The sequence below is a fragment of the Tyto alba genome, unplaced genomic scaffold (genome assembly GCF_018691265.1).
Source record: "Tyto alba isolate M040663 unplaced genomic scaffold, T.alba_DEE_v4.0 Super-Scaffold_22, whole genome shotgun sequence".
NCBI classification, from domain to species: Eukaryota; Metazoa; Chordata; class Aves; order Strigiformes; family Tytonidae; genus Tyto; species Tyto alba.
Window position 1 is genome coordinate 12,148,098 of NW_024881296.1, and position 203,404 is coordinate 12,351,501.

At 43.0% G+C, this 203,404-nt stretch overlaps 6 protein-coding genes across 8 annotated transcripts; 4 read left to right on the forward strand and 2 right to left on the reverse strand.

Moving 5' to 3' along the window:
• Nucleotides 1-50,507: 50,507 nt before the first annotated feature.
• On the forward strand, nt 50,508-55,104 carry LOC122153739. Its single transcript, XM_042796117.1, has 3 exons — nt 50,508-50,880; nt 52,053-52,070; nt 52,832-55,104. The coding sequence occupies exons 1-3, from the start codon at nt 50,589-50,591 to the stop codon at nt 52,945-52,947; spliced, it is 426 nt and encodes a 141-aa protein (XP_042652051.1). The 5' UTR covers nt 50,508-50,588; the 3' UTR covers nt 52,948-55,104.
• On the reverse strand, nt 54,616-94,847 carry ADSS2 (adenylosuccinate synthase 2). Its single transcript, XM_042796026.1, has 13 exons — nt 94,550-94,847; nt 77,729-77,831; nt 75,136-75,204; nt 74,336-74,386; nt 71,995-72,061; nt 68,762-68,869; nt 68,379-68,460; nt 66,430-66,556; nt 63,343-63,497; nt 62,778-62,902; nt 61,600-61,697; nt 56,594-56,743; nt 54,616-55,396 (listed from the first exon to the last, which is right to left on the reverse strand). Exons 1-13 carry the CDS (start codon nt 94,715-94,717, stop codon nt 55,344-55,346), a joined length of 1,356 nt encoding a protein of 451 aa, XP_042651960.1. The 5' UTR covers nt 94,718-94,847; the 3' UTR covers nt 54,616-55,343.
• Nucleotides 94,848-116,995: 22,148 nt separating this feature from the next.
• On the forward strand, nt 116,996-132,582 carry CATSPERE (catsper channel auxiliary subunit epsilon). The gene is given in 7 exon segments (XM_042796118.1): nt 116,996-116,999; nt 118,069-118,224; nt 121,780-121,867; nt 126,463-126,516; nt 128,019-128,052; nt 129,432-129,518; nt 132,433-132,582. Coding segments are annotated over 7 exon segments (573 nt in total).
• A 5,368-nt stretch (nt 132,583-137,950) lies between these two features.
• DESI2 (desumoylating isopeptidase 2) lies at nt 137,951-153,887 on the forward strand. 3 transcript variants are annotated; one of them, XR_006165599.1, is made up of 6 exons: nt 137,951-138,415; nt 145,465-145,537; nt 147,395-147,488; nt 148,213-148,354; nt 150,173-151,572; nt 152,586-153,887. XR_006165599.1 is itself a non-coding variant. In XM_042795898.1 (5 exons), the coding sequence occupies exons 1-5, from the start codon at nt 138,377-138,379 to the stop codon at nt 150,404-150,406; spliced, it is 582 nt and encodes a 193-aa protein (XP_042651832.1). In that variant the 5' UTR covers nt 137,951-138,376; the 3' UTR covers nt 150,407-153,887. The 3 variants fall into 3 exon arrangements, 2 of the variants coding, with proteins under 2 accessions (XP_042651832.1, XP_042651833.1); XM_042795898.1 differs by having other exon boundaries at nt 150,173-153,887; XM_042795899.1 differs by lacking the exon at nt 137,951-138,415 and adding an exon at nt 138,763-139,253 and having other exon boundaries at nt 150,173-153,887.
• Nucleotides 153,888-173,367: 19,480 nt separating this feature from the next.
• LOC104367459 (cytochrome c oxidase assembly protein COX20, mitochondrial) lies at nt 173,368-177,428 on the forward strand. The gene is made up of 4 exons (XM_042796161.1): nt 173,368-173,631; nt 175,755-175,869; nt 176,009-176,072; nt 176,657-177,428. The coding sequence occupies exons 1-4, from the start codon at nt 173,599-173,601 to the stop codon at nt 176,796-176,798; spliced, it is 354 nt and encodes a 117-aa protein (XP_042652095.1). The 5' UTR covers nt 173,368-173,598; the 3' UTR covers nt 176,799-177,428.
• Nucleotides 177,429-188,173: 10,745 nt separating this feature from the next.
• On the reverse strand, nt 188,174-203,170 carry HNRNPU (heterogeneous nuclear ribonucleoprotein U). Its single transcript, XM_032989368.2, has 14 exons — nt 202,222-203,170; nt 201,021-201,132; nt 200,825-200,898; nt 198,288-198,427; nt 196,698-196,797; nt 195,483-195,595; nt 194,820-195,083; nt 194,439-194,558; nt 193,810-193,938; nt 193,273-193,441; nt 192,500-192,739; nt 191,887-192,083; nt 190,646-190,717; nt 188,174-190,242 (listed from the first exon to the last, which is right to left on the reverse strand). The coding sequence occupies exons 1-14, from the start codon at nt 202,973-202,975 to the stop codon at nt 190,189-190,191; spliced, it is 2,538 nt and encodes an 845-aa protein (XP_032845259.2). The 5' UTR covers nt 202,976-203,170; the 3' UTR covers nt 188,174-190,188.
• Nucleotides 203,171-203,404: the final 234 nt, after the last annotated feature.

Genomic DNA, 203,404 nt, shown 5'->3' on the forward strand with positions numbered 1-203,404 from the left:
CAAAATGACAAATTATTGAAACCTCTAGATTTACTTCAGTTGTTTTACTTGCACTCTTGGCTAATGGCTCCTCTGCTTCAGGAACCAGGGCCTGAGCAGAGGATTTGTGCCCTCCCTCTGTTCCTCAGGCAGGACGGACGGGGGACATAGCAGAGGCTTGATGCATGCTGGGCTGCCTTGCTCTATCTGGAAAGTAGAGTAAAATGGGCAAGCATAGGAGGCACATCGGGCTTCTGCCATTTTGTGGGGCCAACACGTTCACAGCTGGCTTGCTGTGCGGCAGATACCCCTGTTCTGCATACATCGGGCTGCACTACACGGCTCTCCCGACTTTCCAAGTTTTGCTTGTTCCAGGCACATAAAGGAGCAGCTGCTGCTCATGTGTGCATGCGTTGTTGCCCAGTGAGGAGTTGAGGATGTATCTTGGCAAAAGGCGAGAGCCTTAAGTTTGCAGGTAAAATGCCACAGAAGGGAAATGAAAAGATAGGCCCGACTGAAAACGTAAGAAGTTGTTTGTTTAAATGCTTTATGGATGATTGTTCATAGCAGGGCAAAGCATGGCTTGCAAATCAAACTAAAGAATGAATAAAGTATCTGACATGGGCTTTCTCCTAATTTTCCTTAAAAAAATTACTGCGGACAAGAAGTCAAGGGACTGCTTTCAGCCCAAAGACCAGTCTGCTCCAGAAGTGTCGCTTCCTGGAGTATAGTTTTAAACCTGAGCACCTTCTCAAACCATTGGTGAGAATGCCAAAATTGTCAGAAGAGCCCTCAGCCCCATGGGATCATAATTCCCTTCTTTACCCAGAGAGCAGGACCATGGAAGAAGGAGGTGTGCAGGCATCTCGCATTGCTCTTCTAACATGCCTCAGTCCCGATCTGCAAGATTTCAGAGCAGGATTCATCCCCTGTGCTCATTCAGTCCTTGGCCTCAGCTGTTGGTGCCAAAAATGAGAGCGATGAGAGCCAAGTGGGATGACAGCTTTTGTGCTGTGCTCCTTGGCCCACTAGAAACGGAACAGTGAGACAGCAGTAAAGATGCTTTTGTCAACCATTGTGCCTAGATCCACAGCAAACCACCAGCAGCAATAACTGAATCCTGTACTTTTATGCTTATATAGCGACGACCTGAGATAGAAGAGGTGGCTCTGGACATGCAGAGTGGACCAGTACGCATCTCTGTGGAGCATCTCTGACATGCTCTAAACTCAGGGCAGGAGATCCCCGCCTAACCCTCTTCTGTGACTCAGGAGCTGTGCACAACAAAGCAAGCAATAGTAATACTATTTGTTTAAATATTATTTGCCATGGTTGTAACACCTCTGTTGGTGAATGATTGCTGGACCAGCTCTAACTGCATTGAGCATATTCATTAAGTTTTTGGTATATTTTTGCATTTGGCTGTCAGTGGTTCAGACTCATGATTTTCATCTTGTGCCTTATTTATGAGCTGTTTGAGCTGACAGTTTCCTATTTGCCATTCACCCCTCATAGTATTGTGTTGATCACCTAAACCACACAGTACCCCTTCTGTTTCCTTCTGGGTAGGTGCAACTTGTCAAAGAGAACAGTAAACAAGAAAATACCACCATGAACACATAAACATTCATGTTTTTTATGTGAATAAGGACATTACAAGGAGCAATCAACCACTCCAACAATAGTCAACCCTCACCTCCCTAAGGAAATATCCAGAAGACAGAGCATGAAATGAGAATTCAAATGGAATTTAAACAAATATTCACCAGTCCTGTTTTTCAGCACTTAACTTGCTCTGTTATTTGGACCCTCAGTCCTTGGTCATGTTGGAGTCTTTCTTGGAGATAATATTAGCTTGTATTTTTAATGTTAGTGTGTGATTTTGTGATGAATTCTCTTCCTACTCATGTAGGAGAGGGGAGAGGTTCACATTAAGGACCTAACTGGTTATTTGGTTATTATTTTGATCTGCAATGTGTGCTCTTACCAGCCTAAAAGAGAAATGAACTCTAGACAAGGTTCTGACCTACGTGCAAAAATTAGACCTTACATTTGAAACTTATTAAGCACTTTAATTTAAAAGGCAAGTAATTTTATCAAATGCATGTAGCTTCTTCCCATACTTGGAACTGCACGGGTGCTCAGGTCTTTCACCAATCCGGGAGCATCACTCATTTTAAAGGTGAATCACTTCCCCTCCCCAAATAACATGCAAAAGAGAGTCTGTAACAATTTTGTTGTGATTTAGCTTTTTTCCCCACACTGCTAACAAGAAAAGGCATGGAGAAAGGTGCCAGCCATTAGACCAACATATTTGACATCCAGCCTTGATTCATTTAAGAAAGACTGCAAGAACATAAGATTGTAAGAAAGATTGTTACAAAGGATTGCAAAAAGATGAATCTTGGAAGAGATTGCACAAGAAAGATTGCTATAAATCATGTGCAGAGACTGTCTATAGACTACAGGGAAATATGGAAAGGAAAGAAACCTTTTTCCTAAACACGATAAAGACAGGTTTTAAAAAGGAAGCAAGGGACACCAGAACACTGCTGCTTTGAAAGTTGCATTATGTTTAGTTGGATTTCGTGTAACAGTATGTGTCACTGACGTGACTCCTTCAGCATATACATAAGGATAAAATTTCGTGCAGTGGTATTTTACATTGCGTATAGCAAAGAGAAAAATAGAAACACCCGTTTGAAAAAATGCTGGTTTGTTGTTTTTTTTTTTTTACTTTAATTTTCTTTTGTCATTATTGGTACTGCGACTTCTGCCTGTGGATCATGTTTTAATTGGGAGAGGTTTTGCTGTGCATTGTCCTCAGTGCCTGGCTGGCTGCTGGGAGGCTGCTCTGCTCACTTAGGAGCACCCAGCAGGAAAATAGGGTCATGTTGGGAACCAGCACAGGCAGCTGTGACCAGCATTGCCCAGTGTCCAGCATTACCAAGAAGGTCCGGTCGTAGGCGGGGGAAGTGCCCTGGTCCCCAAGCACCGTCCCCTATATTACCGTATGTACACTGATAGGGTGCCAGCAAGCTCCTCACGCTCCCCCTCCCTCCAGCCCCATCCCACCCACTCCTCTGGGACACCAGGTCCTCGCACCTCCCCTGGCTCAGTGGGAATGTTGCTTCCCAAAAAATCAAGCTGCCCCAAAGACACCCATCCAAGATGACTGAAAGCAGTCCATCTGGGCATGCGGAGGTGCAGGCACGGACGTCCGGGGTCCAGAAAGGTTCCTTCCAAAATGCTAGGAGTCACATCGTGTTTTGAAGGCTTAATTTGGTAATTGGGCATCCCCCCCCTCCAGCCATCTGTGCCGAGCAGTATCTGCACTTGCTGGCTGGGCAGAGGCACTTGGCTCCCCCCCGACAACAGCCTGACACCTCCGATTAGGGAGCGCAGCCTCCCCGCGCCCCGCTCTCCCCCCATCCTCTCCGGGAGAGGCAGCTCCTGCCAGGGGAGTGTTGGGGTGCCCAAATCCGGGCAGAAGGGTGGCCGAACCGGGTCTCACCAGCAACACCTCTAGCGCGGCAGGAGCTGATAGCAGGTGCTGATGCAGGAGACGGGTACAGCGCTTCCCTGCTGCACCCTCCCAGTCTTCGGGGGTCTGCGGGTCGGAGAGGCAGGAAGGCTGTGTTCACAGCCACAGCTCCCTCGGTGTCCACTGAGTCACTGATTTCAAAGCTTTTCTTCCAGGCCTAGGCACTGTTCTTGTAAGTGTCTCCAAAACTGTATTGAACCCCAGCGTCCAGAAACATCAGCAAGAAGAATTTTTCTGTCGTGCAGATGTTTTTGGACATATGCTCGATGTTAGACCGTCACGTCTTCAAAATGATCCCCGCTGAAGGAAGGGAAAGTGAGTGTGGGAATGCCTAGGTGGTCTGAAAAAACCTTCGGTGCCGTTTTGATACCAGTGGCGGCATTGCATTTCATTCTGGGAGGAATATTCATGGCTAAGCTCTAAGCCTCTGATTTATAATGGAAATACTGATAGATCCAGATCCATTTGCAGATGCTATTATAATGTTTCATCCTGGGGAGGGGAGGGGGAAGGGAAACAGCCTCCTTCCCTTTTCATTTTAAATATCGGTACACTCTGATATTGGTTTCATGAAGCATTTGGATGGGTCCTTATTCACAAATGAATAAAAATGAGTAAAGTCCTCAGAATCAAAGGTAAGCCAAAACTGGCACCCATAAGCACAAGGCAACCCAGAGAGCCCATCTGCAGCCAAACCATGCAGCAGACCCAGACACAGCTTAAAGGCTGGCAACAAGACCGCCTGCAGAATCTGCCAAGGAGCCAGATGCTGTTGCTTCCCAAGCTTGGCATGAGGGTTCCTGATTGCCATCCAACAAAGAGGAAAAAGAGGAATGATATAATGTGGTGGGATAAAACACATCCCACCTCAACCTCCTTTATTGCTCATTGAAAAAAAATCATGGAAGATACTATTGGAAATGTATCATTGTTTTCAGAAATACATACATTAGCCACAACAATAGCCTTGCCAAATGGGAAAAGTAGGAGCTATTTAAATGTATGTGCCATTTAAAAAAAAAAAAAATTAAATCTTCATATGCTGTGTTTTGGGTATGGATGTCTTTGTGTCTTTTGTTAACTGTTACAGTGATAACCACTAAAATGAATACAAGTGTGGCAAAAAGCTTCCAGTTTTTTACAGTAATATTTCAAAATTCCCTGTCTCGGCACAGCTGTCTAGATCAGATAGATCAGAGTGATGGCTACCGAATGTAAAGAAGACAGGTTTGTAAAACGAGGTGCAGAAAAATAAAACAGGTAACTGTAAATAAAGATATGTGCTGAGAAAGACATTGCGAAACAAAAAAAATGTATCAAGGCATTAAACAGATAAGGGCTCTGTTTTTTCCATGGTTGCACAACTCTGTGTTGATGTAACTTGATTTCACTGGCATCACACCTGGGAGAAACTGGAGTAACACTGTGAAGGATTTGGCCCAGGCAATATAAAAAGAAGTCGTGGGGCTGTGCACCTGAGGATATATAGAGCCATGAGGGCACCATCACATATGGCAGTGAAAGGGCGAAGCAAAATAAATAGGAAAACATACCTAAAATAAGATGTTGCAGGCAGGTAAAGAAATAGGAAGCAGTAAAAAAGTTATGTAAAAGAAGAAATAAGAAAATACTGGTAGAGTTACCTGAACAATAACAGCTGTTATCATTACTCTTATCATCATCATCATCATCTCCTCATATTTTGGAAAACACCAGGTGCTTCTATAAATGATATCTCAGGGTAGCTCAAACATATTTGCAAATTCAAGTCAATTTTGCCAGAGACTTTCAGCTGAAAGATATACATCAGAACATGGTAGACAAACCAGTCCCATAATTTCCATTGCTAGCTGTTTTAGCATAGTCAAAAGATTCAAGCACCTGTTAAAAAAGGGAAGGCTTCCTGTAAAATCAAAGACAAGGGATCCCCTTTTACTCAACAGCACAGTGTTTAGAGCAGTGGCTGAGGACAAGGAGACTCAGCTTCGACCAAGCCTGTAGTCCTGTGCCCAGGGTGTTGTCTGAACAGGGCTGTGGGCGGCCTCACACCTCTTCTGGGCACGGGAGAATATTGAATATTAAACATGAGCCCTCCACGTTAACAAAACTGCTCTGGCAGCTGCAATACTGGCTCACAAGAGCACTCCTCTCCCATTCTGTCATCCCAGCTTTTTATCCCTTGGCTTTCATGAATATTTTTTATTGTAATTATTTTATTGTAATTGTTTTGGCTTAGGAAGATGTTTCATTTTCTCTACCTAAATCAAATCACTTTTAGATTTTCTTTTTTAATTCTTGTCTGGTTTTGGTCAGTTTAACTCATTTTAATTCTTCATCAAATGCAATTATTCATATTTCCAATACACACATTCAATAACCCAATTAGTTGCACAGTCCTTCTTACAATATTTTCAAGAGGTTAAGTTGAAAATATTTGGTGAAATATGAGGTATGGAAATAAGTTTATTGTAAAGAAATAATATAAAGTCGTGAGAAGTATGTTATAAAGTATTACATACTAAAAGATATAAGGTTGGCGCTGCTGCATCTCTCTCATTTTCAAATACATACTTACATTTACAGAGCACTATATGTGATAAATTTATTGTATGTGTAAAATCCCCATACAAGAATTTCAGTGACAACCACATTTATGCACTTGGAACTGAAGAAATGTGGTACCATGAGGAGGTGTGCCTCAAATGGTTTCTCCCACCTTTGCAAGCCACGGGCAGATGTTTCCCTTTCTGGACCTGGACATTTAAGACTAGTAATAAGGAAGGCTTCAGTGTGAAAGGCTGCTGTGTGTTTTTATAGCTGACCGCTCCAGAGTATGTAGCTAAAAAGTACTTATGATGACACATTTGCTTCCTGCTTAATATAACTCTCTCCTTTGGGGACAACATGCCTACTGCAGCAATATCATATCATGATACCATATTCTAGAACAAATTACAGTATTACAGAAAACACAGGCTCCCATGAGCACCGAAGACTATAAGCAGGATTGCCCAAGATTTTCTATTCTAAAATCTTGCTTTGTTATATCCTAACTTGGCTGAACATTCACCACTTGAGGTAAAATTTTCCATGATGCTTGGCTGTCTCAGGCTGATAATTACGGTTCTTGTTTTGCTAAGTTTTAGGAAAAAAGCTCCTTCCTTAAATAGGGCCCTTTTCTCATGTGAAATGAGTTCTTGCATTAACTGACTGGCTTAGGTCTCCTGTTCTTTGGTGGAAGGAGTAGGAAAAAAACATCAGCCCTCTGAGATTTGGTAACTGTATGGGGTGTATCAGCAAAATGCCTCCAAGTCTGACCATGTTACAGCTTTGAAGAAACCGGGTTGGTTGTGTCAGGCAGAGGTGTGCTGGAGGCAAGCACCGAAATCCCCTGGGCGGACCTGAGCAGACGTCATTTTGGGGTGGTGTGCCTACACCCCGCTTCCTCACCCTTGCTGCCCTCGGGGCGCTGCTGTTGCCTGCAACATCCCCACCCCCTTCCCACTTTGGGGAATTTTCCTTCCTGGGGGTGTTGAGGCTGGACGGTCAAACAGCGGCTTGCAGGCCGTGACCGCTCGCGCTCCGCCAGCGGCCCGGATGGCTGCACGGGGCCTATGCCGCGCGCCCTGCCGCTGGGCCGAGGAGCCGCCCCGGGGGGTCAGGGACACCCTCTGCGTCTCCCGCGGCCGGGAAGAAGTTGCAAGGAGTTGGGGGGGGTAGCACAGATCCCAGACCCGATCCCCAACCTTCCCTGAGACAGTCTGCTGCTTGGGCAGAGCCAGGGCGCCGGGTGCGGGTGCAGGTCCCTCCGACCAGGACTTGTTGGCTGTTGGGGTGCCTCGGCCGGTGGAGCACCTGGGGAGCTGGCGCCCGCCGGCAGCAGCTGTGGCGGAGGGGGGTGCTGGCGGGCCAGCAGGCTGGGCAGCGAGCGGCAGGGGGGCACCCCGAGGGGCCCGGCAGCGCTAGCGGAGGGGGAAGCAGGCTCTGGGTTATTAACGGCTTCCCTGGAAGCCGAGCCAGGGCCGGGGCCAGGGCAGGCAGGCAGCCAGCCCAGCATCCCGGGAGGCTTCCTCGGCTCTCTTCGCCCACCTCTTTTGCTCCATCCAGTGGTGACGAGCCACCTCCGAGCCTCCAGGCTTTGAGGAGGAGGCCGAGGGGCACAGGGTGCCTCAGCCTCCCTGCTTGGGTTTCCTGCAGCCCTCAAAGAAGATGGTCTCGCCTTGCCCCAGCTCCTCCCCAGGTACCGGAATGCCAAGAGCGCACACAGCCCCGCTGTGCAGCCGTCACTCCCAGAGAGGACGGCTGGCTCAAGGCTCCAGCCTCTCTCCGGCGGCAAGACACCATCACTGCCTTAGAGCAGCAAGCAGCAGCCGGGGACCCTCGCCTTGGGAACCAGCAGTGCTTTACAGCCGGCCAGCTGCCTGCTCCAGTCCCCCCTGGGGTGGGGGGTGGCGAGGAAAGGGGCTGCTGATTTCCCCATAGCTTCCACGAAGAGGCAAAGCAACAGGGGCTGAGGCCAGGAGGGGTCCCTTCGCTTCAGTCTGAGCCTGGGGGAACGTTGGCTGCTGGAGTGAGAGTGAGCCCTCAGCCCCAGGTTTCCAGCCATACCCAAGCCAAAGGCAGCCTCAGGGGTTCCCCAAGTGCAGCCAGAGCAGCTCCCCAGGCGTTCATCACCAACGGCAGCATTTGGTCCCCTGTGACTTGTTCGGGACTCCTTTTTTTCTTCTTTTTTTTATTTTTTGCCTTTGACATTTATGTCTATTTTGTCAACGCTAAAACCAAAAAAACCTGCATTCTCACAATAATTTACATGTTGTCTAAAAGAAATGTGCATTGTCTCGGCAGCAGAGATGCAGCAGTGAAGAGTGAGAAGCTTCAACACCCCCCTCCCCATTCTGTCCTCTCTTACCTGGGGTGTTTCGATGCCACAGGATAAAAATAAATAAAAGCAAGTACTTCCCCTTCCTAGGAGCGGAGCTGATACGGCAGTAGCTCACTGGATGAGAGCAGCTCAGACCTGAAACGCTTTCTTCTCTGTTGGGATCACAGCTTGAGCGTAGGCTTGTTGTGTCGGAATGGGCCTACTGTACCCAAACATCTGAGCTTTCTCCAGCTCCTAGAGGAACATTTTATACTCATTATACATGCAGCAGAATTTCAAAATATGTCCCTGGGACCAGAATGCAGGAGGAGGACATTAAAGGTTAGGAGGTAGTAGGGGAAAAGAAAAAGGAATGAGTAATCTGGAGTTGCCTGATAACCCTTCGAGCCTTAGCCAAAATTAACTGTATTGAGCTGTCGTGAAAGGGGGAGATGTGCTACTTGACGTATTGTTAACAAAGAGAGGATTTTATTGCTTTAGGTACCTTTTAGAAGTGAAAAGCAAAGGATCAGCTCCACATCCCAGGTTTCAAAATGTTATGATCTAAGCGCAGAATTCATCACTGCCACCACTAAGAGATCATACATCCTGGAGTGTCATGAGCCATCCGTGATTTGTGTCATTGCAGAGGATGATAAATCACTGCTAAAGACATAACAAGCAGCATCATCACTGCAACACAATAGATCATGATGCATCAAGATCTTTGCTAAAATATTATTTACAGTTAGCAGGAGCTTGGAATGGCAAAGCAGAAGCTGATATTAATCTTCCCTGCATTGTGCCTTTGTGCACGCTAAGGGCCCTGCCCTGGGAAAAATGGGATCTGTAATGTTCACTGATGCAATAACCACTGGTTGTATACACCGAGGCTGAGAGGCTTTAAGTATATATATACATATATATAGTTATGGAGAAAAGGAGCGATGGTGAGAGCAAGTGAAGTCCAGTTCTTCAGAGCATTGAGAACTTGGTGATTACGCTGTTTAGAGCCCATCTGTAAATGCAGACACGTAAAGGTCTCTGTTCCTTACAGCAATGTTGGGGAGAGGATTTAGTCATAAAGCTTGAGGGGAAAAGGGACTTACTGGTTTTCAGAAAAGCTCTGAAGGTCTGGAAAAGTCTTAGGAGTTCTTCCAGCTCTCCCCCTATACAGCACGTGCAAAGACTTAAACAAATTAAGCTTTGCTCTCAAAACTACCTTGGGAATCACGTTAAGGGAGGTGCTAAATTAAAAACAACACTGCTGACATAATTAGTGTTTGGGGGTTTAGCCTTCAAAATGAAATTGTCCAAAAAATTCATATCCCCAAAACCCAAAAAACCCCAAACCCAGATAATTCAAACTTCTGAAAACTGCTACCAGCTATTTTTATAGGATGCTCTCTGGAAACAGACTCTCGCTCTGTCAATGCAGACAAGTGTTTCTGAGGCACTGGGGACTGTGAGTTATTTCTCTCTCTTATGCAGGACATCGCTGATTTAGGTCACACCAACAGGACTAACAGTTCCATTTAAAGAAACGCTGAGATGGGTAGAGAGGTTTTTTTAAAAAAAGACTTCCTGCTGGAAGGAAATCTGCATTTCCAAGCTGCTGATGACCTTTTTGACAACAAAAAACCCGTAATGCTTTACAAGAGTCTGCCCAGCTCCAGCCTTACCCTGTCAGCGCAGGAATTTATCCACCTCCTGCCATCCTAAAGACAAAAGACCCAAGTAAAATGCTTTTCAGTTTTATATCAGTTACTCATCCTGTGTTTGCTTCATGATGTGAAGCTGAACCCTCCTACAGACTTTAATTGAGTTAAATCATTGCCAGAACATTTTAGGCTCCCTCTTGCACACCCTTCAATGTGTGCATCTCTGATGAGGCGTGTGAGCGAGGACGCGCTCCCAGGATATTTGGGCAGCCAGCCACCTACCTACCTGTGGGCTCCAAATATTTCCATCAACCGTATTTCACTTGAACATTTCTTTCTTGTTTAGGCTATCATCAAAGTTGGGGGGGGAATAGGGAGGAGCCACGAGCAATTTACTGGAATATCTACAGGCATTCCCCAGATTTCCCATCCTCCTCCTTAATTGGATATTATTCCTCATTAATGACTCTGTCAGAGCCTGTAGAGTACTAATTGTCCGTGGTTCCTCTCTCTTTCCCTCTTCTCTTCCCTCCCAGAGATTAGTCTTTTGTTCAAGTTCATGAGGTTTAATTTCTGTTCCTCTCACGGAGATGGGCAGCACATCCAACCTTTGTTTCACCCGAGCCCTCAGAGCCCGGCATCACCTCCCTGGAATGGTTCTTTAGGATAAGGGGAAGACACAAAGCCTCCTGCCTGCTTCATTATCAGTCACCAAAGCCCAGCCACGCCGACGCTCTTGCCGTGGTCCAGCACAGCAGTGAGCCTGTTGCCACCTTGCGCACCCCCAAAGCTCCCGTTTCACCTCTTGGGCAGGTAGAAACCCGAAGGAGAGTCAGAAGTCATCTAAGTCTTTCAAAAAAAGCAGAGGACGGTGGACATTTGCTCCTTGTCGCCCCCATTTATCTTTGAGGGGCTTGTGTTCTTTCAAAACAAAACAGCTAATCCCAGAAGAGCAAACAAACAAACAAACAAAACTTAATTTAAGCGCCTATTAATCAAGGACTGACATGAAGAACAAATGGCTTTCAATGGCTGAATTATTTTGCGTTGCTGACTGCCTTGGTAAGCTTTTGGCAGGTTTTTGGCATTTTTCTGACAGGGTACCTTGCTAGGATATTTTAGGTCAGTATATTTAAAGCACGAAACCCGGTAAGGTTTCCACTGGTGCTAGCAAATCCCCTGACATGATTTTGGGTGTGATAGCCTGTTTTGACTTATGGCCTACTTGGTCGGGGCCAGCGCACGTTCCTGCCATTGTCTCCCTCGTTGCTCTGGAGATGCTCGTCCCCGAGGCTCGCCCTCGTTAGCATGCGACGCGGCCGGGAGCCATCGGGCTGTGACCCCCAGCGCCGGGGGGAGCCCCGCCAGGTCCGGCCATTCCCGCAGCCCTGCCCCGGCATTGCAGGCGCTCAGGGAGACGGGTGGCCTCTCTCTTCGACCTTGTCTGGGATTTCTGCCATGCCTGCGGAGCGCAGCCCTCCTGTCCCAGTTGCTTTTGTGACGGGGGACGCTGGAGCCGAAGCCTGGGCTGTGTGGGGAGGCAAGGGGGCTTTTGCTGATGTCTTCAGGGGAGTTAAAGTGCCACTACCTGCCTTCTGCTGTCCTGGGGGCCTGCTAGCAGGAATCACAGCTATGCTGCCCAAGCGTACTTTTTCTCTGTCCTGTAACTCTCTTGCTACTACAGCCACAGGCTGACTTGTTACTGCCTGCAGTCAGCACGGAGCAATACAGACCTTGGCACCATTCAGAGAACATGAGTGCGTCTTTTAACCACTGCTACCCAGGGAAACCTCACTTTCCCACAAGCACCAGAAGATTTGAAGGCAATTCTTCAGGAAGACCCTCCGTAACGGGAAATTAGTACTTGAAAAAAAGATCAAAACTTTTTTAAAAATCCACACAGAATTGTAGTTTTTCTGTTAGCCAAACCACACAGGTTAAGGTGAAGGTAAGATATTTGTCAGAGGAGCTACAGGCTCTCCAGCCATCGAGTCAGCCTGATGTGGTTCAGTGTCCAGGTCATCCCAGGACACTGACAAGGCAATGGCAAATGATCTGGCTCCCGTCCGGAAGCCTCACATTTCAGGCTGGTCTGTCTGTCGGGGAGGTCCTGCCGGTGCCTCGCGGCTATCCATCCGTTCCACCTCAGCCAAGGTCAGCCCTGCCTGGGCTACAGGCACAACCTGCCACTCGGTCCCTGGTTTCCAGCCTCAGCACGGCTCCTGCCCCGGCTGCCAGGTCTGTACTAGGTGCCTGGTGTCAAACAGGTCTCAGCGGTCTTCTTCCTCTCCTCCAGTCCCTGGCCGTGGTGTAACACCACATCCAGAGCACTCACAGCCTCTTGGGCTTCCTCCCTCACTTCCTGGGATCTGCTTGCCCCCCCAAACTCTCATTCTTAGGATGGCAACATCTGGGCTGATCATGCTACTTTTGCCTGATTCAGATGTGGAGACAGCTTATTTTTCTGAAGGCAACAGACAGGAAGGCAGACCTTCCTCTCACACATGCCAGCGCCGCCTCTGTAGTGTTTTAGGAGAGAAACGCTTCCAGGGGTCCAGGACACCTGGAGCAGGAGAGCTAGTGTTCCCTGATCTCATCCTGAGAAATATAGGACAGCAGAGACTACGTGGTGGTTAGAAACTCTGCTATAAGGTCTGACCCATTTTTGTCCTCTAAAAGCAATATAACATCTGCTCTCAGTATTTCTGTGTGCCATTTCAGAAATATCTCTGGAAAAGCACTGCTAATTCATGCCCTGTCCACCTTAAAATTGTATTATTGCAGCCTCTAGTTTATATGCCTGGGGATGGATCTTTATATAAACTAAAACTTCCACAGAAGATTATCTTGGGGATAAATTCAGTGGCAAAATGAACCTGTACCTGGCAGTTAAACCTCAGATCGGCCCAGCTGTCCTGCAGAGCCTGCTGTGAGTAAGTGGGAATAAATGTTAGTTGCTCTGTGCTGAGGCATGCCTATAGAGCAGCAGGTTTTTGGAGGCTCTTTGGACTTTGCTTCTGGAGGCGGCGGGGAGAAAGGGCTTGGAAAGACATCTCCCCATAGCTACCCAGCCGGTGCAGGCAGCCAGCGAGCCAGACCCACGGGCTTGGGGTAAGGGGATGAGGGGCGGTAGAGATCCCGGAGGCTGCAGTTCCCAATTTCCTCATGCCTCGGTGTCACGACCTGGAAATGATGAACAGAAATCCCTGTGGTTAACATCAAGGGAGTCCCTTCAGTGGCACGCAGTCGTGAGGCAGAGGCTTGGCTCTGCTTATCAGGGTGCCTTTCACGCCCTGGAAGAAGAAAGCAAAATCTCTGTAGACCCTCCATGCCAACCTGAGGTCTGGGAGACCTGACACCTCCTGGAGGTCCCAGCTACTGCTAAAACTCTTCTCCCATTCCCGAGCGAGAAGTTTTTCTTCTGCTGATATTAACTGCCAGTAAATATTCCTCTAATCTGCGAGCCATCAAAAATGCTGGCTCCACTTATTTTAGAGTCCATCTTTGACCTTTACTGCTGTGAAATATATCTATTGATATTCCACCAGAGGCTATAAAACATCTGGCCTGACTGAGCGCCAAATAGCTGGAATTTTCTACCCATTTCAGCCTGTGGCATTGACCCCAAATGACAATTTATCTGTGCCATTTCTGAGTCCCCTGGAACCCATGGGGCCTGAGATGCCAGGAGCAGTGTTGATCCACTGAGCAAACCCAGCCTGCGCCTGGCTGAATGGAGAAGACCCGATTTTGAAGGAAGAACTCTGCCGTTAAATAGAATTGTACAACAGCCTTCAAGGCAGGGCGATTAGATTGAAGGATGTCTGCCCTTGCACACACCCTCCCCGCACCGCGTCGCTGCTGGATGGCAAAGCAATGGGAAAAGACAGAAGAGATGTGGATGCCCAGGCAAGGTGACACCAGTTCCCCCTTCAGAGACTGGGTTACCCCACCACCGTGGCTGTGCCCCTGCACCTCCAAACCCCTCAGGGATCCTGAGCAACACAGAAAAGAGCCAGGTGCAGGGGTTAGTAACTCGGACAAACAGACGGCCAAAAGCGATGACTTTCAGCAGGCCTGGGGCGAGGAGAAGACACCTGCGTGTCAGCCAACAGGCTCATCTGCTGTGGTGCTGCACTTATTGCAGCTGCAAAACACCCACCACGACCTCGGCTTGGGGTGTCCCCAACATCTGCAGTCTGCCCGGGCTGAGAGATGGTACCTTGCTGCACACCCTGGGGTTTCTGACACTGTCCCTTCCTCTGTCTCTTCTCCACAGACCGTGGGGCTGCCGTCTGGTGAGGCTGGAGAGGACTGGACATCATTTGGAAGTAATTTTCTTGGAGAGCAAACAACACTTGACCTTGCATTTCTTTTGGTGGGTCGCCAGGAAGGTCAGCTGCCCAGCGGCATTTTTGGTGGTGGCAACCATAGCGGCGAGGCATCGCAATATCTTCAACTGCACATCTAATTCCCTGTGTTTTCTACTACAGATGAATAGACAAAAGACCTCCCAGGCGGGGAGGGGGGCCCTGCTCCACCAGAATTTGGATTTTTCACTGTCAGCCAAGCAGAGGATCCAAACTCCAACAATGAGCTCCCTGCTCCAGACGAAAAACATTTATAACCTCTCCAAGCCGAGCTCTGGCAGGGCGATACAGGCTGTGAGCTCCACAAGCTAATGACCTTGAAAGTATCCATTTATCTCGGCCTTTCCCCCCAGCTTGAGATGCCACAGAAAATGTGAGGATTGCTTTCTTCTTTTTTTTTTTTTCTTTCCTTTTTGAACAGGGGGATGAATATTCAGGGAATGCAGGCAACATGGAAACTGCTCGGTTTCACCTCTCTGGCTGGAGCTGAGCGCCAACAGCCCAGTGGAAACCAAGAGTGCGGGGTAGTGAATCCTCCTGTCCCTGGTGTGCCAGGAGGGCAGTCTGCAGGGAAGGGACATCAGTGCTCTGCCTCCATTACCTGACGGCTCCACACTGGCTGCTCTTTCATTAATCTTCATCAATGAACAGTATTTATAACCAACAAAACCCAATCCTTCGAACCCGCTGTTCTTACCCACTAAAGGCAGCTCATAGTTTGGTGTAATGTGACAACCTGAACTGCATTCAAAACCGGGCAACAGGTTAGAAACGTCCCTGGAACAACTGGAGCTGGTGCACGGGAAATGGTATTCCTTTGGGGAAAGCACTGACTCCCTGGAGGTCTTTACTTTTCAAAGTCAGTGTCTGCTTTTTATGCATTGCCACTGTATGGAAACCACTCATTGGCACAGCAGGGTGCTCCCTTTCTTATGGGATATACAACTTGGGTGTAAAATAATCCCGCTTCATTTCCTCTGGCATTCAGTACAGACAGCTTAAAGTGAAAAGAGAAGTCACACAAAGCAGCCCAGACGATGGACATGGGTAGAAGCTGCTATTAAGAAACATCCTTCTACTTACAGAAAAAAAAAAACAACCTTATTTGCCAATGTTTTCTGACTGCTGCACGTGTTAGTCCTCTTACAGATGTGGTGGCACCCAACCACTTTATTTCCTTATATCCTCCAGTGTACAGTCCACTCTGGCTGCTGCTCTGCAGATGCTCCAGCACCCGCAGGCAGGGACCTGCTGCTCACCTTTGTTTTCAGCCAGTACAGTGGGCTGTCTGCTGGGACTAGCATTTGGGCTCCAGAGAGAATTTGCTGGCTGCTGCCTTTGAAGCTGCAGCAGCAAGCATCAGCTCGTGTTTCCATTTTAGGCATACATGCAATGTACATCTTTGCTTACTGGACACTCTGGGATGCAATCCAGCCTCAGGAATTCTTGGCTTCCCTCTGGGTTTTGATGACTTTGATGGTGGTGGTGCACTGAAGGGGTCCACGGTAGTCATCTCCTGACTCACTGCCAGCAGGATGGAGACTCATACGGAGACCTGAAGAACAGAATTTTTATTCCAGAAGACACACCCTGCAAGGTGGGTGCTGCGCTGCCCACACACACAGAGCTGCCCCCACCCAGTGCTGCTGCCACTGGAGACGTGGCTGCAGGGCTAGGCATAGCGAGGACACTAGACAGGTGCAGGCTGCCCCATGCATGGCTCCACCGCCCAGATCCATGCTTTTTGGCAGGGCGGGGAGGTTGAGCCAACTCCTTGTACTTCCCCCATCCTACCCCCTCACGTGCCTGGCTCCCCGGGTGCTAACCAAACACCTCAGATCACTGGACAAGGCCTCAGTTCAGCCAGGTACTTCAGCATCAGCTTTAAGCAAGAGATTCAAAGTTTGTCAGTATTTAGGGAAGTACTTCAGGGGACTGCTTGCACAGCCAGTTCGTATTTAGCTTGAACATGGCTACAGAGCCCGACTGCTATAAAAGTACCTTTATGATATGCAGGTTTAATTATTTCTTTAAAAACAAAAATCCCTTCACAGAAAAAGAAATGCCAAAGCCTTTTCAAAGCTCGTTAATGCAGTGAATAAGAAGCCAGAGTTGATTTACATAACAGAGATATACATACGTATGTATACGTGCATGAAAAGCATTTGCAGAGCATTCTAAAAATAGGAGACATTTCAGAGGTTTTTGGGCAAGTAAATCTTTACATGCTTTTCTGTTTTATTGCTTCCCTCCAAATTAGGAGTTTAAATGAAAATCCAGTCCTCCTGTTTTGTACAATCTGCAAGCCAGTGAACCACAGACTTTCCTACAAACACCTCTCTCTCACTCCTCCATTGCAGGAGCAACCAAGAACACCCAGTGCTACAGGGATGAAGGTCAGTAAAGGAGAGATGGTTTTGTCTCTAGTCTTGCAGTTCTCCTAAAATGAAATTCATCCCTTAATTTGGAGGGCAATTTTCCTCTGAGGACAGTAGGAAAACAGTAGTAGTTCCCTGCGAAACACTCACGATTTTAACGTGTCGGTGTTTGGAGGTTTGAGGTATCTAAGCAGAAAAGGGAGGAGGTTGAGCTCTTGTGAACTGTGTGCTCCAAATACCTGAAACTATGCTTAATCTAAAGCTTAGGCGTAGCTTTACCAACTTGGGTGGAGTGGCTTTCATACTTCACGCTAAGCGTATGCTTAACTGCTCCTCTGGGTCGGGGCCCCAATTAGCACACCAAGATCTAATTATATTCACAGTTACAGCTGCATAAGACTGTATTAAGCAAATCGCTTTGCACCAGTAAAAAAATTAGATTATGATTTGGCTCAGGATAGAAAGGGAGAGCACGACACAGAAAAAGGTACTTGTTGCAGGGTGCCGCTGCCTCTGTTACATTATGTTTGTTCCCTGACAACTCTCTGTCCTCTTAAAACATCTCTGCTCCAACCTCCTCACTCAGACCAGTCTTTCTAATTCCTTCTGCAAAACAGCCTCTCAGCAGAAAGTGTTTGCATGCCAGTAAGGTCCTGCCATGCCTAAGGATCCCCCAATTTCTAAATCAAAGCCCATTAGCTAAAATCTACACAAAGCCATAGGTAAAATGCATTGTCCGTGAGTTAAACTTGTGCCTGTGCTCATGAGTAAACCACACGTTGGTGAGATTGTCATCTCTATTTCTTCATCTTTCCCTTCTCCATCAAGCCATTTAGACCCTGATCCTTGTGCTTCAGGCACCAGCTAACAATAGTCACAAGGAAAGCCCATGGACTTCAGCTTAGCTTAGGTGTGTTCTCATGGTTCCTGCTCAGGGAAGCACCCCTTTTAGATGGAATACACTAAATTATACAGAATTACACTAAATTATCCACTTACAGTTAAATATGTGCTTTGGTGTTTTCCTGAACAAAGTGAACTTAAACACGAACTCAAGATTAAATCTGAGCACCTTCCCCACCCAAGGTGCAACCAGCATGGAAGATCAGCCCTTAAACTGTGTGCGTCCTGGTACGAGCAGCTGCCTTCTGCACGTTGGCTTCAAAACGGTTCACACGCTGCTGGAGCTGCGAACATCAGCTAATGCTAATGCGTCTGGCGTGCCTGCCATTTGCACCTGTAAAAATCAGGGGTAAGTCCAGCAGAGACGAATAGGGGGAAGCGAGAGGCCGGCCAGTTCAGTGCTCCCAGCTTTCCCGCTTGCTGGGAGACACGGCGGGACGGGAAGATCCCCTCGGCAAACTGCGAGGCCACGAGGTTTGGCCAAGAGCCCCAGAAGGCTTTGGGTTGGCTTTGGCCAAGCATCCAGAAGCTGATACGTGTGATGCAATGTCGAACAGATCCCGGCGGCTCCCACCGCGGCTGAGAGGGGATGGATGCACAAGTCAAAGCCAGCGTGTGGTTTACCTCTCTGGTTTTTAAAAATACAATTTCGTCTGCATACAAGGAAAGTAGGAAAAGGCAGCACAGACGGAGGCACACTGAGATTAACAAAGCACAGCTCTTGTTTGAAGCACTAGCAGGAGCCCAGCACCACTCAGGACAAGGCACTGGGGTCAGTCCTGTCTGCCTGTCCCCCCTCAGGGAGGACAAGGAGCTTTAAATTTTATTAAATGTGGTTATTTTTTCTGCTAGTGGCTTGCATTTTTTCCCTTTTTTTTTTTTTTTTTTTTGCAATTGGCAGTAGTGGTTGTGCTATGCAATGTAAGCCAGAGGGTTTGTAGAATTACTGGTAGGACAGCGTCAATGTGGCAAGCCAAAAGTTTGAAGAAAAATTCATGCATGCAGGCTCCTAAATATGGATCTACATGGTTATTTTCAGCCAGAGTCTTGCACATCCATAGTTCTGGGTTAGAAAACATAAGCCCCAGGTGAAATGCATTTGGAGGCTCTCTTCCATCTGATGTGAAGGAAGACCCCTGTCACAAAATCATCTGTATGACCTACTTGCTTCTCCCTGCTAAGGAATTGTCCAGGACTCATGTAACAACTTCAAACTCAGGCACATTCCTCGAGCTGTGTGAGGAAGCTTGCACATTGCCTGACCACATTATATCTGCCTCTAGGCAGTGTTATCACTCCTTCCCTTCCATATGCTTAAGCAGAATTTTTACAAAAATAAATGAAATACATATGTACATTATGCAAAGAGTGTTCTTGAGCCGTGCTATATTTGGTTTTGCATGATACGTATCCAGCGTGTAGACCATTGGCACTCGGTTTTTAACTGTTAGAGATAAGCAGAGTCACAGTAAGCTACAAAAGAGTGTAAAATATGCAGGGCCTGATTCTCCGGCTCGCGGAGGCCCCTTTACATCACGCTGGCACCGCGCTGGCGTCTAAAAGCAAGCACACATGTGACTGGAATCCACTTTCAGGCCCTTTTATCCTGCCAAAAGAGCTTAAAGTTGCCTGAATTCAAATGAGACTCGGATGCTCGTAGTACCAGCCGGTAGCCATCATTAAAAGCTTTGTTAATACTGCTGCCCCTCTGCCCCCCAGCACCGGGGTGGACGGCAGCGGTCGCCCCTGGGCACGGGGAGCCGACGGACAGAGGCTTGGGAAGCACCGTCCCAGTCCCCGTCCTCAGGCAGACGGGGCTTGGACGGAGCCGGGCACGGGTGGGCTGGTGCCAGTGGGTGCCACCGCGGGCAGGGGGACACAGGGACAGGCGAACGGGGGGCGAGTGGGCAGCCGGGTAGGGAGGAGCACGTGGGGCCGAGCGCCTCGCTTCTCCCAGCTGGTTCCCTGCCCAAACTGGGATCTGCACCGCCCGTGTCTCCCTTTTCACGCCTGGTTTTCCTCCCTACAAAGAGCCGACGCAGAACAAGCTGTATGTACAAGCACAGGTACACCCGCCCTCGGTTTTAATCATTCAGCGCCAGCCAAAGAGGGAGGGACAGGAGCACCCTGCCGCCTTCCCGCTTCCCCTCCGGCGGCTGCCTCCACCTCGGCCCAGGTTGCATCCAGCCACCCTCCGTGCAGGCTCTGGCTCCGCGTGCCTCGCCCCAGGGCCCAGACGCAGCCGCTTCTGCAGCCAGGAGGGAAACCAGAGCTGCTGGCTCGTGACTGGCGCACAGATCACCAGTTCATGACTCTCTCCCGTGAAAAAAAAAAGTTCGCTTGCATTTAAAGCGCTGGGGGAAAGGATTTTTTTTTTTTTTTTTTTTCCCAATCCCCAAAGTCACATGGCCAGACTATTTTAAACATTCCTGGCTATTCCCCCATGCACCAGCTCCTTTGGCTGGCACTGGGGTATTCTCGAAGCTCGGGTAGGAGAGTAAACTCTGCATGTATAATTTATCCATTGTAAAGGATGCAAAATCTACTGGGAACAGGAGGGGATAAGAAAGAGCGAAGACACTTGTGGATGCCAAGAATTCCAAGTGCCAGACCTTGCTAGCGCTCTTCCAAAATGGAGGGTCCTACACGGCTCCCGTTTAGCTAGAGCTGAGCCTAGCCTTGCCTGCTGTGTTGAGATTTGGCAGGCTGCAGCTCGCCATTGTTGCGAGCTCTCATCCAGGCGGCTGTGCCAAGCCTCCCCTCCGGCTGCAGCCCTTCCAGCGCTGCGCGCTAATCCCCCAGTATCTGCCTCTCCCAGATCCGGCGGGGCCACCCTTCGGAGCCGGGGAGGGAGAGGGGAGAGAGTCCTCTCCGCAGAGACCCCTCTCCCAACAAGCTTCGTGGAGCCCTGTTTGTTCACCGTAACAAATCGCCGCTATCTACATAGCAGAAACATGACAAATAAGCGGGGAGAAACATGGAATTTTCTTCCTAATCCTCCCTATTGGACTAACCTAAGGGGCCTTTCCAAAACGGGCAGCGATGCTCAACGCCCTGAGCGCTGTCCCGCAGGCAGCGGGGGACCTGGGGAGGGGTCCCGCTGGCTCGGGCAGGGCTTTGCTCTCCCCACGCACCAGAGGAGGGTCCCGCTGGCTCTGGCAGGGCTCCACGCACCCCACACATCACAGCAGGGCGGCTCAGCACCGGCTCTCTCACTGGGGAAAACACGGGGGTCACACGGTGAGGCCGAAATTCTCATGGGATTTTTAAAGTTTGCAGTTTTTCCCCCCGATTAGCCTGTCTGCCTGGTGAAAGCTCGTAGGAGACGTAGGTCACTCACTCTGCCCAGCCACCCCTCGAAGCAGCGCTGCAGACGCAGCCAGGGAGGGGTGATGGTCCCAGCATCACCGGCAAGACCAGGTCAGCAGCGCGGCACTGCTGGGCAGCCCCCCCAGTGCTTTAGCCCCTCTCCCCTGGAGCATCCACCCACAGGGCCAGCACAGGAGCCGACTGCCCCTTCTTCTTGGCGGGGGCACTCAGGGCCCTCAAAGCCCCCACGCAGGGCAGGAGCTAGGGAGGTACCCTCCAGGTACCCACAGAGGGGCCGCCCGGCAGTCCCCAGCCGATGGCTGAGGTTGGCCCTCCAAGGGGCCCACCCTTTGTAGGCATGGGGGGTCCAACGCCACAGTTGTGCAATTGCTGTAATTAGGTATGTGGGTTTTCTTTTTTAACCCCATTCAACACTGGGGTTGAACCGGATTTTGCAAGATGCGAATTTTGCAAAAGCAAGAATTAAGTTCTGGATGCTGTCTCTGCACCCTGGCTGCCATCTCAAAGAAATCCCTGGGGAGGGGATGCAACAACCAAACTGGCTCCCAGCTGCGTCCCAACTCCATCCAGAAGCAAAACTGGGTCCAAGGCACTCAGCCATCCCTCCCAGCCCTCTGCTCATTCCTGCAATGGGGCCCTGAGCCTGGCGCTCTTTGCAAGCCACAACAGGGTCTTGCCTGTGGCACGGGACAGCACAGGCTTGCCAGTGCCCCAACGCAGAGAGGCAAAGGGCCAGCCACGGGTGCCACGCTGTTGCAGTGGTTCCAACCCTGTGGGGGGGCAAACTACGTCTGGCTGCATCAGAGCAGCTTCAGGACCCCACGGAGGTGCCCTCTCTGCACCATTGAAGCCCTTGAGCTCAAGCGGGATGGAATCTGCCCATGTGAGTGATTTTCAGAGAAAAACCCTCCTTTTGCAAGGCACGTTGTGCCAACCTGCATCTGTGGATGCTTGAAATGGTAAGACTGAACTGCAGCTCGTGCGATCGCAGGGGCTGGTGGTCTGCTGGTGGTTCGAGCCACTGCTGGCTTCCCTCCCGGAGGGGCAAGGGGGCAGCTCGCCCCCCCCCCATCCTAGCAGGGCTCCAAACTGCCTTTCCCATCCCATGTAATCACTGCCTCCCTTCAGCAAACTATCAGGGCCTCCCTCCAGCCTTGCTGCTCTTACCATGCCACTCGGAAAGCCTTTCCTCGAGTTTCTGCTGAGTCGCTTCAAAGGTTTTACCTCCACGTCCCCAGGTCACACTTACTGTGGGAGTCAGTATTTGTGGAGTGCACACCTCTGTCCTGCTACCGGGGAGGCCAGGCAAGGCAAGGTGAGGCAGAGCGAGGCAAGCAAATGATGCTTTCTTGTCTTATGCCACTTTGATAATCAGAAGCAAAGCTATGAAATAAGCAGAGCCGCACCTCTGATGCTAAACTCTTCAGTAACTTATTTTAGTCCAGCTTCCAGCAGGACAGAAAAAGGGGCCTAGCGATTGACAAAGAAAGCCTTATCCATAAAGATAAACAAACAGAAGCAATCTGAATGTACCAAACAGCCCTCTTGAAGGAAGGCGGTCTGTATCCCTCAGGGAGGGCAAAGCGCTATCGCTACACAGCCCAGCTGAACCCTTAATTGCAGGCTGTCAGGTACCCTACATCTCTGGACTTTCTGAGGTGCAGGGGGGTGGTGTGATGGGACTAGATAACATGCGAACATCACAGGCTGCGCAGAGCGACCAAAAGGTGATGTAAAAGTGCTCGGCTCAGCACCAGAATATTTCTGTGTATTCAGGCTGAGAGGCAGTAGTGTGCGGGATGTTAACAGAGCGAGCTAATCCTGCAGGAGATACGGTGGGTTCATGGCTAAGGCAAGCTAATTTCGTCTAACGGTTAGGAGCCAACCAACCAAATGTAAGTTTCTTTGTAATTTCCATTAATAGCTTATGAGAAATCGAAAAGCTCCAACAGTGTCTTTAAAAAGAGAAGGAGTAACCAATAAAATTACAAGTGAGACCAGTCTAGAGAAATACACCTTTGCTTGCTGACTCGATGGAAGCCAGCTGAGCACCTTCCTGTGCAGAAAAAGGACAAGAAACATCATCTTGAGAGATTCTCCCAGATGTTGGCTAAAGTTGGGTCAGTAACGCGAACTGCTGAAATCCCTGTCATAATTGCTTATTATACAAGCTGCACTCCAGAAAAAAACCTGCACTGAGAGTCCCATTAATATAATGACTAACGGTAAAAACAGTTAATGCACACAGAGAGGGGAACTGCCCTCGAAGGGCAGCCTTTAAACAATGTGCTGCCCCGGTTTGGTGAGGGCAGCCTCACCTCATGCGGGGCCAGCTGGCCTAAGGGAAATTTGTCCCATTGCAGCAGGGTGTGGTGGGTTTTGTCCAGGAAAGATGGGGGGGAGAGGGACAGACAGCCCTCCAAAACGGGGAGCCCCCTCCAGCAGGTCCGTGCCAGCCTGGCTTGACAAAATACGCCGAGAGGGATGGGGGCAGGACTCGTCCTGGGCGGAGGGGTGAGTTTTTGAGGTAGCCCATCACAGGAGATAGGCCTGGAGACCTTGCGATCGCAGCAGCAGCTGCCAGGGAGGTCCTTGGCCAGAGCCATCACCACCAGCCAGGCTCTGCGCCGCGCCGGAGCCCTGCGAGCCAGAGCCGACGCGGGGCTGGAAAGCTGGGCATCCTCATCATTATCATCTTCTTGGGATGCAAATATAGTGTATGCTCATGCCCAAATGCACAAGAGGAATATTTATTTACTGATTGCAAAGCCTTTTTGTGTAATGTTTGACTGGCAGTTTATAATTTCCATTTAGTGACACACTGTTATTCAGATTGCCTGTGCTACTAATATGCTTTAAAAAAAAACATTAATTGCCTTTAACTATAACTTTGTATAATACTAAGCCATTATTTTTTATTTTACCAGCTCAATGCTGTTCCCTGCTTCTAGGCAATATTCATTGCAACCCACTTCTCCTTATTCCACTGGTGCATGTGCATTCATGTAACACAAACACTGACACATCACGATCAGTGTGGAGATGCCAAAGGCTGGAAGGAAACCACAAAGCTCACCTCTCCTGTTGGCCATTCCTGAAGGCCTCCGGTGTGCGTGTCCAGTGTCCTGGGAAGACTCCACAGCGTCTCACCACTTACTAGTGGGTTTCCCACTCCATTTATATGTGTGTGCAAACAGACACACAAACTTTAGAAATATATACGCATAACTTCAGTTACTTTTATTCCCTTCTGATCAGGTTGGGCACAACCTCTCAAGCCTTTAAGTTTTAGGGATTGGAGCATTTAAGAAAACATCTTTCAGCAATAACAGCTAACATTTTTCCTGTTCTCTCTCCCATTTCATTCAGCCCATAATGTCTAGCAACCTAAGCACCAAATGGGACTAACTAGTACTGGGTTTTAACTTTTATTTTTGCACCAAAAAAAAAATGAGGTCATGATCATTTTGTACCTAAGCAACCGCCAACTTTTATTTCCATGATTAATGTCTCCATCTCTCAAGATGGCATCTGATCCAGGACCCCTCCGGGGAAGGAGAGGAGTTTGGAGATGGCCTTTTCCGATGCCGAAGACCGCCAGCCCCCACCACGGGCACGGCAGGAGAGGACCTCCCGCGATGGCTTCCCCCACGCTCGCGCTCAGCCGTGGCCATGCTGGGTCGGTTTGGCAGCGCCTGGGGGGGGGCTGCTGCAAGTCACCTGGTTTGCAAGGCAGCGGCCGCCGTATCCAGCCCCGGGACCCTCTGTGCCCTCCCCGGCAGGGCAATCCAGCCCCAAGGATTTTGGCGGGAAGGGTCTGATGCCCTCCTCCCACTCCCCCGCCTCCGGCACGGCTGCCTCCCTCACCGTGCTCCAAGCGAGGGGGAGACTCCTCTCCTCTTTCATCCCTTGGCCACCAATATCTGGGGGCGGCTGGGCAGCTGGCAGGCACTGCACCGACACCTGTGTGCTTGCCCGGGTAATATGGCCCAGACCCTTGATGCTGGCTACCCGCCACTTTGTGTGGCCCAGGCACTCGAGGGATCTGCTGTGCATTTTGCTTTCCCTGCCTTGCCCTGCTTTATACCCAGGACAGTTGATGCCAGCAGCAAAACTCTCCCTGACTTTGCAGGGAGCGGGGCTGGGCTCTGGGGTGGGGTGGGGCGGGGGGGCGGCAGGGGTAGAAGCAAACTATAGCTCCTCTGAGTTAATTTTAGAGTATCTCACTAGCTGGAAACTGAGACCTAGATGATTTTCCTCCTCTTCAAAGTCTCCATCCGTGACAACAGCTTAGCAGGAAATGAAACAGCATTTGAGCAGGAGCGTGCTCTTGGAGAGTTGGTGGGAAAACTTTTTGTGACATGGCTGAAGGCATACGAGAACCGCTTCATCTGCTCTTCTCCACTTGCTGACCATCGCCCCAGCAGCTCCTCAGCAGCTCTGAGCGTGCCGCCCCAGGCCATCCAGCCTCTCTTCTGTGTGCCCTGCCACGCCAGATGAAAAAAAAAAAAAAAAAAAAGGCGAGGACTTGAAAGACCCGATCGAAAAAGAAACTTTTAAAAAATAAATCTGAAGAAATGCCAGCCGGGGAAGGGGTTGACCTTGGTGAGCATGAGCCATTGCATACCCAGAGTGAGGCTTGACCTCTGGCGAGGGCGGCCAACTCCCCTGCACTTGGGGGTCCCCAACCCCACCGCCCAGCACGCACAGGGCTGCTCTCTCAGCACGTGGCTCCCAGGGTGGCCACCACCCGAACGTGCACCTCTCGCTTGGGCACACATCCAGGCGGCCACCAAGGGCCCTGCAGAGAAAGGAGGACGCTCCCAGAAAAGTGCAAGATGTGAATACCTACGTGGGAGCCCGAGCAAGCAGACGCAGAGCATACTGGCAGTGTCGCCGTGGCCTTGCTTAACCCCGCTCGAAGCAAGGCTGGATGGTAATTAAAGGAACGCCGGGTGCCAGCAAAGCTGGCGATGTTGCTCCTGCCGCATCTGCATTAGTTCAGCGGCGGAAGGTTTCATAAAGAAAATGGCCTCGGCTGCTTCACTGCATTTGCCGCAGCAGAGGGGTTCACCCATCGCTGCCGGGGCACAGCAAGGAGTCTGCAAGCACCAGGTCCCTGGGAAGGACAGCTGGGAGCAGACAGAGTGGCATTGATGAAGCTGTTTCTCCCCGAAGCGAACCCTCAAGCCCCTGACGCTTTTCCACAAATGTATTCATCACCCAAAAACCCGGCACCCTGCTGCTGCTTTTCCTTTGCAATCAAACGGCAGGAAAATTCCTCCTCCTACCACCCCTGCCCTGAATGGAAAACTCCCTTCCCCCTGCTCTCCGCTGTGCTTCCCCAATGACCTCTAGTTTTTCCCTTTTCTTTAAATACTTGCCCCGGCTGTCTCACGTGGGCCAAAGGTGAGCCCACTGGCACCCACATCATTACACTCCCAGCTCAGTGCATCCTCCTCCTCATCGTCATGCAGAGCATAATTTTCACCTGTTATTGAAAATTCAATATTGGGAGCTTTTAATTCCAAAGATTTTGATTTTTCAATAAAAAAGTGAAAATGAATCTCGGCAGGATTGCAGCAGAAATGTTGCAGATGAGCTGGTCACGCAAGGGAGAGAGGGAAGGAAAACGGGGAGGAAGAGAAGGACAGAGCGAAGGAGAGGAATACACAGAGACAGCCCTCCCAGCAAAGGGCTTGAATGATTCAGGTGAAAAACACGACCAGTGGCAGAGATGTAGAGTTTTGGGCTGCCCTGCACAATCAAACAGAAAATAGTGCTGCTTGCTTGTTGCCCCGTCAGTTGGCTGGACCATATCCCGCTGCCACAGCGTCCCTGATCGCCCTGTTTACTTCAGTGCTCACGTGCCGACAGCTCCGTTTAGGCCACCCGTGTATCAGGACCGCTCAGATTTTGTAGTCGTTCCGTAACATGTCTGTAAGTCCTTGTCAATGTGATCCTTATTTAAACAAATGTGACTTTTCCCTCAGGGTTAATTAGATCGGTTAAAACAATGAAAAAGTGGTGTTAAAAAAAAAAAAAAAAAAAAAAAAGTCCAATTGCCAAAGTTAAATATGGGCCTGTTTTCCCAATTATTTCTAATAAAATAGACTATATTATATATTAATGGATTTTGGTCTTCGGTGTAGCTCACTGGATGAACAGCACGGTGCTAGTCCTTCGTCAGCCATGAGGACGTGCAATTTTGCCTCCTAGATCTAGCGCTTTACTGGAGACACCCGTCTCCTACCATATTAAAATCTGAAGCCTCTCGGCTCTGCGCGGACAAGCAGCCATCAGCTTGCACACAGCCAGGTTAAAAGGCGGCTGCCCATCTCTTGCCCCTCCCGCTTGTGGATCCCTGTTTCTGCTAGCTCTGCACAGCCCTGTCCCTCCACCCAGACACCCACCCATCCCTCCTCCACCCATCCCTCCGCCCAGTCACCTGGGCAGCGGCTCCCGCGGGTGCCTCCCCCGGGCTCACATCCAAGCTCGCTCTCTGCTGCTTGCAGATTCTTTCTGCATAACATCTCTGAGATATGGCCTTCCTTACCCATCTGTACAGCTAAAACTCTTGTCAAGACTCTCAGCATTTCACATCTCAATTACTGTAAAATCCTTCTCCTTGCTTGGCAAATGCAGCCTCATCCAGCGCTTCCTACTCCATCTCCCTGCCCAGCCACTACCGTACCCGCCAACCACAGCTTAAAATCATTTATGCTCCAAAGGATCACACACAAACACCTCCTGTGAGCTATTTTTCTCGCCGGCGATCACAAAACAAGGGGGAAGGTACAGGTCCCCACCTGGATGTGATTTTACAGGTGCTGCCCTCACATTGGGAACGGCGAGCAGGAGCTGACTCACACATCTCGCCACCACACTGAGATAAAATAATGCACCTGGGGCCAAACTCGGCCGTGAAGTATCACTGCTTTTTTTTTTTTTCCCCCTGGCAATGCTGCGAGGGCACCGGCTCTAGCTCAGAAACCCCACGTCCCCTCACTCGCCCAAGCACACAGCATCCCCCCCAACACTGACTGGTCTCCAACCCGGCACGAGCTTACACCTTTTGCCAGCAGAAGTGGCAGCGCCCCATCACCGTGCTGGTGTGTTTAATACTTACAAACCCTTTCCTGTTGCTCTGTACATGTCCATCTTTTCTGCCCTCATCCTCTCTTCCCAATGCTGCTTTTCTTCTTCCTTCCCCTCCTGCTGCTTCTCTCTTCCCCTTCATCTCTCCTCTGCCCTGCGAGGAAGCCTGGGGCTGGATCCCTCATTTCACTCCTATTTATTCTCAGGTCTGCGTGGCTTTTACTTGGAGTTTTCTATTATGAAGAAGAGAGCAAGCTGAGAGTTTAAACAAATTTGGCTTTAGGTGCTTTAATGAAAAATTAACGGGTTTAATACTGGCTTCGCCATCAAAAGAAGAACATTAATGTTTAATATTTAAACAACATGTCTTCACAATAATTCTACCACATTTCACATAGAGAACACACAGTAAATGCCTGGAGTAAGGCAACAAAAAAACCCCAAACTGTAACACTATGTACTATTTTAACCCTTCATCGACTGTCCTTCCCAGTTGACACAATGCTCTTTTACAAAGACAATTGAGACATTTTTTAATGACATTTCCCCCTGTCCTCTGCCACCGCAGAAGGTAAGAAAATTAGATTTCAGATCATAGTCCTGGCTCCTTAAGCCTTTTTTGAGCAGGGATATGAAAATGTTATGCAAACAAGTTGCCCTTTAAATGTATCTTTAGGAAAAGAAAAAAAATGCAACATCTCGCTGAAGAATGATTGAGTTGACATTTCAACTAGAGCGCATGCTGTCCAGGTACAGGTCTCAAAGAAAAGCATCGAATGATAAAGAGTGGCTCCAACATCCATAAATCTGTGACGTCTCCCAAATTACTGTACTAAAGGGATTTCTTGCCTTGGAATTGAACTCTGCCTTTCAGTGTGGGCAGAGCATCCCCCCGTACCAGTCAGGACTCCCCGTGCTCAGGATCATCCTCCCTGGAAAGCACAAATCCGTCATGAGTGCCAACATTTTGGGGCAGATGTTGACAGTGACACTTGGCCTCAGAAGGAGCTGTGGGTTTGTTCTTTCTCTGTTTTCACTTCAGCCGACGGTCAAAATTTCTGTATGCTCATTATTTATGAATAACCTTTTGAGTATGCAGTGCTCTCCCTGATACAACACTACCAACTTGGAGAAAAACCACCTCACCAAGGAGGAAACATCGATTACCTTGTATTGCCCGGATCAGCGTCAAGATCCTTTTGCACATAAAATGATTTCTTAAACTGAGAGCATTTAATTGGAGAAAGGATTCTCACTTCAGTAAATCTCTATCTATAAAAAACATGATCTATAAAAAAGCATGATCTATAAAAAAGCAAGAAAAAAAAAAATCCCATGCACTGTAATACGGAGGAAAGGAACTACAATGTTTCCAGATGCATATTACAGGAAAATAATTAAATGGCAAGCCTGGAAGGAGACATCACAGTTGAAGTAGATAAATGAGAGAGCTCTGTTGATGTGAACCCAGAAATAAAGCAGAGGAAGAAAGCACTTAAATATAAAAAGTCATCAAAGTTCTGTGTCTGTCTTGATCGTGCTTCCAGAAAGTTTCTGGGTCATCTATCCATGCAGTTTTCCTGCTTTCAAATCTAAAATCAGTAACACAACAACTATTAGACAGGAAGAGATGGGCAGCTGAAACAGGATGCAGACACGGCTTCTCAGGCCAAAACAAGAAACACCTCCTGAAAAATGCTGATTAAAATGTCTCAGTGCACCTTCCCTGGCACACACAAGCAGGTAAATATACCATCAGAAAAAGCACTGGGATGAGACTTCCTCAGCCTCAGAGCTGGGACCCCGGCATGCACTAACTCCCTCGCTGTCCCGTATGCCACGAGGCCGCGCGTTAGGGTGTTCTGATTCCCCGGGTAGAAGACGTTATTACGATCAACAGTGTTCTTCAAAGAGCTGCCATGTTCAGACAGTCGTGGAGTATGTACGCCGAAGGTCAATGTTGGTTTTAATCATTGCTCTTCCTGGAGCAGCTCGGAGAACTGTTTGTATGAAGCCTAATTAATAGCTTCCAGGTCTCACTCCCAAAGTCCTGATGTCCCCACACAGCCGGAGCCTTCCTACTGGTGGCTACCGCGCACTCTCAGTCCCACGAGGCTGCAAGCAGTCTAATATACAGCCAGTATCCTCCAGCCCTGTCCTTTGCAGCATTAACCTTTGCCCAACTGCCTTTTTAGTTTTGCAGACTTCTCTGATACCCTTAAGTTTTCCACAGACTGGGATTACTTCTTCCTGCTCTTCTTCCTGCAAGTTATTGTGCCCTCAGCTCCCAGTGGAGCCAGTTTCCCTCCCCCCAGCCAGTCTGATGGGCCCTGGCTGGGGGCCATTTCGGCAGGGTGCGAGGAAGCACCCGCTCGGATCGCAATCAAGCGGAGAACACGCCGTCCTGGTGTTATGCAGTTGTGCATGGCGCAGCGCAGAGGGTCCTGCAATTCAAACTGCAGCTGCAATTTGAATCACAGGTAAAATGAACGTATTTTTCCAGGGGAACCAGTGACACACAAGCCGTGTCTGCACTATGGCTAGTTCCACTTTCCCTGGCTATCACATTTCCTCCCTTGGCAATCGCAGCCCCATCTGAGAGGTCTTCGGCAAGAGGAAAGCCTTGTATCGGGGACCTCAGAAGGGCAATGTGGGGACACGCCGTGATGCTCAAGAAACCCACTTCCATGCTGGATGGCAGTTTTGTGACAGGTTCAGATTCTCACCGGTCTGTGTCACATTCAGCAGCAGTGTTACAAGTGCAAGATAAAGCCTTTTAACTCAGCTTTCTCACTTGTTTCCAGAAATTTTCACTGGTGGCAAGTACTAGGAGAGGGAGATGCTGCTTCGCTGCAGGGGCAGGTGATACCTGCTAGTTTAGGACGGTTTCCATTAGCATACGGGGCCAGGAAAATGTCAAACTAGAAAGAAGGAGGAATGGCCTCAGATGCACTCGCTGAACTACTCCGGTAGGAAAAGCATTTACTTCATTCAGTTGCTTGTCACAGCTTTTTTGTGTTGGTGCCATACACAAACACGCACTTAAGAGCCGATTTTTGCACACTCTTGCAGGCCCTTCGCCTTGGGTACAGGAACCTGGACTTGGTGTCAGCGTGTGATGTGAGTAAACAGCGTTTAATCCAAGAACTTTTTACTGTGTTGTAAGTTTGCAAAGAGGTTCACATGAAAGCCTACATTGTTTCAAAGTGCTAGACATTTTCCTGCTCTAAAGTTTCTAACAGGGAACTTCTGCTGGGTTTTGGATTCAGGTCTTGTCGGTTCCCTGGCTGCCAAAATGACTTTTGTGAGGCAGATAAAACTTGGAATAGATCTGGTTCAACCTTTGCAGCCAGCTCCTACGCCTATGAAGTTTCTGAAACAAAACCCAGAGTCTCTAGGCGAAGGAAGAGGAAAAAAAAAAAAAAAAAACCAAAAAAAAACACACCACCTCCTGCACTCTCGATTGTCGTTCAGTTCTCAGTTAGGTTTTATAGTTTGGACTCAGCACAGCCCTAAGATCAGCCAGTGAAATCCCCTTTTAAACCGGTCATAGCTGTAGTTCGTTTTTCCCTTCGAAGGTGCAGGCACTCCGAAGCGCCGGTACGGCGTGTGCGCTGCGGGTCAGTAACAAAGAAACGAAGCGGGGCGGCCGGGGACCGGGAGCTGGGCCCTCGCCGCCCACCGACCCCAGGTTTGGGCAGACCCCTCTGCTCCCATTCGGGCACAGGCCACCCGCGTGTGCCGCGGCGGAGCCGGCTGACGCCTCACCTTGTGTGACACGGCAGAAGGAAAAGAATTAGGGAGGGAACCAAAAAAAAAAAAAAAAAAAAAGAAAAGAAAAAAAGAAAAAGGCGCGTTAATGCCGCGGGGTGTTCACCCGCTTTGAAACCCCCCCCCCCCCCTCCACCCCGGTGCCCACCGCCCGCGCTCCGGCGTCCCCCGCGGTGGCTCCGAGCGGGCAGCTGGGCGCTGCGGCAGCGGGCCGCCCCCCCCCCCCCCCCCGCCGGGGCCGAGGCGCTGCCCCGGGCCGCGGAGGCGCAGCCGGCGGCGGGAGCGGTTCCCTTGAGCCGCCCGGCCCCCGGCCCCGGCCCCCGCCCGCTCCGGCGCCCGGCGCGGCCCCGCCGCGGCCCAAACCGTGAGCGGCGAGAGACCTCTAGCGTCCGCCGGGGCCCGCCCGCCCCGCCGCGCCGCCGCGGCTCCACCCGCCGCCCGCCCGCCCCGGGGCCCCGCTCCGCCCCGGCCCGCGCCGCGCCGCGGGGGGCGTGCGGCCTCCGGCGGCTGCCGCGGCCGGGAGAGCCGGGTGGGGGACGGGGAATCACCGGGGCGCCTGAGGGAGCGGGGGGGGGGGGGGGGGGGGTTGGGGTGTGCGGGACCCGGGCGGTGGGAGGGAGCCCCCCCCCCCCCCCCGCGCCGCTTCCCCCCTGCGGTGGGTGTTTGGCTTTGGGGCCTTCGCCCTCGACGGCAAGCGGCCGGATGGGATCGTGTGCTGTCGCGAGGCCGCGGGGATGGGCCCTCCGCTGTCCCTGCCCGCCCCGCGCCGCCGCCGGCACCCGGCTCGCCGCCGGGGCCTGGCACAGGCAACCGGCAGCCCCGTGGGGCCCTCCCCGCCTTGCCAAAACAACCCTTTGGCACCCCGGGGAGTTGGCAGGTCGGGGCAATTGGCGGCGGGGCTGAGCCTCCCGCGCCCAACATCCTCCCCGGGGCGGGAGGCCGTGCGGGTGCTCGGCACCGCGCCTTTCTCCGCAGGGAGGGCGGGAGGGTTTGCGCTCCGGCAGCCACCGCCGCTTTGCAGAACTTTGAACACTCCGACGATGTCCAAAAATAAAAAAGGTACTAACACTTGCTTCGGGCGGCTGCTAGGAGGAGCTCTGGAGGCCTCTCGTTTTTTTTTCCTCTGTGGTTCGAGAGCATCTCACGGGCTTCCCTGTCCCCATCGCCGTCCCGGTCTCTGTCCCCAGCCCTGCCCCTGCTCCCTGCGGCATCCTCCTCCTCGGCCTCAAGCCATGCCTGCAGGGCTGCATGCGAAGCACCGGGAGAGCAAAAGCTGAGGGCTTTCCTTCGAGGAAAACCCAAAAGTGGCCTTAAGGAGTAGAAAAGCTGCGTTCCTGTAACTCCGCACACGGACTGCGGAGGTGATGCTGCCCCGGCCGCCCCGCTCCCTTTCTCTGGCACATGCCTCACCCCACCGTGCAGGTGCAAGCATCTCGCCTTTCCCAAAGCTCAGCCCAAGGCGAGGCCCCCAACAAGTGCGTGCGTTTTGAGGTTCGGGGGGCGGGGGCTGAGGAAAGCGGCAGCCCGGCGAGCCCCCCAGCTTGCCTCGGCAAAACAGCCGGCAGAGCTGCAGAGCCGGCAGCAAACACGGTGCCCGAGCGGGGCCCCGGCCAGACCCTCGGCTTCCCGAGCCTCAGGGCTCTGCTGAGCCTCAGCATCCTCCGAGCAGGCACCGTCCCGCTGCCCCCCTGCTCTCCCCACAGCCCAGGCCTGGCCTCTGCCCCCTCCACCCAAAAGGATTCCCTCCTGAGCTCAGCCCGTGGGCAATCACTGTTTGCCCTCCAAGGAAACCATCCCCAGGCAGGTGTTGAGCGCGCAGTGAAAGCACCACACCTCTTTCTAGGTGTCTGTGGGCTCACCTCTCTCGTCCTTCTTCATTCTCCACCCATCTGCTGAAACACCCAGCACTTCAATAAAGCTATTTCTGTTTCCTGCTCTTTGTCTCCTCTTGTCTGAGCTCCAAGACTCAGATGCTGGTGCACAAATACACGGATAACGTTGTATTCTTTGTTTTGTGTGAAGGAGAGCTGGGAAAGTTCACCTACAATACTAGAAGGGATCAGTTTGTTTTCCCACCATAGAAGGTAACGTTTGCCTTGCCCTGAGTTTTTTTCTTAGAAGCCTGGATGGATGACAGAGGTGCTTGTTAGGTTGAGACAGTGGAGGAAAAGAACAGGTGAAAATTAATTTGCCACAAAGTTACTTAATCATAGTTTTGTACTTTTGGTTCTGCCTCAAGCTTTTGTTTATATCTCTGTTTCTCATATATTTGGGAGATGCTTGAGAGGTGTGACAGCCCTGTTGATGCATCAATTAAGGACCACACTGACAAGTGCCAGGCTCTCCAAGGTGCCCAACGAGCTCTCCAAGATGAGAATCAATGTTTCTGGAAAGCAAACCTCAGAGGGAAAAGAAATGGCATGATCAGGACATCTTTTTAATTTTACTTGGAAAAAAAAAAAGCTTTGTCCTAGCAGCTGTATATCATGAGCAATGAAGCAAGGGTGTCCTTTTATTTTTTCCACAGAAAGCTGCTTCCAAAACAGGCAAAAAGCTGAAAGACCTAAGTACAGAGGAGGAGAAGCAGAGCCGTGCGTGCCAACGCCATGGCACCCCCGTCAGCCTCCCCACGGTGACACAGAAAGATGCAGACACGCCAGGCTCTGCAGCCCGGGTTACGCAGAGCCCTCGTGCCCTCTCTGCTGTGGCAGCCGTGCTGGACCTGCAGTGCTCACAGCCTGAAAAACGTCATCTTAAACACAAGGCAGCATGACGCCTTCCAGAGCTGAAAGCTGCTGGAGGTTCTCTGGGGATGGGGACATGCCGGTGGTCCTGGGGCAATGATGTCCACCAGCTCCTGTGAGGGGGCCCCATAGGACCCACAGGGGATGGGCAGGGGGACTGTGTGCAGGGACAGGCCTGTGGCGGGCCAAAAACTGGGAGGCCCCATCAGCTGAGTCGAGGGGGAGGCGCGAACAAGGAGGCAGAAGTGCTGGAAGGGTGCAGACACCAGGAGAGGAGAAGGTGGCAGAGGGTATTGCAAGGGGGATGCAACCAAGGTGTGATCCCCACCCCGAAGCCATCGCCTGCAAAGCCCACGCGGGAGACTGGGCGAATAGGGAGAAGAAAATAAGTCGCTGAAGGGCTGGTCTGTGCAAAGTTACCACCTCTGGCTCCATCCCTGAGCCCCATCCCGAGGAGCGTGCCTAGGGGAAGCACTGCCAGGCAGGTGCCTGCCGCCTGGCTCCCGGCGTCGGAGGGGCAGGCTGGAGAGCCGGATGGATGGCTCGGCTCCAGCACAGCCTGGTCCCGGCTGGCTATCACACCACCTTACAGACCCCAGGACTGTGGTCCGGAGGAGCAGGGAAGCACTGTCACTTGAGGCGAGCAGAGCCAGACTGCAGGGGAGATGGCAGCGGGTGAGGCTCAGTCTGCGTCGTGAGGGGATGCTGGGCTCCTCGTTAGCTCCACATTTTCCTTTCCTCTCCCTGCTGGTGTGAGAAAACGCACGCTGCATTTGTTCGGCTGCCAGGAGTATGGCAGCTCAAGCACCATCTTGTTAGCTTTGCTGTGTGTCTTTTCCCACAGCATTGCTTTAAATAATGAAGGGAGTCATGATCCACCAGCTGGATTAGACGTTATGAATTTATCTGGCTGAAATCCAATGGTGATATATTTGGTCTCATTATTTTATGCACAAATGCCACAAAACAGCACAAGATTTTTTTTTTTCTTCTAAATACTCTTTTTCTTTTAGCACTGACATTTCTCTTATTTGCATTAAGATTTGCACTGAACAGTCTGTGCCAGACCAAATTTGTCAGATACTTCTGCTTTTTATGGCTGGTTTGTTCCAGGAAATCAGGATTGGAAATTGTAACCCCTGACCTCAGGGATGAGCCAGGGAGCACTCCCAGGGTGGGGAGCATCTCCTCACGTTCGGGGACCTGCTGCATGAAGAAATGGGGGAACCGGTGAATGCATCGTGGTGGCATGGCCAGGACATTGGTTCAGGAAAATGGAAGCCGAGGTCATCGTGTGATAAGGCTTTCAGCAAGCATCGGAGCTGGAGTTTCCCCAGCTGTATGGGGAAGAAAGTAATATTCAGCCTGCTTTATAAAGTACTTGGAGGCTTACAAGTCTTTTATTAAATGGAGATCCAGATGGAAGTGGTGGGAAGTGCTGTTAGGTGAACTGCACCCATGCTCTTGCTGTTCGCCGCGGAGGTACCCAGCAAGGTGCATGCAGGGCGATGGATGCGGTGGGGCAGGGAAGCAGCCGCGCTTGCTGTGGGGTGCAGGACTTTCTGGGCCCTGTGGTGGAAATCAGCCTCCCTATCATCGGGGAGACAGAGACAGGGTAGGATTTGCAAGGGAGGGCAGCTAACCGCCTGCAAAAGCCAGAGATACCAAGGGGATCAGAGGTCAGGGATGGGTAAGAAATGCTTTGAGCACAGAAAGATTAGAGGACAGAAGCCTTCACTGTGGATACTTTGAGCATGCAGCACTACAGATCCAGCAGAGAAGCATGAAATTGCCTCAGACCAGGCTCTCGTGTCATGCTATTCCAGCAAAGTAAAATAAAAAATTCGCAAAGATGTGCGAGCCACCTGGGACAGTAATGCCCATCAGCCTCAAAATTATGATTTCTTAGTGATAAAAGTGCAAGAAATGAGGGTGTTGTATGGGATGCTTTACCTAGCCATCCTGGCAAGATCATGCTGTGCTACGATTCAATTCAGCCTCCAGGCAACGCACTCCCGCTCTGCTTCTGGAACCTGTCAGTGTCTGCTCTGAGTATTTCATCTAACAGCCGAGAGAGAAAGGGAGATTAGAGAAGCAGAAACCTACAAACTTCGGGAAAAAAAGTTGCTTGCACACACCCCCCACACCCACACTCCCCACCCCCACTTTTGTTTTGTGTTTCAAATAGTCTTAGGCCAGTATGTGCCATTGTGCTGAGTCTGCTATTTGAAGTAGTTGCTGAAAAGTCAAGACCAAGTTTCGGAGCATCTGGAAAAAAACGTGAACACAATGAATCTGAAAAGCAAAATCAGGCTCCCTCCATTTTGTTTTTCATTAAGCAGAGAAAGGGAAAAGAGTGCTCCATGTATTCAGCCATTCAAGTGAGAGGTACTCGGATACTGTCTGGGTGAGCCCAAGCATCACTCTGCAAATATTGACAGTCTCTTCATTTAAGCAAGAGCTCTCAGAGCCTAATTTTAAGTGCTCATGTTGTGTATTCCTCAATAAAAGTCATACAATTAAGGGAAGAACAAGCCCAAGTGTGGCTGGTGTCTCTTCCAGATATTTCCAGCCTATACCATGAAGCACCCTCTCATGGCACGGCTGCACCGTTGCTGTTGTCAGAGCCGAGTCGCCTCCCCAACAGTTCAGTTCCTACATGGATGTTTTAATCTTTCATATGAATCTGATGATTTCGGGTAAAACTTAAAAGTGCATTCGATATTTTTAATTTTTTTTTTTTTTTGGCTAATATTTCAGTCTTTAGCAAACTCAAGGACATTTTACAAGCTCATAAAAATGCCTGCAGGACTGAAGAGCTCTTCTCGAGGCAGTAAGCACTGTTCCCAGGCGTTTCATAAACTGAAACAACACGTTTGGATCTTCTGAATCCACAGCAAAAACGCCCCCTTCTCTGGGACAATATGCAGTAATTATTTGATTGCCTAGAGTTTAATAACATTATGGGAGGACTCAGGGCAGGAGGGAAATAATGCCTCTTTCTTGCAATTTAGTCAGGATGTAGGATTTAGGAAGCTGGAGCAGTGTATTTCCACCTGCACACACACACACACATGCACACCCCTTGGCCTCGAATGTGCTCAGGACGTGGGTGTTAGTCCTACAAAAAACCCCACTGGATCTTTAATGGCCACGAGTGGCCGGGATTTTGCCTACACATCCTTCGCAGACAGCTCAATGAAAGAAAGGCTAGTGAGGTTTCCCTGCTGAGACCGTCCCTAACCCCATGGCTCCTGATGCAAATCACGGGCCATCTGTGCATTGAGATGGCCCTCTCTCTTTTCCTGGGCTACAGAAATGAGAAAAAATAACTGGGTCCTCCAAGCTGAAAGGACATAGGACCAGTGCTTACCCCTTAGTGCAGTTACACAAGGTGACAGGCAAAGGTTTCGGGAGCATTTTAAAACACTCAGATGATCAATAGGGAGGCTGAGTAGTGATGGTGGGGTTCACAGCTAAACGGGTAAGGTGTCGCATCACGTTTGACCTATTTCACAGCATAAGCATCGCTTCTGCCCCAGTTGTTTTTTAAAAGATATCACTGGATACTGCTGCCGCTGGAGAACAAGAGGTAAGCATCGCAGTCTTCCACCAAGGTGCTAAATGGGCTCCATCAAGTGTTAAATTAGCAATCCCCAGTGTAATTCTTTTGTAATATTTCTTTAACAGTGAAAACAAGAATGAATGGTCCAACAACTGAGCAGGGCAGACTGTCAGCGGGATCCTGGCTTTCGCACACCCACGGGTACACCCAGCCAGCATCAAGCACGTTTAGGTCCCTCTCAGGCAGCCTCACCCCTACGGGAGAACGGGGCAGCGTCTCCCATTCCCACCCTCCCGCGGTCGCTATGAGCTGACTGTTGCCAAATTCAGACCTTGTCAACCTGCCAGGCTGGAACAGGCAGGCAAAGCAGGCAGGCGCAACACCAGAGGAGGGAGTGCCGTCGTCCCAGTCCAGCTTGTAAAATGTGTCCATGCTACTAAACAAAGCCATGCTGGTCGGCAGGTATTTGCGTGTTAGAGGTCCTGCCCCAAAGAGATGTGATGGCTCACGAAGCCTCCCGTCCCACCACCTGTGGGAGGTCAGCCCCAAATGCCATCACATACCACGGGCAAGAAGTTGCTAGACTTGGGAGACTCCTGGAGGTATCCTGCAAAAGCATTGTCCTGGAAGTATAAGGCCACTAGGTCAGTGAAGGGGTAGACAAAGAGGAGGCGGTCTGGGTGGATCAGAGAAGAAGGCAAAAGCAGCCATAAAGGACACTTTTCCAGGCTGACCCAGTACCTGAACGTCTGTCACTCCAGTACACAACTGCCCCCCCCCCCCGCCCCATTTTGCATGTTTCAGTGTATAGGAGCACACGGCTGCTAGATGGTTCTTGTTCCTGATGAGGGCACAGATCTACCTTGGGTGGAATCCAGGTGTATGCAAGAGTAGGACCATCCCTGGAAAAATGCAAAGTGTTTTTCACCACTGGGATTCCATGCATCAAATAATTTCCTCCTTGGGAAGTTGGTCTTACGCTGTGCTTCCAGGATCCCTTGCTGCAGAGAGAAGATAAGGCCTGAAGCAGGGTATTTAGAAACAGAGGCAGCAAGCTGTATCTCTCTTTCAAGGTGCAGAGCCAGCCCCATGTGTATTACATTGAAACATGAATGATGTGGCTTGGATCCCGGACTGGTGTTTAGTGGTTTCTGCTCCCTGCATTACTGGCCAGGAAGAAAGACATTTTGGATATATGCTGTTTCAGCTCTATGTTGGATTCATAGCCAGTGGGGCTGGAAGTGCCTCAAGGGGACTTACAGTCTATCTCAGCCCCTCACACATGAAGAGTGGTGAAGGTGGCAGGAGGGAGCTCCTCCTGCTTTCAGGTTTGTGCAGTTCTCGGTCCTGTTCTCCCATGCTGAACGGGCACTGCAGCTCAGTACATCTCAGTCCTTCTCTGATGTCCCCCGAACTCCTTGAGTATGGGGCTTGCGTTGAGTCCTGTGCTTAGGACACACATATTCCCTCGTGGCTTTCCAACTACACGAATGTGTTTCAGTCCCTGGATGGAGAAACTTGTGGTAATTTCAGATTCAATTTGACATGAATTACCAATAGCTACTACTGGGTAGATGAATGTATGAAGCTTGGATGTACCTACAGCTGCATGTCCTGCTTCTGGATCACCCCTTGTCTACAGTGCTCCCCTTAGCAATTTCTCCATTTGGCACTGCAGAAGGCACAGCTCTGCAGCTGTGGTGCTCATAAACCCCCCTTTCCTTCGTGGCACCTGCCTAATGCTGCACCTGAGCTTCTGCAGGTCTGGGTTTGTGTTTTCTTCTCAGGTGTCTGTTTGTACAAAGGAACTGACCTGCAGGGACTGAACGTCTTTGAGAACATCACCTTCATCGAGCTGATCAGAAAGTTTGGGAGTCATCTGGAGGGAGCAGGCAGAGTGATTGTCTAGGCCTTATTTCCACATGAAACAAGGCTAAAGAACACCCCACAGATTGAGACGGAGGGAGTCTTTCAGCCTTAGGAGGGTCCTTTTGTGTGTCATCCCCAGCACGACCAGTTGGTGCTCTTGCCCTTCTCTCTTCCTCACAGAAGCACGCCAGACGCCAAGACTCTATGAGTACCGTCTCTCAGGACTAAAATAATCCCAGTATTTAGACTTCCTACCCAGCCATCGTGTGTCCCCAAGGGGGACCATCATCTTGTTTTACAGTTACAGACCGGTTTGATCTGGTTTTCAAGTTGCTTCCAGTTTCCAGGTCCTTCCCCTTTACTGCCACAACCAGAAAGCCAGACAGGTTTCTCTGGGGCGGGAGCTGACTTCTTGCACCCCCCGTTTGTTCCTGCTTCTGCCTTGCTGATCCCCCTCCAGCACGGAGCTATTATCCAAGCATTTTCCTTCTCTGTGATAAGGGAAGCATATGTCTGGATCTGCAATCGCAAGTTGTATCTTTGTGAATCGCCAAGAAATGAATACTCCTTGATCCAGCCCATGTGTTGCTTCTCCCCCCTGGTGCCAGAGCGTATGATTTGAAGAAGGCACCCAGCTTACCTCTGCAGAGGAGAGCTCAGCTCAAAGTTACACTCGTGCACGAGAGCTCGGAGTCATGCAGTGCTGCTCCCCCTTTCTCTCCTCAGCGTGAACTAGATCCAGGCTGCCAGCCTCCTTCACATTTTCGCTGCTGCCGAGTGGCCCTTCCCGCAGCACTGGGGGCTCGTCCCTGGCGTCGGGAGAGGGTGAGGGTAGCAGCCCCTCCAGGTGCGGCCGGGCAGCTGTTGGTGCCAGCCGATGCGGAGCTGCGGGACCGTTCTGCCTGGGTGAGCCTGTGAGAGCAGTTTTCCCAGAGCCGCTGTTTACGTTGAACTACTTACTCTGTTATCTTCCAGGGGGGAAATTATTTTCTTTTTTCCCTAGCTGAAGAACATTAATGCCATTAAAATAATAAGAGATTTAGAGCATCCCTTTGTTTATACAGTGGCATGCCACAGTGACAGGCACAATATAAATAGCTAAACACTGAGATAACCAAACACTTAAGCTGATGAAAAACCCCCAGCGTTTTTCCCATTCCAAATTCTTTAGAGTAATCTGATTTGACCTCCAGCACAATGCATACTTTAATGATGCCTGAATAATGACTAGGCAAGGAATTAACTCCCACAGTGGGTTAACGCACTCACTTTCACCCAGAAGACCTAGGCTCATATCCCAAATAAATCAAATGGATTTGGTGATCTCATTCCAGTTCCTCATGGTCCTTTGTTCACACCCTGCGAATTTGACGGAGCCAGCGGCCCCTGCCTGCCTCCTGCAGAGAGGGGCCAGCACGTGGGTAACAGAGATGGTGTGGGTCAGAGGGGAGGTGCATTAGCAAAAACCAGCAAGTCCCTCTAACCCAGGGATCTCAGCTGCTGAAACAACAGGAGTGGGGTAGGGTAGGGTAGGGAGGGCTTTCATAGACCATCGGTGTTGTCATACCAACTCCTGGGTGTTGGACATGAGTTGCTGTCAAACACCTTGATGTAAAAAAAAAAAAAAAAACCAAAAAAAAAACCCCAACATTTTTAAGTGTGTAACAGATGCTTGACTATAAACTGCCTAAGTGTGACTAAGCGCGGATTTGTCTGCCCAGTTTTACGAGTGGGAGAGCAAACATAATTCACTTAGCCTATGGCGGGGTCGAGGGAGGTCTTGGGTAGGTGACTGTGCTGACAGCATTTTATGTGTCCTGTAAAGATGGTAGTGTCAGTAGGGTGGGACGAAACCCTGCACCTACCAAATGGGGAACTGGGAGAAAAAACATTCTTCTGGTGCCTGATATTTTCTGCATATCTTTTGTGCTCATTGCTAAGGACACTTGGACAGCAACGAGAACCTTTGTGGGGCATTTCCAAATCCTGTTACCGAAAACTACATGCCTGGCACCCATACTGAAGCCTGCAAATGACGTTGGTGAAAGCTGAAGTGCTCGGTGGCTATGAAAATTACATCACTCCTGCCTAGACATTCCACTTTGGTTAAACAAATTGAAAGGCTGCTTTGCTTTCTTCTGTTTTTTCAGTTTAATTTCTCCCACTAAGACCATACCCAAAGGACAGCCAGTAACAAAACAAAGTGCCGTGGAAATAACTGAGTCAGAATATTCTACTATTTTACCTTTCAAAATGTGGGGAGGAAAACATCAAGGTCGATGAAATAAGGCGCGTGTATCCATGCAAATATAACTGATATTAAAAACACCATGCGAGCAGTGGCCCATCCATCCCAAAAAAGACAGAAAGAGAAGGTACTGCAGAAGTTTTCCATGAAGCCTCATGCAGCATGTAAATCGCCAAGGACTAAGTGCTTTTTAAGAGACTGATATGAACAAGTTTTAACAAGTTTCAACTGTGGGGTTTTTTTCCTCAATGTACCATTGACTGCAATCCAGAGGCCTGCAGCATGATGTGAAGATAGCTTGTGACATCTGGGTAGTGGTGGTTGGTGAAATTCTGGTCACACCAGGGAGCCCCTGGTCCATGGGAGATCGTGGTGTCATTTAAATAGCGATGGGATGTCATCTCATCTTTTCAAATTCTTGAGGTGCATATTAATAAGCCAGTCTTTTTTGATGACACACGGTACTGAAATACTCGGAAAATAGTTTAGTTTTCAGTTAGGAAGCTGGAGGAGCATTGCTGGTACCGAGCAGGATATCCTCACTGTGCTGGCCCGATAGAGAGCTTTGTTTCAGATGTGAAACATACGGGACAAATCAATGCATCTGAATAATAGAGCCCACATGATGTCTACCAACTTCAGCAGGCGCAGTCCTTAGCCTTTGTAGCATCAACCCCACTCGTTAGCAGTGCGGGGAGGGGCGGGGGGAAGGCGGGAGTGCTCACGGCTCCTTCCAAGCTGCAGCTCAGCAATAAGTGCTTTCTGGGCTTAGCTCAGTATTTGTGAGCTGTACTCAAGGCACAGCTGCTGCTTGCTGGGGTCAAGCGAATTCTCTGAGCCCATTACCGGTGGGTGAGCTGAGGCACAGAGGGATGACGTGGCTCAGCACCATCTCCAGGAGCAGCTGCTGTTGGGCAGCAGAGCTGGAAGGAGGTCTCAGCGGACCAGCACCCTCTTCCCACCTACTAAGTACCCATGGCTCTTGCCTTAGAAGAACAGGGAACCTCGGGCTGTCTTGCCACATATGGAAAACCTTGTCCATCCCGTCACATCTCTCTGCCCTAAACCAGCATGACCAGCCACCAAGTTACAGCCACGAGCGGGAGGAGGGAACCGCAGAGGCAGGCTGGAAAGGTGGCGAAACCCAGGTGGTTTGTACCCGGGTGGATCCATCAACACCATGACCCTCCGGGTCCCTCAGCAGGGAGAACTTGGCCACCCTGGAAGCCCACAGCAGCTCCCAGGAAATGGCTCACGTGAGCCGGGGAAGGCTGCAGCAGCAAGGGGTGCGAATGCTTTGAAAATGTCGTGCAGCAGCTGGACGGGGTCCGCCTGCTCCCTGGCAGCGCAGCTGATGGGGGGACAGAAGCTGGCTGGCAGAGCGTGTGGTACCACCACCCCTTTGCACGGTTCGCTCCGGCCAGCCCAGAGTCGTGAAGCCGTGAAAGCGCACGGCACGAGACCAAAAGAAATTAATCTCGCCCAGTACACCTCGACAGATGCAACGGGGGCTTGCACTCCTGCAGAGGCCGGGAGTCAGGAGTAAGAAAGTCTTTAAAAACGTTTCTCTGTCAGGAGGTCTTTCTGGCATTGGGCCACGTGCAGCCCTGCGGCTCGGCAAGCCTAGGTGGAGCAAAGCGCTTGAAAACCCCTGGGCGATAGGTTTGCAGCAGGGTTTTCAAAAGCTCTCTGCCCTCCCCAAGGGATTTCCAGGGGTCACCCCAGCTGGGCAAGCTGGCATCCAGTGAGCGTGAGCCTTCTCCTCGTGCCCCCTGGGACAGGGCCTCGCACCCCCAGGAGCCACGCACGCCGTGCTGTTTGTGCTCGTGCTGTTTACACACGCGAATCTAAAGCATCTCCCCCAGTTTCTCCACAAATTGCTGCATTCAGATGAAGTGGCAGCTGCTGTAATTAAGACACAGTTAATTACATATCCCCTTAATTGCAATGATAGGATTTTGTCAATTTGGTAAATAAGAATTGTTAGGTTTCTTCCGGCAAGTGCAGCCTCAGCGCGGCTCAGATGCGGCTCCCTTTGTCTCCCGGCGAACAGCGAGCTGCCCGGCGTGGGGCCGGGACGGTGGCTCTCAGGTGGCAAAGGTGCTCGCTTTTGGCCTGCCGGCAAACGTCAGCTCTCCAGCTGCCTCCCTCCGAAAAGCCTTTGCAAGAGGGCAGCGTCTGAAGGGGAATGTTTAGTGTGAGCTAACGAGGTGTTGGGAAACTTTTAGGGGGTAAGTTGACAGGAAGGAGGCAAATCTTCGCAATCCTTTCCTTTTCTTTATTTAAGGAAGAAAAAGATAATGGGATTGAGTTGGTTTTCTTACAATAAGGAATGAAATCTCCCACCCGCCTGTTACTGGGCACAGACCACAGCTGTAAGCAGGACCAGTGTCGCAGCCAAGGGACTTTTTAAACTCCAGCTCTGTCCTCAAGAATGACTGCGATAATAACTTTGCAGGTTTCTTTATTTACTGAGTCTGATTTTCCTCCTTAGTGACTGTGCTGGATTTGTAAATTGCTCTTTCTCTTCTTCTAAACCCTCAGCCCAGCGACAGCCCGGGGTCAGCTCGGGTGCGTGCCCTCCGCCACTATCACCGTCCGCCTCTCGCCTCCCGTGCAGCCCCGGCGCCTGCGGGCTGCTCTGACCAGGACAAGCCTCCACCTGCGCCAAGCTTACCAGGTTGACACAATTTTGTCTGAGAGGAGAAAACAGGAGGGCGGAAGGGTCGCAGAGGGCCAGGTCTGGATGAGGGCTGAACTGGGATCCCGCAGGGATGGCCAGAGCCTGGAGCGAGCAGGGTGGTTGGCAATGAAGAAAACCCACCTTTCCATCCTGCTGTGGAAGCAGCTGGATACCGAGGTAAGTGAAAGAGAACACGCGTCAGACATGTATGTCCTTTTCGGAACTGCTTTACAGTGACTCAGAATGCAGAGCTGTCATCCATATTAATTAATGAATTGCGGTTGGCTGAACAAGTATGTGCAGGGTGTTCTCACACAAAAATGTGGCACAAAAAAAAAATCATCCGATTAAAGAAGATTATCTAAGATCACCTTAGACTTAATCATTAATTATGATTAAGCTACAATTAGCTAGAAATCAATGAAAACATTGTTTGCGTTTGCCTCCCAATTCTTTATCCAACAGCCAAACTCAGCTTTTCTCTTCCTGGGGAGCAGCAAACACCACCTCCAGGCTTTGGCAAGGCCCTGACGCTGGCTCAGTGGGAGGTTATGCATTGTGGTGGAGTATCATCCCCCCCGCCCCCCCCCCCCCCCCCCCCCCCCCCCCCCCCGGTAGCAGCTCCACTGCTCCCTGGACTCTTTGCTAGACCAGGTCAACCTGCTTGAACCCACAGGCACCTCTTTGCCTATTTCTCACTGGTTCATTTTCTGCCTATTTAGCAAGGCGACTTGGTCTGGGACAAGGCTCATCAGCCAGAAGGTGAAGATCAGGATGGTTTTTTGACAGCATTAGCAGGCTGCTGGTATCAGCTCCAACAGTGACATGTTCAGACTTGCAGGATGTTTTCATAAGCAAAGGAATGTGGTCTAGATAAAAGTGCTTTGGAGTAGGTCCTGAATTGGTCAGGGGAAAAAAAAATCACACCCTGGAAAGTGGTTCACATCAAAACATCAAAACGTATTCAGTGAACGGTCCTGCTTCCATTCAATTCCGATTTTTCATTGGCGAAGCCAGCAATGGGACAGAATGTGCTTAGTAAACGTGCAGGTGATGCAAAGCTGAGAGGAACTAAAAGTACATTAGAAAACAGGGTAAGAGTTAAAAATTATTTTAATAAGTTGGAGAAATGGTCTGAGAAAAATCAGCTGCAATGCAGTGAGGCTGTGGGCAAGCTTCTACGTGTAAGCAAAAAACCATATCAATAGAGCAAAGGCAAAATGGGCCAAAAGACAAATCAGCAAAGTTATGCCATTGGAAAGATGGGAAATATCATACTAGAATAAAACTAGATTTCCTGATACAAGCTACATGATGTCATCCATCCCTTCCACTCAGCACTCCAGACATCAGTGAACAAATTGTGACCATTTTTAGCTCCCAACTCCCCAGTGACAGAGAAAAAAATCCAAACAGCCCTGGAGATCTCTAAAAATGACCGCCAAGCAGAACTTCAGAGAATTGAACAGCCTGAGGAAAAAACAACTGGGACGTAGCAAAAACCTTTCTGCAGAGAAAAAAGGGAATAATTTGTCCTCCCTGTCCATTGCAAACAGCCCCCTGAACAGCAAGCTTAAATTGCAGCAGAAGGGATCTAAGTGGATAGTAGGAGGAAATTTCTAAGGGTGAAATGCTGGAGCAGACCACCAGGGAGTCTGTGAAGTCTCAGGGTAGGAGGTTTGGGAAGCGTCTGGATCGCCAAAGGCAGGGACCCTCCTCCCATCCCAGGCCCCACTGACTCGCAGCCCCTCACAGTCCCTCCTGGCTCCAGGGGTCTGTGTCTCAGAAACAAACCGAGCTCTTCCTTCTTCCCTGCCCCACCCCATCCTTCCCGAAGTCTCCCTGTTTCAGTGCAGAGATGTAGGTCGTAGCTCATATGACAGAAGGGTGCATAAAAAAAATCCAGACTCAAATTACGCCTACGTTTCTAATTCCAGAAAGGTTAAAGAAAGCTTTACCTTCTGTCTACAGCAAGTAAGATGTCCAATAAAACATCAGAAAAAAGTTTACCCTTGAAGACCTAACCCTGGACTCCCTCCTGTGTCAGATCTTCCGTTTTGTTTTCTCCCCCTTTGACTTTGTTTAAATTTCACCACTGTCTGGAGATGCTCCTCTGCCCAGATCTAGGAGTAACTTGAGGAGAATGCAACCTGAGGACTAGCAGACACTACAGTCTAATTCACCAAAGTGCAGCAGCACCCAGGATAGTGGCTCGGATGTGCAGGGGCACGTTTCCAAGTGATCTGCTGATAGATTAGCTTTTCCCCTCCCCTGTCTAGCTCTTAATCTCCTGAGATCCCCATCTTCAGTAAGACACCGTGCCATTTTATCACGTATAAAGTCAACTACAAGAGTGGTAGCAAATTGGCTCAAACGGCCCTCAAAAATGCACTCGAAAGGCTGACACCAGTGGGACTGCTCCCCTTGTCCTGAGGCCGAGGGGCACTCCCCTTCCAATGCCAGTAAGGAAAGGAGGCACCGTCACAAAGCCAGGCTTAGTGAGGTAGAGGGACTTGCTCACACCAGCTTAGAAAGGGAAAGGGAGCTTAGGCAGATGACCGCCACGACTGCCTGCAAGCTTTGCCTTTCCTGATCTTCATTCCATGATTTATCTAAGTCTGGAACCCCACTGCGTGAACTGGGAAAGGCAAGCTCACCTCCGACTTCACCCAATCTGTAAGCAGAAATACCACATAGTTAAATAAACTTTATTCCTAGGGGCTTCCTCAGTTTTCAAAAGCAGAACGGATTTCATCCTGGAAGGAGAATCCTTTTTCAGTGTGTTAAATTGGACAAATCTCAAAAATAAGATTTTTTTTTGAGGATTATTATTTAGCATGAGCAGGTAAATTACAGATGGTCCTGCAGTTTTAACTATATGGCTGTAGCACTTGGATGTACTGCTTCCCCTTGTTTGTCAGACTCCCTGCAGGCCCCTACGTGAACCATTTAACCTCCACCTTAGGCTCTCTTCTTCCTACTGGGCTTTCCATCCCTTGTCTGTTAAAACCAAAGCCACTTTAGTTCACAGCGTGGCGAGTTTTTTTAATACGTCAGGTCTCAAAAGTTTCTGAGAGTCGTCACTAAAGTTTTATGTGCAAAGTTACAAGAGAAAGCTGCGACTTCGGCACTCAAATGGCAAATTTTAAAAATATTCCTGGATGCATCCAGGATGGAGGATAAATTCTGACATGAGGGCCTTTGGAGCGTATGCCAGGAGACAGGTAAGCAACCCGAGGTTTGGAAGGAAGCTTGTCAATTCTGTGGTAGACACAGTCGCTCTGGCACAATCTCAGGTAGCTCGGCTGGCAACCTGAACACACGGTTCCCGATGGAGGAAGGAAGCTGCAATGTCCCCCATTTCCCAAAGACGAGGGATGAGGAACGCTTCCCACTGACACCGCACTAAGGGTAAAACTGGAGGAGGAGAATCACCCCCGGGGAGGAGTTGGGGAGAGGAGAGGAATCTCTGTTGGTGCTGCTGACTATGATGAGGACAACAGTTGTGCAGAACTGGCTGACAGGGATATGGAAATGTTGGTAAATATAACAGTGATTCTCAACAGCTCATATTGTGTGTGAGTGTTGGAGTTGTCACTTTTGTATGTTGTATAGCTACATTTTCCAAGATTGACTGAAATTATCTAAAGCATGAAAATACATTCTTTTGTAGACTGAATTGGATGAGGAGTTTTTACATCATGCTCTGCAACTAAGTGGAAGTTGCAACCGTCTTAGTTTTAGAAAAAAATTGAACTGTGGATGTATTCAAGGAGTTTCTGAGACGGCTGGGTCATGATACTATTCAAAACAATGGTCTGACTAAGATGTCCGGTGAGAACCGATTTTAACACCAAACTCCTGGAGCTGCAATATTAATTCACACTCCAGTGAAGTAGTTGCCATGGAGTGGCCAAAACATAATTCACTGACTCTGATGGGCAACAAAATACAGAAAACATGTACTTTGTTTTCCAAATACTGGTGAGTCAGTGTTTTATACACAGCAGCCAAATTTCATTCCTTGGGAGGTAGAATAAATTATTACTTAATTGTGACAAACGACCAGACCATCAGACTCACTGATATAATGAATCAGTCTGCAAAGAAATTCTGCTTTGAGTCACAGAACAGCACATTGTTGTCCTGGATTATAAAATGCTGTTTAAGTAAGTTAACTGGTTCCTGCATTTGTTTCTACTCTGAGACTTGCCACTGATCCTGGGCAACTCATTCCAGAAACTCCCACAGCTCTGCAAACATTTTGTAGCACTCTGTAACATTTTGTAAAACCTCTACTTTTACATGCGTACACTGGTTCTTTTCTTCCTGGGGGATTCCTAATAGGTAGGCATGCTATTCCATACTCGATTTTGCTACCAAAATGGAGATTAATACATTCAAGCCTTATAAGCAAGTTATTTTAGGTCCATCAGCAGCTCCTTAACCAAAAAAAAAATAACATTTTACATCACTGTTTGTAGGAATTTGGCATGTCATACTATGCAAAGAAACTAAGGGAGTTTATAGGTCCTGCACTAATCTTGCCCCCAAGGTAAGCCTCTTGAACCACATAGGCCAGGCTATCAGTTAGTTGTATAAAAAAATCTGCTCAAGAATCTTAGCATTTCAGGAGGGTACTTTGAGGGGGAAAAAAAAAAAAAAAAATTCTGCCCAACTTTTATTTCTTAAATAAATAAATAAGGTGCATTCATCTGCACAAACACGTTCTTCCACAATATGCAGGATTTTACCTTGTTATCAATGTCATTCCCTTATTCACTTGTCGGCTCTGTACTGAGACAAAAATATTTCTTCTTTTCCATAACCACCACATCAGAAAATTGCTTTTCCACAGCTTGGGCGGGATTCCTGCTCTCTGGTCTCCTGTTTGTACCTTAACTACCTTCTATTTGATTGCTTCATCAGCTCAGTTGTTCATCCTGGAGAGGATGTCTGTGGTTTCTATCCCAGGTGACTAGGATGGGTCTGCACGGCACATGCATCCAAAGGCTCCAGGGTAAGCTTGTGCATCCAAGTAAACCTGTAATACCTGTGGAATAAGCCTTTCCCTTTTATGCCTATCGTGGGCAACATTGCAACAACTTCTAATGTTTTTTTAATGACTTTGGCCTAAGAGAGGACCAACAAGAGAATCCAGGCAGAGTAAACCAAAACTACATCCAAAAGATTTTGGCGACACCAGGAGGGCTGCATATGAGAATCTAGAATGGGAATTGTAAAAAACAAAATGCTGGGGTTTTTCCCACCTATGAAAATTTGTTGCATTTCACATCAACTCAAAATACGTTTAGATTTTTAAAATTTCTTAACATTTTGTAGGCTATTTCTGTTGAGAAGTCAAGGCTTTAAAAATTCTAGTAATATTAAACTAATGCACTTAGTTGCTTGACTGCAAGAGGCACAACCCTTATCATGCTAATTACATGTCAGATGGAGCCAATTGAACAATAATGAATTATTAAGGTCTTACTGTACATTCTCAGGCTGTTAATATCTATTAGATTACAGCGGCATTATACTGAGTGCTCATTTCAGCAGGAGATTAGAAAGTACATTTATAATGCTGGCTACCCTTTGGGTGGATCATGGTATTTACATACCATATGTCAGCACGAGATTACAGAATGATTTATGCTTTTTGCCTAGACCTTTCAGTAAACTGCAACCAGCTTCAGTAAACTACGAAGCTGAAACTCCATTCCAACCTGACTTTGACAATTCAGCTCTCAGGAAGTACACACATTTTCAAAAAATCATGAAAAAGGCCACCAGCAACCAGTACAATCAAACATCATATAAAGCAGCGTTTGACGTGCCATGCCTCAACGCAGGTAATCCATGCTGGCTTTTCTGTTGAGAGGGGCACAGAAGATGAGCGAGGGAGGTTCGCTGCTGTGAACACACTAGTCCTAAACTGCATGGAGGAAAAAAGTGAATGGCCATCTCACTTTTTCCAAAAAAGAGCTGCTACCTGTCCTCCAAAGCCATAAACTCTCTCCACTACCAACACTCAGGTATCCCAGTTCCCTCTAGTATGCAGGAGGCAACCAATGAACGAGGACAAGGCAAACTATCTAGCAGATTGTTATCTAAAAATAGTTACTCCAACACACTGTAGGTAATGCCAGTAGTGTGTATCGAAAGACCTAAAGAGTAAGTACCTGGAATGCATGCACAAATCGATTCATCACTGAAAATAAACTAGCATGGTGTAAGAAAATATATTGCTTTGATACACTTATTAGTTCTAAAGTGGCAGTGAAGAAGACTAGGGTTTAATGCAACATTGTCTGTTTAAAGTTGAATGGAAGATATCTGAATGTGTATTTCTTGCGAGGCATTTTCAATATGACCCATCAAATGAGTCCTAACACTCAGACCATCAAAGAATGGTGTAAAATTTTAAGTCTCTGCAAATAACGCATCATCTTTGTGTACGTATGCATGCACAGCAGTCTGCCTTCAGTATGCAAAGCTGTCGTGCACCAAGAGAAGTGTGCTTGATTACTGTACCACTAGGTTTATTAAGTTTCACTGTTCCCGAGACTAGGAACAGTATGGGCAGGAGAAAACTCACCAGACTGAGTTGTCCCTTATCTTCATTCCCAGCTACTTTGCCCAGCTACTTTTTCTAAACCTTTGATTACGTTTCATTAAGAGAGCTGGCTATGACAGCAAAAGGAAACTATGATCTTCTATCGGCAAGTAGATTTCCAGGATGATGATAGACAAAAGCAGCTGCCGTGCATTACATCAGCATTATCTGTCTGCCACTTTATCTGAAGGTTTTGTCCATTAGCTGCATGTCAAAACTCAATTACACGTGGAATACAAATGGAAAGGCTAAGAGCAGAAGCATCCCTCACTTTCCCTCCTATTTAGTTAGCAAAGGAGGCTCACTAAGCAGTAGGGACACAGGGCTATCAAAAGCTGCAGTACAGCACAAGCCTAGAAGGATCAGCCTCCTAAATATTTCAGTGGCACCAGGAATGGCATGAGATCAAAGTACCTTGTCTGTCATCAGCGTTGTCAGGTCTAGCAGGTATCCGTGCCTCCTGAAAACATCCCGTTAGTGAGAGGGGACACTTGGAGGAGGATCAATTTCAGCTACTCTCCTATGCTGCCATCCTCTCCCCTTACATGCTAGCAACAGAAGAGCCTGCAGTGAGGAAGGGAGTATGCAGGAAGGGCCTGAGAAACACATGCTTGTCATTGAAATACAAAGGTGTTTCCTTTTATTACAGCTTACTACTAGCCTGTGGCAGACAATCAAAAACCTTTTGCCAGCGAGCATGGCAATTCCTGAGGCCAAAGGAATCTTAACTAATGAAGGGGGGGGTGTGTGTATGTGGAAAGCAGAACAGCGAGTCTTGGCTAAAGAAAACCTGCAAGTGCCTTGAAAGCCATTTAACTTTGCCACTGCTAAACACACTGCTGCTGGTAGAGTATCAGGCTGCTGTTTTATTTTTTCCTCCTTGCTTCCGTAGTTTGAACATAGCATGGTTTCAAGAGCAGAGCACACAGCGCTCGAAACAATCTCCGTAAGTTTTAATATTTGTTTCCACAACATTCAGGTTGGTGATAACACATCCCACCCTAATTATCCATATGTATAAACGAAATAAGGGGTAGAAAAGGTAGCACTGGGGGAAGTGGGAATTGGGTAGGATATACCCATTCTTTGATACCAGGAAAGTGTTTGTGCACCAGTCCAAGAATTCACTCCAGGAAAGCTTAGGGAAAACTGGCATTCAGGGACAACATAATAAGCTTTACAGATGCCAAGTTTAACCACCTGATAAGGAGAAAAATTCTTCATTCCGGGTCATGAGAGTAAATATACACCAACAGATCCTGGACCACATATTATCTGGGCAAGTACTGGCAGGATGTTTTCAACTTTCCAGGCCTACACTTGAATGGAAGAATCAAAGAAAAATGTCAGCTGAACTTAAAAGAAAGCAAAAGAACATAAATCACTCTTGCATCCAAGACAATTCTGTTTTGTTTCTTTAGCTACACAAATTCTTTGTATCATTTTAGGCTATAGCGATATTGCCTAGAAATCCTGCTGCATCTGGGAATATAAATTCCTCAAATGAAAAACAAGGGTAGTTTGTACAGTGGAGTAACAACAGTGGAAGAATTGAAACAGGCCTTGAGGATCTCTGCTTGGCAGAAATAAAACATAGCTACATAGTAAGCTCTCCTTTATTCACTCACTGTAGAAGAAAAGCATGCCCTCATTTATTTATTTACTCACTCCTTGAAGCTAGGCCTCCCAGTCCTTGGCTGGCAGTCTCACTGGCAGCACAGATGCCCTTGGTGCCTCCCCTACAGCTACAGGAAGACAAGAATACTTAGTCTTTATTCCCTATTGTTCACATTGCAAGGGCAATTCCCTCCATCACCTAGAAAACAGTAATACTGTTTTTTTCCTTCATTGGAATTTATGTTTCACACAGTTATATCTCTCCTGCTCTCCACCAGGGAATTAGGAAGAGATTTTTAATTCAAAATGTCCCTTAGCTAGGGAGCAATGATATGATTCTCTCCTGGACTGTGAGGCTGACAGCAAAACTAGATCCTCATCCCCTCCAGAAAAAAAGGAGTATGAAGTTGTTTGGTTTTTAAATATGAGAAGAATGATCTTTACATGCAATGCTGATACAAAGGTGTCTCAATGTATTTGCCAGTTTTCCAGCATTCTCTGGCATCCTCCTCTTTCCACATATTACACAAATACACACCCTGCTAACTGCTGTCACATGCAAACAATTCAGTAGAAAATGCTCCTTAAATATCAATAGTTTTATCCTTCGACCCTCCTGCTTCTCCCCTTTATGATAAGCCATTTTATGTCAATTGAGAACAAACCTTGTGTTGAACACCTCAACAGCAGCATCAATCCAACAAACATATTCCATTACAGGAAATACCTGGTTACCTAAGACATAATCCGGAAGGCCTCGTATCTTTTATTTTGCACAAAAAGCTTCTTATATTCACCTGCACAGGTGAAATCTACTGAACTAAACCTAAAACTACCTCCCCACCCTGATACAAACTTGTTTTTAGGAAACTAGGTTTTATTTTAAGTGAAAAGAAAGCACATGAATATCATAGTATAGTGTGTAAAAACACTCATTCTTAAAAAATCTGGAACAGGAATATGTAATTATTGGGTTGTTGCCAAAAGAAATCAGATTCTTTGGAATATATAATGGTTATAAATTAAAATAATTCTAGAACATTTCCCAATAAGCCAAAATATGTCAGATGTCTTGAGGTGAATACTGGTTATTTTCCCTACTTCTAAAGCAAACACACTGAATATATGTTATTTCTAAAGCATCCTCAATTTATAATTACAAAAGCGTCTCTGCTTTGCCAGTTCTGCAGAGAAAGATAGTCTATTGGGTATGTAGAAAGGAATTTAAAAGGGCATCAAAATTTTAGACTTCTCACCAAATATAAATGTAACCTCATTTAATTATGGAAACAGTTTGAGATATGTGCCTTGGAAGTAGAGAACTGCAGGGTTTTTAAAATACCAGAAAAAAAAAAATGAGTAACATTATAAAACATTTAACTCAAAATCAGAATGGTTCTTTAATAATCGCAAATGAACTTTTTACAATATCAATTTTCTAACTTTCTGGGCACACTTCCTGGTAAACACGTGAGTGTCCTCTGTGAGTTACAAAGAGTAAGTTTTCTGTGTTATACAGCTAAAAAAATCTGGACATTCTTAACAACTTGGCATCACATCTTTTTTTAAAAAACAGATCACACAATAATTTAGACAGCATTTATAGCATTATAAAATCAGAATCCCCCCTCTTTAATTACTCACAAGAACAGCCATTAAGAATACAACAGCTTTAGGAATACAAACAATGAAGATGTAAAACTATCTGTGCAAAACTGCATTATTTTTACTGTCTAAAATTTCAGGGAAGTAACACCGCCAAAAGCAGAGAGAGGATAACAAACAGTCATGAAAGTAATGCTACCTTAGATTTTCAAACAGGAATTACATTATGAAGTAAATATTAGATAAAGAAAAAAAAAAATCTGATGGCACCTTGAACAACAATGACAAGTGTCCTGGAAACTGCAGCTGAACAAGAACTGATACAGGTTCATGTTAAAGTCTCTTTCAGGAGTAGCGATTGATTTGGGGGTATCAACTCTAGCATTTCTTTCCATGCAAAAATCTATCTTTCCAACATCTTTGCTTTGCGGGCTACTAATGCATTTAAGAATGAGCAGTCTTTTGAGGAGTGTGCTTTCTTCCATGCATCTGAAATCTTTAAAACAGCTGGATCATTGATTCCCTGGATTTCCCTACTCCAATCCATTTAACTGCAGGAGAGAAAAGCAAACTTTTATTGTAAGTAATACAAAGCAAGATTGACCGGACTGTATCTTAAGATACAAACTTGTCTTCCTAAGTGCTTAAGATCTTAAGTACCATAGATCTGAAGAAAAACACAACATATACTATTAGTATGTTAAGAAATTATAACTATGTCTACTGTTCTCAAACTAAGAATGCATTGGTAACTTAGAAAAGCAGGAATGGTCTTGAAGCTGACATAATAAACAGATCAGTTTTCCAGATCGTAGGGCAAAAGATACATAGAAACTGTCAGAAAAGTAAGGATTTGCATCATCTCCTAATTCCCATCTTTGGATGGAACCACAGGATCATCTGACAGGCTGAGAGAGTTGGGGTTGTTCAGCCCAGAGAAGGAGAAGGCTCTGGGGAGACCTTATAGCAGCCTGCCAGTGCTTAAAGGGGGCCTACAGGGAAGGAGGGGAGGGACTCTCTGTCAGGGGGTGTAGTGATAGGGAGAGGGGTAATGGTTTTAAACTGAAAGAGGGTAGATTTAGATCAGATATGAGGAAGAAATTCTTTACTGTGAGGGTGGTGAGACCCTGGCCCAGGGTGCCCAGAGCAGCTGTGGCTGCCCCCTCCCTGGAAGGGTTCAAGGCCAGGCTGGACGGGGCTGGGAGCCCCCTGGGCTGGGGGAAGGGGGCCCTGCCCGGGGCAGGGGGGCTGGAACTAGATTGTCTTTAAGGTCCCTTCCAACCCAAACCATTCTATGATCTTTATTAGGGAGCATAAGAGAAATGTGTTAGTTTAGGACTTACTGTCACATATATTTAATTATATTATATATTTAATTATATTACTGTCCATATATTTAATTGCATTAATATCCCACTGACTTTATAATGGTAGCAGAACTAAACTCCTAAGATAACCAATCTTAAAAATACTTAAGCAAGCTATAAAAATCTCAGTTGAACAAGGTCTATAGTATAAGTCAAAGAAAGAATGAATGCATATTAAATTTTTGGAAAATTTTAAATTCAACAGCTAAATAGATAAAAAGAAGTAAAACAATAATTACCAGTATGACCAGTTACATCAGAACAAGCACAGCTACAAACTAGTTTTCAATATTCTGAATGTTTATCAAGGCAAAGCACAAGATAGGTTTCATGGAGCAGGAAAAAAAACAAGCCAACAACAACAAAATCTGGTTTACTTACCAGGAACACCTAACTCCATTTCTATAAAGCGAACATAATTTTGTGCATTTACAGGCAGCTCATCAAATGTCCTTGCATTTGCTATGTCCGTATCCCATCCTGGGAGTGTCTCATACTGAACCTCTACTTTATTTAAGACTTCCTGGTTGGCTGAGAAGCAAACAGGAACAAAAACATTAAGTCTACAAAGATTATGTATTCTTTACCACTAAAAACATACCTGTAAAGCTTTTTATTCTTTTCTTATACAAAGAGGTTTATTCATAAGATAATACCAGCAGTGAAGGTACTGATGTGTTCTTTTTTGTTAACATAAGCAGAGGGGAAAAAAAAAAAATATCCAGTAACTATCAGGACTTAGACTTTAGGAAATCCAGTACACACAGTCACATACATACATTTTGCTTAAACCACAATGTCTTCAGTTCAAGAAAACAACTCTTCAGGAAAAGTAATTCCCCCAAATGTCTTTTTATCCTGAACAAATACCAAGATACCAACTCCCCCTTCATGAGGGAATCTGGTGATGTGAAAGCACAATTAGACACCAGCGTGTAAATACCAGGCAGTTAAAACGTATTTTTAAATGGCACAGTGAACTTTTTACTAAACATAGTCATAGGATGTAGTTTATACATAACAGACTTCTGATGTCCACAGACCCTATACCCCAAAACTCTACAATGACTTTGTCAACCAGTGTGGAGTTCCACATGATGTATGAACAGTAACTGTTCCAGTTACTTCTCAGGATAGAGGCAATAAGTATATTCCGTTTTGTTCTTCATTTAGTAACTTGCTGTAATGTTGTCCATTAACTCTGAATCCTGTGATGATTTCAAGTACTGGAAAAGATGCTAAGCACATTGTTCTGGAATTGAATCACTCCAGTAACTATCTGAACATTAGTCTTGGAATGACACTGGGCAGTGAAACAAAAAACCTTAGGCCTGAAAATGGTTAAAAAAGCGATTAAAACCCTGATTAAAAAAAATAAATAAAGAAATAAATAAAAGAGATGTGTCAGGCATTCTTGTCTTCCTGAAAAAGACAGAGTTTTCCCAAGGCACTGTAATTAATGTTATGTAGGCTCCATGTCTCAGATCAAGTCACTCCTGCAATGACACCTAGAGAACCTGGGAAAGGGTTTTACATGCAAGAGGCACAGCAGAGGTGCAAATACAAAACCATAGCTAATCCCCTCCAGCATGTGTGTAGCCAACAAACCCAGGAGCAGCATACTGAATAATTTGTCCTGGTGCAGGTAAGAGCTAAATAGCAGCCATGTTGTAAGGACAGCCTTTATGAACTAGGCATTTTGAGTAAGGGTGAAAGAGGACTATATTCTACTGTCTTCAAAGCCTACAACAGTGAAGAAATGCAGAATTTTTGGACTGAGGTGTTCGCAGGTTAAGGCAAATGATCCTGAACCAATACTTGTAATCGGGACAAAGAGGCAGGCACGTTAAGGATGCTGGGTCGCAGAGGCCACGGATAAGCACTTTCTTTAATATCAGCAGCAACAACTGAAGTGTTGGCTGCTGTCCAGGTGATCTGTAAAACAGAACAGCTATATCCTAAGTGCAAAACCACACACTAACCTCCAGGCATTGCACATGGTCTAGAACAACACACTAGCTGCTGCCTTTCTGAAGAGGAAAAGAAAGTGACTGAATACCTTATCTTGGAGGTCCACAAACATTTTTACTTTGAAGCCTCTCTTATGAGGCTAGCTGGGAGAAATCTGAAAGCACTTAGAATTCAACAGTTTAATCCTGTCTACAATCTGTATTTGTTCGGTTCCTTACTTCCCCAAAAGAGGAAGAAAAAAAGAAGGGATAAATTTCTTGATGTTTCAAATGATTCTCTCATTTTGTTCCAGGAGGTGTGATAAAAGATGATGTGTGGTAAAGATAAGGCATAAACTGAGCTTAGTGTAGCAACAGATGTAGTCACCATCTAGATTTCTCTCAGCTCTTCCTTTAGGGAATTTGTCTTTTAGGCTTTCTGGAATATTCCTTATTAACAGCTGAATTAGATAACAGAGAGAGCAGGTATAATGATATCTGGTAGTACAATCTAGAGAGGGAATGATGTGATGTTACTTCCAACTCAAAAAGAATAGCCACAACTGGGGATCTTGGCACCATTGTAAGAGAAAGATCCAACAGCAGTTTCCAGAAACTGAACATAAAAACAGTCATACAGGTCAGACCAAAGGTGCATCTAGCATAGTGTCCTAGCTCTTTAATCTAGAGTTGATGCCCAGGGAAAGAGCACAAGGAAAAAGAAAAAAAAACATGAAATAAAGTTTCTCCAAAATAACCTCCCAATTTCCTAAGAATCTGTGTTTTCAAAGTCTCCTGAGCTAGAAGTTGTGTCTGTGCTGAGATCAACTGATGCCTGAACTTGGAAAGGAGGCACTAGGGGGACTAGACTATGGCTTTCACATTCCTTTTAAACTGATCAGCTCAGAGCTGGCAAGGAGTTCTACCTTTCTTTCATAAACTCCTATGACTGAAAAGAAATGGAGATACTGGCCAGCTCTATAGCAAAAGACTACAGCCTCAGTGATACCAACTAAAGTCAGCTGTAAATTTACAAGACATTTTCGGTTCTTTCTTAACAGGAGATTATGAAATGCCCACAGAAATCTAAGCTAAAAAAACAGAGGAACTCGTATGACTCTCTGATCCAGCTGGAAAAAAGGAACAATATATGAAATATGGCATGTTTTTCCTGAGATGGTGGGCACTGTGTGTGCTTCTAATTTAGAGACAGTCATTTTCACAAGAAGGGTAAATCACTAACATCTCCAAGAGAGTGGGAGGGTAGAGAGGGGAAAGAGAAAGAAATACCCTGCCAGCAAGAGATTCCCAGACTAGATCTCTTCTAAATTAAATTAAAAATGTCAAAGTGGCAAGTTTTGCAAAAATAAATTATACAAGTGCACAGAATGCAGAGATGTAGACATCAGAAATAATCTAATGGTCTGCAAAACACAAAGTGGGAAGAAAGTTAACTTTCTGGGTTTTTATGCCAGAGGCAGGGGTAATAAGTAACCTGCAGCATATGTGCTGAAAATGCTGCCAAATGTTGAGGAGTATAGCAAAGAGAGAGGTATGGAACACAGAGGCACTGTGAGAGACAGCATCTTCCAGCTTACCAGAAGTTCAGCTCAAACTTCTTCCTGGCACTTAAGGAAGACAGCGTGTCAACAGCAAAGACAACAGCTTCTACTAAATTTCTACCAGAATTCTTAATCGTTCATACAGTAAAGAAAAATACCGTTAGGCAGGTGAGCCACGTTGTGCTGCTACAAGCAAAGGTCAGCTACCTGTTACCTGGGCATATACAGGGAGCAAAGTCTGCCCTCAGGAGTTGTAACAAGACTCTGGTCCCATCTGAGAGACACAATGAATGGCGGGGGGGGGGAAAAAAAACCTAATCACTGAAGTCTTAGTACAGGAAAATATGGCCACCTGTTTATGTCATCTTTAATGGGGGACTGCCAGAGAAGGTCCTCCTGGTTTGAGCACAAGACAGTCCAAACAGCCCCCAGGTTAAATCACAGGGCTACAGATGAGCCCTGATTTACGGAGTGGCTCTCAGCTCAAATGTTCAATCTCCATTATGTTCAAAGGCCATCTAAAGTACACACGGATTTCCTTAATATTTTGATAAGGATATCAATCAGGGAACATCTGAGTCTCAAAAAAGGAAAAGCATTCTCTGGTTCAGTGCAAGATGAGTATTAAATTTCCTGAATAAAAGTGCATGCCATGTCATTCAGTATGCATTCAGATTATAACTGACACTTTTGTTTGAAGATTCTGGAAGGCAAATCAATTAGAGAAATCCCCCAAGCACACAGTGAAATAGAAGATTTTTTTTGTTAATTCCTTACGAATTTCCCTAACAGATATGTGCTATTTTCAAGGACTACTGGCAGATCATCATCTATTTCTTTATACATAATTACATCTACATAAATCCTGCTGTGAGTTGTATCTGATTACTACAGTTGATCTCCTCGCACACAAAAAGTTCTCTGCTGATGATATCAGATGAAAAATTGTAACCCGTGAACAGCCTCAAACCCTGAGGTAGCAATGAGAATGCAAAAGAGGCATCTATGTGCACATTAGAAAAATCAAAAAGCCCAATCTTTAGTACTGGTTAGTGCTCTCCCTTTTTCTGGAGTATCTCTACTACAGCTAACCGAAAACTATGTGCTATCCATGAAAACAATGTTTTGTGACATTTTAATATTTTAACATGCAGATACATTTTCCAGGTAAAAACGATCACTAAAATGACCACTGTCCTCCTCAGGAGCTACAGTTTCTATCACGCTAAGCTGATGTATGTTGGTCCTGCATTAGAAAATAGTCTTGCTTTCACCTAAACTAATTGTTCATTTCCTCCCCCACCCCTTTTCCCTCTTTTCCATTGCATAGGTGTGACGGGTTTTTGGCTGCTCTGTGAACCATTAAAGGGAACTGAACTGTTAGAAAAATAACACAGGGAGAGAAAAACCTGGCTTTTCAAACAGGATCAGTTCTCTCGTGTAGTCCACCACATGCTTAAATGAATACTTGGCCTGCTAGAAGAGGGGATGAAGGCAGCAGTGGGAATAAGATACTGGGTTTAGAGTATACTATACGCAGTATAGTATACTATCTTAGTAGCTTTCAATTTAGCTTGAAGGTGGTACAGGCTTTATTAAAGGAAAGGGATAAAGCAGTAACAACATTTACATTTAAGAAGCTTTATACAGCACTTTGCATCTTTCTAGTAGACAAATGACAGTATTTGATACAGGTGTCTGTAGGGTGTGGGTACAGGTGTGCTACAGGGTGTTTCTGGTGCATCTGGGAAGAAATTAATGGCTTGATGCTGAGACATAACACACTTCTGTCAGACTTTACAAGTAAAAATCAAATGTATTTAAGTATCAAATTACATTTCACCAAAACCTAAAATTGTTAAACAAGCAGTCTTACCAGGAAAATGAGGTATGATTTCACCATCTAGTTTGTATGCAACACCAACTTTGATTTCTGGAAACACATCTAGGATATCCAATTTGGTAAGCGCCAAACTATAAACAAACATTACTCTGGTTAAACAAGTTCAACAACTCTCAACTTTTGTTACATTGTAAAAATACCAAAAGAAAAATTGATTCCTGCACATTGCAATAGTCTTTCCTTAGAAAAACAGCTCATATGGCACTAATCTATTTATCTTGTGTGACTTTTAAAAAAAAAAAAAACTAACAAACAAAAGAAACCATATAAACAGCCTTTTTCTTGACTCCTTCGATCTAGTGCTGTAACAAAATGGTAAAATTCAAAGAACAGGTATTCTCCAATTAAAGAGACTGGTCTATAGCTTTAATGTTAGAATTTTAATTGGTCAGGATGCTGCCAAGACACTTTATGACCATTCATTTGAGATGGCTTCATAGCATGATGCCTGTCACTGTCTGTTCCTGTCCTCTGCCAAATGTTCCTGTCCTACAGTGAAGGCAACAAAATAAAACAACACTGGCTCTGTAAATACCTGGCTGCATCTTATTTTAAATAAAAACACAAAGGACAAGACAACGAGGAAAATTTAAGTAAAGCATGTATTTACACAGCTTGATCTACTAGAAATTTTATACCAGTCTTTTTTCAGATACCTGTTTTTCATTTTAATTAAAATATCAAAGTCACATCCAAATTTTCTACATTTACACGTACTGCTGCTGATATTGATGGGTTCCCATCTGTCTTATTTTGAAAGCAAACTAACAAAACACAACTCCACAAACCACATCAGGTTTTAAGGCCCTTGTAATGCATTTGATTTGATTTGGTGGGACGGCAGGACTTGGGGCAACTTGAAGCACCAAGTACTAAGATATGTAAGAGCTTCCTGGATCGTTTTACATGAGAAATAACGATGCGCTACAAGTAAGGGAAAGAAAAATTTACAAGTATGGAAATGTCAAATATAAAAAACATCTAATGCTAGGAAAAATGAAGGACAGTTATTTTATCAAAATATCAAAACAATCAACAAATCAATACTAACTGTCTGAATGTTACTAACTAGTATATGTACAATTTATAGTAACTTGCAGCATTTCATGATTTTATGTCAAATTGCCAGCAAAGCTGTCAAAACAACTCACGCAGTAAATCCATTAATCATGTAGGCATAGCGGAGTAACACAAGGTCCAGCCAGCCACATCTTCTCTTTCTGCCAGTGGTAACACCGAACTCTTTACCTCTCATTTGCAGCAATTCTCCAATTTCCTAGCAAAAAGCAACACCATTACATGAGCCTTTTTTTTTTTTTTTTTTTTTTTTTTTTTGGTAATACATGATGCAAGTGTATGCTTAAAAACATTTTACAATATTGTACATTACCTTAAAATTTCTTCCCCCAGTTTTTCAAAGTTGCCCACTGGGACGAAAAGAGAAATACAAAATGCTGTTTCTAATTCAAGAGAATGCTACTTGAGCAAATCTCTCAAAATTTGTTCCTGCTCTAGTCTTCTATTCCATATGAAGATCTGAGAAACTGACAATCAGATTTGGCAGTCCTGTAAGCTTAGTTTCAAGTCCGAAGAATGAGACATCCAAACACACGGTCATCTACTTCCATTTAACCAGTAACACTGATTTAATAGAAGACAGACACACCCAGTCATTTCACTCAGTTACAGGTCACATCTAGGGCTGATAATACTCACATTATTTTGTTCCGTAGGAAAGGCACCGATTCCAACTCTTGTTGTATATGCTTTCACAACTCCGTACACTTCCCCAACATTCTGCGGTGGCATGCCCAGACCTGTACACACACCTCCAACTGTGCAGTTTGATGAAGTCACAAAAGGGTATGTGCCTATTAAAAAAAAAAAAAAAAAAAAAGCTTTAATTATTAAAACAGTGGTTTTAAACATTTTTTGTGGTGTTTGGTTGGTTGTTTTTTTAAATAAAACCTAACCTGGTGAGGACTAGTACTTGTATTGCAATTACCTAGGTTTTACAATGCTAAAAAAACCCCAAAAACAACACACACAATAAGAGCATTTTGTGCTCAAGAATATATTTAACAAGTTCTTATTAATGAGCTCTTAGCTTTGTATATAAATTGTCTGATCCTTCCTTACTGAAAATGGTAGAAATCTTGCCATTTACATCAACTGGTATAGAGGCAAAAGTTAACTACATAACCATTCTGAATGATCATACAAGTCAAAAATTGAAATAAGACACCAGAAAAAACATTCCTTGGTATCTTATAGAAAATGCACTCACTAACAGAACAACGGGAAAATCTGAAGGGAGACTCTTAAGAAAATGGTATTAAAAGGTTAGAAAAGACAAGTTTATAATTTTTCATTTTGGGAAAAATATTAAAATACAAGCTCTACAAACTGGTCAGCACATTATCAAGATAAGAAATTGCAAAGAAATGTAGGATTTTGGAATGAACAATTTGCTTACATAATCAAATCAAAAAACGTATTTACACAATTAAATAAAATTAAAGAAAGAAAATAAAGACTCCTGGAATATAGTGTAGTTCATTAGTGGTGAGAGTTTGTCTCTAGTTAAAAAATATTCAGCCCACATTTAAAAAGCAGCCTGGACAGCAAAGAGAATGGAGTTAAACACCTCAAACTCCTTAGGTTTACACATTTTTAAAAAAAGTTATGGAAGATGAAATAGAGCATGCCAGTCCTTAGTCATTTTGAATTGTGAACAAATGTTTCAGCCACACAGTAACTACGTATAAGCAAAAAACTTCTAACTCACGCTTCAGATTTTTTTCTTTTAGTATAAGAATCAGAGATGGGTAAGAGAAGAACGGCCAAAATAAAAGGAACTGAAAGCAATACAGACAACTTTAAAAAGTCAAAATCCTTCAGAGGTTGTTCAGTGAGGTTTTATAGACTAGCTTCGGGTATCTCTAGATTCGTTTACTTAAACCTATCAAGAGAAAGACACAGGCTTACAGGTGACATGTAAAAGCAGTTTGCAAGCACTAATTAGTCTCTATCTTTCTTAGAACACAGTAGTGGAGCTTTTCTTTACCGACAGGTAAATACTGCTGGTGGACATCACAGATTCAATGAGAAATTCTTACTCACTTTCAGCTTCCAGTCTGGTACGTTGACTTTGTTTTATCCTCACTCAGTGTTTAAAAACACAGAAAACTACACACCCCCACATCTATGCCCCTACCCTCAGACACACACATATGCAAGCTTCGTTACACACTCCAGAAAAACAGGATGGACTGCAAGGCTAGGGATTTACCATCTTCGCTGCCAACAGACAGACATTCATAAAACTCACTTCAATATTACGACTTCTGTGCACCAGGGCACAGAAAAGAGCCTCATTCAGAATGCTCAAATCAAATATTTTGACTAGGACTTTTCACACGCACAGGATTGTGACACACCCAAGTGCCCAATCCACTGATGGTATCTACTTAAGGAGAGCAGATATTCCCTCTGTGTGTGGGTCTCACAGCACAGGCAGGAGAAAAAAATAAAAAAATAATTAAAAAAAAAAAAAAATCTAAGTGACCACAGTCAACTCTGAGTTTCAGACTGTTTGCATTTCCTATACTTATATGAAATCTAAAATCCTCACTACTTACAAAAAACACCCCCCCTAGAGTTTTCTGCAAATATCTCAGTTTTGCATCAAACATTTCCCTGTGAAAGTGTATTTGAACACTTCTTTCCTCTTTTTTGACTTGTTAAAAAAGGAACATTCAGATTTTCATGGGAAAACTTGGTGCTTACACTTATAGTGACTAAACTTAGACATAGCTTCCTCTTAAAAGAGGATGCTTTCAAACTCCATATGTTTGAAAATGCCCAGTGGCAGAACTCCTATCAGCTGAAAGCAGAGTGCATGACAATGTTATATTTGCTTTGACAGTAGTTCTTACAGGCTTCAATTTCAGGCTTAAGCACCTTTCCAACATAAAAATAATGCAGTTATAAGACTAGTGAGACTGAAGAAAAATGTGACAAAAATGCAGGAGCCAATCATATAGGCTGCTTATGCCTATACAGACGTAGAATAATTTATCCGTCCTTACAATATAATAACAAACATAACCGCATTAAAAAAAAAAAAAAAAACACAAAAAAAACCCCACCAAACAACAACAAAAAACCAAAACAACAGCAACAAAAAACCCTGTTTATATCAAGAAGCCTTTAATTTTATTAGCAAAATTACAGTATTTTAAGAAAAACTGCACCATTTATAATTGCAAATTGATTGGGATAATCTTTTTACTCTTGCTTCATTAACAATCCAGATTCCCAATATCTTACATCATCAAACAGTGGAAAACTAAATGTTTTAAAACTAAATGTTATAAAAAGGGTTTAAGAAAAATGCAAGCTGATTTTTCAAAAGTCAGCAAGTATTTTGCATATATACTTTGCCTGTCAAAGCTCTCCATCTTTCTTCTCTAGTGTTTTCCATAGATGTATACAACTGAGTTCTTTCACATGAAATTTATAGACACTGAAGTAACAGCTCCACTCTATTTAAGAGAAGTCACCCAATCTTTACTGTTATTCAATTAATCTTGGGAGAGTATAAAGCTTTTTGAAAGAATTTAATTAAAAACTTTTTTTTTCTCCCCTCTAATTATTTGCTAGTCAGAGAGAGCACTGTTATTCCAAAATACAAAACACTTCTGCCATACGAATGGCAAAGCATGGAAGAGTTTATATTTAGCATTCCTCTTTCACAACTTTAGTATATAGCAACATGTGTCTCAAAAAGGTTATACCTACCAAAATCTATGTCCAGCAGTGCTGCATTTGCACCTTCTACTAAGATCTTCTTTGGTGGTCCATGTAAAGCCTCATACATGAAATAAACACCATCCCTTACCATTGGTTTTATTTTTTCCATGCAGCCCTGAATAATACAAAAGAATATTGTATAGTGAAATTTCATTCTGATCTAGACAGCCAGAGTACAAGTGCTATTGCTCCTTCATAACACTCTTCTTTTGAAAAGAAAAAGCAAACAAAGAAATGCTACATATGCCATCATATGTGACCAAGGGAAAGAAGAATATTAGACTCAGATTTACACAATAGACATCTATGCTCTTCCCAGGAGGAAAGAAAGAATAAAAGGGGGGGGGGGAAAATCCAAACTTTTGAAATGCTTTATAAATATTCAAGCTTAAGTATAATCACAATACTTCAATGTATTTGGTATTTCATTTCCAAGTGTTGATAATTTCTCCCCCAAAACTAGCATGTGAGAAGTTCAGTTTCTGGCCATCTCAAGACAACAAATGCACACAATTGTAAAGCAGCATTAATTTGAAATATACATATAAGTACATTTGTAAGTAAAAGCAAAAACTTATTTATTGGAATTAAGGGTCAAGCGCCTGAATGTCACTGAGTAGCTGGATGTAAGAAGCCAGCAGTGTTCAGATTAACACTTGGTACGCAGCCTTTTTCCCCACGAGAACATATGGAAGTTCTTATTCTAATGATTCACTTCACTTGAAATGTAACACTTTGCCTATCAGAATTTAATCAAGCATATTAACATAAAACAAACACTAAATGTAAGTATTTTTTCCTCAAGCTACAAATACATCTTATGTTTACACCCTAACAGTGAGTTTCAGATATTCCATAATCCTAATGTGTGTTAATTAAACTATGAAGCATTATAAAACACTCAGCTCTAACTGACTTTTAAGTCTACATATTAATAAAAATACTACCACTCAACACGTGTAACAGGTACTATTTAAAGACAGACAGAAGTGCTAAGAACTCCCATATACTCCATTCTAGAGCTAGTAAATCGAGTTTAGTGGCAACTAGAGATACTAGAAGGATGATTTCTTTGGCCCGGTTTTCTTAAAGAATTAAACATGCAAGCCCTCCCCTGACCTCACATACCACAATAGTTTTAAACAATTTGTCAAATTTGGTTGAAGTTTTCTAAGGCGTAAAAAAAAATAAAAATCTCATACAGTTAAGTTTCTTTAAAATGCAGGAACAAAAAGGCTGGGTAAGGGTAAGACACCCGATGTTGTTTTTTTTTTTGCAGTGCACCCGAGTTCTTGAAAAAACTAAACCAAACCAACCAACCAAAAAAAAAAAAAAAAAAAAATCACACTATTAGGCATTAAGAGAATTAATACTAGTCCACAACTGTCCCAATTGCAGGAAAAACATCAAATCAGAATTCATAATTAACTACAACACTAGTTTGCTGGCAATCAGGCTTCATTAGTTCTGCTGCTATCAACCTGTATTTTTTCTATGTTGTTAGACAGTGGGTTTTTTTCCTTAAGACTTATTATTTAGAATAATATTAATTTACTTCAATTCTTAAGTTTTTGACACAAAGAGTTAGTATTCTGCTTTAAAATGAACCATACCTTCCCCAACTATAATCCTGTTTTTTTTTCTCCTAGCCAGTATGTTTGAGCAAGTGGAAGTCAAAAATAATTCCCCCTATGAGCCTTTTTCTTAAAGTTTCCAATATTTCTATTGAAACCAAGTTTTGAAATGCTGCATAAAGCAAAGTAAAAAGTGTCTTTAAAGATGCTAGCAGACTCTTTAAAATTGACACATACCAATTTCCCCTTATATGTATTATGTTTTAACTCCTCAGACAAGCACAAGCATCAGTCACCAAGAGATTTACATATCAGTAACTGCACACAGTGATTATATCATTTAACAGACAGAAGCAGGCTTACCTTGAGCTTTTTCAATTCCCCTTCAATATCTATTTCTAAGGTAGGGTATATCGCTTTGTACTGATTGGCTAACACTTTGAACCTGGAAGGCAAAAATGCATCACTGAGGTTTTTTGTTTGTTTGTTTTCCTCCTCATGCCCCCACCAACTTTAGGTTTTACTGGTTACACACCTGAAATTATTTGGTGATTAAACTATTTTAAACAATAAAATATTTTAATAATGATACACAGGTAATTTTATAAAATAGTAAATAAAATTATTTTTATGTTTTAAAATTTTTAATTTAAAAAATAACAGCAATCAGATGTAATTGCTTACACAGGGTACTATAAAAAACTGAAAATTATGCTTACAAGTATGCATTAAAAAACAGAAATTACCTCTCAGAAAATTCATCAAAATCAGTAACAAGATCACACATTCTGAGTCCACTTCGAGCTGCTTTTGAAGAATATACTGGACCAATTCCTTTTTTGGTAGTTCCCAAACTTTCAAAAGATAACAACAGGAGTTATTCTTGATAGAAAATGAAGATGTTTTTTCTTTAAAGCTAATATATCCTTAGCATAAAATGAAATGCTGTTAACTGCGAGCATCTAAAACCTTGGTTTTTTAAACATTTAAAACATGAGACACTTTTAGTACGCACCTTAAGTTTCAGAATCACTGTTTACAGATATACACGTGTTAATCTTCTACATACTTCTGTTCTTGAATCAGTAACTTTTCATACTTTAGTGAATGCTTAACATATTTATTTGTACACAATTCCCAACTTTTACACTTAAAGAACCGAATGCCAAGAAAACAGCCTTCAGTACTCTAAACTGTACTACTTCAGTACCATGAAACTCCATAAAGCAACAGCACAAACAGTATGGATTTCAAGTTTGTATGTAAGAAATACTTAATTTCTTTCTGAATGCCTCAGCTGGAGCCAAGAAAACAAAAAACACTGCCGAACATCTAAGAGTGACAATGATACTCAAAACGCTTCATTAGGAAGGGTTCAGGAATAGTTTTTCCACTGTAGCTGATTCTGAAAACCTTGATTCTTCTTCTTACCCTTACCTACCCGCTCTGACTAAAAAGCCTTTTTCAGCTTAAGTCAGTGACACCCTAAAATAAAACTTGCTTGCACTGACTTTACTGTCAGAGAAGTTTTGTTCACACAGCTGGTTCAGACAGTGTCTTCTGCCACTCTTGCTAAATTGCTATCAAAATGGAGCCAAACTGTACTCATCACAGGTAGGTTACCAAACTTATTCCCCATCACTCTCAAAAGATTAAGTAACTTTTTAAGCAGAAGTAAACAGGTGTGCAGCATTTTCAGAAGTGTGCTGTACATTGCTAAGCTTAGTTTTGCACTTATTTTTAAGTGGTTTGGGTTTTTTTTTTTCACCCTGAGCAGATACACAAAGCTGTATCTTCAACTATAAATTCTGCATAAGCAAAGTGGCCCAGATTTCTTCAAACTGCCTTGAAAGTACCATAACTCAGTTCAAGAGGGACTCCATTTCACATAGAAGGTACAGGTTGTATCTAAACTTTATGTTAAAGAGTATCAACGGATGTGTAAGTGAAATGAAATACAATACATAATCAGTACACAATTCATTTCAGTTAGGTCATTAGTAGTCTAGAGTAGCTTCAAAACAATAATCTTCGAGAAAACAAAAGTTTTCCAATTAGACTCAATATTGAATAGCCTCAGGGAATTATACGTTCGCCTCCAGTCCAAACAGAAAGATATTCTAATCAACTTTGCATCACACAGTATCACTTAACCAGACCAGGACGCTGCCTCAAATAACTGACTCTAGCCTCCACCTCAATTCATACCCTCCATAGAGAATTTTCTTAAAGAGCAGTTGGTTTCCATTTATTCTGTTTCATTATGACATGCCAATTCATAAAATAGTTAAGCTGTCAGAAGACTATATTTAGAGAAGTTAAAACAACTGTATAAGCATAATATACTACATTAGATTACCTTTTCTATAACCTTTCTGCAAAGGAAGCTACATGAGCCTTACTTGTGACTTTTTTTGAGCTACCTTTGAAGACATAAAAGCATTCAGTCAAAATAAAAAAAAATAAAATCACTATTTATAATGATCAACTTTGAAGCATTAGGCACAAAAGAATTTTAATACCAAATATGCTATGCAGTCAAATCTACAGTTAGACATGCTAACAGGCTATTTCAATTCCCCATCCCACCCCCAAACAGGAGACAGGTCTTTTGATAATCAGTTTATGACTGCTTGTTCTTAGCCAGCCTCTAGTAGTACGTACTTCCCCCACTACAGTCACTTAGCCTTCAGATTTAGAAGGAAATAGATAGCTTAGTACTTTCAATCCAGCAGTTTTAACAAGCTTGAAAACTGTAATATTGTTGCAGAATTTCAAGAATCCCACAGAAAGAAGAAATACAACATTTTTAAGCATGACAAGTTTTTTTGCTTTGAGTATAGCTTTTTTCTGGGTTTCTTTAGAACAAATTAATTGGAGAAAAGTGATTATTTCTTCACTGGGATTTCCCTTGCAATCTTTAACACTAACTAATAAAGAAGTTCCTTCTCACAAGTACCCGAGTGACTGACAGTGTTTTTAATTGCAAATATTGTCATATAGCAATTTTAGCTTGTGCTCCATAAACATTCAAGAATAGCTGATATACACATACTGTCTCATTAACAAAAAAAGTATATTCTTCCATATATATATGTCTGTTCTTGCTTTTTACTTTTTAATTCCTAAAATAACAGGTAACAAGACAGCTGGTACAGCACAGTCAAGTGTGGAAATGACCCAGTATAAGAATAATAGACAAGTTATCACTTAATAGCAACCTGTGTGGAGCAAGATATGCCCAAATCAGACACTCTCTTAGAGGTTACTGTCATAGATGATACCTTTTACAGGTTTCAGTAAGGAAGACTGAATTATTTTTCACCCACAGACAAACTTCCAAGAAGAGAGATTAAGTTTACTGGTATCTCAGAAGTCTACAGCACTGCATTACTTTCCAGCTGTAGACATGTCACAGTTAATTTTGCTAGCTTTTTCCCCATCCCTGAGAACTAGTGAGCTACTTGGTAATCACAAGTTAGAAACACAGTGGCTAGTTTCTACAAGTTGCAAAAGATTCAGAGTCAGTAGCAGCATGTAGTAGACAATGAAAACATTTACATGCACTTCTGACAATGAAGCATTGTGAGATACCAAATGAGTCAGTTATTTGGAGATGACGAAAGGGTCCTTCAATCTTCATAAACACAAATGTATTTGTACAGAAATAAATATCTCCAGGAAACAACTAAAATATTAGGAAGCATGAACTCTTTTTATAAAGCAAATTAGGAACTAGGAACTTTTCCATAACGCAAAATATCAAGATACAACCCTCTCATTAAGAATACAGTATTTTGCTAGCCACTGGAGGACAAAATTATAAGAAACAATCCCTGCATACTCCACATTGAAGAGTTACAAGGATAATTAATGTTTTTTTTTTAAACTTGATGACAAACAATCACAGAAAAATCAATGTATTAAGTCATATATTTGTACTAAGTCATCCTATGTTTGACAAAATAAAACTACTTACTTCTTTCCTGCTTGTTCTTGCCTCTGTTGTTCTTGGATGCCATCAGCAGCTTGGTGAAAATCAAATACTAAGAAAATAAAAATAACTTAAGTAGAAAATTTGTGTGAAACAAATTACCATATCAGTAATGATTTTCTTCAAATCAACTTGAGCCCTGTTTATCAATGTGAAAAACCAAAATATACACCGAAGAAAGGCAAATAACATGGCAAGAGGTTTTTTTCTCATTACAAGTTACGATTTTTCACAGGGAAGAGTTCTGACATTTTCCAGAGACTTTTTTTAAAGTGTTTATTTTGTAGAATACTTGCAGACTGTGGATACACCTCCCACAGAATAACTAAGCCTTTTCAGCTTTTTGGTGGCCCAAAAGAATGTATGGACAACGAATAATAAAAAAATGCAATTGAAAAAAATCCTGGAAAATGGGTTATAGTAAAAAAAAAAAAATCATACTGCTGAAATTTAAGGTGGGAACTTTAAGTAAACATTCTCATTCATTAAGATTTCTTAAACCATTTTATTTTTATGTTTTAGACAACATCAATTAAAATACATTTGGAAATAAAGCTCCCACCAAGGTCTATTATGGAAAATAATTCACAAGCACCAATTATTTTTTTTAAAGCATTACATATTATTAATGACAAAGATTATGCAAAGTATTCCTTGCACCAATTCTTTTGTCTACCATAAAAGCAAAAAAAAAAAATAATCTGACAAGACTCATGTCAAATACAAACAGTGGTGCAGCAGTTCAGATGTTAACAGAAACCAGGTTATTTTTCTTAAGTACTATCTCTGGAAAGTTAAACAACTAATCTATACATTACACAGGAAAGACTGAAAACTTGCAAGGAACAGATTCACTTAAGAACTACTCTAGTCTCTCTAGAACAAGAGTGGTTTTCCTTGTTTGCCTTACCAATTTATTTTTGTGTGTATTTCCACACATCCCCATAACTTAAAGGATTAGATTATCCCCAGTGGTTTGCACTTATTTTTTGGTTGATCTTTTGTTACAGGTTAATCATTCACAGATCACCAATTTATTTTCAAGAAGGCATATTCATTTTCACTTTTGAGAAGGCTTATTCATCATGGAAACAGATCTCCAGACTGCCATCAAAACTTTCTAAACAGAAACATTCTGAAAATTCATTTATGTTAAGAGGTTGAATGATTATGAGTGACAGTCAATAACTGGTCCTTTTTACTCAGTACTTGTTTAGCTATGAAAACTTCACAGTATTGCCACTGCAATATAATCATCGCAGAACAGTTTTTCTAATAATCTAGTTGTTTCCAAGTAATTTACCTACAGTGATTTTACTCTCAAAGAATTTAAGCAATTTAGGAACAGTTACTGAACTATTTCAAACTCAGTAGTTACTCCAAAGTAAAATAATATTTATTCTGAAATAACATGTTCATTCATTAGGCTATTCCAGATTGGTTAAAAAAAAAAAAAATCCAAAAAAAAACCAAAAAGCAAAACCAAATACAAAACCTTTTTTCCGGTGTTATAAGCTTTTATCTGATAAAGACCTAAAAAGTTTGCATTTTCAGAAGATGACGACTGGAGTAGCAATAAGCCTATTTCCTAATACCTGCAGTTATGTAACTATTAGTTCACAATATCTACAGATCTAATTTAAAGGATGCATTTATGTAATAAAGATGTCCTAGGAGTGATACAGGAAGAGCCTCCGAAGCTCTGCTTTGGACTCTAAATACTATTTTACTCCAGACTCTGAACTGCAGAGCTGTCTGGAACGTTGGCTGGAATCAACACTTGACTGATGAGCTCCCTGTGAGGAGGGCAGCCATTTTCTCCATCCCTAGAGTCCTTCCCATAAAGTCTCCTTTCTGAGGTACCTGCCAATTTACTTGGTAGGGAGCCCATTAGTTTGGAAGCTACACCCAGTCACGTGGTTTCCCAGCAGAAAAGCTGATTATAAACAACACTCCTTTTACATCAAAGGGGGAAATGAACCCTTCAAACAACTTCTGAACTACTTTTTGACTGCTTTGCACCTCTGTCTTTGGCTTCGAAAGCAAACCTGCTTTCCTGACTAGGTTATGTTTATGGAAAAGGATTAAAGAGTAACTGGAATATAAACCTGAGAAGGTCCTGAGTGGTGAATGATTTTTTTTTTCTCTAAGATCTTCAATAAACCAAAGCAGCATATGGAGACTTAATTCAAAGAAACATACATACCTACATAAAGAGATGGCTAAAAATTGTCACAGTTTTAGTGCTATGGCAAGATCAGAGAAAACAAAGATTAACAAAGAAAAAAAAAAATCAATGAAAAACAAACCACAAACAGGAACTTACCAATATGAGCCCTGTCAGAAATTATTAGTCTTTTTTCCCAGCCTTCTAGCCCTTAAAAGATAAAATAAAATAGCTCAAATTATGTTTTGTATAGAATTTTTGTCTTCTGGTGTATAAAGGACAAATACTTTTCATGTTTAGTCTTCAGTCAATCTATTTAAGATTGCTCAATCACATTCCAGAGGAAAAAAAAAAAAAGTAGGTTTCAATAATTAAAACTTGGCATCAGTCTACAGAGCTGAGAAAGGCTTATTCTGAGGAAGAATTCTAGCTATTCTACTAGGTCCTCAATTTCAGCAATCAATTAGTAGCTTTTTGGTTTTGAATGATCTAGACCATTGATTTACCTCACAGAGTAGACTGCTGCCAAGCATGGCCACAGACATAACAAAAAGTATACAGAAATGTTGATTTCTGAATCAAGAAGTGATTACCACAGCATTTATTTACATGTATCAGCAAACTATACACTAATATTGTAAGAAGTAAACCAACTATGAACAGGTAACACACTTTAACAAGTTGCTTCACTTCTTAAATTCACTGATTTAAGCAAAGAAAATGTATGCAAATAATTCCTATTTAGAACATGTTCTCTTCTGAAAGTGTACAGACTCCTTTTGTCTGTCTTCCTATGAGGGCCCTGGAACTTCCGGCAAGAATACTGTCAGAAACTAGCAACTAAATAGAATTCTGGAAAATCACATTGTACGTAACCTTTACAGAGGCATCCTCTATCTAAGTCTTTTAAGGACAGCCCCATGAACTATTTAAAGAGTTATATCTTAACATTTTCTCACCTTTTCCTTTCTTTAAGTTTTTTTCAGCTTCTTCAAAGAGTCCTGGCAAATGAATTACCACACCATTTCCTGAAGAAAACCATCACAAAAGTTTAATTATTTTGAGCATGTCAAAAATATTCAAAACAGTGCACACAAAACATTAAGTGTCTTCAATGAATATTTTATTTAACTTTTTAAACTTTCAAAACACTGCAAATTTTATTCTTAGGAATTCTTCTATGAAAGACTGATTTACACCTAAAGTATGCATTTCTAACTGTATGCATAGAATCTTTTTAATAAACTCAACAAACTTTCAATTTAGATCAGGACAGACACTAACAGCATCATGGGACAGTCCGGAATGCAACTTCCTCTTCTTCATACCCAAAATTAACTTCCCTCTTTGTACTTCATTTTAATAACCCTGTTGTTTTTAAAAAGCTTAGCACATTTCTATCATCATTATAAACACTTGCATCCCCTCAGGCACTCTCCTGCTGTAAATAGGCACAGAATATTCCATATATAGAGTTGGCACTGTTAACAGACTAGCAAAAATAACAAAGGAAAAAGCTCTATCAAAAGCAAGCTCCCTTTCCTACAGCTGTCACATTGCTCAGAAAAAAGCTCATAAAATTAACCAGCATCACTGAGTGCCTAAGAAGGAACATTTCCATATAGCAAAACTGAACCATCTTAAGGTCATACCAAACTCAGTAGATCAGTAGATCCGGGGCTATTAGTAAGATAGCATCTAGCTAAAGAACCAACAGACCTGCCATTTGAAACTATTTGCATGTCACCTAATTTCACATAGGTAAAAGCATTCTAGACACTAAAATACAAAACATTTAAAGACTCCTTCACTATAACCTTCATGGTACAGTCCTAAATCAATAGTAACAATCTATTATAATACTCCAGTCATTTTGCCCTTGCCCTTTTGTGTATTTTTTTTTGAACTTATTATTAAGACCTTCCAGTGAAATCCTAAACCAGATTTTTTTTTTTTCCAAAAGAAATTTTAAGCACAAGGCAGACCAAAAAGGAGCTAGAACAAACTTCAGGACAAGACCACAAGACAGCAGATACAGACAAGAGGATTTGTAAAAAGCTCTCTCATGCCTACTGTATTTTGAAAGGATGGGGTCTTTCCTACTTAACCCTGAGTTAACCAAACAAAACATGGCAAATGGGCTTCCTTTTTTACAGTTTTCAAGCAATAACCCTTTAAATAAACAATACAGTAACACATCAAAAGAGAATGCACGTAGTATCACCTGCCACAGTCCTCAAAACTAGAAGCAGTTAACATCCCAACCTCCCCTTCAGCAGATTTCCATGCCCATTGGCTAAATTTCTGTGGAAGTATTAGGCAGGGCAAGTTGATCCCACTACCAAGTCACAATATAACAGCTGAAAAGAGGCAATTAACCACCAATTCCCATCAAGCAAAGAGTTAATGCTCACTGCAAATATACAGTCACCACAAGTTGGACACAAGAATTCATTAAGCGCTGTTTAGGAATCAAGTAACTAGCGACAGAGACTCTTTAGTTGACAGAGACTCTTTAGTTGACAGAGACTCTTTAGTTGCTACTCTGTTTAGCAAATTGTCAATGACCACTTACTCTTCTAGCACATGTACAAGCTGAGAGGCAAGCCCTGCAGGCTCAAAGCAATGAGATATGCAAGAATGATAGGAAGACCACTTCGATAGAGTCCTGATTTGGAGAAGTACACTTTGTAAGGGATAGGAGTTATGGGTATTAAAAAAACAGGATAGAAGTGTCAACAGGTCATAGCCTTTAGCGACCCAGAGACTCACCTGATTTGTGAAACTGTACACAAGCACATGCATAGTTATAATGCCGTGTAGACATGTTTTATATTTACCTTCACTTTCAGAAGGAAATTTCAAGGGCTACACAGCATTATTAAGTAGGTCAGTCATACAAGCAATCCCAAGAAAAGAAACACGTAGGATTGGAAACAGGATTCCAAAAGAGGGAGGCAGGTAAGTAGGCTTGCAGAGACAACGGACAGGACAATCTAAATCCCCTTTCAGGAAGCAAACAGATCATAGATCTTGACATCACATAGTACTGCTACTGCACTAAACCTTCTAATGTACTCTTCTGAAAGGACTTCTTGGTAAGAACTATGTAATAGAGAATTCTTTTTGAGTTAGCATTCCTTTCACAATTCAATGGAAAAGGGAGGAAAAGGCTATGTTTCAAAAGATACTGGTAGTTACTTCACAGAGATGAAGATTAAAACAGAGGAAGAAATCTGAGAATAAGAGAAATAATTGCTAGAGAAAATAAGAGGGAATGGGAGAACAAAGATATGCTGGGCAACTAGCTGTTTGCATTGATAGGACAGATAAGAACAGAGATGAACCATCCAAGACAATAAAAGAAACCTCCGTAATCCAAACTTAACTATTGAGTTAAGACAATATTAAGATAGCAGAACAGTTCAGGCCTATGAGAATTTGAGGAAGAAAAATCCTGATCCTGTATGTCTTCAGATATATTTTGTTATTTTAATACGTCTGAAGTCCATAACTACAGTATTGTCTATTTTTTAAAGATGTACCACTTACCAATGAATGCAGTGACTTTTGGATTGATGATCCCACTTGGCAGAAGATGAAAGTCATACTCTACTGAATCCACAACAACTGTATGCCCTGCATTATTGCCTCCCTGGAGATGGGGAGAAATGAAAAAAAAGCCAAGTTAATAGTTTTTGATACTAAAGACAAATGAACACACAGTATAAAGAGGGAACACATTGGTTCCAGCTCCAAAACTTCAGTTTTCATTTCTGTTACTGACAGAAGATCTTCCAGAGATTTCCTTCTCCCAGGAAATGAGCTGAACTTGTTTTGTCAAACTCAACAATTTCAACATTAGTATTATCTGTCATATAGATTTTAGACAGTATTTTAGTTCATCAAAGGTACAAAATCTTGGAATAAGATTAAAACGGTTCTAAAATTTATTGGACAGAAGCATAACTATTCTAGAACATGCAAGCAATTCTAAAAACCAGCATGACTTTTACTAAGTTCCTATTAAAGCTATGGAGAGCAAGTATTAAAAGTGGAACTGCAACCTTAACAAAGAAAAAAAAAAATCACTAGTTGAACTGAGTATATAAAACCATATAGTTATTGGGAAAGATAAGTCTAGCTGTTTGGTCATGTGCAGGCTTGTTCTGAATTTTGGGTTCAGTCTTTCGAGTGTTTTTCTATGAACAGTAACCAGCAAAATTAACTTACTCATTCTATACCTCCTCAGCAATAAGAGAGATCTGTAATAGTACAAGTCATTTATATCTGAAGCATGCTGTTAAGGAGTGAATCTAGAGGCGACTAAGATGACTGTGGTTTTGTAAGGTACCGGAAACCACTTAGGTCCAAACCAACACAACATTTCTAGCTTTTTTTCATTAACACAAAGAGAATACCAAGAGATTTGTTGAACTGTGAAATATGTCTAAAATACAAAAAGAGGCCTGTGATCAAGTCTTAAAGAAGGTCAAAATAGGTTTATGAAACTAAAAAGATTACAAAATATTTACCAAATATCCCCAGTTCTCATTTGCTGTACTTCTGAAAATAAGTTTACACTCTCTCATGACTGAGTCATTTGTGCAAGACAAGGTTACATACAAAATGGTTCTGTTTGTTATAACCACAGGAACATCCTCTACAGGCACCTTGCACCAGAAACAGAGAAACTGTTTCATAGAAGGAAAGCCTTAAAGGAAAGGCTTATCTAAGCCTTCTTTCAGCACGAGACAAACTGAAGAAAGGCATTACATGAAAAGAAGAAAAAATAAAACTATATGAAATATTAATATATTGAATTCTAAATATGAAATATTTCAGAATAATGTATCACAGATCTTTTCTAAGCAATAGTATCAACAGCCACTCACTACTACTACAACATTTACAAAGCACAAATGTAACACATAAAGCCATATATCTGACATTACAAATAAAGAATATTCTTAGATATCAAACATTTGTGCCAGTATATGCCACAGGTAAAAGCCTGATCTCAATGAAGTTAGCAATGAAAATTCTTGTAATTTCAGCATTATTCATTTGAGGACTTACAGCCATTCCACCTCCTTTGGAAACAGAGGGAAGACTTACAAACCTTCACCCAACAAAGGAAATGTCTGAATTTAATAAAAGTTTAAATGATTTAGTAATATAATGTAGAGATTTTCCATGTAGTGAACAGTACCTTAAAGAAGTTGTAAAGATTTCTGGATGTAAACAGGTTTCACTGCAATGATCTGACTTAATCAGAGAATGCCAAGTTATCAATTCACAAGATGTGAAAAAAGTATGAAATACATAAAGCAAGCCTTTCAAGTTTATTCTTTTAAGAAAAAAATAAATGTTCAGGAATAACCTTCCTCCTCCTCTGTCTCCCATCCTTTCTACTCAACAGTTGCTGTTAAGAAAGATTATTTAGTGATCTAGCAACTCTACAGTTTTATACTTAATTAAAAGGGTGTTATCTAGCTACATTAGCAGGTAGATCATTTACAAGTATTTTTGAAATGCAATGCTTATACTCCTGAGCTACTGCAAGTTACTGCAAAAGTTGATAATATTCTGAGAACTATAAAGTTATATACATATATAAAATACACAGGCTTTTTTAGTAAGAAAATACATTGGTTTTCTACTCAGTTGTTTGAGAACCTAAGCAAAACCTTTCCTGGGGAAGAAAGAACAGTTATGTACTAAAGTAGCATTCACAGTCAAGTACAGCTGCTGAAATTGGTAGTTATCTTTTTCCTCAGCAAATTCCTTCAAATTATTCCCTGCTATTAGATCCACTAGTAACATCAGTCTAGACAAATTTAACATGAGCAATGAAATGCTTTAAATGAAAATTCAATAAATATGCCTAAGTACAACACCAAAGTAATGAGGCAGTAGTAATTTACAAAACGGGAAGATGAGTTCAAACTCTCCCATTGCAGCATAAATTAACTGGACTCTAACTCCTAAGCAACGCCAAGATTGATGAATGACTATTCATGTGAAATCCCCTAACTGGATGATTTAATCTTATGTATTGCTTCTCATTTTATAAAAAAAAAAAAAAAAAAAAAAAAAAAAAGTTTTCTAGCATCATGAGTGTCGAATAAAGAGAAAGAAAAATTTGCCATTGTAGAGATTGGATCATGATTGACAATAAATTCTTAAAGTCTGCCAAGCTACTGGTGCCATTCAGATGTGGTAACTTAAAGGCCAGCGGGCACATCTGCGTGAATAAAACGTACAACACACAGACTCAGACTCTTCATCATGAAAACATAGCTGCTGGGTTTTGGTGGTGTCAAGATTACTCCCTTGCACTGCTGAGTGATGCCAAGGTGTGTTGGTTCCATTCTCATTGAAAAATACCCCATGGGTGATAAGAATAAAAATGGCATTTTACCTTTTAAACCCTGAACTACACACACAGCATAGCTCATACTTCATCTAGAAGCAAGCTAGTCATATATACTTCTGCAAGTTTATTGTGAGCAGTTACACCGCAAGGGATTTTGCTAGAGTCTAAGTAGAAAATTACATTATCTGTGATGATTTGCCATCTGAACACACTCTTAGGCCACACTAATACGTCAAGGTTTACAAATGCTTGTTTTCAGATTAGACTCAAATCGGAATTTCAGAATTTAGTTGTTTATAATATTACAATGCCTATGACATGAAAAGATTCAATTCCAAGAGTGCTATTGATAGGAGACTCCTGGTAGAACATTAAGTCAGTCCTTCATCCCGCTTCGGATGTCATTCTGTCAAACTATGTCATTTTGAAAAATATTTTTAATTTCAAACTGTATTCCAGGAGAGCATTAAAACAACAGCATTTCATGAACTCAGTTTTCAAAATTCTGCTGTTGATTTACAGGTTAAGTTCTACCCTAACTGCAGAAGTGGAAGTGTATAGTTACACAGTTAGGAATTGTAGTATATTAAAAGAAAGGTTCATACCGCACACTTACAGTGAAGTAGCAGTAAAGTGTACACATGTTGTACGCTCAGAGATTGCACAATGTGGGTCTGGTAAACAATTCTAATTACAGAAACCTGAACTCAGAGTTCTAGTGGGGGGGGGGGGGGTGAAGGGGTGGGTTGCTCTTACGTTATGGGGTTTGGTTTGGGTTTTTTTCCCCTCCACAAGAAATTGATGATAATTCCAACATCTTCACAATGTAGGCCACTATTGCCTCTGGGCATAATTCAAGGTACAAATTGATGAAGTCACTCCTGTCTTCAGTGCTTTCCATCTGGATTTCTCACTCCTCCTCCCTCATCACACTAAACCAAATAGGACCAATTAGGTCATTCAAGCTAACACTCCTTTGATTCACCTGTTTAAACATTATTAATGGAGAACTAGTTGTGGAATTTATTTTCACTATTAGTTAAACAAAGTTCATGATCTAATGACCTTCAATACATGGCATAAAGCTTTCATCAGAGGGAAATTAAGATATACGAACTCATTTCTTTAGGCTGGCAATACTCCCTAGTTAATGAAATATAGTAATCAGTCTACCGTATCTTGGTAACCTTCTACGTACCCAACAGGAGTTCTCTCCCAGCCATGTGAAAACTGACACACCTATCTTGGACCAACACAAAGAGGCCAAATGTGCAGCAAGACCAAAAGATGCTCTTGCTCAGTCTGAAACACACTACGTGCATGTAGCAGTGGCTGCTTTTCCCCTTCTCCCTGCACAACAGCAAGATTTCCTTCAGATGAGCCAACATACTCACTTATTAGGTCAATGCAACTCTGGATCCAGCTACAAATAGATGGATTGCATAAAAGGATTGAGGGGCGGAAAATATGACTTCTTATATGTGAAGGGTACAGGAAGGCACCAGCAGCACTCTGAACAAAGAACTTCTTCACTGGGATGCTTTCTTCACATTCTACAGAATGGTAGCAGAGCAAGCCCCTCCAGAAGTCAGAATGCAGGCTGAGGAGGAGGTCAGGCAGCCAAGCAGGAGCTGGCTTTGCCAGAGTAAGAGAAATAATATTGTGTGGATTTGGGAAAAAAAAAAAAAAAAAAAATAAGAAGAAAGGTAATCAGTAAGATGAAATAGCATGACAGTCAGGAATATCCAGACTCAAGACTTTACTTGCTTGATATTACAATGCAGTATTTTATTCCAAATTTATGCAAAAGAGGGTTCCTGAAAGACAGCAGACACAAATACCTAATGCAAAAGATAAGCAGGAAAGTCCTTTTAAGAAAAAAAAGAGAAATCCTTTCAGCAATTTTTAGGTAAGTTAGGCTTGTAGAAGACCAAAAAAAAACAGCTCAGGACCAGAAGCAAGCTTTCAAGGTCCACGTACCTGCTAAACACAAACCCACCAAACCTTCTTCACAAAGTTTTGTGTTCTCTCCCTCTGCTTCCATGGTTTCCATGCTCTGATACAGCTGTTGTAAGAGTCATCTAACCCCACTCATCTAACATATTATTAAGAAGAAGGAAGAACAAAACAAAACAACCACACACACAAAAAAAGTCCTTGTTTCTTTAAGTGCTTCCTAAAAATATTTTGTCACTGCTGTATCTGACAGGATGTTACAGTATCAGATGCAGTATTGTAAACCCTCAGATCATCTGCCACAATAGCAGAATCAAAATTTTGAACCTAAATAAGACTGTCTCTCTTAAAAGTCATTTAAGAACCTTTACCCTTTCTCCTCCCCAAACCTCATGTCACTGTCAGTTTAAACACCTATAAAGAAAATTAAAATTAAAAATTCATTAATCACTGAAAATTAATTCTGATTTTTATCTTACCAACAACTGTGTATATTTATTTTCTTAAACATACAGTTACCATAGAGGAGATAAACTGGCTTCTTGCATACTTAAGTATACCCCGTGCCCATCCTTCAAGTTTGGATACATACAGCAGAACACTTACATGCCATGGGCTTCTCATTTTGATAAGACACAATCTAGAATATCCCAACATTTTTTATTTTAAGTCTTTTCATTCTGGAAGTCATGCCAAAAGGTATCTGCTAGCCACCTGAAAATTCTCTTAGTACAGCATCATCCCTGAAACATACCAAAGACACAGAGTCAGAAAACAAATTCAACAGAAAAACAGGTGTTTATTGCCCAAAAGACTGCATCACCTAGCATTCAAATACTGTGAACCAGAAGTATACTGTTGGAAATTATTAGGAAAAAAAAAAAAAAAAAAAAAAAATCAGTTCCTGTTGATATTACTACAGAGACTAAGTACTCCATAAATTTAATATGTGTACTGCTTAACTTTTGCTTAATTAGCATTGAAATATCTCTCTAGATTAGGTTATTACTAGGCTATTTAGGTAAGAATCTAAACAATCTTCTCCCTTAAACTCTAACAGAGCTCAGAGGAGAAAGTGCTAGTTAAAAAAAAAAAAAAGCAAGCCAAATCATTTCTCTGCAGTTTTTCCTTACATTAGAAAACAGCCTCTGGACTATGGCTTGTTTCATCACAGCGAACTGAGTATGTAGGAAAAATAGGCACATGCCTTGTTAAAGAACAGACCATAAAATATTCTCCATCTAGCAACAAAGCAGCTACCCAAAACACAGAGCAATAAGAACCAGTAACATCACACTATACTCCTATCAAGAGTCTAACACAAGCTCACTACTCCTGAAGTCCCAAGCATACTTTCCTCAGATACACCACCATTGATTTGTGCATCTCTATCAAGGCACAGCACTGCAGTTTTAGCATACTCTGAGGTTTCCAAAATTGGATTTTCAGAAGTCAATCTTCTTAGCACTCTATTTTGAGGTAGATTTTTTAAAGTTTAAAGCATTCAGTTTGTTTGTCCTTTCTCCTTTCCTTGCACTATTTTTTCTCCTCCTATCTTTCAACACTGTATTTGGAACAGACCTCTCTCCTCTCCCTAAGGATTCTTTGGTGACCAAGGAATCAGTCCTTTCAGCAGCCCACAGCTTTACCAAAGCACAACTTTAAATTGTGGCTCCAACTGAGTTTCCGCAACTTTTTAACTGCCAGGAGCATGAACTTTGTAATACAGAGTAATACAAATACAATGTTGTCGTTTCTTAACTTTTGACGTTGCCTTCCAGTCAATAGCTAGGCCTTCTGTGGTTGCTCCAGACTTTGAAACAACACACCAAAGTTAGGGTGGCTGGTTTCATGGTTGGACCCAGTCTCCAATGTTCAGGTTACCAGTTGCTCCCTATGGCACTGCCAGCAAAACTGAAGGAGTAACTGCCACCAGGTGACACTGAACATTTGTGCTGATAACAGGGCAAAACACGAGCTTGCTCAAAGTGAAGGGAGAACCAAACACTTTTTTTTTTTTTTTTCCCCCAGCAATATCAGTTCAAACAATTAATGGAATTATGAAGTTGCGCATCTTAGAAATAGCTGCTTTAATGCAAAAACCTTGATGCAAAAAGAAACAAAGCAAAAAACCACCTCAGCCATGACAGTCTCCTAGTACTCTTTATTTAAAGAGTTGCTGGTTTGTTTTTCAGGGGTTTGTTTGGTTATTTTTTTGTTGTGTTGTAGTGGGGGCTTTTTAAACTTCTGCACATATCCAGCTCAAAATGGTGCCAGTTGGACTGGAATGAAAAAAATTCTTTCCATTTATTTGGCGACACAGCATTAAAGTCATCATGAACAAACAAGTGTGAACCTATGCCTTTCAGTATATGGATTTAGTTTAGGGACTTTTTAGTTTCATGCTCTGATGAAAGAACAATTTTAAATCTTAAGACACAGTAGCCTTTTTTTCTCCTTTCATGATCCTGACACTATTAAGTTAAACTTTTAGAGCATTTTAAGTCATTAAGTGGAATGGTGAAAGTAAGATCAGGCACAAGATCATTACCTAATCTATAATATTTTAAATAAAACCTGTTGTTGCAAGATAACTAAATGCATAAGCTTCTTAAAAAGGCATTATTCCAATTTTACAGGTGTCGTATGCTTAAATCACTTCCTTGAAAAAGCATATGATCCCTGACCACTAGCTGGTAATCTTGAAATATCAAAGCTACTCCACATGTAAAACAGCTAAGTATAAAGGAGACTGACAGAAAGATGCATAGTAATAGACAATTTATCACACAAGTACTATTAGAGTGTCAGCAATCCTGGTAACAAACCCCCATATTTACCCACTTCTAGAAGCCTCATTCCAAAAAACAGTCCCTATGGAACACCACTTCTGAAATATCACTTTTACAGTGGTCAAATGCTCAGAGAGATTACTTTTTTAAAGCAAACAAACTACCAGGTTTTTTCTTCAGCTTGCTAAAGAATACTAGGTAGCCTAAAAATCCTTCTCAGTGTAAGCACCCCACCCAAGAATCTGCATCCGTATATTCAATTTAGATAGGTTGGTCAGTACCACACACAAAACAAGATAGTATTCTAAAGCCCACCCATCCCGGAAAATGGGAACAGAATCAGTTACACGTGCACAGAGGGGGCATAAGATAGCAAAGGTAGCTGCAAGTATTGCACATCTGGGGGCTGTTTGATAAACATTTAGGAAACACCCTTTTTGCAATAGTTTTGAGTGCCTGAAAATACTAATTTGGAAGTAAATCAGTCATTATCTCCTAGGTGACATTTTACTGAAAACAAGCCTGAAATTTCAATAAATCAAACAAGTAACTCCTGCCAGCCAAAAACCACTATCAAAGCACTGGAAGGCAATACTTACCACAAACAATACACTCATGCACACGACAAACACACCAGCTACCAAAATACTGTACCATGGTCCAGACAGTATCACTGGAAAACATACTGAAGACTAATCAATAGTATCAAAGAGGACTATTATTTTAAAAGTATTGACTGAAGAGTATTTCTAATAGGACATCTATGGTAATTTTAAGGTAAATCATTTCATCACTTCCCCTATCTATGCAAAATAGCTTATTTTTCTCTTGCATTCTATAGCTTCTAAATATCTTAACTGACAGCTAAAGTATTTTGGGTGAAGAACTGAACAGAACTAGCAACAGTATTACTGCAAGCACCTGACTACAGTTTTAAGATTTTTTTTCCTTATATCTCTGAAGACTGATACGATTTTTAGAAGTGTAACTCTTAGAAAGGTGAATTCCAGAGCCAAACTGGTAAACACAAAAGAATGTATGAACAACGTCGAAGCAAGACGAGTCTTCTCACTTTGATCCTTCCCATAGCACAAGAGCTCTTTAGCTTGTTACATTCTGCACATGCATAACAGTTTCCAAATAGTGTATAAAGCACAGAGAAGGAGCATTCATAACAACATTTAACAGCAATTTTTCTTCTGGAATTGCATTGTTGTACTAGTCAAAAGCTCCCCAGGAACATTCACGTATTGAGCTGATTCACTGGACAAACAAGAGCCAATCTTTTGGGGGAGTTATGGCAGAGTCTTGATAATTTAATGATGTCAATTTGACAAAAAAGTAATGACTTCTGCCTGTCTAGAAAGTCTAATTGATGACTACTTCACCAACCTTTTTGCATCATGACCTTTATTGTCGTGATTAGAGAGATGCTCTTTTTAGACAAAAAGATTATTTTCTTGCTGAATTAAAATAGCAAAAGAAAGTTTATCAGGTAAGACTTCAGGTTTACAGTGTTTAACCAATCACTACCAAAATTCAGATACCAGAATACTGAAGTTGAAATAACCACCACCTGGGGTTTTGGTTTGGGTTTTTCTAAATATGAAGGTACAACCAGAATTTTTTCTAAGAAGTCATTTATTCAAGAATAACTTACTTGGCCTTCCATAAATATACTTCAGTAACATTGTTTACCAAGGACATAAAAACCTTAAATTAAGAAAGAAAAATTATACATATATATATATCAAACTGGGAGTTATAAGCTCCATATGCAAGCTACATATACAAGCTTCATATGCAATGCCTGCTAACTTAAGAGCTCATCTGAAGCGAAGGGAAGCCAACGATTGAGGAATCATGGATCTCATTTTCCACGACTGAAAATGATACAAAGTCATATTCAAATGATTATAAAGAAATTCTGAACCATAACTTTATCCTCTAGTGACTTCTCTCAGAAGAGTTCCATGCTCACAGGTTTGCAGCCAATCTCACTGATTTACCCAAAAAGCATGCAAAGGACTTGATCACCTGCCCTTCCAGTTTAAGGGTGAAGTATTTGCAATTCTTCCATTTTCCTGGCACAGGGGACTCTTCCAGGAAGAATGTACACACTTAATATATCCATCATTCACTGAAAGACCCTCACTCTTAATCTTAAAATTAAATCTACCTTCAACGTTTAGGGTTTTCCTTTTTAGAAAAAACTGCAGCCTAATAGGAAACATTAATGTGCCAACTTGGATAATTAGCAAAACCAAAAAGGGAAGCAGAGTTGTTTGTTCACAAACTGAAAGCAAAAATACTACTCCTCACTTAAAAAAAAAAAAAAGCAACAAGACATTCTCTGCTTTTTAAAACCTCTGCGTAGAACATAAAGAGCAAGAGTAAATGTGTGCCATGTTTGCTAGCCAAGGAAGCATACACTTAAGTATGAGACATGTGTACATACATAAATAGAATGTGCAAGTAAGACATCACTGCAAAAAATCTAATGCACTTGAAACTAAGATGGAGGAACAACAGCATATCTTTCTCCATTTTAGATCTACATAAATTGAAAATATGCATTTTCTTTTCAGAGGATAGCTTCATTAGTCAAGGGCAGACTAGATGTTAGCATAATAACCAGAACAGTTAAATCTGCTTTGAACACATCAAGACAGGAGAGCAGCTCAAACCCCGATGCCTCACCTACAGCAGTGCTCTTAAAACAGCTAAGCCTGGTCTACGTTACTGCAACTTTAGGTGCATAGGGGAAAAAAATATTTATTAGAAAAGCAGACTGAAATTACTATTAAAAGCATATTGTGGATGGCTCTCTATACTGATAATAAATACAAAAGTATTTAAATCAGCTCTGAAATACTGACATATGCATTTAAGAGAACTATCTACCCAAAACGTCTATGATGACAATCACTGCCTTTTCTTATGACGTGATCATGCCAAGTTGTCTATCTCAAAAATACGATGCCTCAGGGTAGAGCAAAGAAGTCTTTCAAGTTATCTCCTCTAGAATAGGAATTAGTTGTCTAGTTTAAAGCGATGTTATCTCATGCTACGTTGAGGAAGAAGCCATACACTCCTTTCAACTCTCCCCATCAGATGTGTGTGTGCATAATTTTTTCTACAGTTTACTTTTATTGCTACCACATTCCAGCATTCACTTTTAGCTCAGGGCAACCACTGTTGTTTCTGAGCTAGCTATACAAGCGACTGCCAAGTTGGGCAAGAAGCAAGTCAATGTTGCTTTGGCATCATATGGTTGTAAACATTTTCATTTAACTCTTAGATGAAAAGTCAAAAATACATCAAGAAATCTGGATGCTACCATTACTTACAAGATATGTAAGCAAGGCTCCTTCTTGCCAAAATCAGATGCTGGGAATGCTGAACACACCTTTAAAAAGTTGACCAGTCTAGTGAAGAAACATATCTGAACCCCTGTGATTCACCCTAACTAGACGCAGCTTTGCAATTACTAGGCTATTTGCTTCTCATGTCAACACATATTGCCAAACATCTATTTTGAACTTCACATTGCAAACTATCCCCCTTTAAAAAAATATATAATTAAACCCCTCTATGTTTTGGTAGCTAATTCATTCTCTCACATCTCAGATTTTATGCCTAATTTCTTGATTTCTCCACCCTCCGCCCCAATGAACTAGCAGCTAACAAGCTCTACTCTATGATCTACTCTGATTTCAGTATGAACAACATCCAGCAGCTGGCAATCCTCTTCCTTGATAATTCATTCATATTTGTAAGATCTAAACCCAGTTCAGGGAGCCGTCATATTACACACTTAATAAACGTCTCAAAAACTTTGGCTAGACTTCAGAAATTTTTGAATGTGTAGTACAAGAATTGTTCAAGAATTGAACAAGATCAAGAGCATGGTTTCAGGCAGAACATGACAGAATAAAACATTGTTTTACACATTCACCTGTTTTTTCCTAACAATAAAAGAAAATATGAACTTAAGTCTATTAATCTCAAAAAAAACCTCCATACATTTCTCTATACTAATAAAACTTGCTCTAAGGAACTACTATGGAAAGACGATATTCAGAAAGACTCTTTAGAGGTGGTTTTGTCATAGCTTCACCCCATCTGCAAAACCTTACACTGTTGCAATGCGTACGTATCTTAGGTAGGGAACTGGATTCATTATCCAAGTCCAGAATAAAGACCAATCTATCCCTAAGAGATTAAAGACATCAAGTGAGGCAGGCAGATAAGTAACAAGAAAAATGTTGAAAGACAGATTGGTCCAGCACTCCTTGGTTCAGTACACAAAACCCCACTGATGTTTGCTACATTTCACAAGAATATTTAAGGAAGGATATGAAAAACAAGTGACTTTGGGAATAGTTACAGAGAAGATCTTCCAAACTGATGAGGTAGTACAGTAGAAATAAAAAAATGTATTTGAAACCTTAATAAGCTTCTACAGAGAACCAGCCAACCACACAGTAAGCTTTTGTAGTAAGACTGAAAAAACAATAAGAAGTCTGTAGATCAAGGTGTAATTTTCTCTTCAGTGCTATTATAATCTTCTTTGTTAATGGTACAAACTTTTATGAACTGGAAAATCAGATTTCAACCGTTCTTCTGTTTGAAATAACTTAGATATTGCAAGATTGTTTACAATAACAAAAGATCACCTGTAAGTGATGCTCTAAAGCAGGTCTATACAGCATATGATCACTGATGGGGCAGGCCAGAGAACTCATTTTACTGACCTCTCTTTCCTCACCATTATTGGCACATTATTGGCATGCTGTCAACCACTACAAGGTCCAAAAGTGCACCCAACAACAACAACAAAAAAAAAAAAAAAAAAAAGAGAGCCCTAGCTAGACATCACTTATCGAATGCCTGCACAGCTAAAAAATAGCTATAGCAACTGATTCTGCTGTTCCTAATTCTGCATGGTCTGCAAAGGCTCTTAACTAAAACACCTTTTCAAACAAGAATATTTAGAAGAAGATAAAAAGTGGGCTTGGTGAATGGAAGATAAGAAAATTCCAGTTTTTAAAAAAAAAAAAAAAAGTGGCTATATACAGACTGGTGATATGGAGGCATTAAGCAGCACTGGTCTGAGGACTTCAGCCAGCAGTTATGAGCTGATCAATGGTAACTGCTTAACCTCAAGAATCTGCACACTGAAAACTTCTCTACTAACTGTGGCACTGTAATTGTCAGATATCAGGTGATCAGTGCTGGCGTCACTGTACACACTGTTGTTTGAGGGGGAGGAAGAGGAAAAAGGGAGTACTAAGAATCCACACATTGCAATTATCATGCACTAGCTGTTCAGGAGTGGGAATGATGTGACCCCACTGCAGGCAGAGCAGTAATGGTACGTCACAGGCAGACCACTCTGAAATCAGTTGAGAAGATTCGGTAAGAATCTGCAATTCTGTTTGGAAGTAGTAATAGGATGTAAATAGAATTGAAGAAGCAGGAAAACAGGATACTTTAGCATAGGGAACATGGCTTAAAAATAATTTTAAGACTTAGAAATCTTACTCTCCTCTGTGGATTATATACTCGGAATAAATCAGCTACCTCCAATAGTAAGAACAGGAAGTGACAAAAAGTTGCTGATGAAGTGAGTAAATGAAAACAGAATCATGCAGTGTAGACATTACTTTTTTTTTCTGTACTGCATACACTGGTAGATTGGGTGGAGGGGGTGGTGCTAATATAAGAGATACATAGCATACTTTGGTAATGTCTCTGTTTTGATAAAATTATAATTTAAAATAATTTGCTGGCATTAATTTGCCATTCCCATATCCACTAACAAATGAAACTCTGGTAATTGAATTGACTAATTTGGTTGCATTCTGCACTGGTAGGAAGTCTCTTAATCAGAAAAAGAAATGTTTTCCTTTAGCTCTCCATTACCTGTGGGACTGCCAAAATACAATGTATACTTTTAAAAATTGCCAGGTTTGACAGCAGCAAGGCTAGCTGCTTACTAAGAGGAAACTATGTCAATCAAAAAACACAAGAGCACAGTTTTTCTGGCAACTACTCCTGAATCTCAAACCAATTCTTGCTGGTTTACTGTCTGGACTATGATTTATGTGATAGCAGGTAAACAGACTTTGCTCTGTAAGCCACTGAAGACCAGATGTAGGTTTAAGTGCAAAAGTCTCAACAATGCATTTGTTTTATCAGTACTATCATTTTACCAGATACCTCCTAGAGGTAAATGCAGACCAATTCAAATTTAACAGTGGAAGAACAAGTACATACTTTGCCTGCCATGTAGATATGTTTGTATTAACTGTATCTGAACCCTCTGCACTAGCAGTTCCCTCACAGAGCTATCGTAGTTGCCAGTGCAGTTGCATTAGCAACTACATACATGCAGCCCCTGGATGTATTTTAGTTTAGTCTCTTCAAATAGTTGTTTTTGAAACCATAATACTAGTTCTGATAAATGTGAATCTGTCTCCTGAAAGGAAGATCCCATTCTCTTGGTCTCAGCACAAGGTTCCTTTCAACAACCTCTAAAGCTAAGATAAAATACTCTGGAGGGTGATATTTAGAAGTAGAGCCATAACAGAACTTATTTCCTGACACACTCATTCAGCAAATTGTACCTAAGCACCTCATTCTGGATGCCACAGTCAGCTAGCTAAACAAGTGACTGAAGTCATTAGCACACCTGCTTACCTAAGTGACAACAAGGTATGGCCATATATCTCAGAGTACAACTTCTTGCAATGCCTTTACAGACATCATAAAAGTAGATGGAAGTAATTTCTTGCTTCTGGGAAAGGACCATTTTTATGCTCTGCACCTGCACAGAACCAGGGACAGTGATATGAAAGCCACACTAGAGTGTTTCACTGCAAATATAATGCAAGTTTCCAAGGCATATTAGACCCGCTACAACTTCCCAAGACCTCAAAGAAAACAGTTAGGCTAATAAATTTTTCACAAGAACATGCTAGAAATACTTCATCTCATCCACAGGCATTCTAGCAATTCTGTGTTGTAATGAACAGGAAGAACCATCCTAGAATGATTAAGAGTGTAACGGTGAATTAAGAATCAGAAACTCCAATTACAGAAAGCTGATATTAGCAAGTGGCAGACTAAGCATGTTACAATCCTCCTTTCTGGACTTGTTACACCAAGAAAAGCACAAAGCTCATACTCTTAATTTACAAGCAGTAACAAAAACATCAAGAATGTGCTTGCATACACAGCAAGAGGATTTAATAGCTCAGTACCACTGAAAGAGAATATGCCTATAATTCCCTCTCATTCTGAGAAATTGTTCTTTGTGCTTACCCTGTCCTGGGCTCCTCTTCTCATCAAGGTCCTCTGAGCCAATTAAATTCAGTTTTATTTACTAAAACAGTGGAAAGTAAATCCAACGAAAAATAGTTTCCTGCCATTTTGGTGAGTTAAATCAACCTACAGAAGTGTTCAAGTGCCAGAGTCAGTGGATGGGAGGAGACCCAGACAGTACTGCCATCAACAGGAAAAGGAAGAAAGAAGGAAGAACTTCCTTCAGCAGGAGCATCAAGCTGTTAGAAATGGCAGAACAGGCCATGAAACTCAAGCCTGAGATAGCACGTCATTTTCCCCTTTTCTTGATCCTTTCTTTACCCAGCTGATTTGAAAGAAGTAACAAACACATTAAAACACGTGCCCACAAAAATTCACTGTTAGCCTCTCTCCCCTCACCGAAACTTCTTAGCATTAAACATGCACGCTCACCTAGATGCCCTTCAAGTTTCAAGAACAAAGCTGTAAAGGACAAAATGAGTCATCGTATTCTGTAACCCACAAAGCCAGGCAACCATGCCACAGCACCACATCAGATTTTATTATTTAAAATAAATTTTTAAAAAAAACAAAAAAAAAAAAACACAAAAAAAAACCCACAAAAACAAACAAAAAAACCCAAACAAACAAAAAAGCAGAACAAGATACATGGGGGGGGAAAAGAATTCATTTGTGAAAAGTTATTTAAGAATGTTTCTTTACTTCAAAATTAAAGTCTTTGAAGTTCAAGTTTTTGTTTTGTCAGCTTTGCAACTGGCTTGGCTTTAAAAAAAAACGTCAGTTTTATGTGCAGTTCTCATTAGATAATACAACACTTCAGTGTTTGTACTTTTCGGGAAAAGGTACGTTTTTCCAAAATATATTTATTTAAGAGCAAACTTAATTTGTGCGTTTAACAAAAGCATACATATAATGACACTTACATGATGTCTGAACATGCTGTAGGCATTTTAAGCCGCTGGATGTCTTAACTTAAAGAAAAAACCCATAGATAGCTTTAGTTCATTATGTTGGGCTCTACAGAATTACTACACTAGAAACGTTAAGAAAAACATCTCCTCAGATCTGTGTTGTTTTAATGTAGGCAGGTAAGGGCGTAACGCTTGCAGGTTAGACTCACTTTTTTGCTCTTTTACTGGAATACAGCTTCCATACAGCAAAGAAGGAAGAGAGAAAAATGGAGAAAAAAATGGGATTTCATTCACACAACAGGGATCTTGAAGCAAGGGCAGGCGAGTCTTTTAAAAGCTAATTTTCTCTGACGATGACTAAGTTCTTGCGGGCGACATGCAGTAGTACCCTCACGTGCATCCTGTAACGAACTGCGGGTTTCGTGCCGCGGGCCACCGCTAGCCCCCGCGCGGGGAAGGCGAGCACACGGGCGGGCGGTGCGGCCTCGGCCACGGCCACGGCCACGGCCACGGCCACGCCGCCGCCGCCGGGGAGGGCTCCTCGCCCCGCTCCCGGCAGCGATGCTGCGGGAACCGCCGAGCGCGGCCCCTTCCCGGCGCCCCCCAGACAAAGAGTGCGGCGGCGGCGGGCCTGAGGCGGGGGAAGCGACCCCGGGCGCATTCCTTCTGCTGGAGGCCAGCTCTCGGCGCCGAGGAGGGCGCCTGCCTTCCTCCTCCTCCTCCTCCTCCTCCCGCCGGCGCCGGGACGGGGACAAAGGAGGAGCGGGAGGGCTGCTGAGCCCGGCCGCGGGGCTCCCGCCAAGGGCTCCTGCCCCGCCGGCGGGGGCTTCGCTGCCCGGCGGCGGCCGCCGCCGCCCGGCTCTGCGCTGAGGCGGGAGCCCCGCCGCCCGGCCCTGCGCTGAGGCGGGCGCTCGGGGGGCGAAGAGGGGCGCGGAGCCGGCCGGCGGGGCCGCCCGCCTCAAGGTGACACCCGCGGCCTCCCCCCGCGCCCCGGCCGCCTCCTCACCTGGCACCTGCAGACGATGTCGGCGTCCTGCGCCAGCAGGTCCACCACCTTGCCTTTGCCCTCGTCGCCCCACTGAGCCCCCAGCACGACGGTCACCTTGTTGCCGGGAATGCGGGCGGCGCACTCCCCGTTGGGGATGGCGGGCGCCGGGGCGCCATGCTCCGCCATGGCTCGCGCTGCCCGCTCCGGCTCCGCTCCAGGCACATGCGGCAGCGCGCGGCGGCTCCGCTCCCCCCGCCTCCTCCTCGCGGGCGGGTGTTGATGGTGCCGCTGCCGCGTCCAGGTGCCGCCGCCTACCGGCCCCGCCAGCGCACCCTCCCCCCGCCGCTCCCCGCCAGGCAGACCCCTGCCCCCAGGCGCAGCACCCGCCCCGCTTCCCCCCCTCACGGAAAACCGGAGCCGCCGTTGCCGCTCCCGGCGGCTTTTTTCCGTCCTCGCCCTCACCGCCGCTCCCCCGCGCTTAGCAGCCCGGACTACATTACCCAGCGCGCCGCGCGGCCTCCCCCGCGCGGGGCGCGGCGCGGCGCCGGACGCGGTGCATGCTGGGGCGCGTAGTCTTCGGGGGCCGCACCTGTGGCAGGACGGTTCCCGTCCGGTTGCCCCGTGAGCCCCCCGCGGCGGCGCGGGGCCGCGGCCGTTGGGGAGCGAGCGAGCGGGCGGGAGGCGGCTGCGGGCCCTGCTGTGGCTGGGTGGCGGCTGCGCCCTGCGGAGGTGGAAGGAGGGAGCAAGAGGCGCCAAGGGAAGCCGTGGAGGGTTGCCTTTGTGCCTCGGGTCTGGCCTCGGCTCAGTATATATTCAAGCTGCGGCCTTGGCGCTGGTGGCCACAGGCCCCGTGTCTCTTCCCCACAGCTGGCTCTCTGGGGCGCAGCACCCACGGCCTGGCGTGCTGCAGGTGTCCCTGCTCCCCTCCTGAACCAGAACGGCTGCTTCTGGCCCCTGCCAGCTTGGGGGTCCCGGTGCTGGTGTGGCTTCCCGTTTCCCCTCACATCTGCTGTGGGCAAGGTATCCCCGTGGCTCTTGTCGCAGATGTCAAACCTGCAAGCGTGTTTGCAGTGTATTGCAGCTTTGCCTATGTGGTTTTGCTGACTTAAGAATCTAAATTAGTGTTTCTAGAACCAGGGGTTATATGCAAGAGGCCATTTTCACCAGGGACACCAGAACATGGCCCCAAGCTTATTCATGAGGAAAAAAAAATAATGGAAAAAACCAATAGCAGAGAAATGCCTGCATGGTGCATACTTGAGGGTTTAGAAGTGGAACTGATGTCTCAGTGGCTGTTTTCATTCTTGCCTGCTTCACAGAATCAACACCCCAGGGGGAAGAACTTTTTTTTTGTAAAGTAGCTATTAAAAAGATGTAAATCTGAATGATGCAATTATTGCTAAGACAGCTATTCAGAAACCTGAGTCACTGAGCAGTCACAATCTGCAGATGTCTAGCGGGTTGTAGAGTTCAATTTTAGTTGCTTCTTTGCTCTTTCATGTTTACTCTAACCAAGAATTTGAGGATCTATAAAAGCCACTCGAAAAAGTTTAACTGTCTTGTAAAGCTAGGAAGATATATAACAGAAAATTAAATATAAAGTTGACAGAGAACATTTTTTAAAAAAAAAAAAAACAAAACCAAACTGAAAATATCTAAATCCTGAATGTCAGTGCAAAGAGATGCTATGACTAAGTAGTCATTTCAGTACAAAGATGTTGAACAACTGCAAAGGATATGAGGCAATTGTGTGTAAACACTTCAAATAGTCCCTTAAACATTCAGTATAGTCCATAGTATTAGTATTTTTGCTCGTGCTAAAAAAGGACATAGCCGTGATTTCTGCACAGAGCTTGTGGGAAGTCACTAAAAGCCACAAACAAGGAGCTGCTGAAGTCAGTTTCTCCAGTCTTGCTGACACAATGGCAAACTTTGTTTCAGTGCACTTACTTCTGAGGCCGTAGATCATCTCGTGGCTCCACAAACCATGGGCTAGATTGGTGTTTCAGGATACAATTTTCCAGTATAGCTGAATCATATTAACACCTCACCATTGTCAACACAAATACTCGCTCGAATCTCAAAATAAATTTGAGCCTGTCATGGTAGTGTCCTAGCAATGTGGTATTAGTGTAATGCCACTTTCCAAAGAGGTCTCAGGCACACGAATCCATTGTTCTGCTATTTTTATTTGATGTAGAAGAGTTTTATGTTTTGGTATGTTTTCTTCGTGGGTATAGAACCAGTGAAGAAAACTATGAAAGCTTCACTTCCAGAAAACCTGTAAAGATCAAGCTAATCAATACTGATTGGTACTGCAAGGTTTAGAATTTGTATTTGGTAGAATGTGGTATTATGGGTCTGTCATTCCTCCACCCCCTTTTCTTTGCAAACTAAATGGAGGCTTTCATTCTAATAAGGTAAGAGATATTAAATACTCTTTATTGATATGATTCTCTGACTGTATTTATAGTACTAAAAGGTGGTAACTCTTGACCAAAGTACAAACACAAATGATGTCTAATGCCCCTTGTCAAAAACACGCATTTTCTGTAGTACAACTAAGAACTTAAAATAAAACTGCGCAGAAACTCCCAATTGCACTTACTTTGGTTCATTTACTATAAGCATGAAAATCCAGCAAGAGCATGCAATGTTAAAGTACTGTTTTTTTCCTCTAACACATACGGACTGTATTAACTTTTTTTGCGATTTGAGCAAGCTGAATCTGCTCTGTGAGAAGTCAGGTGAGCGTTTAGAGGTGGCACAAAGTGTTAAGAGTTTATGTTCAAGGAATGAAGGAATGTAACTGCCTTCTCTGGCATTAGCAAGCTAGTATATGGGATTGACTTTGTAAAATTGAACCCATGGTAGACATGTACACTGATGAAGTTTAGGTTGTATTGTCTTCTGAATTGTTCAATGTTATTGACTGGATATGAAGAACTGAAGCAGTTACATTTATCACAAATTTCACTTTAATTTGGGTACATTCAGGCTTTTAATATGACTGCATTTCCTGCCTCCCAATAAATTGCAAGAGACTTCAGACAGGAATTTTTAGTGGATAAACACTGAATGGAAGCAGTGTGAGATCTGCATTTCGTTCAGATGTGAAGAGATATGTAGAATTGTTACATATGTATGTTTTCAATTATTTTGGTGAAGTGTCGCATATATTCTGATTAGGTATTTAAAAAAAAATGACACATAAAGTAGTTTAGAGGAGAATTTAGGTAAGAACTTTAGCAGTTCAGAAAATCAAGGGTGAGCATGAATGAAAGAAAAATGCTGTAACAAGCAAAATGGCCAACTGGACTATGAGCTAATACTCAGCATGGCAGATGGGTCACAGAGGACTATTCCTTTCTCCTTATTAATAATTCTTAATTGTGTTGAAGGGCTACTGAACAATCAATACTTTTCTGATACTGTTTTTCCTACTGTAAGCAATTTATGCGTTTCAGAAAAAGAACAGACTGAAGAAACAGCCCTTGGCAATGAAAATGTCAGGGCACATAGTCCGTAATGTGGACTTTCTGTTAAAATTGGTTCTACCTGTGACAATGATATAAACCTCAGATATTTTACAGTGCAGTCGTATCTACACTAGAACAGTGGCTGCAGAAAAGTGGTCTATGGGCCATCATTAGCTAATCTGCAGGTATCCTACAGAACTGGGTTAAACAAAATGTTTAAATTTGTCACATTAACCTCATTAAACATTCAATAAGAGTTAATTTAATTTTACTTCCTGATTATTTACAGCATCTTTAGAACATTTTCCTGTTTTAATTTGATGCTAAGATGTACAGTGGCTTACAAAAAATATTGGGTGTTGGAAGTGCCATAGTCAAAAAAAGGCTAAGAATCACTGTGCCAGACACGGTTGGCGTATGTAGCTCTTCAAACTCTCCAGAATGCTGTCACCTTACCTTAGGAGGGAGATAAATAATTACACAGTTAGGACATACGCAATGTTATTTGAACAGTGTGCTAATGTAATTGATCCCTGCTTGTTGCTTGTTATTACTGTATTTAAATCAGTTTTTCCAGTTAAAATTTTCCTTCATTATTTTTGTTAGATTCATTAATCTTTTTATCATTATAAAAATGAGATTAAGAACATTATAAAATCATATTTGTATATGTTGTCACAATTGATATATTTGCAGCCACTAGCAAGTGTTTTCAACTCTATGGTTAGATATATCTAGAATATGAAGAAACCTTACTTATTGAGTGGGACTTTCCTGATGTATGTACTGCAGAAGATAAAATGTAAGAACTTAAAAAATCATAAACATCACCACAATAGCAAGATTTTTAATTTTGAGTATTTGGGAGAATAGCTAAGATAATACATGATACTTTTGAAATTTCATTGGCAGTTTACAGAAGTACGTTTTTTACATGCAAGTGTAAATATGGTAGCAGCTGACAAGACTGGAGATATACAGGAAAATAAATAAAGCTAAATCCTTTGCTTAGAAATAATATTTGTAAATTGTGATTTGCAAAGACAACTATTTTTTATAATACTAAAAAAAACTAAAACAAAAATTTGAGTTCTTCAGATCTGCATATTCCATGCTTCTCTAAAAGAAAGGCAAACAAATTCCTGTCTTTACAGAGCAGGAATAAAATGAAGTTTTCTGTATATATGATATTCTAAGCTAAATATTTACCTATAATATGTAAATATGAGAAAGGACATATATGGTACAAGTTAGCTTTTATTACAGTGTTCCCCCCAGAATTTCATTGCTGCTTGCGATCCAAGCAGCAGCCTACCCTCCAAGGCAGGTGTAAATAAATTCCCTGTTCCTTAGCATTACAATATGTTAAGAGTGTACAAAGATAGTGTGTTCTTTCTCTATCTTTGCCTTTGACAACATCAGCCATTAGAAGCTTAATAGAATGCATGTGTGAGAGATACTGGGTGATTAATTTTTTGCAGGACTTTATAGATTTATAAATTTCTCGGAATATATCTCAGGGAAAATCAATCCCTATGTAAGGGAAACAAAAAAAAACCAACAAAACCTCAATGAATGTGTGAATCCTTTTGCTGTTTTTATTCATTAAAACAGGATGCCAGATATTGCACAATATGTGACTAAGAAAGATCTTGAATTTGCTGAAAGCTTTTCCTTTTCCCTAGGTCTGTTTTTTTATTCGAATAGTTCCCTTATCTGAGTCATTACAAAAGTGTCAGCTCAAGGGAGGGGAGCACAGTAGCCCCAGTTTATTTCAGCTTTTTCTGTTTGAAAACAGCACCCTGAGTTCACCATCTCTTGAAAGCATCACAAGGGCTGTGGGTGAGACCTACTGCATCAACCAAGATTGTATTGGGTTGTTAAATATAAGTTAGAATAAAGATTTTTGTCTGTGTTAACCTGTAACCCATAATCCCCGAGTCCTGATAAATCCTTTTGCTATGAATCCTGATGTTTTGGGACAAGACAGGATGAGTCTAAACTGGTGAATGGGGTGAAGTGTGACCTTAAAGGCAGGTGATCAGGATGTGTAGTCCTCTGGAATGACCCATACAACATTCTTAGGGAGCTCAGGGGCTGGGAAGTGTGCCCTGCCGGTTATCTGTCATTAAGGGGCTTGTTTATAGAGCTGTTGAGATACAGTCGTCTCGTAGTTCCCCAGAGTGTCACTGATACTGTATAGTAGCTAGGTTGTCTCACATACATATAAGAAAAATTTGAGCCAAAAGCTTAATGAATATTTTACACGCTTTTAGGCTCAAGTTTCTCCCACATTCTTTCTTTTTTTTTTTTTTTTAAAAAAAAAATTTGGTCCAATGTGCTTATAAGTAATGCCCTATAACTATAATAATTCAGTCTTAGAGATTCAGATTGTCTGTCACTGGAGTGTTGAACTGCTAGATTGTATTCTCTCTTTTATATAAATGTGGGGTTTTTCTCTTGCACAAACTTCTGAAGAGGACCTCAAAATCCTAAATTTTCAAGATTTAACCTAAATGGATTCTCAGATGGACGTATCTCATGTTAACTAGTGTTAAACACTGGTTATGTGTGGTGTTTATCTTTAAAATAAATAATTTTATTTCACCATAAACAACACTGAACTGTCCATTTGCTGGGACTTTCAGAGTAAAACCAAATGTAAAGACTGAGGTAAGCTGTGAAAATAAATTGTGAAAAAATTAGCTGTGGTCTGATCATTGCGTATTTGGTGATGGTTTGGATGCACATGTCTCTCATAGCATCCATAGTCTGTTGTGAAATGGAGTTCCAGAACTGAACATACTGTTTACAAAATAACCCATCTTTATCTCTAAAGGTTGTGAAGGAAAACTTCCAAGTGAGAACAGAGTGTAACTAGTGCAGAGATGGTTCATTTGCTTGCAAAATGAATCAATACATTCTGAGATTTCTGATAGCCTCTTTTATTTTATTGAAATGTTAAATATTTTACACTTATTCCTTTAACATCCAGTTACTCTGCTTGCTCCACAGGCCTGTCTGCATCCCAGATCTTCTCTGGGGACAAAAGGCAGCTGCTTATTATATATATGGGTACAAAAAACCTCAGCTGCTTCACAGTAGTTTTTGTAATGAACACCGAGTGTTTTTATACCAAATGCTGTAGTATGAATAAAGCTTAAAAAAAGTGTGGGACAATATTAATGGATTGTAATCTTATATTAAATGAGATATAAGAAACCATTGTGCAGACATTATTCATTTTCTTATGAAGTTCATCAGAACTCTTGATTCTTAAATGAGTTTCTAATAATAGTATCTCCTGCCTGTTACACTGGAACAGCACAGATTATGTGGATATTGTCACAAATTGCCACCATGTTTACCACAAAAAACTTGGGATTTGACTAGTTAGGATTTTTTCCAGTATTTTGTAGAGAATGTAATTGGAGGTTTGGTTTCTGAATTGTAATTGGTTTTAGACCTGAAGAAGTTCATGCGCAATCCTTACTGCGATCAATGACCAGAAGGAACTGTAGTATCTTTTACAGGGATTTGTTTTGCCAATTGACGGGGTTAACACAAAGGACACAGACACCAAGCTAAAGAAATAGGCTTATTTTACTTTAGTAGAAATAGAAATTTTACTATAGTAGAAATAGCAGAAAGAATAAGCAAGGTAATGCACCTAGACATTACTATTTAAAGCTAGCTATAGTGATTAAGAAAGATACATCACCAATTGCCCTCATACTTTACCATCATCCAGACCCGTGCATCAGCTGGGGAGCCCCGTCACAGCGAAGGGTCGGAGAGCCTTTCCCGGCAATTGGGAAGTCCTACGCAGTGTGTCCACTCGTAGGTGAGGTCTCCGTCTGTGCTGTGAGAGGGTCCAGCTTTTATACAGTTTAACAAACAAGTCTAAACAAAACGCACAGGAGATACCTGGTAGATTGATATGCCTCACTCAGGCATGTCCGGATCTGGCCAGGATCCGGGCATGTCTGAGGAGTTTCTGTTTTTCTTTACATTTGGGATTTATAGTTACTTCCTATTGTTTACTTATAGTTCCCAAGGATTGTTCCCAGGGTTACATTTTCATGCTGATAAGATACTGGTTGCTTCAGTCTGCTGATAAGATGCTGATTGCTGGTCGGGGAATTCACTCAGAAGTCAACTTTGGTTTGAGGCCTATTGTTTGGGCCCCTTTTTGTTTCAATCGGTCCTTTGACTTATGAGTGAAGATCACGACCCTTTTGGAAGAGCCCAATATGTTTGCTCTATCCATTTGATACGATAACATACATAACAATTATATAAAGTAATAATAATAATGATAACTAACAGTATTACAAGAGGATGTATTAAGAAATTCAACACTTGGGTTGCAGAGGATGAATATCCAGTAAAGATGTCCCACCAGTGGTGTGCAGTCTCCTTTTCCATCTGGCTAGCTAGCGACATTAGTTGATTCTTTGTGATTACAGTCTGTATCACAGAGTCTGACAGAGTTCTATTTCGTCGTTCTAAGTGTCGTCGCAAATGTTCTGATTGTTCCATGATGGTTTTCAGTGGAGTCAGGGATAAGCTGATTCCATTAAGTTCTAAGCTTTGGGGATGCCAGTACACGTTTAGTCGTTCTTCATGCGTTGAATAAAAAGTATACATCTGTCCGTGCCAGATGAGGTAGAATACATTTCTGAGGCATCCCGAAAATGGAGTACTTAGATTATACATTTCTATAATATTTTTATCATTTGTTACTATACAAACATGCTTAGCACTAATTTCTACAAACATATCAAAGCTTTTGGGCAAAATTGTCCATTTACACAGATTCACTGAATGTTCCAATAAACATGGTTCATATAACCGCGAGCTTTGTCCACACAATAAACCATTTGCTGTGGACGTACACAAATCTAATTTATGGGTTCGATTCCTAGAGTCTATATAATCTCCCTCCAAGTGGGGCAGCCAATATTCTGGTTCAAAGGGTGGTTTTTCCCCAAAAATTACAGGCAGTACTAGAAATTTACACATAACTTCAGGTTGGCTAACATCATAGTGGATTATTTGACCAGCACAGAATAAATCTGTGCACTGCACTGTCTGTGGAGATAATTTGACCCAATGGGTTTGAGGAATCCATTTCTTAAATATGTTTCTCCATAACAGCTCATTATTAGCTATTAAGTACTAGATATAGTGACATTTGAATTATCTGTAGGACAGGTTACAAAAAGACGTCCACGATCTCTCCATCGTGATGCTGGTCCTGAAGGCCACCAGTATGTACATGTTTCGTTATACTGAGTACTGAAAGTAAGATTGGCTATGATACAGGCAGAATTGGCTTTGCATCGGAAATCATCCTGTTGTCTTGTCTTAGTTGCATTTTTCCATTGCCACCTAAGCGGTGTCTCTCGTGGACCTTCCAATGGCCATCCTGGTGTGAAACCTTTCCCAAATGGACCATGATGATACACAGGCAAATCCATCTTAGCAGGATCTAAAAGATAGAATCTTAAGACATCTAGTTATTCTCGCAGATAACATTTAGTCGCAGGAACATATTCCCATTTTTCCTGTCCAGGTTTCATGATTAAAACAGTATTGTCTTTTCCTGTGGCTATTACTTCAGCTGATTCAGGAGGTCCGCTTGAACTCTGGACCCATACTTTAGCTTCGTTATTGAAATTAGTTGATCCAAACCCTTTATCTCCACGAACAGTGGTGACTTGAGGTGGATCCCCTTTTTTCACAATTGCTTTCAAAACTGGCAATATCAATAATTGTGCGAGTTTTGGGTAATACTTCCCGATGCCCACAATGCCACTGAATTCCTAAAAAATTTACAGTTTGGGATGGTTCTTGAATCTTGTTAGGATTAATTTCCCAACCTTTCTGTCTCATATGATCTACCACCTGTTCAAGTATTTGTTGTACTTCCTTCTCATCATTTCCCTGAATTAGGATATCATCAATGTAATGCACTATTTGCATATGAGGAGGCAATTTTATCTTATCCAGATGCTCAGCCACTGTCCGATGGCAAATGGTTGGACTATGCAGCCATCCCTGAGGCAATCTGGTAAAGGTATACTGTCTTCCTTGCCAGGTGAAGGCAAATTGGTCCCAATGCTCCTCTGCAATTGGGATAGTGAAAAAGGCGTTAGCTAAATCTATTACAGCATACCAAGTCCCTGAATGCTTTTGAACCTTTTCTATTAAAGTAATAGTATCTGGTACAGCTGCTGTAAGTGGTGGGGTGTGTTTATTTAATTCCCTAAAATCTACTGTCATTCTCCATGACCCATCACTTTTCTTGACAGGCCATACCGGATTGTTCCAAGCTGTGGTAACTGGTTTCGACACTCCTGCATCTAATAAATCTTTAATTGTCTGTGATATCTCCTCATGCCCTCCTGGAATTCTATATTGTTTCATAGTCACTAATTCAGTAGCAGCAGGAATCTGTACAGGAGGCATTTTCACTTTTCCTACTAAAATTGTTTTAATACTGATATGATTTTTTACCCCAAACTGGTACTGACCGTCTGGGAGATTCAAAGTTAGTCCCTTCAGAATGTCTATTCCAATTATGTATTCAGGAATGGGGACAATCATAACTGAATACAGTCGTTTTGGGAGGTTTCCTATTTTCATTTCAATTTGAGTTTGTACAGCTTCAATTTGTTTCCCTCCCAGACCTGTAATGATTACAGGTTGTCCTTTAAATTTCTTTGGATTCCCATATATCAAGGAGGCCTCCGCTCCTGTGTCAATTAAGGCTTTTACTGTTTGTGAGGACCGGTTTTTCCAAAATATTTGGAGCTCCACATGGGGCTGTCGGTCCTTCCGTGCCCATTGCACTGGAGCTTGGCCATAATTTCATTCCTGTTTACTGCTCTGGACAATTTCCCTAGTCTCCTTCCATGGGTATAAATCAGAATACAGCTCCCAATCCCCCCTTTCCCCCGGAACAACTGATCTGCCCACGGAGGGCCCACCGTGTGCAGATGGGAAGTCCCGTTGAGGCTCAGGAGGAGGTGCTGTAGGCTGAGTTACCCCTGGCTTCTTAGTTTCAGAACTTTGCACTCTCCTGCTAGGCTTATTCAGCCCTCTTTGTTTGTATATTCGCCACATCTCGTTAGTTGGAACACCATCAATCTTTTCACGAGATAGGCCATCCTTCAGTAAAGCTGTAAACATTTCTTTGCGAGAGACTCTGTTCTCATTTCCTTTAGGGCTGTCCCGAGTATCTCGGTTTCCTGCGCTTCCTCGGGGGCCCCATTCTCCAAGATCACCTAGTTGCTGTATCTTTTCAATTATTTCATCAATGGGATTTCCGGTCTCATTAATTAAGAGAGTCATTATTACATTTTTATATGCTGGTGGGGCAGTTTTAATCAATCGGTTTCTATGAGTGACAGACAAGGCAGTTTGCATCATTCTGTCAGGGTCTCCTATAAAGATTGCCAATTTCATCCCTTCCTCCTTCATCCGCTGTATACAATCTCGCAAAGTATACCAGGGACGTTCCCCACCTGGCCAATCATTCTCCGTGGGGTATTTATTATTACATCCCCGGGCAGCCAAGGTTAACAAATTTGTATCCTGAGGATTATTTCGGAATGCATCTTGCACAAAGGAGTCAGAACTCAAAACTAAAAACTTCCTAGAGTCCTCTGGATCTAGGGTTACCCCTGCTGCTCCCTGATCGTGCAAACGCACCATCCAAGAGAGCAGGGGTTCCCCCTGTCTCTGCTTAAATCTTTCAATTATATCATTTATTTCATGCTGAGTATAATCTTCAATCACATCCTTCCTTACTTGTTGCCCGTTAGTATCCAATTCTATTTTCCGTCTCCACACTGGTTTTACATCCACAGGTTCATCTGAGGAACCAGCCTCATCAGAACCTGTAGAATCCCAAATATCTCCATCCCATCTGTCAGGATCCCACTGTACCCCTGCTTCTGCAATCACAGCATGCACTTTCCTATGGTTTACTCGTCCCCTTCTTTTCTTATACTTATACTGTGCAACTCTTACTGCAGCTCTTTCAGCTACAGCCTGATAAGTATCCAACTTATCGGCAAGCAACTTGTTTTGACACTGTAACATTACAATTTGATTCTGCAAATCACACATCTGTCGCTCCATGTGGGAGCGCTCTAACAACAGTTTTTCTTTCTGTTGGTGCTGTTTCCAATATGCTGTTAACAAAACCCATCCCCGTCTTCCCAAACACACAATTTCTTTTCCTTTTTCGATAGATAATTTTTGGATACATTTTAATACATCCAGTGGTTCAGCTTCTTTTAGCCGACTTTCCCACTGTTCACATGGTCCTCCGACCTTAGCCCACTCAAGAGCCAGTGAACTATAAGGAAGGTCTTCCCATCCAGGAATTTCAGATGGAGCTGATTCATTACGTTTAGATTTAAAAAATGACATTTTGTTCTAATCCTGTCCGTGACGCCAAATTTGTTTTGCCAATTGACGGGGTTAACACAAAGGACACAGACACCAAGCTAAAGAAATAGGCTTATTTTACTTTAGTAGAAATAGAAATTTTACTATAGTAGAAATAGCAGAAAGAATAAGCAAGGTAATGCACCTAGACATTACTATTTAAAGCTAGCTATAGTGATTAAGAAAGATACATCACCAATTGCCCTCATACTTTACCATCATCCAGACCCGTGCATCAGCTGGGGAGCCCCGTCACAGCGAAGGGTCGGAGAGCCTTTCCCAGAAATTGGGAAGTCCTACGCAGTGCGTCCACTCGTAGGTGAGGTCTCCGTCTGTGCTGTGAGAGGGTCCAGCTTTTATACAGTTTAACAAACAAGTCTAAACAAAACGCACAGGAGATATCTGGTAGATTGACATGCCTCACTCAGGCATGTCCGGATCTGGCCAGGATCCGGGCATGTCTGAGGAGTTTCTGTTTTTCTTTACATTTGGGATTTATAGTTACTTCCTATTATTTACTTATAGTTCCCAGGGTTACATTTTCATGCTGATAAGATACTGGTTGCTTCAGTCTGCTGATAAGATGCTGATTGCTGGTCGGGGAATTCACTCAGAAGTCAACTTTGGTTTGAGGCCTATTGTTTGGGCCCCTTTTTGTTTCAGGATTAAGGAAATTTGCAGTATCATGTTGAACCCCTGTTCATGAGATAAGACTGACTGTTACACAGAAGTGAATGGTATTGGGTCTATGTCCCCATTTACACCTCCATTGAAGGTGGCACAGAAACATGTAAACTGCATAAATCTACATACGATTCAGAAAGGATCTAATATACAAGCATGAAAAAAAAAAAAAAAAAGCCCAAACACACTTAATGTAAGAAACCTCTTTTAATTTCATGTTTACTCTCACCCGTTGGGATCGCTACGACATTTTTTCATGAACATCAAAACTAATTGTTGCCTATTTGTGTTCTCCTCCTATGCCACTTTTCCAGTGCAAAACCTTAGTTCTCTCACATTTATGTTTCACCTCACCATTTCCATCTAAATAATTCTAAACCCTACCCAGGTTTCAAGCTCTCTTGTTGCCTTTAATATTTTGATTTCCTATCAGTATCTCTTGAGCCGTTTCAGAATAGCTTCAGCTGTTTGAATTTTCACCTACTGGTTGAACAAGAGGTAGCAAATGCTGTGATCAGTCCTAATCTACATAACGTGATTACTGACCAAGGCTTTAGGACCTTGAGTTTCCAAGTATGCTTGTGTGTTCGTAAATAGTCTCACGGAATTCAATTGGTCTATTCATAAATCAAAGCTTTTTCTGCAAGTAATAAAGCAGTATATAGATGTATATATTTGACACAAGTAAAACTGAAACTAAACTAGGAACAACAGTGTATCAAAGAAAAACATGTTTCTGTCATCTAGACATTTGAGGATAAAGAGCGGCACTCGCCTGCTTCTGATCATTCTAATTGTTTCACATGGCATGTGACAGCAGCTTCACAGACAGACAGGTAAAAGGGTTTTTTTTCTATGTAAACATTTCTGGAGATATATAATAGTAACATTTTCTAGCAGGGATAATATTTTTAATGATTTATGTGAAGAAATTAAAAACCTGACAGTTTGGAATTTCTGATTTTTGGATAATGTTGATTATTGTGTATACATATATATATATGTATGGGTCAAATTGAGAACTCCTTTATTTGCATGTTGAATTAAAATCCACAGATGGTGAAAAGAGGACCTTTTGTTCTTAGTGTAGGCCTAAAAATTAAGGATATTGACATGTTGATTCAGATGTAGCACTGAACAAAAAGCCATTGCCTAAGGTAAATCAGTGTTTCAAGACAGAATTGAAGAAGGCAGCTTATGAACAGTCGATTACAAAGAAAAGAGATGAACTTGAGAGGACGTATGTCTAACAGGTCTGAAGATTATTGGAGAGCCTCCTACCTACTGTTGAATGCAGGGGGTTTTTGATTGCAGGGGCCAGAAAGAAGTGCGGGCTTCTTGAAAGGAGACAACTGTAGAAATAGAATTATCTTGGATGCTGCTGCAGGATTCCAAAGAAAGCTATGAGAAGGGAGAAAAATGAGGCAGCGACTTTATTCTTTTGTCTATGTATTTGTCCTGCTTCACTAAAATAATGATTTATAAACCTCAAAACGTAAGTATGTGTCCCTGCACACCCTAATGTATCTGAAGAAGGCTATGTCAGAGTGAAGCTGCAGCTAAAAACCATGGGGTCGAAAAAACTTAAATCAAAAATAATTGAACAGAATGTGCCACTTGTGTGGAGGGAGAGAGCATCCTCTTGAAGTGTGCTAGACAGGCCAAGAAAAAATGAGTAGTGAAGCATAAGAGCACATATTTTAACATACTAAGAGCAGACAGGAACCCTGGTGGCTGTCAGGCTAGGAAGCCTTACCAGAGTGATGATCACCTTATACTCGGAAGCACTAGGAAGAAGGAAAGACAAATTCTGATGATCATGAGACTACTGAAAAATTTCTGTAGATTTTCTGAATAAAACCAGTAGTTTTTAGGTGAAAACAGTAACTTGTATTCTGCTTCTATCATCCATGGAGTTTGCCAGTATTTGGCCTGCTTTATTTATTTAGGAGGAAGACATCTATAATGCTAGTCAGGAATATTTTCAATGGCATACTTTTGTTTACGAAATATGTATACAAAGTCCTGTTTCTCTAAACAGAATAGCAAGAAATAGCAGTAGTTTTCATTTTCACAGTTTTTGAACCCCTCTGATAACTCCTATGTAATGCAAAGCATCATGTGCTTGCCCTCAAAGCCATGCAACTGTTCTATCTGTTCATTTGTACAGTAGGCTAGTAAGCTCCTTACGCAGATCTTTTTCTGTCAGTCCCAAGGTAAACTTTCTTGCATGTTTTCTGGTTTGATTAGTGTTAATATTGCCTGAGAATGTCTTCCTACATTTCTCGGATACTATTGCAGAAAGGGGCACTTAATTGCTTGTTTTGTTTTGTTTTGCTGAAAGGAATACACTTAGTGCAGTTACCAAACTTAGAAGCCAAAGATAGATAGCCCTAATAGCAGCAGTCTCCCTCATCCTAGAAGAACCATAGACCAGACTTTTTTTGTTCTACATCAGTCACACTAGTTAGAATTACTTGTGTCTTTGCTTGAAAACTGCTTGAAATAGTAATATGGAATTTTTTTCAGCAAATTTGAAGAGAATCAGTAGATTTTTAACATTTTACTTGAGTGGTGATTAAAACATGTTTCCGTATTATAAATTTTGATCCTTGTCTACCGCTTCTTTTTTCCGCTTAAACTGATGGATGAATTCCTGACCTTTTTTGAAGGCAGTGAATGTTTTAGCGCTGACTTCATCAGAATTAACATTTCATCCAGGATGTTTAATGGGGTCTGATTTCATGCCATCCTAATTCTGCTGTATTTCTGACATCAAAGGTACAGGAGTTTCCCTGCCTTTCTCTCGCCCTTGGACCTTACCCATTCCAGCTGCAGCAAGAGTGTAGAAGACTTGGAGGCCCTAATTCTAACACAAGCAGCACTTTGTTCCCTACCATGTCATTAAAGAGAGGAACATGTCTCCCTTATTGGAGAGGGAGGTCTTCTCCTCATACAGGGCACGACACAGGGCCTCCACTGTACGCTCTGATACAGCAGGTGTACTTCCTTGCAAACTGATCTTTTTCATCTGATAACTTTAAATAAGGTGATGTTTTCAGAAGACATGCTTGATTTAAATAGTACTTATTTTCAGTAAGAGAGAAGCTACATTATAAAAAAGCCTGTGAAAGATGCTTAGAGTATGTTTTTCAATGAGAAACATTAGCAAATATGGATCTCTCTTTAAATATTCAAATATTTATGCAGTGGAACAACCAAAGCCAATAGGCTGAAAACATTATTTTAGACACAGTATACACATCTCACATAAATCATGTAAAATAGTTTTATTCGATAGCAAGCTTTTTAATTATAATTTAAAGTAGTATGTCATTTATTATTTTTTGTAGAACAGATCCACTCTCCGTAAGTGAAAGCCAGGTAAATTTAAGTTTGAATGTGTTCTTTGGCCTTATATCTTAATTTAGCTCTTTTCCATTTTTTTTTTTTTTAATTTTTTAGGGAAAGCAATTTTGACACAAATTCAGGCTGATTAATGGCAGACTTTGACAGACAAAACTATTATTAATTTCTTTGAATTTGTGTACTTGAGATTTTTAAAACATGTGCGACATACAATAAATCTGATTAAACATTCCATTGGTACAGTAAACTAACTTGTTTATAAAATTCCTTATTTCATAGCATCTGCCAAATTTGATATAAAAAGATGATAACATAAATTATTTCCTACCTCACCCCCTCTCTGACTGTGAGAGATTGTGATCATGCGGGGAAATATGAAAACTTTAAATAACAAAAAAAGTGTCCTTACTAACAAACCGAATTCGTAAGTAGTTTGCTAAAAATGACTGAACTTCGCAGCTGTGGAAGCAAGCTTGTATCCTCCCTGTGCAAGTTGTCCTACTCAGCCGCCTCTGAGCAAGCAGCTGTATGATTACTCAGCTTGCCGTATTCTAAGGACAAATTGCAAGACTTGTCGTTTTGATTTGAGTAGATGAATAGGAAACTGCAGGATGCAAACTGTAGGATGTAAACTTGCAGCGTGTCAGCTGTTTTATGGTAACTGCCTCTGTGCACACCCTCACACCACTATACTTTGTGCTAAAGGTGGTGAGTCTGCCTCACCGAATGGTTATTCCTCTTGCAGGTACCAAGAGATGGAAATATCAGGTGTTTGCCTTCTTCCTGACTGAAACAGCAGTACGTCAGCAACGTGCCAGTCGTGGAAGCATACATGATGCACACTTACATAACAGCTTTGAAACATTTCCTTGACAAGAAACAAGTTCTGGTTTGTTTCAACAGTGAGTAACGCCCGTTCCTTTGCTGCAGCAGAGCAAGCTGCATATAGCTGCTTAGCCCACAGAATGGAGAGAGACTGAGGAAGGGCTTCTGGGGGAACTATGACGGCATTGGAGGACAAAAAATTCTCCTGCATAAATTCTTACTCTTTCCTCCTTTATTTCTGAGAAAGGAGGTGCTGCTTCCCTCAGTTGTTGCCTGTTCACATCAGAAAGAATCAGAGTGCAAGACTAGCTTTCAGCATATGTATTTCCTAAGTTAATATTGTTACCTTATGTGTTGTCACAAGAAGAAATACTATTGCAGTGACAGAATATCAGTGTTTGTTAAAAAACTATCGACTCGTGTCTCTTTTCTTACTTGCTAGAAGTTAATTTTGTAGATCTACGATCCTGAAAGTGCAGATGCTTTTGAACTGAACCACACTGCAATTATTCCATCACAAGTAGGTTGAAATGATGCCACTTAAGAAAAAAGTTAAAATGGATGTCTTGTGAAAATTTAGCAGTTGAAAGTGGAACTGTCCTATTGAAATATACTGCCTGCATTCATCTTTACTTATTTCCTTTCACGGTGTTAGGAAAAATAAATTTGCAAGGTTTTCTCTCCTGTTAATACTGCAGCAGTAATACAGGTATAATGAGTGAGGTAAAACGTACTGTCTGCTTCACAGAGATAGAATAATTAGCAAGTTTTAGTGATTCAGTCAGATTTTAGTCTTGTGAAAATTATATTCAGAAATTGTAACTGGCAGTAACGTGACAGTTAAACAGAAGTCTCTTTTCAGATTTCCTCATACACCTGCATAGCAAACTGTTGGGAAAAGGTTGAAGCAAAAGCATTGTGGAAGTCGCGATATGTGATAAGCAGGGATGCCAATTTACTGGTTTAATTTAGACCTAAAATGTGCCAATCTATTGTACAAGCTGATCTATACAGATAGATCTCTGAACTGAATGGATATTCATTTAAGAGATTATCCCCCGTGGATTAGTTGTAGGGATTAATATGTGCAATAAATTTTGTTAGGAATGGGTTTCTGACCTAAACAAATGGCAGAAAGTAATTAGTCTTTGGTACAGTATCCAACACAAGGTATACATGCATAGCACCCCAATTTATTTTGATTTTTTAATTATTATTTTAAGTTGCCATCATTGTATCTTTTCATTTTTTTAACAGTTGTTACTCTCTTCAAGATTAACATAAAACAAAAGAAAAAGGTAGCAATATTAATTGTATTGTGAAGGCATTTTTGTTGTTAGATAACTAGATGTTAGGAAAGTGGGTTTGTTTTGTGTCTGCTGCTATCGAAAGAATGCAGAGGAAACTGAACTTGGCTCTGAGTGTTGTATATTCTGAAATGAATATATTGAGTAAATATGATTTCAGTGGTATGTCATTGTTTGAAAATTTATAATATCAAAGCTTATTCCGACTTCAGAATTTCAAGAGCGAAATGTTGTAATAACAGCCTTACACTAGCTGGACAAAACTATAATTCATAACAACCTCTATTTTATATAAACAGAGTTCTCAGATGCTCAGCAGGCTGTTTTGGAATTTGGGACAGGAACCTGTTATTCATACCTACATGAAACAAGAAAAGTACTATTCTCAGAAGCATCCAAAATTACGGTATGGGGTGTTTTGTCTTATTTGGTTTGCTTTTTTGGTTTGGTTTGGTTTTTTTTTTTTCAAAGTGCTATATAAAACTGTTATACTTCCAGCTCTACAAACAGCTGTTGATGAGTAGGGCCATGATGAGAGATATTGATGAGGCCCATGTCTGGGCCATTTTTTTTCTACTTTGAGATAACTTTGTGCTTCAGTAATGATTTTGCCATTTTTCCTTTTTTTTGAAGACAGCTTGTCATTTACACGTTTAGCTGCTCTCTGTTTCATTCACCATAGTAAAACTAGTGTAGGCCTTTCTGTGAGTCCTAAAAAACTTACTGCATGTAATTGTTCTACCATCTGTATAGAAGCTCATGGAGTGGAAAACAAGATCAAAAATCACCTAAAATTTTTACTGTAATGAATGTCTTAATTGTCAAGTTATAGGTATCAGCTCAAAGTTCAACATATCCTCCCATTCAGGTACACTATTCCTGAAAGTTCAGGACCTCTGTGAGGTATTGTGTCAAACACCTCATCCTCATTTAGAAAAAAATCTTGGACAGATACTCTTCTTCACCCTTCTCTAGATTTCCCAGCAGGGGATTGCACATTTTTACTTTATGTGCTGATAATTCAAGCACGATTTAAAAAAAAGTAAGGTAGCTCAGGCAGAGTACGATTCAGGTTCAGTTAAACTGCTTCCAGTGTCTCTGCTAGCTTGTTTATGATAAAGTTCAGGTATTTGTGCAAAGTACCACATCTTAGACATTTTCTTTTACCTGTTGCTGAATAATTCAGCATTTTCTGTGAAACAACAGTTAATTATAACCTTGATGAGTTTTGATGAGCAGTTGTAGGGCAATGGCAGTAGTAACATAGTTCTAAACATATGTGTTAAAATAATACCCAAAATATTAATCCTTCTTTTAATGTTTGCTTATATTACAGACATGCTTTGACTGGAGGTTTGTATGTTCTGTGAAGGAAATAGGATAGCAAGGAAGTAGTTGGAAGGTGAGGGAAAAGTAAAAGGGAGCCTAGAGCCTCCTCATACGACAGCATCCACCATCAGGTGATGTTTGTAAGACCTTTTTTCTTAGGAGCATCGTAGGATTTCAAAGGATTAATGAGTTTGGGTTTTTTCACAAGCATCTATTGTAAATTTTCTTAAAAATAAATAAAGGGATTGTAGTAAGATTTTGGTGAGTCTCAACAGTCACAAAAAGACAATTCATGTATCCAGACAAACCTGACATCTGAAGCGCTTCCTGAGGTGTTGGAGAATGGCTAAGGGAAAAGGGACATGGATCTAGAGATCCTCTTTGCGACGAGAGTCTCTTTTAAGTTGGCATGAGTAGGCCTCAGTCAGCAAAAGTGAACAACAGCAAGAGTGAATCCCGTGGGAAAGTACTGACTAAGGTTTTGAAATGAAACATTCTCTATCTCATCAAGGTTGGGAAACATTCCTTGTTCTTCTTTAATCAGTGGAGGATGGAGAAATGAGCATTCTTTGTTTCTCCTAAACTAACTTATCTGGGTCTTTCCCAGGGCTTGGGCCAACAAGCCCTGGCACGGGCTTGCTTGTATTTTATCCAATCAATGATTGACTAGTAGGCATAATTTGTAGAAGGATTATAAAAGGCTGTAATGAAAATCAATAAACTGAAGCACACTTTATCACTCATACTGAGTTGGCTGCGTTCTTCCTCCTTGGCCTGAGTCCTCGGCTCGCCCAGCCCGGCACTGAGGCAGTGCCATCCTCTTCGATTTCTTTCTTTTCTGTACTTGGACCCCCTGGTGAAACTCTTCTGCACTCTTATTTTTAGTATTTTGGATCAGTAAATGTTAGAACTAATATAAAGACTCTCGTACTGTCAGTTGCTCTAGTTTTATCACGGCTTACTGCATTTTAGAGCAATTACTTCTTTTCCCCTTTAAGAGTATGTAGTATTCACCATATTTGGCAGTGTGCTGTGAAAACACAACAGGTCAGCAGTGAAAAAAATTCCCAGTTTTTATTTGATTGTGAGCTCACGAGAAAATAGAACAAACCAGTAAGTAATAGTGAACATACCAGGAATTATGTATAGCAAAAGTATTTGTCACAAGTTTTGTGATCTGTAAAATCTTATCCTACATAGGCCTTCAGTGAAGCTAATCCAAATACATCAGAGATAAATTTTGTCATGGGGTAGTGAGAATGACTCTGGGTTTACGTTTTACAAGGGGTTCTCAACTGCAGATGTTTCCTGCAGCATATTCGCCATCTGACTCTTACCCGTTTTACACACTCTCCTAATTTCAATTATAAGACGTTCCTAACTATTTTGTGACTTTACATTCTTTTTTAAAGAGTTTAATCTCAGCATGTAATCAATGCTATGTCTTATACTGCAAGAAACATATATGACTTTTAATGGGATGGGTAGTACTGTTTATGTAGGTTTGGCTTGCTTTCCCTTGGTTGTTATATATTGCACCTTTCTGTTTTATCACTAGATGGCAACATAACAACACTCCATACCAAAAGTTGCTCTAACCAGAAATGGGCTTTTTTTATCTCATTTTTCACAGCAGAGTTTAAATAATTCACTCCATCCACCAAAATGGGAACATATGCATTGTGACAATTTCCGTAAATTGTTTCTTAGTGGTTTGAGTTCTGGTATTAATTTTTTCTACCTTATTAACTGCTGCTTTTTTAGACAACTAAAGTGCAGAACAATCAAGTAAGAGAAAATAACATTGCTTTGTAAATAAGCAGTCTTTTTTTCTTCCAAATAAGGAAGAGAGTATATTGATTCATCTGAATCATCTCACCTATGCTTGGTTATTTTGCGGAAACACATTTTACTTAAGCCAGTGGCACTTCTGTTCACATCTACAAGTACAGAATTTGTAGCATTTTTGCCTTTCCAAATATTTAATTTACTGAGATAAGTCTGGAATTTAATATATCTGTTGATAGAAAAACACTGAAGTAAATTTGGGGTGAAAGAACTTGTAGCAAATAATCATATGCAAGAGTGTCCTTAGCATCCCTCTTGAGAGCACTGAGCCTATAGATTAATTCAAATCTAGTCAGACTGGACAGGATGATTATCACTAGACAAGGCATGAAAACTGAAATTTCAAACTCATTTTCTCAAGGGACATGTTTTCCAGTGAAATGAGAGAAAAAGAACCAAGACCAATCTTAACTGAGCTACCAGCTTTTTTTTGCTCTTGTAACCTTGGACAGACTCAACAGTTTTGCTCAGTATTTGGTAAACAGTCAGTGAGAGGCTCTTGGGCTTCTTAAGTCTCCTCTGAAACTCAGTAGCAGCTTCTTAGGAAACTCAAAACAGTTTGTAAGAATAGGAATAGGTTCTGTCCTCTATCACATTTTCTCCAGAAGCCAAAAGTGGAAAGCTTACACTCCTCCCAGGTCTGCTTTATACTGAGCTGAATTTTTCAATTTTTAAATTTCTGCCAGCCCTGCTGTATCCTGATGTAGTGAAACAGAACTGTTTGGTCCTTGATATTGGAACAAGTCATCTTCTTCAGAGATGCTGGCTTTTTGCACCCTGTCAGATCCATTATTATCCTATGTATTTAATGAACAAGTTGTATTATGTCAAGTGCAGTTAGGGAAGTAATATTGGAAAGCAGCTACTATTAATTGTAAAGTAACAAAAATTATTTCTGTGTCTTGATTAATTTGCATTATCCACACTCTCTGTTTCCTGGAAATGTTTGCCAAGGAAACTTCTTGAGTTTCAAACTCACTTCAGACTTGATGTATTGGAGCTACTATAGCTGTATTCATACCAATGTATATCCTAACAAAGTACCTATACTGCTATGTACCTATAACTGGGAGGACCACACAGATTGCTGATCTCTGTAAGGAACGCATCAATGAATGGATTAGTAGAATTAATTAATAATTCTATGGAATACACTGAGCATGGGCAAGTGAAGCGTATAAGCATAAGGATATAGAATTACATAATGTGATTTGTTAATTTTTGTAGGGTTCTCTAACTTAGTTGCTTACCAAGCATACCAATATTCTCTGCTTTCAGTACTTAGAATACCTGCATTAGGGATGCATGTGTAACTGTCAGTGTGATGCACCCATACACACACACACTCTGTGTAAGAAACTAAGAATTCTTCCCAAAGACTTAGAAATTCCCAGTATTCATGACTATTTCTCTTGTCAGGTTTGCCAGTCTGCATGATTTATGATAAGCCTATTCCTACATATAAGCCTATTCCTACACATCTTATTGTCTATTAATACAACTCTTGCTGAATTATCAGTGGTCCTGATCATCATTTGCAACATGGCTTGATATTAGTTCTTGTTAATCTGTTTTCATCTACACATTCCAAGTAGCTCAAAGAAGGCTGTGGGAAGGGTGGGGAGAAGGTGTCCTCAGTAATAGTGAAAGCTGTGTTATTCCATGGAGTTACGATGTTAAAACCATTAATTTTTAACTCCAGATATTATCTTCTCAGCCAGATCTTTCAGTCATGTACAGTTCTTGGACAGCACTGAGATAGGAAAACGCTTGGTTTGGTAAGTTTGGAAGTTAAAGTCCATTTGCAGGCAAATTTTGATCTTTTTCTCCCTGATTTCATTTCATCATCTATCTTCTGGAATTAGAACGCAATTTGGAAATAATTTTGTACCACTGAAGGTGCAGTTCTTCTAAGAATGTGACATTAATCATGTAGCTGAATTTCTTCAGTCAGTTCAACCAACTGAAGTTTTCATCTTTCAAGTCTCTCTGTTCATCTGTTGTTTCTTCCATTTCCAATTATAGACAGTCAACCTACCTGCAGTATCTGATGACATCCTAGCAAAAATACATGAAAAGCCAACAGTATTTCAGAAATGCTTTGTTCTAGATACCCCTTTTATAATTCCAGGCCCCAAACAATCATTTCCTAGCAAGGAAGATGACACCTCACTTTGTTCCCCCCAAAATAGTGACCCCTCCATTAAATGGTCTGCATGTTTTCCAACAACAGCAGTTTTATTATAAAATTTTAAAATTTTCTATATAAATGATAGATTCAAAACTTATGTAAAAAAAGAAGTTCCCTCAGATGCTTTGACTGAAGGCCTAAATAACAGTGTAACTGATGTGGCTCTAACAGATTATGGAATCATATTTTTAATAAATGGTACTTTTTATAAATGAGAAGCTAATAACTTTTTAAAACTTGGAGTGGAACACAAGCTTCCTGAAATTGAAATAACTGAAATACATTCAAGATGTGTTCATCTGTCAATCCAGTGCAGGTAGGTTATCTGTAGTTCTCATTTGACATTTAAGATATGGATGGTCTTCATTAAATGCCTGGATTAATCTGTTTTAGATCTACTTTTCATTGATGTAATGCTGGGTTTGGAATTAGAAATGACCGGACAGCAACAAGTTTATTTAAAGAACATTTTTAAATAAGGTCTGCACACTGTCTGTGGCTCTCACTGCATGAGCTCATGCAGCCATATGAAATCATTTTTGGGATCACAGCTTAAATTTGCAAATGCATTTCTGTGAAGCTCTCCTAATTATATTAGCTGAAAATGTATCCCAAAACATCTTGATTTCTTAATGTACATCCTTGGCATGAAGTTTAAAGATATAAAGGACATGCAAGGACAGAACTGGGAAAACCCAAGCTTGGCTGGAATTTAAACTAGCAAGGGATATGATGGGTAACAAGAAAGGCTTCTATAGGTGCATCAACAACATAAGGAAGAAAAAGGAAAACGTGGGCCCACTGCTAGATCAGGCTGGAGATCTACTAAGGATAAAGAGAAGGCTTTATAAGGTATCTTCCTCCGTCAGTCTTTATTGACAGATTCTGTTTTCAGTCTTACCAGGTCTCCATTCATATTTAGTAACTTTTGTGGGAGCGAGTTACTACCTACAGGATCAATTGATCTAAATAGGGACTACTTATCTAAGCTGGACATGCACAGTCCACAGGACCAGACAGGATATCTTTAAGTCTGCTGAGAGAGCTGGCAGATGCCATTGCAAGGCCACTCTTCATCATCTTTGAATAGCTGTGGTGATCAGGGGGGAAAGGCAAACATCTCAGTCATATGAAGAAGGAGAGAAAGAAGACAAGGGAGAACTACAGACTAATCAGCCTAAACTCAGTCCGTATGAATACTATTGATCAAATCATCCTGGAAGGTATTTCCAGTCACAGAAAGAATGAGAAAGTGATTGGAAACAGTCAGCATGATTTTACCAAGAAAAAAGTCATGCTCGACCAACTTGATCATTTTCAGTGAGAAGATGACTGACTTGGTAGACAAGGGTGTAACAGTAGATGTCATTTACCTTGACCTCAGCAAAGCATTTGATACACAATGAATGACTGGTGCACAAGGTGGGTGGAAAGCTGCCTGACCCCAGAGGGTCAACAGTTCAAAGTCTAACTGGCAGAGGTGGGCTGATGTGTGTAACATCTCCATCAGTGGGGTGAAATGCACCCTCAGCAAATTCACAAATTACAGAAAATTGGGGGCAACAGCTAATAACCTGGAGAAGTGGAAATACCTCCTCATGACTGAAACAAGTTAGTCTATTTTCACATCAGCTAGTTTCCAGAAGGGAATAGAGCATAACATGAAAAACAGTACCCAATACAGGGCCTGGAAAATGCATATATATCTGTGCTAGAAACACAGTCAATGAAAGTAAATACACCATGAGTGGATTTGAGTAGTGTTTGAGCCATGTGGTCAGGGACAAGAAGATAAAAGGTAAATGCGGCTGTATTCAACCACGAATCAAAATAACAATAATAATAATGCTTTGTCATTATTATTTTCTGCTACATTTTATATTTTGTTAGCTCGGTCATTGTCTTGACCAGAGATGTCCCATCAAGAAAATATGATCTGAGAAACCCTCATCAGAGTTTTGGAGTATTCAAGGAAATACACAGCAAACATCTGATTCTCGTGAGGAATTAATACTGGAAACTCTTGCCTCCAGGGTAAAAACTGGAGCAGTATTGTCTCAGGAGGCTGACTAACAGAAGTCCAGTCTTCAACACCTGAGTCAGAGAAAGTTTACTCAACTTCATGGCTCTGATGTTCATTCAGAGTTGGGTTAAGAGCTTCCCTCTGTCAGAACAGCCTGTTCTCCAACAGGAGTTATGCTTGCTGCTCACAATTTTGGTAAAAGGAACATTTGAGCTTATGGTGATTTTGTTTGCTCACTCACCTCTGTATAAAGGTAGTAATTTCAACCAGGGTGCAAAAAAAAAAAAAAAAAAAAAGATCAAGGCACTAATGGTTGCTCTTCTTCCATGTAGAATGGTCTGGAACTCATTCAAAATTTCAATCATATCTGAATTTCATTAGAGTTAGGAAATTAATTAATCTGCGCTCTTTCCCAGACTCCCTGTAGTTGGACAACAGACTGATCTTAATCTGAATAGGACCAAATTATTTAGACAAAGGAGTTTGTCTTTCATTCTTTCTGTAGCCAGAGGAACGAAAAACACAACAAACTCTACAAAGCCTGTTCAGCTGAATAGCACCTCTACAGTGAAAGTGCTGTCAGAGATTAAGAATCAGAACTGAAAAATGTCAGACATCCACAAGCAGTCACTTGGAGTTCCACCTACAATGCCATTGTAAAAGCATCTATGAATGATAGTGTTTCTTAGAGCAATCTTTTTCTTAACATACACTAACTCCGTATTATCTCTGGATGTGAAGGGGATGGTTCTTGTTATCACCATTAGTATGGTGGTTTATGTACAGTGTCAAAGAAAAAGGGCTACCTACCAATAACCAAAGTCCTTTGAGATGTGTACGCCATATGACTATTCATCTTCTATCTCTGGAAGAGGTCCCCATAGAACTGTTTACATCTAGAATTATGGGGTTGAGGGGACTACAGAATATACGGTGTGGTCTCCTTTATGTCCCTGTGTGCAAAAAGTTGAAGCATGTGCATGCTTCATAAATACTGCTCAAGCCATATGGCTTCAAATACTAACAGCACATGCATCCAGAGTGGCAGTGTGCCTATGGGGAGTATATCTGCAAAAACTCCAGCTAGCAGAGTAACTTCCTACTTTTTCAGAAACATTCCTGTATCTGAAATGTATATAATTGCCACTAGGTATTTCATTATCACATAAAGCATTGTGCAGTATGTAAGTATTTTACAGTAGTTGATCACTTGGTGAACTAGTTTGTTCAGTCATTGTTTTATTAAAGACACTGGTATCCCCCTTCCTCATATGAGATCGTACACGGTAACACTACTAGAGTCAGTAGATTGAAATTTATACAGTCATTAAAGGCAAATTAAGGAGTTTGCCTTCCTTCTTCAAAACACACTCCTTATATCTATACCAAGACCCATCTTCTATCCCCATGACATCCAGATTCTTAAGCAAAAGAATTCCAGATGATAAAGGAAATGATCCTGCAAGATCCTGTGGTTTCTTCTTCTTTTTCTTTTAAAAAAAAAAGTGGGAATGAGATTGAGAGGGCAAAAGATATATCTGTCAGCCACTAGGCATAGCTGGTCAAAAGGTTTCTTTTTAACTTGGGGTTGTATATGAATGAAGTACATGTAAATATCACATGAGAAAGATAACAACTATAAGAAAATTTAATTTTAAATAAATACAGCTATTATATTTTCTAAATTTCAATTACACAAATGTGTATTCTTTCTGGTTTTCTTCTTACAGACTACTTTGGGAATATATTGATAAAAATGAAAAATAACATCTTACTTGCTGGAAGAGCTGACTTAAGAGAATTAATAAAGCTTCCTATGTGGATAAGTGGAAAGAAAAACATTGTCCTTTAACTGAATCCATCTGTTAATGTATACATGTTATTAATTGATGGTTCTAGAATATACTGCTAGGCCTATCCTTTAGAAATTGGAATATTTAGCTCTACATTTAGCTCTGAACATTCTTGCTCAGTTGTAGCTTTTCAACACAACATGGATTTGAATGTCTACTGTCTGGACATGGGAGATGAAGTTACATATTGGTCTCTGATAGCTTTTCAGGAGAAGGTGGCTGTAAGTACATCTCTGGAAGTCTACAGGCCAGACCTACTACAACTAGAAAAAAGCAGCAGTTGTGACATTGCTCATGGAATCTGTGTTAAAAATAAGGTAAGGTTTTGGGGGGGGGGTTTAAGTTTCTTTCAAATATATGTTTCTTTCCACTAAATTTTACCATATGGTTTCATTTTCTGCTGTATTTGGGCAATATTTGGGGTAGTCCTTATGCGTATGTAGAAGGAGCAAAGAAGGGCTTCTTTCCACGTGCATTCACCATTAGTGAGACTTCGCAGTGGAGTATACGCTCACATAGGTCCATGCAGATTAATTTTCTACTGATATAGCTATTATTTAGGTGTATTTCCTTAAAACTATAAATTAAAATAGCATAGTAACTAAGGTCAGCACTGTATATTTGTAAATTAACTACGCAATTCTGCAATATTAAGGCATATTTCTTAATAAACATGAATAGTAAGTCACATAAGCTGGAGATCATCTACCCAAATTTAGGCATATGGAACACACTTAAATATCTCATAAGTGTTTCTCAGCATTTCATCTTGTTTATCTGCCTCCTTCCGTTCTGCTGCTATGTTTCATTTGGGTGTCTAATGACCCATACATGACTGAGACACTTCATTCTTTGAAGGAGATGATTTCAGCTACTGTTAAAATAAGCACCTCAACATGTAGCCTTAGTACAGTGCTCTGGTAAGGGACCAAACAGTATTTTAGTATGTATAAGAAAGAAAATGTGAATAAAAACTAAGAAGATCAGTTTGCTTTGGTGCATGGTGTTGATAAAGCTGAGGCTAATATATTTCTGTCCAGTTCTAACATCCCCTGTTCAAAAGGAATGTAAAAATACCAACAAGGCTTTAGGATCACAAAAATTATCTGGTAAGTGAAGAAAAAGGTTTACAGTGTGATGCCTAAGAAATCAATTTGTTTCATGTTCAATAAAGGAAAGTGGCCATTGCCCTCAACATTTTTGTAATGCTGGCAACTCTGCACAAGAAACTGTAGGTAATTTAATGTCAGGCTTAAGTGTTCCATCAGGTATGCTGTAGGAATTACAAAGGTATGGTTTTCCCGGTGACCAAATTACTGTCTGTGAGGTGAAGGTGTGTTTGTTTTCACTCTTGTTTGAAGCATCAGTTTGAGCACAGATGAACATGGTATCAGATAGACTAGTTGGGAGAGTGTCATTCCACAGATGCATGGGTTGTTGGACCTTGTTCTTATGTTTAAAATTAAATACAATTCCCTGTTATTTCAGAGGCTTCAAACCTTCTTATGTCACAAAGTAGTCACCTAAGAACTGAAATGCTTTAGTTGACTAAATTTACTGTGCTTTATTCAAAACAATACGGATGGAATTAAAATGTCCTGAGATACTCAGAAAGCAAGAGTAGATGCCTAATAGTCCTAACTACTGTGATTTGTACGCTTCACTATCAGCTTTCCTTTACTTCTTCCCATAATTACACTCATTATATTTTATAAGTTATTTTGCCAGTCTCATGTGTCCCCTTAAATTGGTCTGACAATTGGTAATGAGCTTAGACTCTGTACTGTATTTTGGTTTGTATAGCTTCTCCTGCTTTCCATCCAAGACAGGATTCTTACATTTTCAGTTAGGTGAAGTATCCAGCCAAAGATCTTGGCAAATGATCCACAAAGACGACTAAATACCCCAAATAGTCATCATTCTTTGAACTCATCTTTGAATCCATCTTTGAATCAGCAGTACTGCATTCCACATTAAAATCACTGGCATTGAAGGCAGGATTCATTCCTTTTTTCTTCATCCAAATACTCATTCATTTACCAGGAATCATCAGACAGTGGTAATGACTCCTTCATTTTATTGAGGAAGCCCACCATTTATTTAAGGTACCAGATGATTTTAAAACCTTCTTCAACAATTAGCACAGACTTTATACTTTGGTGAACTGTCCTGTAGTCTTCTTCTGGATTCTTCTTCCAACTATCACCCATGAGGATCTCACTGCCAATGAATGAAACAATCCTATATCTATCAGTAAATCTATCATTGGCAGGGCCCTACATCTTGCACTCCCATCTCCAAACACACCAAGTCTTAGCAGAGTATACCATATTCCTCTTTAGCTACAATGGGAATCAGCCTATGCCATTGATAGTAACAGTGATGCATAAAAAAGCAAACATGTATTTTCAGTTTGCTCTGTGCACTTGAGGAGAAGGACTGTAAGGGACTGAGTGCCCAGAATTAGCACATGTATTCTTCTGCCCCCTTTTAACTCAGATTAGCAAATTTATCAAGCCTACTTTATGAGCAGAAATTACTTGTGGTTTCTGAGATAATTCTGCTTGTGTTTTGCCCAAGCACACCCATGCAGTCAAATCTGGTTGTTTTCAGGCAGGTAACTAGTCACTTCTGTGATGTGATTCCATCTTTGAGCCCTTCATTTAAGCACGTGTGATTATTTCAGACCTCCTCCTCTCTGCTCTCTCCCCTCAGCATGCTGTTCAGTTTCTCTTTCCATATCAGCTCACACCTGTAAAGGTGGCAGGAGCCTCAAAATGTCTGCGTGGATATGCCATTCCACCCTTTTTTTCCTCCATCCAAATCAGTCAAAATGGATTGCTTCTTGGCAAGTTACAGAATTCATGCAGCTGATTCTACCCCAGGATTCAAGGACAGAGGTCTTTACATTAATATACTTACGTACAGAGCCATAAAGACCCTTGTGTGCATCTGATGAGAGCATCACTATGCTCTGTATCAAAGGACAAAGTTGTCTGATTATTCTTTTGTCAGAAACGGTTGATCTTTAAAAGTTTTGAATCAAGATTCCAATTCAACTCTGATATTCTCCTTCAAGGAGTTCTAAAAATGCTAGTGAACAAACCTTGCCATTTCAGAATCTCAGATCACAGATGGGAAATACAATCAGCTGTCTTCAGTACTGTTTGCAAGGACCGATGATTTTCTGAAATTGGTTTCTTTATGGAAAACTACAATAGCAGCAACTAGATAAGTATTCTGTTTTAGGGCCACCTGAGTCAACAGTCTCTGATGGATAGATTTCACCTGTAGTGCTACAGTAGGTTGTCTTATGCCTTTCAACTTATCTCAACACAAGCCAGAGTTTTGCAAAAAGAGAATTCAGATAGGATGTCTGTAATTCTGCTTATTTCCATCTTCCTAATTCCAGATTCTACTGCACCTGTTAATGAGTTCAGTAATAAACCCAAATCTCCCACAACAGTGACCAACCTCCCACCCAAACTTGACTTTTCTCAATTTCACAGTGTGGTTTGTCTGCAAACTAAAAAAAAAAAAATCTTGAATCTGTTGACATTTTCTAAGCTGTCTTCATTATCTCACTTTAATTGAACTTGTGTTTATCTATAAAGACACATTCCATAACAATCATTAATCCATCCTCCCAAAGAAAAGTTTATTCTAGCATTGCAAGAAAACTACTCCTGAAACTAACACTGAAAAATGTAGCCTGTCCTTGGATTGCTGCTGTAGTATTTTAAAAGTAACCAGTAGTTCTAATAAAGTCAAACTTGTTTCTCTGAAATCAGTAAGCGTTTAAAAATCACTGACTGCCAGGACTGACTCTCATAGTCTCTCAAACATCCACCTGTAATAACCACAATACCTGAATTATGAGAGTGGGAGTAAAATGGGTCACTGACATTGTAGGTGATGTGATAATAAAATAAGAATTAATAAGTAGTAATAACAGATGCCTATTGCCTCCAAATGAAATTACCTTGATTATTGCTGCATTTCAATTATTTGGTGTTACTGATCTATTTCAAAATAGATTCTAACGCAAATTCTTGTTTTGGGCGGGGGATTCTTTCATAGAGAATTAACCAGCAGTGTTACGTCATCTGAACTGCAGCCAAGCATCTTTGAAAACACACATAAATTACAGCATCAGGCAGGCGCTAGAGCTTGATAAAGTAATTTAAAAAAAAAAAAAATATATAGTAACAATGCTTCTCAGATTCTTATGAGCAAATCCTGACCCACTGCCAGGAGGATTTCACTCCAATTCATATCCTTGCAATTAACTAACATCATATAAAATACCATAAACACTGTCTAAGTAGAAATGCAGAAGAGAAGAAGTGCACAGTAAGGTATTGATGAAAAAGTGTTCAAGATGAGTAAGACATGAAACAGTTTGTAACAAGAAGGGAGCCATAGTACTGAACTAGCATGCAGAATTGGGGCAATAGCCATTATCCCCATTAGTAGTGACCAGACTCCTCAAAGCACATGGATAAGATTCATTTCTGGAAGGTTTCCTGGGTAAACTAAAGTTTGTATTTTTTTTTTCAGGTATATTACTTTTATGTTGGCTAGTACTCCAGGAAGGCATTTTGTTGTTGAAAGGTAAGTTTTAATAATTTATTTACTTCTGGGTAACTAGTTGAAATAAATGCTAATATAGTGGTATTTTTAGCCTCATATATATCACTTAATAGATTTATAAAATATGGGGTGGGGGATGGGGGGTTGCTGCATAAATGCATCCAAACAATTGTAATGTTTATCCTTTAGAATTACGTATAGATTTATATAGCTTATAATTTCTGAGGAAAAAAAACTAGCAAAATTTTTTTTTAAATAAATGTCCAACTTTCCATATTATCAATTCTCATTATCATCCCTGTGAAAGCCAGAGTAATGTAGGTACCCTTTATCCTGTCTTGGGGCAATGGGATGAAGATGATCTGCAGTGTGTTCAGCCTTATTTTCCTAAAACTCTATCAGCTGTTTACATCCATGATTGGAAGTACAGTATTATTAACTCAAACTTAATTTTCATACTGGTATTTCTGACATATCAAAGAGTTCAGGAATGTAAACCCATAAATGATAGATCTCTTTTACCTCTAGAATTAACTTGAAACTAGACTAAAAATCATGCCCAAAGCCAGGCTTTTCATATTTTCTTTAAAAATTTGTATCCTTAGAAAATTCAGTAACATCCTGAAATTATTGTGAAAGGGTTTTTTTGTGAATAGACTTCAGAATACCAAAATAATAGGTGAAAAATTATCGCACAAATAATGATAATTCTTTAAGCATAGAACAATGAAAAATCATTTACATGTTTGTACACTGCCAAAATATTAAATGAAGCTGATTTATACAGATTATTTTTTGTCTTTTAGGCCTGCAGACGTAGTCTGAGAAAAATGTAATTTCACTACCTACAAAATACCTGAGTAAGACACTGTATTAACAGCCCAAAGAAGATTAGGCATATTGGGACATACTGTCATATGAAACTGAAGTGCTATATTTGATTATATATATACAACTTCATATAAAATGAGGCTGTTGTGATATTAATGTTCCTACCAGGTTTTTGTTTTGTTATAGTACAGACACAGTATTTGTGAACTTAAAGTGAACTAGTATTCTATGTATTCTCTACCAGAATAGCCTGATTGAATCAATGCAGAAAACTATTGAAATATTTTTTCTTTTCTCAAGATTATTCCCTGCAAAAACATTATCTGTACCTGATTCCAGCAGGCTAATGGGCATTTTCTGTAGTTCAGAGTTTCACCGATTTTGCTGTTAAATGAACAGTGTAAAGAAACTTGGGACTGTAATTTTTCTGATATCTAAATTTTTAATTGCTAGTTCTGGGTAATGCTGTTAGCAATAGCTGGCTACAAATCTTTACAAACTAATGTCATTGATTTTAAATCACACCAGGAAGTTTAAATTGTATAGTAGAAAGAAAAACTTGCTGCTTATGTTTTTAAGTCATGAAGAAGAGTGGCAGGTTGAAATCTTTCTGTCTAAACAATTGACGCTATGTCATATCAAGGTAAATAAAAACAAGAGGTTTAATGATTGTTGATTTTTCGTTTCATTAGGAATTTTCTGTGGAACCCAGCAGATGAGGACCAGGTAAGAGTTACAGGTTTCATTCTAGCTGGGCTGCTTATGAAAAAGAGAGGCAGAGTGTGACATTCAATATCTGAATAAAACTTCTTTTGTAGGTAGCCTATTATGATTGGGATAAATATGGTTGCCTAATGGAACTTCATTATGAGGAGCATTTCCAACCTGTTATTTCCTTGTAAGGAAACTGCTGATAAGTTGTGAGCCATGAGGAAGACTTCTTATGCCGAGGTCAGGTGGGGAAGTGAAGCTGCAGGAACGCAGCCAGGTCCAACGGGATGAATAGTGTTGCCAAATCTTTATGTTCCTTTTCGCACATAGTACAGGATGCCTTGGTTTTAGTGGGTATTGCTGTGTCCACATCGTTGCTGTAATTGCAAGATGCCTCAAGATGTCTTAGAGTAAAACGTCTTGTCAGCATGCTGCCTACCTGTCCTAGCCCCTGCAGCGGCAGCAGCTCTACATGCCCGCTGATCCGTGCGCCCTTCTAAATACAAAGGCTGTTTGTGTGCTTATGCTGTTTTACTTGAGATGTCACATTCCACATGTTTTACAGATATGATGGTGATTTGTATGTTAGAAATGCTGAAGCAAATATATTATGTGAGAGGAAAGGCAGAGCTGACTATGGGTACACTTCATTCATGAAAGAAGTAAGTCATTTTACTGAGAACGTAGTTGAAATGTTTTATGTATAATGTTCTACATGCAAAGTATGACTGTTCTTACACATGCTGAGACCTCTTTAGTCTGAATGGATGTACATAGCTGCACAAATTTTTAACATTTCAACATTTCACATACTAGACTTAACCACATAGACTATTCAAAGTTATGCATGTGGGAGGAATCGAAACAATAAAGTAAGGAAGAAAAATGTGCCCAGTAGAATATGGCTTAGGAAATGAAACTTCAAAAATCACTTTGAAATTTCAGACTGCTTTCTCTCCAAAGAGAAAAAAATTATATGCACTAATTCACATTGTTATCAAAACCAATTCTACCTGATCTATTTATAATTAAAATTAGTATATTGCTTCCTTTTTCAGTAGGATGACAAAGGATATTTAAGCCAACTCCTCATCTACCTATAGTGTTACAGGAACTCTGGTAGCCTCCTCTGACAGCTCAGTTTATGAAAGAACTCTTTGACACTCTTCTATGTATACATATACAGTTATGCCAGAGGTTTGGACATGACCCTATTTCTTCATTTGAAACCCTGACAAACACAATTAGCTCTTAAAGATAAGTAAATCAAATATACTGAAGCATGATGCCACCTTTTCATGTACCATGCTTTCACATGATACACATTTAAAATTCACATTTTTAATCTGTTTGGCTTTGGTTGTTTTTTTTTTTTCAATTTGTATTTTTAACAGGCAGGTTGTCTGTATAAAGCACAGTCATGGCCCGTGATGCTTAAAGAAAGTACAAACTCTACATTGGATAAAATCTGGGGACTACAGGTATGAAAATGTATGTTTAGAAATAGCTGGTGGATTGCGTGAATAAAACCTGTTCTCTTACTCCATATTCTTGCACTACTGATACGCTTGGAGGAGAGGGGCATGGTGAAGCACTGACAGGGTGGAATAAAGCTCATATGACAATACTGCATTGGTCTAACCATAAAATGATCTAGAAGCATAATTTTGTGCTGAAAATACATTATCAGCATTGTTAGTTATTATACTGCAAGAAAGACAAAGGTGTCACTTGATACTCAGTAAAGCATTCTTTGTGGTCAACAATAGGAATAACTGAAACTCTTGTAATACAGAAAAGTGGAACACAAAGAATAGTGCTAGACAGGAAGCCAGAGGGGGATTACAAAACTAGAGAAAAAAATTCCTCAGATGCAAACACACACCAAGAAGCTGTAGGAAGAAGAGTGGGCTCAAGCCAGTGGAAATACCAATAAGCAACAAAAGTTGTGTTCATCCTTCCTAAAAAATAAAAGCAAAGAATGGGTTATTTCCTGCACACAAGGCTGGAGTATCTGGCTTGACATTTCTGCAAAATCTTGTCTTCACCGTGTTGTTCAGGGAGACAGAAATTTGTCTGAAATCCTTCCCATATCAAAGCCAGAGACAGTTTTGTTACCAATGACAGTTTGGAAAGGATTCCATTTGGATATCCTACTTATCAGTAGTTTCCTTGTCATTTAGGTCAACTTCATAGCATTTATTTCCCATCTAAACAAAATTGTTTCACTGAACCCCAAATCTGGGCTTTTGCCAAAACAATTCTTTCTTAGATAGAGATTAAACTTCTCCCAGTGCAATTTGTAGCCATTGCCCATTGTCTTCCCCACGTGGCTCCTTGTGTAGAGAGCTCTTTTTGCTCAGCATTGCTCTTTTTGCCTTTTGTATCAATAATATTATTGATACTATGCTCTAGGAGAGGCTTGGCTTTCAGGTCAGCATCAGACTCATTCCTGATCATACAGTTAGCAGAACTGATGTACGTATTTCCCCCAGTTTCCTGCCTTTCACAGGAGATTGTCAAAGTAAGGTGGGATGAAGACCAAGTGCTTTTGCTGGCCTTCAGCCATCTAGCCTTCCCTCAGGAACTTTGGCTTCACTGACCTTCTGAGACTTTCAGTCCAGAATACCAGGACACTTCCATTATTATTATTATTATTATTATTATTATTATTATTATTGTTGTTGTTGTTGTTGTTGTTGTTGTTGTTGTTGTTGTTGTTGTTGTTGTTGTTGTTGTTGTTGTTGTTATATTATACCAACTTTCAGTATGTTTTTCTATTTAAATCCCTTTTATCTAACTGTTTGGATGTGGATGCTAGTGAGGTTAATATAACCTCGCTCTTACCAGTGAGGAACGTTTTTGTAAACTGGAGAAAGGAATCCAGATAAGGAATCCATACAGGCAAGTTGAAAAGGCTTTCAGATCACTATTCATGAAGATCATATTCTCCATTATGAACTCTCCTCCAAGCAGTGATTCTTTACTGTCTATTCAAATTGAAGAGTTCTGGTCCCTCTGTTAGCTTTGCTAGAGCTCTGATAGCTCTGACAGCTCATTTCATGCCATGCTTTAGCCTTGCACAATTAGGTTAAATATATTATTCTATGTGAAGATTAATCTGCTTTTCCCACCCTCTTGATGGTAGACTTTTGAAGAAGCAAAGCAGACTCAACTCTCCTGCCAGCACACTATTCTCTTAATGGAACCTTAATTAAATTTCTGCATCTTTTAATAAGAAAACCCTTTGAGTATGGGACTACAAGCCTCTTCTAAACCTGTCCACTAAGATAACCTCTTCGGTCACCATTACCTTGGCCCATTAGTATAGGTAAGAGTCAGTTCCTCATGGCTGACCTTTTTTCTAGTTTTCTATAAAGATAATGTTACTTTTAGGACACACATAAAACCCTTACCCAAGACTTTTTTAACTTTTATTTAGCCAAGGAAATGCTTGCATGCATCTTTTCTTCCTAAACCTCGTTCTTCAGCAGAAGCAACCCTTCACATTTTACGTGTTAGCGTACCCTCTCCATGTATATTAACAGGATGATATTCTGACTAACAGAGCTTACACATACATACCAATGGTATGAATTTATATACATGTATATATAGACAGTATGTCTTGAGAAATGCACAGGAAGTAATCTCCTTTTATTTTTGCTGTTTGATTGATCAGATTCCCAATGGAAGACATGCCAGGAACCCACAAGTCTTATAAGGTTGAAAGAATGTAAAGAGAATGTATGAACCATGACATCTAGAGTTTTTACCTTCAAGCAGCCAAGCTTGTTGGGGAAAAAACAGAATATGTTCTGTAATATCCACAGAAATAATGCTTTGTCCTGTCCAAGAATTTCTTGTCCACAACTTTAGCTATCATTACGAAGCATGTTCATGCCCCTTTCAGAGTGAGGAAAATATTTTCTGAAGATTTTCAGAAAGAAATTCTGAGGCATCTTCCAAGTTCTCTATATGCTTTATATTCTGACTCTTCTGTCTAGTAGTAGCCTTGAGATCTGTACAATAGAGACTGAATATGATAAACTGAATACAGACAACTGTAAGATCAGAAAGTTCTCTAAGTCTTTAGGAGAAATACAGTTACTATAAGGACGGGTAAATGTGTTTGGTAAATATTGGCAGGTTCTTAATAGCTCTGTCAAGGGACTGAATTATATAATTTATGTTCATATGGTCACTTAATTTATGCTCAATTGAACATTTATGTAGAAGAATCTATTAATAATTTTCAGCCACTACTTGCCCATGAAAAAAACACCACACCAAATCTGTGTTGGTGTTCAATTGCTTTTCAAAGTTACTTTAAAAATAAGTAACTCTTCTGTTGTTTCTGTTCAGAATTACAGATCCTGTTTTGTGTTTCATCAGATCAGTACAAATGAAGGACTGCGTGAGCAGTACCAGATTTTAAACAGCACTTTGAACAATTACATTGTTTGGGCTACTAGTCATAGTGCCATTTGTGTGTTCAGACTGAGGATATTTGATCGAAACTACGGGCTATTGTCCTTTTCTTAATGTGATAAACTGTAATGATGTGGGGTGGAAATGGATGAAATGCCTACCATTGATATTTTTTAAATATTTTGCTCAGGATTTCCTTTGGGTTTGGGTGCCACCAATATTTTCAATTCTGCCTAGCTCTAACTTAGAAATGAGGTTGTCATTTCTCAGACTCCTTGACTTTTCCATTTTTCAGGCTAATCCACAGCATATATACTAAGTACATAATCTGAAAGCAATAAGGCATTTACAAAAAAAGAACCAAACTATTTGTAAATAAACACAGGTTATCTAATCTTTGAAAATGCCCTATCTTACATTTTACAAGAACTTACAAGATTGTCACTTCTATTCAAGAATATTTGTCTTCACTTCAAATTAACAATTTCATATTTCAATTTTTCTTGATGAAAAAATCAATTTTTAAAAAATAAATTGACCTGTATAATATTCAGTGTACTACCCCACATCCCATATATTCTGGGAACATAGATAAATTCCAGAAAGAAGTCAATAAAATAAACTGGTATGTTCACATTTCCTGGTGGCTTACTTCTACTAGCCAACCTTACACTTGAAACCAACAAGTGCAAGGATTCACAACATGAAAAAAGGTCCTGGCACAGGCAGGAGTTCTGGCTTTGCTTCTCCCCTTCTTTCGAATCTCCTTGCTTGAACCACCAGCACAGATGTCAGATGTAAAGCGGTGAGGACTGGTTAATGCACTGCAGTTTCTGCAATGCTCCCTGCTTATACTAAGCCTATACTTATATTTTATATATATAATATATATATTATATATTATACTTAAGCTTATACTAAGTAAAGAGAGCAGTTTCCCAACGTTTTCTAACCTCTTTCAAAGCCATAAATGTTCCCTTGTATCCTGATCTTTGCAGAGACATGTTACCTCCTGTTTAAACCTCCACAAGTCCTGCTGATACTGCTGGGATGACTCTTGCAGAAAGTGCTTTTTCCAAGGCAGAGGACACCCAAAACCGTGCATTTACATGCCTGAATGCTCACAGAAGTTGATTTTATGGCAGAAAAAATAATTGTAATTGCAAATGTGTTAAAAAATGACTATGTACTTCATTTTGACTGTTACTTGTAACTTTAGAAGGTTTTGAATAACGTTAATAATTTAATAATTCTAATCTTCTTATCAAGAACTTAAATTTTTCATTAAATATATAAGGATGAGTGGCTCTGGGCACTGGACGGTTTCATAAGATTCTCTGGTTTTGTTCTCAGCTGTGAAAATAACCTAGCAGGGCTTTTTTACATATTTCAGTTTTTGTGATTTAAAAGCATTTTTTGCAGTCCATACATAACATTATCCCATTAGCACTTCTTCAACATACCCACACACCTCAGAGAATTGCTTTAGTCAGCCTTACAACTTATGTGACTAGGTGAAAAGTGTTCAGAGATATTACTCGGATCCCAACCTGCAGGCCTCAGCCTGATAAACCAGGATACTACCTGCTTCTCATTCCAACTTCTGTGGTATTTATTTTCTGTGTTCTGTACAAGATACCTGGAGTTGGAAAGCTTTTTAAAGCAAATGAACTTCTAAAGACCCCAGTACGGTCACCTCTTACTAGGAAAAGGCTTTATTCTTGTTCCTAAACCAAAGGAATTGCCATTGACTGAAAAAGTCAATTGACATTGACTGAAAAAGCAAATCCTTTAGGTGTTCCTATTGGGTTCTGAACTGTGATGACCATGCAGATTAAAAGAAATCCGTAATGATTAACCAAATAAATATTGTCATGAGTTACTGTACTGAGTGAATGTATGGCTAGTATGAAATCCAAGATATTCTTGACTAATTAAGGCAGGAATCAAAAAAGATATTGCATTTTATTCCCACTTTGTTTACATTTCCAGTCAGATACATCTAGAATTATGCTCTATTCAGTCATGCCCTTCAGCTTTTTGGTCGTCAAACACAAATATACTACTAGTAACATACTAACATTACTCAGCTTTCAAGAGAACCAGAGCAAGACTTAAAGACCAGTATTTTACTCTCTGTCACACTAGCGACAACCTATAAAACAAGTAGTCAAAATATGGTGTCATTTTAGACAGCTGAAATACTGTCTTATTAATGTTTTTATACGCACTTTTTATAACTCTATAGTATCGTTTAATGTATTTAGTTTCAGTTATAAAGGACATGCTGTTCAATACAACTTTAACTGATTTGTGAGTACAGGTCAGTGGTGGCCAATAGCTTTTAGCAGATACCTTTCAAGTCGAAGTAAGTTAAGCTACAGTTGTGAGCCTCATGCCTGGGTTAACCTCACCTCCTCACAGATTTCTCTGACTTACCTAAGCTATTAGTGTATCATTTCCGTGTGAAATCTGATAGAAAAATGCACGCAAAGTTTCCACTCTACCCAAGGGACTGCAGCCTGATCAGTTCCCATAAGAAGCAGCACAGTCCATACAGGGAATATTGTATGTTCCTCCAGATATTTTTTTTTGATACTGTATGTTTTACTTCTTGTTTAACAAATGCTAATTCTCACTTTAAAGCACATATTTGGATTATATATCTTCAAGCTTATTCTCTCCTTCAATATATAAATGTAAGCGCTACAACACTTGTTATAATAGTTAAGTGTCTTATTTGAATCTATTTTTGCACTTCTAGCTAGGATTTTCTTATTGGTAAGTTAAGATACCTTGTAAAGCTTATACTGTTAATGGCAATTGATCTATTTGTCCTAAAATAAGTTTAATAAAACTTCATTGATAAATAAATGATTGAATTTCTCATAATCACTTTGATATTCACAAGTTTATGAACATTTTCATAAAGATTATAAAAGCTGTGGAACTCTGGCGCAAAGAATACATGATCATTTTAAATAATTTGCTACTGATTCATTTTGCATGATTCATATCCCATCTCTTTCAGTACAGTTTGTACCAAGACAGAATCAGAAAAAAATCAGAAATCAACTTTGAAATTTCACCTCCAGTGAAAACAGTCTGTTCCTACTGAACACTAAGTCGGTCTTCCCTTGAGAGAGGATGGTCCCGTGGGCTGAAGCACAGGTGAGAGCCCTCTGGTTTCTTCTGGAGCATCTGCACACCTGCGTCTCACCTTAGCTGCGCATATGCCAAATGCAGGAGACACACAGGAGGTGTGCAGCAACGTCTGTGCGGGGTGCTCTACATCTCTCCGTGAATCTTGGGTGCCTCAGCCTTCTCTCAGTTCTCTTTTACGACTGAAAATTGATGCTCCTCCAATCTTCGTATTTCTATACCTTTGAAAACTTAACAGACAATGGCATTTTCCATAAAAATGAGAAACCAGACTGATCTTTAATTGTGTTTCTCCCATACAAAGATAGGAAAATGCTATGGCATAAAGTAAATGTAGTACAGATAGGTAGACAATGATTATGGTTTGTGTTCTTCTCTGAGGGGATTTTCTGTGTTCCTGTTAAGGGTTCAAGCAGCTTGGCTTTCAGTTTTACAGGGCCGAAGTCCCTGGGTTCACACATTAAACTTCTTTTGTGGTGACAGTGCCCACTACTGATCACTGGCCCTTTACCAAATTGCCAAACCCATCTGAGTGTGTTGGAGTATGCCCCTGACACACTTTCTCACTCTCCAAACTACTCAGATAAATGCAAACTGCTATAGAACATACCATATAAGGCATAACTTTCTGCAGTATTCACACGTGCTTGACATTGCTTCTGACACCTAGCTAATCACAACCTATTTGCTCAAAAGAGGGATTTTCCTGTCTTCTGCAGATAACTGCGTGAAAAGATAAACCACATCACTGAGAAAGTCAGAGCCATAGTGTTGTTACTACTCCATGTATTAAGTCTAATATTTAAATGACAGAATTCAATTTTTAAGTCAAATAAATTACACTTGTGGGATTTATTCATATCATATGAATTTTATCTCTCTCTCCTGTCACTACAGGCTAGGAGTTACGTTTTCGTCTCCTTTTTCTTCACAGTGCATCCTGTAGACGGGCAATGAACAGGACAGAATGAAGACTAAGTGATTCACTAGAAATCATTCCAGCACTCTCCATTTCTCTCTTCCAGTTAATGTATACAGTTAGTTGGAAATGGAGTCCCTGCCTTTTCAGACAAGGTTTTTTACCGCTGCAGTTTCTACGATACAATCATATTTTCCTCAGAACTTCCTGATACAGAAGCAACTTCTTCCCACAAAACTTTTTGGTTTAATAACTACATGAGTGTTTCCTAGCTGTCAGCCAAAGAAGCAGATGAAGAACATGACCCAAAGGAGGTATGGACATCCTGTCCACAGATTTATTCTTTTACTGGCCAAGTAAGGCATTACTGCCAACAGTCCTCACATAGCTAAGATGAACCAGATATTCATACACCAGTCTGTCAGGCGTCTGAATTTCGTATTTTAACAACCAGTATCCAAACCTCTGGTAAGTTTTTGCAACAGTACTAGTCTCCTCTAACCAAAGACCTTTCCCCAACATAGGAAATAAACAGATGCTTTTTTCAACTGCCTGCGTCAGCTGTGTTGTAGTACTGGACGGACGGAGCGGTTCTGCACACAGAACGGAGCCCAGGGTGCAGAGCTCAGCAGCCAAGAGGAGTTTTAGCTGAAAGAGAGGTTAAACATCCAACATCTAAACATCTGCAGCCAGAAGTGATAGTAGAAGCCAGAATACCCCTGAGGTGGCAACATCCTCCTTCCTGCAGCACCCCCGTGTCTCAGGGGCACATCCACAGCCTGTTGTGAACTGCACCTTTTTTTTTTAAAGTGCTATAAAAGGGCAATAGCTTTCTTTATACAAGTGAGTCTGCTGGAAGAGGGAAAGCATCTTTTGTCCTGCTGACGCTTTTATTGACTGGCATTTTGTTTCTTGACGGGGTTGTATGTAAGGTCACCTTATCATCACATGACAAGGTTACTATCAGAGGCGTTTGCGAGCCTCAGAAGTGACCGTGCATTAACCAGTACCCACATGTGGGTTATCTGCAGGTCCAAAGGGCTCAAACGTTGCTTCTGCAGAGCTAGCTCGAATTCCCGCTCTCCGCCGAACAGAAACGCAAAATGGCGGCGCCGGGGGGGGGGGGGGAATCTCCCCACGCGGCCCAAGCACAGACCTTCCCGCCACCGGGAACTAAAGCGCCCTAACATAGGACTCTCACGTTCGACATAACTCGGGGCAGCCTGCCAGAGCCCCGCAGGTGGGAAAGGGCGGCGGTGCCGGGCCGGGGTCGGCTGCAGCCCCGGTCGCCGTCCCGGCCCCGGCGCGGGCGGCGGGAGGGCGCAGGGCAGGCCGGGAGCTGTAGTCTCCGCCGTCCCGCTCCCGGCGGAAGATGGGGGCGGGCCCGAGCGGCTCCATCTTGCGCCCACTGGCGGGGCTGCCGGGCCGTCCCGCGGCCGCGCCGCCAGCGCCAGGCAGGGCGCCCGCCGCCGCCCGCGCCTCTTCCCCGCCCGCGACCACCGCGCCGCCTCCCTCCCTTCTCTCCTCCCCTCCCGCCGCCACCGGCCCCGCCATTGCCACCGGGGTGGGGCCCGCGCCCGCTCCCCCCCGCGCCGCCCGGCCCCCGTCGCCGGCCGCGGGCTGAGCGCGTCTCCCGGGGGGCGAGGCCCCGTCCCTCCGCGGCGGCGGCTCCATGGTGCCCGCCGCCCCCCCCCGCCCCGCAGCAACAGGCAGGACGAGAAGGAAGCGGCCCCCGGGGGTCCCCACCGCCCCGCCGCCGGCCTGAGCGGCGCCGCCGCCGCAGCGGGAGCGACCGAGCGGGCGGGGGGCGCCCGCGGGCCGCCGGCGATGGCGAACCAGCTGGTGATCCTCAACGTTTACGATATGGTGAGCGCCGGGGCCGGGGCCGGGGTTGGCAGAGCGGCCCCGCTCCGGCGGCGGCGGCGGGCGCGCGGGGCGGGGGGGGGGGGGGTAGTCCCGGCCCCGCTCCCGGGAGGGCCGCGGGGCCTGCGGCGCGGAGCGTCCCGCGGGCGCGGGGCGAGGGCAGCGCGGAAAGTTTTCCTGCCCTTCCTCTGCCGTGCGCTGGCTCCGTGGGCTCCCGCCCGCGGGGGCGGTGGTGGGGAAGTAACGATGAGGCTGGGGGTGGTGGTGGTGGCGGGGGTGTGGGGTGTGTGTGTATTGAGGAGGTCGCTCAGTTGCTGCGGATCGTCTGTGACCTGTAACAAAAGTTAGCTGTGGCGCCGGGCCGGGTCTCTCCGTGGCAGGTAGATCCGCTCCCTGTCGCATGGGAAACTCTTCCCCGGCCCCGGCCGGCGACGGGAATATCGCCGAGCTGTTCTTCCGGCTCTGTTATTGCCCCCGGGGCTCAGCAGTGGGGAGGCCCTGCTTTCCTGCTCCTGAAAACCATCGAAGCGGCTGATTTTCCAGCAGGCTGGGAGCTGGGGCTAACCAGTGTCTCTGCAGGGATAAGGGCTTCTTAGAGCTATGTCAGTGATGGGTTTGGTTTTTATTTCTAGACCAGAATTCTTGGACAGTTTTGGTATGGCTGCAACTTGGTTTGCAGGAAATTATTGCAGAAATAAAGGAATTACTCCAGCTTGATTTGCAGTCCTATGAGCTCACCTTCCCTCCCTTCTGGGTAGTCTTTCCGTGACACCTACAGCAACTGTTGTGTTGTCTTATGTTCAGCTGGAAGCTGCTCAAATGCCATGGTAACAAATGAGGTGTAAGTACCTGTATAGAACAGGAGGTGCGGATAAGTAATATTAAGAAAATATTATCCGTTAATGCGTTTCAATCACTGGAAATTAGAACAAGTTGCGCTAGTTCTCTGACCACGTTTTGAGTCTATGGATAGAGGGACAGTAAGACTGACAGCTAGCTTCAGGTAACTGTGTGACAGTTTATTTTGGATACACTTTCCTACCACCACCATTTTAAAGTGAACTTTTGGTGTTTCATAAAGTATGAATGTATATAGTGTAGAGTCAGTGACTGCTGGCAGAAAAAAGAATGCAGCTTGTTTGCTTGGGAACGCTCAGGCTCAAATGGTAGAATATTTAATAACAATCAATAGGGAGCTATCCATCTAGAAATTAAAATTACATATGAGATTATATGAACTAGCCTGATTCTTGTCATTATTTTCCTTCACCCTAAAACTTACACAGAAATCAATGACCCTGTCAAGGGATTTATCTTCTTTTTTTATTTTTCTGCCCCTCCTCCTGTGTCTGAGTTCTGTCTCCAGCAAATATAACCTGTTACTTCTACTTTGTTTTTCCTTTGTTGTAGAGAATGAGGGGAGACTGGAGACAGGAGCAGTCTTTTCACTGATTTTTCTGAGAGGGGAAAGAAAAAATGGGGTCTCTGCTCACCTGATTGAGCTCACATGTGATGCTGGTATGACAAAAAAAAAAAAAAAATCAGTGTGCTGTATTTATACTAAAGGAGGGAAGGATGCTCTGTCACATGCATACATATGACTTTTCTGGACTACAGTTCAACAGTACACATTGGAGAAGCTCTTTTAGCATGAAAAGAGATGGCTTTACATATGTTAACTATAAATATTCGTACAGAGAAAGAAGTAGGACTTCAGTTTCAGGACTCTTACGTAGATGGTATCTTTGAAGTCGAGGCTCGATGCACTTCTGACTCACTAAGATGAAAGACCCGGTGTTCTCACGAAGACTTGCTTAGCTGTGCAAAGTGTCACCGGGGCCCAGTTCACAGGCAGGCTCTGAAGACTGAACGGGATGGACTGTCTCCTGTCTAAGTGCCTGCCTGGAAAGTAATGCCATGGCCTCTGGGAGAAATGCCATTCTCGCTGTGATTCTGGCATTGGTGGGGTGGGACTTCAGCGTGCTTTTTTTCTTTTGCGATAGTCTACTCTTTCATTCACATGGTTCTCCTTTATCTCTTACTCCTTAGATTTCTTTGCTGCAACCCATATCCTCCTTTCTCGTTCCTCTAGAGTTGGATTGCTGTGATCAGTTTTACTCCTGCCATCTTAGGAAGGCTGACAGTTGACGGGAGGGAGGGGAAAAACAAAGCAACGAGAAGGTTGCGCTCATAAAAACTAGTGTCATGCTTTTCCTTAGGACATACTGGTGACTGATGGTTGCCCTGTTATGATCAGCAGGGCTGTGCCTACATCAAGAAATAGCACAGTCTCTAAAGCCACCATCTGCAGAAGGAACTTATTCTCCAAAAGAAGGAAGCAAGCACATTTACTGATGTTTGATCATGTGTAGGGGTGGCTTTTCGTGCATTGGTCTGCAGTTGTGGTATTTGTTGAAGCTGAAGCATCACCACAAATTATACATAGTATAGGCTGAGACCACTAAGCAGAATATTTCTGTATCCTACTTCAGCTGTGTTTGTTGTTTTATAACGATGTCTACATTATTTGACCATTACAGAAACAGAATTCCTTTAAACTGGAAAGTAAAACTGAGGTTCCCATGTTGTCTGAAAGACACTGTCAGTGTACATCCTGCCTCAAACTCTTTTGCTAAACGATGTCTCCGTCCATTTTAAACATGTTGGAAGCAGGAGCTTAAGCTGAAGCCTCAGTTTCACGTTGTGTAGCAGTTACATTACTGTCTGTAGGCAGCCTGCTGAAATCAATGATACTGTGTTGGGGGTGGGGGGGGAGGGAAGAGTCTTTCGTAATAGCTAATTTGAAGTTCTGTTTATTCATCAAATCCTGCCAAGTGTGTATTGAGGCATGAGCAGGTTTACGGTTCGATTCTGACGTTTTGTGTCACTCGGAGGTGGGTTTGGGGGTTTTTGTAGTTTAGGTTTGGGGTTTTTTGTTTCTCTTTTAGAACAAGACACCACTGTTAGTCACCCGGTTGACAGAATCGATGCTACTATAATTGCAAGTCGTATGAACAGCTTTATTTTAACCTGAGTGCTAACTGTAGCTTCCTTTCCCAGGCAGCTGCTTAGGTATGCAGGGGAGTACTAGGTGACCTTGCTACTGTTGAAACTCCTTACAAGACTGAGTTGGCTGGTTTTGGAGCATATACCCTTCCATTGTCCTTAGCGCTTGAAAAAGCAAAAAATCTTTAATAAAGCCAAAGGGTGAGCTGGGGAGCGTGTGTTGTACAAGAAAGTGGACTTTCAAGTACTGGTAACTCTGTAGAGGGAGAGAGGCTTAAGGGCATATTTACGTGCTGCAGTTCATGCCTTTGAAAATCTTTTATGATCATTAAAAGGGTAGCGTGAAGGCTTTGATATATTGTGTTTTGAGAACCAGAGTACTTTATAGTTGCATTTTAACTAACTGCTATTTTTAGGAGTCTAGCTTTTTTGTGCCCGTCCTATTTTTTCCATTGTCAAATAAGGCTGTAACAATCTAAAGTATTAACATAAATGAAAGCTCTGAAGAAAGTAATGAAGATTTTTTTTTTAAGCACTGGAATTAGTGTTTTTCTTTCATTTCAGTGATGGGACTTTATTGTGCTCATAGAAAAATAATTCTCTAAGATTTTTGTTCTGATAGTTGCATTAAACAGGAATTCCCATTTTACAAAATTGATTTACTGCAAAATAGTGAGGATATGGGATTGCGCTTTTATAAATTCTACTGTGGCAAAATTCATATCAAGATTAAATGAAGGGGATCCAGTTTGTGCAGTGGAAGCAAAGGTGTAGCTTTTGGGATCAGTTTGGGATTCCAGAATTTACAGCATGTTACTGAACCAGCAAGCTGTATAGATGTCCTTTAATTTACGGTCTTTATTTTGTGAGTCGCATATAATCTTTTCAGCCGTAGCCAAATTCAGCATACTGTAAGTTGCATTTGTCCTGCATTTCTTTCTTCAGTGAGATAAGGCATTTTTTTCAATGAGGAAATGTGATGAACCTTCCAATAGCTGATCCAGATTAAGTAATAATTAGATATAATTACTGTTCCTAGGGGGAAAGTAATTCTGCCTTATTGAAATTCTTTTATCTTCAATTAACCTACTCCGTTCTTACTGGAAATACTAAGTGAAGTGCCAGCTTGCTCTAGGCGCTTCTTCCAAAGCTGCTAACATTTGTTTAATTTGCCACCACTGCTCAGCTTTTGTAGTCTAGGGAGCCCCATGTGTGTAGGCGGCACCAGTAAGGAGGAGCGCGTACTTGAATAGCGCTGGGCTTGCCGCACACCTTGTTAGAACAGCTTCCCAGCCCCTTTGCCTGCTGCTGTGCAGATCGATGAGGAGGGCTGGTAACCCACTTTTCTGTCCTCTCCCTGTACCTTGCATTAGATTTCATGGGGTTGTGGGAGGGGAGGTGTGTTGTTAATTTTTTTTTTTTTCTCTTTTTCAGCCTAGTAACAAACTAGGTTTTATTACTTCTGTTGCTTATGGGATATCTTGTATAACTTTTGTTCCATTTTCAGACAGCGGCGATAACCTTGCTTGGCATTAACAGATCCAATGCATGTGTGATGTGCAGGTTATTTGGAATTCTGAGGCCAGACCCAGAGTTTTCTGGCCAAGTGGCTGTCCAGGAGAGGAAAGACTAGTGCATCGGGGGCCCTGTCTAGCTCAGTTCTAGACTAGGTTCGTTTGGATACACCTTCTTTTTAGCCAAACATACTTTCTTCCTGTGACAACAAACTGTAGGTTGAATGCCTATGGTTTTGACTACAAATATAAACCTAAAACTATTTTGAAATGATCAGCTCGTAAAGTGTGGGATGGGACCGGCTTCAGAACTGAAACAGGTTTATGTTGAAGTAGCTCTTTCATTTTCCCAGAGACTTTGATTTCACTTCAGTGAACAGAATCCCATTTTTTTTTATGCTCACAAACCCATTAATTTAGTTGGGTAGTCTTAACATCATTCCCCTTCCTTCCCCTTTTCATGTTTTCTCCCTGTTCTGTGTCTTTCTATACAGAGTAAATCTAACCCAGTATATTTCTGGATGGAGCTTGATCAAACGGACTTGTTCTCTGCTCTTTTCTGGGGGGAGGAATGAAAGAATGAACTGCTAAGCCCTTTAAATAGGCTGAGATGATAATTTAATATAATCATCCACTAGCTAACATAGCAATGCATTGACAAAGCAAGAAATTAAAGCAAAGGGTAAAGCTTAATCTTAAGCAAAATTTATCCACAGATCTCAACAAGCCTTTAAGTAAATAGGAGCAAAATCTGTCCTCTGTTAATTCGTGTTGACCAAATTTCCCACAACTGGCTTGTCTATAGAAGAGAACATCAAATCCTCAGCATCTTGTTATCCAGATAGTCATTTGTGCCCTGTGCCTGCTGGCACAATTGTGAATTTTAGGCTGGAAAAATCATGTGCTGATGTTTGGCACCTGCCGGTAACTGAATTTGGGGGGCCGTTTATTTTAGGTTTGACAGTACTTAGAAAAAGGATGACTGTAAAAGCCAAATACATCCATATCTTAGGCCTGAAAATTTGTAACTTTTGGCCTAACTTGCTCTTTTTGCCATTTAACTTGTCTTGATTTTCATTAATAGCTTCTCAGTCCAAAGTTTAGTGTATCATTTTTATTGTGAGGAAACTAGCTTTCAGAAATGCCTGTTACACGTCCTGTAAATTAAGCACTAACTCCAGCTAGCACATCTTAACAAAGTGACACTGGTAACCTTTTACGTTTTTATCATCAGTTGTGCTGTTTTAATAACGACTTCACATCAGAAAGCACTTGTTATGTCAACCAGGTTGTTTAAAGAAGATAGCTTCTTTTTCCCTCCTGTTTGCTAAACAAATATTAATTTACTGGGGGTACTACCTCAGTCTGTAGCCTGCCAACTGACTTTTTGAAGTCTGCTTTGTAGTAGTTGGCAGCAGTGCCCTTTGGGACCAGATGACCTGGGAGGAAATGCCCCACTACTGGAGTAATTGGCAAAATAATGTTTTCTTTCTATTTTGAGAGGTTTTTCTTGCTAGCCAATTTCAGTTTTAAGGACACAACTAAGGCTTTTTTTTTTTTTTTTTTAGCTTTTGTTTGAGGTTCCTTTTTAAATTATGTGTCACTTAAAACTTTTTTCTGCTTGGAGACTGATATTTTGAGGGTGGTGATGTAGCCAAGGAAGGACAGTAATTTTCAGGTTTTTGCTTTCTAAAACTCTGCATCTTTAAGGTCTTGAGGTTAATAGTTAGCTTCTGATAGGTAGTCACTGTTGCTGCTGCTGCTTTTGAAAAAGGAAACTGCTAAGGGAATGTTTTTTCATTTAATTTTTTTTTATTCCTTTTTTTTTTAATTTTTACTTCCTGCTTTCCTTTTGAAATGCAGCTATTATCTATGGGCTACAATAGAAGTGATATATTGGAAATAGGTGTTAGATCTATGCAAGGGATTTACACCTCATGTATGGAGACATCCATCAGGAGCCTGGAGAAAACACTCTCGTACGGTGAACACCAACTGACTATTCGAAGAGAAAAATATACTAAAGCTAATTTCAGTCTGTCTAATGTATCTCTGCGTGTGTCTTGTGCTCATCTGGTCATAAGCAAAAGTGTGGTCACTGCTACAAAGGACAATTGGTGTGTTTATATTAGTCCTACATTCCAATGTTATTTTTTTTTTAAAAAAAAAAGTGCTTCTGCAAAATTACTGCAGTTGATTCTAGAATATATTCCACCTAATGGGAAACTTTACAACCTGTAACTTGTTGACTAATCAAAAGTTGATCTGAATTTCTCCCAGGTATGGTCTCCTTGATTGACATACATTGACAGCACTAAAACACTGGAGTAGAATCTAATGGAATTAATTCACTATACAGTTAGTAAATTTTAATGGCATGTTCTGTTCCCATAAAATGGGTTACGCAGTTTCACTTTGTGGTAGGGCTTTGTGTTTTTAATGTGGGGGACGAATTCATGTCAGTTTGCTATCAGAAGACAGATCTGTATTGGAAACTAACTAGAGTCTTTTTGTTTTCTTCTTTCCTCATAGTATTGGATGAATGAATATACTTCTTCCCTTGGAATTGGAGTGTTCCATTCAGGTATAGAAGTGTATGGCCGAGGTATGTACAAGAAAAACGTAACTTGTTCCTTTTTATGGTAACGCTGTTATTTAAAAAATATTTTTCAGGTAGTGAGGGAAGTCTGGCTCTTGAAACCTGTTCATCAGTTTTCCCTTAGAGTGTTTATCTCTTCTGCCTCTGGAAATTCTTATTCTTGGATACAGATAACCCGGTGGTCATCTTGCATTCTTGTATAAAGCTATGCCACTAGGAAAAACTGTGCAATTTATTCAGCTAGGCATAGGAATCTTTATTTTAGGTTTTGAAATACCTGTTGTTAAAACAAATGTCCACTTCATGTAAGCATGTTTGAATCATGTTATATTCTACCAGCACTTAGTGAAAGGAGTTACTGCAAAAACAATAGTCTGTCACTGCTAGGCACCTAAAAGCACATTATGCTCAGGAAAAACTGTCAATTCCTTACTGATGGGTTGGTTTGTTTTAAAGAGACGGTTTCGTCAAAAGACATCTCATACATACTGTTTACAAAAGATACACTTGTGAGAAATACAGCAATACATTCTGATTTTGCTAAATAGGTTGAACTTTGGGGATGCAGCTTCCTGATATGTTCAGGCCTCTGATTGCTGCCAGGAGGTGTTCGCGAGCATGCTGTAGCACAGGCTCGGGTCTGAGGGCTTCCTGCCTACCAGTGTAAGGATGCTCTGAGGTGACAGTGTTCCCAAAAGTAGTACACTTAAATAAGAAAAAAATATTTTTTTTGGAATGTGTTTGGAGGTGAGGGGAAGCAGCAAAAGGTGTGGCATGCAATCCAAAGACCACATTGCACAAAGTTGTCTTAAAACTATGGATGTTTCAGGTATTATAATGGTCACATTGTAACTGGGTTTGGGAGTGTTATCAAAGCAATAAATTGAAAAACCAGGGTGCTTACTGAGACAACTTTTTTGGACTGCTTTTAAGCCATCCCAGAACGACCTGACTCTTAATAGTGCTATGCCTGAAACCCAGTTCTTGAGCTGTGCCAAATACATGTGCCTCCCTTCCCGTTCAGATTATAACAGCTTTCTCGTCTAGCAGGCCATACCCCTGCTGGAACAATGACTTGCATTTTTCAAAGTACATTGAACTTTATTTATTAACCTGTTGTAAAAAAGATTATCTGCAAAACGGAATGCTGGACTTGGATGATGTGTTATGAGTTTTGAGGAAAGGAAGCATGAAGTCATGCTTAAAGCTTTTTATTGCACTCTGGGTGTAGCATGCTGTGTTATCTTACAGACACAGAAGGAAGCTAAAGCACACCATGATATTTTCATGTACTATAAGTGCTTATGCCGGCAGATGCTACGTGCAGACTTCAGATGCACGCGCTGGTTTACTTCCTTGTCATAGTAAAGAACTTGGGACAGTTGAACTTTTGCAAATCAAGAAATTAAGAAACCCATTGGGCTACTGCTCGCTGCCACACTTATAGCTGTAAGCACCCAGTAGAAATGCTGTCAGAGCTTTGAGGATGCAGTGCTTTGAATCCCTAATCTATAAATATGTAAGTGGACTTTTAAAGACAAGCATGTATAAAGAACATCAGTAGGACTTACGGTTTAACTTGTAAATTCTCACTTACACAACGAAAACAATATATACTTCCTGCAAAGTTATTCAAGTTAAACCTGTACACGGATGTAGGAAATTTCCCGTCAGTTTTCACTTAGGTTGACTAGTAACTAACAAAACTATTCGTTTCCAGCTCTTTGCATTTGTTACCCATGTAAATAAGATGTCTGGCTTCTAGCTTTAGATCCTTGTGAAGTGATCTTCCAGTCAGTGAGGTCTGCTGTTCTTTACTGCCGTTGTGTGCTGGTTTTGTTAAATCTGAGCTTTCTCTTTCAGAATTTGCCTATGGTGGTCATCCATACCCTTTTTCTGGAATATTTGAAATTTCACCAGGAAATGCTTCTGAGCTAGGAGAAACATTTAAATTTAAGTAAGAAAGATACCTATTTTCTTGCTGTTGAGAAGGCATATTAAAAAGACAACTTGTTGCATTTATTTTTGAGGATAGATGTGTTGAGTGATACCACAGGATTTCTGACTTTCTGAGAAATTAGTGTGTTTTCTTTACTGAGAAATGAAATATGGACAGAGGTGATGAGACAAAGTGTCGACAGCAAAGAACATTATTTTTAGCGTGCATTAAGCTCCTTAAGCATGTACAAATTATGTGGATTTGCAGCTAGCTTTTGTTATTCATACAGTATATACAGCAGGGTATAACTTTCCAAGGCAGTGAAATTTTTATTCAAAGAAAAAGCTGAAAAATGTTGCTTTTCAATGTTTTCCCATGTGTCTCTTCTACTTTCTTAGTGAGATTGCCTTTACCCTTCCCTGCATTACAAGCTCTTACCTGTTCTCAGCTGTCTCTTAGAAACAATATCCCTTGGAAAGGAGGGGAAAATTGCATCCGGTGTTTGTCAGAGTTAAGTTGCTAAGAACTTAAGCGAGCCACAAGTGGACAATCCACAAGGAAATAATCTCCCATGATAAAGATGAAAGTGGTGCTATAAAATGGAATAGAAAGAATCTGTTATTCTAGGAAGGTAGAAGGATCTCACCACGCACGGTGGTGGGGTGGTTTCTGAGCAATGTATGACAGTAATCCACCTACACCATGGAAGCCTGATCACCTACTCTTTCTGTTTCTCTTCTAGAGAGGCTGTGGTTCTAGGCAGTACTGACTTTATGGAAGATGACATAGAAAAAATAGTAGAAGAGCTTGGAAAAGAATTCAAAGGAAATGCTTATCACCTAATGCACAAAAACTGCAATCACTTTTCTTCAGCTTTATCTGAGGTAAACAAATGTGAAGGTCTATAGAAAGGTGCTTTCCAGGTGGCTACTGAGCGTCATCTCCTTCCTGTCCTTTGGAATGTTTGGCCCAATTTCCAGCTTCCTATTTCTGTTACCTTGGGCAAATGTCACCCTTTTTCAGGTTTTATTTATGCTTATGTCCAAAGCACGAGATTTTGCTGGCAAAAATGCTAAATATTGTTGTCGTACATAGTTTGTGTTCGTGCAGGGGTGCATTCCTAATTGAGAGACCTAGTAAATAAAGTATTAACAGAATTTCAAAGTCATTTCAGATGCTTCATGGATCACTATTGAAGATAGCAGCACGTGTTATTTTTATCAGTATTTCCCCACAGAGTCATCACACTGAAAATAATTTCTGAAGTTATGAACTTTATGTTGAAGTCATTGAAGTTTCACAGACAATGTTAATCTTCTGCTTGAGAGGCTTTTGTCAGGTTACCGCTCTGTCAGCACCTGCATCCTGGTCATGTAGATACCTGAGTGGTCATGCACAGATCTGACTGTGGAGTTGAATGGGCTTTGCTTTTTCCCTTCAGCTTTATCTTAACATGGTCGGTTTGTCAGTGTGATCGAATGCCTGATCACTCGCATGTGTATCAACACAAGGGAGAGGGGTCAGGAACAAGTAATCCAGGACAAAGAGGGGAATGGCAGTTGTGATTTTTCAGTGGTGTGCATGTCAGAATTTATTCTAATGTCAATTTTTTCCATGGTGAACTTCCATAATTTTTTTTTTTTTCACAATAGTTAACAGTACACCTATTGTATAGCCTGTGTTTTCTGTAGACTGATCTTCCAGTGGTATTAGAAAATTCTATTGAGATGATTCGAGTACAATGCTGGTACAAGGAAGTAGGGTGAGACACTGACAAAGCTGCAGTTGGCATGAAGTCTGGCCTGTATGGCCAGGTATTTGTCATACTCTTCAACTGCACGGTCATCTTGTTTCTATTTTATGTCTCACCTTATTTAGTGTTCAAATTGACTATAGAAACAGAGAATTGTAAGTTAAATGCTGCACAGTTACAGTAGAGTAATGCTCCCGTTAGCTATGATTTTCTCCATATTTGCACTGGAGTAAATAACATCAGAAGTGAATATAGAGGTAGTTAGGTAAAATAGCTCACCCCTTGAACGGTAACAACAAAACCATTTAATGACTGATGTACAGTAAAACCAAGTATTTAATGCAGCTTCATACGTTTTTGAGGAGATGAAACCAGCTTTTCATTGTACAGCTTCTCTTGTTCCAGTGAACCCAAGTGTGTGTGTGCCTGGCTTGTGTGCTGTAAGGTAGTGACATCCTGTGCAAAGTCATCAGAGACGGTCACAGTAAATAGCCTCAGCTGCACGTGGAACTCCACGTAACTGCAGTATTGGCACTGTCTTTCTGGCGCTTGATTTCAGGATGCTTTTCTGGAATTGTGAGATTTCTCCTGCCATTTCTGTTTCTGAGGAATGAACAGTGTATAGAAACCATACCTTAACTAATTTCTGTTCCTTTTATAGAAGTTATTCAAAAAGAGTGAGGTGGTTTGGCTTTTCGGGACTTCTAAAAAAAAAAAAGTGTCAAACTCTCACAGTGGAAAAGTGTCCTTGTGTGACTTGGGACACTGCTTTTACTGATGGAGAAAGTTGTTTTAGAGCAGCTAACTTGAGTGCTTCCTGACTGCTGTTTGTGATATGTAAATCATGAGGCTGCTGCAGCCTTTGCTTTTTATTTACAGTACTGTAGTATTGTTACTCATGAATCCAGGAGACGCATTAATCCTTTCTTTTCCCTTCCCCCCCTCCTAGATTCTGTGTGGAAAAGAGATTCCACGATGGGTGAATCGCCTTGCCTACTTCAGCTCTTGTATACCATTTCTCCAGAGCTGTCTGCCGAAGGAGTGGCTAACTCCTGCAGCCCTCCAGTCTAGTGTTAGCCAGGAGCTACACGATGAGCTGGAGGAAGCTGAGGATGCAGCAGCATCAGCTTCCTTGGCAAGCTCAGCATCTGGGTCTAGAACTGGACGCCACACCAAATTATAAGTCCTCCTCCAAAGTAACAAGTGGTTTGAAATACTTCGGTTTAATCTCTCCAGCAATTGACTTCCTGACAGAACATGAGAGCTGACTCTAGAACATTGTTTTTATATGCAAAAAAGGCTCTCATCAACCCCTGTTTCAGCTCAGGATTATTTCTGTAGTGAAAAGAATTGCTGGGAGAAAAGGGAAGGATTTTGTGTGAAGCCACCCTTTTCATTTTCACCTGTTTGGTAGACCTGGGTTAATTTAACATCTTGTATAAAGCAGAATTTAAACTATTTGTTTACAGTATTGTGTATTGCTGTTTACAAGTCCTGTAAGGACTCCTGCCACCGTGGAAGAAGAGAGAATTTGAGTTTGATTTAACTGTTGGTATAACTCAAAAGCAGTGGTATGATGCCCTGGATGAACTCTCCCCTTTGTTTTCAAGATTTAAGGCAGGTGAACATTAAATTTCTGAGAAATGCCAGAAACTGCTGAATACTATATATGTGAACAGGGTACTGTGCACTTAAAGTGGCTGATGTAAGCAGGTGGATTCCAGGATGTAGGGAGACTGGTTTTGTCTAAGATCTGTTACTAGAAGTATGACCTCTACATTAATGAAACTGTGGATTTTTGCACATATGAAGGGGAATTTCTGTCTCATTACAATGCACATGGATCCCTTTTTTTTTTTAACTCAGCCATATAGTTTGCATCCTATCTTCTGTCTGTATTTAGAGTCTACTTCAGGATTTAGACATGTGAATACCATGTTAGAACCATCAACGAATTTTTCACTGTTTGCTTTAATTGATTTCAAACTTGTATATAAAAGCTAGTCCTTGTATCTTTTTTTTTTTGTTGTTGTTGTTTTGTTTCATATAATTTGGAATAGTGTAATACAAGCCATTTATGGTTGGGGAATGGCCTTGCTTTCTGCTGCTGATTTTGCTTCACCTGAGTTTGTAAACTTTCCTGTCCTTTTTTTTTTGAGCTCTAAATTACTGCCCAGTTGTGCATATCCGCACAAATTACAGAGAAATCCTAATTTATTTTCCCACAGTCTCTGTCTGTGGCATTAACTTTCTTGTCAGATGTAATGAAGAAAAACCTGAAAATTGCTTATGCACCTGCGTGTTTACACAGCAGAACCCACTAATCTGCACACATAATTATATCTGAAGGTAAGAGATATTATTTTCTAAAACACAGAATTATGTTTGCTGGTAGATTATAATTAGAGCTAAATTATAATTAGTGATCAGAATATATAATGGAATGCCTTATTCTTGTTCATTTACCAAGAGAATTAATGGTTCTTCCAGTCGTTAGTGTAAATTAGTGAGGTTCTATTGTGCACATAAGGCTACAGTAGCACAAACGTGAGGGAGGTGAGCTTGTGTATTTTGTAAGACTTGCTGCCTTAAACTAACAAAAAACCCATACCATCTGCAGACTGATCAGCTCACAAAGTGTGCATTACTAGAAGTATAAGTGATTCTTACAAGCTTTATTTTCAGTCTGTTGCTGGGCTTAAGTTTTCAATTAAGTGAAATACTGACTACAGTTTCTGCTGTTTAAAAGGAAAAAGTCCTCTTAGGAGGCAAGAATGCTTCATGTTACGAGTGCTCCTAGCCATGGTAGTTGGTGCTGTTGCACCCTGCAGATAGGTGCAGTAGGCTGTATCGTAGTAAGAATTCTTATCCTCGCCAACTCCCGCTCACGTTGGAAATGAGCAGAAGTTTTTGTGCTAGCAGTTGGGTTGAATCCTTTGCCAGACGGTCTTTAAGTTTTCACTCATCTTCTGTGATGCAGCGTAGGTACAGAGAGAGAGGCATTCGGTTCTGGGGGGAAAAAACACAAAACAAAACAAACAAACAAACAAACAAACAAACAAACAAACAAAAAAAAAAAAAAAAAACAAAAAACAAAAAAACAAAAAAAAAAAAAAAACCAAAAAAAAAAAAAAACAAGTGAGACTCTTTCCGGAAAGAGTGGGATGATAATAGAAGTCTCTTGAACTGTAGTTTGGTACGTGTTCTAATCATCTCTTCCACCAAGTGGGAAACGCTTAAGACTGACAAGTCTGCCACTATGTTCTCTGGTCTCCAGAAGCTGGATATACTGACTCTCCCCGTTGAGTGCTTTTTCACTTGACTCTCTGAATTTGAGTTCTCCTTTCTTTTTTTTCCTGTAGTGAAAATGAATATGGTGGTCTCCAGGCAACTCTCAAGCATTACAGAACTGAATCTCACACTACTTACAGCTAAGACAACAGGTTGCAGACAGGTTATTTTGACTCTGCTGTGCGGCTGTGGTAGTAATGTGACTAAGTCTCTTGGCCAAGGCAGGTCCTTTATTTCAGCTCAGGGTTGAGGCCACTGATCTAGCAATGTACTGTAGCTTTTCCTAGGTTTTAGGAAAAATAAATAGAATGAATTTTCATCGCTACCTAACTTTTATGTACCAAAATCAGCTTTTTAGGCTTCTGATACATCCAGAGCACTAGGTCACAAATGTCTACACCTTCATTAACACACACAACTGCAGCATGTACAATGCAAGAACGTGACAGATCACAGCACAGTTTTTATTTAGAAGTAAAACTAAGAGTATTTTTTATAAAACAGACTGGAAAGTTTGTAACAAACACATTCATTTTATTGGTAGCTGTACAGGTGAAAATACTGTCTTAGGCTCCTCTTTTTTGTTTTTGTTTCTGTTCCAAAACCATGCATTTGTAAATCCTGTGAGGAAACTGACACCTGAACCCTGAAGGCTGTGGGGTATCGCATCAAAGCCAGTGGTACTGTAACTTCAGTTGCGTGCTGTCAACTCAGCCTCCACTGGACACCTCCAAGTCACCCTGCCAGTGGTTACTCCGATTTGTTAGCAATAGAGCAAGTTACCCTTCACCAGCATTACTGCCAAGCAGGGATTACTTTAGTCTACTAATGACCACACTGTGCTAGGACTAGAACACTCCAAAATGCTGTGAGAAAGCTGGACACCTGTGGAGTCTTTTCCATCAAAACGGGTAGAAAAATATCACTACTTCAGGGTTCTGCTCTGTTTACTTTCTCATCCTTGTTTAGTTTTCTGTAAGATAGTACTTTTGATACATATTATATTCTTTAACTCCAAGTCATTTTATTTAAATGCCATTTTCTGTTCAGCAAGCCAAAAAAAATCCAATGTACTGTCAGTGTGCACCAGTAACTTCAGAGTGGCTTGGTAAAAACATAGTTGCATTACTTCTAAAATTTGCAATGCAATTCTGATCACTATTGAAACATGGTAATTTTCACTGTTGGAAGTTGGTTACAAGCTGAATATTCACTGATGCATTTTTTGTAAACTTGTATTCAAGTTTACTGTACTACATAGTATTTGTATAAAATTCAAAGAATTTTGACTTTGTTACCTGTACATGGCAACAAGTTGTCTAGCATCTGAAACTTAAATCCATCAGTTTATTAAAAATACTTTTATAAAAAAAGACGGTTGGCTGTGTGTTATTCCTCTGGTACCTACAGCTTGTTTTGTGAGTGCCACTCAAGATGATATTTGGTTGTGAAAGATGCTTTCACAGGACAGTAAAACTACGCAAGGAATTCCCATAGTTAAGCTATAGGCTGTATTCTGACACGGGCATCAGGGGCTGCGTTTTGGGTTGTCTGAGGCATTATTAAGAGCCACTAGTTTTTAATAGACTAAGTTCAGAGTGTTTTCATATGCTAACTACAGCTCTTGGGGTATAAAACACTTAGGATATGCCCGGGACGTGTTGCAGATACTACGTGCTGTATTCTACAACTTTGCTGGAAAGCCCCGAGCTGCGGGCGAGATCTCTGCGGGGCACAGGGGGCCCACCCCGCCCGGGCCTTGCCTGTTCCTTTGAGCAGAGCAGAAGGGCCCAGGGGAATCAGCCTGAGCCGCTGCTGCCCGCGCTGGGCCCGCTCCTGCAGCGGCAGTGCCGCTGGCCTGGGCTGCAGAAACTCCCTGTGCTCTTTAATTAAAAAATCGCCGCGGCCTGTCTCCCCGGTAAGGGCAGCGGGGTTGCAGCCCTGCGGGGCGCCGGCACCTCTGCTCGAAGCTGCGGTTGCTCTGGTCAGCAGAGCTGGCTGCTGCTCGCGGCTGTGCCGGCCGTGGGGCAGCTGCACGCCGAGCCAGCCGGCAGAGCGAGTTGCCCAAACCTCCCCAAGCTCGGGCACAGAGCTGGCAGCGGCCCCTGAGGGTGGGCTCTGCCCAGCATCCAGGGGTGTTGGCTCAGGACTTTGCAAAATGCAGATCGGTGCACGTGTTTTAACAGGACAGGTGCTGCTCTGCACTTTGGGGGCACTGATGAGTGGGAGCGCTGTCCTGTGGCTGTCGAAGCCAGTGCTGCCTTGCCCCCCCCTCGCCCCGCAGCTGGGAAGGGGATGTGTTTTGCCCTGCTTTACGTGCTGAGCCTGGCATCCCTGTGTGCGCTGCTAACGAAGACTGCCTAACGCGCGACTTGCTGGAGGAAGCTGCCAAGACAGAGGGGTGTTCCCTTTTCCAGCTGCTACAGGACCCTCATCACTAGCAAAGCCGCAAGAGTTTGAGAGACTCTAATCCCATTGGAAGGAAACTTGACAACTTTGACAGAGATCATCCATTAAAACTGCGTGAATTCCCGATAAATTAGCTTGTGGCATCCAATGGCCAAGAGTGCTTCTAGGAAGGCAATCGATACACAAAAAATATATATTTCATTGTTTGTTAATGGGTGAGTAGCTGAGTTTAACTGAACTGTTCTTGAAAACAGAAATGTTTCAAATTTAATTTCTAAGACAGTTTCTTCAGGCATACAGGGTTTATGTTGCGAATTTGTCATCAGAACAGCTTCTCAACAGCTTTTTTACGGCTAAAGGCACCTTAGTCATATCATTCCCCCTAAGTAAATATTTTCTTTCACAGTGCTTCATATAATGCAATGAAAATGGCTGTTGGGCAGTTCCTGACTTTCTCTGGTACCCTTGGTTTGATCTAAATCAGATCATAAAAATATTTCAGCAAACTTTTCAATATAACAACTTGTCAGGGAAGCTCATGGCATTGCTTTGAGAAAGCAGCTGTACTCCACCAGTAACTGATTCCTGGAGTAGGAATCCTGTATTTCTCACATGATCTGGTCCACTAAAATTAGCATATCTCAAACTAAACCAGGATCTGGCCAGAAAGTAATGTGATATTTCTGCAGTAACACAGTTTTGGCTTGCTTTGGGGATGGTTGAGGGCCGCGTTTGTCTCTGGGTCTCCTTAGAGAGGGGCGTCACTCACCCCAGACCGGCTCTCCATCCCCATCCATCTCTGAGCAGCGGCCCAGGACGAGCAGAGCTAAGGTAACACTGCTCCTTTCGCAGGTGGAAGATGGGCAGCCAGGAGTTCTCGTATTCTTCTCAAAGTGGTGTGTCCTCTTGCAATCCTCAAAGCAGAAAGCTTGTTGCACTTGCTGATGACCTGCTGTGCTGTTTCTAGTCCTGCGGCTGTGTGAAAGGAAATAAATCGCTGTCAGGATCTTCTGAATGAAGCCAGCGAAACTGAAAGAGAGGGGCTTCACATGTGCCCCATGGGGGGCTGTTCAAACTAAGCTCATGGGTTTCAACTGTTAAGATTTCCTTTCGGGAAGCCTTTTGTAACCGCTTTATCCCCTTTCCTGGTTACAGAGCTTGAAACAAGGCACCCAAATACTGGACTTCCAGAAGCCATGACGGCTGCTGAACTGTTCCTGCTGGGGCTCACCGTTCCTTGGTAGGAGGGTTAGACAGGGGGGTTCAGGCCATCTCAGATGAGAAAAGCCTTTCCCACAGCTGTGATGCTGGCCTTGTCTTCTGCACCAGGCAACGGTGGGGCAGCAGCGTGAGGGTTTCCAATGCACCTTTTGTGGGGTTCGGGTCTTGTCCCAGCGCGGCTGATGGCCAATATGGGTCTTCCTTTACACTGGGATAAATGACACGAATCGGATACGTCCCTGCCAGACAGGGCACAGACAAGTTTTTATCAGGCTCTAGCAAAACGTGGCCAGCCTCCAGCGCCGGGAAGGGACGGCGGGGAGGAGACCCTCTGTTCCCAGTGAGTGCCCGAGTGACACGGTGAATGCAGTTTCGGCTGGCTCCCTCACGTTTCCCAGGTCTGAACAGTCTCTATTGTTAGCTCAGGCAAAGCCACAGCTTTCCTCCCAGAATAAGAATAAAGCCCCATTAAACCCACCTAATGACAACACAAATCATGTCGAACAGAAAATGGCTTGTGTTCCCTACTTGGGCTTCTAAGGCTTGTGGGTTTTGTTCTGGTTTTCACATTCCTAATTTGCCTGTGAGAAATGCTGCCTCCCCCCAGCTCTCTCAGCACAGGCACACAATAGCTGCTTGTTTTTCGCTTGGAAGGAATTGCTGAGCCTTTAAATAGCTGGAATTGAGTTTATTTTTCTTCTGTACTTCAGCTCATTCATTACTCCAGTCATCACATCCTAAAAGTGAAGATTTCCAAGTGCACTGGAATTTCTTTTTTTTTTTTTTTTTTTTTTGTCTAAAAGACGCTCTGCACCTGAAAGTCTGTGCACCAGCCCCATGTTAGAGTCACTAACTAACCCTGCAGCAAGGTGTCAGCTTCCAACAAATTAATTCACAGGCCATTAAGCAAATATGATCTGAGTAGAGAGGACTAGCAAGAGCTGGTGGCAATGTAGCTGGCTCAAATACAGCTGTAACGTTCAATCCTTTTTTATGTCACAAAGACTTGGAAAGTTCAGTGAAAGCACTGAACAAGAACTGATGAAAGTCGAGGTGACCGGCTGAGCAGAATCTGCTCGGGCCAGCTCTTGCCTCCAGCACTCTGGTGTTGAGGGCAGAGAAATGCCTCAGGGAGCTCCCCAGATTTTGAGGATGCTCTCACCTCTGCAATTGCTTTCTTTGAGCTGCTTTGCCCTTCCAGGAGCTTTATGGCACCTGTGCGTGTTAAGAGGTTTAAAGGAAGGACAGTCTCTGTGACCCAGACCGCTGCCTCTGCCCCATGGCTCCCCACACAAACGCTTCTCCCATGAAACGGCCATGCCGTGGCACGCACACAGGGATGCCACGCTCGCCTCAGGCTTTTGGAGTCAATACCTGGTTCTCTTGGACAAGCAACAAAGAAATAAGTATCCTGGCTTTTCTACTTTGTGAGGAAAGTAAGGGCTTTTCTAATGATTGCATAGCACAATATTCCCATTTAAACAAGAAGCCGGGGTTCTGCTTGTCTCGCCACGATTATTGGAACAACAGTAAAGGTGGAAACTGCTTTTTCTGTGATAAACTCCTGGCTGTTGGGATGAGACAGCTCAGCCACCATGGGGCTGAAGGACAGACTCAAGTCCCTCCTCCCTCCTGTGGGCACAGGGACTGCGCTCAGGAGAATGCAGGCAAGCTACGGCACATTTAGCTCTGGTAGCCAGGCCAAGGAGGAGTCACAGGCAGGCAGGCTGGGATGGTGGGGGTGGCTGCTCTGCCCTGAGGTGCAGAGAGAACCCAGCCACCGAGGCCACCCAAAACAGTCGCTGTTCTTTGCCGACCGGCAGAGCTTACCTGCAAGGCTACTAAAGTCCAAAAAAAACACACCCAGAGAAAGAGCATCTCTTCAACACCTGGTTGCTGAAAGCTCGAGGCAGTCCATGATCCAATTAAATAAATATTGCCTGGTGACAGGCACTAACTGTCCTCATGCAAGTCACAGTCTTGATTATGGAAATGCTACGAGTCTGGACTCAAGCAAGCATCCAGCCGGCACTGCTGCATTTCGTGCCAGGCTAACAGTGCCAGGACACCTCAGGCATCACCCCCATGAGACAGCAGCTCTCTGCTCCCTCTCCTTGCTGATCCCTTCACAGTCTGTGGCTGGAAAAGAGCACTTTCCAGACAGGACAATTCTATGAGGATACAGCACAGGCACAGACTGATGCTAACGCTGCTCATACAGCTTTGCTCGTCAAAGCTGGCCTCAAAAGGCACAATGGTGTGTTTGCACCTAGTGCCCTTCGGCCGTTTGAAGAGAAGTAGGTAACATAACCTTAGCTCCATATCCTCCCATCTCTGCTGGGGCCTGGGAATGCTGCAGTGGTGGGAGGGGGGGCAAAGACGTCCCGAGACCCTTCCTCCCCCTGCCTTCCTCCCCCGGGGGCAGGACAAGCTGCCCAGAGGGGCAGGGGGAGGCGGGGTGAGGAGGACGGAGGGCAGCCGGGAGAGGCCCTGCACTCAGGGCCGCTGCCAGTGGGACAAGCTGAAGTTTTTGGGCCTGGGCTTGTCCACCTCACGGCAACGAGCAATGCCAGTGCGTGTGCGAATGGGGGGAAGCCCAGCAGCACGGGCTGGGAAAGGACAAGCAGGTCAGCGGTCTTCTTTCCCCTCCTCGCTGTGAGTCGTTTCTTGGTTTCCATAGAAACCAGCTGCAGCAGAAATGACGTTATGAAAAAGACTGCCAAGATGAAAGCTAACAGATGTGCTTTGCTCTAAGAAGAGTAGAGGGACTCATCACTTTATTGCCCTGCCGTGTGGCGTAAAAATGGTTTCCAAGAAGTTGCAGGTACCCCCGAGACAACCTGCCGGCCCTGTGCCGCTGACAGCTGGTGCAGCCACAAACCCTGGGGAGAGGAAAGCTCACATCAGTACAAGAGGGAGGGCTGTTGCCATCTCTGAGGGCTGAAATCTGTTGTCTTCCCCAGAAAAGCCTGGCCAGCAGAAGTAGTAGCAACGTACGATCGCGTGGCGAGACATCCAAGCGGCTGCAAGGAGACCGTGCTGCAGCCCCTGGGCTGGAAGGGGAAAAGGCAGCAGTGGCAGGTTAGAGGCAAGTGCAGTTATTGCAAGGCTGCCTGTCCCTCTTACACAAATACTAAACTGGAGACAAACTTTATTCAGTGTCTGCTTTGATATCTGACAGGACCATCGAATGGTCAAAAGTCAGTCCTGTAGGAAGGCAAAGTTTGGGCAGGCCAACTCTTATGCAAGTTGCTCTCGGACATACAGGTATTACTGAATTCTCATTGCCTCTCAGAGAAGCTCCGTAGCAACAGTGAGCCAGTCTTTGATGGAATAATTGGCAGGAAAACATGCAAAACTTAAAAAGCTTAACTCTCCCTTCGTCTTATTAATTACTCGATCAAGTTTCATTTGGAAAGAGTCCATGAAAATATAAAGAGGCTTTCAGCCTAACGAGAGAAATGCCACAGCCCAGGTTAGGTAGCACAGCAGAGGCCTGTGGTTAATGCTCAGAATCAGTGGTGTGAAGCCAAGCTGTGCCCACCGCGACAGCAGCGACTCACATCCCCTCTGAAAGGCGGCAGAACGGCCGCGTGGAGCGCACCCTGCGCATGTCCAACTTCAGGCAGTGCTAGCACCAGCAGGTAGTCGCTTCAGGGGGAAAACAGCCTTCCAAGGGGAGGAGAATCACGGAAAACATCCAGTTAGCAGGGTGGAATTCATTTTTAGCATGAGTTCTGATACGTTTCTAGAAGTTGCTCCCACATTTTCCCAAAATGTAGTCAAGAACACAGAAATGCTGAAGGCAGCCAAATCAAACATCAAATATTTTTGTTCAAGTCCTGCAAATGACAGCTGATCATAGCACTAACAAACAAGTGCTTATTATTGAGAAGTCCCTGTGTTCCTCGGTGCAGCGAAAGCTACATGATCTTGGAAGCTTCCTGTGAATATTTTTCTGCATCTCCTCTGTGAAATCCACTCCAAATGACTATACCGGATTACCCATGACCCCGTTTCTGGAGAGACTCCCACGGCAAAGCTCTACAAACTCGAGGATGTAAAATTAGAAATCCTGGGAGCTCAATTCGTGCTCAGTTGTGGAGTGTTTCATCTCCTTATGCAGCGTTGAAGTACTGCGATGCAGGCCTTGGGAATATAAATACTAATTACTGTAGCCATGTAACTGAAGTGATAAAGAACTTTACAGTACGACTAATAAGCAATTAGATGCTAAATTAAGAAGCAGAACATGATGGACTATAGTCCATCAAAGGAGGAACACAGCCCCTCAGAAAACAGATATTTTATGGAAGAAATGTGTAGCTCAGAAGTCTAACTGTGGCATCTGAAGATACACAGTGTGAACAGACACATGGTGCTGCCAATGACTTGGTTTTACACATATGCTTAGCCTAGCAATAAAGTGATTAATTAGCTGAAAAGCACATGATGGTCACTCCATAGATGAGGACAGCAAAAGAAGAATGCATTCTACAACACACAAGGCGGTGATTAAATATACAGAGAGGGGAGCTGTGGCTTGGGTTTTTCAGACTCAAGCTGCCAGACAGTCAGGGCATGACTCAGTTGCCTACACACTAGCACTGGAGCCCTCTTGGTTTAGCCACCCAAACATAAGCTACTTTTCCAGCTGATTTAATATCATCATGGGAGTAACAAAGCTCACACATACTTGAAAGGAACTTTTTTGGCATGGACAGGATTTGCAGGATTGACTAAGTTCTCCATTGTGTAGCCCTTCCCAGATTTCCTTCTGAATCTTCCTCCCAGCTCATGTCAGATGAGGCTCAGATGCTCTTTGGAGCCTTGCCGGGGAAGGTAGAGGCTGATGGGAGGCAACCAGCTCTCCAGCCCACTACCTTTCTTCCCGGATGAGCAATTTGTCTCAAAATACTCCACCTCCTCTCAAACCCTCTCACTTACGTGGGTGGCATTCCCTGAGGGGACAGCTCAGTCACTCTTCTGATGAGCTTGCAAAGCCACCGCCTAGCACTCAGGAGCTGCTAGGAGGAACACAGTGCCAGGATGTTGTCTAAATGGTTAGGGCCAGAACAGAGTCAGGAGATGGGTCCCATAGTAAATAAAGGTCTTGGAGAGCTATCAGAGAAGCCAGGTTTTGCATCACAGCAAGAATTTAGGAAGCTCAGTTAGAAGTTAAGCTGATGTTGAGAGGACAAGGCAAGAGCCTAGACAGATGATGAAAGGGACTCAACAAAGGAAAGGCTATCTGCCTTGTAAGGACCTAATGAGTAAAGGATATATTTATTTTCAAAACCTTCTTTATTCTATCTTACCATGTCGTTTAGAGAGTTCTGTTGTCAGTCTTAATTGCTTTTCTATTCCAACAGTCTTGGACAGCCAGGTGAAGAAACGTGGAAAATAGCAGCGTAAGGTCAGCTCAGCAGGCCAGGTGAGCCATCCCAGCAGAGGCAGCAATACTGACTGCTCAGGGATGTGAGTGCTTATGTTCCTCTTCACTGTCAAAGCCTCTAGTTGTCCCTGAGACAGGCAAATCCTCAGATCAGGAGATGAACGCTCATGTCTGACTCCCAGATCATTCAGCTGCTCTTTCTTAACTGTTCAGCCAAACACATCAACTTTCAGACCAATTTTCAGTCTAGAATCTTCTTGACCCGCAGTCACTCTGGGAGTGAAGACTCTGAGTTTCAAAATTGGTTCCCAGTGTTCCTTTCAATAACAGCACATGAAGTACAGGAAAATCAGCCATCAGCCCTGTAAAGAGCATCTTGTTAACTGAAAATTGTCTGAGCCATCGACAAATCCAATTTCATCACACTGTGATAACTGAACACTATTCTGAATCACAATAGCAGGGCCCTCTGATAGTGTCACTGAACACTTTCTCAGTATCCTCCTCTTGCAACACCAAGGTGTTCTTTCAGTTCACTGATGCTGCCGCGCAGCTGCTGTCCTGTAGCAGTAAGACTTGAGTATCCTCAGCAATGTGAGAAGAAACCGGGGCTGGCAGATATACACCCAGAATTGCTGCAGCCAAGTTGAGCAAATGACACGTATGAAATCCGTGGATCCTGATAAGTGATAAAACAATAGAGGCATTATTTTTTTTTTTTTTAATCTGACTCATGCATTCACTTCCTCTGAGGGCAACACATAGGTGAGAACAACTTCGCTTCCAGTAACTGGGGTAATTTTCCCCCAGAGGGAACTTCCTTGGTCAGTAACTGCCGGCAAGCAGCCTAGGGAATTGCTAATATGGTTTTAAAAGAGTTTCTGAAGCAGGAAGGGACCTTCAAAAAGGCAGAGAAATTTAATATTTCTAAACTGACCAACTAAGCCTGGACTAAGTGTGTTATCTTCTAACCATGGAAGATCAACGAGATCTTTAGAAGGGGCTCAGTATTGTTAGGATTGAGTGAGAATGGTATGGTCGTACCAAAAAGCCTTCACGGTGTTTGGACACTTTCACTGACCCACTTCTGTAACTACACATATGACCTTTGTCTAGAGCTGCACACTTTCCTAGTATTTGTATTCTTTAGGGGACCTGGAAAGGGGCAGAGAACATGACCTGAGGGTTGCTGACGGCCTCTCCTGACCCTGGATGAGTAGCTGTCCAGAACCTTTTGGTGGAAGACAGAGGTGAAGGTAACACCTGCACGCCACAGTGCTTTTTCCTGCAGGAGGCAATGTTCCTGAGACAAAAGAGATCTGCCTCTCAGGACCCTACTGGGGAGGCAGCATGAGGTACATACAGTCATGAAGCTGTCAGTGGAAGAACAGGTGATCTCTCCTGAGAACTGAAATGGGGCAAAGAGAGAGAAAGCTTTTGATCATGGAGTGTGGGGAGGAAGTTTCTCTGCTGAGAAGGTTCCTTCAAACCCTCCAGGGCAGGAGCCACCAGCTCCACCTCTGACCTCCCTAACCTTTATCAAATTTCCCATCTGTGGCTGTTGCTTGCAGAGCCTTTACCAAGTTTCCCTCCAAGCAGCCCGTTTCCCCCTAACTCCTTTTAAAGCATTTAAGCAAGCCACACACCAGCGCCTTCCCCTTTCCTGTCAGCTCTTCACAAAGCAGCATAAAAGCAATCTTCCACCACTGCTCTCCACGGGGTGGAATACACAAGCCATCATGGCTACCTCCTTCTCTCTAACACGCTAGTGCGCTCAAGGCTAGCGAGGGCAGGTTACCCAGAGCTCTGGAGAAACATGGGATGGTTCCTCAGGGCTCTCAAGACGGTTGTCAAAGCCCCCAGCCGGGCGGTGACGCAAGGAAAGTCAAAAAGGGCACAGCCAGCCAGTGAGGATGGGATGGTGGGTCGCAAGACAACTGGGTCAGCGTCTTGCTTCCTCGCCAAGGTCAAGCCGGGCACAGCAATCATCGGCAATTCAGAGACTGTCAGGAAGAACTGGCACTCTGCTTGTTATCCAGGCTCCGCCCTTTTGCAGGGAGACAGCTGGATCCATGTTCAGCTTCCCCACGGCATGCTGTAAGGCCAGAGGTAAATACGGCGTCAGCAGCCACAGCTCTGCTGGCACAAAGGTCCCCCAGGAATAAGCAAAGCTGTAGCAAACACTGGGCTTGGAAGGTGGAGGGGAGACCAAGAAAGCAGCCAGAAGCAGCTCCCCCGAGAGAAGGAAACACAGCTACAGCTGCGTTCCTGCGGATCTAAAATCCAAAAGAAACCTCACTTGCTGGGGCTCCTCCAGCTACCCAGCTTGGACTGCTCAGGTTCCCGCGCCGTGCCCCGACCGGCCTGACTCCCAACAGGAGACACACAGGGTGAGGTGCCTGCCTGTCCAAATCACAGCCTCCCCAGATGTCCCATTTACTCTGATCAGATGTGTTAGCTGGAAGTGAAAGCAGGCTGCACCAACAGGGTAATATATTGGTACTAAATTAAATACATGCAGTGTAATGTTTCCTTCACATTCCATGTTCTGTAGAAGCATCCACTCGCAATGACGACCTGAAGGTGTACATACGCAAGGAACATGCCAGAGGCAGAAAGCATTTGAGTGCAGTTTTCGTCTAGTCCATACTTCCTACACAATTTTGGATGAAATGACATCTCAGGATCCCTTCCAGCCCTATTTCTCCTGAGTTTATAGTGCCATTGAACATGGTAACTTCGTTGTTATTGGGGCAGAGCCCCAATAGCAATTTCTTATCTTTCTGGACAAGAAAACAGGTTTCATTGTTTTATTTAATTATGCTATTCTTCACTGATTACACACACATGGTTTAGCACTTGTCAAAATTCAGTGTCTGCAGTCAGACCTTTTTTCTCCCCCAAAAATCATACTAATAACCTCAATAAATTTGAAGTTATCAGCAAGCCTTAAGGATTTGGGGAGCTTAGTGTTTTGTTAAAATATCAGTATATGTGTGTTATAATGGATTTTAGAAACTTTCCAGAAACTGAGGTGTATTAATTATGAAAAAATTAGGTTTAACCACCATTTATATAAATTTGCAGATTCTGGACAGTTTGTAGCTGATACACCTTTACAAATGGGCTAAAATCAGTCCATATGTCATTCTTCATAACTGTAGCTTGAAATTGTGTAAGAATGCAAAATTAACTGAAAAAGCAGCATTCCTGTGGATAAGGATAATATAAAAAATTAGCACTTTTCTCAGCTGAAGTCTGCACGATTTCATTAGTTACCTATCTTAGCTCTAGATCTGAAATCAGCATTGCTTAATAGCCCAGTGACAGGTGACAGATTTTCTAAGCAGACACACCCCTAGTAACTAAGGAGCTGATGGTTACTGAGATTTAAATAAAATCAAAACACTTAAATTCTGCTGCTCCCTCTGTACAAGGAGTCACATGGAAAAGATGAGGGGAAATGGGTACCAGTTAATCCTGGGGAGATCCTGGCTGGACACAAGCGGGAAATTTTTCACGAGGAGAACAATCAGCCACGGGAACGATCGCTCCAGGGAAGTGGTGGATTCCCCAACCTCGGATGCTTGTACGATTCAGCTGGACAGGGTGCTGGGCCATCTCGCCTAGACCATGTTTTTGCCAAGAAAGGTTGAGCCAGATGGTCCTTGAGGTCCCTTCCAACCTGGGATTCTGATTTTCTGATTCCTCTGTGTGCACAGCAGCTCTGCATTTTCTGGAGAAAGACCTAATAAATGAAATGGTGAGGGTTTGGGGACTGTCCCATGATTTGACTTAAAAATAACAGCGTAATGCCTGAAGTTCTCCTTAGGGATTGGTCTTTCACCGCAGCTCGTCTGAGCAGATAATTACGCCAGTTACAGATAAGATTTTAAAGAGACCTCTAATATGTTCCAAATAAATCTGAGGCTTGCCTGTAGTTAGGCTGGGGAAAAAAACAAAACAAAACCTAGAGCTTTGAACAGCATTCATTTTTTAATATTCATTACAACCATTTGAAAAAGATGGGGGATTTAAGACAAACTGCTATATCGCAATGATCATTTTGATCAACGAGTTTGAAGTACCCTCACAGGAGGTAAACAAATGTAAAAAGGAAACCATAAAATACAGGAACGTACGTATCGCTCCCAAGTGCAAATACGAGGTGAGAATCGGATGGAACCAACACTGTTACTGAGAATTACACTATCACAAGCCAAAGTCAGCACTCTGAAGGACCATTCATCAAAATATGCACTCCTTTCACTTCCTCACCCTAGAAATGGCCCCCCTCTGAAGCACCGGGTTTGGTGAAGCTTGCTGTTGAAGTTTCCTGCCAAGACAGACTTCCCCAGGACTGGGAGAATAACTCACCAGCTAGCTCTGGCTGGCGTTAGGCTATTTTAGCTTTAGCAGACCAGAAAAAGTAACCTATTAGACATCAATTATATCCATCTCTCTAAGAATTTTAAACAGTTTATAAGTGAGGTAATTAAGCACATGCTTAGCTTGTTCCTGCAGAGGTACTGAGAAGGCACAAGTCTGATGTGCTAGGAAAATAAAACTACCAGCATAAATAAATAAACCTTTCTGCATAGATCAGTAGCCACTGAATAGCTGCCCAGGCTTAGGAGGTCTGGAACTGAATTTAGGGAGCAGCTAGCTATCTTACTGGTGAGGATAACAGCACTGGGCCTTACACTAAGGGAGCCTCCTGAAGGTTTCCCCAGGAGCACATGGAGGGGGAGGACAACTAACAGTTCAGTGCAAAGGGTGCACAGAAACCCCCCTGGTCCCTCCAGGAACAATTCCCCCAGTAACCCAGAGAGCTCCAGGTGCCCTACTATTTTCCAAAACCTCAGAGCACAGCTTCTGCAGCCCCACCAAATTCTGTTGCCTGTCTTGCATCAGGTGCTCCATAGAGTTAATTCGTAGATGTAAGTGACTTTAGCCCAATACCAGATGCTTTAGACAGGAAACCAGGATACTCCAAAATCAAAGTCTGACAGAAGGTTGTAGCCCTCGGTAGCCAGTTACCAACAGACTGACTCAGCCTTCAGGCCAGATCACAGTGTGGTATCAGGAAAAGAGCAAAAAATACTGGATCTGAAACACTAACAACAAGATATGAAGTATTTGCAATCTCTGATCCTCCTCAGAAAGGAGCAGAAACCACACCAGGTACAGAAATATTTATATGCTAAATTAACACTCTTGGTGTGCAAGACATGAGGTCATTCCTGCCACGAACGAGAAAAACCTTGAATTCCTGCCAGGGAATCTGGACACCATAGCAGGACACCTGAGGTGCCTGCAAATCTGGAACAACTGTTTGGAAATAATATGTAGTGTTTGACTTTGATCTCTCAAATCTCAGCCTTGCTGACTGGCTGTTTCTTACGAGATCCTTCTGAAGCCACGAGCTTTCTTTCCTTTGCCCCTTGCCAAATGTGCACTACTTCGTGTAGGAGACCCTGCCCTAGCACAATGAAACCAGCCTTTGTAATATGACAAAAAAACATACCCTGACTTCTCTGAATCTTTCCTCGTATTTTGGATGGCAGCTGTCTTAGGAGCATACTGTTATTTCCAGTGGAACAAAACACCTTGCATCTGGCAGGGTACTAGCAGACAGTCATGTCTACAAACAAGGTAGGGTGGGGACAAGTCAGCAAAACCTACACTAAAATGTTTGGTAGTTGATTACAAAATTAAAATAAAAAACCCAGACTCCTTACACTCCTCTCCCCCCTGAAAAAAAGGAAGAAAAAAAAAAGTAGAAGAAAAAAAAACCCAAACAAACAACAACAAAAAAACCCCACAAACCAAACCAAACCAAACAAACAAAAAAACAAACCAAAACAACAAGATATAATGAGATCTACCTAAAGCACCATAATTTTTTTCTAGTTGATACATGGCATCGTTTCTCAACATCCTCTCCAGTCCTCTGATTTGAGTATCTAATTTGACACACTCTGCTCCTTGAATGTGACTCCCCTTTCCCTGCATGCTGCTAATTATACAGCTACTTTAATGGCACATTGCATGCAAAACACATAGTCAAAGTGGCTCCTGGCACACCACTTCTCTCTTCCCCTTCAGTTCAGTGATATCATTATATTATATCACTGTCTGTGTTAAAAATGAACCAGTTGTCCAGACCACAGTACATTAAAGCAATAAGAAGGTTCTTTCCCTTCTCTGGGCTTTAGCCTAATCTTGGCAAAAACACAAGAGCCACAGTGAGTAATGAAAAAAGTTATTTAGCTAGTGTTGGATATATAGGGAAAAGTGCAAGAACAGGAGAAGCACACCATGATACTTCTCAGAATACCCTTGCAGCCTCCAGAGACTCATGCTGAGGGAATTCTTACACCTGAGAGGGTGCCTGAGTATTTAATAGCCTTCAACAGATGATTTTTCCCCACCCTCCCATGAATTTTCTAGTTCTGTTGTGCTGTTTAAACAGCTTCTTTCTAAATAAATTTCTTCCTGGCGCAACCCTCTTCAGTTTGTTATGACTTCTCAGAAACCACATCCCAAAAGAAACAATTACCATACAAATATCTTATTAGTTCTAGTCTCCGGTTTCCCCTCAGGAATTAATAAAGATTAAGCCTGACACATTCGCATGACAGACGTGGAACACAAGGCTCAGAGTTCCTAATCACCCCCCTCCATGCTGTTCATGATAGGAACCTCAGGACAGCTACTGTATTCTGAAAAATGAAGATGTTAAATAGAAGGGGAAGTTTTCAAAGAAAGTTAAATAAACTTGTTAAGAATGAAAGAGGCCTAAGTAAAGCAGCTCTGAGGCAAGAAAAGAGTTCCCTTCCACACTCTGGTTTCTATAACCCTATGGTTACTAGGACATTATTAGACTTGTTTCAGAAATACCATGTATCTCCTAATGTCTTCAGTTTCAGAAAACAAGTTCTACAACTTACAAAACTGCAACTTAAAAAATAGATCAAAAAATGGCAGTAATAAATATTACCATCATCTGCTTGAAGTGGATTACAGTGATGTACAATAAAGCTTAGTGTCTGTCAGTATTTGCCACTAATATGTTTAATACATGCTTTATAGACAAAAGAGAAGTAATTTACATTATATGAAAAATTTTGGTTAATTAAGAAAAAAACGTTTTGAGTCAGAAGCATCCTTAAGTTCAGTCAGGGACTTCTAAATGTAGCTCTACATATACCAGTACAGCTGCAATTATAACCGTTATGCTTTATGTAAGCCTTTTCCCCCTCCTCTTTCTTTTTAATAAAGTGCCTGAATAAGATAAACAGATTAAAAGATCTGGCAGAAGAAATAAAGCCATTAGAAGCCTGCCCTTGTTTCCTTGGATTTGAGAGGAGTATGCTGAATTAACATCTCTTATGCGTTGCAGCTGGAAAAAATCATGCGTACAGGCAGTTAGGAGTAAATTTGGCAAAGTCAACCTACAGAAACAATCAGCAAAGCCAACCCAGAATAAAACTGTCTTGCAGTTGATATTTAATTTGCATTAGCATTAATGCTTGGGAAAAAAAGTAGGTTTTTTTATTCAGTTGCATGAGCGTGGTTGCTGACTGCCTTGGCAACTTTTGTGCCTGCCCTGTCCCCACAAGGGTAGTTACTGACATAACCTACCGCACAGAATCTCTGCAGCTGTCATAATAACCATTTTCCACCACAAAACGATCAAAATACAGAACTCCCAACACTTGCATCCAGTAACGTAACGTCCTCCTCCTGAAAGACCAACACCCTCATAACAACTGAGGACATGAGCGGAATGATCATCCTCTTCCTGACTTCTGGCAATTCTAAGTACCCCTTGCTTTCACGGTTTACGAAATGGCATGTGGTCACCACAGGCAATTGTTTGACTGCTATTTAAGTAGCTTCAGGGTGACCATGCAGACAGATTAAAAAGTCCCGCTGGACATCTCCTGAACTTGTCTCGAGGCAGGCCAGGAACCTGATGGCCCGCTACCTACTAAACAACATCTGCAACAGAGCAACTTCTTGAGGCACTTGATCTAAATTTGCACTGTTCTCAAAAGATCAGTATGTTTCTCCAGGAAACAGCTATTTGTGGAGTATTTCAGCTGCCTCATGTGGCAGAGCTGGTGGCACAGAGAAGGCAGGCTTGCACAGCAAAGAGGAAGGCTTGGACCACCTCTGGCGTCGGCAGCCCACCCTGGAACAGTTTAAGCTACACGTGGAGCTGAAAGGCAAAGCTGAGAGGTTTGATACCAGCAGACAAAGCAGCCCCCACTTGCCAGTAACAACTGTTATGGACAGACCAGGGGAGAGCCTTCGTGAACTACCTGGGCAGAGTATGCAACCCTTCTGGAGATGCTGAATTCATCTCACTAAAGGTTAGTTATCCAAAAGGTCTACAGTAACCATCAACCTAAAGTGGTTATCATCCATACCACCTAATAACTGTATTTCTTAGGACAGGATGTCTCATCTTTTGCAGGTGCTTTCTTCTCCACAAGGCTACAGAAACAGCTTATGGTATAGGAATAACTTACATGACCAAGAGGTGCTAAAGGTAGGAAATTCCACAGTTGTGTGGTAGCTTCCTCCTTCTAGGAAGTACAGCTCAGATTGTTTCAGAAGTGACGGGATCCTTGTGCGCAGGGTCAGACCCCTCAAGAAAGTGCTCTGTGTGATGAAGGAAATAAGCACAGGAGAAGTCAGTGAGCCAGGTTCCTGTCTGCACTGTTGTGACATGAGCATCTTTTGTCTGCTGCCCCATGTCCTGTACATGGTGGCCTCTCTCCCGCTGCCGGACTGACAAGAGTTTTGCCTGACCTGACCTTTAAACATGGAGGTGAAGGGTGATGTGACGGAACAAGGATTGCTGCTCAAGACCAGTCCAAACCATTCCGAAGCTGGCAGTTTCAGGAAGCAGTGGACAGGCATGCAGCTTCACAGCAAAGGACGCTATACCTTATTGATCAACACTAACAAAAATAAAGACTGTATAAATATAGGAAAAGTTCAAACTGCTGAGAGCAAGTGTCAGCAGGCTATGATGGATAAAACATGCCTAGGCAGCTTCCACCAACCGTCTCCAGCTCCAGCTAATGTCACTAAGAAGTATCTTTCTAATATCAATGTTCAGGGTCAGAAATCCAAGGCAGCAATCCTAAACATATATACATGGTGCCCAGCTTCCAGAAACAGCGCAGTGTCCCTGTCAACTGAGGAAGGCATGCAAGCCAGGCCTCTTGCTCAACCACCTTCCCCGTCGGACACACTGGCAGGGTACAACGGGAGATACTCCGGGACGTGCTGGGACAGCTGTACCAAGGGCTTAATCAAAGGTCAGTCCAGCCCTTGCAGGAAATCATGTGGCCAGGCAGTGGGAATATTTCAGCAGCATTCACGTTCCCTGTACTACCACCCTCGTAAATGTAACAGCACTGCATGCCCACACAGCCTCATCCGGCTTTATCAACTAACAGGCTAAACCCAGCATTTTAGCTAGCTAGAGCTAGTTATCCGCATTTTTATTTCAATCCGGGATGTGAAAAAAGAACATCCTGCTTCCGGAGCCTTCAAAACGGATCAGGAAAAAAGCAGCACAAGTCCGAGGCCCTCGCTCCAGGAGCCAGCGGACATCACCCCGTGCCCTGCACCCCCCGACGGCAGGAGGGAAAGCCCGCTGCAGGCTGCCCCGGGGCGCCGTGCCGGCCACCCCGCCGCTTGGGAGCTCAGGAGGCTCCAGCTCCAGCATCTTCACTGATCCCGAGCACCGTTCAAGCAGCTCTCTGGGTAATTCTAATTCCAGAACGGGCAGTAGCTATTAACTGTCCAGCAGCTTCTAAAACAGATGAAGCAGAACTGTCAGGCGCAGCAATAAAGCAGGCGAATGACTGTCAAAGAGAGGGGGGGAAAAATTGGAATGTTACATTTACTGCCAAATTTGTGTGATTTGGGTATTTTGGAAATGGGATAAATGACACGTAGGGAAAACAACATGCTTCTCCTTAGCCCATTCATGACCATCAGACAGAAGATGCTCTATTTGTGTACTCTGCTCTCCAGCACCTTAATTCTAAAACCAGTTTCCCGTTTCAAAGCAAGAAAGATCTTTCCATTCTTCTCCTTCAAAATATGAGCTTCTGCATGCCAGTCCACCTCACTGGCATTAAAAACAGTGTCTACTTTTCACCATTGTAGCCTTGTTAATCTCCAACATATTAGCATGCTTTTGGGATTTCTTACTATATTCCTCAGTGTTTGTCATTACTTAATAAAAATTACATTTTTGAAACCAACTCAGATAAAAACAGACGTTACAAACTTTTCCAAAAAGAGATTATGCCAGTAATTTTTTCATATATTATAGCAAATGTTCTGTGTTTGCAGCAGTACATACATAACATAGCTTTAAGCACGCAAAACTACTCACAATTCAAGCGATGTTTACTCATCTTTTTAAAACAGATAGTAAATGTATTGAATCAGTGTGTTCCATTCATTCAGAGCATTGCTTGCAAAGCCTACCAGATGATAAACAGTGATAGATTGGGACTGTCGGGAAGGATTGAGATTTGTTTCTAATCTATCAGAGTTTTAAAATATCTTATGCAAATGTACAGTAGCACTTTTCAACTAGTGATACATGAAAACTGATTATGTGTAAAAGCAGAGTTTTCAAAATCCTGAAAACACGTATCAGAAAACTCAAATTGGCTTAAGTGTCAGTGCGTGAAAAAGCCCATTTTATTTAGCATAGGACTAAAAAAAAAACCCAACATACAAAAATATTTAACAAGGTCTGAAGATATCTCATTCCTCCTAGGAAAGTAACGTGCTTCAAGACACTATTTTTTAAATCAAAGAGCAATACTACACATCTCTCATCCTTGTTAAACTTCATTGTTAAAATGGAAAAGGTCCTAAATTAAACCTACCCTGTAACTCACTACTTAACAGGTAGAGACTTGTTTTCTTTCAGCAAAATGTGTTTTTCCAGAATCATGCAGAACTGTAAAACTCTGTCCTACATGACTTAGCACAATTTACATCTTCAAATATTACAATTATGTATCCAAGAGATCACTGCCAGCATGTGTACCTGACTCAGCACAGGCTTTACGCCTACTGAACCCACTAGTGTTTTGTCTCATTTGGTTGTAAATGTCCCACACTTCCAAGAGCACGTCTTTTCAAACAGTTCTTCCTCCACCTCCTTCCCCCTGCCACCAGGGCACTTTTCTTCCAGCCGCATGTCATCTTTTCCTCATCCCATTCCATCACTCTGGGCTGTATCCCGAGGACACTGAAAACCGCCTCTCCCTGCTTCCACCACGCCTGTACTGTTCAGGCCATCTACAGCCTGCGGGTGCCCCCCTAACCTCCTTCTCCCACTCGGTGCTACTCAGCTTGCTTATGTCTCCTCATCTCGCTATTAGTGTTTTAGCTTTTACTAGCTGAGCTGGGACAGGCTGAGGCCTAGGGTGTCGGGCCGCCAGGCCGAGGCGGGGCCTCTCTTCGAGGGTTGCTGGGGTACAGCCCCGTGCAGGCAGCCGCGCTCAGACCCGCGCTCCCCACACCTTCTGCAGCGGGGAGCGCACACCAGCGGCGAGAAGCACGCGGCGGCACCGCGCCCCGCGCCCCCGCCTCAGGGGCCGAGGACACCAAAGGCCGCCGCCCGCGCCCGCCGGGGGCGCGCGCCCGACGCGGGAGAGGGGGCGGGGCGGGGCGAGCTGAGCGCCCGGCGCCGCGCTCCCGCCCCGCCCCGCCCCGCCCCGCCCTGCGTGCGTGCGCGCGCGCGCGCGCCCTGCGCCGTGACCCATTTCACTGAACAAAGGATTTCGCTGGAATCTCAGCTCTAGACCTAAAATGGCGCCGGCGCGCTCGCCCGTCCCCCTCCCCCCCGCCCAGCTCCCGCCCCCGCCCCGCGGGCACCATCGAGATGGGGCGGGCCGGGGCGGATAGAGCGGCCCTTCTTCGTGCCTTCTCTACGCGGCCGTAGTCCGGCCTCGCTGGTGCGCGGCGGGAGCCGGGGCGCGGGCCGGGGGTAGCGCTGTCGAGTCATGGCGGGCGAGGGCGACTCTGAGCCGAGGAAGGTAATGGAGGATGGATGCATGCACGGACGGATGGACGCCCGTAGGGTCCCGCCTCGCCTAGGCGGCGGGGAAGCCCCGGCAGCGGCGGCCCCGGGCCGGTAACCCGCACGGCCGGAGGAGGCCGGAGCTGCGCGGAGCCTTTCGCGGGTTTTAGGGTTTCACCGCCCCGTCCCGCTGAAGCGCGGCCGAGCGCTGGGAGGAAGAGGAGGGGGAAGAGGAGGAGGAGGAGCCGTCGAGCCACCCGGCTCCCCGTGCCCACGCGCGTCAGTGCCCGCGGAAGCGGAGGGGGAACCCTGCGCGGGGGGCGGGAGAGGTTCTCGCAGAGCTGTTGTGAGTCCTTGCAGGTCTTGGTCCAGAGGAAATAATTCGGGAACAATACGCGGAAACCCCTGGCAGCACTGAGGCTCTGTGGGGCCGAGCGGGTGGGGTGGGGGCTTTGTGTTTGTTTTTCCACGGACCCCTCTACGGGGCTTTCTCGTTGCGGGTGGAGCGTTGTCGTGACACTTGAGCCCTAGTAACGCCAGCGGTTAGCAATGGTTGGAGTCATAACAAGGGATTTCAAGAATAGCAACAGGTGAAATACTATTTTAAAAGGATGCATCACGCTGCACGGATGCATCAGGGATACCATCTTAGCCAACAACAGCAACGTATCAAGTGACTTCTTCCATATGAGAGTGCTCGAAATTACTCATTAGGAGACCAGACCAACATAGACCCAGTCCTTTTTGTCCGTCTCACTTGTACGCAGGGATTATGTGGAAACAGCTGATGGTTGTCCATAGGGAACGTAGAGAAAAATACGGATGGGGGATTTCCATAGTTGCATACAAATCCAGCTGTTGTCAGATGTTTGCCATCCCTGTTACCACAGCCAGACTTGTTTCACAATGACTTGTCTCACAGAGCTGTCAGCCCTCCACAAATAGTTGACTGTAGTACTCCATCTTCAAAATCTACATTGCCCAAGTAGAATAGCTTTCGCAAAAATTAAAACCATTTAAAAATCCTCTTTCAAGATTTCAGTCGATACAGCTGCACATGTGGTATTTAATGGTCTAAGGATTTAAACACAATAGAATGAAGATGAATTCTCACACCATCCCTGACAAAATAATTAATAGCAGAAAGATGTGCAGATGTTACTAAAGTGCAGCCACCTTATCCCTGACCCATGTCATCTTGAGGCCTTTTTGTAGGTAGTTTCTCACTCCTGCTTGTGGCACCAACGTGCATTTGCAAGGATGTTTGTCAGGTGGGAAATTTGTCAGATGGGAGTTGTATTCAAGCTAGAAGATGTGGATTATGTAGAATCCAGTGTAGCGAGGCACCTCTGAAATGAAAAACCTATTTGTCAGTTCATAGTTGGTTTTATGAATGACACATGTAATTTCCATTTGAAAATTAAATAGAAAACTGATAGATATAAGCTAGGGTAAGTTATAGATGTGAGACAAAGTGTGAAATAGGTTTAATGATTTTTACCAGTAGGTTCATTTAAAAATGTATATGTTGTATATAGAAGAATTTCTGTGCAGAGCCCCTGCCTATACATAGGGTTAGGTTAAACATGACTGGTTTATAAATATTTGCATTCAGTGTTCAGTATAAGGTTCTTTACTACATGCACATTCTTCAGTGATTCCACTTTTTTTTTTTCTTTTAAGCACATTTGCCTTTTCATGGCATAACTGACTGCATAATTGATTGTAACCTTACCTGCTTGTTGTAACGTATGTTGGTTTTGAATAAAGATCCTGTATTTTTAAGGGTATTCTCCCTTCTTTTTTGGGGAAATGTAAAGGAAAAGATGAAGTAGTTCTTTATAATATTCAGTTGAAAGGATGGATCAATAGGTTTGTACAAAATGATGTTGCCTAAATCAATAGTTAGCTCTTCCAAAACCCTTCTGATACAGCTGTGCATGTTCAGTTTTGCACAGATACAACCCTGGAAGTAGGAAATCCTCAAGTGGTTATTTTTGACTACTAAGATAACAAGTCAGTTTTATAATGGAGTTGGTATCATAGACTTCTATTGAAGTAATTTTTATAATTTATGGTGTGGGGTTTGTTTTTTTTTGTTTGTTTGTTTGTTTTTGGTTTGTTTTTTTTTTTTTTCAGTCCTTTAAACTCCTAGGATTTCTTGATGTTGGAAGTGTCCCATGTGCACGAGAATCGGTGCTGTATGGCTCCGTGGGATCTTTAGTTGTGGGTCTTGGACATTTTGTAGCAACTAGTAAGTACATATTCCTTCTGTTTTTTATATATTTGCAATGAAAAATTAGTTTCTGTTTACTGTTAGGTTTTATTAATAACGGGAAGTCATCCAAGGTGTTTTTCTCTAACTTTTTGGAGGATTTTTGTTTGTCTCACAGGTAGAGTTAGAAGATCTTGTGACTTTGCAGTTGGTGGCTTTATTTGCACAATGTTAGGATACTGGTATGTAAAACGCTTCTTGAATTTTGACAGACTGATGTTGGCTGCTTTGTACAACATGATCCTCGTGTAACCTTTCACACTGGTTTTGAAACTCCATAAAAAACTTGCCTAGCAAAGTGTTCTCTTCCTTCTCCCTGAAATATTTCTTTTTTTTTAAAAGGAAAAGAGTTCAATGCCTTTGAATTTTTATGTTAATATTTTTTTTAAAAACTTGCTATTGTTTCTTGAATCCTGAGCGATCAAACCATCCAGTTATTTCTTAATTCTTTCTTTTTTTTCCTTTGCATATGCCATCCTTCTGTCCTAATTATAAAGGCAGCATACTAAATGGTCATGAAATTAAGATCCAAGTTATAGAAATTAGCATTTTCCATTGGACTCATATGTCCCACTCCTCAGTGCCTGCATGTTTGCCTTAAAGAAATGGCAGTTAGCCTAGTATTTTCATTATGCATTTTTCATAATGAATTTTACTAGTGTTATTGTATGTTGTTTCAACTTTTCAACTGGCTGAATAACTCTGATTTGATACTATCCCTCATATAAAGTGGGGAATCATGTTTTCTTTTCATCCCCTCCTATAGGTTTTACTGCAGATACAATTTGGCCCAACAGAGGATCCGGCAAAGAATGCTTAAAGAAGGAATGAGAAACAGGATTTTATTTGAAGGCAGTTCTCTTGATCCAGAAAGAAAACTAACTGACAGTGAAAGAAGCGATTCATAGTCTGCTGCAGAGGAATCTGTGGTCTAATACAGCTTTGGGAGAAGGTGGTCCATAAAATGGCAGTCTTCCCTGTAAATGTGTGAGGTGCCTAAAACTGATAAATCATGCTGGTTTTCGTAGCAAATCAGAGCAAGAAATTCATAGCAAATCTGTTAAGTCAGTATACAAGCCTTCCTTTGTTTCGTGTATGTATGTATGTAATGTATAGGACTGCGTACAGCGATAGGAATGACCTCCTGTTAAACATCTGGGAACTGATCCGTTCTGTTACAGGGTCTCGGGGGATTAATAGCAGGTTTGGGGACTGCTTTAACCGCCCTTATAAACAGAATGGTTCGTTTTAGTAAAGTTGTAATTACATCTCATTTAAATACAGGAAAATATTTTCACCAGCTGTTCTCTTGAGTAAATGTATCCTTCAGTGCTGCTACCGTTAATTGTGCTGTTTGTAAAACAGGAACATCTAAACAGCAGGTGAACGCTTTGCTTGTGCAAGATGGGTGATGTCAGTAGCCTTTATAAGATTTCAGCATAATAACTCCAGATAATTCATATACACTGTGAAGTTGAAGGATTTCCATCTTTGTTCTGCCTGCGTGAAACTAAGAATAAAATCACACTTCAGAAGCAGTCTAAGCTATGGAACTAATTTTTTTACTGGATTAAAAATGTTGCTCTTCTTAAGACACTTCTTTACAATTGATGGAAAAATAATTTACGTTATTTGTAAGTAGCAATGGTCAGTTTGGGGTTTTGTTTTGCTTAAGGCATGTTCTACTTGTATATTCCACTGTATATTTTCAGTTACAAGAAATATCTCTATGCAGTTTCAAGGAAACCATCTTATTTGGAAATACGGTGTTAGGTCTAATTGCATATTGGTAAAAAGATGAGTGATGGTGTAATACTCCTTCCGTACTTCTGTCTACACCAATGACACAATGTATGTATTTTTTTCACAGAATGATTTATACTATATTATCCTCTAAGCACTTTTTGGTCTAAAGGCATTCACTGAGCAAAACTAATCCTTTCCCCCCACCCTGTACTTAGTCTGAGAGAGTTTGTGATCTGTTGTTAACTCAGGTTGGTGTGGGGAGGTTTGGGAATCCAGATGTAAACAGCAGCATTGCTCTACTTACGTAATTTGGAAATATACTTGAGAGCACTGAGCAAACATGCTGGTTACACTGAGATAATTAAACTTTTACCTTCTGTGGATTAGCCTCTTACAAGAAGAAACAAACTTGTATACTCTGTTTCCTTTTTTTCCTCCTGTTTCTTCTGGAGGGAACAGTAAGGATAAATTTTATGAGGGACATTCATCTCAATAGTTTTATATAAAAAGTCTCCAGAAAATTTGAGTTAGCGCAATGAAACCCTTTCTGTCCTCGCTGTAAAATCTAAACTCTGAAGTTAACTGGTAGCTAACTCCAATTAAGAAAAGAAAAATGTTTCCCCTGGTTCTGCCCTGAGGGGGGAGGGAGGGTCCTTCCCTTTGGATGGGGTAGGAGGTGTTGCCTCATAAAGCCCTTGGAGCAGCAGTGGGAAACTGGGCGAGCCGTGAACCAGGACTTAGCAGCCTCCTATTTTAATACACGGTTGAGTTCTTTCCTACTGACCTAAGAAAAGGAACTGCAACCTAAGCAGGGGGCCTTTTCACTGCGAGGTCATAGTTCCGCTGGGGAGTTTAGGAAGCAAAAGCACTCAGATGAAAACTTACGCTTTGGCGAAGAGCAGTTGTAGAGAAAATGTGGTGGGTTGACCCTGGCTGGACGCCAGGTGCCCACTGGAGCGGCTCTACCTCTGCCCTCCTCAGCTGGGCAGGGGGGAGAGAAAATACAATGAAAGGCTCGTGGGTGAGATAAGGACAGGGAGAGGTCAGTCACCAATTGCTGTCACAGGCAAAACAGACTCGACTTGGGAAAAGTAACTTAATTTACTGCCAATCCAGTCAGAGTAGGGCAATGAGAAATAAATCTCAAAACACCTTCCCCCTACCCCTCCCTTCTGGGAAAAACTGCAGGGTTAGGTCATCTCTGGTGGTAATTGGTGTTGGTTTAAGCTACTGCATTGAAGGCTATTAGCTAAATAGCAGCTTAACTACAGTATTAGCAGTTCTGGCCAATAACTGTGAAATTCTAGATCTATCTGCCTTGCGCAGATAACTGATCTAATGCTTCTGCCTCACTGTGCAAAATGTAAAATGAGTATGCCAGATGTTAACAGAAAAATGGGGAAAGAGTCAATAGACAGGCAGTCTGGCCAACACGTTTGAGCTTCATTATCTAGTAAAACTCGAGGTGGAATTTTGCTAACCGAAAGTCAGGGCCTTTGCTGAGCGAGGCTGCGAGCTGGACTCAGTTGGTATGAAAGGGGAGGGCCTGCGATGGCAGGGGGAAGAATGCTCGTGGTTAAACAGGCAGGGGAAAAAGTCTGGCAAAATTCCTCAAAGAGCCAGCTACAGCTGCTTCTGTGCCAGCTGTGGGAAGTGGATCGAACGTGACCGATGGGTTACAAACCCCCATTGAAAGGGCGGGGGACAGGGAAAAACCCAAAACTCTCAAACCTATTACTTATCACAAGCTAGGGTACGTTCACAAGAAAATAAAAGTTGTAGTAACTTAATAGAAGTAATTTTAACATTTGAAAACAATTTCCTAACCTTTTAAAATTAGTGAGCCATATCTCTGTTAATGCTAATTTTTTTTAATCTTAGTCATTGGTGGAAACACATACTATGCATCTGTGTTCTATTATCGGACTCGATACCTTTGAGTATTGCTGCTGTCGACAGATGTAATAGCTCTTGCTTTACTGAGATTCAAAATATTCCTCAAAACTTACAGGCAGTCACTAGAAAGGAAGAGAGATAGTAATTGTGAAGATGTTTGGTTTTCAGCCCTCTGAAGGAGCCTCAAAAGGGAGAGAATGAAGCATAGCAACTTTAAGCTAAAAGGTGCTAAAATGCTGTTTATTTTACGGTGACTGACAAGCACGCTTAGTTTTTATCCCTGAAGTTAGTAAAATCCTCCCTTCAAACAACCTCAGGCACCACCCAAATAAGCAGACGGGGTTATGGCCCCGTCCCGGGGGCCTTTCGGGCAGGAGAGCCGCTGTCCCGGCGGCGGGCTGACCCGCGGCACCCCAAGGTTCGCTGCCAGCTGCCTGCCTGGAGAGGCGCCTGGTCCGCCCGCCCCTGCTCTGCACTGCCTTTCCCCAAAGCAAACATGACGCGTCAGCCATCGGCAACGGGGCAACGGGCTCAAAACCCAAGAGCTTTTTCGAAGCTGTCAGCTGCAGCTGCCACCCCAAGCCCATCATTTACGTCTTCTCCCGAGCAGAGGTTACGGGAGGTGTTGGCTCTCGCTGCATTTTGCAGGCTTCCAGGCTATTCCATGGGTGTCACCACACACCCCACGTCCTCGAGTGCTGCAAAGGAAGGGTCACCTCCCGTCATTACCAAATGAGTCTGGCTTTTGGTAGGATGATTTTCTAGGCAGGGTGGCAAGCACCTTTGTTATTTCTGGTGTCAGCAACCCAGGTAACAATGAAGTACTGTGTGAACTCAGCTGTAATGGGCTCCCAAGTGAAAGATTTTTCCCCGGCTCAGTACACTAGTTCTCACACTTCTCTCATTCCCATATCCAGGCATTTAGCTCAAGAGCTCCGTGGTTACCAGTGAAAGTCGTTTGGTTTGCTCCTTTTAAAGTTTGAAACAAATAGGTTGTTACTACCGAGGAAAACTGATCAAAACAACAAAGATTTGACAGTGTGTTCAGATGATCAGGATGCTGATCCTTCGATGTTTGTTTGTTGGGATTTTTTTAACTGAAGAACCAAGAATTTATTAAAGCTCAGAAGTGGAGCTGAGTTTTAGTTAATGTGATTCCAGGCCTTGGAACATATATATCCTTCTTAGGCTTAGAATGACAGTATTACACTGAGCAAGTGTGGCTGCTGAACCTTCAAATGGGGGCTGGGGAGCCGGCGGATGAAGAGAAGGTAGAGCCTTGGATGAGGTGATTTGAGGAGAACACAGACTTTTATTCACGGCTAGCAGCACCCTGACTGAGACTGTTAGTAGGCCCCCACGTTCTCATGTGCTCTCTGATTTTTTTCTGCATGGGCTTATAATTTGCCCGAGAGCCACCCAGCAGTGGGTCTGCCTTTTCCTCTGGTAATAGGTCACAGCATCCCTGTATCTGCTTGTTTCAAAGATTAGGAACAGTTCGGTTCTGAGGAGGTGGTTTTAATCCCTCCGTCTATCAGGAGCAAGACTGAGTCAGAGCCCTCAACTTTCCTGATCATGCCAGGAGCCCACTGGCAGTACATAAAGTGTATGGTGGGAGCAGACAATTAGCACTGCGGGGCTCTTTCTCTTTAGGCTGGCCACCGCTCTAAAAATACCCAGCCTGCATGTTGTGGTGGTGCATTTAACAGAACCAAAGATTCCCCCTCTCTGCCTTCATGCTCTGAAGAGAATGAAACACATGCTTTGTTTATTTTTTAAACTCCTTGTTTATTTTGTCTAATGCTGCCACAAAGAGCAGCAGATGCGCTGTCAGCCAGCGTGGCTTCTCTGCCTGGACAACAGATCTTCATCTCTCCTATTGATGGCCAGTGGCTTGTGGTCAGCTCTGGTGATCACTGTGTGCATTTATCCACGAGACACCTCGGCCTTCAAGCCTGCATATATGTGTGTGGCAGGTTTGGGGACTTCACCTGCAAGCCTTACTACTCTGGCTGATGGCCGTGCTTTCCGTCAGCCAGGTCAGGAGCTCTTACCACCTTTACCTTTGCCAGGTGGCCAAACCCAGTGAGACCCATCTTCCTCTACCACCTCATCACTGCGACACTGCACCGACGCTGCGGAAACGGGAGAAGAGATCCATCCAGTCCATTTGCCGGTGGCTCCTTCTTCTGAGCAAATTTGCAGTCAGGGTGCCCACAATCCCTGCCAACAGAACATTCAGGATACGTTACTTAAGTGATTATAGGGAAGCTGACATCCCCTTCCCGGTCAGGAAACATTCAGGCTCTGGCTGAGGTAGTGGCAGCATCAGTGAAGATGAAAAGCCAGTAACTGATTTGTTCTTGGGTGGATACATTATCACAACTGGCTGTCACAGGAGTCCTTCATAGGGCAAATATAGAGCAAAAAAAATTTCCAGTGGCCTGTTCCTCAAAACAGAGGGGATGATACTCTGTTCTGGCCTCCCAAAGAAATCTGGAACTGCCAGTGATTATCACCTGCTGTGCTTATAACGCTTTCATCCAACATTTAAAGCCCTTGAGAGTCACCCTGAGGCAGCATTGGGAGGCTGTGACAGAACGAACTTGTTTGACTCGGTTTCTTAGTAGCCACATGCCATGTTCTTCAGTAGCCGCCTACTCAGACTTTCAGGTGGATAAAAAGAGCTCAGGCCTTTCTTCCTAAACCTCACCAAGTCCCCTCGCACCATTACTGCAGCGGGCTTCTTACCCCCCACTAACAAGCACGATGGACCTCACCGTCCCAAACGCCAGTCGCCGTTCGTTTCTGCTCACCGTTTTCTCTATGACCGTTCATCCTTCCACGGGGGGACACCCTGCACCTCTGTCACCCACACCCGCCCTCCCGAGATCACCTCAGAGATGCCACTCGAGAGCATCTGGGCGGGCCACAGCGTCGCCCGGCCAGCGAGCCGCCCCCTCACCATAACGTTGGGTTGGGGCAGCGCGGGTGCAATTTTCACTCGTTTGTTTTGGAACTAGAGCAGGATGCTTCGACTTGATGTAATACACCCTTCAAGGCATTAAGTATCTATAGAAGCAAAATCACTCCTGAAAACTTCTCTCCTCTTTGTTTTCTGCACTAGGATCTGCCGAAAGAAACCATTGGAGTCTCTCGTTTGTTTCCCTTCTGCAGGTGTTTCCTTAAAGACAAAAAAAAAAAAAAAAAAAAAAAAAAAAAAAAAAAAAGAGTGGCCAGCTGCCAAGCTGTGGAGGCACATAAATATCCCGGGGCTGTACCAACACGGCTGCTGAAGCAGTAGCAGCAGCCCCCTTCTGAGAATATCTGGGAGCCACCAGGGAGAATGTTGGCTTTTTGGAAGCACCTCCCAGCTTCCACCTTCCTCCCCGCCGCCGAGCAGCCCGCAGCTCTTCCTCACCGCCGAGCAGGGCTGGGCTCGGCGTGCTGCCCTGCGGCCCGGGGCCTCAGCGGCTCCTTCCACCTCCTCCTTTCTGTCAGAGCGAGCGGCTCCCACCGCAGCCACCGACGGGAGCCAGCGTGGTGCTCGGGGGCCCCCGCGCCGCGCAGAAGGTGCTTCTCTTTGTAAAAAAAAGGGGCAGGCAAGTTCACATCAAAGGTGCGACCAAAGGAACGTCCTAGGTCTGGAAACCAAATGCATTTTGTGACATGTAAGTGTTGCGTTCTCTGATAATGTAAGTACTGAAATAGGTCTTATCGTTCCATCTATCGCAGCCATTGTCTCTGAGGTCTCTCAGAGCAAACAGGGAGAATACACAAGACATTTAATTTGCACAAGAAATTCACATCTGCTGTTTCTTTTTGAGGTGCTTGGCTTACTGTTTAACAATTTAATAAGTGATCTTTTTAAAAAATATTATTATTACAGGGTAGCTGCTTGCATAATAGACTGCACACTGGAGGCTGGGATGCGGCTAGCTGAACAGCCGCCCTGCTGAAAAGGAGAGGACTCGTGGTGGACGCCAAGCTGAACGTGGGCCAAGAGAGTGTTCTCCCTGCAAATAAGACAAACCACAATCTGGGCTCCATCAGGAAGTATGTGTCCAACAAATCAAGGGCCGCACTGATGCCCTGCTACGTGACACTGCTGAGGCAGCACATCCAATATTGCTGTCCAGCTTTGAGCCTCTGGGTCAACAGGGATGCCAAAAAACCATAGAGGCTCCGGTGAAGGGCTCCTGCGGTGTTCAGAAAGCTCGGGTGCGTGCCCGCTGGAAAAACGGTGGAAGGAGTTGGATTTAGTCTGAGGAGGAGCAGGCTGTGGGGTGACCTAATAACCACATAATATTATCTGCAGGACGGTTACGAAGATGGAGCCAAATGCCTCTTGATAGTTGCCGATGATGTGACAGGCGCCATGGCCACAAGCTCTAGCTTGGGAGCTTCAGGCCAGGCAGCAGGACAAACTGTTCTGCTGCGAGGGCAGTGCGGCCCTGGGGTAGGTTGCCTGGAGAGGTCAGGTAATTTCCCCTCTTGCAGGTTTTCAGGCTTCAGCTAGAGAAAGCCCTGTCTGACCTGAGTACTGGTGCCAGCCCTGCTGCGAGTGGGAAGATGGACCGCATCTCCAGAGGGCCTTGCGGACAACTTCTCAGCGATTCTGCGACCTGCTGGGGGATGGAGAATCCGCAAAAGCCAAGGCAGAAAAAGCCCTGTGCAGTGCAGAGGACCACCCACACCGTAACGTCCTGCTTTGCTTTCAGGAATTCGTTCCCTCCCATGCAGTGCTCCCAGGCTGGGCTGGGAGCCCCACAGCACCCCAGGGGCTCCAACAGCAGCGGGGAGCACGAAGCAGAGAAGGGTGCACAGTGTGGAGGTGCCAGGCTTTGGGTACTGGCCTGGTTTTGGCTAGCACAGAGCTAGCATTTTCTTCTTAGTAGCTAGACTAGTGCTGTGGTTTGGATTCCGTATGGGGTTTGTTATGAGGAGAATGTTGATAACGCACTGATGTTTTCAGCTGTTGCTAAGAAATCAAGGATTATTCAACTTCTCATGTCCTGCCTGTGCGCAGGTACACAAAAAGCTGGGGGGAGGGGAGCACGGCAAGAGCAATAGACCCAGCCTGGCCAATGGAATATTCCACATCATACAGTGTCAGGCTCAGGATATAGACGAGGGGTGGCCAGGAAGCTCGCTCTCGCTTCTGGGATTGTGGTTTTGGGATTCTCGCTTCTCTGGGATTGCTAGCTGGGAATGGGCTGGGCATCAGTCGGCGGGTAGGGAGCAATCTCAGTGTGCGTTACTCGTTTGTATTTTCTACTATTACTATTATTATCATCATTATTATTTTATTTTACTTCAATTATGAAATTGCTTTTATCTCAACCTGCGAGTCCCCTTAGCTTTACCCCCCCCCAGTTCCCTCATTCCCTGGGTTGGGGGAGGGTGAGTGAGCAGCTGCGTGGTGTTTGGCTGCCTGACAGGTTTAAACCACGGCAGGCACACGGCTCTGCTGCTTGCAACCTGCACGCGATGCTGCCTGTGGACTCCCCTCTGCTAGCTCAGCTATTTCTGAATCTTGTTTCTCAGCATGATGTGAGCAAACCCCAAGTGTCGTTTCTTTCAGAAAAAAATATTACAGTAAATCCCTCCAGTGAGGCTTACTCATTTCCTTTCTCCCATCTCTTAGTCCTTTCTCACTACAAAGACAAAAGTCCTTTTATAATACAAGGGCTTATGTTACCTACTTACTCAGCAGCCCCACAGAGCTGAAAGATTCTCTTCTAAAGAAGATAATCGAGCCTTTCCTGCATCTCTCACCTTGAAAACAATCACTGGTATTTTAAGCATGCATTTACGTCCGGGGAGACCTTCGGTACTATTCTGGACCTTTTTTATTTTGCAACTCTCTTGGGCATCGGCACCATTTCAGAACTCGTGCTCCATCAGTGCTCCTCACCAGCACAGATCTCCCCGTGTCTAAGGCAAACAAGTTTTTGTCAGAACTCGGGGGGGAAAAACCTCCAGAGCACAGGGCAGCAGAAGAGTTGACGTAGGGCTAATGTAACAGAAATGAAGGCCATACTCAGACCAGAAAACACATACCTGCATTTTTATGCCACATTAGTTATCAGAGGTTTCCTAGCAAGCAGCCATCTGGTCCTAGCTCAGGGAGAATTAACACTGAGAAAAACGAGTCCCCTTCCAATCCTTGTGTGCTAACCAGGCAGCAGATCCCCAAATCATTGGTCTTTAATTGCATCTGCCCTTGACCACCAAGTCGTAAAAATCTTTTGAGCATGAAAAAGTTTGAGGGGAAAATTGGCTGAGCTCTCTCACCCATAGTTTTGATTTCAGTAACTTCTAGGATCAAAATTACTCTGCAGATCAAAGATTGTCTACTAAACCAGAAAAGAGAACAAAAAACTTGCTCGATCAAGTCACCCACATGACTAATTATACTACTGGTTTTTTTTTACATTTGCCTTTGTTTTTTCTCTTTTGATGTTGACAATGTGTTAAGCAGTTAGCATCTTTTTTTTTTTTTTAAGCTACAGCTGCGTTTACGTAGCAACTGATTCATTGCTGAATCTTCCTGCTGCTCCCAGTACTGGCAGAAAGACAGGCTAAGGCAAGAGCCGCATCCAGATTAATCGCTGGCCAAGTCCCCGTTCCCTCCGACGGCTCGCTCTGGAGAGGCCTGTGGCACTCGTGCCCCAGCCCCTGGGCGAAGGGAGGAAAGCTGCACAAAACTAATTGCTAATCTGCTGTGAAAATAAAGAGAAGCCTCCTTGCCCCCGCCACCTACACGGGGCGGCGTTGTGTAGGACGAGGGGGACTGTGCCTGACAGAGAGCAGCGCTGCTCCAGCGTTACCGCAGCGCGTTTGTTGACATCTCTTACGAAGCCGCTCTTCTGACTTTCCGCTTTCCGCTCAGCAGCTTTTTTTCCAACATCCCGGAGCTGTCCCCACCCTCCACAGCGCTCCAGGCTGAGGGGGCTCCGGCCGTACTTAATTCCTACCTTACTGGTTCACAACTACAGTATACACACACTTCTTTGCTTGGGAGAGTCCAACCCCTGGCAGCTGAACATCTGCAGAAGTATTAGAGTACCTCGTGTGTCTCAGCAATTCTGTTTGATTTCTTGTGGCTTAGCCTGAATTTGCACTGACTGAGAAAGCACTGGCCTAGTTTCCCAAAAGGTCATGAACAAGGAGACCTCCAAATCTTCTAAAAGGTTCTCTCACCACCTATTTCTATTAAAAACGTTGGTTGAGTGTTGCAAGAGATTAAAAAAACGAAACAACAAAAAAAAAAACAACTAGCAGCTTACACCACGAAGACAACACCTTTTTAATGCAAGTGGCATGGACTGCTCATGGCATTGCCAGAACGCTGGCTTAATTCATTCTGCTATCAGAAAAATTGGGTAGAATTTCTAAAACTGTCTTCACCGATCCAGAATTATTCTGCAATAGGCAGGGAAAGGAACTTGCGTCCCGGTGCCGCTGACACCGAGCTCCCGCACGCAGACACCATTGCGGAGCACGCCCCGTGCTGGGCGGGAGCGGTGCAGCGCGCTGCAAGGGCCAGCTCCTGCCAGCAAAGCCGGGGTTGGGGCTGGGATCTCCGTCAGCCACCCCAGAACAAAAGCCAGGCCCTGATGTCCCAAGGCAAATCCATTTTCAAAGCCCATTTACTCTCAGAGCACCCAGGACACCACAGCCCCTTGTCAGTACCCTGGGGTGCATCAGGGAAGCACCTCCATTTACTGTGCGTCCTAGCTACTGTTTCTGACAAAGGCAGAGATATAACTGGAGCATCGTTTTGCTTTTAACTGGGCACTTCCTCCGGAGATACCCAGCGCAGACCCCCCTGCGGGCCAGCACACACGGCCCCATCACACAACACCGCAGGGCGGCTGCAACCCCGGGCGGGAGACGTCAGCAGCTTCAGCAGACGGGGCGGCGAGGCAAGTCCCACCACCACCAGCCCCGCTCCAGCAGCTCGACGCCAGCCACGATGTCCCTGCTGCCACCCAACCGGGCCCCCGGCTCTCAGGGGCTGGGGGGGGGGGTCTCGCTTTCCTTCGAAAAACCCGATGAGCAGGACCCCAAGCCCGGTGTCGTGGGGCCCCGGCGCCTGCTCTTCCTCACGTAAACTGATCCTTAGAAGCTGTGGCAAGTTACTCGACATGACAGATGGCTCAGCCCTGGCGTTTCGCTAACGTACAGCTGTGCCCTCCTCACCTTTCAGTAGCCATCAGAAAAAAAAAAAACAAACCAAACCAAACCAAAACAAAACAGGAGCCAAGCTGAATGGCGGGAGCTGCCCTGGGTGGTGGGCCCAGGGCTGCAGGAGCACAGCCCCGTGCTGTGAGGAAGGTCACAGCTTTCTCCTACCCCTTTCTGACCTACGTGGGGCTGGGTGGCGCGTGAGGTGAAGCTTTTTTGAACTCTCAGAACGCAGGCAGCACCAATATTTGCTTTACTTATCGAAACAGCTTTTTTTTTGCGTAGCGGAGGGGTTTCAGCAGGAGGAGATACGGCTCTTCCAGGTGTGAGACAGTTGGAGCACTTTCTCTCACGGGGGTCTTTTTTTTTTTTAACCACCAGCCAGTGAAGAATTGAAAACAAAACAACCCAGACTTCTGAATTAAAATACAAGCTTTACAACCACATAGTAAGTGTAGGCTCTTATATTTCAGACTATATAATTTTATAGAGTACCAAAATAAGCAAAGGATCAGCACTCCATACAAAGGGTTAATTCTTGCGAGGAGGGTAGAAGGGAGATGGACTTTAATTACACTAAACTGTTTTTGCATATCTAGAGAAAATTCCATTTCAGCAAAACAGAGTTGGGTTCAGATCCCCCACATTTCTAGTTCATTGGTTTCTTTCAAGACAATTTACATTTTTCTCATTCAAAGTAAAGGGATGATTTAAAGCAATATTAACAAGGAGGTGGTGCTGGTAATGTTTAATGTCAATATGCAATGCCATCCGCTATAAAGGCTAGAAGAGCAACACAGCTTTCCCTTCACTCCTGCAGACCGTCCGAAGCCAGCTAACATTTGACAAGTTTCAAGCACGCTGTGCCCGTGCCAGGCCCGGGCTCTGCCGGCCTGTGCAGCGCCTGCATGCTCTCAACCTGGACCCCAGGCTGCTAGCTCTCCCCCCTCCTTTACCGTGTTAAAAGGAGAGGGAATTAGCAGCAATTGTACAAAATCTGAACAAAAGAGCAGTTAAAACAAGTTGGAGCTCTCCATTCAACTTCAGGATTCACCCTCCGTGAGAACCCTCCTTCTGTCCTATTCCCTGTCCGGTTTCTTGCCCTGATGTCTATTTTACAATAAATAGATTAAGTGCATTTACATGATGCGAGTGCAACTCAGACTTCTGCCCTGCACATACAGCCACGTTAAAATGGTGAGATCGTACATGGGATATATCTCTTCACAGAGCAACCATTGGTTTAGATTTTTAAAGAAACACAAGTATTTCAGCATGTACATAGTAATGAGTTTAAAAAAACTGTCCAACATCATCACTTTCATACATTCTCTTCCTCTTTATAGCCTTAAAGGGATTTTAGACCTTGATGGCAACAATCCCAAAACAAGAGTAAAATGAATTTATTTTATTGCAAACAAACGTCTAGAGTTAAACTTCTCCACCCACTTTCTTTAGAAGAGAAAAGGAATCAGCAGGCTAAGGAGATACACCCATTTGAGAATTGACACGGTTAAAAATTAGATATAAAATGGGTGACTCACAGTTTCATTAGCTTACAAAATGGTGGAGTAACTACTACAAGCACACTAGGTATACAGTATTTTGTGGGGAAAGAGTTATACAGACACACAGCTAACTTCATATAGATCCCATTAGACAACTGGATTTACAAGTTTTGTTTAATAAGAAATGGACAAAGCCAGCTTCTTTTCAGAATCAAAATGCAGAACAAATGGAAAAGAAATTATGGTGTTGTACCTTCACAAGTTTGAGCCTCCACAAATAATGCAACCAAGTTTTTACAACTTTAAGAGCTTCTAAATACACTCCACCTTCACTACTTAGCCCCAGGCTTCCTCTTTGCCCCCAATGTCTTTGTTGAGTTCCAAGTGTTAGAAAAAAGTCCTAGTTATTGCCAGAAACTTTTACCTCCCAGCTCCTCCCCTCCCCACCCAGAAGCTTCATAGAGAGGATGGAGTGTAATACGGAGCTTTACATAATCTCATGGTATTCACGAGGGCCACTAAGGAGCCCCTGTGCCAATCTGGTTGCTAACATTTCTATCTTATTGTGACATGACTCACGACTGTTTCTTAGAAATTGGGGGATGGGGAAAAAGGAGAAAATTCTTTAATAAAAAGACACCAGGTACAAAGCAACGTTTTACTTTTGTTGTGGTAAAAAAAAAGTCACATTTTACAGATAAAATGTAGAACCCTGAAATACTGACACATTCTCTTATCGTGCACAATGCTGAGGTTCTCTTACGAATCACTTTAAAACTGCAATTAAAAATGTACAAAAAAAGAAAAGAAAAAAATCAACCCACAAAGCTTCTAAAAAAGGAACCCGCAGGCACTTCCTCTTGTGGAATGTTTAAAAAGTTAGCCTACTAAAGAAAACAGTCGACTTCTTGTGAAGGTTTTGAAGAAATATGTATCAGTTCATTTATTTGGGTATTCAATAATATCCTTGGTGATAATGCTGACTCCATGGCTTCTGACCCCAGAATTGCTGCAATAAATGGATAAATAGTTAATTTTAACCTGTAATCACATAACGGTTACATTTCTCACAGAAAGTGTTTAATAAACATCTAGTTCTTCTGCAACTTGAGAAGATTAAAGTCCTCTCAAATAGCAGCAAGTTCCTAAACAACTGAAGGCAGTTACGAGTTCACTTCACAGTAGTAACGTGAAGCCAAATACTACATACCATTAAGACCAATAAGCCAGAGCTGACATCTGACCTATCAAGACCATCACACTCCAGATTAAGTTTTGCACAGAAAACTATTTATATTACCTAGCAGTCAAAGATCTTGCTATCCAGTTTTGATTGCACAAATGACTATTTCAGACAGCGTTTTGAAACAATCAAGTTAGCAAGCAGTGAAAAGGTAGTTATGACTACTTACACCCTGCTGCCACTGGTTGTAGCCCTGAGATTGGTTTTTGTAGCCACGATTATTTCCCCTTCCTCTGAAGTTCTGCAAGAGGACAACATTTTTTTTTAACCACTTCATCTATACAGATTTTTTCAGAGGTGTACTAATACCAATCTTTCCATTACCAGCAAAACATCACATACCACGTAGAATCTTTCAAGTACAAGGCACAAGTACAAAGTCTAGGTTAAAAAAAAACTGAAACAACAAAAAAATCTTCCTAAAAGCACAATACTAAAAGCTTTCCCCTCCAAGCAACTGCTTCTTAAACATGGGGCAAGGACCTCAGCATTAATAAGCCAGCTCAAACTGTTGTTGCCAGTGGTCTGGAAAGCTGGCTAATCCAGTTTTGACTCACCCTATTTCCAGCTGCTAAACTGCACCAGGACAACTAAAAATACAAGAGCTTGCCTATTTTTAGTTAGGAAAGGCTGTAGTTGCTACAAGGATGTGTTATCTGATCAGACAAAAGGATATGGGTCATACAACTGAAAATAGAAGAGCTAGTCCACAAAACTTCAAATAAAAGTTATGGCATAAAAAAGGGACATTGATACCAGTAGATAAAATACTGCATTTCCCCTGTTTGTCAAACCTGAGCAGTGTTTACTAGCTTGGGCTCCATCTGCTGGCTTTTCTGTAATCCAAATTACGTTTTCAAATACTTCCACTGATATTCCATTAGTTAAGACCTAGGCTAGTACATCTCTACTAGTCATGTTTGAGGTCAGACACCAAAACAAAGACTCTCCCCAGAGCCGTTTCCAGAAAGTTCCCTGAACGCTTGATAAAGAGACACCTTGCCCCTAAGGTCAACCAGTTACTTCCTATTTGGAGGAAAAAAACCAAAACAAAACAAAAAAAAAAACCAAAAAAAAAAAAAAAACCCACACAAACCAAACCAACATAGAAATGACCAAAAAAATAAAAAAATCAAACACAAGCCTTCACACACATGCCCTAAAAATCTTCATCTTTAACAGGACAGAGGTACAGTCTTAACATGGATCCCCCCCAACATCAGCATCAGAACTTCTTAAGGCAACACTGAGAGCTGCAGGCACATACACTGAACTAGAAAGCTAGGCCTTTTAGTGCGGGAATAGTTTAGTACCACGACCAAGTCTGTGGCTATTCACAGCTACCAAACCTTTCAAACAACATCATCCCAAGTACCGCAGTTCAACAGGTAACTCCCCCAAAAGAATCACCTGGTTGTAGTTTCCCCTGTTGGGCATTCCACCTCTGTTATAGTTTCCTCTGTTTGAGTAGCCACCTCTGCTTGGAAAGACAGGGCCACGAGGATACGGGTAGCCAATTGCACCGCTGCTGCCACCGCCACCGCCGCCACCGCCTCGCTGAGGCATGTTGCCTCCCCTCCTGTTGTATCCACCGCGATTGCCAGGGACTGCAGGGAGAGAGTTACTTCCATCAAGTAGCTGTTAGGTCTCAAGTACTTCTTACGTGGAGATTATGGTTCAAAACAATGGTAGAGAAATTGGATGTCCAAATGCAGCGCAAAGATTTCAATGCGAATATAAAGTCGGCTGGTCATAGCGAAAAAATGGTCATTGAACCGTGCACTAACCCCCCAACGCACGCCAAACCTAACGTAAAGCCTCAAACCCCAGGAACAGTGCAACCTGGGATTCTGACATCCTCACTTTTAAAGTTGCGCGAAGTTAATTGTCTCAATACATTAAAAACATACTGAAGTTGAAATCAAGGTTCCCACTACACAGCAATTGCAATGCAAGTACTACTACCTTTCGCCCTGACAGCAGCAGCAACCTCCAAAATTTACAGGCTTATTTCTAGGCTCACCTCCTCCTCTGAAGTTGCCCCGCATGTTGAATCCTCCACGTCCTCTCTGACCCCTATTAAATTGATTTTTATTGCTCTTCTTGTTCTTCTTTGAGCCAGTGTTCTGTTTCTTTTCTGGCGGAAGAGATTTCTTACTTTCTTCTTTATATTGTTCCAAAAGCTTCTGAGCTTCTTCTTTTTGCAACTCTACATAGATTATTTCATCAAAACATTCTGCTACCTCTGGCAGTGTGAAGTTCCCTATAATTGCAAAAACACTGAGTATTCAGCATCTACATTCAGCTACAATCAAAGCCGTAATTTAACCACCTTTCTCCAATTCTTCCTCCCACCCCCTGCATTCCCTCAGCATAGGGACAAAATTACATAATTTGAGCATTTAATAAATGTAACAGTGACAAAAGAAATAAACAGGTCTTCATGGAGTTGCCAGCACTGTTCCAAACCTTGAAAACATTCTGCCTATATCTTTTTTTCTTTTATAAGCCTCCACTCAGAATACCAGTTTCTGACAAATATGTCACTTATATAGGGCACTTTATGCCAAGACAGCTTTGTGCATCTGCATGAAGCATATCAGCATAACTGAGTAGTGTTAAGGACTGCAGCAGAGGGAACACAATATAGTGTTGTCCTACAAGTTACAGTAGTCTTCCAGTTTTGTTTAAGTACAACTGTTTAAGATAAAGTGATTTTTTTAGACTTCACGTTTACTTAATCCTTTAAACAGATACTCAGCATCCTAAAACACAGTATAGGATTATGTTCCATGCCTTTCATTTTGAGAACTGCATGCTCTGGAAGATCTTTTCCCTCCACCTCTGCCTTCTTTTGTGTTCTTTGCTTGTAGTCTTCATCTTTTGGGCAAACAACAACTGCTTTGCGCTGGAAGCCTGCAAACAGGCACATTTTTCTCCTCTGCGCAGCTGCAGACACATTTGTCTGAAAAAAATGCAGTAACTTACTACACGTAGCTGTCATTGTAAGAGTTAAGGAAGTCAACTTATGGTGTATAGACTTCACCTCTACAAGAGCTTGCAATGAAGTTTACAAATAACTGGACATAAAGATGCTGCATAATGCAAAGTTACGAGCTCATATCCACGTGTTAAAACACTATTCCTCCCACATCCCATAAATCCAGAAGTTCAGACAAGCATTTGTAGTAATATCTCAACACTGTGTCCCCTGAATGAGTAGCAAGTCAGTAAGTGAAACAACTGCTATTACAATGTAACTTTAATCCCATTTAATTACTGCACTATAGTCTAGAACAAATTTCTTTAACCATTTTTCACTGAAGCTTCTACCTGATCCAAAATGAAATTCCGCTTCTTACGAGCTGCAATCTCAATGAACTTTCCAAGACACTGTGGAGCTCTCTGCAACAGTGTGTTAAGTTTTCCAGTGTCTGCCATCTGCCGCTTAAAACCTGCGACCTATGGAGAGATTTCCCAGGGTTAGAGTAGCCCCCATACATGTGGCTAACATTCTTCTTTGCTAAATGCTTTTTACCCCCCTTGCTTCAAGCATTGTTCAACTCAAGGCCGTGGCTACAGACTCGTAACTGGAATTCTCAAAGCCTCCATACCATATAGAGCTTTATAAACAATGAATCTATGTGTATCAGTACAGCTGAATCTAAGGTATATTCATCACGTTACCAATTCAAAGCTAAATGTTCTATTCTGAGGTCAGTGATAGAGAGAAATAGATACTTGCGTCAACAACAGTTGACTATCTTTTAGTACCACAAAGAGATTCAGAATCCTGTAGAAGCTTGCAGCTCAACAAGAGGATAATCTTTAACGGTCACTAGCTAACCAGTAGCTGGTTTCTCAGACCTTAGGTGCAAAAGAACCCCCATGGCAGCCACAGACCTGGGATTTAAAGCAAGTCTTTAACATATCAACAAATAAAATGTTGTATTATCGCTTACCATCATTTTGTCCATAATAGTATTTGTCCCAAGAATGTTGTATTTCCCAGGATTTGCTGCTGCATGTTTGGTAACCCATGTAGTCTTGCCAGCTCCAGGCAAGCCAATCATCATCACCACCTATGACAACAGGTTCTATACTTGAGATACTAGTTCAAAGATTTTCTTTAATATGCAACTTAGACCAGCAAGCCTAATGGAAACTGAGAGGGGGCAGAGGGTTGTTGGGGGGGGGTGGTGGTGGTGGTGAAGAGTCACAGGATACCAACTATTAAAGCCCCCAAACAAAAAGGTCAGAGAGTCATATAATTGTCTGTTTAAACTCTACTACTTCTGTTCATCTCTCTCAGCAACTTTTGAGATTATCAGTAAGAAACTTACCTCACAATCTTTCTTTTGCTCAGGTCCCTTTGGTCCTCGGACCCTATCCTCCAGGGGGACCTTCTGGATGAAGGTATACTCCTCAGGTACAGGAAAGTAAGGTTCCTCTTTCTGACCAAAGTTGAACTCAACTGCACAGTTATGGCAGAGAACATGTGGGAAGAGCGGCCGCCCATCAAGAACTTCCTTACTTATTTTGAATGCAACACCAAGCTCTTGTCCATTCTTGGAGTATGAGAGTTCCACTTCATCACCATCAAAATTCTGGTTTTCAGACAAAGCATTAGTTTGGATAAAATTACTCACCTCGCTCTGTAAGTTGTACTAGTCATTTCTCTAGATTGGCTATAGTGACTCAATTTCTGTAACACTTGTATTAAGGAACTACTTAAAACTTTTCTCTTAAAATGAGTTACTGTCAATGATCATCTCAGTTAAGTTCTGATTTTAACAGGCTTTAAAGGCATTTGTCTGTGAATACGAAATCTTAACAAGTTGACAGCAGTCACTATTGATAATACCTGCTATCTCTACCTCCTCCCTATGTTAAACAACTTGTCTTGCTCCAAGTTCTTCTGTATTTCGTTTACTGCTTCTCACACTAAAGCAGTCTAAAAATTGAAGGATGTTTTTCCTCAAAAGAAAATATAAGTGAAAACTTACAGCAAAACATCCAATCACATCATTTTCATCAAACTTCTCACCAAAGTCTTCAGTCTCACAATTGCATGTCTTTATTCCTTTTAGGGAATACCCATAAGAAAATTCTTCTTCACCTGAAGAAATAATTTAAACTTATTAAAAATAAGCGCTTTCACCTAGTATTTGAGAAATGCAATCACTTTACATCTACTTAAGTAAGCTGCTGTTCAGAATGGTTTTATTCATGCCAAAACAAGCTATGACCCCCAAACAGCTACAGTTTGTTCCTGTATTCAAGAATACTCTCAATTAGAGATGGAACAGCGGTCTCTCCCCATCCCAGTTTTAAGAGCCTTATGCTGCTGGTTCCAGGTTCATGTTGACAAAAAACTGAACTGCCATATAAAGACATGATCAAGTATTTTTAAACTCTGAAGACCTGGTTATGCACCAGTATACCTGTAACGTAGTTAGTCAGAAAGGCTTTCTGAATTTAGTCTCCAGTAGCACTTACCCCTCCCCATTTTAAAGGGAGTTTAGCAGACATTCAGCCTATGCGACAGCTGAGGATGAAGCTGCAAGGAACAAGCTAACAGGCAGCGTCAAACACAAGGACTCAGGTGGAACTTCAGTACTTAACTAGAAAGCTGCTGCTGATGTCAGAACATACCAATTCATATACATTTCCTGCAAAGATGCGTCTCAACAGCAGGCAATACTTATAAATACCATTAAGATCAGTTCCCATATCTGATGAAATTTTATTTCTTTCTTCCCAGCTACTCTCAGAAATGAGGACACTCCACACCAAGCCAGAAGAATTACAATGTAGTTATCCAGGAATTTTTCTGCACTGGTTAAATCTTATACCACCCCCGACCCTAAACAAACAAAGGGCAAAAAAAACCCTCTTCTTATTTATGACACTACAGGAAAAGGAGAAATCCTTAATCTTGTCAGGTCTTCAAGAATGTTCTCCACACCCATATCTGACAACTGAAAGAATTAACTCTCAGATCATGTACTCCTTACAGGCCCTAATAGTTAACAACTTTATTTGGTCCCAGTAATAAACTTTCTTGTACCATGTCCAGTCAACGGTTCAGGTTAGGACCACTTTTCAGAACACATGGACTAGTCACTAAGCTCTTCCCATCTGCTTAAGGAAAGAGGACTTAAAACTTATACCATATACGCAATAAATAATAGAAAAGTAATCAAATGCTTAAGTCTTACCAAGCAACATTCCACTTGTGTTCAGTGACCAGCCAACTCGCACTTCATGTATGTCAATGTCTTTTGTATACAGGTGTTTAACAGGAATCTTTTCTGTAACCTATTTTTAAATTATTCATTAAAAGGTATGTAGTATTTATTAGACACTAACAAGATGGAAACACAAAGGCAACATTTGGAACCTTTACACTTTGGTTTAATCTTTGCTAAGTCTGAGTAATTACCTTCTGCAAAAATAAAACATGCTGAAGTATGTGAAACCACAAGCCAATGACTACATAGCTACATCTTCTGACCGAGCAATGAAGATGCAAGATACCAATATACCTTCAAAGGACTTAGTCACAGCAGTGGCCAAAAGCCTTAATCCTTTCGATACTGTATTAAAATCACAAACAAGATGTAGATATATTTTTTAAAAAAATAATCACCACCAAATTAGGATTAATAGTAAATTACTTTGCCAATAAAATGTGGTAATGGATAAAAAAAATGCTCTACAGACTAGGGAAAATATGACACTCATCCCTTTCCACAGTAAGCAGACTTCCTGGGCAAGTTGCCAGCTTCCAAACAACATAACCAGATTCAAAAAAACCCACTTAAAAGCAGTAGAATCTGTAGGCAACCAGCTATTTTCTTACTGCCTTTAGAAACTTCACCAAACTGAAGTGAGAAACTGATCAACAGCTACCAGTTTCCACAACTACTGGAGGCAGGTGACCGAGGTAAAACTGGTTTGAAAGCAAACAGGGCAAGAAACACTGCCACCAGTTTCACCTCCTTGGCCTTCCACAGCTACAGGTACCAACAGACACAGAAATCACTCAATGGAAGAGTGTGGACAGTGGAATCACTACCCACTCCTCATGGCAGTGTTTCAATTTGGAAGTACTAGGAGAACAGAGTAAGCATTTATATATACAGGCACATCATATGCAAAGAAGCCTTTAAGGCAAAAAAAATTAATTAAAAAAAATATCAGGCTTTGTGCCTCCTGCTACTCATCAACAAGTTGGGGAAATCTGTTTATTACAAGGCTGATTGCTCTTTGCCATTCTTAGCCTTTAGGAGAAGTCTTGCTCTCAAAGTACCAGCCATATATTCACACCCACTGCAAACGCAGGTCAGAATTATCCAGGTTGTAAGGGACCTCTGGAGGTCACCTAGCTCAAATCCCTGCCTAGAACAGGTCAAATTAAAACATTAGGTTAGAACAATAAAAAGGACTGCTGGGGTAATTCACATCCCTTTTTAAGAAACCAAGCTGTCTGTAATCTTCAGAAAATACAAGCTTCTGACTACCCAGTATCAAAATTCTTCAAGTGTCGATGCATGAGGTGCCAAATAAAATTCCTGGTTCATTTTTTTTTTTTTTTTATTAAATATAAGTTCTTCTAGACAAGGAAGTGGTTTTTCCAATTGAGCCGTCTTTTATCAAGAACCTTTTCACAGGCTCGTAAGATCATGCCTTCTGAAAGTCCTGTTCACCTGAAGCAGTTTCAGTTAAGTCCAAAAAACTGACAACTATAAACAGTATTGTATTTAAACATGCAAAACAGCCTCCCATAAACCATCCATTTAACTCACCTTCATCTCAAAGCAGACTTTGCCTTTAGAAACTCCGTAGGAGGCTCTCCCTCCAGCCCAAAGGAAAGCAAAGCTTTCCATGGTCAGAGAGGAAGCACTAAACCGGTCTCTTGAGATTTTAAAATGCAGGTCACAATTATCTGTTAACATAAAAATCATTCTGTTTACTCTTATTACAAAACAAAGTACAGCTGTCCAATTTTATGCATTAAAGGTGATTTCAGCTTCCAAAGGTGATTTTTGAGACAAACTGCCAGCAAGTGCGCTGCATCTTTCAGGAAAGCAACTGAACACATGCCTAGATGGAGCTGCAGGCTGAAGCTCAGCCAAAAATCTTGGGAAAAGCTAGCTAACAATAATTTTCAAGGTGTCATCTTCCCTTCTGTCACTCAATTCCCTTCTTCCATCTGTTTAAAAACCTGAATCTTGTTTCATCTATTTGAAGCTTTTTTGTCAGTTACCTGAGATACTTCCATCAATATAGAGCACAAAGCACTCTGCATCATGCTCTTTGCATTATTTGCTAGATACCTTTTTTTTTTTGGAAGTCTTCTTACCCCTCATGGCCAAACTTAAGAGGAGCTGAGAAGTAAATAGGAACACAAATATTTTTGTTTAAGTACTGGAAGTAGTATTGTCTTTGGTTAATATAGTCATTTAGCAAGTCCAATTAGATTAAGCCAATTAAAATAAAGTCAGTTAAGTCAAGTGCAGATAGGTTAAGCACGCAGCATGTGGCAAGAGAACCTACTTCACCTAAGAAACACAATCTGCACTACAAATTCACCCATCTGCTCTAAGAACTTAAGTGGAGCCTTCTTTGTTTTACAGACATCTTCAGAGCTGCACACCATGAAATTTCAAATTAATCTTCTAGCAGTTTTCAAAAAGACTGTGCAAAATGGTAACATGAGGTGCATGACACAGCACTTGAATTCCCCTGAACAAGAAATCCACAGAAGAAACTCCAAACCTATTTGACTGTTACAAGAAAGGAACAAAAAGAACAAGCAGTGAGTTCTTCTGTCCTGGTGCAAAACCTGCACGCTGCCCGAGTACACTAAAATGCAGTCTTCCCTGTATTACTGGTAACTCTCATGCATGAGATCTTGTTTTGTTTGCATACAGCCATTCCTAGTTGCAACTACAATATCTGTGATCCAGCTGTTCTCATTACTACTTCTTTTATTTGTTGCATGAAAACCAGATAAAATAATGCAGAACAAACCCACCTGTGTAGGTTACTTTCAGAAAAAATGAGAACAGAGTTTGAACTTACAGCTTCCGTGTAAGACACAGTTAATAAAAAGCACTTAAGAGTGCTAAACCTCTTATATGTCTGGATCATTATGGTCCAGAAAAGAGAGTGTGCCAAGTTGTTACATAATTCAGTCTTAAAGCTATGTTTGATTCTGATCTCCAAGCAGTCTGCCAACGCTTTAAACTAAATCAGAAAGTTTTTCTAGTAACAAAACTTTCTACTAGAAATAATATTAATGAAAACTAGATACTACACAGTTATTGGGCAAATTGGAAGCTCCCACAAAGGTGGCTACTCACCAGGTTAGCACCTAGAAACTTGAGATTTAGTTACCAAAATGTCAAGGATGGCATATTCAGCAATTAATATGGCTGTAAACTAATACCCCCTTCCATTTCAAAACATTGCTCAAGGGGGGGAAAAAAACCCAAACAAACGAACACCAGATAATGCCAAAATTTAAGCTTTTCTTCCACGGCACTTTAAGAATTCAACAAGGTCAAGCATCACTTATTCAAGTTTTCTAATACCGCACTGAGTCCTTATACTTACCCTCAAGAATACAAGTGTCAACTTTGTCCCAGTCCTACTATGTCACTATAACAGTAACATTTATGATCTGCCTCAAGCCCCCACCACTGTTTATAGCTATTGCCAATTTCTATGCCCTTCCCACCAATTCTCTGACATCCCACTTGCACAGATCAACCCCCCCCCACGATCCCTTAAACTCACAGGTTGCATGAATGGGTCATTTTTCAGGAGGCCTTACCTGATTTTTCTGTTCAATTTATCAGAAAACATGAAAAAAATACTCCTCTGGTTGGTACATAAATAGGGTCTCAGCAAGTTATGCAAGAAGCTCATTTTGCAAATTTTACTGCTGTAACCACTTATACCACTGTTGACTCTCACAACTTTCTGAAGTGAAAAGCTCATGTACTACATAATGAGTTTCTCAAGCTGTTTCTAGGGTGTTTTATGCTCGGCCAGCTAAGTTTCCGTACTAGATTAGTGTTCTAGTTACTATTTCTTCAGAAAACTGTATGATATCACAAACTTAATGGGAGAACCGAGCTTATTACTGCTAATATAAAAACCCATATATCCTTCTGTATACTGAAAATGGGTGGACATATTTCTACTTGTTTTTTTTAAAGTTACTTAGTAATGCAAGTCAAGAAATGTATTCGTCCCACACTTAAGAAAGTGTGGTTTTAAGATTAAAAGCGTAACACCACATCTTTCCAGTGTAAAGGAAAGCATGTTTACTCACAAGTATCAAGACAAACCACTGTATCATCAAAATGTTCATCTTCTTCTTCAACAGGTGGTTGAGGGGACTTGGCCCTGAACAAAACAAACACAAAGAAAAGATAATAAAGCTACATGTATTTTCACACTGTTAAAATAAGCATTTCTGTAGTTTTCTCCTTGATCACAAAATGCTGCCCAGCATCAAGTTTATTTACCTGCTGTATTTATTTTCCTCAATGTATTCAAAATATCCACGGCCATGGTCCTCACGTGGTCTCTTCACTCCCCTCTTTTTCTCACCAGGCTTCTGTTCTGTTTTAGCATCTCCTGTAACAGAATTAATCATTTATTTTAACTACACAAATTATCGCTTTAATTGGGAATAAGATCCTGCACAATGGCTCGAACTTTGGATACTGCAAGAACCAACGGTACAAGAAAAGCTGTAGCACCTTAAAAAAGAATTTTGCTTTGTACTGAGAGAAAAACGCGCATCTCGAATTTTCTCGGAGGTCTGAAAACTTGTCTGCGAAATCACTTCTTATCCGTAACAGAAGCGGCCAGCACACCACGAGGCAGCTAGTACAGCCCTGGCTGTTAAGATCCGCACAGAAAAGCCAGACCGCTCCCAAGCGGTAGAGGAAAAAAAAAAAAAAAAAAAAAAAAAAAAAAAGGAAAAAAAAATCGGACAAAACGGTCTCCCCTCCCCCCCCCAGCGCCCGCAAGGACAGGGCGCGCTGCGCACGACGGCGCCTCCTCCCGGCGGCGCGGGCGGGAGCCCGGCGTGGGGCCGCCCGGCTGCCTGCGGGGCCGGGATTCCACCCACCACCGCCCCCCCGCCTTCCCCGCGGCCCCCCCCCCCCGCCGCCATTGTACCCGGCCTTCCCAACGCCATCCCGTGCGGCGCCCAGCCCGGAAGTGACGTCACGCCGCCGAGCGCTTCTCAGCACAATACAGCGCGCCCCAGCGGCCCCTCCGCCGCCACCCCTCCCCCCGCGCCCCGGCGGCCCCTTCCCCGTGCCACCTCCTGCTCTCCGCCCCCCCCCCACCCCCGCCCAACGGCCCCTCCTCCTCCGGACCCGCTCAACGGCCCCTCACGGGACCCGCCCCCGCCCCCCCCCCCCCCGCGGCGCGGGCCCCGCCGCAGCGTCTGGAGAGGAGCACGCGGTGCCGTGCGCGCGGGAGGGGGGGGGAAGCGGTGGAAACCCCCCCACACACACCTCCCCCCTCCCCGCGGGGGAGGCGCCGCCGTCGCGCCCGCTCTCGCGCCGGCCGCGAACGCCATCCCGCGCGCGCCCCGGAAACCGCCCTCCCGGCCGTTGCGCGCTCCCCCCCCCGCCGCGACGGGGAGTTCCCGGGGGTGGGGTGGGGGGGGGGGGGGGGGAGAAAGAGGAATTTAACGGCCTCCCAGCCCACCTTCGCGCCGTGCACACTCAGCCCCGGCGGCCTGAGCCCCTGGGCGGCCGCCGCCGCCTTCCGCTTTCTTCTGCTGCTGCTGCTGCTGCTGCTGCTTGGCGGGGCCCGCGGGGCCAGAGGGGGCCGCCGCCGCCGGGGGCCCCGCAGCGCCGCCAGCGCTTTTACCGGGGGCTTCCTTGGCGGCGCCGCGCGGCTGGAGGAGCGGCGGGGGCTGCTGCTGGGGCTGGGGCGGCTGCTGCTCCCCGTGCCCGTTGGCGTCCCCAGCCGCGGCCTCCTCCTCGTCGGCGAGCTCGTCCTCCCCCTCTTGGAAACCCTGGTCGTCTCCGTTCTCATCCTCCTCCTCCTCCTCTTCCTCCTCCTCGCCGCCCGCCTCCTCTTCCATGGGGCCGTCCCCGGCCCCCGCCCGCTCGCCGTTCTCCTCGCCCAGCTCCATGGCGTCGCCATCGGCGGCCTCCAGCCCTTCCTCGTCGTCGTCCTCCGCGGTGGAGGCCGCGGCCTGGTCGGGGCCTCCCCCTTGGTGGAGCTGCGAGGCGCCCCCGCCGCTCTCAGCCGCCTCCCCCTCCATGCTACCGTTGCCAGGCTCAACTGCGCTGCTGGCGGGGCCTCCCCCGCCGGCCTCCTCCTGGTCTAGCGCGGCCTGCAGCCGCTCCATGAGCTCGGCCTTGAGGCCCTTGTCGGAGAGGCGCCGCTTTTTCAGCTCCTCCTTCAGCTCCGACACCTTCAGCTTCTTCACGTTCACGGGCGAGCAGCTCATGGCGGCGGCGGCGCGGGCGAGTCGGGGCTGGGGCGGGCGGGCGGCGGTTGTGGGTCGGGGCCGAGGAGGTTGGCGCGGCTGGTGCGTGCGGCTGCGGCAGCTGCAGAGCGGACCCGCCTGGCGCCAAATCCTTTCACCGAGCTCGCGAGGGAGACGCGCCTCGCGGGGCCGAGCACGCAGCGCTGCCCGCCCCGCCCCCGCGCACGTAGTCCCTCCCTCACCCCCCCCCACCCCCCCCCCCCCCAGCTAGCCCTCAGCGCGGCCGTAGCAGCCGCCTGCGCCTGTCCCTACCGTAAACACCCGCCCCAACCCCGCCGCCCTCACGCGTGGGGTACCGGCCGCCGCGGCTCCCTGGGGCATCCCCGCCGGGCCGCGGTGCTGGGAAGGGGGGGGGGAGTGGTGGTGGAGGTGGGGGGAAGTGCAGCCCTC

Excerpts from the sequence above, each read along its gene's own strand:
- ADSS2 (XM_042796026.1), bottom strand. The coding sequence starts at position 94,717 with ATGGCGGAGCATGGCGCCCCGGCGCCCGCCATCCCCAACGGGGAGTGC. Across the intron at positions 74,387-75,135 it reads AAACTTAAAGAAAGGAAAAG|GGCTAGAAGGCTGGGAAAAA; the intron begins GTGAGAAAATGT and ends TTATCTTTTAAG. Across the intron at positions 56,744-61,599 it reads AATCATACCTCATTTTCCTG|CCAACCAGGAAGTCTTAAAT; the intron begins GTAAGACTGCTT and ends TTTGCTTCTCAG.
- LOC122153739 (XM_042796117.1), top strand. The coding sequence starts at position 50,589 with ATGCTGGCTACCCTTTGGGTGGATCATGGTATTTACATACCATATGTC.
- HNRNPU (XM_032989368.2), bottom strand. The coding sequence starts at position 202,975 with ATGAGCTGCTCGCCCGTGAACGTGAAGAAGCTGAAGGTGTCGGAGCTG. Across the intron at positions 200,899-201,020 it reads GAGGAAAATAAATACAGCAG|GGCCAAGTCCCCTCAACCAC; the intron begins GTAAATAAACTT and ends TGTTTTGTTCAG. Across the intron at positions 190,243-190,645 it reads ACAACCAGTGGCAGCAGGGT|CAATTCTGGGGTCAGAAGCC; the intron begins GTAAGTAGTCAT and ends CATTTATTGCAG.
- DESI2 (XM_042795898.1), top strand. The coding sequence starts at position 138,377 with ATGGCGAACCAGCTGGTGATCCTCAACGTTTACGATATG. Across the intron at positions 145,538-147,394 it reads TATAGAAGTGTATGGCCGAG|AATTTGCCTATGGTGGTCAT; the intron begins GTATGTACAAGA and ends TTTCTCTTTCAG. Across the intron at positions 147,489-148,212 it reads GGAGAAACATTTAAATTTAA|AGAGGCTGTGGTTCTAGGCA; the intron begins GTAAGAAAGATA and ends TTTCTCTTCTAG.
- LOC104367459 (XM_042796161.1), top strand. The coding sequence starts at position 173,599 with ATGGCGGGCGAGGGCGACTCTGAGCCGAGGAAG. Across the intron at positions 175,870-176,008 it reads TGGACATTTTGTAGCAACTA|GTAGAGTTAGAAGATCTTGT; the intron begins GTAAGTACATAT and ends TTTGTCTCACAG. Across the intron at positions 176,073-176,656 it reads TGCACAATGTTAGGATACTG|GTTTTACTGCAGATACAATT; the intron begins GTATGTAAAACG and ends CCCCTCCTATAG.